At 35.1% G+C, this 288,358-nt stretch overlaps 1 protein-coding gene across 2 annotated transcripts; it reads left to right on the top strand.

Annotated features, from left to right (window-relative positions):
- The first annotated feature begins 48,472 nt into the window (after window positions 1-48,472).
- On the top strand, window positions 48,473-271,331 carry SGCZ (sarcoglycan zeta). Of its 2 annotated transcripts, XM_005433614.3 has the most exons (7): window positions 48,473-48,667; window positions 146,093-146,194; window positions 193,666-193,753; window positions 217,275-217,397; window positions 244,771-244,843; window positions 257,969-258,092; window positions 270,890-271,331. In XM_005433614.3, the coding sequence occupies exons 1-7, from the start codon at window positions 48,473-48,475 to the stop codon at window positions 271,115-271,117; spliced, it is 933 nt and encodes a 310-aa protein (XP_005433671.1). In that variant the 3' UTR covers window positions 271,118-271,331. The 2 variants fall into 2 exon arrangements, with proteins under 2 accessions (XP_005433671.1, XP_027653156.1); XM_027797355.2 differs by lacking the exon at window positions 217,275-217,397.
- Window positions 271,332-288,358: the final 17,027 nt, after the last annotated feature.

Raw genomic sequence — 288,358 nt, 5'->3', positions numbered from 1 at the left:
AGACAGGGTTTGGTGGTTTTTTTTCTCTCCTGTGTTGTGAAATCTCCTTCAGTGATCCATCTTCTAGTTCAAAAGGGCTTTACTAAGACTTTTTTAATGAGATACCTGAAATATGCATATTTCAGTACATTTAAGATTTCAACTAAGCCTTAGTCCCTTAAAAAAGTTCTTACTCAATCTTCTGCATTTACGCAGAAAATACCTGATTCAGGAAAAAGTGACAGTGATCAGTTTAATGCTACAGATATAGTAGGTGCAGCTGTAAATGGTCCCTTATTAACAATTTATTTAAATATTATAACAAATTTCTGTAGGGCAAACTACTTCCGCTGGGAAGGAGGAGGTACTTGGGGGAGGAATAAAAGAGTTGATAAACCGGAATTTAATTATATCAGCATTACCAAAGACCTTTAGTGTGCCAGAAAAACATAGAATATATTGGCCTTTTCTGTAAGCATAAATACAATGAGACAAATGTATTGTTATTAGACATTTTTTTGATGAAGCATACACATGAAATATATCTTAACAGTGTTCATTGTGTCATGAAGAAATCAAATAGTGAAAGTTAAAATGATGGTCCAAAGATAATTTTTAAGTTCACACAGAATAAAGCATGCAAGTCTAAATGCGAATAACCACTTCATACTAGGAAATGAGTATGTAGTAAAAAAGACTCAGATAGTTTACAAAACTTCTTTAAAGGGTCTGAATTTTCTTAGTATTAGAAAATGAAGGTGTTTGGGGTTTTCTGCAGTTTGTTAGAAAGAATTGGAATTTATTGCTTGAAATTAGACATTACCAGGTATGCAGAAAAAGGAAATATTTCCTTTTTTTTTAGTTAAAATAATTTTATATGATTTAATTTTCCAGTTATTCAAAAAATAGGCAGGTACTGGAATGTCCTCAATTATTCAGTAACAGTAAATAAGTCTTTAGAATCTTACTACTGAATATAAAGCTTAATGCAGATCAGTGTTATAGTTAGCAAAGCAGAATTTTGTGGGTTTTTTTTAAAGATAACCATAAATAGATAAATAATGTTGTAAAGAATGAAAACCATTGGAAGTACTGATTAGAGAACAGATACAGGTAAAAATAAGAGAAGAAAAATAAAGTTGAAAAAGATCTTGTGAAGAATGATTTATAGACAAAATAATTTTATAATAGTTTTAGGGAGGGCAGAATTTGAGTAATAGCTAGAGATTTGTGGATAGATTGGAGTGAGACAAAAGGCTTTTTGACGCAGTATTGTACTCCTAGTTTCCTTTGACTGTCGAAACAAAAATGAAACCTTCAGAGCCTCAAAAAGGAAAAATACAAAACAAAAGCTTTTGCAGGTTCTGTAGGGTTGAAATTGGGGCAAGGAGAGAATTTACCTCAAAGGACAAGTAATTATAAAAATGGAAGCTTTATCTTTAAATAGAAGCAGTTAAACTAACTGAATTGATTTCAAATAACTAAATTTAGAAGCACTGAGTATGACCAAACTTCAATTGTTCATGTTAATGCATATTAGTAAAGGTGATCCTTGCCACTGAGATTTCTTAAACCTCTTTGGAAAGCATCTGCTTGGCTGTAGTAACTGGCTGCTGCAACTTTTGTTAGGATATTAATGTCTTGTTCAGGTAAATTTTGGGGAAAGTGGTGTCTCCCAGAAATAGATGCTGTGTATGTCAGAGGTTTGTGGCTTTTGTGTTTGTTTGGTGGATTTTATTTCGTGTTTTTTTTTTTTTTTTTTTTTTTAAGTGTAGGAGTCATATAAGTAGTGTGGAGAGCAACATGAAACTACATTAATAAAGCTATTTAGAATGTCACCATGTGTGTCTGCCCTGCAGACAAAACAATTCTAAATCCTGCTGCTACATTTAATGTTCTTTCTCCCATCTCTTCCCTCAAAAAATGTTTAAGAAAAATTCCATCTTGTTTTTTATTGTTTTAACAGACTCATTAACAGCCATGATTATTTCACCTGTGTGTTATGTTGTCCCTTCCACTGTGCAGTAACAGACTGGTACCTTTTTCTTCATAGTAAATAATTATTTTTTAATCATTCCACAGATATCCCTGCCCTCCACCCTTTCTGCTGTGTCTCATTTAATACTACAATACATGCATTCAAGTTGAAATACTATTTAGTTTCATCAAATCGTCAATCTGTTTACTTGTTCTTACTGTTAAGATTGTCTTCCACCCTCACGTTCCAGTAATATCAGACTGATTCCTCAAATTCAGTTCGAGGGGTTTTTTTTTTGGTGTTTGTTTGTTTGTTTTTTAATTATTTTTCTGGCATACAGGATGCTTTTTTGGTTCATTCCAGTCCTAGTTCTAGATTCAAAAGTTTCCTTATTTCATCTTGCATGTCCCAGTACGTTGTCAGGTTTTTTTTTTCTTCTTGTCAGTTTGCAAGTTCTTCAGAATATACAGATTTTGTTTTGTACTGCTTTAAGTGTACTTTCAGTCAGTTGTAGTCAAGATAATAATGGACATCAATTTTCTACCACTAAGATTAGGCTAGAAATAGTTTGGTCTTGTAAAAAGCAGGGAGAAGTAATTGATGGTTGGGAACACACGTAAGAGAGAGGTCTGTGGAAGTGAAAGCTGCTTCCTGCTTTGAAAATCTCACATTTGCCTTAAAGGGTAGCTAGAAAATTAAGGCTGACTCAGTGGGGAAGAAAAGGTGCTCCAGTGGGTAAGAAGATATAAATAATGAAGTAGAACAAAGCAGAACAGGTATGAAATTGCTTTTTTCTGGGTAAGGGGGAAAAAAAATCAGTGGAAATGTTTCTATATGTTCAGGTTGGATTTTTTTGTTTTGGTTTGTTGTTTTTTTTTTTTCCTCCCTTCTTTACTCCAAGATACAACATTTCACATATAAAACTACTTTTTACAGTCCCATAATGTCTGGATACATTGCCATCCAGTGCAAGTGCTTTGTCAGTGCTAGTCACAAGTTTGGGAGTGGTAAAATATAGTGCTGCTTCACCTATTGCCATTCCTACTGGTTTTGTGGAACAGAGAACTAAAATCTTGTTACACCTCCCTTCAGGCGGCTGAAAATAGCTAATTTGATAAAGTATGTTCCTGTTTACAAAGAAAGAAAAAAATACAATATTTTTGTTGTTGACTAAGACCGTAACTTTCCCAACATTTAAATTACTGTAGATGCAAAGTGGTTAAGATGTAGAAAATATGAATAAAAATACCTTCGTTTTTAAAAAATGCATCGAGTGAAATATATTATTGGAACCTGTAAATATTATGAAATACCAAAGGCAGAAACTGAAAATAGGCTCATAAATTTGAAATAGAATTTAAGTCTCATAAGCAATCTATATTTTCTTCATAGAAGTGATGGAGGTGTATGTGTGGGGGACATACCTTGACCATCAGTCAGTGTGTTATTCCAGGTCTGTACTAAATGGAAGCATAACTTAATATGTAATTAGAGGTTTTATTCATCCATTATGAGAATGGAACCACCTTTAAATTTTGTAGTAAGGACCAATGCTATTCACACAGATGACAAATACCAAACAGCCTGATAATTTTGGGTTGAGGATGTACAAGGAGTTTGTTTTGGAGGGGTTGGGGGTGTTCTACCCCCACCCTACCCTACATTGCAATAGTAGTAATATGGAGGTATATTTTTGCTAAACTTGACAGAATGAGAATTTATAAGGAATTTTTTTTTTTAAATCAGCTTTTCAATTATATGATTTAATAGACATAATTGCTGTTTTTCTCCCACAATAAAGTTTCACTGAATGCAGTTTGCTTTTTTGTATAATTTTTGTAGGCAGATTGCAAGTCAATGCAAAAAGTAGATGATGTAAATTTTGTTTCTATTCCTAAAGTTACATTAACAGGAGGATTCCTAATGGAAATCTATGAAAATACTATGAAAACCCCAAATAATCTTTTAACTGCTTTGTCAATTTGAGATTTGCTGACTATCTAAACATAGATAAATAATGTATATGGTAATGTCATTAATTTTTTGCCATTCATTGAAAATCAGCATAAAAGAACTCTATATTTTTTTAAGTTGTCATACATTTATCCAATTTTGTTATGCCAGTTTCTGTTGGAAACAGGTATAGGGTGACTGTAAAATGTTATCTTTCATCTGGATGAAAGCAGGTTTGATTCTGTGAATAACACTGGAGATCCTAGCTAGCAGTTTCTCAGTAGGTTTTCTATCATTTTATTAAGGAGGTAAATATTTTCTGGATGGAAATATCAAAAGATTTAAGTGAAGGTATGTGTAAGATTTTTCAGATAACCTCTGGAATATAGAGAGCTCCTTTGTCTAAGTCCAATTAACTGGACCGCAAATGCATCCAGAAAATGTATTCAAAAGTAGTTTTGTTTATTTGCATGATTTTTTGATTGCATAAATACATGCTAGACTTTTAAAAATACTTTGCAATTAGATGTTATTTATTGTTACAGACTTTGCTGGAAGACTTCTTAATAATATTAAAAGCAATAACTTAAGGGCTATAATCTAAAATTTCTAAAAGGTACTTAAGCAATTAACTTGCATTAATATTCAGCTGAGCTACAGAAAGGGTGAAGCTTTCAGAATGCCAGTATATTCAAAGAAAGCTGATGTTTGTCAGGTGCTTCAAGTAATTTTATTGAAATAGTAGAGTAATAGCACAAAACAGAATAAGGAGTATTTTTCACACTGATAGTCTTGTCAGATTAAAGACCCAGCTCTCCAGCTGTGCAAGTCTTTGCATGAGCAGTGCTGAAGCGATGAACAGGAACGATATACAAAAAAAGCACTTTCTAAAAGGAAAAAAGAAAAAACCAAAAAACATGTTTTGTGTCCTCAAGCTCATTTATATAACCTTACCTTATTCCTTTTTTGCTCATTAGTGCCAATCTGGAAGCTTCTAATAGCCTTTTCATGTAAACAATCACAGATTCTACAGCTCAAATAAAGCCAGCAGTAGGTGATGATACCTAAATGTTACTGTTTCTAAATCTAAAATGCACATTTAACTACACTAGCAAGCAATTTATTTTTTTAAAACTGATCTCTCCGAGATATGTCTTCCTGTATTTTTTTTTCTTCACCTTAGAAACTTGTAGTCTCCAAGAAAATAAACTTTAAAAAAGTTTTTCTTTTTTTTTTTTATAGGAGGTAGAATTAATAAATGTTTTTAAGCAAAGTTTTTACTTTATTTAGCTATCACTTTGTAATTAGATTGTTGCAAAAGGCTTGAAAATTGAGCAAGATTTCCTGACCAGTACTCTCTCACCAAAACCAGTTTATTTAAATCATATAACTTGTAAAAATCTGGAATATATTTGGAGTTTCTTCTATTTAATATTTAGAAATAAAGTTTAGTTATTTTTTTTTTTTTACATCCTCAGTTTCTCCTTTTTTGTGACTTAAGCCATATGATTTTTTTTTCCAGTTTTTTTATACTTTATTGTGGTACTGAAAAATTTCTGAAACTCTTGTGTTTGGAAGTATTGAAAAAATGTATTTTTATAAATGAATTGTTAATATTAAAAGAACAAATCAAAATATATGGGAGAGTTAAATGCAGGAGAGATATAATGCCAAGAATTAGACATTCTAACGTTGCTTTTTCATTGGTGGTGGTTGGTTGGTTACTTTTAGCAAATACAAAAAAAAACCTTGAAGATTTATGAATTAAAAACAAAATTTCAGAATTTGCAGTAAAAATGTTATCCAGTTCATTTGAGCCCAGTGTCTGGGCTTTTCAGCAAGGTTCATATGATTGTGAAATTGCAGGTGATAAGGAAAAATATGGACCCAAAGTCTGGAAAAGATGTGGAAGAAATGATGTGTTTGTTATGTCATCCTTCTATCTTACCTGTCTGAAAGAGCCTTCCAAAAATTGGCAGGGAAACTGGGAAAACTTCATGCATAAGATTAAGGTTTTTCTCATTATTTTGTACTTTTTTTTTTAAATTGTACACTTTTGGAGCGAAATTATAGCTGAGTGTCTGGAGGATATCTTTTTTGTTATGTTTCAGATTTTTCCACTTAAGAGTATGTGGGAAGGCAAATCCCAACTATTTCAAGGATTTGGGTTGTAACTAAACTTAAATATGTATGAAATGTGCATGAAATAAATTTCTGACAATGATTTCTACTTGGCTAATATAAAGCTACAACTTGATACTATCATGTGCCAAATTTTTCACTTGTTTTATAATGGTGTAAAAAACTGTATTTTAAAAAATTTTTTTGGATGAAGAGAATTAATTTTCTCTATCAGGCCAGTAAATACATTACAGTGTAAATATATAAATTATCCTTAGAAGCCTTATGTGTTAATGACCTGTTGAAATAGGTGAAATGATTCATACAAAAATTAGGGTTAGTAATGAAGCTAACTTATTAAATATATCGCTGCCTAATTTTCTGTAGCTTAGACATGTTTCATTCATTTTATGTACTTACGTATTTTCAAGTGTGTAGTACTACTTCCATTTATCCTAAGTCTCATCAAGAATTGCAACATCCTTAGAGCATTTTTAACCCAGCGGGTCAGAGCATGCTCTTTCTTTTTTTTTTTTTTTTTTCCCCAAACATTTACATAGATATATTTTACAGTAGATTAGTCAAAATCCATCATTTTATAAAATAACATCAGGAATATTGTGATTGTAACTGAGTTTGTCAGGCAATGCAGAGTGGAATAAGAATATAGAACACCACATTTGTAAGCAAAACTCCATGTAATTTTTTTTTCAGAATTTAATGTCAAAATAACTGTAAAAATCCATCTACTTGAAAACAGTAAATGTCATCATTCACTTATGTACTAACATGAATATTTAGTAAGGATAATTTCCCGTTGTTCACTATTCAGTTGCTGATCACTTGGCGTACAAAAATGCTTAATCCTGTAGTCTCTAGGTATGTTTTGTAGTTGCAATTACACTTCTATAGATTTGATAGACAGACAGTAACTTGGAGAAATTAAGACTTGAGAGAGAGTGACCTTCATTGTAGGAAAGAATGGATGATACATCCTTAAAAGTCAAAAGCCTGAACAATTTTGTTGTGCATAATGTATGAATGGCCATTCACAACCTTACAAGACTCAGCGCAACTGTTGTCTTCCTGCTTATGCCAAAAATGAGCCTGCAAGACAATATTTGGTCAATACATGCTTCTGTATTATGTTAAAAAACACAGAAGAGTTCTTTTTTACTTTAAAATAAGGGAAGACAGAAATGTGATAGTGAGTGGATGAGTACATGAATCCTTCAGCACTTGTGCCCTTCTGAGATTCTTTTCTGTTGTATTTTTCACTTGAGAGTTGCCCAATCCAGGATGCCAGGCTGAATATCTCTGGTTGGTTTGCCACTGAATCCATACTTCTCTAGTTTTGCAGAAATTAATTTTGGTAGAGAGTGTTATCTTTGTTTTGGTTATTGTTGCAAGAGAATTTAGGGTGGTCATAGAATGCTTGTTTATAACAATGTATGGTACTAGGATTTTAACAAGAATGATAAAGTATTTACCTTAATTTGTAGGTCTGCTCTTGCATATAATTATTATCACCCTCAAACTGCAATCCTAGTTTGTCTGGCAGTGTAGGTAGTGGCTAACAAAATGCTCATAGTGGAAACAATGGATTTTTTTTTAGTCTTACAAACTGTCAGTCCTTAAATGTTAGTTTAAAACCAACCAACCTTTCAACTTTACAATGACTGCAGAAATCTGTGGAAATCATGAACACCTGAAAAGCATAAAGTGAATAGAATAACTGGCTGTCTTTTTAAATGTTCTCTAGGACAGTATTTTACCATGATTTCTATATAGAATTTGGAATTTTCCATTTTTCCTATTTAATATTGTTTTCTAGGAACCTGCATATTCTTCTTACAGCAGAAACATAGTAAAGGAAACGCAGGCCTAGACTTTGTTTTGTGCACTGAAAGAAGCTCATTCAGTTTCTACGCTGTGGCATACCCTTTTTGTTGCTGTGTGACCTGAGCCTGAACATAAGCCTGAAATAACTTCCATAATGTTGTCTTGATTCTTTCTTATTCTATTTTATTTTTTTAAAGATGCAGGCTGTTAATATTGATTTATTTTCAGGATCAAAGCCTGAACATAAGCCTGAAATAACTTCCATAATGTTGTCTTGATTCTTTCTTATTCTATTTTATTTTTTTAAAGATGCAGGCTGTTAATATTGATTTATTTTCAGGAAAAGTCTCAATTCATGATTTCGATAGTTCTTTTCTAAATTTAAAATGGACATTATGATCAAAAGTTTGAAATTATTAGGGTACAGTATTTTTTTTTCTCTACTTGTCAGACCATTCACAATAGAAAATCACTGTAATGGCTATTTGTGACAGCTACTCTGAATAGCTGCTTTCTGACATAAGTAATAACAGTTGAAAACTACCCATATAAATTATTCTCAAAGCTAATCTATTTTTATGCTAATGTATTTTACATGAGAAACAACTATAAAATTTAAGTCCCAAAATAGTAATGCTTCTGAAGGCCCAGGTATCATTATCAATTGTTAGTGCTTAAATCGATAACTTATTAGAATACTAAAGAGGGATGTACACTTAAAGTTTTCATTTTGTAACTTACGGCAAATATACATAGGTGAGAGGGGAAAAATCATTTGTCTTGTGCTGTCTTAGAGTTGTATAAATGTTTTATTTACTGAATCCTAAAAGTGGAAGTAAAAGTTCTATTTCTCATCTTTTCTAAATTATGAAGACAGACTTTCATTTATTCCATGTCTCTAATTCCAGGATAAATGGCATCTAAAGTAGAATTTATATTCTTTTCACACACTGTCCTTTCTAACTAGTTACTGCACCTCTCTAGCTACTGAATTTTGAAAAAAATATGCTCTGGATTAAAATAAAACTGATTCTATTTTTTGAGGTGTTGTTTTCTTTAACTGTGATTGTAATGGGGTTTTTCACCTGTTGTGGTACAAGTTTGGGTTACCTTTTTTGTTGCTTTAGATTTACACAGGCCTTTTGGAAAAGGTATGAATTGCAGTTGAATAAGAAAGGGTGGTTTTTTTAACTATCAATGAAAGGAACTAGATATTAACTTTTCCGAATTATTTAAATGATAGTTTGAGTACATGCCTTTGGTTAATTTATAAATGAAGTATTTCTGTGCTTTTAGTAAATTCTATATAATTTATCTAGGGTTTTTATTATTCTTAGGGTCATGTATTGCATTTCAGAGTAGTAGAGCTTGACAGAGATTGCCACTTCAGTTTTAAAAGTAGCAAAGCATTTAATTTTCACATTAGAATTAAGGTCTTTAAAAGGTAAGCATCTTCACATGAGAACTGTTGCTTAAAATTTTGAAGTATACTTTAAGAAAGACGTGAAGCTTATGTTACCTGAACAATACAGAGAACTAATGTCACTGGAAATATTATTGTAATATTACTGAGATGGTGCTTGATTTCAGCCAACTTGCCTGTAATGAGAAATCAAATATTGTCCTTTTTTAGCATTAAAATAGAAGCTGATACCATTCAGATCTGTCTGCAGAGAGCTTTGAAAGTAGTATTGATCATACTTAGACAGGAATAATGATTATTTTTTTTTCATTTTTGTTTCTCTAGAACACATACTGTCAAGTGTGTTTTGATATAAATATAAAACAAAAACTCAACAAGCAAGAAAATAGTTGTGTTTTGTTGTTTGTGAAGATGGAAAGGAGTTGAGGCAAGATAATAGATTCCTCTATGATCTGTAATTCTACCTCAACAAGGAAGAAAGTATACGGAATTGATTGATGGGCAATTGTCTGTCTTCTGGACTCTGACATAAACAGTCACAAGTAATTTTTGCTCTACATTTTGACAAAACCCATAAACATATTTCCAGAAGAAATGATGTATCTAGCTACACAAACTCAATTTTGGAGTTGCATTTATTATGGTATCGTGTTTTAAAGTGATCAAAGCAATTTTGTTTCTGACTAAATTCTGAATAAAGGTTAGTAACTATGGATTGTGGCTGTACAAAAACAGCTTGAAGGACTGAAAGACTAGTACTGCAGGATGTTTGTGCTACTGCTGTTGGTGTATGAACATCTACCAACCAGCTTAGAGTCATGAAGAGAGGCTTAGGAAAGTTGCCATGTATGTAACTTAGACTTGGGGTTTGCTATATACGTTGGTTTCTTTGCAACAGTTTTGGTCTGTGTTTTTGATGTGGTGTGACTGGTAGCTAGAGAATTATCCTTGTCAGTGCCCACAGTGGGATTCTAGTGTGCCAAAATGGTGGGTTTGCCTGTAACTTGAATTTTTCACTGTTGTTTTCTTGACTGGATTGAGAGATGTCAACAAGAGAAGGCAAACTAGTTTAAAATCTGTTTTCTGGTTTAGTGAGTATGGATCTGGCTTATATTGGATATCTGTAAACCAGGTAAATGAGTGGATGTATTTTTTAGGCAATATTAACTATTCACTTAGCTGGCTCAGTCGGGTGGGTTACTGTTATAGAAATACAAATGTTTTATATATTGAGTGCACATATTCATTGCATTGCTGAAGTTCTAGCAGATACTGTGAACAGTGAGACCTATGTGGCAGCTAAAAGGTGGTAACAGCCCAGTTCCCATGTAAACCATGATCTCAGTAGTGGGGGAGGAAGTGTATGTTAACAGAGATCACACCTTTGATCATGTAATCTGTACAGAGGGCTTCTGCAAATCTCTTGGATACCAGTTGTATTGTTGATTGTTTCTGTGATTGTTTCTTGTTCTGCCGATATGGTACGTCAGTCTGGCTCTTTCAAGCAAAACATTGTTGGCATCTAGTCTGGTCTGTGACTTATGGTTCCTTTTTTTGAGGTTTTAGTATGAATTAGAAAACATCCTCAGTCTGATGATAGCTACATCAACGCATTCAGGCGAAAACACAGAAAAGATATAAGAAACGTTGGGGATTTTGTGCAGTCGGGATATGAGTTCTCATTCATTTAGCCATTCCAAGACAAACCAGAACTGAGTAACAAGCTTGAAAAATGTATTGCCGGAAAAAATGTATTGCTTTAGAAAACTTTCCTGGGGGACTATTTGCTATGTACTGCTATTGACAATAGCACAGTTTAATAAAAGATATAATTGATTTGTTACTGGTAAAGAAAACAGCATATATTGCAGTTTCAAGATAGTGGAAGAAATGTATCTCTTAGTAGCATCTGCATGAGTCAGTTACACAGATGTCAGAGAGTCATTTACATACACAGGGTGTTTCTCTAGAAGGTGCTAGCAACGCTAAACAACATATAAAAGCTCATGATTAAAGACAGGGATGCTGAATCCTCTAATGCAGAATACTTACATAGGGTAAGGAATAAACACTGATTATAGGAAGTCTTCCTTTTACTGTCCCAGTTGATTACATGTTGGAAGCTCCCTCCAACAAAAGATACATCCTTTACCAAGTTGTGGAAAGTTGTTGAACTTGTTTTCTTCACAATTTTCAGCAATTGCATTACTGTTGTCTTAAATGGAATTTATAACAAACTCAAAAACAAAGCAAATTTGCTTAAATAGTCTTGAAAATGTTGTTAACTTTAACATACAGTAATCTGTGCACAGAGAATTTTAAACTATACCTGGCTTCTTTCCTGTAATACCAGCATTTTTCTGGAGATTTTTTGTGTTGGAGTGGGTTTTCAAGGGTTTTTGTTGGGGGTGGGTTAGGTTTTTTTGTTTGTTTAGGTTTGGTTTTGTGGGGTTTTTTTAACTACATTTGCTTTACTGTAGGCTTCAGAATTTTTTTGACTAGAAGTGTCGCCATGTACTTACTGCAGAGGTTGAGCTGAAGCTCTTTGCTATACTGTGCATACATAGAATAGTCATCTGATAGAAAGTTCTATGCTGAAGGACCAGTACTATTAACTTTGAGATTTAAGTCAGCCTATAATGAAGTCTGAGATGAGCTGGAAGTAAGCATTTAAAATGCTAAACATTTAGAAATGTTTAACATTTATGAGCCGTTTCCTAAACAGCTGATGGCTTTGTGTCATACTACAAAAACAGATGTGAGGCAGCAGAAACTGTGGCAACCTTCAATCTTTCATCATAAGATGATATTTCCTGGCTGGAAGCTTTAGGAAGTATATTGAGGCTGAAGTAGAAAAGCTTCAAATCGACAAAGAGTTCCTAAAGTAACTGAACTGAACTTTGATAGTAAACTATACCATCACAAAGGTCTGAAAGTATTAAAGTTCAGATTATTGGTATTGTGGTTCAAGTTACTGTGTTCAAATTAAATGTGGGAGATGGCACTTAACTATGATATGGGAAGCTAGTCAGAGGAGGAGTTAGATTTGCTTGGAAGAGCCCAAGTGGGGAAGTTAATACTCAATGAAACATGCTAATTCCTGCAAATTAATTCAGTATAATGCACAGATGTGCATAGAAAAAGGAAAAAAAAAAAAGGCCAGCCATGTTCTTTTATATTTGAATCAAGACCTGAAATTTTACAGTGAATATTAATGTATCTGATTTTGGGGGGCTTTTTTACAATTCTGATTTACCTGATGAACGTCTTCCACCAGATTTTTCTCTTAATTGTTAGCTGTACTGTGAATCATGTATCATTCTCGTAAAAAACACAGGAGATAACAGCAAGCAATTTCTGACACAATTGCTTTCATATGGTCAATTTTAAATTCAGGCAGCATGTATTCTTAAGTTTGAAGAATATTTATACCTTTTATACCAATTTTAAAATTACTTGGTCTGCTGAAATTTGCTACTTGCTGATCAGTTCTGCTTTTATGATTAAACAATTCAGTTATGAAAATTTCAAAACTTTCATTCTCATGACTTACTATTTAGTTCTACTTGTGAACTTTTGTGAACTTTCACACTGATGTAACTTGAGTGAAGAAAAAAATCGTCCATCCTCAAATTCTAATCCTCTGTATAGGATTTAATGTGCTACAAAAAGGTTTAAGAGGTTAATTACTGGTCAGCTTATTGCAAGTGTCACACAGATTAATATCCAAAGCTGGATTCTGTAATCAAAAAAACCCTAAGATTTGGGGTCCTAGATAAGGACAAAGAGAAGTAGGGGCATTTGTGGTCAAAAGATGGCACATTTTCTGCTTTAATTAGGGTTTTGTAGCTTTACTTTTTTATGATTGAAGTCTCAGAAGTAGCCTATGCTATTAATTATTTAAATTTAAAAGTATTTATGATAGGGAGAAAGAATATACAAACACTCATATTCAAGGGTATAATTAATACAGGCTGTTGTATGTTTTGCATAGAAGTAAATCTCTAGTAATCATATTCTTAATTATACTTTATAATAGCCTCAGTAACTAATGATTAACATTAAATAACCTATTGTAATGCAATTTCATGAATTTTAAGCTTTCCTTTTGGTTGCATCAGTTCTGATACCTATTTCTGTCCATGTATTTATATACAGTTTTTCTTCAAAGTGTTAATCTTAAAGGAGGTTTGAGTGCAAGTAGTTCTGTGCAATTCAGTGTTTTGTTACTCTAGTCCAGATCTAATATCTGCCACTTTTATTTACTGATATCCGATATAGTTTATAACGTGATTTTTGTGTGTTCCCTTTCTGTACTTTCCTTCATTAAACAGAAGTTCTTGTAGTGTAGCCTAATCACAGAGTGAATAAACCAGATGAAATTATGTTGCTGAGTGCCACTTCACTAGTTCAGTGTTCTTGATGGAGAGCTATGTATAATAAACAGGAAAAGCAGGTCAATGTGATTGCCAACACACTCTGACGGTGTTTGAATAGAGAATTTTATCATCAAAACATTGGAAATAAAGGGAATAAGTCTTAGCTAGAATTAGCTAGAAATAGCTTACTTCATATCCTCTCTGCATTACCCATAGGAATTCTTTCTGGTAAGCCAGAAAAATATATTTAAATTATCACACTTACTTGGTAATTTGTTTCTGTTCTAAATTTATTTCTGGGGTTGCTGGAATAGCTAGTCTGTACCTGTAAGAAGCAAAAAGGAGTATTGCTTGTCAGTATAAATTCAGACTGCTGTTTGCTCATTCTTAAGCAAATGAACATGAAAACCAGAACGGAAACTTGTGCTTGGCTATAGTTGCTGTATGTCTGATAAGTACGAGTTTCAAAATCATGGATCAGCTACTGGAATCTACTGGATTTTCTTTCAATTACAATGTCATGCGTGACACAGTTGCCCTGCAGTTAGGTGCTGTAATGCTAATAGTTTTGCCATTGACATTAGAAATCAAAGCCAGGCTTTACCTGCTACATCACCTGCAGTGCGTGGGAAAAGAAGGCACCTTGGGCCGGAACCCAGGCATGTGCGATGGGTGACCTGGGGCTGCCTGCTGCCAGGCTCTGAACGTGATGTGGGATGGTTGTACAAGCCACGTTTCTAAGTGTTTGTGGGAGGCTAGTATTTCCTATGGATGTGTAGCTTAGTATGTAGCCTAAATATATGTAATGTTAGTTCAATTTTATGATTAATTAAATCTCATCAGAAAAAAAAATATCAGCTGTTTGTTAGTAAAAAAATTGTGGTATTACAATTTAATGATTTCATTATTACTCTAATAGCTGCTTTCCCACAATTTTGTCTCATTAATGTCGATGTAATCTGCTCATCTCATTTGCCTTTTTATTTTCACAAACTTTAGACTTTTTTGGCCCTTCTTCTTACAGAATTCCCAAATCTTTCACACATGCTTTATATCACATCTGCATATCATCAGAATCTGTATTAATGTTTTGAAGTGCTTCGTACAGTTTTCTTTAGTAGTATCCATGCCCACTAAAACTTTTAAATTTCACTTAACAATGAAGAGTTAAACACCTTTGCAATAACTTCTGAGACTCATATCATTTTACTATTTTAAGTTGTCATGCTGCTGTTTTATGATTACTGTCTCTTCTATACAATTAACAAGTGTTATGCTTCTAGTCTAGTTTAAGACAAGAGTTATAATTTTTCTAAGTTGTGTTCATAAAGACTTTAACTTGCATAAACGAGGTTTTTAGATTGAATGTGTGTGTAGTTCTCTCTATATTAACATACATATAAATGCTAATTTCCTGGACTACAAAAACTTTGTTTGCTTGTGCTTAAGCAAGGGATATAGAACATGATTGCCTGCACCTAGAAAGCAGGTTACAGTTTGTATTTCATTGATCAGTTCACCTTTATCTGATGGAGGAAAATATAAAATAGTTCAAAAATTTGTAAAATAAGTCATATTTTTAATTCATTTCTGGGTCATGAAATGATTTACATGAGGGCAGAATCTTGAAATGCCTATAGAAAAGGTTATGGAAAAAGTTTTAGGTACTGTAACGATATTCAGTCTATTCCTACGAATCGTATTCCTTTTTATGATTCTCATTCTTTTATTTGATGAACAATATATATGTAGCTTGCAATGGAGTGTATGTGGGTTTGATTTAGTTTTCTATTTAGTTTTCTTATGTTCAGACATTATTCTTCAGTTCTACAAAGATAAGACAGGAAGACTCCATAACAGCAGAGTAACAAATTAAGTCTCTTCCCTGCTTTTTTCAATTCAGTAATATAATTCTGTTGTCATTGCTTGAAGTCTAGGAACCAAGTATTTATCACCTTATCAGGAAAACCTCTGCATTTTAGCTTCTATTCAGATGTCTAATGAAAATCTTGTGGAAGTTAATAAAAACCATTTGGATAAGCCTCTGTTTTTAATAGCTTCATCTGCTGATGCACTTTTGGATGCTTTTACTAGTAAAAAGCTACACCTAGAATGTTCTTCCACCACCACCTTTAAGCTGCAATAGTTGTTGCATTTCTGTTGGTGAATTGTTGGTGAATCTGCTGTGTTTCTGTGGGCTTTCATCTGGGTTTGGAAAGTTAAATTCCTGACCTGCTAAAGGAACGTCAGTTCCCACCAAATACACATTTGCTAGAATTTGGCAAGACCTTACTGATTTTAACCATGCTGCCATTGTTAAGAACCCAGTAAGGTGATGGCACTCAAAGTAGGAAAACTGACTGGGTACTCTGGATGCCAAAAGCTGCCTCAGTCAAGCCTGTGCTGGTTTGCTTGCTTGCTGCATTCCTGTCTGTCAGTGAAGACAACTTATAGGCAGATATGCAACCACCCTACTAGTATATAGGTATCTTGTGCCCTATCCATAACACAGTGATTGAGATATTGATCCTAGAAGTTTGAATTTAAACACAAACTCTGAATTAGACAATGAAAAGATTTAAAACATCTTCCTGCATTTCTAATGTCAGTGTTACTGAGTGAAGGCTAATAGATGAAAAACAGGGTATTCAAAGACTCTTCCAGTAAACCACATAATCCATACTCATGGATCCATGAGCTACGGTCTTTCTAGCATGTTCTGTTCTGTTCTGGCTGCATGTCGTGGTTTAACCCCAGGCAATAACTTTAAGAGCAGAGAAATCAGCATTGGGGCCAGTGGGTATTAAACCAAAACAATGAATACATACAACAATTTCATCTAACACACTCTAGTTATACCTGTCTTTATCTCAAACCTTTGTGCCCCACGTTGGGTGCCAAAAAGGACTGTCGTGGTTTAATCCTGGCTGGTGACTTAGTACCACACAGCTGCTTGCTCACTCTCCCCCTGCCCCCTAGAGGGATGAGGAGAATCAGGGAGGAATGTAAAACTTAAGGTTTGAGATAAGAACAATTTAATAATTGAAATAAAATAAAATCAACAACAATAATAATAACAAAAATAATTATAATGGAAAGGAGGGAGAAGAGGAGATGAATTAATTCCAAATGGAAGGGAGAAAAGAAAACAAGTGATGCAAAATACACTTGCTCACCACCTGCTGATCAATGCCCAGCCAGTCCCCTGAGCAGTGATTGGCAGGCCCTGGCTAACTCCCCTGCCCCCCCTCCTTCCCTCCAAGTTTATATACCAAGCATGACATCCCATGGTATGGAATATCCCTTTGTCTAGTTCAGGTCAGCTGTCTGGCCTGTATCTCCTCCCAATTTCTTGTGCCCTTCCAGCCTTCTCGCTGGCAAGGCCTGAGAAACTGAAAAATCCTTGACTTAGTATATGCATTATCTAGAAACAGCTAAAACCATCAGTGTGCCATCAACATTGTTCTCACATAAAATCCAAAACACAGCACTACACCAGCTGCTAAGAAGAAAATTAACTCTATCCCAGTTGAAACCAGGACACTGCATCATTTCTTATTTCACCTGTTCCTCAGTTCAGCAAAGCAGGTGAAATTGTCCTCAAGCCTTCCTGCTCCAAAACGGAGCTTAAGAGACAGGGATGAAGAGAAGGAAGACTCAAATTGCATTCACACAAGCTTAGCAAATTCATGGAACAAGTTGTGAAGACCTAGATGAAATTTGCATTGTAACATATCAGGTAATAAAAATATGTATTCTGCATTGCAGTTTCAATGTTGAATTATTACTGGATTGATTGATAAGTGATTCAAAATGTGTGTTTTTTCAGAAAATGTTTGAATGAGGGGTAACTGCAAGATATCTTCAGTCAGTGAGAATTGCAGATAATGAAAACAAGTTCAGAACAGGAGTTGAAAAGTTTGTATGGAGTAAAGAAAATGAAACCTACAGAAGGGATATTCAGAATACAATACAGTTGAAGTGAAAGCAAAAGATAATCAGGGTAGAACAGTTAGAAAGATCTGAGGAAGACTGATAAAGTCTGTGAGAAGTCATGACAGTCTGTTCTCTAGAGATTCCCAGCAAAGTGTGTAAACAAATATGTTTGGATGCGTTAGGGTAAAAAAAAAATACCCAAATCTGTAAGATCATATGGGAGTCTGTTCTTATATTGCTGTCACTGAGTCTCTCCGCCTGCATTATGATGGCCGCAAAGAAGTGGGACAGTGGTGGGAAAGCAACTTTCCTTTTTTCCCTGACCTTCAGTTACTTTATTCATCCGTGAAAGGTCTGTAAAGGACAGAAATGTGAAGATCTCGGATATGATTAAAATGAAAAGCAGCTGTTACATTTCTAAATAAGAATTCAAAGTCATAAGCACACTGCAGTTTCTTATTTGTTTATTCCTATATTTTATATACTGTTTCTATACATTTACTGTATAGTGTACTGTGCATACAATATATTTATATGTAAATATGTGTTTTATATAAATTAAATTTGTATATTCCTTCAGTACTTAGGAATATCTTAAACTTACTTTAAGGTGTATTGGGGATAATAATGTCTTTTTCCTGCTGTTCTGATTTATTCCACTGTTCAGATTCATTAGTATAATTCCAAGCATTTATCACAAGATGTCTGTGCTGAGAAAAGCTTAATTTATTTGGGTGGTTTATATTTTGTTGTTGGACAGTGAGTGACACTTCCAGAGGGCAGTTCATCCCAACTTAGAGCTGATTTACCATCTTTTAGCTACTTATCTTTTGCTTATCTTTTGCTACTATAACAGAGAAGGCTCTAGATAAATAGGCCGCCCACCTGAGACTCATTTAAATGACTGAATTGCACTGCTGAGTTAGATGGTAGTGTAGCTGGTGTGTGTGTGTATTGGTCTGGGGTGTTTTTTGTTTGTTTGCAGAGTTCTCCCCCTCCCCCCAGCCAAGAGATATACTGAAAAGGTCTGGGTAATCATGTGGCTGCCTGCTTATTGTATGTTGTACATATTGTTGAGTATACTTTCACTGCTTGTTGATTAGCACAAATCAGGAGCAGAACAGCTTTGCACTTGTGTCTTGAGCAACTGGAAAAAATATATCCTTTATCTCTTAAATTCCCCTAAGAGCTAAGCTTGGCTCTTCTGTATTGATGGGGATGCAGCTAACGCTGCAATACAAAGCAACAGAAGATTCAGTAATAATTGATATATTTTATACTAGATAGTTGGTGATTAGTATTATTTATTTATAAGTTGTAAATTTGCCTTTTAATTATGTACACTGAGAAAACTGAATAATATTACAAGTAGGTAAAGAAAATGAACACTGAATGAAGAGTTGCCAGCTTTTAATTATGCAGATAGGCATGACTGCAGAAGAATTTAGTAATCTTTTTGTGCTTAGAATTGCAAATCTATCTCCACAACTGTGTTTAGAACAAATTAAACTGGATTTGTGTAACCTCTTTTCTGTAGATCTTTGCAGTTAATAAGATTGAGCAGAAGTATCAGTAGTCTTAAGAGACTGTACATAATGCGCAGTGGGTCAGTGTAGTAGAACTGAAATATTACTACCAATATTCATCTTGTAGGCGATCCTGTTATATTGTATTACACTACTCAAGAAACAGCAGTTACCTATTTTCCTGATTTGTTTACATTATTTTATATTTTTATTAAATGTTCTATTAACTTTTTATAGCTGCATATTTTTATAATCTCTTCCTGCTGTGGAGCTCAGTTGGATATCTAAGTGCTATGGCTCTTCCCAAGTGGTCTGTTTTTCATAGTCTCTCCTGCTCTTGCAATACCCTAGATTATTTTCCTAGGGTGACATTTTTTTGGTGGTGGTGGGTTTTTTTGTTTGTTTGTTTTTGTTTAATTCTAAAGCCTGGTGCCATTCTTGCTGGCAGAGTCCTTAACACTCTGGCACTGATTCAAAGAGTAGAGAGTACTGAAAGAACAGGTTAATTTATAGTCCCTTCACATCACCCTAAAAACATATCTGAACTTCAGTAATGCTGGTAGGCAGCAGGCAGTATATTTTTAAAACTCATTGGGAAAAAAAGAAGGAATTAAAAGCCTTGAAAAATATTATTATGACAGAGTACTACATGATAAATGAGGTGCATTTAGGACGTTGTACACTAAACGGTGAATATTTTTTCCTAACCAGGGAAAGAGCTGGGATTTAGGCGAGAAAGCATTGTCCATCACTGTCCAGCTTGATTGAGCTTTCCTGTTTTTATAGAGAACTCTTGAATTTCCAAGTATAAAAGTCAAATTATGCCATACAAAACACTACATAGGGACATAATTCTTCCTCAACACTGAAAAACAGGCATATAGAGATGATTAATGGAGATAATCTACCAGCTATCCACATCCAGAAATATTATTTCTCATGTTTCAGTGATTTATGTATGCTACACGAAAAGGACTGATATGAGACCTTGCATAACATTGCATGATATTAACATTTTGTAAATGCTTGCCATCCGGCCCCCTCTTCCCCTCTTTTTTTCCTTTGTGAGGGACTGGGACAGTGGCATGGAAACACTATGCTATTTGGAAAAGAAAAATGTGTATTTTTAGAAGTGGGAAACCTGAAATTCAGAATGTGACCAGAACTGACTCTTGCCCATGGGCATTTAGGATGAAATCTCCCAAAATGTAGAAATATCGTTTCTGAAGGGCAGTGTTCCCCAGAATGTCATTAAAATATCACCCTTTAATGTCTTTTGCTTTTGCAGTATATTTCTGACAATGCCACTTTAGGAATGGTAACAGAAAGCACCACATGACAGGCCAGCCCCAGAAGGTTTTATTTTTGTCTTCAGCATTCAAGAAGTCTAGTTACTTAGTTTAAGTAAATAAATTAACCTAGATATGACATAAGATTCTAAAAGCATTGTTGGCATTATGTCATTGTCAATTTTTATGTAAGATTATGGCTACACAAGGATTCCAAAGTAAACACATTCTTAAATTTTAAGGAATTGTATGTAATTTCCAATGGAGTTCAGCTGTAAAATTTAACTTATACTTAATTTATATAATGGCTTATCTTCAATTAACATGGATGTGAAATTTCAGTTATCAAATTCGAAATGTTAGTGGAAGGAGAAGTAGTTAAAAGGGGGAAATTATTGTTATTGAAAAATAAATATTCCAAGAAAAAAACAATTCTGATATCTAAACAAGTCCTTTCTTAAGATAGGAGGAAGAATATGCTGTAAAAATATGTGGAAATCTGCATCCAACATACACTATGAGTGAAACACACCAAAAGAGACCATATACTTTGATTTACCAGATGAACTCTCATAATGAAAAGTTGCACAATCTGTCGTCTTTGCTCTGAATGGGGAAGTTGTGGTGTGAAAATATTCCAAATCTTGCAACTTCTCAAGAAGTTTTGCACTTCTCCAGTAATTTATTTTTTAGCTAAATAGTCTATTCAATACAAAATCATAAGACAAATTTTATTCTTGTCAGTTGTTTGTAAGCACTGCTCACCTGTTTGATAAACATGAACAAGACAGTACAACTCACCAAAATACTGTCTACGTGGAAAAAACATAGAAGCATTTGTTTGTGTGTAATTCCACATTCTTCTTAAGCCTTTGAGGCACTCAGTTTGGAGAACGAGATTATCTACACTGTTTATCTTAATAAATCTTTCCTGTTCAGAATAATGTTTTGGTCTTGTTTCCTTGTCCCTTGTTTCTCCTGTCTCCTCCATACATAATGTTTAACTCTTTAGAGATTTATCCCTTTAATAATTATGCTTTTTTGATCTGATATGTTTATTTATACGTTTAAGTACATCTACTACCTTTCTGTTACTAGTAGTTTTGGCAGCATGTTTTTCACTATTATTTAAGTAGTCTGAATATATTGCAAACTTGACTTCTACAGAAGTCAGAAGAAAAGAGATCACAGAACTCTGGAAGTTTTGCTTGGAACAGCTTCATTTTATGGTTGTTCTACACACAAAACCTGTTCTTTCAAATGATCATTATAACCTTGGTTCTGGTTCCCCCCCCCCCCCCCCCCCCCTTTTTTTTTTTTTCTTGCCATCACCTACTATGACTATTTAAAGTCTGCCATATGGGAATGGCTAGTATAAATCTGAGGTCTAGAAACCACAAACACTCACCATAAAAAAAGGCTCCTCAACCCAATTTGAACAGATGTTTCTACTTGGTGCACAGACAATATAAAATTGTTTCTCATAAGAATTATTAAGATTATAATGTTTGGGAGAAATAAAAGACAGGGAAACGTAGCAAAACAGTATTCTGAACAGGAAAGATTTATTGGGATAGCAAACAGCATGTAGAAAAATTTGTTGTTGTCCACCATTATTTTGGAATAGTTCTGCTGAGATTATTAGCATAGAAATAAACATGATCACTCAGCCATTCAGGATATTGTCTGTGAACAGGTTCTATTTACTGAACAAGGTCATTTTTATGTGTTACAGGAGATTGTAACTGCTTGGTATTTTGTTCACCTTTTGACATGTCCAAAACCAAATTGCAGGTTTGTGGTTTTTTTTTCTGTGAGGGCTCTAAAACCTGTCCCAAATTATTTATACATGCAGCCAGCCATCAACACAATCCAATAGCTAAAGTCATGCTTGTCTGTAGCTCTGGACAGGGAAATTGAGTCTAGAGATTGGAAAAAGGAATTTACCGTGCTGCCAGCTCTTGCATCCATGAAGAAATAAACATTCTTCACTATCCCAAATACTGATAAATTTTCAATTTCAGCTTTGATTGACATTGTCATTTATTCTCATAAATTCCAAGAAATGAAATGTTCATCAATGGAAAAAACTTATTGTAATATTAGTTCTGCTGCGTTCAGATTTAAAAATCAATAAGGGCATTTTTGCAGCAAATATTATGAGTTTTTTACAGTGTTCTTGCTATAAGATTAGCAGTAGCATGCTTTTTTCTCCTTATGTTTTTGCAATAGAGGCACTGTTGCTATTTAGAGGAAGGCTGGCGCAACATTATATTCTGCTCATTAGCTGTTCATGTACAAGATAAAAGAAATATTTATGGAAAATGATGAAAAAATAATTATTATTTGCTCTACTGAATTGAGAAAATAATGCTCAGTCATTAGAAAAAAAAAATTAGGTCTATGGGTGGGTATAATGGGTGGGTATAACCCCTGGTTGGGGGTTAACCCCTGGGCTGGCAACCAAGCACCACACAGCTGATCGCTGCACCCGTGGTGGGATGGGGGAGAGAATCGGAAAAGTGAGAAAACTTGTGGGTCAAGATAAAGACAGTTTAATAGGTAAAGCTAAAGCCGTGCACACAAGCAAAGCAAAATAAGGAATTCATTTGCTACTTTCCATTGCCAGGCTGGTGTTCAGCCATCTCCAGGAAAGCAGGGCTCCATCACATGTAATGGTTGTTTGGGAAGAGAAACGCCATAAGGCTGAATGTCGTCCCCCTTCCTTCTTCTTCCCCCATCTTTATATGCTTAGCATGATGTCATATAGTGTGGAATATCCCATTGGCTAGTTTGGGTCAGCTGTCCTGCCTGTGTCCCCTCCCAATTTCTTGTGCCTCTCCAGGCCTTTCGCTGGCAGGGCCTGAGAAGCTGAAAAGTCCTTGATTTAGTATAAACTTTACCTAGCAGCAACTAAAACCATCAGTGTGCTCTCAATATTGTTTTCACACCAAACCCAAAACACAGCACTGCACCAGCTGCTAAGAAGAAAACTAACTCCATGCCAGCTGAAACCAGGATGGTTATATTCCATATCATTGATTAAGCAACACTTACAGGAAAACAATTCCATATGAGGTGTGTTAGGATAAAACATGTGTGATTCTGCACAAATACTCACCAGCTTTGAACGTGGTGGAGCTGGATTTTCTATCCACTGTTTTACGATAAGCCAAGAATTCTCCTTTAGTTAATGATGCTCCTACCTTATTACTCTTTTCAGCATTTGTTAGATACTACATTTGTCAGTAATTTCTGTGATTTGTGAAAAGTGTCAGATGGCATCTAGTTATGGTGGTCATCAAAACGAGTCTCAGTTTCTCAAATCATATAATGCTTATCAGGATAACGTTGCTCCATGTATATATGTTTAAATATTCTTGTAAACAGTTTAAAATTATATTTCTCTTACATAAAAGTTGATAATGTGAATCTCCAGGGTTTTTTTCAATATCATCTTTATAGTTGTAGTTGTGAATACAGTTAGCATAGCTCTTGTTTAATAAAACAATTCTTTGCTGCCAGATGTTTTACCTTAAGAAAATACTGTGCATGACAATTCTTTTTTTTTTTTTTTTGGGGGGGGGGTGTGTGTGTGTACCATTGCCATAATAGATTGTGTTGATTCAGACTCACATATTCATGGTTCAGCATCAAGTTTTTCACTACACAGTGAATGTAATATCTTTGCATTGTTTAGCTTACTTGATGAATATTTGATAACCAGAGGAGTATAGATTTGAAAACATGCCTGCCACATAGTTATAATTCCTGAACTGCTTATGATAAAAATGAGTTGACTGGAGTGCACTGTCCAGCTGGTTTCAGTTCAGTTTTGATCTCCGTAGACTGGTTCTCATTTGCACATACCTTAACAGGTGATAGTCTGAAGTGTAGATATAGAAATAGCTGTTGTTTTGTTTTCTAGTGATATTCATGACCTTGAACTCCAATTCCAGAAATGCATGTGCTCAGCTGGCTGCCAAACATGGCTTCCTGGCCATTCAGAGCTTATTTTAAGACTCGCATGACATTATGGGAAGATGCCAGATTTTTTGTGCGTTTTTTTTCCCATTTATTGCACGTGGCCATATTTGTAAGAGATAGCCTGGAAGAATAATTTTAATAAAAACCAAGTTCTCTTATAGTGAATAAGCTCAAATATACAGTTTCTAGAGTTCTTTTTGAAGGGTTAAGCTTGCCCTTGTCAAATGGGTGACTTAGGTTAGGTTACTAAATAGGTTATTTTGAGTGGCACTTCAGTATTGATTAGCTTCAGATTGAACTACTGCTCAGGGAATTTTATTTGTTGTATTGCATGTTTTAAAGTTGGAGATAGAGCTGTGTTATGTACTTTCCTCTTGGCTGAAAGTGTCAGTCTACACGAAGCTTTCTGTTGGCTTTTATTTTGTAGGTAAAAGGTTTGTATGTTAACAAATTTCACTCTTTTTTTCTGTTGTCTTTCTGTTTCATCTAGGGAATTTCAATGAGTACTGATTATTTTGGAAAGGATGGGGAAATGACTGATTTGTTAATAGAAATCTCCAAGCAACTTCAGTGATTTTAGGTGAAAACTGAACTGCAGATACTCAATTTCAAACTTTGTTTTCTTAAAGTAGCTGTTTAATGAAGGAAAAAGATGCAGAGGATGTGATTTTTCCTTGTGGTGATTAACTCATTACAATTCTATGTTGCATTTAATTTTAGTGGTTAGTAATTAAATAATGGTAATTCTGGAATTAATAATGGCAAAACTAATAGTTGTTTAATAAAGGGGATTCTAGTCTTTCATAGCTTTCAGAAGCTTTTTGGATATATGCTGGTTTTTTAGGTATTTTAAAACATCAAATGTAAGCCTAAACTTTAAGGGGATACCCCTGACATGAGCTGTGGTTCTTCCTGTGGCAAGCTTTTGGTGTTGCAAGGAGGAGTAATATGTCCCTGTTTAAAACTTTGATATGTTTATATATGTGCTAACTAGCTAGACACTCCCATTGACAAATATAGTTTTGTGGGACAGTAGAGATATATTAAGTGGAAAACTAGAGCCACGTGCTGGTTATTTTGTTAAATTGTGATCATATTAGGATAAAGTAAGTACGGCACATAGTGAGGTAAAATGCTTGTAAATACCATTTTATATTTGTCTTTAAAGCTACAAGTTGTGCAGAATATGAGTTGGAAGAAATAATAAATTATTTCATTATGCAGTACCTGGTGTATAGCTTCATAAAATTTTGTACAACTGTCTGAAATATTAGCAGAATTAAAATAAAGCATAAATTAAAAGTTTGTGCTAACTAATGACAACTGGTAATTTGGCTGTCAAATACAATGCAACATAATAATTCAATCAAGCATATGCTAATATGGCTAGAAGGAAATGCATTACCTTTCACGTCTCTCTTTGACGTTAAATTGAGAAGACTTAGACAGGAAGAACATTTGGAATACATCAAATACTGCATAACAGGAAAATGAATACAGCCCTTCCTAAGAATACTGCTTGAAATTCTGAAGTCCCTTAATTGGACCATCATTCAACAAACATCATCATTCTGGGTAAAGTTTCAGTTGAAAGTAAGGACCTATTTTCTAATGAACTTTATTAACTTTCCTGGTAATTATTTAAAAAAACAAAAACCAAACAACAATAAAACAACCCCCCCCCCCCAAAAAAAAAAAAAAAACAACCCAGAAACCAAATAAAACAAAACCAAAACAACAAAAGCCATGGTATCAGCAATCTATATGGCTAAGAGCAACTCTGCATTTTTTTGTGACTTCAAGCACTAGGTCCCTGTTTGCACATTTATCTAAGAAAATTACTTCACAATGCAGTTTAATTTAAAAACAAATAAAGCTCTCACTTTGGAATCTTTCTTTAAGAAATGAAAAGGGACAGGAACTAACATCAGCTTCCAAAAGAGCTAGGACTTTAGCTCACAAAGAAAATAATGAAATTAAGTTGTTGTTAAAACAAAAAATAATAATTTAGCTCCAGAACAAAATCACTCTACTGATTGAAAAAAGAGGAATATTTTCAAAGATGGATTTTAAGGCCTTGAAGAAATGTCATGATGCAGTGATTCTGCATGTCCCCGTAAAGAACTCCAAACTGAAATTTTGAAGTCCTGTTCATTTTCAGATTTGCCAAGCTGTGTGCTAGAAAAGGATTATTTTCTTTGTCTTTTTTAGGAGCAGTGCTTGGAGTATCTGGTAAAATGGGGCATTATTAATTTCTTCCAGTGATGTCTCTGTAGGTAACCTATTATACTCTTTACCTTCAAATACAAATATTTGAAAGCCATCAGGATTGAAGAAAATGAGTGGAGTAACACCATGTCTCATCGCTGTCTTTGCAGACGAATTCTACATACTTAATTTAGCACGTGTATTTTTGAACATCTGGAAACATCATATCCAGAAGGAAGGAAACTTAAAATACGGGATTGCATTGGCCTTCCATAGGAAAGATTGTGCCTGCTGTTGAACGATTTACCAAAAGAATGTAAAGCTGCCTACAGATTCCTCCTTTGAAATAAAGAGCAGAGGCTACTATTGCAAAAGCACATACAGAATTAGGGTTGATTTCCTTTCACCTGCTTCCCACCCCTCCATCCCACCTGCCAACCACCCCCACATGCCCCCCTTCACTTATTTCAGACAGTATAAAGCACTGTTGTTGCCTTGTCGGGAAGGTGATACCAAAATGTCTGTAGACTAGAATACTGCATGAATAAAGGTCAGTTTAATGAATTGCTCTTTCAAAACTGCATCCACTGCTATTCAAGTTTCTATCCAGTTCTTTCTCCAATGGATTGGTGTTGCATCTTTTAATATGAAAAAGCAGATAATTTTAAATTAAGATTAACATAATATTATTGTGCTATTTTTTTTAAATGACCAATTTATATTCAGGATAATTCTGACCCACTGTGTATTTTGGAAAAAGAGCAATTAATAATGGAACCTGTTTTGTTATATATACTACAGCTGGTAGTTTCAAAATTATTTTTAAATAAAATTCTACCATTTCCTCAATTAAATTTGGCTTAGCATAGATTTTATGAGGTTTTATTTCCCCATAGGAAGGTAAATGTATTTGCTGGTGAGTACATTCCCTTATGACAATAGAAACAAATAATTTTAACTACCTGTATGCATTTCTGAAATATATTTGTTTATTTGTTTGTTTTTTAAAATAGTATTTATTAAAATGTGTACATGCACTTTGGAGATGCCTGATCACTAAATTTGGAAGTTTTTATAAAAAATCAGGTTTCTTTGAAAAACCAGAGATCCTCATGTTTCTGAAATAGGGTACAGATGGAGATTAGATTTTCACTTCCAGACCATGTTAAACTGTATTTGTGGCTGGCAGACCTTATTAGGGTTAGATGTATCCTAAATCAAATGTGACAACTAATTAATTAATTTTGGGCACATTGTTCTCTCCTTTTCTTCTCCTTGACTCCTTGTTTTCAATGCTTCCTTGTTTTTCTGGAAGTAAGTAGGAAATTTTTATTCAAATGACAGCAGTGATCAGAACAATGATATGACAGAGAAGTGATGGAGTGGGCATGCTGCGTTTAGGAGCTTAAGGATCCTCCTGTCCTCCTGCCAGTAATATATATTGAGACTGATCTTGTGCTTACCCAGCTTTAATTATTTCTAAATATCCCTGGATTGGAAAAACATAGTCTTACCTGGCATTTGTTGCATCAAACTTGGACAGTGTGGAGACTTGCAATTTCTATAAATGTAAGCTATACTTTAAGATGACATACTTGAAAACTTTCAAACCTTTATTTTAATATAACATGTATTAAAAGAAAAAACTAAATTATTTTTGCAACACTGTGATGATATTACAAGGTGTTATAACAGTTATTGTATAAAATATTGATAATGTATGTACTTTTCAAACTGCAGCAAGTCATTAGTTGTAAGCTCAGAACAAATACCTAAAAGAAGCAGTTTTTAAATATTGTAGGATGGTGACTTATCCACAGTAATATCATTATAGTCATGCTTTTGAAAGCTATTAGTATCAATTCGAAATTTGTATGAAGAAGATAGAAATCCATAAATTATAAGCTAATTAACCTCAAAAAATTTTATTTGGATGTGCTTTTTGTTTAAAACAACTTATCAAATGTGAAACCTAAGTTTTATACTGTTTAAAACCACAATAGTTCATAACAGCTCCCTTGTGAATACATCTAATCAGATTATCCCCCTCAATCAAGAACACGCAATGAAAATCTACAAAAACTGTATTTTGAAGTATTGTTATTAGAGGCTTCTGAATCTATAGCATAGTTGTGCTCCCTACATGTTTTATACAGACATGTATATATAATTATATTTTACTGGAATGTACTGTCTAACACAGAAACTTCAACCTCGCCAAACAGGTCAAAAATCAATTGCCATTTTGTCGTACACACACTATTGATCGTAGAGAATGATACCAGAGTGCTATTGAATATTGATTTTAAGTTCAGGCATCTCTTCAACAGTCAGTAAAGATATGCTCTGTCACTCTTGCAGTAGGAACAGGTTGCTGCTTTTACCTATAATGTTTCCTCCTTGTCATAAGCAAGCTCCTTGGTACGCTGCTTTTGTGTACACACACACATACATGCACACACCGCGTCCCTGCCCCCCCCCCCTTTTTTTCTCTGTGCTGTTACTTTTATAGTATGCATAACTCATTTTCTGAAATGCAGCAAAACATTTTCTGAAATGCAGCAAAAGTGTATTTTACTTTTTTTTTTTTTTTTATTACATTTTGGAGTGTAAAAAAATAGAGAATGCAGGGTTTCCCCTTGTGTGATGCTATAAATAGAATTTCACAGGCTAAACAAGTTGTGGTTTCTTTTCTACACAGAAACGTGGGCTTTTTTCCCTCTTATTTGGACTGGCAAGGAGAGCATAAGTAGCCTACAAGGATTGCATCCATAGCAATGACTGGCCATTTAATTTCAGTCCTTTAATTGTCCTTACTGTTGCATGTTGCTGGAACTTGCAACTTGGGTGACAAGTGAAATATGCCATTTGTGTAGGCATCTGCAGTGGCTTATTGTTTTCAGTATTAACAAAGTTTTTGTGTATATTTAGGCATATATCATCAATATTCATTGGCATCTTCATTATTTTCCTACTAATTTTGAAATATCATTTTTTTAGAAAAGGGTGGAGTCAGGACATAAGGATCTTTGTTTAGCTGACATAATGATACAATGGGGACTTGATTCCTCTGTTTATTCCAAATCATCATAAGCTGTTAGATGCCTTTAGTGCCTTTCAGTTCTTTTCTGTTGCAAGGCTGTATCACCAGTCTTGAACAAAAAATATCATAAATGATTCAAATGAGCAAGCAATACAGTGAATAAAGTTGCAGCAAGAAATCTTTATCAACAAATATAAAGCAAATATAAATATACTTTTGCAGATAGTGATTCTTATACCTTGAAGAATCTGCATCATAATGGAAGGAGTAAAAATGGAAAAATTCCTGCACAAAAAAAGAAAGGAATTTCTTAGCTAAGAATATGTTTTATCTTTGCACAGAACTGGGTTTCCAAGGAGTCAGATAATCAGAGTATGCTGATAATACCTGACCTAGAAATTTACACCACAATATTAAATTAATTCCCTCTCTAGGACAGAGACCCTGCTTTTAGTTGTAAACATGCCATTTTTCATGAATCTCAGGAGATGATGTCCCAAAAATGTGACTTTTAAGACAAGAATGACTTGTTCTCTATAGACTTGAAGGCATAAGATGCAGAGTAGAGGTAAAACTTACTTACTAACCAATTATGTCAGTGTTTCAGGTAGAAATGCAGTATTTGAAGTTCTGTCTTCTCTAAGGTGTACAAGTAGTGTTATTAACCTCCTCTACAATATAATACTTTTGTCTATGAATTCTGAAAGTGATTTCTATTCTTGCCTGTACCAAACCCTCTTGGCTCCTCTTGCCTTTTTCCCTGCTCACCATCAGCTTCACTTTTCCTAGTTCCTTTGGTGATTTCTAAAATTGTTTTTCCAACTTAACAACTGACAGTTTATTTCTGAGAACTATGTATCTCAGTTTATTTCTGAGAACCAGCTTGTATTTTGAAATAATAAAGAAAATTGCTGTATGAATATTTTAGCATTAATAATACTAGGATTTTAGAGTTCTGTGGACACAATTTCTTTATCTTCACTGGCATTTGTGTGAATAAGTGATGCTGTGTACCCATTCTTTGAAGTTTTTAATGAAACTATTAAGTAAAAAAAGACTCACAATTGCTGCATCCAATCAGGTAATTCATTAATCAGTTCAGCAAAATGTCCTTAGATGATGTCATGGCTAATCCACTGGAAACCAATTTTGCAAAACATTTGTGAGCACAAGTGTATATGTTTTATGAATTCCAGTCAGATATTGTTCTTAGTTCTATTGTTAATTTTTAGGACGTTATTTTCCATTTTGCATTTTATTAGAAAGTAAATTATTATTTGAAACAGAATTGAAACAGATATGTAAAGTGTTTACATTTTACCTTTTTCCTCAGATAATAAATACTTCTTGAAAGAATCCTGATTTATTGACCAGCATTTGCTAAACTCCCTCCAATTAATCAAGTGTTTAATTGTTGCTGCTTGTTTTCATAGGCCTTCTCCACTGTTCTTCATCAAAATATCAGTATATATGTTAGCTAGTTCCCGTAATTCCCTGAGATGTATATTTCCTGTGGTTGATTTATATTTATTCAGCCTCTTTTAACTATTATGTTACCTGATTTCATAGGAAAACTTTTTCATGATCTCTCATGAGCTATAAAATGAAAACAAACCCAGAAATTTAGAATCATAGCGATACTGCTCATTACTCATTTGGGAGGCTTACTGTTGTGTGAGATTGCACAATAGGTTGACGTTCACCAAATAGATTCCTGTATCCAATGGTGTATGTATGTCATGCATCAAAAAAATGCCAACCAAATAAAATCAAGGCTTCCAGAAAATATTCTCTCATTGATTAATCAGTAAGATTTTACTTGCCATCTTGTTTTCCATATTTACATAGTACTAACCTTAAAAATGACCTGTTCTGTGTTTTAAAACCAAAATGTACCTGCTTATTCACTCTGATTCCAAAACTATAGCACTATTTTAATTATTTGTTCAGGTAATATGGGTTTCCTGATGTAACTGCTGTATAAAAGCTATGTCCATTGATTGGCAGTAGTTAACTACTGTACAAAGGACAGCAGTTTCCCCAGCATCAGCCAAGTGGTAAGATTAGAGTTCTGTATGTTCCAGATTCTTCTTTGTTAACTACTGTCTTCAGCTCAGGAAATCCAATTAGTTTATTAAGAACTTTGATATATGTAGAATACTATAGTGCATATTTAAAAGTTTTGAACTGTGTTTGTTATGGTTATCAGTGTACCTTCCAATAATGCATTATTAGGCTAATGGTTTTTTTTATTATTTCTGTCTTTCTACAAGGAGGATAATTGGATGTCTTAGTTTTTTTGTTGTGGGTTTTTTTGGTGTGGTTTTGTGTTTTTTTTTTACACTACATATTTCTTATTTAATTGTGATTGGAGAGATATGACTTTCAAGTTTTTCGGTATGGTGTGGCTTGTGATAGCCTCCAGTTATTTTTTGCAGTTAGTGAGAATGCTGATTCGCGAGTTGCATGTAATCCTGCTTGACAAAAGGCTGATTATGTCTACAGCAAATTAGTCTTTTAAAATCTGAATGCTGAAAGAATTAAATAAAAACTAAAATGGCTTTTAACCCTAATCATGGTTTACTCAAAGAGATGGAAGGCTAAAAAAAAAAAAAAAGCTATTTCAGTAGCCATTTTAGAAATTAAGCAGAAGAAGGTTGTTTTAGGAAACAGAGCTGCTTTAAGTTATGTTGCGTGAGACCCAGACCACAGGTCATGAATTAGAAATGGCAGTCATAATCCACCAGAAGATTTTAGGGTCACTAGTTATTATAATGAGATTTCTCACATTATCTGTTAAATCCCTAATATTTTAAAGAACACATAAAGAAGAAAAAATTTTGTATTTCTGCAACTCCCAAGTGCCTTTTCCAGTGTCCAAGAAAGCAGTTCTTTTAACGACACGGATAGATATATATATATACACACATGGGCTGGATGCATGGCATTTCTGAAACATCCTATTTGGTTAACCTGAACAAATGAACGGTGGAGAATCCGTTTGTTTCACTAAGTCTCTGTTTTGTGGATGATACACAGTATGTTGTGTAGTCTGTCGTGCAATACGTATAGACAGGATGACACAGAGTTTCATTTATTCACACTGTGAAATAATTGCCCACTGCTTGTTCCAGTAGAAAAATACTGTTTATGTGTGACTCACTTGCCTGAGGAATTATATGTCTGCAACTGGTGTTGCCTATAAAATTCTTGAAATTAATCTGTGTTAAAGGAAGAGATGCCTTGTGCTGAAGGAGAAGTCACAGTTTGGAAAGGAGGGGCAGAGGGGGTTTATTTAACTTCTAACAGGACTCGGATGAGAATCCCTAAAATATTTCAGATAACTAAGGAAGCTGAGTTAAGAAAGTAATTATGAGCATTTCTTATTTTCAGTGTGTGTGTTTATTGTCTTGTTGCAAGGAATGGAAAGCTTTGGAACCTTAAAATGCTAGGTTCCCTCTTGCTTTAGCAGATGGTGGGGGTCTTAACTGGGACGTTGGGAGTAGAAGGAATGTCTAATGTTAGGGCAATGATGAGGTCGTTTTCTATAAAGGAATAACTGCCTCAATAATATGCTGAATTTAGCAAGGAACTGGCTTTCTATAGAGCTGGTGCTTACTGTGGAATCACCCTAGGGTCTTAAGTCAAGATTCGAAGTCCATTACTGTCTGGAAGCAGGAAGTCTTCAAAGGCTGCATCCCCAGAAGTTTACATAAAGAGAAGGTAACAGACCAAGAAATAGGATGCACATACCAAAAATGAGTGTTTCTGAGGAAAAATGCATCAATGCAGTGCGGCGAATGAAGAGACGGGACGCAGCTTGGTGCAAGCAAGATGTCCATTTATTAGTGATTTTCTTACAACTATATACGTTTCTACCTTCTACATATTACACACTGATTGGTTAAATCTTAAGCGTAAAAAACACTGATTGGTTAATATTTAAGGCACACCTTTAGAACAATAGGTACTTACTAGTTTATCTTGACCTAGCAATAATTTTTATTCCAAGGTTAGGGAGTTTCTTTCTACGCGGCTTTCTTGATTACATATTGGCGCCATCTGTTCCCTTATCTGGCTACTTGTTTCTCTGTCCGTCTGGTTGCCTCCTCAACTGTGACGGCTCAGGGGTCTGCAGTTAGCTTGTTCCTTTGCTCCCAGGGCTTGTGCCCTACAAGTTCTAACAAGTCTCTATTCATCAGGCTATCAGTACTTGGACTCTTGTCCTTGAGGCCTTGTCCTACAATGCAGTAGGAATTTTCTTTAGTGTTAGAGGCTCTACTTTCAGACTATTTTTCACCTATCAGTAAGTTTGTTTATAAGAAATAAAAAATCTAGGAATTCTTCATAGAGAATATTCCATATCAGAAATACAATATAGAGAAAGAATTTCAGTACGCTTAATGGGATTTTTGCAAACTCTGCCTTTATACATCATTAATCCTTATAAGTAAGAGTGTACTTATTCTGAACATTTCTAATCAGAAGGCTTGATTCATTGACATGAACATGGGTGAAGTACAGGAAGTTGATCAAATGGAAGATTCTCTTCTGGTTTCACTGTACTTCCAGCATCTTGTCTCTGCCAGACTTAGTTTATCATTCATGTTGAGATGCTGGTGTGAGTGTTCATGAATCACTTAATTACTGGTAAGCTTACACTAGCCAAATTAATTCTGAAGATTAATATACATTGTTTACTATTCCAACAGACTTTATGTAAATGAAACTCTGGAGCCTTTCACTTAATGATAAGACAAGTGCAATAGGGTGGTGAAGGTAATCTATTGAAGAAATAATGTCTTCTCTGTTTTCCTTTCTCGTTGTTGTATTGCTGAAGTTTTTTGCTAACTCTGAAAGTTTAATGAATTTCCTAGATTGTGCTCGGTAAGAGTTGCTTCTTGATTTTTGACAGCCACAGCCAGTTTCTAGGGTATGCAGAGGTGTTTTCTGCTGATGCAGTAGAAGATTTCCCCCAATACATAGAGAATTAGCTTACTTTTGCCAGTTTTAACAGTGGATGTTTGGCTTCTCTCCCAGTCCTTTGTTTACTGCAAAATTTGTTGCTTCTTGAGCCACAGTCCCTTCTCTCTCTCTCTTTTTTTTTTTTTTTTTTTTTTTTGGTGGTGTTTTTCTTCTTTTCTTTCCATATATTTTTCCTTTGCATAACTATATTGATTGGATCATTTCAATCTTCCTCACAGCTCATTAAGTAGGCTTTTCTCTCTTGTCCATGGATATTTAATTAGTTATAGATTCTTGTCTTGTAAAGCTAAAACAGACTTCTGGAGGACATCTGCTTGTTGTTCTGACTTTTTTTATAACTGCCTCCACAGTGGCATCTTTAAAAAAATTTATCTTCTAATATTTTTCTTCTTCCAGATCACTAACGAGTTTGTCTGTCTTTGCTGTACCGAATGTCCCTTGAATATCCTGTTCACAAAAATCATACTGTATAATGACATCTTAGTACGCAGTCGCCAACAAATCAAGTGTTTCATGCTTCCAGTTTTACTTTTTGCTGACCATACCTTCTTGCAAGGACAGGCAGCTGCACATTATTCATAAAGCTGGTTCAAGTATAATTCCAGAGAAGAACAGTTACTTTTTCTTCCATTCTTCCAACAGTGCTTACAAGTGTCTTAGAAGATAAAATGGCTTAGGCACTGGATTGTCCTTTAGTCTCTTCTTAGTATAAAAAGAAGACTTTGTTCAGTTCTAATCAGTCTTTCCTTTATCAAGCTATATCTTTTTTCTTTTTTTTTTCTTCACAGCAGGCAGAACAAATTATATGTAGAGTCAGTCTCACTTAATTTTCATTACTCGTTTGAGGAAAATTGAGAAAAACCTCCACTTGCATTAGACTATCAAAGGATTTAGTCCATTTACCACCAGTAAAGATAGTCCAAAAAGTACTGAAGGTAGTTGGATGCAGTAAAGATGACATCTGGATGACCACCTGAATCTCCCTGGATTTCCTACACGTTGCTTGAAAGCACTGGAGATTTTTAACTTCAAAAGTCTTTTTGAGTTCGGTTCTGTTGTTTAACCCATGATGTTGGCATCATGTTTTTCATTACCTAAACAGGAAAAAAAAAATAAATTAAAAATTAGATATGTACTGCCAACTTAGCTAGTTAATGTGTTGATATGCCTGACAGAAAAGTGACATTTAATCATTACATATTAAATGTCTTCATTATTAACAAGTTCTTGGAACCCCTCTTCGATAACCAAACAACTCTTGTTTGGTTGAGCTTCTGTCCCCAGTGCTTTGTATTCTGCTAAATATGAACACATTGAGTGATAGGGAATGAATGTGCTTCTGCATGCATTTTTCTGGAAGGAGAAAATGTAAACAGAAATGGAATAGAGAAAGTGAAAATGTAGAGGTAATTATAAGAATAAAATAAAGCACGTTCCTCCAGTTTTGATGAAAAATTTTTCCAAGGTAAAAATTTTGCCAGGATGATTTAGGAGTTTAGATTTTATTTTTCAAAGCAATATTATGCCTTTAACACTGTCAACCACATTTAAAACATGTTTTGTAAATATGGTCAAAATCTTTTTCACTTTTGGATCTTAAATTATTTAGGAACTTTCAAACATACCTGTTAAGATTCTTGCCAAAATATTAACTAAAATCTGAGAAGAAAGTCAATGTTATTTTGCTTTTTAAAACCTAGAACTGTATTTTTTAGTTGTTAAAGAGTTTTAAAAGTGCAATAATTCAAAATTTCATGTAATAAAAAAGATGGACATTGTTCCATTGTTTTATCTGTAATGCTTTTTTCAGATCATTAAGGAAGATGATTCTGAAGGTTACTCTCACTTGAAAGTTTTACAAATTGCATTTCATGTTCAGCATCTGTTGGTATGAGATTTTTTTGTGTGAGGTGTCATTGGTCATGTGGGTGCTGGAAAGATGAGAAGACTTTTGTTCCAGTGTTAAAATGCCATGGTTGTTTATAAAAAGGCAGGCACAGGTACAGGCCATCACTGTGAAACCGCTTTTATAAACTGTGAGACCACTAGTCACAGGGAACAGTTACATCCATTAGTAATGAGGAAGATGAGGGAGCTTAATGTAAGGGAGGAAATATTGAAGACAAGAAGGGAAACAAATTAGGGACTTGGTCCTATATATCATATTAAATGAAAAACATGTAAACTTAAGCAATGGAGCTATAATTTCATCTTAGATTCCTGGTGTCTGTCTCTGTTGCTTTCTAGTATCATCTGAAATACATGGTCAAATTATAGACTAGTAACTGAAAACTGTATTTATTTTCTGTTCGTTTCTTGAACCATTTCCATCAATGCAATTTCATTAAAATATTCACAGAGTATTTGAAGTATTGGGTTGTTCATGAGTGTTAGCTCAATGGTGGTAACAAAACTTAATATTTATCCCATAGTAAAATGCACCTGTTGTTTTAATTTTTAATTTTTGTTCTTTTAGACTGGAGTGGGACCCTATGTTGGGAGTTGCTATAAAATAAGAGATTATTTATGTATATTTACGTGTGTGTGTGAATATGTACTTTTTAAATCTAATTCTGGCAGTGTGATCTGTCTTCTTCTGTTAGGATAAATTCTGCTATTTTCTGGTTGTACTCTATTAGGCAGACAGGTGAGATATAGCTTATATTATAGATGTGGATAGCAGCAAGATTTAAACCATGCTTATGTTCTTATAAGACCAAGATGTTTGTTTATTGATGCAATTATAATTAATATCGATTAAGAAATCTTTGAAAGGATGAGGAATCTGATTCATATTGAATATGGGGTCATCAAATTCACATTAAGATTAAACTGGTGAATTGAAAGCTCAGCATCAATTTGGGATGTGATATTGTTGCCCACTTAAATCACAGAAGCTCAACAAATACAAGTCAAACTCAAAATGTAATCACCGTCTTTTTAAGGCATACTCATGTTCTTCATATCATAGCACTTTACTCAGTGTGGCTCGTTCTGTACTCTTTACGACCTGGTCCATACATTTCTAATTAGAATTAACAGATATGTACGTTTTAGGCCAGAAGAGACGTATTGTGGCTATAGATCTGCAAGCATTTGTTTTCCCAGTCATACAGCAGAGTTGCACTACATGTGTATGCAAATAAGAGAAAAAGGAACAGTACGTAAAAACTTGTTCTTCATCTTTCTAGAAACCCTTTATTTGGTTCACATTTCCCATGTCTTTCCTGTTTGATTTTGGACTACGTGATTACTCCACCACATGAATTGTAGACTTCAACCTACAGGTAGGAATAAACTAATTAAAGAGGATGTTTCCTCTCATAGTTCAAGTGTTTATTCCACCTGTTTCCTCCTGTCCAGCTTATTTTGTTTCCCTTAGTGAATCTGCCACTCTTAAAACTTCTTTCCTGACTCTTGAAGATTACACTTTTCTATGCCACCATCTACTAGAACTGATTTAATGAAATGTATCACTCACAGAGGAAAGCAAGGACCAGTTTGTGTGAAGCTACTGAAATATTGGTCCTGCTGTCTTCTGTTGATGTTTTTCTCCTAATAGAATATCCTTAACAAGATATTCTACATCTTATCCTCTCAGTAGCCTTAAGAGAGGGAGGTGAGCAGAAGATGTAAAGTGCTGGTCACAGTGCTTATGGACATGCCCTGCTTCATTGAGATATGTAGAGTAACAGGGATGAAGATCCAACAGCTTTTTAAAAGTGATGTGTTTTTTTAAACTGAAATCTAAATGATTTACTGTGTTTTTCCTGATTTTGTTGCTATTTTAATGACTTTTAGAATTTCTTCTAAATCTTCTGTATCTTTCAGCAGTCTACTCATCAAGTACCTGTCTCCCTGTCTTGTACCTGCTTTTCTGTAAGGCAACTCAGCTATACTGAATCTTGTGTTGCTGCTACTAGACTACTTCTGCAATCTCATCAAGTTTAATTAAGATTATTCTTATACTATGGCGGCAGTTTAGCTAGACAGAACACATCAAAAGTTGCTCTAAAACACCACATGCAAGTTTAAATGATTATAAAGCTTAATAAAGTGAAGCAACGAGTAAAATTTTGAAACCAAAGCTTCTTAAAAAAGTACAATGGAAGTATACTGGAATTGTTCTGGTTATTGAAAAGGTAACTAGGAAACATCATAGCCTGAGATGTGCTTGAATCCAGCTTCCTGAAGAATTCAGTATAGCACATTACTATTTAGAAAGATTTCAATTCACAGAATAGTGGGAAAAATATGATTCTATTCATTACATGATTATTTAGTCTTGCTAACATGCTGTGAACTTCATTGTGCAGTGAACATTACAATTAACTATGTTAAACACAGAACAGCCATAAATGTTCTCACTAAGTAATAATAGTAATAGTATCAGCTCACTGGTATCCATTTTTGTGAAGTGATAATTTTATTGAAGAACAATATTCCAGATGCAAACATTTATTGTCCTTTTATAGACAATTGTTCCAATAACTGTTTAGTGAGTACTAGCATCACAGGGAGAAAATTGTGTACCTCAGCTGCTGTCATGCCTGTGGCTGTAATGAAGTCTCTGTAGTAATCTAATTGTATTGACTTAGCAAAAAAACCCAGAATTCTAATTGACAACATAAAGCCAAACAAATTGTCAGTAAAGATATACTGTCTTAAGCCTTGTTGACACTGATGTCAAAACTGTTCTTTGTGGCCAAGAATTTAAATCAGATTCTTCTGAATTATTAAATTTAAACCCACATGAATTATGTAATCAACTCACTATGTACAGCTTGATGGTGAAGTTATTTGCATTTTCTTTCCTTCAGATTTTCAGGGGTGCACAGGGGTTTCCAAATGTGTTGCTTAAGGAATGTGATCTTGGAATTTTGAGTACAGTTACATCTCTGTCTCTGAAAGTGGCCAGGGCAAAAATTCATGGCTGAACCAAAAAGGCATTGAACTTTCAGATTAGAAACTTGAAGTTCCTCAGATTTGATACGTCTGCCTGGCAGAAGTAGTTGGGTCTCTCTATGTAGTCAATCTGGAAGTAAGCTTTTCAAGTTGGAGGTTGAAGATGGAATGTGTGAAGCCTCCCCTGAATCATCTTTCACTCTAACGCGGTACTGACTAGGATGTTGCCTAGCCGTAGCTAATATAAAATAAGGAACATAACATTTTTCCAAAATCTTAGTGGTCCCCAAGGCTTGACTGAGGGCTTACTTAATGTAGGGTAAAGTGCTTTTAAAAAGAAGTGGTTTGTGTATGGATCCCAGCTGGGAATGTTTTCGATAGAAGATAGGACACAAGCCAGCACTATGCCCTTGCCACACAGAAGGCTAACAGTATCCTGGGCTGCATCAGGAGAAGTGTTTCCAGCAGGCTGAGGAAGGTGATCTTTCAATTCTATCCAGCAACCCTGAGACCACACCTGGAGTTCTGTGTCCAGTTCTGGGCTCCCCCGTACAAGACAGACATGCACACATTGGAGAGAGTCCAATGAAAGGCCATGAAAACAATGAAGGGACTGGTGTATCTCTACTATGAGGAAAGGCTGAGATAGCTGGGACTGTTTCATCTGGAAAAAAAGTAGGTTCAGTGGGGATCTTTTCTATGTGTACAGATACCTGAAGGAAAGGTGCAAAGAGGACAGAGCCAGACTGTTTTCTGTGGTGCCTGATGACAGGAGTCAATAAGTACAAACTGAAATGCAGGAGGTTTTGTCTGAACAACAGGAAACACTTGTTTTGCTGTGAGGGAGACTGAGCACTGGCACAGTTTGCCGAGAGAGGTTGTGGAGTCACCATCCCTGGAGATACTCAAAAGCCACTTGGACATGGTCCTGAGCAACCTGCTTTAGGTTGCCCTGCTTGAGTAGGGGGTTAAACTAGATGACCTCTAAAGATGATTTCCAAACTCAAGCATTCTCTGATTCTGTGACATACCCTAGTGTGGGTCTCAGAAGGACCACACTCCAAATGCTTTTGAGTTACTGTAACAGGTTTAGTAGTGATTGGTGCCAATTATACTGAACAGAAAAAAACTTATCTGACATATGTAAAATTCTCTATCAGGGCAACAAGGATGTACACTGATTTCTGTTGCCAGTAACACACAATAGAGTGATATGGCTTTTATCGTAGCTGACCAACAATTTGTGCCCCATCACCACTCATACCAGGGTCAGCTGCTGACATGGTTTTGGCTGCCTTTAGAAAGGCTTGAATGGCTAATACCATAAGGAGAAAACTGCAGGTTTCATGTGTAGCCCAGATAAAAATGTTTGCAGAGGAAGCTGCTCTCTCCCTCCAATATTTAATCCTCTGAGAATGTAGTTCTACTACCTCGTCAGTTTATTCACAGCAGTTAATATGATTCCCACTAACTCAAGATGATACCATCTTTTCCTGTTATTTTTGGAAATCAATTACAGAGTACCAAACCCTTGCAGAAGAGAAAAAACAATTTAGCTGCTTCAACACATGCTGGAAGTGACAGCAAGAGCTTTGTGCATAGCTGTTTGGCATTCTAAAAGCTTTCCAAGAAAATCCATCCTTTTATTCATAAGACCTTTTGAAAAGCTACAAGCCACTTGCTTGCCATCTTTGTATTTATTATTGTAATGAACTTCTTATTGATTTAATCTCAATTGTTGATTTTAGAGTAAAGGTTGGAGTGTAACATACTATGTGTTTGTGTATTTGCTGTATAAGAAATGTTATGGTTCTTATAGCACTTCCTGCTCTGTGTGAGACATTTTTCACTACGTAAATTTCCAGCTAAAGTTAATAAAGAAAATAGTAAAATAATATTTCATCTGTAGGCTTAATTGATGCCACATACCATGTAGAGTGGAAGCAAAATGAATGACTTGCTGCAGTGTCACACAAAAGAGAGCTGTCCACAGCATGAGGTGCTGGCCAGAGGCCATGTTACTGTCAGGGAGAGTGGAGAGAGCCAGCTGGTTTTGTTAAATCATTTATATGATGTCCTGAGCTATGGCTAGTTACGAGCAGATTGCTTTTTGATTTTTTTTTTTTTTTCTCTCTAAATGCTGATATGAAGAATTTTCCCTGCTAGCTATAGTTTTTTCCTTCTATCTTTTCACCTCTACAGCTCATTTGATTGCTCATATGTTCCTTACCAACTTAAATCATTAATGGGTCTAGATGCTGTCATATCATTTTTTACATTTTAAAATTCCTTTATCTTTTTCATTCTGCCTATGAATTAATAAAACAATGCACAAAGAATCAATCAGAAATGAAAACGTCTTGAAGCACTGTCATGTGCCAGGCTACAATTACAGTACCCGAGGTAATAAAATCATATTGGTTTTTGGTTTATCTGTTTCATGACGGGAGTAGTAAACAGTTTCAGATTTGTATCTGTCAAAATAGATGCTAATTTGTAGGGTTTTTGAATATAGAGAAATGTTGTGATAATATCTTGTCAGACTTGACAACTTCTTGTAGCTTTCAATAAATCTTTTCCATTTATAATATGACAATTATCAAGTAATTCCCACAGTTATATTTCTACAACCATTAAGGTAATTTTCTTACTTAAGTCTTGATATACCTATGTCACTAATTCCTTTTTAAGAAGAAATCATAAAAATACTGAGATCTCAAAAGAATAGTCTTAAAAAGAAGTGATGTTCTTATTTTTGTTTCATAAATAAATATAACAAAATAATTGTGTTAAAGTTCTAAATGTTGAATGTTCTAAAAAATGTTGAAAGTTCTTAAAAAAAACCACAAAACAACTTAAGTTTTTTCTGTCCTTCCAAGGTATGGGGTAATGTCAGATGGCACCCATCTCTGTTTTATTGGGAATTTGTTCAAATAGATAGATTTCAATATTTCAATTTATATGCTGACAATAAGAGCACTCTTCATTGAAAATTTCAAACCACTTTTAATCATTATATTGATGTTTCAAACATGCTGAGTTTGGGTTTTTTGTTCTACACCCTTGGGAATGCAAGCAGGCTTTATTAAACACTTTCAAAAACTCTGTTACTGAATATCTTTCTCAAAGGTAGGAGTATGAAAGCTTGGTTAATAGCAAGGACTGTCAAATAAAATGTATTAACAGAAGCTAGCAGAAAATTTGCGTAAGATTAGAGAGGGCTGTGTGTCTCTAAGCAATCTGAGTTACAGCACTTGCTGCAGGGATTGTAGAACTCTTGAGACCTTCAAATTGAGCTTCTCAGAAATCTAAAAAGAAATTGGGAGAGAACATGAACTAGAAAAACTAACTCTTGACCAGCTCTCATTGTAATGCCCCCAAACTTACATTGCATCTACAACAGAAAAAAAACCATCCAAACACCAAAACTGAAAGCAATGCTAAATGGAAAGCAGTGGAATGAGAGAAGTGATTCAGTTCTTCAGTTTTTCACTAGTTTGCTCATTGTCTGTGGAGAAGTTTCTCTCTCTCCCTCCCTCAGTTTCCATTCCTCATATGTACGATGATGTTGACACAGGTCTTGTTTGTCATAAAGCTTTGCTTGCTTGAGACAGATTTGGCATAGGAAAAACATTGGAGTTGCAGCCTTAATTGTGAGAGAAGAATGCTTGTTTTAGGTCTGAAGAAAATTGTAGTTACCCTGGTAAATCAGTTAAGTTTCTTTCTTCCCTTCTACTTTCCCCCACCCCCACCAAGATACCAGGTTTTATTAGACTGCATGATTTTCAAACCCGTAGAAGCCATATCAACCTGTGTAAAAGCCCTCTGGTAACTTCTGCTGTTTCTGTTAAGTATAGTCATACTCTTCTGTGTCATCTTCCTTTCTTAAAGCATCTTGTGCTTTAATAAAAGGTATTGCCCTCAGTTTAGCCTTCCACATTTTTTAGCAGCTGGATGCAGAGGTGATCTTCCTAAGAGCCCCTAAGACTGCCATGGAGAAGCTACTGCATTCATCTTGGTTTTTATGTAGTCAACCACACTTTGAGAAGACTTTTTAAATTGCTTACCGGGATAGTATTACCATTTATAATTATTGTATCTAAATGTATCTTTTAGCACTTTTTTTTTTTTTTTTTTTTTTAAATAGTAAAAAAAACAACCCAAAAATGTTAACACATTTACTTGTATTCTTGGGTGACATTTTAAAAATTTAAAATGAATGGAGTCAACACAGGTTTATACTTTATGTAGAGCTGATCCAAAACTAAAAATCATATTTTATTATCAAAACATACACCAACATATAATTTTCTTTTCAGAAAATCACTAAACTGGAAGTCAAATTGCCTGCCCAGATGTTAACAGCAAATACTGGATTGTTTCTCCTGTTTGACTAATCATTTGTAATTAAGAACAATGATCCCTTTATTTCATTCCTTCATTTTGAATTTAATTCTTCTTTTGTGACACTTAGAAAAGAGCCATTAGTCATAAAGATGAATTTATATTTGTCTGAAAGAATATTGCAAAGCATAATCATGTTCTAAACAGATTTTGTTGACAGTTAAGTAGATTGCTACCCTAACCAGGAATTATACCAACAATCTCACCCTCTAGATTTAGTTCATTTGTTCATTGTCTTCTCTTTCATTTTTCTGCCTTGAAAATTTGCCTTTGTAAGAGATCTTCCCAAAGACTAAAATCGATTTTGAAAATGTAAAATATCTCTGCTTCATTCTTTAGTTATAAGTCTGAGGTATCTGTTCCGTTATAAGACGTATATATATCCTAAACTATCAATGGTTTAAACGTTGTTGGCTTGATTGTGCTCTAGATTTCATGCTGTGTGCTTGTTCAGATTGGCCTGTGCTTACTGAATATGCACAATCATATTTTTGTGGTACTGAAAAAGATCAAAAAGTATAGGAATAGCCAAAAATGAAAATTTAAAATCGCAAAATATATTCAGGTACAGTTGTGACATGACTAAACAGTTTACAGAGCTATGATATTTTCCTTTATCTTGTTTATGACACTCAGTGCAGTGTAAGAATTCATTTAATTTCTTTGTAGTTAATGAATAATTTATCCCATATAACTTTGGATTTGAACTAGAAATCTCATTAATTATCAGAGCACAGGAGTTACTTTTAGCTTCTTTAATGTGTGGCTCTGGATTGCTTATGACTTTGTATATATAGGCATGTGTGCACCATGGAGTTTACCAGGTTAAGATGCTAACATTGAAACCTTTCAAATATTTAATGGAGCAGTTGTGTAATTTAGTTATTTTTTTGTTTGAGACCCTCAAGCATCCTAGTGTCAGAAATCTAGGAAAACTTTCAAAGTATAGTTTTTGTCTTATCTTGAAATGTTGTCACCAGTCATTTCATATTTGCAAGACCTGAGTAATGGAATAGCATTAAGCTTATACAACAGTGAGATTTTTTAAATGTCCATTTAATAATAATTCCTCATCAATAAGATCTGTCAGTCACCTAGTTTTAAATGTATTTTTTTATAATATATTTTGAAAGTTCAATAAAATGAAACAGCAACTTAGTCATCAGAAGTTTGTGTGTAGATTTGTATATATTTCGATGATCTGAATACGTACATATTTATTCATAAATACCTGTGTGTATGTATTTTTACATATAAAATATATGTGCACTTTATCAATCAGAATTCTTGGCAAAAACTTCTCAGATTCTTTTAGGTGTGACCAGTTTTTTGAAAGATGTTCTGTGATATTGTGTGCTTTGGCAAGGTTCATGCAAGTCACTTTTAAAAATGTTTTAAAAACTTACTTTTCCTTCTAGTATTCTGGAATTTCTTTGCCTTTTCATGATTTACAAAACCACAGATCTCACAGCAGTTCCTCCTCAGTTAAAAATACTTACCTGATGTAAATATGGTCTAGTAGGTTTTCAGTTACTGCTGATAAAAACACAATATTAAATGGAGATATTTATCAAACATTTCTGTGGGTTTTGTCTTGATACTTTTAAAATCTCCGGGTATTAATTGCGAGATCAACTAGGATTTGTTTTAGTTTTCAATAGTTTAAAAATCAGCTGATTTTTTTTTTTTTACATGAATATACAAATCAATAGTGAGAGTGCTGCCAATAACTGTAACTAGCCAGATTAATAACCCTAAAAACTAAAGCCAAAATCACAATAATATTTTTATCTTCACAGCAAATGGTAAATTCTTTGTGCCTGTTTATAATGTACATAAGTGCAGTTCTTAGAAAACTGAGGCCTTGATCCTTGTGGGTCGTTGGGAAGAGTTGATGTTAAATGAATTATGTTGACTAGCTTATCTCCCTCCTCCCCCCAAGCAGCGCAGAGGGACAGAGGATGGGGGTTGCAGTCAGTCCATCACATGTTGTCTCTGCTGCTCCTTCCTCTTCATGCTCTTCTTCTGCTTCAGCCTGGGGTCCCTCCCACAGGAGACAATCCTTCACAAACTTCTCTAATGTGAGTCCTTCCCACAGGCTGAAGTTCATCATGAACTGCTCCAGCATGGGTCCCTTCCACAGGGTACAGTCCTTCAGGAACAGCCTGATCCAGCGCAGGTCCCCCACAGCGTCACAGGTCCTGCTAGAAAACCTGCTCCTCCGGTGTAGGCTCCTCTCCATGGGGTCACAGGTCCTGCCAGGAGTCTGATCCAGCACACGCTCGCCATGGGGTCACGGACTCTGGCACATGCACCTGCTCTTGGTGTGGGGGCCTCCACGGGCTGCAGGTGGATATCTGCTCCATCATGGACCTCCATGGACTGCAGGGGGACAGCTTTCATCACCAGACCTCACTCAGTTGAACAGTATACATTTGAGGGAACTGACTGGTACCTGGATGTGGTGATGGAATAAAATTTCATTGTGTTTAATGATTGTGTTGCAAAGAGCATATTTCATGGGGCCACAGTCATAGTTTTAGGAGCAGTGGTAGCCCTGGCATTCTGACAGTCTGGAAGTTGACTTTTCAAATGTTTCTAAAGCTAACAATTGTTTTGTAAGTAACATGTAATCTAAGGTCACAAGACAATGGAAATGGTATAAAAAAATGCTGATTAAATTTCAAAATATAGTCATGCATTGCATTTTTCTTACAATGGCTGGCTAAATAAACCTGTAGAAACTCATTATAAAGGAGGAAAATTATTAACCCTTTAATGTATTCAGTTTCTAAATTCATAAGGAATGCAGACAAAACTAGGATGGATAGTGCTAGGATATGATAAGGGGGTGATCTAAGGTCTTGAAGCCTGGTGACACTATGCTCAGGGAGGACCGAGAAATGTCATTGAGGGAAGTTCTATTTGTAAAGGTTTACTATGTAAATAAACAGCTAAACATGACATTTGATTGAAATTACAGGCAAAGTGAAACAATTATGATTGAAAAGAATAAAAATGACAAAATGTCTGTTTACTAGCTTATATAAAGCTAGCAAATTTAACACTTTAATAATTGGTCTATAAATTACTTATTTTTTTCTTGACTTATTTCAGTCATATATGTATTTTTGTTGTGAAATGGTTGTTTATTCTGTGACTTGTGGCAGTAGTTATTCACAGTGAGTTCATTTATGCCATTAGTATCTAACTAGTGCATGGTAAAACCTCAAGAGTTTTGATTTGGATAAATATTTAGCAATATAAACATTTTTCAGCTTTACATTATAAAAATCTTATATCAATATGTTTGATATGTCAAATGGATTTAATCTGTCTTTTTATTTCTAATTGAATTGAATGACTCATTTTTTTGCATTTTTTACTTTAATGAAAATAAAGGCAGTTTTTAAGCATAAAACTGGTCATTCTATCTGTTTTATAAGTTAGTTGGGCTTTTATTTGTGTTTTAAGTGTTTTGTTGGTTTGTGGTTTTGTTTTTTTTTTTTTCCCCTCCTAAGCACAAAGCTTATTAAACCAATCTTTGCAATGGGCATGTTTCAGGAAGAACTTTTACATGAACAGAGTGGGATTTCTCCATGACTTAAAAATCAAGTTAAAACAAACTTAATACCATCCAGTCTAAAGGCAATGTGACAGTTGAATATGAATATGAATATAAATAACTGTAAAAGAAAATTAAGGATGTAAAAAAAATGTTTAATGGTTTCTAATTAAATGCCATAACTTCTTTAAGCAGTTTGCAGTTACTGCTTGCTTATATGCTAGAAGAACTTAAAAGAGGTTCAGGAAAACAGCAGATGATGATGGTATCCATATCTCCTAAAGGGCAAATTTAAAGCTTAGAAGGGTTTTCCTGTTTCTTTTGGTGTAAATTATGCTGTACACAATGGCATACTGTTATGTAAAATATGAGTGTATGTATAATGACTTAAATTATTAATTTAATTTACTAAGTATAATACAAAATTTATAATTTCATTTATGATGTGCATTTATAGAAGGAAAAGATTTTTCTTTAATTGTGTGAAAGAGTGTACTGGTTTTGGCTACAAGCTATTATGAAGAAAATTACCTTTATCTCAGCCAAAACCAATACAAAAAAGTCACATAACTTCTCTTAAAAAAAAAAAAAAATCCTGAACGACCTCATAAAGGTCATAAAGGGGAATAAAACAGTCTTCAGAAATAATGTGAACTACTTACATGGATTACATTAAGGACTTTTACAGTTTCTTGCTGATAAATTTGAAATACAAATCCAATTTGAAATTTCAAACCAGAAGTTTACTTTTAAATTAATGAAACTCACCAAATTCTTACTAAGTTCCTCGTAAAAATAACACTGATGTAATTTACGCTGAATGAATGCATTCCTTCTGTGCTTATGGAAACTGATTTGCTATACGTTCTCAGATAATCTTCTTGTAATAAAATCTATGAAAAACAGACATCTCGTTTGCTTACTTAGACTTGCATCTTTCTTTTCCAGATGACACGAGAGCAGTATATATTAGCAACACAACAGAACAGCCTTCCAAGGACTGAACATCCTCAGTTTTACCCAGTAGGAATTTATGGATGGCGAAAGAGGTGCTTATACTTCTTTGTGCTTCTGTTGCTGGTTACCATGATTGTTAACATGGCAATGACAATATGGATTTTGAAGGTTATGAATTTCACAGTGGTAAGTATCGCTTTAACTTTATGCATCCTGATTCTTGAAGTAACCTTTTAATTTTGGATTAAACAGATTTTTTGTTTTGTTTTGTTTGCCCAACTAAAAGCATTTTGGTAACTATCCCAAGCATCTCTTGGTCTCGTCACCACTTACAGCAATCAGTTGTTTCTGTGTCTCTTCTGTATGGTATCTGTCTTAGGAGGAAACAGTGTTAGTTACATCCTAGGGTGGCTTTTTTAGTTCTTAGTATTTTTTCCAGTTTACTGACCATTTGGATGGTGTTTCCCCTAGAACTTAGACTAGTTGGTTTGAGATTGATAAGAGAGGGCAGGTGAGTATAAAAGCTGCATGCATTTGAGACAGCCTCCATGTGGAATCTTTACTAGCAACAAAGTGTTACTGAGTCTGCATTTCAGATGTACATCTGAAAATAAACACCTTAATTCAGTGGAAACAATGTTAACTTTCGAGCTCTTCCCAAAGCTTTGGTTGGATAAAGGTGGTAGGAGTGCTTACTAACTGGCAGTGGAGTAATGTCTTTTTGTATATCAAAAGGAAAGATAGAAGACACCACAATTTAAAAAAATGGTGGTGCTTCTAGGATCATTGCACTCGCTCTTTGATTTTGACCTTCATAAGACATATTTTGATGTAGTTAGTAATCCATTTATAATTTCTAGGGTCATAGCACATTTCTATTCTCCATTAGTTTATTGGAAATAATAATAAAAAACAGTCAACAAACCCAGCATTAAATATATGCGTAAAATTATATCTGCTAATGCTCTGCAATGCATAAGGTTATCTGAGGTCATTGCCTGGTGAGATGTATTGAGCAAATGAATTGTTACTTCTGAGTTGCTACTAGTGGATTAATACGGTGGATTCATATTTTGACCACTATATGACTTTAATATTCATGTACTGAAGACTTTGTTAGAAGTTTGGGGTGGTGGTGGTGCTTGGTTTTTGGAGTTTATTGTTTTTTGGGGTTTTTTTTTTGTGGGGTTTTGTGTGTGTGTTTGTTTGGGGTTTTCTTAGCAAAATGTGCTTGCAAAACAGGACATCCACAGACACTTTTTCTATTTGCATTAGAAGGGTATTTGTGCATACCTCTTGACTTCAGTAAAATGGTCTGCTATTATTCCACAGGAAAATTAAGCATGGAAATTTAAATAAGTTAAGAAGATGCTTTAAAAAGCACATAATTTTTCTCTGTGCAGAAGATTGCTTTGCAATAAAATATTTGAAACTACTGCTCCCATATCTAGGCAATGATTGACCTTCCATACTACAAGCTACTACAGCACTGTCCAGTTTGAAACTCTTACAGTTTGAACATAGAAACTTTTTAAAATAAAACTAGAAAAGAGATCTTGAAATATTTTTCTTTTCTGTGTGTCAAAGCTTTGTTAGAAAGTTAAACAATTGTGGTGAGTCACTAAATCGGTGCAGGAATCTAGTGCAGGAAACAACTGAATTGTTTCACAGTTGTGTTTGCTAGTTAGTGGATTGAAGACCTTGCTTCAGTAACTTGAGATGTATGTATCTGAAATAATTATGGAAACACTGACTTAACAGTTTCACAAAGATAATGTTTGAAATGTTACATGCTTGATTTATAAACTCATTATTTAATAATTATAGTTCAGAGATCACAAAGCTTATGTGCATCTTTAATAATCCTGAATTTGTTATAAATACAGATAAATGGTATGCCGCTGAATAGTGTGAGTTAATCTTTAACCCTTCTGTTACAGAATTAAAAATATTTTTTTATATTCAGATTTACCATAGTCATATATACCAGTAAGTGATTTGGAAAACAAAAATGGAACATATCACTCCTTTTTCATATGATAACCCCTCCAAAATATTGCATATACTTGGTAACACTGTTCATTTAGGAATATCATATACCACTTAAATACCTCATAAATTATCATTCCTACTTAGCTGTTTGTTATGAACAATCTGCAAAATTTTCCAAAGGATTTGGTACTTAAAAAGAATAACCAAAGCATTTTATTTAATGATCATACCACCACCACATCTTTCTTACTCAATTTTATACATAGTATATCCCTGTTGACATAAAATTACTGAACGTTATTCTTTTAATGGCAAAATATTTCATGCCTTTGTTTAATGACATACTCCTTCAGGACTGATTTGATTTTGTCTTCCAACTTTTATATAAATTTATAGAATGATAAGTGGTTAAACTGTTTCAGAAAATATAATCCATAGGCATAAAACTGTGGTTTATGACCTGAAACAGTATGTCCTAAAGTGCATACATTTGTTTTACAAAGAGACTGTTAAAAAATATAGTAATTAAATTATATTACAATAGGATATTTAATATTCTAAAGCCACATATAATAGATGTAGGCATATCATGTAACTTAAAGCTGAAAGAATGAAAAAAGTCTGTCAGTATTTACTTCTGCTTTTATAAGAACCATTATTTTAGATCATGTTCAAATTCATTTTGTTTATTATACACTGATGAATACCAGTTTTCTTCTGCAGATTGATTGAATGATAGTCTTCTACTTGGACTAGTTAATATTCACATTAGAGTCTCTGTATGGGTTCAAAAATTGATTGCTAGAAGATTGTCATATAAAAAACTCTGTAAAATCTTCATGCTTTTGTCCACACATGCACATTTGAGCACCAATGAGAAATTTGTATCAAGTCTGAAGGAGTCACATTCTTAGTGATGGATGTTGGAGAGTAATTTAGTTTATGAACCTAAACTTCATGTATTCAAAGAATGCAGCAGCTTTGAAGTATACATATATTTCGTCCATGCATGTGTATATATGTATAGATACATATAAACTAAGAAACTGTATATCTGGGTAGTGATAGGAAATCTGAAGTATAGCTAGAAACTTTTTGAAAAGGAAAATACTTTTATGAAACTGGTTTGAAGAGTATTTGCACAAGAGAGGAGTCTAGCCATGATAAAATAATTGTTGAAATTGAACTGCTTTGATGTTTTGACATTATTTTAAATTATGTGCTGTTTTAGCACAAGCCAACATTGAGCTTTTTATGAAAACAATAGTAATTTCACTGCTTCTAGGGGTTGTGAAGAGCCAGGGCATGGGTTCATCATTGCTGGCTGACAGCTGCAGCAATGTTAATTTGTATTAGCTGCTGACTTTCTATTTTTAACTGTGCAGCTGCAGCCACTGGCCAATTGGCATAATAAAAGCCTTTCTGAGTTCGATTTATGCATTCTCCAATTGGAAAAGTTTTTTGAATGTATTGACCTTGCCTGTTAAAATCATATTCTGAATGTGAGCTAGTTATCCCATGCTTGTTTATACAAAGAGAGGAGAAATAGGGTTGGCTATTCATCTTATATTAAGGCAACTAAAGTGAGTTGTCCTTAAGGAATGGATGTTGAATATCTCATCAAAGAAGTAATTAAAAAGGAAATATGGTTTATTTGCAATTGTGTAAAAACACAGTGTAGGCATGTTGTGCAAATCTCCTTTTATTAGATTAAGTAGTATAGCTGGGAAAAGTAGAGAAACTTTCAGGTATATAATCTATTCTTCCAGTGTACAATGTGAGAAATAATTTTGAAAGGTAAATAAAAATTACAAATAATTACCCTGGTATAATGTATATCAGACAGGCAAACCCAGAGGTAATTAGTATCTGTGTAGCAGATGGAATAGTAGATGGTAGAATCAGAGATGTAATAACCATTTTTTGAAAGACATTCCTTGATACCACTTGAACATTATTCTCTGATACAATTTTTATTTTGCATCATCTTTAAGATATTCTAAACTCAATAGAATTATGATTGTATATAATTTATTCTTCATATTCATGAATAAAGTACATTGACAGTTGGTTAATCTGATTACTTACTGTGTAAAAGAGATTTACTTTATATTTTTGTCACTAAACACATACCAGTGCAGAAATATGTGACTGCGAGTTTTCTGCAGGTTATTTCAAATTACAGCTTTAAAAGAGAAATTCAAAGTATTCCTCTTACCGCTGTGAAGTGACATTGCAAAGTGACACAGGGCGATCAGCATACAAACCTAAGTCCCCCCTCTTGGTGGGGGAGGCATTTGATATCAGTGCATTTATACATTTTCTAATATGTACACAGTTGGCATTGATATTTGAATTTACTTGACATTACGTTATTCCATTGCTTATTACATTACCTTGAAGTTTGGAGTTTACTAAAGCTGAAAATTGTAATGGTAGGAAAAATGCAAATGTGAACCCCTATAGTTTTTAGGATCTTTTTTGGGTTGGCCTGTGATTCAGCCACATATCCTAGGAAGTATCATATCAGCACTGAATTATTTTACCGGTTTTGGTTATATATCTGGTTTTGTGTGTCTCTGCTTTACCCTTAGGAATCAATGTATGAAAAGACTTATTTTTTTACCCCTAATGCAGTCTTCCAAATCAGGTATTTTCTCTTGCTATAGTTACTTGCAGTCTTGTAGTCAGTTTTGACTGCTGTCATTTCATGATGTTTTCTGTATTAATACATGTTAAACTCCCCTTGCCAGTAGTACCATGGGAATTACTTTTAAGATTAGGAATGAGACAGCTTATCATCTGGGTTGAGACAGCTATTCCTCAAGAGAACTTGTACTTCAATTTAGCTTGAAACATAAGCAGCAGTTTGAATTTCCTGGCTAGAATTCGTGTGCTTTGTGCTTACAATTGAACATATTCTGGTTGCTGGCTCCCTAGCTCCAGCTTCACTTTACTTGGACAGCAGGTAGTTTGCAAGATGGTTAAATGTCTGCCGAAAGATACACATGCCAACTAAAGATGATTTCTTTTTATGTGACAGCATATATAACAACACAGATATATGCAACCACTAACTCATCTCTGCATCTTTATAGATCGTCCTTATATTCCTTTAGGAGTTTGACTTTTAGAGTTAGAATCTTTCAGATCAGCAAAAACCTAAATCTGAAAAATAATATTTTATTAACATAGTTATAGAGACCAATAAACACAAGTTTATTTTCCTGGGTTTTGATTGAGAATGAGAAAAATATTTCTTATTTTTAATTTCCTGTGTTGTTGGGACACACACACATATTCTGATCTTAATATCCAATACAGAAAAATGCTTATAATTTTTTCAAAGTACAATTTGTTTATTAAAGCTATGATTTGATACTTAAGGCTTTAGTGGTACAGAACTAAAGCAGCTGTATTAAATACTTTTATCTAGACTTATAGCAAACTGTCTCGGCATGCTGTAAAATAAAAAAATAATTTATTTACAAAACTATACTGTAATACTCATCCATCGAACAAGCACAACAGTGATATGAGCCATCAGGTTTCTAAGATTCTTTGACCACCCAGGTCTCTCTGTTTGATGTTCGAAACAGTATTTGTTCTGTTATTAGTTCAGTTGGTTCTGCTGATCTATGCAATGAAGACAGTATTTGCCTATGGCAGCTAAAATCAGAAGTAAGAAAAACCTCTTTTCCATTTCTTAGCTAATTTTTGTAGCAGGCTGGCATTTGAAATTTATTAAGTTGTGTAATAGCTGTACTTATCTCTACTAAAAAATAATTTGGTTGTTTGGCAAACAGACAACTTTCATTTTAAAAAGGCAGCAGTTTGTTATTATGTTTTGAATAAATATTATCATGATTTAATAGTAGCAGTTGCTGGATACTTAATATGTTCTGCCGCACCTGCAGATTTCATTTATTTAAATGGCAATCATTTATTGTCAATGAGTTACTTTAAGCTGTAAATAATCTCATTTTAAAAACTTGTTCTCTTAACTAGATAGAGAACTATTTCTCTATATCCCTCAAATTTTTAGTTTTCAAGAACCTGATGTCCCATTTTGGGATGAATGCAAGAAAGCTTTTGTTTCCTTTTTGTTTGTTTTCTGTAGTGAGAGAGATCCAGTCCAGAGCAGGCAATATCATTAATTATTAATGATTAAGAGACTTAGTCAAGATATCGGAGACCAAGGTTCAAATTCATGAAGTCTCCAATATAGATCATGTCCCAGGTAAGTGTCCTACTCATAGGCTATTAGTCCTCCTCATTTCTGATGTTATGTTTCAATAGATCCGTGACCTGCATCTTACTATCTTTTAGTCTCAAACATTAGATATCCCTGTAATAAATTTTATTGAAAATTCCTATGAAATAGCTGTCTATTCCTCAATAATATTTTCTGCTCAGTTTATAATTCCTTTGAAAAAAAAAAATGTTTAGAAAAATTTCAGCCAGCTAAAATGAGTATTAGAAAAGCATATATGTGTGCATACGCACATGTATACACACACATGTAATTGGCTGTATTCTCAGCTCCTTTTTATGCTGCACTGGAAAACAGAAACTTGTTTCTTGAATTAACCTGCCAACACCAGGCATGATTCAAAGACTTGTTCATAGCATGTCAGCAAAATAATCTTGTTACGCATTAATTCTACTTGTACTTTATCCCGTTTGTTAACACTCATGAAAAAGCACAACTTTGTTGAGTGGGAGGGTATTTTCAAATAATTTTGTCCTCTTTGATTTGGAGTGCAGTGGGTAGGAATGAATTGATTTATTCTTACTCTCTTTTAAGCATGTCACATAGTTTCTGTTCTCAGTACAATGAAGAATTCATTTTAAGTATTTCTAATACCATTCTTCTAAATCACTTTTTATCCCATTTTGTATATTTATCTCCTATATTGTATACCTTCTTTCCTAGCACTTATGGGAAGAAAAAAAAACAACAATCTGTCAGTGCAAGTATGGTGTAGGTTTACTTGACTGTATAGTAATTCATGTGCACAATCCTAATTAATTTCTGTAAATTTTCTGTTATCTCCTCTTCACCCCATCCCCAGTGAAAGGGAAAACATTAAAATCTGTCATGTCATAGTGGAAAGGCAACTAATCTAAAATACCAAGTTTGCAATCTCTTATTTGTTACATATACTCATGGCGAGAGTTTGCACAAACAATCAAGCCACTGTTACAGATATTTGGTTAGCTGTTTTATAGTACTAGGCATCTCATGCAAAGGCATCTTGTTAAAAAGTAGGAAGGTATTGTTTAAAACAGTGCTGTTTAATAACACTTCTTAGCAAATATGAATTGGCTTGATTTGATGTGCAGGTTACATGATTGGTTCTGGGTGGCTGAATGCAGAATTTAAATATTTTATTTTATTCCTGGGATATATATCTGTGCATTCTGCTGTTTATTGTTACAAATTATCTCTGGTGAAGAAAAAATGAAAAAAAATACATTTCTCATTTTTATATTTGTTTGGTCATGCAGATTTAATGGCAGGATACTGTTAAAGTTCCCAACAGAAAAAGGGAATAAATACTCTGCACCCTACATAACCTTGTAAAAATGTGATTAAATTCACTGCAGGAAAAAAAAAATAATTCTATTTATACCATAGTTTAAGCAATTTCAACCTGACCTTGCAGTGGCTTTAAAAAATTGTACTGTAGTATCCAGATTTTGAATACTTGGGGAAAACTGCCTATAATCAATGTTTACTTTGTAGACATGCATTGAGACCACAAAGAGGTATTTGCCTGTACAAGGTCACTGCTTGCTCATTTGTCTCATTGCTTCAGATGTGTTTTATGAAGCGTCAGGACTGATTTAGAATCAGCTTAAGGGACACAGATTTGTAACTTGTACCTTTATCCCATGTCATCAGTCCAGCATGCCACAGGTAGCTTGCCCTGTATTGCAAAATAAGTGTGGATGGCTACATCTTCTTCCACCATTCACTGCAGTGATTCTGATATGCATTAAACTATGAGTCATGCAATCTTTTGTTAAGAGTTTTAATGTTCAAAAAGAGTGCCAAATATGGCTATAGAAATTACAGAAGAGGGAAACAACAATTTCAATTCATTTGATAGGTAAAGTGACAATGAATATATATATATATATATATATATATATATATATATATATATATAGTTTGTGGAAGTTTACCTTTTATTAAATAATAATAATGTGTTTTAGCTGAGTGAACAAAGTTTACTAGATAACTTAATCACTGTGTAAATAGGCTGGAACAAGCATCCCAGAATTTTTTTCCAAATATTTGCTTTCATGAAACTTGAGTTAACTTAGTTTCCATTATTGGCTTTCAGATGTGTTCCCTTTCCATGTGTATTCTAGCATGACATTAATGTTTGTGGAAAGCAAGATTTTCAAAAGAATATTATACAAAAAAATATAGTGCTGAGTTCTTAAAGGTTTATCCAATAAACCAGTTCTGACACTTAAGTTTGTCAAATCACATAGCTTGAATAGCGGGTCCTTGAAAATAGTTCTTGATGTGCAATCTTTTTTAAGGGGGGAGAAGATGGGGAGCGGGGAGCAGGGAAGAAGAAAAAACTTAATTTTCTATATTAGGGTTTAAGAAAATATTCAGCAGAAAGTCATTACATGGAAAGAAAAGGCCAATACAACATGTTTGTCTCAAATAGGGCAACTAAAGCAGACTAAGTTCATTTTATAGTTCAGACCAAGCAGTAATGTTTTGTAATGTTATTCAGCATCAATTAGAAAGGTATCAAACCAATCTGATATTGAACAATCTTTAATTACTTAAAGGCACCAACAATCTATATAAATAAATAAATGTGTCATGGTTTCTTCTTTCCCTTCCATTAATGGGATGATTTATGTGGGTATAGAGTACAATAAAAAATTACCGTCTGTATTTGTAATCCTGTTTTTATTTGTACAGAACTTCCATCTTGAAATCAATACAAGTCTGTGTACAGGAGCAGAACGTGCTCATTTTAATCTAGCCTAAATTAGACCTAGTCCGTCTAGAAATAACAATAAGAAAGAAATCAGAGGGTAAGATAGAATATGTAGTGATAGGTATCTTACATGGCAGAGTTTTTCTTTTCCTCTTCTTTCTTATAAATCAGGATATTAGATGTGTGGTTGCAATTCCAGACAGGATTAGATGATGAAATCAAATGTTTTAAGCATGAATGATACAGAAGCAAAAACTTTTTAAATCAAAAACTGTAAATAAGATATTTATGTGGCCTGCAGGGGATGAGGAGAAAAAATTTTAAGACCTTTATGCAACAGGTGGAAGTGATGGGATATCTCATTTATGTCTGGTCATATTTTACTATACTGCTAGATCCAATTAAGGAAAAAAACCCTAGAAATGCAATTAAAGCAGAATATAAATGATATTGCCAGAGGCAATATAGAAATAGTAGAACCACCACAAAACAGAAGTGAATGTTACTAAACAATCCTAAAGCTCTTTGTAATATAAATTTAGCTGCCTTTTCTGGAAAAGCTTGGTTTAACAGAGCTTGTCTAAAAATTTCTTATTGCAGGCAATGAGGTGCATACCCTTTCTGTCACACCAGAGTCCATTATGGCAACAGTGTATTCAACCGAGCATCAACCCCTATAGATTCCGGAATTTTTTTTACTGTGCCATTCAGTTAGGTAAAACAAACTGTGCAGGGTCCCCTGTAAGATCTTGAGAGTTGCAAGTCTATTGCATCTTACAAAAAAAAAAAACAACAAACAAAAACAAAAAACAAAAAACACAAAACCCCAAACACACACACACACACAAAACACCTCAATCAGACACATATTTTAATATCTCTAATAATGAAATATGCATTTTTATGGTGCACAGTAAATCTATCTACACAGTAAAGCAATACCAAGAAATGGTTTCCCAGACAAAAACTTCTAGTTACTGTTTTTGCTGTTCATATTATTTTTAAAGCTCAGGTTTATAAAAGCAAGGATGCACATGCAAGAGGGTAACGAATTCCTGTCTACTTCAACAAAACCTAAATGAAATAAGTATAACAAAAACTAGTATAAATTAATATATATGAACTTTGATTGACTAATTCGGCTATTAATCAGCCTTTTTTTTTTTTTTTTCGTATACTGCAATGGCACAAGTCAATAAAAGGAAAAGGAGTTATTTCCATGGAATGAAAGTCAAAATTACTATCCTGCTCTCTGCTCAGTAGAAATAATATTTTAATACTAGTAGATGAAAGGAGATGTATAGATAGAAATAAAAAAGAAATATACTTCGTCATCTTCAAATCATGATTTTATGATGGTTTTTATAGAGATGGAGCCATTTCTTATTTCATTCATTGTCTTCAGGAATATACAATCCATTTGAGTCATCTTTCTGGGTCTGGGCATGCTACATAGAATCAGCAGATGAGACAGAAATCTGTGGTAGCTCTATGGCATGAACGTGCAGTCCAAAAGACACTTTTATTGGAAACAATTTTTGTCATGTTATATGTTAAGGCACATACTTTGATATTTTGATTTATTTACAAAAGTATTATGATAACTATTAAAAGACTTGTTCATTTTTACGGTAGTTAATTTAAAAAAAATGTATGATATGAATAGTTAATAAAAGTAAACTTGCCTGTGGGTTTGTTCTCAGGGCTGATTGATACAAGCTTATTTGTATATACGCATCCACAACTTTTTTTGGTTTGTTTTTTTTTTTTCCCCTCGGGGGATATGAACTGTTTACATTTTTATTTCCTGATGGTTTCATGTTGGTTTTGGCTCTTCCATAATTAAAATGCTAATTATGAAAAGAGAGGGATGATTTTTATGCTTATTTTTACAGTATCTTGCTTTCCATTTTAAATTTCATAAATTATTTGCAGTGTTTCAAATCACTTTATTACTTCACAATTAGCTTTAGAATTATTTTAACATCATCATTATCTTGAGTGTAGGTTTGAATATAGAATGCTTAAAGAGAAATAGCATTAATAAAAGTAAGAGGCATAAAATTTTGAAATTAAAGATGATATAAAATTACTCAAGCTAGAATCTAGTGTGAGTTAGCAACTACATCTTTATGGCACTTCTGAAGTTTTAACAGAAAGAACCTGAAATATAGACAGCCCCTGCTTTGCTGTTTTCCCTTTCAACCACTGGACTCAGAGATCATATTACTGTTACGTGTTTTGGAAAGTTTACTTACGTAAAGATACATTTTAGTGGGTATTGTCATTATTTCAGTTATGAATACTATATTGCTACTGCAATAACATTTAAAATTAATTGTTTCTATTTCTGTCATTTTGTAAAACAGCTCTGTTAAAGTGATCAGTGAAGGCTGGAGTTGGAAAGAATTAAAGCCTAAAAGCTTGCATCCTGAGCCTTTCTTACTGCATTTGAATATAAAGATAATCATATTGTGGAAACATACAGAGAATAAAACCCCGTAATATCTTTTCCTTTTTCCTGGCTTTACTGACAAATCCTATTAAGAGGATATGGAATGATTCTGTAGAGTCTTGTAAAAAGAATGCAATTGGATCTTTTTGTAGGTTTAGACCTGTTTTACTTCTCGAGAAATAGCTTATGATAGGCTCTTCATTTTTTATTTTTAGGGTGTTTTTATTGGGCCCATCAGGGAAGACCCTTGTAGGAAAGGGCTGAATGGGAGAACTATGCGTGTCCAAGTAATCAAGTAATCTCTGGTCAGGTTTCTTGTTTGATTTTGTTCTTTTGGTGCTGTGGGGGTGTGTACGTTGCATTTGTAAGGAAATTTGGTGTTTAAGTCAAACAGATGAAGTAGGTAGACTATTATAAATTGGGTAAATTTCTCTTTCTACAGTTGCCTTCAACTTAAACCATTGCCACGGCCCTTTAAAGTGAAAAGTCTACCCTTTCTCTGAAGAAACCATATCTACAGGATGTTACTAGGGAAATCCCTTTGTCTTGGTTCCAAAATGATCAAACTTTTGTAGTACCTAAGCAGGATCTGTTGGACAGTGAAAAAGGGCGAAGAGTATGGCAACAAAGATTCTGTGGCAGATATAAAAGTTTTGGGGAATATGCTTTCTATACTCTGATTATAGACATAGTGTTCTGATCTCTAATTCTTAATATGAACTGTGGAAAAATAAATATCCTGTTATGAATAGTTATCTGAGCTTTGGCCCACCTGTCAAAGGACTGTTACACTCCTGTTTTAAAATTTAATAAAGCTGTAACCTGTAGCTCGCTGAAGATTAACAAAGCATTTACTTTCAAGAAAATAAAATTCAATGGCAGGTGAAGGGTTTTATTACTTTTCACATTAAAAAATAATTTTTGCAGTCTGAAGGGAAATATTTATGGATTTTGGATTCATGCTGTGTGTCAATAAAATTACTTCAGATACCCTAAGGTTCAGGTGAAGCCTGAGTTGCTTATGTAAAGCAAGAGTACAACAAAATACCTGATAAGAATTTTTGATTGAATAAGCTTGTAAAGGGGAAACTGTTTTAAGAATTTAAAACATTCTTAAACCATTGTTTCAATGACAATGAAAATCAACATAGATTATAACATAGGATACAGTATCATCAGAGATCCTCAAAGGTATAAGCTCATCTGAAATATTCTGGCAGGCTACTATTTGTTTTTGTTGACAGAAGATCTAAGGAGTCCATCTGAGTAATTCAATCATATAACTATTTCACAATACTCTGTCCTAATTATCTAAAACTCATTGTTAGAGTATTGCTCAATATCCAATAAGCTCCCAATGTACAAATCATTTATTGAAACAAAAATGATGTCCCTAAATAATTTACGTCAAATAATTTGTCTGTTTTACAGAGAAATTTTCCAAAATTCTTACTTAACAGCTTTGTAGCCTACTGGGCAATAAAACCTCTGACTACCTGTAGTGTACTCTGAAAGTGAACAGAAGTATTTCTAGAAACTTTTTCACATTTTGATGTTGTATTTTTGTGGTGTATCACTTAGTATTTTTCTTATACACATAACCTAAAAAAGTCAAGTTTCAAGTTAGCAGTTAATGGCTTGGTTTTCAAAAGTATTTGGAAGTCAGTCTTGATTATATGTTGTTTTAAAAACATATTCCTGCACAATTTTTTGCCTGTTATTGTAAAAATGCCCTTCTGGAGTTGTTATATGTGAAATATTTCTTTTCCGATCATTAGGGTCCTCACAGTATTTTTAGTGTGTAATATGCACAGTATGCTGGGTGGACTCTTGAAAATAACAATTTTGAAGAGGTTTTTTCCTTCACATTTACAGATGTAATTATATTTGTATTGGTTGTATAACTCCTGAAAAAAATTTCAAAGTCTCTAACGCCTGTCTTGGCTAGAAAACATCAGTCAGTTGATGAACAATTTCTGCCTTTGACAAGATAATACCTTAGGCAACACATTTTTACACTTACATGAAGGTTTCAAGCAAAATTTTAGATATGTTCTTTTATAAGTAGTTTGTTTTCAGTTTACTAATATGGATTAAACCCACTTGAAATTATTAAATATACACACATACACATATACCTAGGTTAATTTCTGTGCTTATTCTCAGGTGTCTCTCTCCCTGTCCCTCTAAAATCGACAAGGAAGAGGCCACTATATGGGCAACTCCAATCACTTTGATTTACCTTTTTTCTTGCTTAATTGTTCTTTATTAGAAGTTATAGAAGCAAAAGTGTGGTTCGGCTGTCTCTGTCTTTTTGGAATTCATTATGGGTCTATCACATTCTGGTCTATAACTACTGTATGTGTGCATGCACGCCCTTAGTGTTTTCATATGTGTGTATGAAACATATATGTGTATTTACACAGGTATGTATGTGAATAGTAGACAGTCTTGTGCTGGTTTCATTTTTATACAGATCTGTTGATTCTCCTCTGATCTTGGTCAAGTCAGCATGCAAGCCTGGATTTCCACAAGCTTGTCCATACATTTGGAATTGAATATAGAAACATATCATGAGAATTTTAATTGACTTTGCCTATGTGATTGGGATTTATTAATCTATTTGAAAGAAAGCATCATCACAGAATACTGGAATATTTTCAATAGTTAATTTTGAAACTACCAATACCTGAAAAAAAACCCTCCATTAATTTTTATATAGAATAGCAGGTTTTATTCAGCTATCAACCAAAGGAAATTAAAAAGGCAATCACCTCTGATCCAGTTTAAAGGTATGTTGTCAGTATTACTGAGGTATGACTCGGTCATTTTCCAAAACTACCTAGAAACTAAAAAACACTCAGTATAAGAGGCAAAATAAACTTTCCAATCTAAACGTAATATAAGTTGAATACAGAAAAGTCTTGGATATTTTCAATTTTTTTTTTTTCATTTGACAAAAAATGTCTTTCTATTAAGTGTTCCATCTTTGTCCTGTTATTTATTAGATTAATTTCCTTGGAAAGGAAAACAAATTTATATCCCAGTATAGCGGTAACCTTCTAAGGTCTATCAAATTCTTAAAAGTACATAAGTCAGTAAAACATCTTGAATATTCAAGGAATGACATAGTAATATCAAATATTTTTCCTTTTTTTCCACTTGTATAAGTATTAACTAAATTTCCTATTTTCCCCCAGTCCATGGTCTTGATCAATATCACCTATTTCCATGTGGTTATCAGCATGAAGGACTTATGTTGATATTACTTTGTCTGTTACTTGTAGTCATATAGTAGTGAAGAGCATGAGGACAGAAATTCAAGAAATAAAATAGTTTAACTATTGTAATTTTATGTGAGTGGAACTATTCGTTTAGCTTAACTTCAGATTTTGTTGTATACATATCCTCCATGCTGCAAAATGAAAGTAAAAGGGTGTGCAGGAAAGGCATGTATTGTAGAGGAAAGACAAAATGGAAGGGAGAAGGGAAGACTGACCTAATGTGGTAAAAATTACGAAATTGAAAAAGAATTATGAGATCAAAAACTTGAAATAAAGTAAAAAAAGCACCATTTATGTTTCATATATAAAAGGTTTCTTAACTAATAAGATTTAATAGCCTCAGGCAGCAATATGTTTCAAAATGAAAAACAAGACATACTTTTTAGACCACTAAAATTAAAATGGTGACAGTCCTGGCAGATATGATATACTGTAAAGAAGTATTCTCATCTTCTGAGTAAATCATTGGACAAGGATAATGAAAATTGGAGTTTGGTTTTTACTACACTTTGTAGTTGTCTAGCTGTGAGTATTAATGATTTATTACTTCAAAATGGAAGTTATTGGAAAACCCACTTGAATATTTAAAAACTAGGTAATAAAATCAACATGAACATATGTTACTAGAATTTTACAACTGAAGAAATATATGACCCAATGGATCAATTAAAGTACCTGTGGGTTTGGCAGCTAGTAGAGGTAATAAATGCAAGATGTCTTGACTACAATGTAATGACCGAGTGTATTTTGATCTGGGGAGGGTGATCATTTAATTCTTATGCATCTTAGTTCTCTGCTCTTTCATGCAGTTTGAGTAAAAAGAGAATGTCCTTTGGTGAGGTAGAATAAGCATTTTTGGCTATTAAGAAGGTTGAATTTTGAATGATAAAGTGCTTATCTTGAATACTGGCAACAAGCTGTCTTGGCTTTCAAAAAGTACTTGATTCTTGATTTTATTTAATGGATTTTGTCATGCTCTTTAGTCATACACTATGTTTAAATAAATAAACATTGTAATTAAAAAAGCTTTTCTGATAATAATCAATGAAATTATGGAAACAAGATTTTTAATATATAGTTTTGGAAAGGAAAGAAAAATAAATGGGAATCAAAAGAAAAATTATGGGAGAGAACAAGCAATAAAAAAAACAAAACCCAGAAAAAGACAGCTTTAAAACCAGGGCAAAACCAGTAACTGCACTCCTTATTTGTACAAAGTGTCTAAAGTAGGACTATGCCAAGTTTTACTAGCGCAAAGAGGTAGTCTGAGATATACTTAAAACTGGGTTCTTGAAATGGTTCTGGGATTTTATTCACACAGAACTATACTGATTATACTTTTTTATCTTTCATTGGATATAGGCTCTTGGTTCAGCTTTCTCTGAAAGTCTCCGCTAGAGGAAATACAAGTCTGTTCTTGTCTGTTATGATTACCTTTCATGTCACTGTAAGAAAAATTCTAGCAGATTTAGCAATGCCAGTAAAGTGTTATTTACTTGGGTGTGAGTTTTCACAGTGCTACTATAGATGCCTGTATGTAAGTGTTAGGAGAGAAGCATTAAGTACATGGCACATTCATTTTTATATGATTTATAGGTTTAAGCGTATCTTGAAATATTTAAGTATGCTAAAAGTGCTTGAAGTATCTAGACGCTATTCATTAGTTGTTCCTTTATTACTTTGCCCAATTAATGAAGGACTATAAATTTTATATTAATTTAGAAATGCATTTGGCCTCTATAACCATTATGATCTTCCATGGTGTGATGGTGACATAAAATAAACACAATTGCTGGATGCCTGAATGATTTTAGAAATATTTATTGCCTACAATAAAACTGTCTCTAAACTCTATAATGATACTATAAAAATTACAGTACCAAGAAAGAAAGGTCTTCAGTAAGAACTGTTTCAGGCTGATAGGAAGGCAGAACAGAAAGGAGGAGAGCACAGGCTGAGTCTTGAAAATGAGGAATGATTTTAAAGGAAGAAAAGAAAGGAAAAGGAAGAAAAGAGAGAAAAGAAGAAAATATCTCTTCAATACAAATTAAGTTGATCTGAGGCTCATTAGCCAGGTATAGCTAGCTAAACAAGCTCTGAGGAAAATAATCGGTGAGGCAAAACACAAGTAAAAGTTGATGGATTAGCATAGAATTATCGATGCTGACAGCCCTATGTTTTCCAGCAAAGCATTTGTCTGAAGTTAGGAGCAGATGCTGAACAATATGGCACATCTGATTTCATGCTGCTCATGCAAGCTGACCCCTGGCATTCTGTGAGATATCAAAAGATTTCTGAAATTTCAGTCAGCGGGAACAGTGGACATGTAGGTTGATGGCTCACATCAGGTGTGTGTCTTGCCTTTCAGCAAGTTGATGATCATGGATTCAAAATAAAATCTAAGGTTCAGTAGAGAACACTTGAAATGCTAGTTGTATAATAAAGTTGCTGCTTTTTAAGATGTGTTGCATAACCTGTAGTAATTTATTCCCCTCTTCATTTGATTATTCAGGGCAGAAACTATTATTGCAAGTTACTCTTACCATTGAGAATTAATTTCAACAAAACAACTTGTAATGCACAGTTTAGGAAAGGATATACAGAAGTAAATTGCTAGGTAGCTAGACTTCCATTTATTACTTGAAGCACTATTTTTTTTAATTGTACAGGAAAAAATAATCCAAATAAAGCTCTAATTTAATTTAGAACTCAAATAACTGTTCTCTCTCAGTAATTTAAATGTTGTTTCTTAACATTTATATACTGTTCCTTAATCAAATCCAGTGTGTTTTAGAATCTAGCAGAGACATTTGTCTCTAGCTGCTTTCTCACTTGCACTTTGCTACAGATATGAAGAAAAGGATTTAAGATAGTCATCAGGGAATTATTCAAAACCTGTGTTACTCCATGGCCTTCACTAAGACTAACTTTGTTGGGATAAACTACTTGATGACATATTTATTGCATATCAGAGCCAAGTGCAGTATCTTATCTCTGATAACAGCAAATAGTGCATGTGTAGGAAAGAATGCAGACCAGAGTAAGTGAGTAGTAGTGCTTCCCCAGTGCTCTTCCACGTTATAGATTCAAGGTTTGGAGACCTTGAGTGCTAGGTGACAGCATTACATTAACAGGCAGTAGATGGAGTTGGGGAAGAACAACAACAGTTTAACACCATTACCCATAGTGGTATAGAATGCAGACAAAATTGGCTCTAACCCATTGCTTTACAAAATTTAGCTTGCTTGGATCCTGAAATGTGCAAAATATAGGAGGAAAAGGAAAAAAATAACATGCCTGGAAAAGTGGGGCATTTTTGTTCTGGCAGACAAATACCAAGAGGGTAAACCATCCTTCAGTGTATGTCAATCACCCCTGCTCCCGCCTTCAGATAATGCTACAAGTACTTTATAAATAGGACAGGAATACCAAAATGCATGCTTCAGTAAGGTTTCAGCTGGCTCATAAATATGACTGTGGTTTTCTTCTGGAAAGTGCCATGCCACTTTTTGTGATACAGTACAATATTATAATCAATATCAAAATGAAAATTCTGGTTTTCAAAGAGTCAAATCAAATAATCAAAATCATCAAAGTCAAAATTCTACCTGCATTTATAAAATTATGGTTTATGAGATTAAGATTTTATGCAACTCTGTAAGAATCAGAACTGAACTCAAATTCTAGATCAGAAAACTTCTTTTGATATTGAGAATTTAAATGAAAGAGGTAGCAATTGCCTAAGATACTGTGTTTCATTTAGTTTTTCTAAAACTGTGACTGAGATCTTCAAGGTAGTATTGGTCATCCCAGAGTACTGTACTCACAAAACTAGACAAAGTATTCATGGGGAAGATCTGTTGGCTTGGACCACCTTCTTTCTTAATGTGAACAATACGATTATATTTCATAGCAGGATTCTAGAATAGCATTTTTGCTTTATAATAGCAATGGAATGGAACAGTTTTTTAATACTCAAGGACATACTATGAAGCTTGTAATCATTTGATTCTTTCGACACAAACTCCAGAATGTATTCACCTTCAATTGATTAAAAAGCTTGCTTTTATTTTCTGAAGTGATAAGCTTTTACATATAGGTGCCATTAAAATGTCATAGAGATATTCATTGCCTGAAAAAGCTAGATTGAAAATTTTATTAATTTTCTAATCAAGTAAAAAAAAACCTCCAAAAACTAATAAAGATATAATGTATAACATCATATCAAATAACACAGGATATAATCAAAACCATAAGCAAATACAACAATTTTCCTGAACAGTTATTGACAAAAAGAAACCAACCTAGTGAACATCTAATGCTGGACAATTTTATAGAAAATATTTATTGTTTAAAAAAAACCAAAAACAACTTTCAGAATATTCTTAGTACTGTTGTAGGAAAAAACTGTGTGTGATAGTAGATGATGACAAAGCTGGGAAAGGCATTTTCAGTGTTGTAGAATTGACTGCTTTAATGTTAGGCTTTCCTTACAAAGGTGGTTTATTCCTACAGTGCTCTATGGCACTCAAGGACATACAGTATTTATTACACTATAAAGCAGCACAGAGAGGAAACAGCAGGAGTTGCCTACAAAACTGTGTTTGTTGTTAATATTGTGATATTTCAGTTAAATCCATGAGCTAGGTGAAAAGACTTCTTGGGCTGTCAATCCAGTTATCCAGAGCAGCAACCTAGGATGGAAGACAGGAGCCACGAAACAGGTCACCAGGAGAATGGGAGCTCTTTAGAAGTGAAGGAGATAGTAGATGAAGAGTCAGGCCAGTGGTGTTAGCTTTCATTTTTTTCATTTTCCAATATATTTATAACATTTTTTTTAAAAAATAGACTAAACCAACATTATTGTTGTGGGCAATGGTTTGTTTGAACTTCTGAGCTAACCATATATTAAACAAGGAAGAAAAACCTGCCAAATAGTAAATGTAATATGTATTATTATATTTAATAAGTATGTACATATTAATTAATATATATATAATAATATGTATGCCAAATAGTAAAGTAAATGAAATATCTGATGTTTTTCTACATACAGTGTGTGATTGTTAAGTCCATATTGCAGTACTGATTCCTATGAAACAAAGATACTGATCTTATATTATAGGGAATATATTTCTGTGTTTATAACTGTGGAACTGGTTGGCCAATTCCAAGGACTATTCACAAAAACAAGAATGTGTGCAAATAAGGAGCTCTACAGACAAGAGACCTTATAAATATCTTAAGTAAAGGGAAGGCATTACCTGACAGATCTTACTTTAAGAGATAGGAAAGAATTAACTTTGGAGAAAGTCCTTCTATATGTTTGAACAACATGGAAGAGCTTCAGTTACACACAACACTGCTCATGTCTCTCTTAGTACCAAAATCGATCATGAGTGAGACACAGGCTGCAGGGTACCTGATATTACTAATGCAATACTTGAATAATTATTTGGGTTTCTATTTTCTTCATTCACATTGCTCTGTCATCACTGTATATAGAAGATTCCTTGACTTCCACTTACTTGCAGAACCTCTCACCACTTCTCTGAAGCAGAAATACAACTAGGACTCAAGGGTAAACTCTTTCAAGAACAACAACAAACCAACCTGAAAAAAAATAAACAAAAAGACACTGATCTTTCTAGTGTCAGTGAATTCATATAAATTGAGATACACTGAAGGTTTCCAGAGAGAAAGAGGGCAAGAAAACCAAAACAACCCTCTTCTCCATTGTTAACAGCTTCAGAGGAGTTAGTTTAATGAATATTCATTCTAAAAATTTGTAGCTTGACTGCCCTTCAGATATAATTTGTTTGTGTTCATAGAACTCATACAAATAAAGAGAGTTCCGACACCTCCATTTTTGATGTGAAATGCAGACATAGGCTCAGTGCCACAGGTCACCACAAGATAATTTGTTATGAAATAGCAACTGACTGAACAACAGTCTCCCATACTTCTTGGTAGAGTCTCAGTGGACTACCTGTCTTCTAAAAACTAGGTTCAGGTTCAAATATATTTATCCTTTCTCATTTTTGTTTTGGATAATTTTCAAGATAAGATTCTAAGTAAAGAAAAACCAAACTATAAGCTTTAAGTGTAGGGTTTTTGTTTGGTTTTTTTTAAGATGTTATTTATGAGGATCTTTGTAGATATGTGAGAATCTATGCCTCAACCCTGAACTGCGATGCAAGTTAACAAGTTAGACTCCAGGGAAGCCTGAAAAGGAAAACTAGGGATTCATATTTGTTTGAGAGTTGTTTTTGTTGTTGTTTTGGTTTGTTTCATTCCTAACTTCAAATAATATTATGATGCAGAGATAATATTATTAAGTACAGAGAAATGAAGGGTTGCAATATCATAAAGATATTAAGATACTGCCAATTGGCAAAATTCAATTTGCATCAACTGTTAAACGTGTGTTGATCAGGAGTATATGTCTGCGAGTAAGAGACATGCTCAGATATAGGTCCTCTAGACATTTTCCCTAGCAGAGTATTGGAATTGAAAGTAATCATAGCTAATCTGCCCCAGAATCAGAAGGTTAGGTCAGAAAGATGAGCTGGAATCAAGGTTCTGTGCCTTGGCTGGGAAGAGACCTGCAGCAGTGGTGCTGGAACTGGGAGAGATTGTTATTGCTTGATTTGATTTTTCTGAAAAGCAGATTGACAGAATTTCAGCATGGTTGGGGACGAAAATTCAGAGACTGATTTCTCGGACAAAGACTTAGTCTGTTTGCAATACATCATATGCTTTTCCTTCCTCCAATAGCTTCATTGGGTTTTGCACTGTGCTACTAAGCATTTTCTTCAAGATAATAGACACAAATATTTATGAATCTTGAAATATAAGAGTAGGAGTAAGACTCTTTGTCATCTTTCCTGAAGCTGAGAGTTAATTTTCACTGAGGTAGTCTGAGAGAAATTGTCAGTCGATACTCAGTGAAGTGTTACTATTCTGTATGTTCTATGTTAACCATACGGAAGAATAATTAGTGAGTAGATGATGGGTTCAGTTTCATGTCAGTAAGAACTGTGGGGGATAATGAGAAACTGCAGGTGAATTAAGCACACTAGAGTGTGGAATATCACAACTGTGGATATAATTTCACATGCATAAATGTGTAACAAGCATGTACTGACAGCTGCTTAGACTCAGTAATAGGGTTTTTCTTGATTCTTTCAGAACTAATATGTTGAACATATATTACAGCTGAGTCAATATACATATCTGTTACATGTTTCCAATGTAAGTGAAATGTATTTTTTGACATATAGGAGGCAGCAGATCTCTCCTCTGAATCTGAGTAATCCTTTTAGCCTGTGATACATCTACAGAACATGGCCTGATTGACCCCTTCTGCCCTTTACATGTTTTTCTGCCCTTTACACATGTTTCTGCATGTGAGAAGAAACCTTCAACATTAAAATTACTACTAAGTAGTTACAGCCTGATCTCTTCCTAACCCTGTTCTGCTGTACTTGCCCCTGCGAAGCAGCTGGACAGAACTGAGTCTAAATATATAGATAGATTCTTACCTGCAAGAACACAATCTGCAATACTCATTTCAACAGACTTCACAATGATTTTAATATACCACTATGTATATAGGAAGTACTATAGCCTTTCTCCTTGTGAAGTTTCTAACAGCTTAGGAGAGCTTTTGTTAACAAAAGTAGTTTGGCACTTTTGATTCTGTACTTTAATAACACATTATTGGGGGTGCATGAGCATGGTGATAAAAAAATCCTTTCTGTTAATGGGAAAACTGGTTCATATTAAGTATGTTACACTTATGAAAGTGTCTATTCCCTCCCCGCCCCCCAATAGTTATGTCTGGGATTTGAGGACATTGAAAATCAGATTATTTGAGGCACTCTTTTGTCATAGCGCCCTTTAACACTGTGATCAAATAAATTTCCACTCACTAGCGGAGTGCAAGTAGTCTAAAGGGGAAAAAAAAGTTTACTCAGGTGGTTTTCAAATTTACTAGAGCCTCTTCTTGTGGAATAGTTGTCCCTAGCAATCAAAAGGTGTTAAAAAAAAGTATATTAATCATATAATATTAATCAGGCAAAACTGTTCTGTTTTTAATTCAAATCACTCGACATCTGCTGTTTTTATGCTCCATTTTCTTTGTGTTGAAGTGAGACAATGACAGGTACTTTTGGTGGCAAAAATTCATTTTTTAGACTATGGATTATAACATACCTTGTCCTTAGGCTGTTAGTTGGCTAAAGATACATTGCAAAATAGTTGTTAATTTTCTAATGGAAGAAAGGAAATGTCTCAACAAGGAAAATATATCTTCCCATTGTACAGGGAGAATATTGTGTAAATAATGCTGTCCTTATACACATACTAGAGAATGTAAAATACATTGTACAGTTACTGCAGAGAAGGTTTGTTTATCAGATCAGATAATCTCCATGTTTCAAAATAAATTCATATAGACAATAAAGAACAGAAAATGTCAGTGAATAATGGGAAAATATCTGTCCTAAAGCAGTTTTTCCAGTTCTGATCTAATTTCTAATCCCGAATTCTGAAGGGAAACTTGCAAAATATCTTCAGCAAATAAATCTTGGAACTAAAACTAGCAGCACCAAATGATACAGCAAGGATTAACTCAGTGAAAATACTGGGTTTATGACACATTATAATTTTCCTCACACCTGTCTTTTAGATCACGCTTAATTTTCCATAGGTAATAACTACATTTCTTTCTCTTGCAGTTCCTCCAGAGCTAATGATGTATTCCCTTGCTAATACCTCTTCCTCTCCACAGGTGCTAACCATCTCTGTCTCTCACATTATCTAGATGATTAACATAATTAAGTTAGAGTCAAAGCAATTGTACTCAATTTGTATTTGCTCCTGGTTCAGTGTGAGTTCTGTTCAGTATGTGAGTACATCCCTTTTACTATGCCAGTTGGGGTAATAAGTGATATTACTTTTTTCCTGTATCTTTGCCTTCTGCTTTCCAGTAGTTACTTCTGATATTTTTTGTATGTCATGAGGGGAGGGTGGTGAGATGATGATCTACATAAATCTTCATTAAACCTGTCAAATTATCAGAATGTAAACACAGGGGAGCACCAGAAAAGGTTTGGTAGCAATACCAGCTTGTGAAATTTCTGTCCAAACTTTGTAGTCATCACCCTTTTAGTCATTACAGTTCAATATTTGTATCACTAGATGGCTGAAGTAACCCATTAAAAAAAAAAAAAAAAAGGCACTCTAGCTAGTGATACAGTTTACAGGGGAGCATGGCTGATGGAGGTGAGCTGTGGTGAGCTGGGGGGGGGGGATATGTAGATGAACCATCAGGAAAGTTAGCACCTCAGGCTGCCTGTATTGCTTTGAATCTGGTTCTTGCTGAACTGCAATCAGTTGTTCTCGGGGGGGGGGGGGGGGGGGGGAGCTACTTACAGTAAGATCTAGGAAAACCAGACCTGTTAAAAAGCAGCATCACTTTTATAAGAACAGATTTCTGCTTTCTTGGGGGGATTTCATATCAAGTTGGTCATAGAAGTCTCCCTATGTCATTACTATTCTGTCTTACTAGATGAAAAAAATAGTCTCATGAAAAAAATAGTCTCATGTTCCAGCACATAAACAAATGGTGTTTAATTCGCAGCTTTCTTATATTAACAATAATTTAGTTAAATGAATGTTTTATTTTATATTTTCCTATTTTAATGATTTTTTTCACACTGTACTGTAACTTTATGTGCTCTTTTCTGATTTCTTGTGAGCAAGACTATCCAACTTTATTTACCAGCTGTTAAGTTTATAGCAAGAAAACCCAAAGATTAATGAGATTACAGTAAAGGAATGGAAAGGTGAGGCTGTCAGAAAACTAGAAGAGCATTTAGAAAGTGTCAGCAAGGAATGCAGCAAAAAGGATTTGTTACATGATCGTGTTGAACAGAAACCTCACCGAGTCGTGGGTTCATCTCTGCTGCTATGGAAACTGTTTTCTGGGTAGTCATAGAATCAATGCACTGAAGTGGTTACAAGCAGGGAAGGATGTGAAATACAATGTGAAACTTTTTTTTGAAATACTGATAAATGTCTAGACAGACAAAAATGTGTTTCAATAAATGAGTACATAGTAAAATATTTTGAGATTTTAATAAACTTCTCTTGTTCCCCACTGAAAAGAAAATGAACTTTTCATTATTTTTAAGAACTACCTAGTAGTCTGACACTGATAATGTAATTATAGGATGTAGGAGACAAAGTTCAAAGGAGGTAATATGGCAGCTTGACCATGTTTGATCATGCATTCCAGTATTTCTGAAGAAATCTCTCTAAATTAGAAGTCAGCACAGCTGATGGGGAGGTACCCTGTGAATTGGTATTTTCACTTAAGAGGTTTATTACTTGAAAATGTTCCAATTACCTGAATAATGACAACTAATGTATCTGAGTACTTCTTGAGATTACATCCATGGAACACATAATTAATTTCACAATTTTCTTTGTGAGAATTTGTCATTGTTTTCTTTAGTTTGAAGCACAGAAAAGCTCCCCATAGTAAATCCTCAGCTATGAATCGATGACAGATTTGGTTTTGTTGTTTGTTTGTTTTTAATGAGAGATCCTGCATGTAACATTGATTACAATTTTTAGTTGCTGTTTTATGAATTATCTACATGTAGTCTATTTTGGTAGTGACAATGACCTGCTAATAGCTGTATGTACTCAAATATGAAGTCGCCAAATATATCTTAAAAAATTAACCAAACCACTTTTACAATAGCAAACTACAGGCAAGGTTCAAATACTTTCTGTTCACTGGGAAGGCATAATACCAAAATTAAAAATTTTTAAATTGGCATATAGGTGAAGAGACTGCCTTGATCAGTTACTTATTCATCAAGTGTTCATTTGGATATGTGAGGACAGTCCTGCAAAAATGACCACTCCAGCTCTTCTCTTGTGTTCTCTTGCTAGTGTAATCAGCATATTTGGCTTGTCATCGCATTTGAGGAGTACTGGCAGTTGGGATTGGGGCTGTGTCAGAACTCTCAGTGGTCATGGGTTATTTTATCAAGTCAACTTTTCTCTCAGGGCTGCAGCCTGAGGCTGGATGAAGTCATGCCTTCTTAGACACTTATAAACCTCTTGTTCTTTTGATTTTTAAAACAAGCTTCTGCATTTACCCTAGTGCCAGGACAGAAAATTTTCAGCAGCAATACCATTTTCATATATTCTTTCATCTCTTCCACTACACATTTCTGTCCCTTCAACACAATAGACTAGTTAAGCAGTTCTGGTGTAAAATGTCTTGGGTTTTTTTCATGTTGGGGCACAGAATCAAGGATGGTACGGAACTATAAGGAAAACTAAGTATTTTCACGTTTGTATATGTGTAAATTTCTATATATATGTGTGTGTGTGTATATTTTTTTTTTTTCCTTCAGCCTGTCAGTTCATTTTCCCCATGGTAAAAGACTGGGAGAGAAAAATAGAAGGAACTGGGAAAACTGCTGCTGCAGATTTCATGTTGTGAGACCACAACTTGAGCCACTGTAAGCCGGTGCTGCATGCAGCTACTGTTGATCAGACTGTCTGCTACTACGGTTGTCTTCCAGCTCTCATGCATTCTTCTCCCTCTTTCTCCCATTTGATTTTGTAGAGTCTGACAGAGACCTTGGTGAGGGTTTTTTTTTGCGTGCACCCTTGAGTCAAATAATAATTTGGAATTGTGGATAGATGACAGGGTTTGTCTGTGGCCATTGCACCTATATGAAAAGATCTCACGATTACAGTCAGTGCTTGTATGATGGGTAATTTATACCTTTGTTTGGAGGACATATATTTTAAAATCTGAGAGTAAAATAAGCTATTGCAAACTTAATAGAAGCTTTACAAAAAGGCCTCAGCTCCAGCTTTTATTCATATCTTCTGTCAGTTTTACAAAACCCAGAATCTTCAATTTGGTGATATTGAATAGCTAGTTCACATCTCCTGTACCTAGTATTAAGTTACATTATTTGCAAGTTAATAAGGATAGAGTGTACATTTAGAAGGACAGGATTTAGCACCATATATTTCATTAGAGATCTTGCCTTCCCTACAGTGTGTTAAGGTGTTCCTATTTAAATGAAAACCCCACAAAAGCCTGCCACAGGAGACTATTAACAACACAGTTGTGAACTCAGGAACACTTGACAAAGAAGCAATAACTTTACTGTAGGTAAATAAGGGAGAATCAGAAGCAGCAACTCTAATTATCTCAGTCTGGGTATGAGAAGACATTAATAAGATATTGTTTTTATTATCTGCATCAGAACTGAAGTAGTAGAGATTGAAACAAGTCTTGAGATAACTGCACAGCAGCTGGAACCAGATAGGGCAGGCCTATTGCAAAGTATCCTAAGATATTTTGAAAAATAATAATGTATTAGTAGATCTATTTGGTACTTGTATATGAAAAGATAATTGCAAGTGATTTAAAATACCAATAACACAAACTGTTACTGAGATACAGTATCATTGGTTGAGTGATGGATAGATAAAATTATTTCTGAAACAAAGTCAGTTCTAATTGGGCAAAAACTTTTAGCAGACAAGTAGGTATCGTACAGGTAGTGTATAACGTAGCTTTACCAAATATTATTTCTATAGAAACACATATGAATTAAGCTGTTTGAAAAAGAAATACATTTAATGTATGGTTTACACATTCATGTAATTCATGTAATAACATACGGGTTCTAAAAATGAAATGGAATGCTTTCTCATTTGTTGAATTCTTTGCTCCTTGTGCCACAGCTGCTTGGTAGGTAAGAAAGTACTGAGGGAAATACAAATAACTTGTTCTCTGCTAGCAGTAAAGTTTCAATGCCAGCATGTTACTACACAGTAGTTTCCTTTTTTTTCAGGTTGTTGTGTGAAATTAAACTGCTCATCTGCAACTCTGAAAACTGCTTTGGGACGCTAATTCTGCTTTAGAAAGAACAGTATTCTCTTTTATGGGATTTAGTATGCAGAAGTTTCTTCATAGGATTCTGCTCTATCTGCATCCTTCTATCCACCCAGGCCCAATCATTCACTTGAAATTAACCCTTTATTAAAAGATTAATTGTGCTCTGTTTCCCTATGAACAGTGAGGAATGATGAGTCTGCAAAGGGAGCAAATGGGATGGGCCTGGTTCTCTCTTCAGATGCCTTCAGAGCAAAGGGAGTGGGGTGGGTATGGGTCTTTCCTCAGAGACCTTCCTTCAGTTTGGCACTACCCTGAAGTGGAATCTCTGAAGTGGGATCTGTAACTTCATATAAAAGACTGTGTTTGTATTCAATGGTCTGTATAGGTTCAGTAGTGTGGAGAAATAGGAATCTGTGCAAAGCAATGGAACATAGATTTTTCAGTCAGCTATTGATAGAGACAGAACATAATCAGGAAATTGCTTCAGAAGCTAAAAGTGATTCAATGACATAGCATGGGTTGAAAATTATTTACTTTAGATTTTTTGATATAACATTGCATTTCCATATGCCAAAAGAAATGTTTCCCCACAGGCGTTTGTAATGTTACCTTGAATAACAGATTAGTAACTTCTTTATACATGGTGGTAATAGGAGCTATTTCTTTGAGCACTGCAATGTTACCTTCACATAGATTTATGGAACTGTGCTTTTGTGGTTTCTGGAAACTGAAAAAATCTATGCTGAATTAACGAATGTATTCTGAAACTTTCTGTGGTATTTATAATTTACTCCAATGTCTTTCATGGATTTTTTTAGCTTTCATAATATTAGAATTCAGTACTATAATTAAGCTTTAAACATAAGTGAAGTTGGAAGATCAAAAGGAAGGGACTAAAAATGTTTTAGATGAAATTCATTTATTAAGTCCGGTGGGAGCTTTGCTTCGGTAAACAGTGAAAAGGATGATGAGACTTGATCCTGAAATTTTTGTATAGCTGGGATATAAGGATAGAGGCTATATCTTTCATCCTAAGAATGAAGAGTTTCATTTTTTTTTAAATGATTTTGCTGTAACAGTTTTTAAAGCATATGCAATTTATGAAGCAATTATTTAATAGTGTTGGAGAATTAACTCCTAATTAAAAAGCCATAAATAGTGACACAAGTCATAGTAAAATAGTAAGTCTCTTACAGAGAAGTAATACCATCCTTTCTTTCTCACTGCTGTGTGGTTATGTCTTTTGATCCAGAAATATCTGACATCTTCAGAGGTTTTTGGCAATTTGACAGGCCATGTCCATGTCCACCTAGAAGTGTTTGCCATGATTCGTTGAAAACTGTATGCTTAAAATCCCTAACACTTAACACCTTATATGAATTAAAAGAATTTATAATTAGAGTTGTATGTTGTGCTTAAACAGCAGCTGATTCAAAAATACTAAATATCATTTGCTCAGTGATTATATGCTATGTATTTAAGTATTAATCATTTTTCTCTACTCTGGTTGATCCTCTCTGCTTACATTTAAACCAGAGTATGAAAGTAAGGATTAAAGTTAGAAAGGAGGAAGTGTTTGCTGTAATTTACAGGCGGTTGCAATTTTTCAAGATTTTTTTTTAACCTCTGTGTGAGCTCTTTGTGGACTTCTTTCATCAACATCCTTGATGGTTGGTTGATGAATTTTTCTCAGCATTCACAAATTGCTCAAGAATATTAATCAAAATTTAGCAGGATGTAAAATGCATTCCAGTAAGATGGCCTCTCTTATCCCATTAAAATCCAACTATTATTTTTATTTTGCTTTACATTTGAAAAAGCTCTGGTTTGTCAATGACAATTTTCATTTATTTTACTTTCAGAGGATTAAATCTCTGCTAAGTAGGTACAAAATTATATACAGGTCATGAATTGCACATAATAACAAGCATATGACAATTTATAACTATCTTTGTATATGACACTATATACATTCAAACGCTTATTTACATTGATCTAGACTAATAAAGTAGAAGGCTTGATTATACTGTCCAAATTAATAGTGTTGCAGCACAACTCTGAGGTACATTAGCACAGTCTAGACCTAAGGAAAGAACAACTACAGAAGCTCCTCACATGTCTGTTGGGGCAGCGTTTGTTCCTGGGCTTTGACATGTCATTCTGTCCACGTGAATAGCAGCAGAATATTAGATTTTTGGTGTAATGATTTGTCATGGTTTTATCCCAGGTGGCAGCTAAGCCCCACGCAGCTGCTCACTGCCTTCCCCCTCTGGTGGGATGGCGGGAAGAATTGGAAGAGCAGAAGTGAGAAAACCCATGGACTGAGGTAACGACAGCTTAATAGGTAAAGCAAAAGCCGTGCACACAAGCAAAGCAAAGCAAGGAATCCATTCATCACTTCCCATTGGCAGGGAGGCGTTCAGCCATCCCCAGAAAGGCAGGGCTCCATCACGCCTAACGATTACTTGGGACAATGAACAGCTTTGCTCCAAACATCCCTTTCCTTCTTCTTCCCCCAGCTTTACATGTGGAGCATGATGCCATATGGTATGGAATGTCCCTTTGGTCAGCTGGGGTCAGCTGTCCCAGCTGTGCCCCCTCCCAGCTCCTTGTGCCCTCCCCGCCTGCTCACTGCTGGGGTGGGGTGAGGGGCAGAAAGCCCTTGGCTCTCTGTCAGCACCACTCAGCAGTAACCAAAACATCCCTGAATTATCAACATTGTTTTCAGCACAGACCCACCCCAACACTAGCTACTGTGAAGAAAATTAACTCTATCCCAGCCAAAACCAATGCAGTTTATGAGACAAAATGTTTGGGAGCGGTTGATTTTGATACTGTGTGGAGCAATGTGCTATTTAGTCATATGATATTGCTTATAACCGTTGCTTTGTTGCTCCTCCTAAGTCTTCCCTTTGACTGTTCCTGCAGTGTTGCTGGTTTGGCCAATTTTACACAAATTTTGGAGTTCACTCACCTAGTCCATATGTACTTTGTTTGGCTACCAGGATACAGTGATACAGTGGGAGACTATCCAAAAGCCTTGCTAAGATCAAGAGAAACTACATCATCTGTGCTCCCACCCATCTACAAAACCAGTCATTTGATTATAGAAACAGTTACTTTAATCAGGTGTGATTTGCTAAATATCACCTTTTTATCCTCTTTTTCCTTTAGTTGGAATATTAAAGTCAGCTACAAATGAGTTTTACATAGTACATTTAGAATATTAAAACAAAATTTTCATATTAAAATTTTCAACAGAGAAATCACTGTTTTCTTTGCAATGGAATTAATTGTGTTTACTGTTAGCTTTTGACATTCTACGGAGTTACATTTAAATTTCTCCTCCATGTGAGCTGGGATTGGAGGAGTAAACTACAAATAATGAGAAGTAAAGTAATATGTTAATTATTAATACTTTTGTGCTGTTTTGTAATTATTAGCTTAATAAAGTAGTCTCAGGAAAGCCCCTTGGTATTAAGATTTAAACTCAGTTTAGGGAGAATAACTGAGTGTACCATGGAACATCTGTACTTGAATTGAAATGAATTACCAGAAATAGCAAATGAACAGCCACATTTTCCTATATAGGTTCAATTATGTTCTAGGCAAGAAGTACAATAAAACTTCAGATTGATTGATATATCACATGATATAGTCCATAAACAAGAAGTTTTATAGGAAGTCAAAACATTCATATCTTAAATTCAAAACACAAAGAAATTCAGGCAAAGGAAGAATCAACAGGGACAGAAAGAATCAAGTACACTCTGTAAAAGTTCTAACTCTGGAAACATTTCAGCAATAGTACTTACAGCACTTTAGATTTCTCTGGAATTACTGTACTTTGGATAAATAAAGGATTTGCCAACCATTTAGAAAAAAAACCCTCAAACAAATGACTGATCAATATCTTTTTACTTTAAAAGTATTAGCAACAATGGTTCCAGTGAGAGACAGAAATCAGCCAAGAGGGATATTTATCTGCTTGCCTTTTTTTTTTTTTTAATAGCCATATATTTGGTGTTAACGATAAAGCAAAATGCTCTTCAATTCTGGTCATAAAGATTTCCACTACCAATATGTAAAAACATATATTTTCTTTAAATTTAATTGTACATTTAGAAGCAAAAATATCATAAAACGTACATAAAACAAATTTGGGAGAAGAATAGTTTTATGGGCAAAAGATCAAAAAAAAGGCAGTAAATGCAACTGATATACTGTTCGTATTTATTATTAGTTGAAATTGAATCCTATGGTCACTTATTTTGACGGTAATATCTTAATGTGAAATTTAGCCATAAAAGATGCAGGACTAGGTATGACTAGATCATAGAAGAAAGCCTACCACACAAAATAACTTTATATCTTAGAGTATTAACCTCTTGTAAGTGCCTCAGCTGATTCCTGCAGTGGGTAATGGAAGTAACTGTCTGTGCCTTGTTTCTCTGTCTTTGCAGAGGATTTTTATTTCAGACAAAGGTTTGTTTCCATACAATATTAATTGTGCTAGTTTATTGCTAGTATGTTAATAAGTTACTTCATAAAACCAAAATTAGACAAGATGTTTCTTGTTTTAAAAGAAGTCACCTATGCTTAACTGTTTGTGCAGCACGAAAGCTTGATGCCAAACTTGTTTTACATGAAACTGCAAACATATTTTAAAATTTAGTCATTTCCAGCTGATATAGTAACATACTTTAAAAATGCTGTAGCAGATAATCCTGTTCCATGATAATGTTGTAGTGATGCAGAACTCTGTTACTAGAGATGTAGTGAACTGGTGAGATAGTGGCACATTCAATAACACTGCTAGAGAAATCAATTTATATTTCAGGGGCCAAATTTCAGGAACTCATAGCATAAAGTTTAAGTATCGTATTAGCTGTATGACTTTCTGGTTTAATTATACAGAAATCATTATCTTTACAGAAGGCAGTGTATGGGATAGTAGTAACACAGAGTTAAATTCACTGGGAGAAGAAATAATAAAGCTCTTTTTTTTTGCCAGATGCAGTGCATGCTCTCAGGGCTGTGTGACTGGGAGATGAGCCATGCTGCTGCTTGCTGCTTCTCCACTGCATTCCCAGTCAGCGCAGCTGTGTCTGCCATAGATTATTTTTAGACTAGGCTACTTTTGTGCATGTCTTATGTTGTTCATTAGGAACTTCTCAAAAATAGAATCTAAATGGTGATAGAATAATTTAGAGCAGTTTGGGGGGAGGGAGAAAATACCGGAAAGGATCGATCCCTAGGAGAGAGGAAGAAAGTTCACAGAAAGGTTTGGAATAGATTCCAGTGATGCTTCAAACTGTCAGTCTTATCCTTATGGAAGACACCATTATCATGGTGTTTTCTTAAATATAGAAAAAAAAATCTGTTAATCAGCGTGGTGCCTTTGTCATCAGAGTAATCTCTTTCCCCTACTTTATCTTTCCTGCGGCTCGGATGTAGAAGCTATCTTTGACTGTTTGTGGGAGACCTAACTTTGCTATAACCTCTTTCACCTGATGGCAGCAGAAGCAGCTTGTCCTAGATCTTCTAGTCAGCCCTCAGGGCAACCTACATATCTCCTTGTCTCTCCCAGACTTTGTCCTTGGAATGAATAAACTACTTCTTTCCCCTCCATGTCTGAGGGAAACAGTCTGAGAGGAACAAGACAGACTACAAGGGGAGGAAACAGTGGAACTGCGGAAGAGGAGAGCAAAGGCATCTTTGGGGACCTCTCTTGGCATACACACCCCCAAATGCCCACCAGACCTCACAGTTCCTGTGTTCTACAGACACCAATTCTCCATTGGTTTCACCATCACGGTGTAACTTATATATCCTCTTTTCTCTGACAACAACCGCATTTCATAGTGGTGAAGATTATACTGCTTTATTCATTACTATATTTTCTATCAGGAATTGTTATTAAGGATTATTATAAGTATTTTAAAGGTTAGTAAAATATTAAGATAATTCTTTCTATTGTGTTTTGTGCCACAAAATTTGTTATAATGGAACACACTTTCCCCCTTATTTCAGAGGAATGAGTTAATTATTTTCTAACTTTAAAGAAAAATACCTCATATTTGGTAATGTGTACAAAGCCACCAAGACCACAAGTATCTACGAGCATTTGGGTCAGAGCTCCATCTGGGAAAGAGAAGCAACCACAGTCTTTGTCAGTGAATTATGAAAAATATCACTGACTCTTTTTATCATGACCAAAATAAGTAAATAAATAAAATGACATGCTAGTGAGATTGAAACTTAATTGTACCATGTATCAAATGTATCAAAAATAAAAATGATAGACTGTGATCTGAGAATGCTGAATATATTATAATAATTTATATCAGTAAAATTCTAGTATATAGCTTTCTTTTCCAACTAGAATTGGAAAATGAAGTAGCATTTCCAGCTAGTATTGATAAAAGAAAAAAACATGACTCTGCAAAAGTACAGAAAAAGAAAAAAATGTGAAGGCTAGATATGAATGACATTTCCAGGCTTCATTCTTCCTTGTTTTCTTAGAAATATAAAAGCTATGCTGTCCCTTCTTTAACTTTGCAAATGCTACACTGGCACACAATTCTAGTGCAAATGCTGGGGGGGAGGGTAAAGAACGCTTGCAGACTAACTGTATCTGAAAGTGTTGAATCCTGCCTGATATAAGAACCTTTTCTCTTCCTTAGAGGTTTCTCTGTTGCTAATCCCAAAAGTGAAATGCATTAGTTTAAACTGCAGTGCTATTTTAATGCCAAGTCAGTTGTGCAGTAAATTCTAGTCCCCTGACCAGAAGACAGTGTGATTCACCACTAGGAACCAACTTAACATTTAATCTGTCTGTTATAGAAGTTTTATGATAGTTACTCAGATGACATCAGTACAAATAAGTTAAATGGGAATTGCAGTGTTATGAAACAGTGGTTTATCTGAAGTGATATATGTTGTTGTCATCCAGGTTACCGATCAAAGAATCGAGTAGAGATTGTGCAATAAGTCCATAAACAATGAGAAAACGTTCATATTGTTAAAGTTGCTTTAGCATGAAACAGATTGCCCAGGTTTTTATTGGCTCTCTAATTTTCATCATTAGTTTAACTGCAGTAATACGATACTGTCTTTGCAATGCCAATGCAATTCACCTCATTACTCCTGGATAACCCATGCTTGTTAAAATCATGAAAAAAATAATGTTTGAGTATGTGTGGTTTTATGTGGGAGACTATATTAGCAGCTGATGCAATTATTACACCAAACACCTAAGAGATACTAAAAACAAATTGCAGAAAAAGGTATTAGTTTGGATTTCAGGTAGAATAAAAACATCTTGTGCTCAGACCAGAGGAGAAGAAATGAACAGAAAAAAATAGTCAGTTTTGAATGAATGACCCTAAATTACTGGGTTTTTTGCCACCAAACAAATCTTGAATACAGCAAACAATTTGCAGTATCACTCTACAGAGATTTTTATGGCTATTAAAGGATCATAAAAAAAAAAGACAAAATATTTGGTACCTGTATGAGTCATTGAACTGAACAAATCCAGCAAGATAACAGCATATACAAATTATGACATAAACTAAGTTGTACGGTACTTTATAGAAATGAATGGGATCAATATAAATATTTCAATCTCTATGTATACTTGCACTGCACTGAAGATCAATGTAGAAGGAATATTTGCTGTATCATTACAAAAGAAATATATCTCAAATTAGATGGTTTTAGATGTTGAAGTCATACAAATGTATCAGTTACCTAGAAATTCTCTTTAATTGTTGACTATTCAGTATTCTTAAGGGACAATGTACATGGTAGTGTTGCTTTAAGCAGAAGCACTCTATAATATTTCAAGGCAACACTTGTGTTATTAGACTGGTGGAAAAATTCTGAATGAGACCTTCTCAGAATATTATTTTTCTCTGTCATCTAGAATTCATCAAGATTTTTTAAAGTGTGTGTGTGTGAAAAATTGTTTTGAAGAAATGCATAAATTTTGACAATCTCATCATGTTAAGGGTTGATTTTCTAAATTCTAAATTTCCAGACTAGATGGAATGAAATGGTCCTAAGTACCCATTAGAGCAGCTACCAGAGAACTCACCTGGGATATGCTAGACAATTACTCTGATGCTTTCTTACATAGGGTGTAGAGCATGGATCTATGCGGGCCACTACTAGCATTTTTACCATGGTATACAGCTAAAGAGCAGTGTGTAGAGATTCCTGATTTTGTTGTTGGATACAGGTGCTGCAGCTCAATAATTTTTAGTGAAAGCTTGGAAAATCTATGTTTCTTTACAAAGTTGACGTAAGTGCACTTGAGTCTGTAACTTTTTTTTTTTTTTTTTGCTTGTCATCTCTATTCTCAGTGTTGAATAGAAAAGGTTTCTAAAAGTTATGTTTCCATTCAGGTTGATTCACAACACCTGTAGATCATTCAATTTTGTTCTCATGTAGAAAGTTTATACAACTTGTTTTCTGGTAGTTTATTACATGTGGAGCTGGAGATAAAATTAATTTGTTGCAAACTTTCATATTTGGTAATTTTAATATTGTGAATTGGAAATGTGCTGCACGCTGGGTTTATTTATAAGTAGTATTGTATTTGTCATCAAAACTGGTGCCATAGAACCATATAAATCCAAGGAAGAAATATATTTCAAGTAGTCTATAAACTGCAAGGATAAGATTACACTGGAAGAATTAACATGAAACTGTTCCATAATTTGTTATTAACATTTTGTTTAGACTCTACAGTCAGATTTGGTATCCTAAATAGGTGAATAAAAATCTTACTTTGTTAAGCCCTGGCTATTATCTTTAAAGGAAGGGGAAGGTAACAAAAAAACCCACAACCCACTCAAAGATATTTATCTACTCCTATACATAGATCCTCAGTTTAGTAGATTTCATTGTTTGGATCCCCCTCCCCCCACCATTTCTGGCACTTACCATACATCTGGCTCACAGTATAATTGATCAATTTTGATCATATTTAATTGCTTTCCTTTTATGTAGTTGTTGAAGAACTTGGATGCTTACCAAACTTAGTATTTTAAATTAGGTTTTGAATTCCTGATGTTTGCACTGACATTATTAAAACAGGGGGAAACAAAATAAAAAAGGAAAAATATAACAAATTCCTTTCAAATAACTCTGTATGACCTGTACACTTCCGAGTTTTCCACTTCCTTTTATGGGAATTCCCTCTCTGCAGGAGGAATTCCTTTGCTTTGAACTTCATTACATGAGAAAGAAGATCTATTAAGACCTTATGAATTGTGACATAGAATGAAGTTCCAACCAAAGGTATAGGTGGCACAGAGCTGCCACTTGCAGGGCAATCACATTTGGATACTTTAGAGCCTCCTTTGGTTGTCAGGTTACATTTCACTTTGTTGTTAAACCCCTATAGTGAAACAATGCTAAACCAATGAAAAATGTGGATATTGAACTATATTCCTGAAAAACATACAGGTAAGACAATAGTAACGAAATAATATGAGCTACTGTATTTATAAATACCATTTTCCTAGAAGTCTCAAAGATATCGTTGACTATAATGCAGTGGAGAACTCTAGATCTGACTAATCAATCATTTCATCTAGTGTAGTAAAGAAATAAAAAGAGACTGATAATTTATCTCCCTATAGACTCTATCTTCATATGAAAGGTAGAAATATCCATCAACTGTGGCAAAAGGAAGGACTGACTGAAAGAGCTAAAGGTTGTGGGTTTTGTTGGTTTTAAATTAGCATCACATTTTTATTAAGTGCAAAGAAGTTTTCAAAGCTGCGATTTTTCTTCCATTTCCAGGAATTGAGTTTTCAAAAAATTGAATTTTTGAAACAAAGTCAGAATATTTTAGAGGGGAAATGTAAAGTTCATTTCTACTGACCTTGATGATAATTCTGTTTTCTATTTCTACAAAATATCACAGCAATAATAGCAGGAAGAATAATGGGGTTTAACAAAATCTGAGGGATTTTAAACAAAGATTTAATGACTTGTTTTAAGTTTACTACATGAAGGAATTGTGTTTCCTCAGATTTTTCATGTGTATCTTAGACAAAAGAAAAACTGCTTAACACAATTAATGGGGTTACAGAAAAGACTGCAGAGCAAATAACCAAGGTTAGAGATAGTTTTGTTGTGTTCAATCTAGAATCCAAAACATCTTTATTCCTGAACAGTGCCTTACCTGCTTTATGAAGTGGATACATAGGAGCATGGAAACAAATCCTGCAGTCATGGTTCAGGTAGTTACATTAAGGTCATGTTATTTCAAACAGTTCAATCTTACTTTCCTTTTCTTCCTTCTAAGAAAGTGAAGACCGAGACAGCCAACTATGACAGTGCTTAAAGAATACACCACTATCTCAGTCAGTACAGAGCAGGAAAATACAAAGTATGACTCAGTAACCTGTAAGTGGGATTTGAATCTCAAACATTTAAAGCTCAGTGCTGCTTTCCATGTTGTTTCCTGAAACACCGTTATCATCCAAGCATGGAAAGCACTCAGCAAAGATTACATAAACATTTCTTCTGTGAAAACTTCCCTTGTATTCCTTAGATTACCTCTCTCTTTGTTTTGGTGTTATCTACGGGCAAAGTATTTTCCAGAATATTTTTCATGAATGTGTGTGTATCATGAGAATACTTTAGGATTCATTTTCCTGATGTTGATAGTACTAACGCATACCAACATGAATTCATTTGCTATTCCTCTGATTAACAGTCTTTTCAAAGGGGTGGCATTTTAATTCAGAAGCAGTAAGTAAATGTTACACGTTAGCATGTTTTCTGATATTGGGTACCTTTACAATTCCTTGCTAGTTGTTAATCACTGTGAATAGCTTTGAAATTCCATTGATTTACAGAAGGGTTAGATGTAATTCAGACATGGAGCTAAAGCAAGTATGTTTATTTATAGCCAGTTTATTTGTTTGGGCTTTGCTTTAATTAATTCTTTACTGTTGTTTTCCTATTTCTGATTTCTTTTTCTCCAGCCCCTGAAATTAAATGGTTAGAAACTGTTTATTTGCTTATTTATAAAAATATAGATTACTTAAAATATAAAAACGTAAGTAGTTTCTGTACTTCCTGTGATTACAGAAACTGTTTGCATACATATTTACTGAACTTAAAATTACAAAATTTATGAATATAGAAGGGTAGGAAAAAAAGGTAGTGTAACTTTAAAATACTTTTTTTTTTTTTTCTAAAACAAAATCTTGGCATTTACTCCAGTATTTTTAAAGGATATAATAAATTTAAAGGTAATATAGTTTATTTCATGAATAATTTTATAATTTTCCTGAATTATGTTAACATATATTTTAAAAACAACAACCTCCCTCATCTTGCACAATGAATAGAAAACTGCAGAGAAGTATAAAAAACCATGCAGTGTATGAGGGATTTTCATCAACATGCCTAGTTCATTTTGATACACTTAATTCTAAATTGGTTCTTGATTCTGCTGATCAGCATTGAAGATGTACAGTGTAAAACTGCTATGAAGATATCAGTACATGTGCCTCATATTGCTCAATTTGGTCATCTAGAATCTTTGCATGTCATCTTTGCCAATCATTTGCATGGGAATAGAAAGAATATGACTAAAAGCAATATAATCAAATCTTCCAAAGGTTATTTAAGTAACAGCTTTCTTGTTCACTTCCCAGCTGGACCTTAATTTAACTTCTTTTCAGCCTTCCATTTAGTAAAAGAAAATGAAATTGAAGAATTTTAGTCATGTGGACCTGATTTATATAATAGTGAGGTATTAATGAAGGAATCTAGTGTTTAAGAAAAAAAGTCTGAGAAAACAGTCTGGACTGTTTTCATACACTGATTACTGATATTAGAGAAAAGTTCTGTAACTTAAAAGCTCAATAACCATCAACAAATTTGTCTGAGCCCAGAAGTCCCAAAGTGGGAAGTTTGGTAATCACCTCTCAGGGAGAGAATGATTAAGCTGGGACATGATATCTTGAAAATGTGATAAAACCTATTAGTGCCATGCCTTCTGCGAAACAGCAAGGAATCAATGAATACACGCACAGTATCTCAATACAAATGACTACAGAAGTCTATTATAAAAGCAGTCTCAAAAGCGTTTCAATATTGAAGGCAATAAATATCAGTACATATTCCAAAATAACTTAAATCAGGACTTGCTGCCATGCAGCTGCTTACTGAAACAAAATCTCAAACATAATGTTATTAGTGAATGACACAGTCTGCAGGTGGAAATTAAGTTGCCTCATATACTTTTGGTTCCACAGCTTCTTGGTCATGGCCACGTTCTTACACTTTCTGGTGTGAAAACTCCTGAAACATTTGGATTTACTAATATTCCCCCTATGAGAAATCTGAACACCGTATTTCCAAACTTTTGTCTCAAATCATTATCTGTCCATTGTGTTTTTTTGTTTGCCAGACCTTTTTTTATTATTTATATATTTGTCCTAAAAGGTCTGGGAGCGAGTCGATTAATTTATACCTTATGATACACTTTTCAAGCTGTTTCACAGGGCTAGAATTATGCTGCAGTCCTATCTCATGACCCTTCATAAGGGAATCCCAGAAGTCCACCTTAATCAGCCAATGCATTTATTGTCTTTCAGCTTACGCACGTAGAATGGATATGGTCAGTCCTATTCTATTGCTATAATGAAATGGAAGCTCTTCAGATTTTATGGATGGGCTTAATATAATTATATCGGGGGTCCCAAAATACTTATGTTATCTGAATATAAATCTTCAGTGTGAACTCACCTTAATACATCATGGCATAGATCCTGCTCCCTACCTCTACCAAGCCATCCCTATATTTTATCAATAAAAGAAAGCCAAAGCTAGCATATGTATCTGCTTATTTTAAGAATTGTGGAAGATAGTAGAAAACTTGCTCAGATTCTAGTCTAATAACTTCATAAAATGTTGTGCCTCTCATTCCTGAATGGCACTGGTGATTGATACAGTCATACAAGAAAGAAATCTAAGCTCGATCCTTTCTAACACAAACTACAAGGAACTTTGCCTTCGCAGTTTTATTTGCAACAAAGCAATGCCTATCCCAGACTCTATTGAGATAAAGAAGCATGTTCAAATTGTTAAGATAGTAGAGAATGGAAATACACATTTTCATTTAACATGGGAGTACAGAAAGCCTTAGAAAATGTTGATTATTTTTTCTAAATTCACTATGGGAAGTTTTGCATAATCTATTAATTTGTTAGTAGGTTACACCAGTAACAGTATATTACCAAATTTTTCTCAGTTGAAGCATGCTCTAGGGTCACTGATGATGATGCTCACTCCTCCTCCTCTCGTGATACATCAAAGCATCAGTAACACTCTGAATTGTTTGTAGAGCAATGTTAACTATCCACACTGGTATCAGAAAAAAAAAATCTTCACCTGAAATAAGAAGCTTTGCTCAGATTCAGAATGCAAGAAATTAAATAAAGCTTGAAGTTTTGGGTTTTTTTAAATTAATTTATAGCTGATTTATTTTTTTGGCGTTTAGAACATTTGAAAACTTTTCAAACCTAGCTCCTGCATTCCTCTTCTTTAAGGATCTAAAGTAAAAAAAGACGGTTATTCGGGAAATTTTTTTGGACAGAATTTTCTTTCTTTCTTTTTTTTTTTTCCCCCTTAAATTCCAGAGATTTATACTGCTTTGCTGGATACAGTTAATAATGTTACAACTGAGAGGAAATAATTTCTTAAAAAACGTTCTACCAACCTGCTATACTATTCTACTAATGATTCACAGACAGAATATACACAGAAAATTCAGTGAAGGACCATAACTGGGACCTACTTAAAGGATAAACCTCAGTTATTTTAGATCAGATATATATATTTCAGAAAAGGGTGTGTTTGTGTGTAAGATGAAGAGCTTTAGCTGAAACACAAATCTCAAGCCTTCAAGAACTGTTAGAAATTACATTCAAACATCAGAATGAAGGAAATATGATTAAATTCTTCTCAATGAAAATCACCATTCTTTTTAGAATGGCAAAAAAATAGATTATCATTCTGAAAGTTGTACTTTACATGTTATTCCAGGATTACATAAAATAGGACACAAAAAATATTTGAACTAAGTAATAGCAATAGTAATATGTTAAATTAAGATTTAAATACAGACTTTCTGGTGCCTTATGTTCAGATCGTTATTTTCATCTTTGAAAAGAAATTATTTTGAATTCACTTGTGAAATTAAGATAGCCCAGATTATATATATATATTTAAGTACAGTGGAACTCAAATTGATGTATGTAAAAATAAAAGACTAATGGCAGTGTCAAAAAGACAGGAAACTTGGAAACCTAGCAAGCAGTTGCAATACATATACTCCTTTTTCTGTGCTCTGGCAGATAAAGCTAGTACACTGTGATGTGCCATATAAAAGTATTGTATAAGTTCTGGGATGTGGTCTTTGCTTTACAAGCTATCAAAACTAGATATGATCATGTAAGTCTGATACGGGCTTGGTATATATAAAACTCAGGAAATGTGCTTTGGCCCTACTAGTGGCACATTTACCACTACCACCACCACCTTCATTTTCAGAACTTGTATTGAAGATCGAATCATTTCTGAGAATAGAACGTTAAAGTGAACATTGCTGTCTTGGGGGTAGCTGGTGTTGTCATGAATTAAAAGGTTCTATAGTCTAGAAAATAAAAAGCAATTTGAAGTCCAAATAAATTTTGGTGATAGATATACACTTAATTTACGTCACTGTTTTAGTGTGTATTCTGGACTGATACATTATTTGTGGACATAGTTAATTGCATTCACACACCCAAACCCACTACAGAAAATAACTATTTAAATGCATTAACCATATCACACTGATGAACAGACCTGCAGTTTTTGACAAACAGACCTTCACTGTTTGTCTAGGACTTAGCAACGGATCACCTTACATGATGAGGTAATACAGGAATCTGAGGTTGGAGACTCACAAGATTACCTGAATCTATTTCTTTCATGCGAATAGAGAGGAATAGAGAAGAGGGTGAGTGGAATCTTGGCATTCCCCCACTGATAATGTCAGACAAGGCATGGTGATACAACCAGCAAGTGCCCAGGACCAGCAGAAACTGTGATGTACAAAGAGGTTGTGCCTGTTCCATCCCATAACCTGTGCATTGCAGTCTAAGATTACACTAGAGAAGTAATCTCAATACTTAACAGAAATTAGCAATCAATTACTATCTAAATCAAAGTCTGTCTGCCCTTGAAAGGAGTAAACACACACTGCCCCTTATGACAAGGATGTAGTCATTTACAATTTAGAAAAATAACTTTTTTTGCTGCTGCCAAGAACACTATTTATTTATTTATTTACTTGCTTTCTTGTTAACTGCACTCTAGTGTTGATGTGATTTTCTACATTGCCTTTCTGTCAATATTCCCACAGCATGTGTGTGAATATTCATGATGCTACACTTTTCTGGCTGTTCTTTGATAAAGCCAGTGTCTGGCATTGAAAGGATGATAAAATCAGACACATTACTGAATGAATAAATGTTACTGCTCAGTAAAAATCAAGGGACTGGACTTTATGAGTAGGGCTATCTCTTCTGGTCATATAACACTGTTTTAAGTCACAACTCATGTTTCTATCTCAGCAAGTTAAAAAGTATTCAGTTTAAGAAAAATAAAATAGGATTGAAACAGAATCCTATTGTTTGCATGTGTCTCTTCAGATAATGTTTTAATGCTTAAAAATCAGGCTTTTACGGTACTCTTTGATTATGGCGTCTAAATTAATTTCTTAATGATTATGCTTGAGAAATCTAAGATTTTTGTGAATATGATCTTCAGTTCAGTAGACTTCTGACTAATGGAATAGTCTGATGAATGTGTGATTATAGTTTAGTTGCTTTTAATGATTGATTCAATTCATATAGATCAGTGTTCATGTAAACTAGAAATGAAACCGTGAAAGAGAACAGAATATAGACACTGGTATAATTTGCCTCTGTTGTTTTATTTTGCATCCCTTTATAGTCTAAAACATTAGCATCTGGTATGTAACCACACACCAAAGCTGTGTGTTGGGAATGTAAATAGGCCATACTTGAAAAGAAAACAAAACCCAGAAAACAAAAAAAAAAAAATCAAAACAGTACTGACAAAAATATGCCGGTGTTCACCCAAATTTTATTATTGCATTTTTAAAAGAATAGCCCAAGCTTTAAAACACAGGCTGCACTTTTGTTTATGGAAAGCTCTTTTCTGACTGACTTCTCCAGATTGGTTTGACACATACGATAATTTCAGTTAGTCTTTCTTGCTGATACTAGAGAAGTGGCTTTGTGTAATCCTTTGCCATCTTAGGTAATGTACCTCAGCAATGTATTCAGTGCCATTGACTACTCACAAGATGTGCTTGGCAGAAGCAGACGCCAGATGGTGAACTAAAAAAAAATGCTTTTCTATAGCAGCAGTAGCATTTGGGTATGTGGCTGACTTTCTTAGTGATTTCTGCTCAACCTACTGGGCTTATTTTCTTGTTTTATATCATCAGAGATATCAAACTGCTCATGAGAAAGCCTCCTTTTAGGATGCATTTTCTTGTTAATGAGAAGTGATTAACTCTTGATATCCTTCAAAAACTTAAAAGTTTTGTGGTGGAAGTGGTAAAATATGAAGGATGCTTTTATTGTCATGAATCATATTTCCCATAGACTGAATACCCTTTAGTGGTTAAAGCGCATTGGCAGTTTCGTTAGAACACTCTGGGTTCTGTGTGCTTGGAGAATTAAGCAACATAAGGAGAAATGATCTGGAGATAATCTTCAACAGATTCACACCTGAACTAAAACTATAAATTTAAATTCACCAGCAGAGTTGTTCCCAAAACTTATGCAAACCTGCAATAAGTTTAGAAAATTAGTGTGAAGCTAGATAAGGAATATAAAGCACATCTGTTTTGCAATGAAATTTGAGGTGCAGGAATTCAGGATGAACACTTATCAAATATGTCCTGCTGTATCAAGAGCTTGTCTAGATGAAAACAAAGCATCTTTTTTGTGATAGTTCGTTGAAGCTTTGCAGCTAGTCATCTTTTCATATCAGAGTGAAAACTAGATCTGCCATTACTTTTTTTTTTTTTTTTTTTTTTTTTTGGTATGGAAAAACATAGAATCCATTTGTTGGTGTTTGACTGTAAAAAGTGATGGAAAACCAATATTGGCGAGTCTTTGAACTTTGGTAAAGACTCTTCAAAGAAGAAAAGGGCATTCACACTAACAATCCAAGCAAAGGCTGCCTACAGTTGTCTGTATGTACCACATCAGACCTTTTCTAAGATAAATAATGTAATTGATGTGTTTTAGAGATAACTAACTGTAGGGTGAGAACAGGTGGGATATACCCTGACAACATGTACATGTGTAGACAAACCTGTGCAAAGAGGCTATGAAGATCTGTATCTTTCACTTTTGAACACTTTCATTGATAGGTTGTATTTTTCCATGCTTTAAGAAAAGAATGTCATGGGCAAAAGAGATGTTGTGAACGCAGGGAATTCAAATTTCTTTGTTTCTTTATTAAAGCAAGTGTGGTACCTTATTACCAAGTTAAGCAGCAATCTGCTCTTGAGGTTTGGGGATGGCATTCTTGAATCATAGAATGAGAGCCTTGCTATTTATCATACAGTTTTACTTATGTTTTTTCTGACCAAATCCCCAAATGAACTTGAAAAATCAAGGTACTGGGATCCCAATTTTAGAACTCCCAAGTTAAAGCCCAAATTCAACTTCAAATTAGGATTTCTTATGCCTCCATTTCACAGAAATAACTGTTTGGTTGCAATAGGTAGTTGAGGTATTACTCTATAATAACTCATTGAAAAGGTCTAAACGTAAATGTCATTATTTATAATACTTACAAAGTGATAACAACTTTTACAGCTGCATTTGTCTGGTAAAATTTCACACTTTTTAATGTGTGATTAGTATGAAATTCCTGTCTTTGATAATGGCTGTCTGAAACACTATGAACCTTTTCTGTTAATAAACATGCCAGATTGCCTTGGTCTTATCCAAATGTTTGCTTATTTTAAGCTTATGTAATTGTACATCCCAGAAGCAATATAAAAATAATTCATATAAAGTATTTGACTTCATAGTCCATTATCTGTCTCTCATTTATGCTGTGTAGCACTGGCTCAAAAATTTATTTTCTAAAAAATTTTCAGTTTTTTTTATTTTCCTGTGTAGTAATGTCTTATATTCTAATGTAGAACACTAGGAGTTTCCTAAATGTTTTGAAAATTAATACATACAGCTTACATAAATTGATAATGAGGTAACACTAAATGCTTTATAAGCTCTAAAACCCAGAATATAATTACTTATCTAAAAGTAAGGAAGATTGTGCTTTATGGCCACCAGTAATTTAAAATGTTCACTTGCATTTAAGAACTGTTTATATAGTAGCAACTTCATGGTTTTGAATAATGAAGGCAAGAGTATTTAAGATACTGTTCTTCTTCAAATGACCATGTTCTCACCACGTAACATGGATGGCCCTCTATGTTCTTTACTGTTTTTCTAAATATTTTTAAATTGTTTTCTTAAATTCTTAATTGTCTCTTAATTTATTTTTTTCTTAATTTAATTTTTACATCCTTACATGATTTCTTAATATTATTCAGTACTTAATGGGGGCATATAAGAAAGGTGGAGAGAGGCTTTTTACCAGTGCCTGTAGTGGTAAGACAAGGGGTAAAAGTTTTAAACTGAAAGTTGGTAGATTTAGATTGGGAATAAATTCTTTGCTATGAGGGTGGTGAGGCACTGGAACAGGTTGCCCAGAAAAGCTGTGGATACCCCATACCTGGAAATGTTTAAGACCAGGTTGGACAGGGAATTGAGCAATCTGATCAAGTGAAAGATGTCCCTGCCCATAGCAGGAGGCTGGACTAGATGATTTTTAATGGTGCCCTCTAACACAAATGTTTCTGTGATTTTTCTTCGGCATATATTCAGTGAAGGCTGGTGTGATATAAATCATAATTTGCATACATGTTCTGTTGAGTAATGGTGCTAGAAGCTACAAAAAAGTTAAAAAATAAAATTAATTATGATATGTTATAATATTCTGTGTATAGCGGGAACATGAGCTTCCAGAAATTTACTTATCTCCCATATGCACTGATAGACATAAACACTGTAAATAAACACTAACATGTTTAGCACAAAAATACTGTGTGGAAATGCTGCACTTTTTATCCCTTCAACGCACACACACACACAAAGGGCTAGGGTGATACAAACAAGAGCACAGTGACTTGGTATAATAAGTGTAATGAAATACAGGCTGTGTGGTTTTAGTTATTGTTTCACCATGCAAGTGTAGAGAAGGCACCCACATCTTTCCCAAGAGCTACACTTCTTTCTCAAGAACACCATCTGGTTCCTAACTGAAGAAATATGATGGTGGAAATACAAAAAGATGATCCTCCTCATTTTACATATGAAATGAAGCACAAGAAGATCTTGATCTACTCAGTCTCACAGTGGCAGCCTGAGTCACACTGGGAAGAGCACTCTGAGACTTTGTCCTATGCTACCATTTGTCTCATCAGCTAAAACCTCAGTGTTCCCCAAAGGGAACCTGAAATTATCAGTAGCACCACAAAACCCCTGTAAATAGTTCTGACATACATGCAAGCTAACCGGCAGCATTAACTCTAAAGTTAAAGTAACTTTCTACTTGATAATTTTCCCCAATAGCTAGTTATACAAGCTATTTGCATGTACTTGATTGCACCGATTAAAGCTAGCGCATACTCATTGCACAGCTGAAACCCATAGAACTATGTAATATAGACAGGCTTCGTGAAACTCCTAGCTCAGCGGTCACACAGAATATTTTGCCTTACCAGATTAGTTCTCAAATCTAGCGAAGAGCAGCGCAACCTGCAGAAGTCCTGACATTGGCACAACAAAGGGGCCAGGTGCACTTGGCCAACAACAAGGGTGAACAGATGCGCCAGAACCATCACCAGCCTACACTTAAATTGGCTTCAACTGGTTTTGTTTCAATTCTGTGTCACAAAAGGAGAGGGAACGAGCAACAGCAAATAAAATGTCAAGAATTCAAAAATATTGCTCATTGTAACCCTCTATCCAAAGGAAACAGGGCTTCTTGTATCACTTGTAGGACAAAGGAGATAGACTTCCACTTCAGCTCTGATCCCATTCACACCCAATTCCTTTAGTTCAGCAGATACTTGTCATTGTTCTGTCCTTAAAGGAATTGAGGTTAAACTGGGGAGATCAGGACTGCATCCAAATATCCCAGTTTACTCAGAGGATTTGACAACCCATAAGGAACAGACAAACTCTACAGGCTATAGAAGAATGCAAGAAATAGTAGTCTATGACTGCACTCCTTGACCTTCTAACTCTACTTAAGGAAGGCTGTTCTTCACAAATGAAGTTTTTTTTCTCTCATTTCACATGTATTGATTTGCTTTGCTTATGATTCCTTGTGCAGCTTTTGTAAGTTGATCATTCAATTTGCATTCCAGTTGTCCAGTTTAACTGTGGTAAGGGGAGATTTGGCAAAAAGCACTGAGCAGTGCAACAACTTAATTAGTCATGAGGTTGGTCTTAGTGCTTCATTTTTCTGGATAATGAGTAGATTATCATAAGTGCCATGTTATGATTGATTTTGTTTTCAGTTGATGTTTCTAGTCTTTTTTTTCTCTCTCTTTTTTTTTCTTTCTTTCTTTCGTTCTTTCATTCTTTCTTTTTTTTTTTTTTTTTTTGATAGTTGAATATTATATATCTAAATAGAGCTCCACTGTTTAAAATTCTTTGATGTTCACTGAAGGTATTTATAATGGGTAGTCACAGCCACTGGTACTTAAAAATCCCTTCCAAAGGACTTGTCTTTGTTAGCTACAACAAGATTCATCTAGTAATGCTTACATTAAGTTCAGCTTCACAAAAATTTGAGTACAATAAGGTGTCATACTAGTTTCTGACAACATAGACTTTTCTGTTAAGAACATCAGTTGTGCTTTTTGTGGGGGGATACTGTATTTGCAATTATGGGATCAGAGTATCTCATGTTTTATAAAATATCAGTGATTTTCAAGTGTCACTTGTAAAATAACAATAAAAAATATTAGCATATGTGTATTGGATGGATGTTTTGAACTTGTATTTTATGAGTTTAGGTGCTCTTTGTTAGAGTTTCTATGATGCCTTTTCAAGATGCCCTGAACTTAGCAGAGAGTAAATCTCTCTATTTTTTTTAGGAATTTATGTAATTTCCTGAAGTGCCACTGCAGCTGTCATTCTGAAATACTGTTTGCATCTGTAAAAAATGTTCTCAGAGAACATATTTTGTTGTCTGGGGAAGATAATGGGGAAAAAAACCCAACCCTGCTGTCATAGTTTCATATTGTCTATGATACTTTATGGTTGGGTTTTTTGGTTTTTTTGAGTTTTTTGTTGTTTGGGTGGGGTTTTTTGGTTTGTTTGGTTGGTTCTTCTTGTTGGTTTTTTTTTTTAAAAAAAAACAGACCACCAGAAAACTATGCTAATTGAACTTGATTTTGTGTATTGAAACAGAGTGAAAGTCCTGTGACCATGATATGGTTGAATAATCATAAAAAAGGTGATGGTTGCTTTGAAAGACTTTTGCCAGAGCATCATTGTTAAAGAAATGATGGTCATTGAACAAATGTCCAGATCAAGTAGCTTCAGCTCAGGCTGTGAGTGTAGGGAAGGACTTAATTCTCCTTTATATGTGACAGAATGAAGCTATGTTTGGCCATTGTTTCAAGGTATTAGTGAAGGACTGGTGTCTTAAAATTGTGCAAATGATAATTCTTTTTTTACCTGAACATCTTACTATTTCAACATCTTGTAGTAATGAGTGTTACTACTATTCTGTCATTGTCAGCTCTGTGTTCATTGCTAAGTCAAAGAGGACTGAAGAACAACCACTGTCCTAGAGGCTAAGTAGCATGGATTAGCAACATTTCCCTGTTTTTCAAAAATGAAATTAGTATTTTAAGGTTTTAGTGTAAATGGTCTGAAATAATGTACATAATTCTTGCATACTGTGAAAGGGAGGCAGTTGCATACCCTAATATCTAAAACAGTCATTTTGAGTTTGAGGTGCAGAATCTCTGTCTGCTGAAGCACGGTGCATAACAGGAGTATGCAAATCTGAGTCAGGCTTGTACATGCTGCCTATAGGATGGTCCATGGGGTGGGTGTGTGCACTCTCCTGTCACCCTGCTTGTATGCTTGAGTGGAAAACAATAAAAAATGATGCCAGGAGGCATGCTAACAGTCACTCAATGTGGAGAGTTGGTGGTCTGGCTCTTGAGCTAACTCTGTAGCCCTACTTAGCAGCATAGATGTAAATATTCCCCATTTTCTTCTTTTATAGTATATCTGTCTTTGCATTTCACAGTTTTACTGCTATTACCAGGAACACTTGATATACTTGTTAAAGACCTTTTGGTTCAATATTTTAGTTTGAGATATAGTTAAAAGTTTTTAAATACTACTTTTTTCTACACAAAACGTGTATATGGATGTGGTCCACCTATTATGGAATCTAAGCTTTCCTTGTGAGTTACATGGATTTGTTGGTTTTAATTAGCAATCATCTGTATTTTATAGTACAAACCCAATATTTTCCTCTTATTTCTTACTTTATGTATTGTGATCACTCTCAAAACCCTACAAATCATTAAAGGATTGTGCAATAACTCTTTAAGGTAAGATATGCAGTGACCATTCTGGGTTGATTTTAGTTAACCTGTTTGTAGGCCATTCATTGGTTTAGCATCACATAAATCAGAAAGTAGTAGCAAACAGTTTATTTATTATGAATATATTATTTATGAATAGAACAGATGTAGGTTCTGTTTGTAAACTGCACTCACTCAATAATACTCTCTGTAATTTGTTGCTAGGACCCCATACTTTTATTCTCACTGTATTTCTTTTACAATGTCTTATCTGGGTTCTATTTTTTAAAGTTCAGAATTGCTAAATTCTGACCACATAGAGCTTCCACTTTGGTCAGAAAAATCCAATCAACGTTACCTCTTTTGTTAACCTGCTCTTCAATGCACCTTTCAGAGGGGTTTAATTAAACAGAATATTCTGACAATTTGGCTATTTTATAGCACTTTTTCCATAAATGAACCTACACAAAAATGGGGTTATTGCTTAGAGAGGTATGGTTTTTCTCAGCTCCCTAAAGTGGCTGTCAGCCAAGACATCTCTGTTTAACTAGTCAGTAAAGAGATATTTCACTGTTAGCTCATTGTAATCATTCTTTCCTGTTGTGTTAATTTACAAACATCAAAAATAGTGTTGTTTTTTATGTCTATGTAGCAGCTATCGTAATCACTCTAATGTGATTAGCTTCTCCAAGCAGTACTGTAATTAAAAATAAAAAAAAAAAAAGGAGGAGAGGGAAATCATCACACAGCTGGTAAAAGATCCACTGCGGCCATTTAGTCTAACTTCCAATGTAATACATAGCAAGGAAGTACATTCATTTTATCCATATGGTACCTTGCTTTTATTTTTAGATACTAGGCAGCGGAACAGCATGGTTACAGAATTTTTCTTCCATGTAATGGGTGTTTTCTTTCAGATTGTACCCCCTTAACTTTGACACCTGCCTGTAACTTTAATGACAGAGCTCCTTGAATCTTTCAAAATAAAGTATAAAGTTTTGCAGCATTTTTCCTAATCCTTTAAAAGTTTGTCACTTCCCTAAACTTTCTTTTCAATTCACCAATGCATTTCTTCTTGAGTTTCTGTTGACCTTTACACTATGAATTTCATGTAAAGAATAAAGAGACAATATTTTAGCTCCCAAAACTTGGCAGGTGCCTCTCTCTCTCTTCTACCATGAAGAGTCTGAAGGAAGTTTTCACCTTTGAGATGAACATTTAAAAGAAACTGGTTTCCCATCTTAAAGTATTTTTACTTCTGTATAGGTTTGCATGGCAAGGTTTTGGTAGTGGGGGGGCTACAGGGGTGGATCCTGTGAGAAGCTGCTAGAAGCTTCCCCCATGTCTGATAGGGTCAATGCCGGCCAGTTCCAAGGTCAAGCTCATCGGCAATGGTGGTAGTGCCTCTGGGATAACACATTTAAGAAGGGGAAAAATACCTGTGCATCTGCATCTGAGAGTGAGAACATGTAAGAGCAAACAGTCAGCAGACAGCAAGGTCGGTGAAGAAGGAGGGGCAGGAGGTGCTCCAGGTGCCGGAGCAGAGATTCCCCTGCAGCCCATGGAGGTTAACAGTGGAGCAGATATCCACCTGCAGCCCGTGGAGGACACCACAGTAGAGCAGGGGGATGCCCAAATGAGATTGTTACCCTGTGGGAAGCCTGTGCTGGAGCAGGCTTTTGGCAGGACCTGTGTAGAGAAAGGATCCTATGCTGGAGCAAGTTTTTTGGCAGAACTTGTGACCCCATGGATGACCCGCACTGGAGCAGTCTGTTTCTGAAGGACTGCACCCTGTGGAAGGGACCCACACTGGAGCAGTGTGTGAAAAACTGCAGCCCATGGGAAGGACTCATGTTGGAGAAGGTTGTGGAGGACTGTATCCTGTGAGAGAGACCCCAGGCTGGATTAGGGGCAGAGTGTGAGGAGTCCTCCCATTGAGGTGGAAGGAGTAGCAGAAACAACATGTGATGAACTAACCACTACCCTTCATTCCCTGTCCCTCTGTGCTGCTTGTGCGGAGGAGGCAGAGAAAATCAGGAATAAAGTTAAGCAAGGGAAACAGGGAGGGTTAGGGACAAGATGTTCTTAAGATATGGTTTTATTTCTTATTATGCTACTCTAATTTGATTGGTGATAAATTAATTTTCCCAAATCAAGTCTGTTTTTCCTGTGATGGTAATTGCTGAGTGATCTTTCCCTGTCCTTATCTTGACCCATGAGCCTTTTGCTATATCTTCTCTTCCCTGTCCAAGTGAGGAGGGAAAGTGATAAAGCAGCTTCGGTGGGCACTTTGCATCGAGCCAGGGTCAACCCATCAAAACTTCACTATAAAAACATATTTTATTAGAAATAATACCAATTATGAATGATTCTGTAATTTTGTTTGTTTCTCTAACAATGCCTCAGTAGTGAAATATTCTCAATTTGAAATCTGTGGTCAAATATTTCAATTTAAAAAGTGTTTCATGTTATCAAAATTGTGAAAGCCTAACATGCAGTGATTTATTTTGAGAAATGAATTGTTTCACTTCTAATGAAACCATAAATGTTAGACTTGTTGTCAGCTGTGTTATCGAAGTCCTGAACTAAATACTCTAAATTCATACCTGCTCATCTTGTGGTTGCATGTTGTCACAGAAAAATAAACACTCTAAAAATAAAGTAGATAAGTTATTTATTCACCTGCTGCTGTAGGAAATAATTTTGTAAAACAGCTTCTGGGTAAGGGCTTACAAAAATTACATCTATCATTAATTCCTTTATTTACCTCTTAGCCCCTTATTGGATGCAGAGGCATCATCTACATAATTCACCTGTGCTGTTTAAAGGGTAGTGGTTGTAATGATAGGTGGATACAGAGCAGAGGTGCTCATTTGGTAGTGTAAGTATTTGGTATAAAAAACATACATTTTTATAGTGTGAAGCTAGGGGAATTATTTCTCAAAAAACACTTAATTTAATAATCATTTTTTTTTTTTTACTTAATTACTTGGGAATGAATAAGTTCTGTGAAGTATTTTAATTCTGTATCATTCATCTTGTTTTGCCTATTTAATGCACAAGATGTAATGACTATAGAGATGTATACTTAGTATGCAGATGTAGCTGTTAAAAATAATGTATTATGTGGTTAAAGATTTGAACAAGTAAGATTCCTTTTATATTTTCTGTGTTTATAAACTACTAATTGAAATAATTGCATTTGATATTAAAACTTAGTCTATTAGTACTAACCAACCAGAAAGGCCACATAAGACATTTCTGCTCACTGAGTGAATAGTTCCTGCAATTCACACAGATAAAGCTTGAAGGATTAGATGAAGGTATGATTCATGATAACAAAAACAGGAAGGAAGGGTAGTATACAGCACCATACCTATATGACCTGTAGAAGTGTACAAGAACTTTTATGCAAAACAATTCCATAAATACCTCTTTATAATTTTACTCCTTTTTTGTAACTACAAAGTATAATATTCCACAGTGTTATAGTTGGGGTCTTTTAAAGAGTTATATAGAAGGCAAAAAGAATTGTTACATCTTCCAGCTCCTCAGCAGAAGACTTAGAAGTCCAATGGTCTTTCATCATGGCTGACTTAAACATGATTAAACTCTTCATTAGGTTGATTGTTCTTGGGGTAGCTACTATAAAAGAACATGTGAAAGACATTAATTTGAAATTATTAGTGGTTTAGGGACATACACATAAAGGCACACACGTATATATCCACACACGTATATATCCACATACAAGTTATAGACAGAATTTCAGAGCTTGTTCAGCTTTAAGACTGGATCAGATTAATTTTAGCTCTGTAAAATGTCTTGATAAGCCATCTTTATTGCCTCCTCCAAGTCACTGATAAAGATACTGAGCACAAGAGGTTCCTGTGGTACTCCACTTGTCACCAGTCTCCAGATAGCACATGACCACTAATCACTACCTTGTGAGTCTGGCTATCCAGCCCAATTCTGCTCACATAGTTATCCACCTATCTGCATTCTTGGATTGTACTTTTGGCCCTTTTTGAAGATTGCTGTAACATTTGTCTTTCTTCAGTTTTTGGGGAACCTTCCTTGATCTCCGTGACTTTCAAAGATGATAGAGCGGGGCCTTGCAGGTACATCAGCCAGTTTTCTGAGCACCCTCAGATTCAACCCGTTGGGTCCCTTCAGCTGAGTTCTCTCAATGAGTCGCTTCAGTCCTCATCCACTGCTGGTAGCTTTCCTCTTTGAACTGTTTCCCTAAGCAGAGAGGCCTGGGAGACCTAACTGGTGAGTTTAGGCTTCCCACTTTGTATACTAGTTATTTGACATTTTTAAGGACTATGCAACATCACATTACATGTAACAATTCTTTCTCTATATGTAACATTCAGTATACATTTCAGATTTCAGGTAAAATTAATTGTCTCCTGTGATTTTCTTTTTCCATTTTTTTCCCCTCTGTCTTTATTATCAGTGTTTGTAAAACAACGTATATCTTCTGTTTAAAATTTAACATGTACCGTTAAGACTGAGTATTTTGCAGCTATGAGAAATCTCTGTTTTGATGGCTGGGTTCTTTGAATTTTTCATGTAACCGAATGACAGAATAACTCACCAAGTAGAATCTTAAGCTAAATTGGAATTCATTACGACTGTCTGTAGGATTAGACCTAGAGAAATAAAAGAAAAAAAACAAGTTTACTGTTTTGCAGTTGGGTTTTTTCGTTGTTGTTGTTAGTTGTGGTTTGAGTTTGTGTTTTGGTTTTGGTTTTGTTTTGGTTTTTTTACCTTGACAAAGTAAATCCTCATCAGAACCCTGCTGTTAGTGATTGCCAATTACCTGCAACTGCAGGAGCACTAGCACAGCATTGCCTTAATTAGGGAGGCATAAAAATGCCCTTGGGAACTAAGCAAGCATAAATGTAGCTGAAAGGTTTTGTTCCTTCTTGATGGGCATCGAATTTTGTGCACAAACCTCTGATAGACATTCTTGGAAACGCCTTCACTGAGCTGCTATGAATGTACTGTTATCCAAATTAGCTGAATTCATCATCTTGATAGTAAGATATATTTTTTTTTATGGTACTTTTCTAAAATACTGTTTTTGTAATCACAGGCACATATACAGTGCCCCTTCATTCCAAATTATTTTCTATAATGTGTTTGCTGACTTTAATAATTGAGCAAAGATTATCTCACCTGATATACAATAAAAGAGAGAAGCAAGAACAGTTAACATCATGTCAAAAAGAATGAAACTACTTCAGATCATATAAAAAACTGAATCCGTTGGCATTTTACACACAGCTGGTTTTAAAGTCCACATTTCACTGTGTTATAAATCTTGTGATGACTGATGTTTCTTTTTGCTTCTCTGCCTTTATATAAAGGTTGAGCTTTGAGTACAAATTTCCCATTACATATGACTTCTAATCAAGTATTTTAAATGTTATTTTTTGCAGTATTTTAATTGTGTTACAAAATTAACATTAAGGAAGGTTTTAGGATGGTTGCATTTACAGACAAGAAACGTTGTTTGTTCTAGGTTATCCAGGGATTAAATTATGGAATTTTTTTGTTTACCACATTGAAAACACCTTTTATTGTACTGTAAGATATACCGTGCAGGCCTATTTAATAGTGTTGATAAAAGATATTGTCTGATGCTTTGATGAGCATTTATAACAGTAATTCATTTATCTGCTCCTCAGGTATTCTCTAAATTTACTTATTTTCTGGGTGATAGAACATTTATACTAGGATGTTTCTGGCAGTCAAGGTGTGACATGTATCCTTCTCCTATACTTCACTGTATTTTACAGCTTTGCTTGCATTAGCTTGGTAGAACAGTGGTTAAAGCATAGAAGACTTAAGAGCAACAAGAGGTTGGGGCTTGGGGTTTTTTGTGTGCTTGGTTTTGGTTTTGAATTTTTTGTTTGTTTGTTGGAAGGTTTTTTCTTTTTTTAACTTTCAAAACATTATTTTCATTCAAATCTGTATCAAGTGTTCACAAAGTATAAAAGATTATTTTTTCAATACACAGATATCTAGGTACCATGCAGTGTACAGGCATTAATTTATAATTTGTGACAACAGAATTATGCTGGAGGTAATGTTTGTTTCTATATATGTAAACATCCTGTGGCTCTATGAGGAGTGGCATGAAATGCATTTGGAGAAGTGGTTGAAGGTGGAGGATGCCAGCCTGATTCTAGAGAAAGTAGTGCTTTCGTACTTGCTAGGTCCTAAAACAAGGGCCTAAAGCTAGAACCTAAAAGTAAAAATCATCAGAAGATAAATACCTGCACAAACTAATTCCATTTCATTGCAACAGTACATATTGCCATAATCCCACTTGTTTAGAATTAAGAATTAACTCTAACAAAAAAAAAAAAAAAAAGCTACTTAGGTCCCTTTTCCAATGCTTCTGTAGCTTTTCTGTACAAGCTGTGATAAATAACCGTGGACCAGATTATTCCTGTTGCTTTACAAGGAGGAAGGAAGAATTACAAGCTTTTAGTTCTTTCACACAGTATAATGCAAGTTAATTTTACATTGGTAGGTCATTTGAGCAACCAGGGTTTAACTCTTGTACTAATCATACCTGAAAGATGAAATACAGATAAGAACATCAATGTCTGGATGCCTTTTCTTTGTTTCTAGGAGAGAAGTGTTTTCCTTTTGAGGTTTTCTTAATTCATAGTTTTGGATTTTTTATTTTTAAATTAATTTGTAAAAAGACATTCTTTTTTGAAATAATGGTTTGGGTTTTTTTGTTGTGTGGTTGGTTTTTTTTCAAGTGCAGCTGAATGACAGAAAAGCAATTTTCTTTAGAAGTAAGGATACCAGGGAATATTTCCGGAATTAAAATTTCAAACTGGCTATCTTGATGAAGTTTCAAGTTTACACAAACTTTTTAATATCAGTAATAATGGTATATTTATTGTTTGTAGACTGTATGACTTCTTTGTTTTAACCCTTATTTTGGTCTTGCTTACCTTGTATGAATCTAAAATTCCTTGAAATTAACACTAGGGTGAAAAAAAATGTAACCAAAAGCTTTCTAGCATTTATTTTTCCTCTTGATTTTAGGTCTTTTTGTCTCCAACAGTATGGTTTCAATTTTCAAAGCATTTTATCTGTGGATTTGATGCAGATATGGCTCTGAAAAGTTCGCTAGGGCAGTATCTCTGAATTTCAAATGTTCTTACTTTGGGAGGAAGAAATCTGATTTTACTAGGCTTTTTGGAAAAAGAGGAAAGTTAAATTACTGAATTCTGGATTTAGTGGAAGTTTTATGGCTTCATGGATGCTATGGGCAGCGAAGCTGTGAAAGGATAGAGAAATCATGTGGGGTTAGTTTTTGTTGTTGGTGGGTTTTTATATGAATTAAATGGTGTGGAGTATTGATTTATGCACTCGTCTGTGCTTTGCAAGTAGCTAAGTAGTGACAGAGTGGTGACCCTCCAAATAAGAGGGAAATCAACTGGTAATCCTCCTAAGGCTCACTGATTTGAGAGGAGGGGGTGTTCTCATGTGCAGCCATTGTTCTCCTTTATTTTTTATTTTATTCTGCAAAACAATTGCATTTGAATGTTTTATGTATCAGAATTATGAAAAATAGTAATCTTTTTATAATAACAAACTTTAGAAAGTGAAGCTAGGATGAAATAAATCTGTAAAGGAGAGGACTGCTGATATGAATTGCTCAGGTGAAGAATAGGTGTATGGGCTTAGTGTTAGTTTTGCATAATGCAGTTGAATGTAATCAGGAAATGTTCACGCTGAGTATTTAATTAGACTAGATTATCAGTCTTGGTTGGGACTTTGCTAATTATCAAGTGGCTGAGTCACTAAGAAAGCCAATGTAATGTTTCAAAGGACTGTACTTTGCTGAGGAGTTCGGATGTGTGAGGAGTAGTGTTTGAGGTGATAAACATTAAAGAAGGTAGATGGAATAGGGAAAGGTGTAACAAATGGTTTAAAGTTAATAATAATCCCTTCCCAGATAGCAGGAGCAATGGATGGATGTACAAATGTATAAACGACTGACAGTGAACTGTATAAACTATAATTGGTCATCTAAGAAGACAACACACTTCTGTGAGGGCACGTATGTAGAGGTTAAAAATAAATATACAATTTAATACAAGAGGGGCTTGCAGTTAACAGAAATAGTTAAGAGAAAAGCTGTACTCTTGAAAAGGCTATGTTAGCTCTGACCTACAAAGGTAGGGATAAATCTGTTTCTCCTACCCTCCCTTCTTCCATTCCCTCCCTCCCTCCCTCCCTCCCTTCCTTCCTTCCTCCCTCCCTTCTCCTCTTGTGCATGTCTCCCTGAGGTATTAAGTGTGAGTTTTATAGACCTACATACAGGTATGCAAAGCATCTAGATTTTCTCCCCAAAAGTGATAAGTGTTCCACTGACTGCAAGAAGGGGTGGAAGAAAGGCTGTAAAATCAACATCTCTGTGTTTCATCTGTTTCTCTCTATCCAAAGATTTGTGGCATTCCTTTAAATTGTGCTCTGTTACTATATGGCTTCTGTTAATGCCTTACATTTCCCTACCATTCCAGTATTTTCTGGAATTCATTCTTTAGAGCATCTAAGACACATGTAAAATGCTGAATCGGGCCACATCGCATTTCTTAAACATTGGAGCTACATGTTCTTTGACTCTACCAAAAATTTCATATCCATTGAAATCTGTTCCTGTTCATCTACTGTGATCCTGACACCCCAACTAATTAATTTTTTTATTATTATTATTAGATGCCTTTTTCATTCCCTCAAATACAGAATTCTAGTCCTTTTGCAGTCCTGCATAAATCATCCTCATATAAGCAGGATCAGATTATCACCTTGCTTCTAGTTATTGTGCCTGACTGTGAACCTAGAAATAAAAAAGTGGTAACTTGATTTCACTAGCAGTGACATTTCTGGAAATTAATTAGGAATTTATCTGAAACATTATCACAAGTTAAAGTTGTATATGAATAACTGCCAGTTTTTTTCTGCACTGCTAACAACAGTGTATGTGTATTCCTCCATTCCCCATGATTCTCTTCCTGCAAAAACAGTCCTACAGTTCAGTAGTAAATCCCCCACCCTGTGGTAGAGTCTGCTTTCTGCTACAGTACACAGAAAACAACTGGCTGATGCTGAATACCTCAGTAACTTCAGGACTGTTGTTAAAGTATGCTTAGTAATTAGGTTTGTTTATTTGAATATTTAAATTAATGTATTTAAATATCATTGTATGAATAACTTCTGTATATGTAATTTCAAGCTCTTAGTAATGCTTTCATATTCTTTCATTACTTGTTTCTTGCAGTTACATTAAGTATTCAGTGCCTATGATTTATTAGGTTGTGAGCTTTATGTTATAGATAGCAGTTGTTTTTATTTTCTGTTTGTACAATATGAAGCACAGTTGGATTTTTACCAGTGTTAGACACTGTTTTAACACAAGCAATAATTCAAATGTAGTTTATTACTGCAGTCATGGAAGAATTAAAATTAGCTTTGAAGCATTTATGCAAATAACCTGTTTTTAACAGTACATGCTTAGACATATATTATTATACTCTCAGAATACTCAGACTACTATTCAAAGTATTATAATGGGCATTTAAAGACATATATATGTATTTCTTTTTAAAGGCAGAAATACTTAACTTTTGCTTGGGAAATAAGGACAACAATTTCCGTAAGAATAGCAAAAACTAGTTTATGTGGAATGTGTAGATTAACTTCAGTGGCTCCTTTCAGAAGATAGGGGTCCACAACTTCAGCTTTACACAGAAGAGACAATCAGGTACCCTGCAGAGTAAAAATAAATCAGTGTGTTCATAATTCATAGACATGATGAAACTACTTCCTGTTTGAAAGAAATATATTTTCATAAAGCCATGCCTGGGATGCTAGTTTTTAAAATGTTTTTATTTCTTTGAATGATTTCTGCATGATTTTATCTCCTTAAAGTCTTGCCTTATCAGTTATTATTTTACAAGATTTAGTCAAATTCTTAGTTGTGTTAGTGGTCACTGCACAATAGGGAACACATTCGCAGGAATGTTTTACTGAGAGTTTTGAAGTTCTGGTGGGAATGGACTTTACAACTCCCAAGCCAAGAACGTCCTATGAGTGGGGTGGCGTGCATCTTAGCCGCCAGTGTGGACAGATATCTTGTGTGGGTTTTGCTTTGGTGGTTGAGTTTTAGGGGGAGCTGGGTTTTGGGTTTGTTTTTTTGTTTTGGTTTTTTTTTTTTTGGTTGGTTGGTTGGTGTTTTTTTTAACTTTATAATAAGTCAGGTATGTCAGATACAGATTTGAAAAAAATAAAAAAATATTATAGAAGAAAATTCTGTCAAGGATCATTAAACAGAACAATATCTCCTACAGCCCAGAAAGTACCATTATCTGGTTGTCAGCTGTTTCACTCTCTGCCATCCTAACCACTCTAGTGGCCAACCAAATTATTCTCCTACTCTAGTGTCGTTTGGTTTTTGTTTTTTTTTTAATGTTTTCCGTGAAGGTAATATGAAAATAGTTGCTAAGCATCATTTGGTCAAAGCTCCAGTTGTGTTTTCTGGTATTGTGTTGGATGATGAGAAAGAAACCAAGATGAGGCAATGGCAGCAGTCTCTATGTCTGACTTGTGTCTATATGTGACATACAGGGTTCAAGAGTACTAGGTGGTTGTCGGCTTTTCTTTTTTTGCCTTTTTTTTTTTTTTTTGAGGTAATTTCCTCTAGCTGTTGAAACATAAAAATAATAAATTACCTAAGCAAAATAATTCCATTTTAAATAACAAGAAAGCAGAGGTAGCTTATTTTAAGTGTTATGATCAGTCAGTAGTAGACAACCACCTGTCAAAGTGACAGTTCATTTTTTTTAGACACATACATAAACAATCCACAGTTCTCCTGGGGAAGGAGGGGGAAGAAAGAAAAAAAGAATTTGTGCGTTTCTTCTGAACAGACCCTTACACCAAACATTTAAGTAACCTCAACTTCTGTCTTGATCACAGGGCTTAGGGGTCGTTTGCAGAGTGTAAGTGCCTCCTCTCATATGAGTAGCCCCATAGGCACAGAGAATATTTTCTTCTCAAAAAATTTTCTTGTCACAAGCATTTAATGTTCCAGCATTGAAGCTCATTCTTCTCTCCCAGTAATGTTTAAGTTTTGAGAAGGGAAAAAATCATCCAAACAAACAGAAAACAGATTGGAAGTCCTCAGTTAAATGTGTGTGAAGTTGCTTGTTCTGTGGAAATACTTTTCAAGCTTTCACTGGTCTTCCCAGCCCAGCAGTCAGTGCTCGCTGGAAGCAGGTAAGTGTATTACATAGAGGGAGTGTGAAGCTTGTTACAGTGTCAGACAGAATTTACAATGTTCTAGCAAATAAGTGATATATAGATTTAAGCACTGCAGAAATTTTATAACTGTTAGAGAAAAATAGAATCTGTAGGGAAAAAATGTTTGAAATGTAACCAAAATATAACAAATTATAATTAAAATGGATTTCCTGCATCAAAACCATTGTGAGACTGTAGTTATGAAAACTTATTTACATGCAAAGCAAAATGCTTCCAGTAACTTCTGTGATGCCCTGACCTATGTGTATTTTCTGTGAGAACTTGATTTTCCCAGGCCTTGAAGGATTGTGACAGGAAAGTTTATGCAGAACTGCAGTGCTGTCTGTCCTCAAGGCCTCTGTGTGTTGGGTGATACTGGATTTGTTTGTGCTGGAATAGGCATTGCAGATGATGCATAAAAACTAAGGGAGCTGCTTTGCTAAATACAGTTGGCTTCAACAATGTAAATTTTTTTTTTTGTCTGAAAATGTGTAGACACCCTTGTAACAAGGTATATTCCATAATCATCCTTCATTTATATCTAGAATTTTAATGCTTTTCTTAATGAATGCAGTAGGTTTAAATTTAGTTGTCTACAAGCTTCATCAGATTTAATGTAGCATCATATATGGCTACTGTAAAGAGGAATAAGTTCAGTACTAACATGCATTAGCTTCTCAGTGTCTTCTTCTTTCTCACCCTCCTGGTGTCCTGGGTAATTCACTCCCTCTGATTTTTGGGTTGGTTGCAATCTGTAATATAAAATTTTATAAAGTTTAATTGTGAAAAAGCTAAGCATTGATATTCTATTCCTAGATTTTTCAGAGTCATAGTGACTAATAATTTTCTGAAGATTATCAGGAGAACTCAAAAATAGAAAATATTTTCCCTTTGAAGTATTTTACTAAATATATCGTTCTTTGTCACTGTCTACAAAAACAATTTAGCTGCACTCTGCAGATATCTGCTCCCTGCTAAGAAAAGTGTAGGTTTTCGTTGCATTTAGTAAGTTATGTAATGAGAAATTTAATTGAGTAGGATGAATTTATTTTGTAATTACAAGCATGTTTATTGAGGTGTTTTTTTAAAAATTCTTGACTAATTTAACTTTTTTCTGTTTTTATGAAATGCCCCAATGTCATGATCTCTTATATTTGAAAACTTAACACTTATTCATGGGGCAAAAATGTTTGTTTATTTACAGGACAGAGAACATTATATAGGTAAACTTAAAGCTTCAGACCTTTATGTGCTCCTTCATTGTGTGAGAGGCAAGTTACCTTGCAGAACTCTTCAACATCAGATAAAGGAAAAAAGATTCCCAAGCTCCACAAAACAAGAAAAGTATTTAAGTTCTTCAGAGTTTTAAATGTTTCTTTACAATTTGAAGGAGATGGAAAAGATCCAAAGGTGTCTTTGCAGTTAGTTAGACAATGCAAAACTGTAGGACATACAGAAATTATCAGTTATTCATAAGGTAATACTCCAGATACTGCCATTATGTGTGTAAAATTATTCTTGTTAAGAATGAAAATATGCCAGTTTACTTCTAGAATGGAAGGTCTTGTGTTTTCCACTCACCATTATTTTGGTGAAGGTAGTATTCTTCAAGTATGCTATCTATATTTATCACAAGTTACATTTTTATAATTTCTGAAAACTTGAGGCCAGTGCTTAGTCAGATAAAACCCCATGGTCTGGGAACTTACCAGGAAAATCCTGAAAACCTGGAGAATATTATTATCTTACTCTCCATCTGTACCCAAATTCCTACTGCCATCTAGCTCTTCTCATCGCATCTTAAGAATAAAATGTTGGAGAAATGGATCATAGCATAGAACAGTTTCCTTATAAAGAATGGCTCTTGAATGTGGAAGAAGAGGTAAGGAGCTATAAAATCAGGAGTGAAAACATTAAACGCATGACTTCAAATTACTTTTAAACACATTTGAACTGTGAAGATCACAGCTGGGCAAATGTATAAATAGATTAAAGAAAGCCTAGACCAACTAATAGAAGATACATTCATCAGAGATCATTAAACGCAGTGATCGAGGTCACCTCAGAGTCCTTAGTGCTGGGAAAGTCTCACTCTGTACTAGTCCTGTTTTACTCTTTTCCTAATTAAATGCTACTGACAGCTGGCAGGACAGGGTGTGCTGCTGCACACGCCTTGGGTCTGACTCAGTACAACAGCTCTTGAATTTTTGAAACGTCTTATAGGAATATTATAATGTTAATCCTGTCACTGTGAAGTGGATTTTTTTCACAACAGTTTCAGAAGTTTTGTGGGGTTTCTTTTACTTTGTTTTGATAGTTCTATATTTTTAAACAAAAAGTCTCTTGGACCCATAACTGAATGTGACAATTTAGATAGTGTTACTGTTCAGCTATAATTCTAGCTTTTGGGTACTGTTTGTGTTTGTTTTAATTTTTCTGATCGAAGCTTTTTGACTCTGACATATTGAGAGTTGATCAGAGCAACACATCCAGCCTGCGATGCTTGCTAGTGACCACTTCCTTCATCGGTATTTCAGAAGGAAGGGGTGAGTTGAACAAATTACTCGGGTCTCATTAGTCCGCTCCTAACATTTACGTTTTCTGGGCGTTGCCCGAAAACACTGCCCAAACAATTTCTAAAACTCACACCTCCCTGCCCCTCCAAGGAAAGGACTGGATCTCCACTCATTTTGAATCTGCTTTGCTGTGTGGCGCAGTAATGCTATGATGGGAGCAGAGGAGTCCTTGTGTTCACCCCTTCTTTGTACTTCTGACAGGTGGTAGAGGCTCTTCAGCTGGAAGTATTGGAGATCACTGGACCACACAAAGGTTACATCTTTAGCTTAGCTGTTATGACACGTTATTTTTATCTACATGGGGTGTGAGATAATGTCAGAACAGGACTCTACCCTCCAGTGTATCTCTTGTCACACATGAAGCCCCTCACTTACAGAAATACCAGCTATTTGAGAGTGAGGCGATTTTTCACTTTAGTCCCTGGTATGAGAAGTAAAACTAGCAGTTATAATAACAGTAAAAAGTGCTAGTATTGTTGGGAGAGACCTTTAAAAGCTCCTAATTTTTTTTCATAAAAGAGAACATTTCAAAATGTCACGTTTCCATAAGGTAGGGATGCCTGGTTTCCATCCATGTTGTTTACATATATATATATATATAAAATTATGTGGTGTATTATATATGTATATCATACTGTTCTTTGGAGGTTTTGTTTCTTCATTTTGTTACGAATAAACACAGGCATTTAACATACAAAAAGAAAATGTTGGAAACTAGTGAATATGATCAGTGTTCACATTTTCCATGCTTCAAGTAAGTTACAGTGATATAATACAAACAGAAAATAATGTAATGACTTTCCAGCTCAAAAATATTTCATCTAGTTTTGCAGTATGGAATTTTCTCAAAGCACTGTAATAACACTGCAAAATTTTTAACTACAAATCCTTTCAATATCTTAAATTTCTCCTGTGATGAAAATTTTAGTAAATATTGAAGTGTTTTTTTTTCTTTTGAGAAGACAAAATAAAAGTAAGTAATACTGTGTTAGTTACTTAAAGTAGCTTCAGTACAGAAAGGGAGACTGGAATTTACATGAGAGTTACGCTAGGCACATAATCAGTTATGTGTTAGAAAGCTGATGTTCTTTTCTCTCTTGTTTGGATCACACTAATTATCCCTGCACTCAGTTAAGCACTGGATCTTCTCCTCCATGTTCATGGTATGTCTGGTGCTGCAAGGAAAATTCCAGAGGCTTGACCAAGGCATTACTGCAATTATTCTCTAGCCAGACATTTAGCATTCGTAGCACAGGCTATATAAATGCTAGGGCTGTACCGTTACATGCCTGGACACTTACGTTTCTGCAAAAGAATGCTCTTTAAATCTTTATGTTGCCTCTTTGCTGCATCCACAGACTTAAGCTACCTTCTGACCATAGGTTCTAAGAATAATGTGTCTCTATTGGAATTAGTATTTAAGACAAAATTTTACCTACACATGCATCCATTTTATGGCCTTTATAAATTAATTATATACTGTTTGGTAAAGTAGTAGTGGTGATTAATGCATTTTAAGGCTTTTGACATAATTTTATATTACCCTTTCTTATTAAATATAAAATGAAACAGAGATGCATTTGCAAGTTTAAAAACTGGCTTTTCAGTCTTGAAGCATAAATGGATGTCATAATCTCTCAGGTGATTTCATAATTAATATTTTTTTGGTGACCTAGAGTTGATTCCAGACATTATTATTGAGAGGTGATAGCTGCACATAGGACATACCATAGACATTGGATGTGTGAAAATTATTGAGGACAACAAATTGCTAACCATACATTATAAACATGATATAGATCAAACATTCATATAAATGCCATGATAACATGAACAAACCCCACAAAACAAACCAACCTGAAATGGAAGTTATTTAACTAGGGACAAGAACCATTGACTGTGCAACATGTTGAGGGATGTTATCTTGAAGGAAAGCCTTTAGAAATGAGTTAAAAATAATAATGGATATCCTGATATAGCAGATCAAGAGACCTGGTGTGATCATGGAACCTATTTAGAAATAAACAAAACCCCAAACCAAACTCCAAAAACCACCAAATGCCCCAACTCTCTAAAACCCCAAAACAAATGAAAAACCTTACCCTTTAAACACATGCACATACACAATTGACTTCGAGTTTAATTTGGGCTGATGCCCCAAGAGGAATACTGGGGCATTTCTTGCTTTTTTCTTCCAAAAGGAGAACAATAAGCTGAAAAGAACTTTAAGGCACAACTGTGTACATGTGCAGTGGTTTGAAAATGAGGTTTAAAATGAAATACTTAATGAGATCAATTTATTCCTCATTTTAAGGGGGACATTTGTTCTTTAGATATACTGTCTCACTTATTGAAAGCTTTGAGATAACTTTCCATCTCATCAAGAAAGTGAATGCCATTAAAGGTATTTATGCAAGGCCAGTGTGAGCTCTTTTGACAAGGAAAAAACCTATCAATACTTCTATAAATATACTGACTATGCCATTTCTGAAAGTTTTACTTTTTAATTGAGAAATTAGCAATTTGAATTCCCTGAACTCTCAGTACTGTGTTGAAATCATTTATTGTGGAAAAACTTTATTGTTTTTAACTGTTTTTTATTGCCCAAATTTTCTCATAACCATGGCCCCATTAAAAAAAGAACAACTGTCATGTTAGTCTGAGAAAATTTTATCCCTTGCCTTCATGTAGAAATGAACAAATTTCTCCCAATCCCAACTGCTGATGCCACTCTTCAGATGAAAATATAGCTACAAACTCCTTACGTTGTTGTTTCCATCTGTTAAGTGACATAATTTAAGCACCTGCTTTGCATAACACAACTCCTTAAAATGACTAATACGGAAGAATCAGATATATTACATAAAGGGAATGTATAGTCATCATGTTGTAATGACTGCACAATTGGAGTGCCACACTGCTCTTTCCACTTCCAACTAAACCTCTGAAATAACAGTCTTTTCCTATAAAATAGTTCATGGTTAACTTATTTCCTGATTTGTTGCCCCCTTCCCATGAAATCTGCTGGGTTAATTTATGCAGTGCTATCATTACATTTTTGTTGGATGCTAGGGTGAATTTGTTCACCCCTGATTCAAAGTCTGTTCACTTATTTTTGACTCCGTAGTTATTTATAACCAGGAAATTTTTATTTTAGAAATTTATTTATAGTTTATAATTAGAAATTAGGGCATTTAGAAGTAATTTAAAAAAAAATGATCGTGCATACTTACAGAAGAATTATATACTAATACATATATAATATGAAGTTTATAAATATAAGACAACAATAATTTTAATAGCCTTTGGATAAACTTGGGTTCCTTTTTTCTTCCCTAGGATTTCTTGTTTTAAAAATATAATATCCTAGATTATAATTGCTGCTAAAGCTAAATGTTCATTACTAGATAGAATTTTTGTACCTGATTATACTTCTGCTTATTTAAAGAAGAGAACATCCTCTAGAATTATTTAAACTTTAACCTGACATTTGGCCTAGTGTACCAGCCAGTCTGATTTTCATTTTTTGCAGTCTTTGTCTATTATGGTTTGGAATGTCAAATACTGTAGGAAACCAATCTTTTTTTAATTAAATAATGTCATTCATATACCTATGAAAAGAATTTTGATGCATTGTTACCTGGATGGAAAATATTTTCTTTTTTTTGAGTCTTGTATATACTTGCAAGCATAGTGTGCTGTTCACTTCAAAATCTACCACCACAGCTGGTGGTTATTCCTATTTGCTGCAAAGTGAACTCAAAACCGAGGATCATAATGTTACTCATAGAAAATTCTCATTGCAAATTGCAAATATCTAATCTTGATGCAAAGCATGTTGAATTACCTAGTGAATAGATGGCTTACTTAAACTGAACAGCACAAAGAATTTCTGATAAGTTCATATAATTTGATGGGTTTAAACTGGAAAGATACACAACTGGAAGATTTATGACACTTTTAAATTTCAAAGGATATCCATCAAAGAAGACTTTGTATCCTTATTTTACATATTAATAGTTGAGTTAGCTTTGCCCTATAAACAATTAATACCACTAAGAATTTAACATCTGCAATGATAAATAGCACTTGGCAGTAATAACGTATTGTTTTGGAGGTAGAAGCACATAATTTAAACAGCTGGACTTCAGAAGGCATAGTAGAATAAATTGTATTTTCAGTTGATGTATTATTACGGGAAAAATGAAAGATCAAACTCCAGAGTCTTGTCACATAGGTACTTCAGTGCTGTCAACCTTTTAAAGGCAGAAGCTGCTTCAAAACTGTCTTTTGTGTGTGCGAGCCTTTCCACTGTTCAAAGCCTTCTCCAGGTACACCAGTGAACTGCCTTGCCCTACATCCTGACAGTGGCCGGCACTGGTTGCAGGAAGTATTTCAGAAAGTTTATTAGTGAATGCTCAGTTACTGAAATCCTAACTGGCTTTTTCCCCTCCTGCAAATTGCTGTTACTTAACAATGGGTTTATATTTTGAATCATAGGGGTCTTATGTTAAATTGTGGCATGGAGTTCTACAATTTAGTTGTGTAGAGAGACTCTCTTTCTCTCTCAAGTTTTAATTTTACTTTTGCTCCTCTCAATTTCATATAAGACAGCTATCTCTGGCACTCACTTTTTTCCCCTGTTCTATTAGCTGTGTTTTATGTTTTTGCCATGTTCCACCTTATTCATACCATCTCTAAATGAAATAATTTCCTTTTTTCAACCTTGATTTTTATATGCAAGGTTTTCATTTGTTTAGCAATTTTTTGTTCCATTTCTACATTATTTTATCTTTACATCTTTTACACTTTCCAGAAGTGTATACCCCTTCTGTAGCAGTAAATAGGTGCAGGTACTAACTACCAATGGAATTTTTCACTTACAAAGACTCACACGAGTACTGGTAGAAGGGACCTTTGGAAGTCCTCTCTCCCAGCCTCCTGTGTGAAGTGTCACAAACACCATAGCAGGTTCAGCTGGTGTCCTGACAACCTCCAAGGATGGAGCTTCTATAGTGTTTCTCAGCATTGTGCTCACACAGTGTCCTTCCCTCCTAGGAAAACAGATTTTCCTAATGTTCAGCCTGAGGCTTGCAGGCTGCAATTTGTGGCAGTGAATCTTTGTTATTTTGCCATTACTAAGGTTCTGCATCTTTTAACTGCTCCACACACAGTTAAAATCTGTGTTATATCTCCCCTTAGCCACCTCTTCACCAGACTAAACAGCTCCAACTCCTTCAACATCATTTTCTAAGTCTTGTGGTCTGGTATCCTGACAATCTTAGCAGCCTTGCACAGGACTTGCTTTGGTTTTAAACATCACTTTTGAGCTGGGATACGGATGGATGCAGAACTGTCCGTGTATTCCAGATACGGCTTCATCAGGACCAAGTACAGGGAGCTAGAAATTTCCTTCAGTCTTCTGGTGCACCTCTTCCTATTACTGCACCATGTGCAATTTACTTCAGTCTCACCAAGAGCAGCTGTTGTCTTATATTCAATCTGGCATCCGCAGTAACCCTCAGATGTTTGCTTTTCAGCAGGGCTGGTACTCAGTGAGTTATTTACCAGCCTGTATACATACATGCTGTCATTCTTCCCAAACATAGAACCATGCATGTCTCAGTTTAAACTGTGAGATTTTTGTTGCCCCTGTCCTTGAGTTTCCTTCAGGACTGAAGCTCTGCTGTTTGGCATTATCAGCTCCTCACTTCTTATCCTTCCCAGTCAGCATCAGCTGCAGATTTGTTGTGGGTGTGTTCTCTCTCCTCATCCAGGTCTTAAACAAGATTTTAAATAGTGTAGGATTTATTCTAGAAACATAGAATGGTTTGAGTTGGAAGGAACCTTTAAAGGTCATCTAGCCCAACCCCCCTGCAATAGGCAGGAACATCCTCAGCTAGATAAGGTTTCCCAAAGCCCCATCCAACCTTACCTTGAATGTTTCCAGGGATGGAGCATCTACCACCTTTCCGAGTGACCTGTTCCAGTGTTTCACCACTGTCATCATAAAAAATTTCTTCCTTGTATCTAGTCTGAATCTACCTTCTTTTAGTTTAAAATCATTACCCCTTGTCCTGTCACAGCAGGCCCTACTAAAAGCCTGTTCCCATCTTTTTTAGAAGCCCCCTTTAAGTATTGAAAGGCTGCAATAAGGTGCCCCCAGACCTTTCCCTTCTTCAGGCTGATCAACTCGACTCTCTCAGCCTTGCCTCACAGGAGGGGTGTTCGATCCCTCTGATCATTTTTGTGGCCCTCCTCTGGATCCGCTTCAACAGGCCCATGTCTTTTCTGAGTGCTGCTTCTTCATGCTGAGGGCTCCAGAGCTGGACACAGCACTCCAGGTGGGGTCCCATGAGGGTGGAGTAGAGGGGCAGAATCACCTCCCTTGACCTGCTGGCCACACTTCTTTTGATGCAGCCCAGGGTACGGTTGGCTTTCTTGGTTGTGAGTGCACGCTGCTGGCTCATATCCACCTCTTCATCCACCAGTACCCCCAAATCCTTTTCTGCAGAGCAGTTTTCAGTCCCTTCATCCCCAGCCTGTGTTGATACTGAGGGTGGCCCTGACCCAGGTGCAGCACTTTATGCTTGGTCTTGTTCAACCTCATGACATTCTCATGGGCCCACTTGCCAAGCTTGTACAGGTCCCTTTGAACAGCATCCTGTCCCTCGGGCATGTCAGCTGCACCACTGAGCATGGTGTCATCTGCAAACTTGCTTAGGATGCATTTGATCCCACTGTCTATTTTATTGATGAAGACCTTAAACGGTACTGGTCCCAGTACTGAGGGACCACATTTGTCATTTATCTCCATCCAGACATTGAGCCATTGACTACTACTTTCTGGATCTGACCATCCAGTTAACTCCTTATCCACTAAAAAGTCCATCCATCAGATCCATATCTCTCCAATTTAGAGAGAACGATGTTATGAGGCACTATGTCAAAGGCCTTACAGATGTCCATATATATATGAGATCTGTAGCTTTTCACTTGCACAGTGATGTAGTCACTCCATCACAGAAGGCCACTAGGCTGCTCGGGCAAGAATTGCCTTTGGCGAAGCCATGCTGGTTGTCTGGAATCACTTCACTGTCCTCCATGTGCCTTAACATAGTTCTAGGAGGATCTGTTCCATTATCTTCCCAGGCACAGAGATGAGGCTGACATGATAGTTCCCAGGGTCTTCCTTTCAACCCTTTTTTAAAAATGAGTGCAATGTTTCTCTTTTTCCATAAAGTCACCAGAGACTTCATCTAACTGCCATGACTTTTCAAATCCCATGGAGAGTGGCTTGGCAACATCAGCCAATTTCCTCAGGACTCTGGAATGCAATCTTGTCGGGTCCCATAGACCTACATCTGTTTGTTCAGGTTCCTCAGGTGGTCACAAACCAGTTCTTCTCTTACAGTGGGAGGGATTTTTCTCCCCCAGTCTCTATCTTGCAGCCTGTCCACTAGAGAGGTGTGGGAAAACAGCTGTCAGTGAAGGCTGAGGAAAAAAATGTTGTTGAGTACCTCAGACTTCTCCTTGTCTGTTTTTACCAGTTTGCCAGTCATGTTCAGTTGGCAGGGTACACTTTCTTTGACCTACCTTTTCTGGCTGATGTACCTATAGAAGACCGTATAATTTCTTGCATCCCTTGCCAAGTTCAGCTCCAGCTGCGCCTTGGCTTTCCTGACCGCATCCCTACACAGGCAGCATCCCTAAACTCTTCCCAGGACACCTGTCCCTGCTTCCAGTGTCTGTGCATTTCCTCCTTGCCCTTTAGTTTGACCAGCAGGTCTTGACTCATCCATGTAAGTCTCTTGCCACCCCTTTCAGATTTCTTACACATGCGGATCCAGCTCCGTTCTGCTCCCTTGTCCCTGAGGCCAATTTCCCAGGGGGTTCTATTGACTAACTTTTTGAAACCTGGGGCACTCTGCTTGGAACTGGTTACCATCTCTATAGCAAAGTTTTGAATACTGCCCTACGTATCTAGTGGCCCAGCCTTTTTCTGCCTAACTAGTGGTTTGGTCTTGCAGTTCAACTTCCTCAAGTTCCATGGGAGAGCATGGCAGGAGGTGCTCTCAAAAGCCTTTTCTAAAATAATGTTTTTTACTGTCTGCATACATACACATTCCCATACAGAAGTCTTTTGCTGGCTACATAGAGTGTGGGGACTTTTTAAATGCAAGCCTTGAATTTACTGAGCCATTTCTTCAAGCATATATGACTCAGAAGTACTCTTATTCACACTGAAATTATGTTCTGCTCCTGTTGTCTGCAGAAAGTGACTGTTTTCCTAGGGAGATTGGAAACTGAATATATCTGTGTTCATGTTAATTGTTACAGTATGCACTATAAAGTATATAACTATTACAGAATGCTCTATATTTTAATCTGCTATTAAACATCAATCAAACAATCTACCTCTAACAAAATTCTCAAAACGTGCAATAATATAGAACAACATGTTATGATGGACTTAATAGAGAACTACTGTAGAATGTGTAGGGGTTTTAATTATTAGTTTTGAAAGGAACATAAGTGTCATTTCTGGTACAGGTAGAAGTAAAAGCTATTTCACAACAAACCCACCCATCACTTATCTCCAGAAACTGTAAGAGAAGCATGAATATAAAGCCCTATGGAGACCATTGCATGTAAAGAGCCTCAAATGTAGCTAAAGTCAATCTATTCGGAGTTTTTGGAACCCAGTAAGTTTAATCTATATCAAGGTCATTACTAAATAAGAATGAAGAATGAAAAGCAGGTCAGCTATGCAGTATCAAGTAACAAGGAATGGGTCTCCTAAGTTACAGCTCAATGGAAAGAGAGTAACAGAAATGAAGTAACAGGACTGAGAGGGAGTGCACCAGCAGCAGAGAATCATGAGGAGATAAATAAGGGTGAGGAATGGAGACTTAATGTATCAAAATTCATCTCTTATACTAGTTTTTAGGATCTAAGAAGTTATGGTGTTTGTGGTTTTTATATATCAGCCATTTCCTAATCACATCTATTATAGGGCTATGGAGAAATATAGCATTTCAACTGATGAAACTAAATATCATGACTACATGATATTAAGTATTTGTACATATGTGAACTATATACTTCTTACTTTAGGCATCTGCAGAGGCCTGGGGAAACTCCGTTTAATTCCATTGCTATAAGTATATTTAAAAACATATATATTTTTCCCCCATAAATGTTTTTATCTCAATAAATTGTCAGTCAAATTAGTCTTTTTGACTTCTGTTGCAAATGGCTTAAACACTTCCCTTTTTAATGAAGTACTTTAAAAACACAGTACAATAAATTATTGTTACTAATTTTTTAAATTCTTTTTAACTCATATTCTTTGGATTTTTTAAATTGACATGTGTGCGGGGGAATGTAATGTTTCTGTCCTGCTTTGCAGCTAGAATTTAGCAGGGAGTGTCCCCAGGTTAAAAACTTACAGAGTTGATAAAATATAAGCAAATATTATTTCTGCAATTTAGTGTTCTCTTTTTATTCCCAGGATGGAAGGAAGAGGGAGACAAAGCTTATTTCATTCTTCTTTTTTGTATGTACGTGTATGTCAGTTTTATATACAGTAATATTAAAAAACTTGTCATATTAGTAATTTCTAAAAACCATTATTTCACCCCCTCAGTATTTCTAGTTAATCATTAGCATATACTGTCATTAAAAATCCATTAATTTTGACGTATACTGATGCCAATACACAATTAAATTAATCTAATAAAACAACATATGATATATTTAAGACCTGTGTGATAAATTTAACCTGTGTCAAGGGAAATAATAAAACAGATAACTCAAAATTGTTGGTAGGTCTATTTAAAGCTGGAAGCTGTATGATATACCAATGTAGAAGAAGAACATGTTTGACATATAATGTATACATATTGACATCCTTTTTTATTACTCTTGCTTTGATCTAATTTCCTATACATATAAGCATAGACTCTAATCTCAAAATAGTAATGCATATGTTTTGTCTCAGAATCTATAAAGATAAGACAGCATCAGATTTTTTTGAGAAATGTGGTAAAACAGAGGGCATGTTAGAGCTTAAAAGGCAAAAGAGCAATCAGGATTCTGATAGTTTGTTGCTTGTTTTAATGAAATCTTTTATTTACCAACATGATATTTGTTTTGTTGGCTTGGATTATTTTTTTTTTTCTAATATGGTTCAGTGACAGCATTAATCCATCACATAGCTGTTAAATACCTTCATGAAATATACTGTGGATTCTTAGATAACAAGAAAACTTGTTTGTAATGTAGAACACTTCAGCTTAGGAACAGACTGCCTTGAGTGCTGTATTGTAGTGCAGATACGCGGCATACTGTTGACTGTATTTGTCAGTGTTATGCTTATAAGACTAGGTAATGAAATATGCAATTAAAATCTGAAAACGCATTCTGGAAATGGTGAATGGGATTTGCCTTTCTAAAACTTTTAAATTCTTGATATAACTGCGTTCTTTAAGTGATATATGGCATTGAAAATCAGATCAGAGATAGAATACTTTGGTTGTGAGATTTGGGGTTAACGAGGTATTTTTTCTCCTCATCCTCATATTATTAAGTTGTTTATGCTGAAAATAGGGACTAACATGGTTCTGAATGTCTGCAAACTTTGAATTTATAGAGGTAGGGTTAGTTAAGTCTGTATATAGTATTTATCAGACCAGTTAAGAAATACTGTGTACAGTCTTTGCATGTACTTGTTTAGAAAAGAATGCATGATGCAGTGAAAAACATTACCAACAGAAATGATGACTTATCTATTTCATGGTGTCATGGCATCAACAGTCAATACCTATCTGGGAGAAAATCTTCAAAGCTTCAGGCAAGCTCAATATAAGGATAACTAAGTAAAACTGAATTGCTGAAGGAATCAACTCAGGTGCTTTATGGCCTCCATTTCTGTCTGAGAATTATGGTAACTGCTGGGCTTCTGTTATATCAACATAAAATTTTAAATAAGTTTCAAATTTGACCAGCTTGTCATTATATGGTTGATATTTACTAGGGAAAAAGAAAAAAAAAAAAAGTAAAGTAGCCTTTGTCACATTTCTTCAACTCTATCATAAAATGAAAATTTCATTAGGATATTAAAACTAACTGAAAATTAGATTGTTGAAATAGTCAGTATTTCAGCAGATATTCACTATAGTTAAGTCAGTGGCAGAAATCTCAGTGCCTTCACCTGACCCAAGATTTCCCTCGCTGTAGGTACTAAAAGCCTCTCCATTTCTTTGGATGTGCTTCATTGTTAGTTCTGTATATTCCAGGTTGGCCTCTGAGTCCTTGCCATGTTCTGTTCTCTTAATGTTTTTTTTTTTAAAGTGAAAAATTAAAACAAACAGCTTTTAAAATTATGTAAAGTTTACCTAAAAGAAGTTTCCCTGTAAGCTTAATCAGGCACTGAAAGAGGTTGCCCGAGGAGGTTGTGAGTCCCCATCCTTGGAGGCAGCCAAAGCTTGACTGGACAGAGTCCCAAGTAAGCTGCTCTACCTGACACTGCTCTGAGCCCCTGGCTCACTGGACTAGGCAAACCCCAGAAGTGTCATCCAGCTGCAATGTGTTTCTGTGTTTCTATTGCTTTTTTAATTGTCTGAAGAAATATATGCATCACTACCCATACTGCATGAAAACGTGTTCTGTAATCCAAGATACACATATGTTTCCATGTTTTCCAGACCTAATTTTCAGGTGTATATGATATTAGCTGATATGTATGCAGACCAGGCAGATTAAATATTATACATGATGTCTTTGAAAGCTTGGTGCCCTTTCCTGTGTTTGAGTAATTCTTGCTGTTACTTGACAGCTGCATTATGTCTGACTGTGGCATAAACTTAATACATTTTTCTCACCTCAGTGTGTGTCCACCATCTGACACAGGCTTTTGCATCAATGGATATCTTCATTTAGCAGTGCTTATACAATGGTAGACTACCCATAACTGGGTTTGTGGTCTCTGGGGTTTCACTGATGTTTTCTGTTAAAGAACATAATCAAACAGAATGTTCATACAAGAATTCAAGGAAGCTTCCTGATAAATATGCATACCACTATAAAAAGATTCCTGTATTTAACAACACTGTTGCCACCTGGTATGTTTTGAGAATGTATGAATGCAGAAAGATAGAAACATGTTTATGAATGGACTTATATTCACTCAGATAGTAAAACTTCAGGTTTATACAGCCAGAAATTAATTTCTATCTGACATCAGGTACAATTGACTTATAAAGAGGGTGAGCTGAGCACACAGCTTGAAAACTAAAGAAACATGGTTCTTCCAGGGGTTTAAAAAAACTGTTGCTGAGGTTTGTCTAGGTACAGTCTTGCCTGCTCCAGACCATTTTTATAAGCCTGAGCATGGTGTGGTTTTCCTCAGCTAATATCTCAGATAGATCTAGATAGATAGAAGCATTGGGCAATCTTTAATGGGATGGAACTTAACAAGTCCAAATGCCAGACCCTGCACCTAGGGCGGAGTAATAGCAGGCACAAGTATAAACTGGGAGAGGACTGGCTGGAGAGCAGCCCTGCAGAAGGGAATCTGGGGGTGCTGGTTGACAGCAGGCTCAATATGAGTCAGTAGTGCGCCTGCAGCCCAGAGGGCAAACCACGTCCTGGGGTGCACCAAACACAGCGTGACCAGGCAGTCAGAAGAGGTGATCATCCCACGGTATTCAGCGTTGGTGCGGCCTCACCTTGAATACTTGGTCAGGCAGTTGGACTAGATGATCATGGTAGGTCCCTTCCAACTGATTCTATTCTATTCTGTTCAGCAAGAATGGAACAAATGAGGGAACTACAAAGAGAAGTGTTGACTAATGTGTACTTTAGTCTATATGCATGTATTAAAAAAATATAAGTTAATTTTCTTCTTTAAAAGAGTGTGTGTTTCCTAAGAATGCCTGAATGACCAATGCTACCTGAGATCTGCCTAGAGTAAAAATTCTGGCTAGCTGATTCATAGCGAGAAATTAAGAAACTCAGTCTGAATCAGTGAAGGATATAATCTTTGCTGGCAGATTGCCAAACTAAATCATGAGGTTTTATCTGACATATGGACAAAGCAATAGGTATAACACAGTGTTGCTCCGTTAAATTACACTGATCAAGCTTAGAGCAGAAATGCAGTCTTCCAGTTCTTCAGAGACAACCTTTGTGTAAGATGACTGCTCTCCAGGTAACATGGATGAATCTTCTGCTGATGTACAAAAAGCTTAGCCACAATCCCACTTGTCTCACTTTGTCAGTAGTGAAACAGTGCAATCGTATAAACTGCCATAAAATATATATGTGTGTGTGTGTATATATATATATATTCGTATAAACTGGCCATAAATTATAAAAATGGCCAGATTTATAAAAAGATGTATTGGTTTTAATGAGACCAACTTAAATATCTGGAAAAACAGAATAACTTTCAAATATTGAAGTTCCTCACACCTAAACCAGAAACAAATCTGAAAACAACACAGCTGTAATATCACTGCTGTAAGTTATAAACTCAGATTAAAGGCTATTTTAAAAATTTTGCCTAAGGTATAGTAGAATTTTTCTGATGGTTAGGCAGTTAACATGCTCTGTTATGAATTTTATGTTCATAAACTGTTATGAAAATTATGGGGGTTTTAACTGTTTTTATGTAAATAAAATTTGAGAAAACAACTGCAAAAACATTTAGCATCAAGAAAAACACCACTCATATATACTATAAATGTCATAGCAGCATTTAAGTAAGTTCTGCCTATGTAGATATAAGCCTAAACAAATTAGTCATTTTTTTAGATATTAATGGATTGGCTGGAAATTGTGCAATTTTGTATGTGCTTTTCTGCCAATATTTTGAATGATTAGCAGGATTCAATCATGCTACTTTTTAATTATCAAAACATTTGAGGGCAGAAAAGACAGCTTAGACTAAGTACCTTGTTTGAAAATAGTTGTAGTACACAAATTTTCCAGCATTCTGCAGAAGCATCTTTTGTCCATGAAAAGGTCATTTATTCAAACATCTGGGCTGTTGGCCAAAGTGTTGTAATGTCATCACCAGCCTTGTTTGTTTGTTTGTTTGGTTGGTTTGTTTTGCTCTATCATCTTGGTTCTGATTTATATGGAATTACATTTGTTATGCAGCTTAAGTGCCCAGATGTCCTACTTGGATACAATTTTCAAGATGGATTTCAAACAAATAAAATAAAGTTAGAATGGAAATAGAATTTGCTGTTTAAATAAAAATGATGTTTTAAATAGAGTGATCTCTTTCAATCTAAATTGGACCTCAGTTAAAAGATCATAACTTATAGTTTAGGTTAAACTTGGTCTATAGGAATATTTTTACTACTATAGTAATGAATCTCACAGTATTCGCTGTGTCACAATAGTGCACGAGAGAGTTATTTTATCACTGGTGAAGATTCAAACCACTGGTGCTGTTTTTCAAAACACCAGGTAGGGAAAATAAGACAGCAGCAGGAAGCAGAAATGCCCATTAGATTGTCTATGTTGCTTACAAGACAGCAGTAGAGACCCTAAATTTCTGTACTTGCACTATGTTCTTTTTTACTTTCAGAAAAAAAGTGAATTATTTGCTGTAGTTGCACATGGAACTTTTGCTATCAAGCGCATAGCATTCAGCTAGGGCAGAATGGGTTTTGCATGCTGATGGGTTTTGCATGCTGATGATTCACTCCACACACACCCCCCCACACACTCACACACACCCCCAACCCCCCCCCCCCCCCCCCCCCCCCGGCTTTCAACTGACTTAATTTTGAGAAAGTGTTTACTGCTAGTTACTTAACCTTCCAGGAAACCTGACTCTCTCTAAGTGCACGTAATTTGGAAGTGATGCCACCAAAAGAGAATGGCTGTATTGAAGTTTACTTCCCCGCCCACCCCTCATTTTTTTTCCTTTTTCTTTTTCCATCATCTTGCTGATGACCTGTTATGCAAGTGTATTTTCGCATGCATTGCAAACTTGCATGTCTCAACAGATGGATGGTTTTACCTTCACTGAAAACCAAAGTTTTTGATCCTCTGCATATATGCAGATAGCGTCTGAACTATAAATATAATCAAAGGAAGGATTCCAATTGACTACATAGGACATCAGATACGATTCCTATTTATGATCTATGTGTGGGGATAATTTATCATTTGTTCTGTTCTTAAAGACATGATGACATTAATGGTGAAGAACCTCTTCCTTTAAGATTTTTTATCTATTACTTTATTTGTTCTTCCTATACTGCATCTTTATTTCCTACCAAAAATACATTCAAAATTGCATTACCAAAATGTGGTTATTAAATGACAGATGAGTCTTTCTTACTGTTGGTCATACTGAATGCTACTAAGAGTGAAATTCAGCAATTTCATGACACTTGTAAATGAAAGGAAACAACTCAACAAATGAGTATTTGTTGAACATTTCAAAACTGTAGACTGTAGGCTGTTAATGACCTTTTCTTTCTAGTTAAGACTATACACATTAAACTTAAGAAGGATGGAAGAACTAAGATGGCCAGCCTTGAAAAAATATACCTGTGTGCTGCTTGTTTTAAATTAAGATACACCTAAGATGATATGCTATAAAAATAGATATGAATGGCTGATTTTTAGATACTGCAGAGGGGACTTGACCTTTATTTCTCTCCATTTTGTATTTTTCTTTAGTGAATCATTAGACACAGGGTACTTATCTAGAGTTCAAATAAGTGCCAGATTCACTACAAAATAATTTTTTAAGCTTTTTCTGTTCAGTAGAACAAAATACCCTCATGTTGCAGTTAGTGAAGATCAAATATTTAAGATTTTAAAGATTTGGTATTACCTTATTGCATTTCCCACCCACACCCACCCCACCCCACCCCACCCTGTTTTCTCCCTCCATACCTTTGATTTTGCTAGTATACATTTTTTGTGCATTCAGGAAAACTCTGTACGCAGGAAATACAGTTAGAAATTACCATAACAGCATTTCTTCTGAGCTTTTTGTAAAAAGCTGACTTTCTTTCACAGTGATTAAAACCAAAATAAATACAAAAGTTGACAAGGCAGGTGACTAATTTGTGACTTCAGTGAAGGATGATGACAGATCAAAAGAAATATATGATGGTTCACATTTAGGAAAGAGTATGCAAAGAATAAAATTTCTAAAACATTTTTCTCCAAAAACTGTGGTTGAATTGGTCAGTTGTCTCCCTTGGCCCACCCAGCCTTCTCTTTCTTGGTTTTTAAGCCTCTCCCAGCATATAGAATGAGATACCTGTCTCAATGTGAAGGGAGAAATGCCTTTGCTCTTTTCTATCTTCAGATGCTGTAGCATCTCCGGTCTGTGCTAGTAGGAGTTGTTTATGCATAAAATCTCCTCCGTTAGATCTCTCCTGTTTTCTTACTTTGATCTCCCTAACACTTTGTGCTCATAGACATATTTTTGTACTTTTTGCTTTATCATTATAGAACCTGATTTTCTTGCTAAAACTGACACTTGTTCTGAATCTATGTTCTCTAGACAGGCTGTGCTGCATCTGCTTAACTGAATTTGTCAGTCAAAGCCTGTCACTACTGTCTGGAGAGCCACCACATCCCAACTCACCTTCATCTTTTTCAGTCTGTTTTCAGCCCAGTTTTCAGGACCTTCTTCCTTTGATCATCGAACCTGTACCTAAACAAGGACTCTGCTCCCCCTTCTCCTGTGGGTGATGAGGAGTATGAGTAAAAGAATGCATGAAAGTGTTGATGTGATTAGTTTACTGCATGTTTAACTGCACTACAGAACACCTCATGCAGGTTTTCTCAAAACTGCCTTACTGTCTGCACAATAAGAAATTATGCTTGTTCTGTTACACTACTAATTCTGCCACAAAAAGCCTGACATGCATATGGATTATGTTCATTATTAAGACTAGGAACAGGTACTTTGTTTTCTTGCAATCCAATAAAACTTTGTCAGTGTTTACTGCTGATCAAGACAGTAATTTTATCATAATACTGAAATAGTCAAGGCAAAATACTTGCATAGGACTTAAAACAACTAAGTGTACACACATTTTGCTGATCAATGAAATTGACATTAAGTTTGAAATTGAGATCATGTGTTAAATATAATAAGTGTATTTGGATTCAAGTGCAATCTTAGGACAAACTATGATGCTTAAAATGGCTGAAAGGTTAATCACTGACAATTCAGATATACTTCATTCTGCATCCCTTAAAATTTTCCTTCTTTCTTATTATTTTTAATTTTATCATGTATTTTTGGTTAAAAACTGTCTGAAAGAAATATGCAGTTACACTGCAATTGGAGCCCTGTAAGATATTTTTTGAAAACAGCATTCTTATTTCCATTTGTCTAGAAATATACTCAGTAAAATCCAGTAAACAAGGGGAAAATATATTCTGCAAAAAATAATAACAGTATAAATTCCAATGTATTCTACTGTGTCTTTTGATTTTTCTTTATTTGTGTGGCTTAGATATTTGTAGTGTTATAAACTGGGCTTAAAAGATATTTAAATGCCTTTTGTACAAGGAATTCTGCAACAAAGGCAAGGCAAAAATCCAATTCTGCACCTTGTGAAGACACATACTGTTTTTAATAGTCTCTTCGTGGAATTATAGACAGAATGACAGGAAGAAATTTCCAGAACCTAGGACTTTCACCCCCTGCCACAATATAGCTTAAACTGTACATCATTTAAGAACAAAAAGTTCTTAAAAATATTTATGGATGCGTATTCCACAACAATGCCAAATCTTTCTGGTCCAGTTCTTAAAGTCAAAATGTTATATCCACTTGATTCTCAGTTTCTTCATTTTAAGTTCATTATTTAATTATAAGTAGGCATGAAGAAAGTGTTTTCATACTTTATTATTGTGTGCCTCCATAATTTCTCTTCTCCAGTCTGAACAACTTCATAAAGTTTAAACCTTCCTTGTACTTGTTTGGGGTTTATTTTGCTTTTTGTGGGGTTTTTATTATTATTTAATCCTTATTTCCATTGACCATTGCTTCATTCTTGTGTTGTTCCTGGCTTTTTCATTGCTTTACTTCTCATTGATCTCATGGGCATCTTCCAGCTTCCCTCAAATAGCTTGTTTGGTTATATACTCTCGTATAGAGCCTATAGTATTTTTTAAAGGGTTCAAGGTAAGTTGATTTTTGCTGCCACTGTTTTGCCTTTGAAAAAGATAAATACCAATTATGCCTTTCTAGTTCTCACCTTTACAGTTTGCTCTCATCCATCCTTTATGGGCTCTCGCAGACTGTGCTCATAGGCTGTGTATTTGTGAGCCACACAGTAAAAACTAATGTAGTGCAATATGAATGGATCAGTAGGAAAAAGCAATTTGTCCAAAGGACCCAAAAGGTAGACTATAGGTATACATATTTATTTACTTTATGATTAATCTGGTCCCCTGGACCAAACACCCTGTTGCACATGTTGCTCAAAGACAGCCAAAAGAAAGCTATCATACAAACTCTTGCTTTCAGGTGTGTAGGCTTCTCAGGGTTGCTTCAGCAAGTGCCAGAGCATCCTTTTATTCATTTAGTGGAGATGAAAGGAGCACATGGGTGTTCTCATGCTCTTTTTTCATGGAAGCAAGTCTTCTTCTTGTTGTTGTTCACTTAGATGTAACCCATAGTACCTCCTGCTTCCTGACTCAGAACTTGTGTATTGGCTGAACAGAGGCTCAGAATGGAAGAAATGGTGTCTTAAATCTTGTCCAGGAGCAAATGATCAAGCAGTCACCACGAAAGTAATGATTTCCACCTTCTTAGCTGTTAATTGCTATGAGGAACAGGCAGGTTAAATGAGAGAGGATATGTAGGATTTGGAGTCTGGACAGATGGAAGTGCATAGTCCTGGGGATGACTGGCAGTAGATGCAGAATTTAGCTACACAAAGTGGCATAGCTGAGGCACTTGCCTATGATCTGGCGCTATTGCTGCAATGTCTTTTATCTTCTATGAGCCCAAAGAAGTTGATTGGGAAGGACAGATGGAAAAGGGTAATCATTATTAAACAACAAACTTACTAACAAACAAACAACCAAAAAACAAAGGCAGGTAAGAAAGCAATTCAGAAAAGCACTGAAAAAGGATACAGCAGTTTAAGGAAGAAAAAGTATATTGAACCATAGCAGGTCTTGGTGTAATATAAAGGAATGCCCTTAGCTAGGAACTGAGGGCATCTCTGTGATCTGGTTACTCACCTTGAGACCTTTAGCCTTTTATATGGTACAAGAAGCAGAAGAACACAGGAGGTCTCTGGTTTGAGAGCATTCTGTTGGTGCATGTGCACTTGGTATTTGCTGTGGGACTTGCTTGTGCTGCAGATCACACATTGATTGAGACCTTTCTGTTCCTTTTAGAGACTGTTGCTGCACTTTGAACAGATCTTCTGATTTAATTTCATCCAAAAGGAATCCCCTTCACATGCAGAAAAACTGCCCCACAGTGAGCCAACATGGAGTAAGTGGGGAAACAAGGGATTGCTGCACTCTACTGCTCTGAGCTATGTCATTGTTGTAGACACATTTTAGCTAATAATTATCACTTGCAGATTCTGGGTACCTCAGGATGAAGCTCATTTTACTCAGCTGGCTTGAAAATACCTAGCTTATACAAGTATTTGTAAATGCATTCATCCTTTCCCTGCAGGATCTTAATCCTTTATCACTGGTATTCTCCTCTGGGTAAATTTGTTCATTAAAGAGCTACCATTTCACTATAACTCCTTTTTTTACCTTAGGCAAGTCTCCCAGGAAATCTTCTCTAAAAGTCCTTCTACTGCAGTTTGCCTTCTCAAAATACGGTGCTTTTAGTTTAAGTTATTTTCCTTCTAACTTTCAAGAATTCTGTCCTTTTGTGACCAGTCTCAACTATATTACCACCTAATCTTTACATTCTTAGCTGTTTCTTCTCTGTTAATTAGAGGCAAATCTAATTAATGAAGAAGCCCCTACCTTCATTACTCTTTTCATGAAAGCAGTTCAGGAGCTTCCTCTTCAGCCTGTCTCCTGCTGCATTCACAAATACTGCAGTCCGTGCTCTGGTTTGCTCTTCACAAATACATCATCTAATTGATCCTTCAGATCTGGGAGAGAAATCCCAAATTCTAAATTTATAACCATCCTTTGAAGTCACTTAGCAGTTCTTTCTCCCTTTTGGTCTGAAACCTCAGAGCAGGTGTATTCACCCATGCTCCCTTACTGTTCTTCCTCAACAAGATGTACTACATGAATTTGAATTCTTCCAGCTCCTTTTCTCCCTAGAATGTTATATTATTACTGTAATTACAGGTGAGCTGCATGAAGTAATAATCAGTTGGACGGTGAGTCTCAGATCTAGTCAGACTCATGATTCTTGGTGTAAAGACTGTATAGCTGCTTTGTCGTTAGCACTTCTTAATTTCATTAACACGTTAGGCTTCTTCATCTGCTATTGGGTATTGGACCATTGGTTGCTTCCCTAATCAGATGCTGTCTGGGGAGTATTCAATTCAGCCTCTGTGTCTGGTACTTCTGCATTCCTTGCCAGCTGGTCAACTACTTTTTCACTGGAGGTCCTCATGCCTAGCCTGCTGTTGACATCCTTTTGGACCACCTGTGCTTCACTACATTGCTTATGGGTCTTCTAACAGATTCCTAAAGAATATTTGCAGGTACTTTTTCACTCCTGGTTTGTGCTTTTACAAGTGTGTAGTTCTGTGTTCCCTGGATTGAAGAATTCCCCTCCAGGGTTCCTGTGTGGATGCAATTGCAGGTAGCCACTCTGTATCCACCCTGCATCCTCAGAGCTGTAGACTGAGAAAGATTTGATTACAGAGATGATCCTGATGCTGTGCTTTTAAAGGGCTGAATTGTGATACTAAACAATGATTTCTAAAACTCCTTTCTTCAATCAGACTCTTAAATTGCCCTGTTACAAAAGTCAGTGAGATACTGAACCATTGATACCCAAACACATAGCTTTCATTGCCCTTCAGTGATCAGGAGTTTAGCCATACCATAGAAGTTTGTGATATGTGAGAACATGCTATCATCCCTCAAAATGACGCGGTAAAATTGTTTTTAAGATTTCTCTTGAAATGAAACCCTTTACTAGACTTCTACTTGCCAATATAACTGATAACTTCTCAAAGTCTTTCTCCATGCTGGGCTATCTGCAAGGAGATTAGGTAGGCCCCTTGATCATTGCGGTTATAATACTCCTTGAAAAAGTGAAGGTTATGATTTTTAATCCCTTTGGACTGCAGAGAAGGAACTTCAAGCTCCCAGTTAGGAGATGAGTGTTCTGTTGAGCAGGCTGTTAGATAAAAGAAGAGTTATTTTCAGGCAACTTCAGCATTTCTTACACTTTCATTTCCTTTGAGCTGATAGCAAAAGATAGATCTCTGCAGCAAGCTACTTCACTTTCAATCCCATTTATTTTGTTGAGTGTATCAATACAGCAAGGTGTGGCTTATTGAAAGGTGTGTGGTAGCTGTTTTGAAAAACATGCAAGGTTTGTACTGGAATGCTAAGTAACATGTATAAGTGTAGATACTATAAAGACTGCAATATTAGATAGTCACACTTAAACTTGGTAGTTGCAGAATTTTTTTGATACAATGCTTTTTCTTCACGTTAAAATAATCACTCTCTGTTGTGACAGTAATAGGTTCCTTAGACTGTCTTGAAAATTAATTCCTTTAATGCTTTTTGCTACAGTGTGATCAAGGAAGCAGTGTAACAGCTCCTATTTAATTATACTAGTTTTGTTATAAGAAAAACAGACATTGCTGAATATAAGTGCCAATCCAGGGAATTACTGAAGGATGTGCTTGACTCTTAGGTACTTCAGTACCTCTGTGGTATGGCTTATGATGTTATTGTAAGTCAAGCCTTCCTCTGTAACGAATACAGAGTCACACTATAAGAAAATATTTAGGAAGATACATGTGCCTTAAAATACACAAGAGTAAAATATTAAGAAAACACAGGGTAAGAAAGACATTCTGGGTCATTTTGCCTAGTTGTTATCATAAGCAACCCTGAGATGAATGAATCCTCATAAATTGATAAATTGTATCCTAAAACTTTTTAGATAGCTTCCCTAGCTATTCTTATTCACCTGCTGTTCCAGAATTCTATTTCTTTGAATTCTGCAATCTAAATCAGAATATTTAAATCTAGGACTCAAATCTGCAGACAAGAATCCTAACTCTCAAGGTTTTTCTCAAAATGGTTCTGTCTTTTCTGATGGAGCAGTATGTATTTTCTGGTAATATTAGATTTCTTGAGACAAAAAATCTTAGTCTTAAGGGTACTGATGGTAAATGACTTAATTATTTTTCCAATAAAATGTTATTTATTTATACAAACTGGATTGTTACTGAGAAAAGAGCAGTCATTAGAGTAGTGTGTTATAAGTCATCAGTAGATTCTAGTTTCAAGCTAAGGCTAAGGAGGAAAAACAAGTTGGTCCTGCCAGTTACAGGGTGAGTACTCTAATGAGTACATAAAGAAGGAGCTACTTTCTAGCCACATTGTGGAATCTAATCTTTAAATTCATTTGTTCTGATAACAATTATCTGATTCTAAGCATATCATAAATCAATAACAGGATAATATTGCAAACCCCCAGATATGCTGGAATAAACAAGTGGAATTTGTCTCTGCTTAGCTATGGTAAGTGTTCACCAGGTGCACTTTTTCTGGTTTTTCTTATTCTACTTCTTAGAGAGATATGGATGAACTAGAAGTAGACTGGGAGCAACAAGAAGCATTAAGATAATGTGCAAGGAAAGACAATGAACCATGATTATTTAGTCTAAGCAATAATGTATCTGAAGAACAAACAAAAGTAAAGCAATTGCATTATAGCATTGGAGGTTCAGATTATGTATGAAGAAAATACTTCTAACCAGAAAGATAGTTTAGATTGTATTGTAAATTGCCTAAAGAAGATATGGAATCTGCCTTTAAGGAGAACAACAAGAGAAAACTAAACAGTTCTCTCAGGAGTAGCTAAAGGTGTAGCTGATTTTGCAGTGGTGCAAGAGAATTGTAGTCTTTTGCAGAACCTCTCAACTAAGCACGCCACTCAATTCAGGACATACTTTACCATTTTTGAATGGGAATAATTGCTGCTGGAAAGGTTTCTAATGCTTGAGTAGCACTTGCTTTCTTTGCTGCCCCTATTTTTCCAGTCTTGTAATGCCGAGCCCTGAATTGCTTGGAAACCACAGTAGAAATGTGAGATAAAATTTAATTAAATATATACTAGGGATGGGCGAATGTTTTATCACATATTTTCCCATGGGAAATATGATGGAAATACTTAGTAAAAATCTTAATTTTTGTAATAAACTCTTACTCTTTATTTAAAAATTAAAATATATGGATTTTGAGGAACCGCCTCATTTGTATAAGTTTGGTTATCTCTATATGATTATTCTCCCCTTCTGATTAGTTTTTTTCTAAAATGGTTTTGAAGCATTTTTAAGCAGAAATTTGCATGAGCATATAGTAGATTTTAGCGACACAAGGGTTCAAACTTCTTGTGTCAGGCTCCATGAAAAGGCAAGGTGCGAACATGAAAAACACTGAACACCACAACCTATTTTGTGTATGTGACTGAATGAATTACAAGGCATCTCCACCAAATAATCTTTTTTACTTCTCAAAATCTAGGTAATCTAGCATTAGTTCAGTGTAAGGGCTGGAATACACAGGAAAGTTAGCTCCTAAAAATTGTTTGTAGAGATTCCTAGAGAAATGGCAGAGCCTCTGTTCTAACGTTTTAATTAAACCTTAGGCATGTACAACAAGAAGTGGAACTGTACAAATTTCTTATTGTTTCTTATGGGTAAATATTTCTTACAGATTTGTCAACAAAGATGACTGCTTTTGTGTATAGCATGTTTGTTTATTTTCCTTCAATATCAGTATGCTAGCAATCTGCAGGTTTTCATTGTTCTTTCTGATGTGAGGCAACCAGTTATTTGAAAAATAAAATACAAGGGTAATGTGTGACTAAATTTTCAGCATGGCTAAATTGTCTTCCAGATGTGCTGAAATTACAACCAAGCCTCAAAAGCAGAGAAGCAGATTAAATAACCTGTGCAATTTATTGTGGGCTTATAAACACACCCACTCCCAATAATTTATTATTAGTCTAATGAAAAAGTAGCAATCTTACCAATTGTTATTAGTCCAGGTACAGTGATACTAACACTTATGATAAAAACCATGCAATTATTACAGCTTTCTTCCAATAATGATAGAATAAAAAGCCATATACACAAACTTCTGCTATCCAGTCCTTTCTCTGTTTTTTTGTTTACCCTTTCTGTCTATGGCAACACGAGCCATGGTTAGGCAGGAGCAGTATGTCTTCTACCTTGCGCTTTGGTCCCCCTTTGGTTATTTTTAAATTCACTGACATAATTGAATTGCTTGATTTTATTTTATTTTTTATTCAGTGCTCAAATAATTCCATATTCTAGCCAAGTGGTTAAATATTTAGCTCATACTGAAGCAGTTGCACTTTATATTTTTTTCCAGACTAGAAGTCTATTGAAAAAATGACTTGATCACCTTCTGTAATCAATTTGACTTCATACATGAAAGAAGGGGGGAGGGAAAGATGATGAGTAAAGGTATAACACTTCAGGATTTACCACTTTTTAGTGTTTACCTTGAGATGAGGGACAGATCTTCACCTTGTCACCTCATCCCTCTGTGTCCAGCCTGTTTTTCTATCCTTACCTAGTTCCTGCTGTCCTGTAACTGTGTTTAAATAGACCAGAAACGCTTCACTAGCTCTTACTTAATAATTATGCTGGTGATTACAGAGAAGAAAATTTACCATTCCCTGATTGTTTAGTACTTCCATTCCACCTGCATCAACTATGGAGTTGTAAGGAGTGTTCTTCATTTTCTGATGTGTTAAATATTGTTTGCAAGAGGCTGTATTGGGACAGAAATTATTTTTTGTTAGTCGGACCACACATTAACCGAATCACATAATTTTAATTTAAACAGAACATTGAATAAAATGGTAAAACAGAGATATCCAAATAAAGAAAATAATTAGTTTAATGTCCAAGAGTTTAAGAGTTGTTAGGTATAGGATTGTTCATTTCTGTTATACACATTCTAGACTTCCTAGCATTCTTACCACATAGTTTCTGTAGGAATTGCAGGTGTTCAATGGGTCTGAAAACTTTGTATTTATTGTTTCAATTTATGAATGTCATATATTTGGGGAGAGAAGAATTGCATAGTTAGGTTCTATATTTTTCCTAATTTATTATGTTTGGTTTTAGAACATATATTAAATATAAGATTTCTAGGAAGAACATACCCTAGTCTGGAATAGTTTATGAGAACACATCACATAGAATTCTGACTTTTTCAGTTACATTAAAAGACACATCGATGTATGAATGAAAAATAACATAACTATCCACAAGAGGTAATAAAATCAAACTTTTAAACATGAAAGATGAATTTGATCTTATTGTCTGGCCTGGATAGGTATGTATTTTCTATTAATGTATGTACATGCAGCCTTTTATTTCCATTTCAAGATTACTTTTATAATTGAAGAAGCTAAACTGTGCTCCACACATTCAAAAACCATTCTAAAGGACAGAATATAGTCATGATCTTTGAATGCCATTTAGTTAGGATAGTAGTCTGACTTTTCTTTCTTTTTAACAGCTTTTCCACCTAAAATCTCATTGTCAGTACTTAATTTCCATGTTTTTTTCCTTATTATGTATCCCTTTAAACATAGTGGGACTGTACTTTAGTATTTTTTCCCCAGCTTTCCCCTAATATCTACACAGTGTCAGCTATTATTTTCAGCAGATGGATGAAGGCAGATGTTTTCATCAATCCAGATTTTTGCCATTCCAATGTATTTTCCTGGATATCTTTTTATCATATTACATTTATTTTTGGCTACTGAAATTCACAGTTATCTTTCTTGGTAATCCAGGAAAATACACTCTGTTTTCATTGCTGATACTACCACTCTTTCTATTTATGCAGGACTGTAGCTGCCTACAGTTTTTCTTTTGATTGCACATCTATAACCATGTCCAAGCACCATTTTTCTCCAGCTGGAATTATGCTCTAAGCCTGTTTATGAAATCTAGCTTTTTGTGTGTGTGGACACAATACAAATAATTTCTCTTGTCATCTTTCTCTCAACCTTTTGTTTATCTCTTCCATTTTATGAACAATGTAGCTGCTAATAGCTTTCATCTTCCTAATTGTCCCCATTACTGTCCCTCTACGTTATCAGCTTTTTGTCCCATCATAAAATTCAGTATTCTTTTTCCATCTTCAATATAATTCACCAGTCTTCCATTGCTTCCACCACCTTTCTTCTGATATACTACCCTCTTTTTTTTTTTTTCTTTTGCATAGCACCTTTGTAAACTTACAGATGTTTCTCCTGTGCTTTTTCACAGCACTGCAACCACATCATCCAGATTCCTTTTCATGTTTAGCCTCTGCTATGATGCCTACAAGGCAACAGCCAGTGAATTCTTACTAATTTCTAGGACATTTTGTTTAGGCACTTTGTTTAAACATGACATTTTGGGAATTCTGGTGGGTTGTGGGGTTTTTTCTCCTCCATGTTTTGTGCAGTGCTTCCCTCTTCAGACTGTGAGCTTTTGGAGGCAAAATCTGAGTTTAAATATACACTGAAAACCAAGCAGAGTATCACATCTAACAGCAGACCTTTTGAAAAACTTGAAAATTATTGATAATAATGGATTTCCTGGCTCACCAACTATTTGTTGTTCCTGGTCTAAAGTGCTGAAACAGATATTTTGTATATTTTATTATTAAGAACAGGAAAAACACCACACAAAACTGGAAAAAATGTTATTTATTCATGTTTTAGTTAATTCAGATTAACCAACAGTTTACTTTTTGTTGTGCTTGTGGATATATGTTCAAGTACATGACCCTAAGGAAAAAGTGCATCTTAATTAACAGTGTCCTTTGCTTCCTTCTAACTGCCCACTTTGTGAGATGCATGAAAAATTGTTGAAGGATCTAGCAGAATTCAGTTCTCAACTCACTTAATGAGAGTTTTAATTCCTGAATTGCAGTATCACACTCTCCTACTTCTTTCCAGAGTAAGAAATTTTGAATTCTGTGATCTTAAATATGAATTGTAGGTCTTTTCTCCACTTCCACATCTTTCTTATAGCCGTACTACTCCTAGATTTGCAGGCTTTTGTAATATTAAAGGTATGGGTTTCATCCAAGTCTCATGCAAAAAGTTTTTATTTCATCTAGGCTCAGTTGTAAGATTTAGTTACTGTCCTCCAGAAGAAATATTACTTCCAATTGAAATAGCATGCAGCCTGGCTTCAGATCTGTCCTTTCTGTACCTTAAAGATCTTCCAAGACAGTATTGCAAATCCTGTCCTAGGTCTCCAGTTCCTATCATGTATGGCACAGAGAGACCCTTGCTCTTGCACACTTCTTGTTTATCAGCAATTGTTATAGAATTCCTTATCTATTTCTTCTTTATAATGCCTTAGTGCAGGGGTCCTCAAACTTTTTAACCAGGGGGCCGGCACACGGATGAAGTGGCAGGCAGTCATCTGCAGCTGCTTGGTTTCCCCCCCCCCAGCCCCCCGGGGGGGGGGGGGGGCAAGGGGGTTCTGTAAATACTGGGGGCCAGATTGAGGACCGTGAGGGGCCGTATCCAGCCTGCAGGCTGTAGTTTGAGGACCCCTGCCTTAGTGTTTAAATAATTACCAAAAAAAAAAAAAAAAAAAAAAGCAAGCAACACAGCACATTTCATTAGATAGCAATATGTGTGGTCCAGGATTAGTTATGATAGATTGTTATTTTAGCCAACCTTCTGGCTTGTTGAGAAGTATTCATAGTTCTATCATATAGTTTGCTATTTGTATTTGTTGTAAAACGTGCTGCTTTAATAATTTATTTGGCATAAATAGAACCTACTATATAAGTAGTACACCCTTGTGGAATTTTCAGCACATTGTTAAGAAATAACTTAATCTTTTAAAAGATCAACCTCTGTGTTTAAAGGCAGTGTGAATTAACTTCAGACTTTTTTTATATACCATTTAGAAGACTTATTTGAGAATATTAATTTCTATCCATTTATATACAGGTCAAAGCTTTAAAAAGTTCTGAAAGTCAGTATTAGCTGTTTGACTCCCATAACATATTTTTTAGTATGGTCTGATTCAAAGTTATACTCTCTTTATAAGAGATTTACAATAACTATAGTTTGGGACTTCATTGACTTTAATGTAATGTTCAAATTCAATATAAGCATTCCTAGATTGCTGCAGTTATAAGACAAGCAACAGCATAAAATAAACGTTTAGGTTTTGTATTTGAAGGTTTTAATAGCTGCTTGTTTGAATTTTTGGTGTTCGTAACTGAAAAGAAATATAATCTAAGAATGCCATAAAATATTGATGGTGATGATTTTGTTATTTTTTTTAAATAATAACAGAAAAGTAGATGTATTTGTGGGTGTAAAGATGAGGGGATTGTATTTTCATAGTGTTGCAGGTAGGGAAAAGCACAAAATAAATGAGGCAGAGTCACTGTTTTATCTTCTTACATGGGAAAAAAAGAAAGTTATACAGGGAATAACAATCTGAGAATAATCACATAATACTAAATAATCATAAAGAGGAAATAAGCCAATGCAAAGGCAATTACCACCTCATACAAACAGACTGATGTCCAATCAGTCTCCAAGCATTGGCCACCTTGAAAGAAAATCCCTGTTCTCTTCACTTCTTCCTCTACCACCACTTTTTATTGCTGAGCATAATGTTACAGACATGGAACATCCTTTTGGCCAGTTTGGGTCAGTTGTCTTGGCTGTGTCCCCTCCCAACTCCTTCCCTGTCCCCACTATACTTATTGGGGGGCAGAGAGGGGAAAAGAGAAAGATTCGATGCTGTGCAAGCACGGTTCAGCAGCAGCCAAAGCATCACTGTGTGATGAGCACTGTTTTAATCAAAAATCCAAAACACTGCACCTTATAGGCTGCTATGAAGAAAGTTGACTCCATCTCACCCAGCCCCAGTATGTGAACTTGGCATCTACTTATTGTAAGAAAGTACTGGAATAGTTTGTTCAAGTGTATTTTTGCACTTTAATAAAATTGAATCACACCAAAATGATAATCTGAGTATTCATTGCCTGGAAAGCCTAAATAATTTAAGCAGTTTATTTGGAAGATTAGCATAAGGAATATCTAAAATTAATTATACTAATAATATTACATAAAAATCTTATCTACAGGAAAATGCAAATACATTTTAGAACAGATTTTTTTCTGTGGATCTGTTTTAAAATCTTTTTATAATAGTTTTCATCTTCCTGGCAGAGCCTCAACATTAAGATGATCTTCATGGTCATAAGTGCATTAAATGAGCCAGGAAGACTGGACCTTCCTCTCATTAATCTTTTCAATCCTAATAACTTTTTAACCAAGTTATGTTACTTCTGAAAATCCTTGATTTTTCTCTATAACAGCATAGTTCTTACTCAATGAAACAAGAAACTTCTTGTTCCAAACCTGCTTTAAACAGGGTGGAGAGTTATTGATAAAGAAAACATTCTGGGCAGTGATTCTTTAAATGGGAAGAGCCTCATTAGGCATGTTGTACTACATGTCTGACTATTTTCTTTATTTTACTGTATAGTCTTATTTCATACCAGTCATTACACATTTCAGGAAGTTAGTCTTTGGAAGATTATTGCATTTATCAAGCAATTAAGGTCACAGTCAACCTATTTCTCTTTTATATGCTATAACACCGTTTGTGGCTTATGGTCCAGAGTGCAGTGTCTGTCTTCTCATGTTGAATAATGTAATTTTACTGAAACTAGAGTGTTTCTGTCTGTCTGCATTGAAACTATTGGACTCTGGTAGGTGTATGGCTCACTGGTGAAGAACTAAAGAATGAGGATTTAGAGACATCACTCAGAAAAGGGAAAGCCCTCTTGGACGCAGTAGGCTCTATCACTAGACACAAGACTCGAGACTCTGGCAGTTTAAATTTGCTATAGAAATTACCTTTACTCTGCTGAAAATAAACAAATAAAATACGATAAGCATCAAAAATTAGTGAACAAATTAATTTCTCTGTTCCATTTCCCGTAGAGTAACATAAGAACAGTATCACTTCCTATAGAGCCACTGAAAGTATTTTGAAAATTAATTAACAGTTGTGAAGAACTGTGTAACTTCAGTAATAAGCACTTGTAAGGACAGAAGCCAAGAGAGATATTGGCGGTACTGTCTTCAAAGCAGGGTTTTGACAGAGTACAGTAAAAGTGGAGCAACGAAAATAATGAGACAAAGCAAATTAGTGAGTAGCTGCCTATTAAGACTAGTGCTGACCTTGTGTGGAATTAGCTATGATTCAGGAGAATAAATATTACATATAATTATAAACTTTATCGCATATACATACATGCAAGACGGAGCAGATGGAATTTTTCCAGGCAACCTTAATTTCAGCATTTCCAGTTTTCTAAAAGTTTGACTTTGTGTATTTTCACTTCTTTTTTAGTTGTATTATAAATATTATTTTGTGCCTATCAGTTACAAACATTCCACAGAAGCAGATAAAACCACATATTGAATTTAACTTTTCAGTTAGAAAATGTGTTTATATCCAATTCAATAAATCAGTACCTAATTCTTTTTGAATATTTATTTATTCACTGCCAAAAACATAGCATGATTGTTGTCTTTTCTCAGTTTATTCTTTCATATTATGATTTTATATGCTATTACTATAGCATATATAGAAAAATAGGATTGTTGACAATGAAAATTAATGGGTATTAATGTAGACTGCAAATTCAAGAGAAAAGTCGAATTTCATTATCTTGCTTCCTTTTCAAAATAAGCACCAGTCTCATATTACACTCTTAGAAAGCCTACAAATGCCTGAGTTCTTGTGTATGAAATGATTTGTACAGATGTCTCATCTCTTGATTTAAGAAACATATTTTAAAATAAAACCACTTCTTTAACAAGCATTAATTGATAATTCAGCTGTCATATTGTACTGGTTTTGGCTTGGGTAGAGTAGCTAGTATGGCGTTATGTTTTGCATTTCTGCTGAAAACAGTGTTGATAATATGTTTTTATTATTGATGAACAGTGCTTACACAGGGTCTACAGCCAGGACAGCTGAACACAGCTGACCAAAAGAATATTCCATAGCATATGGCATCCTGCTCAGGTGGGGGAAGAAGGAAGGGGAGAGGGGGGTTGTTCAGGGTGATGATGTTTGTCTTCCCAAAGAAACTGTTACCTGTGATGGAGCCCTGCTTTCCTGGGGATGGCTGAGCACCTGCCTGCCAAGGGGAAATAGTGAATGAATTCCTTGTTTTGCTTTCCTTGTGTACACCTCTTTTGCTTTACCTATCAAACTGTCTGTATCTCAACCCATGACTTTTCTCACTGTTACTCTTCTGATTTTCTCCCCCATCCTGCCATGAGGGAATGAGCGAGCAGCTGTGTGGTGCTTAGTTGATGGCCAGGGTTAAACCATGACACTGTTTGAATACAAATAGCACTTCTCACAAAAAAAAAAAAAAAAAAGCAGTTCTTGGCCTTATGTAATCAGTTACCAGTTTTGCTAAACACTGTATGGACTAGTACAGTCTGTAAATTTCTTTTGGTGACATATTACTTTAACAAATATATTCTATATTATAGGTAGCCTTAGCAGTAGCTTTTGCTATTCTGTATGTTCCCTGCTTTGGAAAGGAGTTACATTTATTTTCTGACTCTGATAGTTTCTGCTTCTGTAGTCACAGGCACATGGGTTTCTAGTCCTATAACTGACATGTGAAGGCATGATTCCCAACAGTATGTTCCTTGCCAATCTGTCATAGTGTGGAAAGCTATCTATCACTATATCCTTGTTCTGTTTGGAAAATAACACCAGCTGAATTACATTGTATAAAATGTAATTCTTTTTGTTGTCTTAAAAGAGTTAACATTTTCACAGCCTTTCTTCAGATGTGGATGTAGCGGTGTCAATCAAATATCTGACATATTGACATTGTTTGTTTTAGAAAGGGAATAGCTATAGTGGCTACACTATATTTAGATAAGCATAATGTTTAATCCAGTGTTCTCTTCCAGCTTCAGCTACAGCAGCTGGGGACACTGTTATCCAGCTGTTTACAGCTGCCCAGCAAGTGGAGGTTACTTGTTTCATAATTCAGCAAACAGAGAAGAAATTCAAGTTCTTACTGTTCTGCTATACTACAATCAGTAATGGCATCAAAATCAGCAATTACGTTAAATTTCCTAATTTTGTACTTAAGTGGTTCAATCTGAATTCCACTGGCTGTGCAGTGAATTATCTTCTGTCAGGAATATAGTAACAAGCATTCAAGTCTTGAATTTCTATCACTGCGCAAAATGATCCTGTCTCATAACGATCAAGCAGGTTTCATTGTTTTTTCTTTAAGAATACAGCTGAAACCTTATGGTCACTTTTCTATGCTTATATTTTATTGAACATTGAATCATTTGGTTTGCTTGTTTCATCCAGATTTTTACAATGACCTCTTTCCTCTTTCTATTTAGAAAAATTAAAACAAGCAATCAAAAATAACCTTCAATATTTTTGAAGTTCTTTTCACCAGCAACCTGCTCTTAGTAGTAATGAGGAACTACTAATAAAAAAACCCCTTTTTTCTTTCTTCCTATGGGATATTTTCCTATGTATTTTGATTGCTGGGAAAAGCAAAACCAGTCAATTCAAGACATATCAATGGCATATTTTTTTTTTTTTTAATATTTCACTACAGAAACAGGATAGTTTGTTTTATCAAATGCTACATATATTTTTAAAGGGAATTAACTAATTGTTTTACTTAGCAGTTGTAATTCAAGATCTAGCTTCACCTCTACAGTAAAGGAATACTTAGGATCTACATTTGTATCCTTGTATTAGGTGCAGCCAAGGAATAATGCACGCAGTTCACCATCAGGCTGCACAGTTTATTACCTCAGTCTTAGGTGAAGCTTTGCCTATAAATCCCTCCATCTAGCTTCTGTCCAAGATCACCAGGAGAGCTGGTGACAGTGGGACAGCACTCATTATTTTAGGTTTTAGGCCAGTTACTGTGTTCTTTGTAGATTGTTCTGGATAAGGTTATTTCCTAAAGTGAATATATATATATTATTGATTGTAGGATGGAATGGGAAATTTGAGAGTCACTAAAAAAGGAATACGACTTGAAGGAATATCTGAATTTCTACTTCCACTATACGTGAAAGAAATCCATTCCCGAAAGGTAGGTGTTTTTCATCTTTTTCTTAATTTACAACTAATAGAAATTTATCTCTTCCATCTCAAACTACAAAGTTTAATTCTTACACCTCCTAAATTAGCAATCAGTAGAGGTTTGCTTTGAGAATACCTTAACAGTGAAAGCTTCCTTCATGTCAAAATATTTTTTCTTTTTTTTTTCTGAAACCTTGCTTGCTTCTTAAAAGAAATGTCTTATCCTAAAAAAAGGAGATTCAAAGCATGTATATTTTTTACTTCAAATGACCTCAGCTCTGGGAATGGAACATTTGACTCTTCATTTGATGTGAACTCCAGAAAAACAAGATTGGTGATATCTGCAAAATGCAGTGAAATAAAGAATGGGTTTGCAAATGCTTAAGTTCTTTCTGGTAGTAGCTAGTGTGATTTCTTTTTTTGTTGTTGTTGTTTTTTCCCTCCCCTCATTAGGTACAGAAACTCTTCTAAACTGCATAATGCTCTAGGATTTATTTTTTTTCAAAGCAAACCATTTTTAATGTTGCTTAAATGCAATTGTTTTATCATACAGCAGCAAGCTGTTATAGAAGAAAAAAGAAAACCAAGATATTATGTATTCAGAAAATCAGTGTAGCTTATTTTAACTCATTTGTTTAGATTCAGTCATGCTGTTCATACTATCATCAATTAATTATAAAAAACTTTTGAAATACTGGAAATCTCTTAAGTTCTTTTTACTATGTAAGTGATGACCTATGATCTGAGAGGAATGTTACAATGGATTTCATCAATCATCTGCAAGGAACTTTAATATACATGCTGCAAAAGTTGAAAAAGGAATGAAAATTATGTTTACCCTAAATGCCTTTGTGGAAAATTCCATCTATTAAAAACTGTCTTTCTATGTATATGAAAAAAGTCTCAAGTACATTCATAAATGACATCTTTCTACAACATTTAGGTATATTCACCAGCAATGTTGAATTTTGATCACGTTATTGAACAGATATTTTTGACTTTTCAACTCACCATACATTAAATTTGTAACAAGATATTGTTCCCAATGTTTATTTTATAATAGTAGCTAAAAATATTAATAACTAGCTAAGATAAATCTATAATAAAATATGTAATTATTTATAAATACATGCAAATATTATAGCTTAGATATTGATCAGAATTTTGAGGGGGAGGAACAGCAAAACAGTCAACACATAAGTACATAAATGACCATTTAAACGCCAAACACTGCTACCAAGAGTAAATCAATAACGCTAGATTCTGCCTTCTAAAATTAAAAAGACATCTACAAAAGGGACCTTCAGCTGTGGATTTATTTTCTCCTATACTACCTTGCTATGGAAAAGTGTGAGCACCTCAAAAGTAGTTTCTGTAATTGTCTAGTATTTTCTTTATCATTTTGAAACTCTAGAATTCATTGAATTAACTAGAATACTTTGTCTTTTGTCTATATTTAAGTATTTTAAGCGTTTTCTTATGTAGAAGAATGAAGCTGGATTAATTAGCATTGATAACATACAACTGTGGGCTGGCTTCAGGGGCGGTGGGTTGGCTGATGTAGATAAGGTGCAGGTGTAGCTGGTTCTGTTCAGTGGTTGAAAGCCAAGGAAGGGAGAGCAGTTGAGGAAGAAGTGGAGAGAGGGAGAAGCAAGAGAAGAGAGTGGCCCCTGGATGAGGCAAGATGAGGAGAAGGCAGCAGAGGGACTGTATGAAGAGTATGTTGGTATGAGATAGTAAAAGACCTTGTTGCAGCCTGATAGCCTGTATGGTGCTGTGACATTCTTAGACCTTGATATTTAGTACAGCAATTCAATTTAAAATTGTGCCTAAAGCATGAACTTCTTTAGTATGAATATTCCAGTAGCAGACTTTATGAAACTGGTATAAAATTTCTAGGCTGTATAGAATCCCTTTTCTTAAAGGTAGTAGAAAATCAGTCATAGTGCATTTTTCCCAGTTTGTTTCTGTGGTTAGATGGTGTCTATTATTGTTCCATGTTCTGCTGTTGTATGTGAGAGTTGTCATTTGGGATATTTACTTGCACAGGGCTTCATATTGCAGAACATTTGTTCTCTTAAAGTAAACATGGAAACTTTTGTTTCAAGTAAGAGTAATGAGAGACTCAAGTAGGGTCCTAATTTACTCAGAGCTGCTAACAAATCTCAGAAATAAATTGCACGCACATGTAACTACTGTAAAGGAATGGGATGCACAAGTCTACCAGTAGCATGACACAAAGTCACACTAGTTCTATGAGGCTCATGAAACACAGGTAGACCTGTCAGTAAGTGTCCTCAAACCAGCAGAGGAAAACAGATAGAGTAGATCATTAACTGGACGAGGTATTTCAACTAAAATATTTTTGGTGTTGCAGGACTACTTATATCTACTAATATGAAAACACTTGTTACCTAGGTAAAAGTGGTGTGTATATAGACTCATCTTGCAGTGCATTTCAACTAGTTTCGTATTCCAGTCTGCCAGCTTTCTCAATAGTTTTGCTAAAGTTTCAGTAACTTGTGTGGATGCAAACGTGAATTTCATGAGGGAATGATGAAAAAAAACTCTGGAGCTGTATTAAGCTCTATGGTAAGGTGTTGTGATGTCTCTGCATGGTGTTTCCCCAGACGTGTGGCATCTGCATGTGACATTAGCTCTTTTGTCACTTACAGAATTGACTCTGGTGCCATAGAAGTCTAAAAGAGAGCCAGAATTTCTGTGCTCTCATTACAGTCAGTAGAGACCTAGTCAATACAAACAGTGGATTCTGAAGAGCTATCCTGCTTACCAGGCATTAGTGTTTACTTTGGGTGACATAGAGGGGAATGTTTTTCCCCTGTCTTTTCCACAGAAACAGTAATGATTTGTTTAATGTATACCAGAGTTAAAATGTACCATGGAATCAAAAACTCATTTGAAGCTGATGTCTTTGCAGTCTTTTACATGCATATGTTGCTTATTTATTTTCTAAATGAGGAGTTTGCTCTTTAAGCAAATTTACCCATTCCCTTCTAAAAGAGTACAGACATTAAAATGGCATCGTTCTATTACTTCTTGACATGACTTGTAACATATTCAGTAATAAACTTGTGGAACGGACGTATTTGCCCTGCACTGGTGATGTGGTTTGTAGGACGGCCTCTGGGTGAACCTCTGTGTACAGCGTTCAGCCCTGCAGGTCAGGGTGCACCGTTTTGCTGTTACTTAGCACGGAGTTAGGTGGGAGACCAGTATCAGCAGAAGGGTACAGCAGCGAGTGTGCTATACTATGGCTGAGTCATGAGTGGAGTTCTGGTACGTATGCCGGGGCCATCTTTTGGTTAGCTAGATCTGGAGCTGATAAGGCATGTTCATTAATAGGGCAGGATAGTGAACAACTGCTGGTAAGAGTCCCAGGCAGACTGCTGAGTAGCTAGGCTGAACTGAGCTCCCCGCCGCTGCAGTTTAAATGTGACGGGTGACCAGGTTCATTAGGGTAAGGTTCACGTATGCTTACAGATGCTGAAATTACCACTTTTGCCTGCAGCATATCTGGATCCTCAAGTAAGATCATTTATGCAGGGTTAAATGCAGACCTTAAACTGCATTTATCAGAAAAGATGTAGATGTATTGAACTTTGTATATAAGTTCAAAATTTGTCTTTCTTCTTGTGATTGCTTCATTAAACCCCTGACTATTAAAAGTAAATGCTAAAATATTTTTGAGTTAAGTGAGCTGGAGAACAAATGCGCATGAATTCTTAAAACCAAAACAAAACATCTAGTGATATTTTCTCCTGCCAGGGTTTAATTTTCTATCAGAAAGTAATAATGAAAAATCCAAGTCTTGGGTAAACTGAATATTCATTCCTGTTTTGTTTGTAGAAGTTGTGTAAATGAGAAGGCTGCTCAGAGGGTGCTGTTTCCCTAACCTTGCTTCTCTTGCTTTGACCTTTCTACTCTATTCAGTTAGTGGTGTTCACAGAACCACAGGTTCCAACCCAAAATCTCATGTTCTCACACCAAAGCCAGAATACAACACTGCACTAGCTACTAAGAAGAAAATTAACTCTATCACAGCCAACACAGGACATACACACAAAAAAAATTTTGTAGTTTCATCGAATGGTTTAATTGCATGTCAGAACTTGAGCTGATTGTGGTAGGTTGACTATTGCTGGATGCCAGGTGCCAACCAAAGCTACTCTATCACTCCCCTCCTCAGCTGGAAAGGGAAGAGAAAATATAATGAAAAGCTCATGGGTTGAGATAAGGGCAGGGAGAGATCAAACACCAATTACCATTATGAGCAAAACAAACTCAGCTTGGGGAAATTAGTTTATTACCAATCAAATCAGAGTAAGATAATGAGAAATGAAATCAAATCTTAAAAATACCTTTCCCCCACCCCTCCCTTCTTCCCAGGTTTAGCTTTACCCCCAGTTTTTTCTGCCTCCTTCCCCTGAGCACTGCAGGGACACGGGGAATGGGGGCTGCAGTCAGTCAATCACAGGCTGTCTCTGCTGCTCCTGCCTCCTCAGGGGGAGGGTCCCCACACTCTGCCCCTGCTCCAGCCTGGGGTCCCTCCCACAAGCCGCAGTTATTCACAAACTGCTCGCAGTAATTTTTCCCCCCTTTTTATAATGCATTGCCACAAAGGCACTACCACCGCCACTGATGGGCTCAGCCTTGGCCAGCAGCAGATCTGTCTTGAAGCCAACTGTCATAGGGCATAGGGGAAGCTTCTCATAGAGCCACATCGGTAGCACCCCTGCTGCATAAACCTTGCCATGCAAACCCAATACACTGATACATCGAAACCTGAGCTGGTAAGGGTTCATTTGTTCCTGAATTGACATCTTTATATCCCTGAAACAAGGGTACGTATACTCCATGAATTTAATTTTACTGAGAATTTCACTTTTACTATAGTTGGTCTAGCTATATATTTTTGATCAAATTACTGGTCTGAAACCAGAAAATTTAATCTAGAAAATGTTTATTTTTTCCATGTTTATATCACTTGCATTGATATAATGCAAAGAAACAATGCAAACTACATTCTTTGTAGTGTTCCATTACTGAAATGTATGAAATCAAATAGCACATAATGCAATAACTGAATTATTACAATATTTCGGTTCTTCTAAACTAAATGTCTTTATCATCCTACTACTGCATCCATACTACTGCATTTGTGAATGGAAACAACAAAGGTACAGTTTTATTAGTTTGTTACATGACAATAAAAGCAGTTTATTATGTTGTTTTCTTGAGAATGTATTCTTGGCTTTATTGACCTTTTTCATTCTCAGATACAGTTCTTAAGGGCTGAAGAAAATCAAGTTTTCTCTTTGTCAAATTACTTCCATTGCAGATAAAATAAGTAACTCATTGCCCTTTAAAGGGGGGACTGCTTTGGTTTTTCTGTACAATTTACAAAGTTAAAAGTGTATTCTCTGAAGTTAGAGAGCATGTGTTTTCCAGAGGTATCCTTAGAGAACAGAATTTAATGATTTAGTTAAAAGTCATTAGAAAAAGTTCTACAAAACAAGAAACACTGAATACATATAAACTTCTAACTGAACACAGAAAGCTCTGAAAACCCTCTGTAATCTTGTACTTTTAAATATATCATTGTATGAGAACTAAGTAATTGTAGGTAGGTTTGAAAGCAGAACTTCTTTCAGGTATTGGGTATTCCTTCTCTTCAGATATCCACTCTGGAGACTGAATATCATAAATATTTAGAGAGCTCTTTTTTTTTTTTTTTTTTTTTTACTTTGTTTTATTTCTAAACCTGAATCAATCTTGATAAAAGCAGTTCTACAACAGATTTCTTTAATTTCTTTCTTCACTGTCTCTCTAATTCTATGTTGATGATTATACAAACTTAACCTTCGTAAATTCCAGCCATCACGGTGTACAAATTTAGGTTTGTCTTTGGGCCTTAGATGCCTTTGTGAAAACCCCAAACTCCTTTTCTAAGAGAATGCCTTTGTTGAGCTTCTCTCTGATAAGGGTTATAAAGAATCAGCATAGATCACATCAAAAGCCTTTCTGAAATTAAGGAAGGACATCCACCCATTTTGGCCATTAAGCTAGTCTTCTCGTTATACAGGACCACCAAATCAGATGCTGCTTGCCATTACTAAACCAATGCTCATTTTTTTCCCAGTTGCCTTCTGTTTCTTCATCTCCTTTGCAGTGATTTTCAGGGAGATTTCCTCCATTGTCTTCATAGGAACTGAAGTGAGACTGATGGGGCTGTAGTTTCCAAAGTTCTTGCAACATGTTCATAATCCTTTGTTAGGTCTTGCAAGTATGTTGATTTGTTGATTTTGTGGTTGAGGAGGAGGAAAATGTTCCCCCATCCAGCCCTGAAATATCTTCTAAAAATACAAGGCCAAACTATTTGCTATATCCACTCTCTTTTCTGCTCTGTATGATACCCCATTACTGTGCGGTAAAATTAGTGTGAGTCCTGCAGTCCTACCACTACAGAGGTACATAGGTATCAGAGAAACTCCAGTTAGGAGATGTCATTACTCACCATTTTAGTACTATCAAAAGAATCACAAAGGCACATAAGAATCTGCCACCTTTATTGCTCAGTGTGAAGTGCAATGCTAATTTCTGCAACTGCATGTCACAGTCCTCTCAGATAAAATCTGAAATGCTCCTCAGTTAAATTTTCTGATACCTACACTTCAGCCTTGCCCTTGGGATCACTCACCTGTCACTAAGAATAAAGTCCTCATTATGGCATAAAGGACTGCTTAAGTCATTTTGGTTCTCAACATGATGTAGCTCCAATGTACTGAAAGCCCCGTGTTACTTTATTGGCTATGAAGAAGATATAAGGTTTTTTTTAATCACAAGCTTTGCCAAGGGACAAGTCACTCTTATATTTGTTGGTGGTCTCTGTAGGGACTGCTATTCTGAAATTGAGTTGGCTGTGCTCGCTTTTCACTGACAGCTGATAAGAAATTTCATGATTCATGATTTTGTCCTTGATTTGTTATACTTCACTGAAACCTATCTGGGGGTCATCCAATTGAACAACTTTATCCTTTGAACACATCATTTTTTCATGTCAACCTGTACTCCTATTGTTACTATGACTTGTTGTTCAGTCAAGGAGGATCTCTGCTTTTTATACTAAAAATTCTGTGATAATATTACCCAAGCCTTTTACTTTGGTTGATTACAGCTCATGAATAAAGTAATGTGTGGCCTATATCCACCCAATTTTACGCCAGCCTGAGGAACTGAATTTGATTTGGGAACACTTCTGCAGAAGGATGTGGGAAAGTTAATAAAGTAGCAACTGTTTTTCTAGGTTTTGTTGTTGGTTTTGGTATCAATTGCGTTTTCAGTTTTCCAAGTACTTCCTTTGTGTAATACATACATATTCCACTGGGGTAAATTTCTATGAAACAATGTGATATTTCACTTTGACATTAATGTCTTGTGTCTGTGTCTGATCCTAACAGTCATTCAAACTGATATTGGTTTAACTGTTTTAACTGTATGGGCACCTTAAGCTAAGGAATGACCTTTTTTTTTTTCCCCTGATCAACTTTAAAATAATGTAGTTGCAATTTACAGAAGCTAAGCAATTACTTATAGAAATCCTGCATTTTTAAAATGAAGAAAATTTTGTATTAACATTTCTATAGCAAATCTGATCCAAAGCAGGAATGTAAAAGCAGACGACTTTCAAGAGAAGGAGAAAGGAGAAAAATTTATGTCTTTATGTCCTCATTCAGGAATTTACCCATCTTTCTTCATGGAGAGTAACATTTACCTGTTGCATCCCATTGTATAAACTTAAACTAGACCTTAATTTTTGGTCCTCCCTAGAAACCATAGAACTATGGATGCACACATAAAACTTAGAGGGAGGGGGAAAAATGGCAGTTGTTGGAGGAGGGGAATATCCATGTAAGCCATTAAGCACAAACAAAGTACATAAAATTATTTTATCTCCCCCAAATACTACTAGTCTGAGAACCCTGGCTTGAGGGCTGCTGAGGTAATTTGAAATATATTTCTTATGAACTGGGCTGTTCAGTGCCCTCACTTGTAGGCCTTTTGTAGGCAAACACAAATTTTCCCCCAAAACACTGTAAAAAGTGTGTTAAATTAGGAGGAGATCTACTTCATATCCAAAAGCACAGTGTACTAATAGCGAAGAATATTCATGCAATAAAATAATACATCTAATGCTGTTGAAAGTTGTCAGCATGGATTTCTTAAGGAGAGACAGCTTGACAGTTTTCTACAACAGTGTGTCTAGCCTAGTGGATGAGGACAACTAATATCGTTAATCTTGCCTTTAGCAAGGCTTTTGACCCAGTCTCCCATAACATACTCTACGCAAACTGATCATGTACACTCTAAAAGGACAGTGAGGTGGGCTGAAAACTGGCTAAACTGCTGGGCTCAGAGGCTTGTGACCAGTGGCATGAAGCTCAGCTGGAGGCCAGTCACTAGTGCTATGGGTCAGTACTGAGGCCAATATTTAATTTCTTCGTTAATGACCTGGACCTGCACAGTGCACTCTCAGCAAGTTTGTGTATGATAAAAACCTAGGAGGAGCAGTGTATGAACAAGTAATTTCTGGAAGCAAAAGAGAACAGGAAAAATAATGAAGGGATTGTGGCTGTAACTGTTCAGAGGTTTAATTATTTCCAGCTCATTTATAATAACACTCTTTTTCTTTTCCTGTTTCATATCAGACACCTCTCAAAAGTATTGGGGGTAATAATCAAATCAGAACTTCAAATGTAATGCTTCAAAAATGGATATAAAAAGATTCTCACAAGGTATTAATTTTGAAACAGAAGTTGTTGTCCCAGAGTTTGAATGTGTAATTTGCAGAAGTGCAAGTCGACTTAAAAATTAGCTTTATCCATTAAATATAGAAAAAATTTATCTTGAAATGAAACAGAATTATTACAGTCCTTTCACTTTGTCAACTTTGCTTTCAGTGTATTTTGTGTTTTGTATGATGTTTCTCACTTATAAAAAACATTTATGATAAAATTATTTAAAGCAGATAAACCATTCATAATATGCAAAAATAAATAAAAAAAAAATTCAAACCCAAAATCTGCTTCTTACTCTAAAGGGTATGTGAGTGGTCAAAATTAAGTTCTGAAGCAATTTTTCTTTTAATAACATCTGCAGTAAAGTTATAGAAGCTTACTTCCAGAGCTTGATGAGACAGTTTGGAAAAAATAGTTCTTCTACCTATTTATGTAATTTATCAGAACTGTATTTTTTTAGACTGTGAGTTAGTATTTTCTACCTATTATTGTTGTCAGCATTTCTATATTCTATCAGGAGGAAAAAAAAAAATCTAAGCAAGACAAGAAAATTGCTTTCTAACTGTTGGAAAATACCATATTTTTGGGGACAAATCACACTATTTGGTGTCTTACAGGATAATAGAGAAAATTAATGAATGTTCCAGATTTTAAGATGAAAAAAAATAAGAGTTAGTCTTTACTGCCTGGAGTGAAATTCACAAGATAAGATATAGTGCAATCATCACATCTGTTTTGACAGTCCCTGATTAGGACACCATTGCTCTCTTAAAGGCACAAATTTCTTGTTCCTTTGCAGCTTCTGATAGCTGACTACTATGAGCAAATAGCAGAAGAATTGCATTTATAAGACTGTCCATCTCCTGTTTGAAATGAGCTCTGTATTTTCTTGCAATTCAGTAAGAACCAAGCTGGATTTTAGTGCTTCATAATCAACAACATTCACTTGTTTTACATTTTTTTTGCATATGAACAATCAAATTTAACTTGCGTATTTATGCACAACACTTAAAAATTATTGGTCAGTCCTAAGAATTGGAGCTTTTTATTCCAGACAGCAAGCATGGTTTTTTTAATTTATACTATACAGCCTTAGTTGTCATAAGAAATATATTATGCTATAAACCTCTAGTTTCAGAAACAACTTGTCACCAGTAATGAAATTTTCTGCTTTGAAAATGCTTTTACAGAGCATTTTTTGTTTGTTTTTGACTGTTCCCTGAAGGAGTTTCTCATCCATCTAGTACTCTGACTTAAACTTCAATCTCCTTTATATAGTTCTGAAATCCCTCCCTCAATGACTTTAAAATTTCAATTTTTCTGCTGCCAGATCAATTTCTCAGGAAACCTGCTGAACTTCCATCAATTATAGGAAGCAATGTGGCTGCAACATTGTAATGAGGAATTACCAAGTTAAAGTAAGGTACAGAAGGTACACAGATACAAGAAATGTTAGAAGCATTTTAATAAAGTAATACAAATTACTAAAGTATTTGTAAGCCAACAAGTAATGCATTTTAGAATAAAAACTGTTCTTTTCCTTTTTCGTTTTTTAGGCAGCGTAAGAAGTATATTAGTTATATTTTTTACTTATGGATCTTCAATATGTGGTTAATTCAATCCCTCCTTAAAAAAGGCAGATGGAGTAATCGTTCTCCTTTTGAGGTGCAAAATAAATAAGCACCACATTTCATCATTTTATGGATTATGATCTTGAATCTTTGTTAATATTGTTACTCCAAAGCAGTTTCAAATTTATTATTTCAAGAAATAAAATGGAAGCATTGATTATTCCATAGCAAGGACCATGTTTTGTCACTGGCCTGCATCCAAGAGTGTTAAGTAGTACTAATATTAGTTGAAAGCCTTGCTGACATGAAGAGCTTCCTCATGAATGAATTGCAAAAAGGGAAACAATTTCTATTATTTTCATTACCAAGTGTATGATGAGTGAACTAATTTTATTAAAAAATATTAAAATTTCAAATAAAATATTACCTGAAAATTGCATCTTCTCTTCTTTAACAAGTAACCTGAAATACCGTGCATTCTACAGATAAAATAAAAAATAGATTGTATTTTGACCAAATTAATGTATTCTATGCTTTCTTCCAGTTTCTAACTTTGGATCTAATTATGCTGTCCTTTCTCAAGTATCATTTCCTGTAGGTTTTGTAGATAAACATTAACTTTTGCATATTCCAATTCTTCCATGGAACATATATATGAAATGTGAAACATTCTTTTCCCATTAAGAATCTTCTCCTTTTATGTGAAGCTAAGGAAATAAGAAACTAAAAGAAGAAAGTAAAAGTTTGTTTTTCAGACCTCTGGGTTTTGATATCAGCATACTCCACTGACAAGAGACACCCAGTGTCTCTTGTCTTCTTGAAAAAATAGGTCCTAATTTTTTTTAAGTGGTTGATCTGTCTATGTTGTTGGTTTTGTATCTCTTCTTTGTTATGGCTATGCAATGCCACCTACTTAACATCTTGGCTAAACAGCATTCTGTGCAATCCTCTTTGTATTAACCTTGGGCCTTCAGCATACTTCTGTTCTAGAAATGCGAACGTAGTGTCTGTTACATTTTAAAACTCTGCTATTACAGCAATATGCACTCTAGCCTGTAGACACTTGAACTGTTTCCATATACATTTAGATTTTAAAAGCTCAGTGTTGATCAGACTCTTCTGATTTGCTTAGAGTTTTATTTTTTTAAAAAAGCTTAGAATTAAACTTCAATAAAATTGTCAAGGTGGTAACTAAGTCTGTAAGTTTTCCAAGGATAAATCTCCAAAATATAAAAAGAATGCAAATTAAAAAAGAAAACTTTAAAACTGTAAACTAGTGCATTGCTGTGTGATGTATAAACTAAGGGCAAGTTGGTTTGGGTTTGTTGTTTTTTTTGTTTTTTTGTTTTTTTTTAGAAATGCATTTGGAAATAATGACTGGCAAAAACTTCAGACTAGAAATGGTGGAATTGATGGGTGGAATTGGGATAAAGAAACTTTGCAAGGAAAGCAGAAGTCTTATAATGGAAGCAGCTGAACAAATTAGCATCCTGTACTGGAATTGGTAATTATGGTTTCAGCATTATGATTGTACAACAGCTGGGGATTTACAGTAAAGTTGGTCTTGGGCTTCAGCCAGAGGCTCATTTATATCTTTAGCTGAATTCAAACCAGTTGTTCTGCAAAGAAGGTAACTGTAGTTCACAAAGTCTCTTAATTTAGGGTGGCAATCTGTCATGCACAATTCTGCAACAGCTATTACAGTATATACTCTTGCTGAAGTCTCTGCAAGTTTCAGTGGTAATTGCAGTAGCCAGGTGTAGGTTGGTGATGGTGAATTTTCTTTTTGTCTGGAGCCCAATTATCTTTTTAAAACTACAAAGTTGTACATAATTGTCATTAGTATAAGTGGAATCTCTGTTGATACTAAACTCGGCAGTCCAAAGTAATTGTCACTGAAAGATACCACAATAATTTTCAGTAGAAAGGACAATTGAATTTTACACTAGGAGTATAGAATGGCTTAATATATGAATACAAGGTTTGGTCAAAGTTTATTTTTGTCTCTGAGTTTCTCCTTTGGTATCCACCAGATCAGAATCTTCCTATAAATCCGTGGTCTTTCATTCTGAGCAAACTACCTAACTACAAAATCCCAGAAGGAAAGTGCTTCATACTTGCATTGTTATTTTAATAAAATGTAGGCATTTTGGAATGTCAATTCTTCTGACAAGCTGAGCCAGAACACTGGCACAGAAAATGCAGGAAGTGGATCAACTTTTTGCAGGAACAACATTCTACAAGCAGAAAATTAGGTTTTAGTAAAAATATTTTGGTAAAAATATCATTATGACCTTAGGTCTGGGATACTACAGAGTGTTCTTTTAAGATGCAGGTGCTGCTTCTCTTACAAGATATACTCTGCTAGCATGCAGTAGTTTTTTGAAACACTGTGATTCATATTGATGGGTATACTAATTTATGGAGTAGATTCATTGATTGTTCAGCATGAACAAGAGCAAGGTAATTTTGTTCTTATGAAAGTGAGGAAAATTATGTTAGTGTATGAATTGGTAGAACTCCTGTACTGCACAAATGAGGTGCTGGGATGAGCTGAAAATGGCTGATGCAAGAACAAAGTGGTGTTTCTTTATCTTATATTAAATGGCGGTGACTGAATACTAGGGAAAAATTCAGGTAAATATATGGAAAAGACAGGTATGTTGAGTGGAAAAAAAATAGTGGTTATACCTAGCTGTGGTACTTACTGTTCCTTTTTATTTCCTCAAAGTTTGTCTCCCATTAATTGAAAAAGAATAGCTTGAAATGCTTCAAAAGTCTTCACACACAAAATACAGAAAAATGATATGAATACCTGAAATATTGTCAGTAAAGTATGCAAAAGGCTATATTCTCCCAGTTGAAGACTACATTTTTTTCTTAACTGCATACTTTGTTCTTAACATTTTAAGGCATTTATCAATTTTGCTTCACCAAGTCAGAAGAACATTAAGAAAACTGTTTGTAACTACAAATAGAGTTGGTGTTAAGATTTGTCTATTTCTCACTATTCGGTATCTTTCTAATGATTGTGGTTGTTTATTGGTCTGGGGTTTTAATCTGTGGACTTGAGCAATTTGGTGTAATTTCCAAACAACATGTTGGAAGATGCACCTGGTGAGCATGGCACAGATGCTTTATGTGTGAATTCAAATACTATAAATCAGTATCTAATGAGGCATTCTACAAAGAACTCTGTTGCATGTGTGTATTTTTGCAACGGTAACAGACATAAATCTTTTGACATTGAGTTTAGCGCTCAGATGATGTTATCTCTGTACACCCATATTACTTTAGTTCTCCACCCAGTTTTCAATTCAGGGACTGTGTATGTTGCACATGTCCCTATCTCTTGGTGCAATGAGAACCAGATGGGCACCAACCACCTCCTTATCTCATGTATCTCAGTTTCTGCATAGGAACTACTTAAGGAAATATAGACTACAGATATCTGGTATGCATGACAGCTGGTCCAGGATCAGGTGTGCTACATAAATGAGAGCTGCAGATGCATTCAGCATAATATAGCCTTGATGCCAAATTCCCTTCTATTGAATAAAACAAGTTCAAACAGAGTAAATAAACACAAACCAAATCTTAGCTGTGGATGAGTACAAGCTAGATTCTAACACATGCTTCAGTTACAGGCTGAAAAGATACTACTGCCCAGGCAAAAGACTCCAAAGCCCTTTGGTTCTAACACAGTAATGAAATTATCCTTTATGAGGTACATACAGAAACTTACTTCAGACCATCTGAGACTGAGTACAAAAGTTTGCTGTTGCGTCACTTATCCCTTAAAGCAAACTACTCTTAGATCAAATAACTAAAAATATTAAGCATATGAATGTTTCTCTTAATTGTATGAAGGTCAATAGACATTTGCATTATTATTTTGATGTTCTGCAGACTTGTGATTTCAATAGTTTTTTTCTATAGTAATTTATTAATAATTTTTAAATTAAGAAACAAACAAACGGCATTGTAATGACTTCTTTATTTATTTCTTTTTAACAGACTGAAGTGCCTCTCCTGATTCTCTCCAAATATTGTCCTTTGTTACACATTATAGCATCATGGTCTTGTATCCTGTAAAATGGATGTCTTATCTGCAAAACTAAGCTGGAATAACCTCAAAACTAAAAACTTGTATTAATGTTAGGTCCTCAGCACCACAAGTTTCATTGTAAGTTTGTTCTAATTGGATCATATAGTTGTAGGAATAATCAGTTTCTCACTTCTACTAAACAAGCTATTCCCCTTCTTTTGATTCCCTTCCTTAAAATGAAGCCAAAGGTCCTGATACCTTATGAACCCAGTTGGAAGTTTAAGCAGAGAGCTTAGCTGATGTCTTCAGCTGTGATCTGGAAAATGCACTCTCTCACAAACACTTTGGATAGATATCTATGACTAAAATAAAGTCAAATCTCTAAAGACTGACATTTCAAAACCATAAATGTAACTAAGAAATCATTATTCTGAGAACAAACAAGAAGCCTTTTTTTTTCAGTTTTGACCTCTAAAAGTTCATTAGTTTCTTAAAGCTATTCATTATATCAGACTTTGAATATCTAGTCTTCTTGCTTGTAATCCTATTTTGCTTTTCTGTACAGTTAAGAAACTATTTTAAGTAAGTTTCAGTGGGCAGGACATCTCTATAGAATTAGAATCTGCAGTTCTCTGTAATGTATATAATTTTTGAAAAATTTTCGCAAACATACTGTTCCTTTGCAGTTCAGCTTTTCCTTGTTAAAGATTTAATTTTTCTTTGTTTATTTTCTTTTTTTGATTTAGCCTTTTTTGACCCTAGGTATCTAATGTACATTTAAGAAACACATTCTAGAATTTATTTTGCAAATCACTCAAATGTCTCAGGATCATAATGACTTAAACATATTTTTTTTTAATTTTCACTGTACTCATGAGATTGCCCTTTTGATTAATTTAATTTTTGGTGGTGAGACCTTTTTTTTTGATGGATGTAGTGGTTTTATTTGAGCAATTATTTTTTTAGATGGCTCCTCCTAATCACTAGACCTTACAAATGTGCTTGCTTGTATGTGCTAGGCCTTCAGCGAAGCAAGCGTTAATCAATCTTCTTTCAGTATCTTGGAAGAATCTTGTTAATTAAATGTTTTACTATTTTGTTTTGTTTGATTTTTACAAACAGAAATGACATTCTAAATTGCGTATGATTTTGCCATAAATTGTGAGTAAAAATGTGTTGTTAAAAAATAAATCATTATTGTACAAAGATGGGAAACTTAACAAGTGTCTGCCTAACCCTTTGTATGTTTTATTCTTCTGCCTTAAGGCAAGAATGGAGGGTGAAATTGTTAAGACACTTTAACAGTAAAGAAATTCACCTTATTTAGACTGAGAGAAGCCTTTGAATGTAAAAGGTTACACCAAAGAATATCTTGCCCCTCAGTGCCTTCATGTTTTATACCACTTTTGAGACCAGAGGGTATCATTTCTAGGAACTATGTGAATGCTTAGAATTTAGACTTTTATTTTCTTTATGCCATTTGTTTTTATACTACAATGGGTACAAAGTTAGGAGAAGTAGAACCAGGATAATTTTTTATTTCTAAAGGTCAATAGCTTTTTCTAGGGTTTCAGACAAGGTATCCTCTATGCCTCAATTTCTTGACTGAAAAACAAGGCTAATAGCACTTTCCTATCTCACAGAAGGTTATAGAACTAGATACTTTAAAAGATTGTGTTGTTATACAGTGTAAGCTAATAAGAACATCAGGGCATGGTGGTATTAACACTAAGTACAGAAGTATTGTATTTGTATGGAGTATTCTATATTGAGCATACCAAGGTCATCTATTATTGCCCTTTACCCTCATTTACTATTACAATTACTGTTCTGTTCCCTGTCTTGAAAATCAAGCTTATAGGCGTGGTTCTAAGCTCATCCTTCTCTTATTATTTATTTCCTGTGTGTTTTGACACTGATGAGCTATAAATTGCTCATCAGATGTGATGCTTTTTCTAATCAGAAGCTATAAAGTGTAGAGCCTGGTATCATTTTATTGCTTTGCTAAACAGTTTTCCTAATGGGGCTACCAATACAATATCCCCATTAAAAGTTGAAACTGGTAATGATGTTGCTCCTGACTGGGAAAGATTATTATAAATTGTTTTTAGCAAATCTCTTCATCCTTTATGTTCTATTTCTAGTGTTAGTGCTCCTGCCCCCAAAGCATCTCAAAGTAAGCAGCAGCTCTGTCAAGGTAAGAAAGAAATAGAAAGATTCAGTTCATTCCTGCTTCTTTCAAATGTTTCCTTCCACAGTAATGTAAGTAATCTCTGACTCTCAGTGAATGTATTTATAGCATTATAATAACAAACTTCTTACAAAAATGCATTAGAAATGCAACATCACATCCTATAACATTTTCAGAGGGCTGTTTGCTACAGCTTCTTTTCCTTGCTCCCTTTCAAAAGTGAGTAAAGTTTGATCATAAAGACAGGATGCAAAGTGTGCTGTGTTCTGAGCAACTGAAGGTGTCATTGACACACTGGAGCCAGACAACTTATGAATTTGCCTTCCACTCTCTATGGAATGTTGGGTTTTTTTTCCCCCTCTATCCTCCACGAGAATTTATCTTTATCCTTTGCAAGAATTAATATTAAACCTTCTGACTCTGTGTGTGCATGTATTTCAGTGTGTGTGCAAAAGAGGGAGAAAATGATCCTCATCCCAGACATAGTGCTGTGGGAGATTAATGTTCAAGTCTCAGATCTTATTCAAGATAACTTAAGTCAAGAGGACTGTGATCACAAAGCTGGGTTGGATTTTTTGGTTTGGTTTGTTTGTTTGTTTGTTTGTTCTGGAAAGGATTTTTTTCTGGCTTTGATTCTAAAAATTCTTTCTCTTTCAAAATTTCATCTGATTTTATGTAACAATTCCTAACTAGTTTGTTTCCAGGCATCTTCTGAATTTCCAGAATAAAGGAGGAAGCCTTACTTTGTTCTCATGCTTATAAAGCATGGCCAGAAACGAAAGGCACTTCCTAAAAAGAGATCAGACAGCTTAGAAATACTGCTTACAGAAAGTGTTAGAACTCTGACCACTTTGCCTTGCAGTAGATGTATGGTGTCAGGCTCAGGAGGAAGTTCTATACAGTGGAAAAATAATTGTTCTTTTGAGTTTTGTTTTACCTTTTGGACTTGCAGAAGTTGTCAAATGGTGCGTTCTGATGCACGTGCAAGTTTTGGTTTGAAAGATAAAGGACTGTGTTAGACAAGTTAATCTCTGTTCCTATCAGCCTTTACCGGAGAAGATGCAGCTGGTTGTTGGCCGGCCTTTGGATCCACACTCACCTTGAGGTTCACAGTGTTTTCCTGGCTTTAAGAAACCATGTCTACAGTTTTAGACATGGATCTTTTATGTTTAATGTGGGTCACCACCACTGCAATTTTTTGTAATTGCTGGGAAAAAAAGAATGTTTTTTGAAAAGGATCCAATCTGTAGTTCAGGCATGCATATTGTTCCTTAGCCAGACAAGAAGGCAGGGTCTGTGAAATTTTCTGTTCCCATTATTTTTCTCAACAAAAAGCATAATGTATTGGCTTACAGACCAATGTGACAGTGAAATAACATCCATGCCATTTCAAGCAGATATAATGTTGGACACAAAACATACAATGTAATTTACGTTTTAAAATGTAAAGGCTCATTCAGTGGCAGAAATATCTTAAGTCTGATTCCCCAGCGTGCATACTGTGTAAGTGAAATGATCAATCTAAATGCACTGTTATATTTGTGACTGACTTCTGTCGTTCAGTTTAGGAAAGTAAATGGTTGCTTCACAGAAATGTGTAAAGATGAATTTTCCATAAAGGTTCATGTGATCATTTGAGATGCTTAATTAAAATAGAAGCAAGTTGTGTTTTCAAATGAAAAATTAAATTATTTGTGCCCCATGTCTCATTTTTTTCAACAGCCACAGTACTGAGTGGTCATTTCTCACACTTAGGTACCTCTCACTTATTCTTAGAAGCTCCTGTCTTTATAGTCTTACAGGAAATTCTAGTTATCATTCATAGTGATTTCTTCCCCTACGTACCATTAGGGCACACTGAAAAGGCAATTAAAAGAAAAGGAAATCATGAGCCAACCTTAAGCTATTAGTTTTATGCCAGCTGAAAGCCATTGATTGAATTGAAATAGCCCAGCAAATGAACCAAATTTAAATATCAGTGATTTAGAAAAAGTATATGAATCCTGAGGTGTTACTGTTAGTGGGACAGATAAAAGCACTGAAAATCTTGTCAAATAAAGACCTGTTTGTTTGGGTTTTTTATATGGGCTATAAAAAATAACTAATTGTACTTTTCTTAAAATCTCTGAGAGCTTGATTTGATATGAACTAAGGATTCCATTTAAATGTATAAATTGAAAATATTTCAGTGTTGATCAGTTCCAGTACAAATTCTGACAGATCTAAATACTACATTTTAAGACTTCAGAAAAATACATGTATTGCTAGTAGATGTATCATGTTTCTAGCAAGATCAACTAGATTTTCTAACTTCCAAGGACTTGTAGAATTTAACTGTGCTTATGTTTGCATAGGCAGACACAAAAGGATTAGAAAAAATTCTTATTTAGGTCTAATCTTTTTTAAAAAATATTTTGATTATGCCATATCTGGTTTTCAGTTTTCAAATTTAAATAGCAAAATATTGAAAAAACAAAACAAAACAAAACCCACCTGGTATTTAGGGGGAATCAGTGGGGAGTCTTGGTTTGTTTGCTTTTGGGGTTTGGGGTTGTTTTTTTTTTGCTTTTTATAAGTAGTAGTATATGCCTACAGCACTCTTTATCAATAGATTTGATAACTGTGTAGTTTCCCAATGATTTTAGAATAAGAAGGCCACTGTGGAGAAAGAAAGAAATAATGCGTAAAGCCTAGATTTTGTTTGAAATACAACTTCTGATAAGTACTAAGGTTTTGAGCTAACTCCGTAATAGATTAGGATTGCTTCCTCTTCAGTAGATGAAACCTAGTAATTTTCCATAAATGTAAGGTAGACTTAAAACTAGGGTAAATTAATTTTTTCAGATCTAACTTAAAATATTAGATGGAAGGTGCTAAATGTATGTTAATTATCATAATATTCACTGTCAATGCCCTTAAGCACAACAATTACTGTTGTATTTAATGCTAGTAACTGATTTACTGTTTAGTTTTATTTCTGTGGAATTGTCCATTACAGAAACCTTGAGAGTGAATCAAAGTAGTATGTGTGATGTTTAATTATTGTGCTTCTTCAGTCTGCCCAATTTTTGCCACTTACAACTGATTCAGAACCTGCAATATGAAGGTTTAGATGGCTTGTTTTCTTTTTCTAGTATGCATTATCTATTGTAGCAGTAGGTGTTCTGTTTCCTTGTGATAATCTCTAATCCTTTCTTAAACTACGTAGACTACTGTGTATCCCTAGTAATTCTCTTAGGTCAATTATTTGTTTTGTAAAAAAACCCTCAAACATTGCCCCCTCCCCCTAACCCTTCTCCCAAAACTGAATAAATTTGTTGACATTGTGCTTTATTAGCTATCTCTTGTTAATGTATTAGAACAGAAGGGAAAGAGAAGCCCTAACTTTCTTTCAATCTATCATGCATTATAGTCTTGATTCTATTTCCACTTAAATCAATAACAAAACCCTCAACAGTCTATCTAATTTAGCTCCTGTCAGAAATAGGTACTTTCAAACAACTAGTTTGATTTTAAAATGTTTTTAGTCAATATCATTACTTCAATATCTTTAAAATGAGACTCTTGTATAAGCTAGTTTTTTATCTGAAATCAGGTTTTTTCACTTTGACACAGTGCAACTAAAGCAGAAGTCAAGGCATTAACACTAAAGTCTACAGACAACAATACCAACATTTTAAATTGTCTGTTATTTTTTCTTTTTATGGCTTATCTTGAATAAATGTTTCTTTTGAAACATTCCAGATGTGTCTTCATCAGTGAAGATGAAAAACTCAGCTATCAGTTAGCCAACAGCTCCAATCTCCAACTTTCTGACAACTTCTATGACTTAACAGATTTATTGAAAAAAAGTTTACAAATTGGAATTTTGTCATATTTCAAAGCTGGCATAAATAGTGTTTTCTAGTAGAGAAGTAGCTGATTATCAACATCCTATCTCTGGTTGGCTTAAATGCAGAATTTAAAACACCAGAAATGCAGAATCAGAAAACATCAAATCCTGTTGTGAAATCTATAGTCAATTAACATTAACCTGCAGGTAGCTAAAGGCATGTGACTTTGGTTCCCTTCCCAGAGTTTGTAAAAGTTTTTACAGCATTTTATTATTATGACTGATATTGATCTGGATTTTTGTACTGTGAGCATATCTTTGTCAGGCAGTTTCCTTAAGACTTTAGCATCAATTTATGGGTTTAGGTGTTTTCAGCTTTTAATATATATAAGCAACATACGGTACTGTACAGCATGGGCACTTCTGTTTTCTTACCCATCTGCTAATGCATGTAATGTGATATGTTTACCTGTTCAATAACCAATAATGATTTGAGTCTACATAATTTATACTTATGTAATAACATCTTTCTTTGCTAGCTTTTATATATAACAACTAGTGTGGAACACATGGGTTTATTAGAATGTGATGACTTTGTAGCGATTTACTGATATATCTCAGCTTGTCCCTTTGAGTGTAGTCCTACTCCATAAGTTTTTTTTTTTAATTGTCCTATGTATTTATTTAATGAACGAAAAGAAATGAAAGAAAATGAAAATTTGATGGTCATGGTATTACACAGTATTAATGAGGGTAACAGAATTAGTTGCTTGGTGACTTTCTACATCCCAGCTTTGTATTATTTACTTTTTGAATTTCCTCTCTAACTCATTGCTGAAACACATTTTTCTTCACACTGGTTCACAATTTCTCTTTGGTTAAAATACCCTTGTTCTGAAAAACAAACAAAATCTTGCTTGTATTTTAAGTCTTTCTGACTGAAAAGGTGGCTGTGTAATAAGAATACAAGATATCAAGATATTTAATGAGCTGTGAGACATTTTGTAGTGACTTTTTCCGTCACAGTTCCCCACTTCCCCTCTTTTACTGTTTGTCACGCATTCTCTCTCTCTCTCCCACCTTTTCTCTTTCTCATCCCTCCACACCCCCACACCCCCCACACCCCACCCCCCTGCTTTTTCTGGTTCCTTTTCTTTTCTCCATTCCCTCTGTCCATCCACGTGTTGTCCCCTGGCTTTTACTTGTTGGGGCTGTTTCATTTTGTTATGGTTTAACCCGAGCCAGTGACTAAGCACCATGCAGCCACTTGTTCACTCCTCCCACGGTGGGATAGGGGAGAGGATTGGAACAGTAAAAGTGAGAAAGCTCGTGGGCTAACCCTAACCTCATGACTTCCTCATAGTCCTCTGGATTTGCCTGTCCCTTCTTCCAAAGTTGGTAAACTCTGCTTTTTTTTTTCCCCTGAGTTGCAGCCAAATCTCTCTGTTCAGCCAGGCCATTTGTCGTTCCTCCCGGCTCGTCTTTCAGCACATGGGGACAGCCTGCTTCTGTGCCTTTTAAGATTTTCTTCTTGAAGAATGTCCAGCCTTCCTGGACCCCATGGCCCTTCAGGACTGCCCCCCAAGGGACTTTGTCAACCAGGCTCCTAAACAGGCCAAAGTTGGCCCTCTGGAAGTCCAAGTGAGCAGTTCGGCTGACCCCCCTCCATACTTCTCTGAGAATTGAAAACTATCATGTCATGATTCCTATGCCTAAGATGTCCTCCGACCACCACATCACCCCCCAGTCCTTCCCTGTTTGTAAAAGTCAGGTCCAGCAGGGCAGCCCCTTCTGTGTCAGAAAGTCGTACTCCACACACTCCAGGAACCTCCTGGACTGTTTCCCCTTTGTAGTGTTGTATTTCCAGTGAACATCCAGTAAATTGAAGTCCCCCGTGAGAATAAGGGCTAGCAATCATGAAACTTCTCCCAGCTGCTTGTAGAATAGTTCATTTGCATCTTCATCCTGGTTGGGTGGTCTATAATAGATGCCCACTAAGATATCTGCCTTGTTGGCCTTCCTCCTGATCCTAGCCCATAAACATTTGACCTTTTTGTTACTATTGTTAGTCAAAACTATCCCTAACATACAGAGCTATCCCACAACATCTCCAAGTTAAACAAACCAAAAAGCAAAATGAGAAAAGAGTTCTGTACATTTTATTCCACAAGATCATACCTATTTTGGCAAGGTCATTCAGGGATAGAGCTCAGATTCTCAGTTCAGTTTCTGCCACTTAAGCAAAGGGATTAAATGATAGATGTAATAAGCTTTTGACCTCTCTGCAGACCTGGCAGTAGGCACAGATAGCACGTATGGCAGCATGTTTTCTCATAATTTGATGACAGCATTAGCACCACTGCTATATAGACTCTAGAATATTGGGTCCTATTTCACATTTCAGATAGAACATGTTTTAGAGGTCAGAGGTCCTCTGTACTGTTATCTCACATCTTCTAGTACCATCCACCCTTGTGGCAGAACTCATCCCCAAACAGGGCAACATCTTCTCTCAATTATAATTTTGGATTTTCATTCCGTATTTCTAAAACATCTAGTTCTTACTAATTTAAAAAAAAAAAAAATGTGTCTCTTAAGCTTCATATATTTTCTCACATTAAACTACCAAATAAGAACATTATTTTTGTAATCTTGATTCTAGCAGCTGCTTCTTCCTTTCCCTGGGACAATTTTTGCAAAGCCAAACATATTTAGAGTGCTCCCTCTGTTATTTCTGAGCGTTTCAAAAGAGGAAAGACTGTAGCAGAGATTTCCTAAGTTGCCTATCCTTTCCCAACTGCCTGCTAATACCACCAAAATACAGAACAATTTGCCAGTGATTTCCACACCTTGTGTTCACATCCTTCATGGAAGAACATTTGCTAATAGAAGTGCTTTTAAAGTATTGCCTAGTCAACACCGGTTAAATGTCTTGATGTATTGAGCTCACAATAGACAGTGTATGTTTAGCAAATATTGCTAAGCTCATAAGCTTATTTGGGTGTATACCCGCCTTCCCCCAGAACAGGAAGTCAATGCATGTCATTTGCTGCAATTTTAATTATGACTCTTTCATCTGTCTGCTTTTCAAAAAGAGAGGATATGCTGTGATGGCCGAGAACAGTAGGGATGATACTGTTACATAACTTATATGTTAATCACTATTTTAAATATTGGCTGGGTAAAACAGTAAGCTGTGATTCTCAGAAACTTGTGGACGTTTACACTGGGTCATTACAGTTTGAAAAAGGTGTACTGATTCAGATAGAAATCTGCTGAAAATTGAAATATGCTTTCCCAGATACAGTAACAAATAAGAAATTATTATGTAGATTAATGCTGCAGCCTTTAAATAAATAGAATTCTTTTATAAAAAGAGAATAACTATGAGGCTAATCATTTGAAGCTTGAAATTAGACCCAGGGAGAGATAATGATGTAATGTCCATAGTACTCTTCATTTCAGTTCCTCTTTTTCTCTTCAGTTTTCTTCTTCCCATTCTCTTCTGTGCTTGCAAAATATAGACTTAGAAGTCCACTGAACTGACTTCTTTTGGGGAGTTGCAGTGACCTCTGTGAAGCAAGTTTTTTCACCCTGTGGTGTTCCATCATCATTCACCACTTAAGCAGCTTTCAAGAGATCTGCTTTAATCTATAGACAAGTTCTATCTGGCTACACATAACAAAAATTCTCAGGGAAGTCTTCCAAGGTAATTTTTTTCTGCAAATCCTAGCCCTTAAAGGATTGGACTCATCAATATTTCAATCATATATTATCGCTAATCCATATTTTAAACACTGTCACAGTGGTTACTTGAGCATCTTTTGGAAGTAAAGACTGAATAGGCATCACAAGGATTTATTTTACAAAACACTGTCCCTCCAGGTCAATGCACACATCCATTGGATCACATCCCAATCCATAAAACAAACCCACACATGCCCTCAGTGAGACATTAATTCTTTTTTAATAGATAGTAAGAAAGACAGACATTCACTCTTAGTGATTAAGATAAAATAAGAAAATCTTAAAATAAATTAGTGAACCTTTTAAAATCTTGTTTCAGGTTGGTTTTTGGTTTTTTTTTTGGATGAGGCTGGGCAGCCAGTCTTAAGCATATGCAGCAACCACGTCTCTAGTGGAAGTCAAAAGCCATCATCAGTACTACACAGGAGGGTTGGGTTTGGAAGGAGAAGGGAGTTTGGTATTTTCTGAAGTGTCCAGTGCTTAAATATGGTTTATCTGCGTGGTATCTTTATGACATTGTGTTGGACTTGTCATAGATGTTTCCAGCTGGAAGCTTAAGAACTTAAAAGCACTCTAATTATTTGGTTATAAAATTGTAATTCCCATCCTCCACAATAAAGCATTATTTTATTGTAGATTAGATTGGTACAGCACCATCATTATCTTCTTGGTTATAGCCTGGCTGCCACAGTTGATAGGAGAGTGAGAGAGACTTATGAATTCCCTTGAGCTAAAAAGGGAATTACACCCTATCTCCTACTTCTTGGGCAAATAGTCTAGCTATTAAACAACTATTAAAAAAACCCCTGAGTAGCAGTAGTGATGAAGTCAACACATCTAGTCACAATTCAGGTTTTGTGGGTTGAAGTTAGGTATCACCACAAGTAATTAACAAATCCCAAATTTGTTTTTGTTGGGACAGCAACACCTAGATAATTCAGTTCAAACAAGACAGTGTTACTTTTGTATATGGACAGGACCAAAAATTTTAACACCTAAGTAATTTAATTTTTTTAAAAAAGAAAACACTGAGGGTACCTGAGGTACCAGAGTGGATTAAATATTTTTTTATAAGATAGATTTGTTTTCAAATTAGCCTTTATATAAGACATCTTCGTTGCTGTTTTTGTACCTCACCTTTAAATCCTTAGATGAATTTGTACACAGATTGTCAAGGTTTGTATGGGGGCTTTGATTTTTTTTTTTAATTTTTTTTTTTTTATGTGTTTGGCACCAGTTTAAAACAGAACTGTATTTTATCCCCTAGCATTTCCTATGGAAACTCCACTTGGCTCCTTTAGAATACGTGACTCTTATTTTTTTAAAAATGTTTTTTCTCTTAGTTTTTTTTCAGTTTCTTTTAGTTTTTGCATTCATGGTACTTCATGGTGGTTTATCACTTTGTGTAAATTAGCAGCATATGAATAAATTAATTAAAACCAACCAAACAATTTCCTTGCCACATGTAGGACAGTTGATTTATCTTTTAAAAAACAAATTTAAAAAATAGCTCAACCACAACTCCCAGGTTTTTTGTGATACGCAGTTTCTGAGGATGCACTCTGCGCTATTGCCCCAGTCATTAACAATGAAATTAAACACTGTTAGCCCCAGTATAGTTCCCTGAGGCATACCCATAGCGGGCTGGCCTCCATCTGGGCTTTGTGCCACTGGTCACAACTTTTTGAACCTGGCTGTTCAGCCAGTTTTTAGTCCACTTAATTGTCATTTTATGTAGGCCATCAGTTGTCTATGAGGATGTCATGGGAGACAGGGTCAAAAGCCTTAGGATAAACAACATCCACTGCTCTCTCCTCATCCATCAGGTCAGTAATTTCATTGTAGAGGGCTGTCAAGTTGGTCACACATTTCTTCTTCAAAAATCCATGCTGACTACTCCCAATCACCTTCATCAACTTGGTGTTGCTGAAACTGTTTTGAAATACCACCTAAGTGTGTGTGTGTGCATGTGATGTTTATTCTAAGTGAACTAGATCAAAGAAAATAGATTAAGAAATGTTTATAAAAATACTGTTCTCTAAAGTTTTTAAAGTTTGTAGATTGTTGCACGCTTTGTTTTCTCCACAGAAAGATAAAGAGAAATTTAGAACATTATTTATCAATGAAATAAGATTATATTGAACACTAACATAAAATGTATTAATAAATATTACCACATTAGATACTATTTAAAAATAAATAATGCAAAAATATGACTCAAGAGACGTTGACAGAATTTCCCTCCAAGCACATTTCTAATGTAGCATCAGCAGGGAAGAAGGCCATCTGTCCATGTGTTTTTCTGTAAGGATATTCAAGCTTGTTTGGAAAACAACCAGACCCTCTCCTTGTAGAGGCTGGCAAATCTGTGATATAAAATGGAGTTGTTTAACAGATGGAAGGGTTTTATGCAATTCAAGAGACTTGAATAATGGGGAAGGCAACTGCCTTAGCAGTAAAATTCAGTCTATGCCCTGTCCTCATCAAATAATAATAATGGTAATAGTGCTTGATAGCTCTTTAAATGTTAATATGTACAGTAAACCCTAAGCTAAGGCAATATCAGCTGTTGCACTTACTTTTAAAGTTCTCGTAAGTATATTCTGAAATGCCAGGGAAGAATACAGATTGTTTTTCTTTCCTGCATTACTTTGGTACTTTCATTCCTTTTTTATTTCCTGAAATGTGTTCTTCTCCTAAAGACATTGAAAATTATGTGCATATATAGTACCTGTACTTAGCCTATTGAAACTTGAAGTTATATCAAGTATTGGTTTGAACTGTAAAACTGATCTAGAGAGCTTATGCAGTTTCTCTAAATACAGTGACCTTTTTAAATGCAAGAGGAAGTTTTCATCATTTGAGAATTTTACCATCAAGCTATTTATGGTAGAGGTATTCAACTTAACATCCATAGATTCTCTCACCTGATAGCCTCTTAGAGTTTATTACTTACAAATCTTTGAAGGTGTGTGTGCAAGAATGTTAAGTGTTGCTACTCACGTAACTAAGGTTGCTCTTCATAAAAAAATCTTCCAGATTTCAATTCTGATTCTATTTTGTTTTCCTATATTTGAAATTAGTTCTTTCAGAAATCGTGGCCTGTATTGATATTTTAACCCATATGTTATATTTTTGTTAGTTGGGAAAGAGCATAGTGGTTTGCCTAAGGGGTGTGGGAGAGAAACCAATGCAGAAGTTACTGGCTTAAGATCTGTGGTCTACATTATACTGACAGCCAGATTAATTAATTATTCTGATATGAAAATCTATGTATATAGCACTTTACCTTTTTTATGTCTTACTAAAGGGGGGAGACATTAATTTGGTAAATATCATTGGATTCAGGCATGCCTCAGACTGTTAAAAGAAATTACTTTCCCTCCTTAATAAGATGCACTGTTCTTGGGTATCCTTGGTGCTATGTGTTGTTGTGACATACAGGAAGAGACACTACATTATGTAACATTAAATTTTGGTCTCCAGATTATATAGAACTTCATAGTTTTACTATACCATGTACTGTGCCCAGGAGATGAGAGTAAACCAATTTAAAATGAAATCCTTGATAAAAGGAAGAGAAGCTACAATCTGCTGTTGTGGTTTCAGCTTCAGGACACTGTACAGCAAATTCAATTCAGCAACGATATTATAAATGCCAAAATTGTTTTGGGAATATCAGGGCCTAACAGGAGGTCTTACAAATTATAAGATAGGAGCAAATGGAAAAAACCCAAACCTGTAGCTAGTTATACTTCAGAGATTTCAGCACCAAGCATAATTCCAAGAACACCTTTATAAGAAGGAACAACCATAGATCAAAAAAGAACAAGGTTTTTCAGAAATTTAAATTTTAAGAAAATGGGATTTTTCAGATTATTATTTTTTTTTTAATTTCTCTGGAACAGTCTCACACTTGATCTAAAAAAAAAAAGTCTCTGGACTGCATATTAGAAATTCATAAAATTTCAGTTTATATATTTATTGCATAACCCAGAGAGAACCCAAAGAGCATTCAAATTATGGCATATACAAGATACATGAACATTAAACCTTCTTGAAATGTTTTTGACATACAAGGCAATAATGACTCAAGCTCAGAGATTCGAAAATTGACAGGACTGCCAATGTGGATTCAATGTACTTGTTAATACAATAGAAAGTAAGTTTGTGTACTTTAGGGAGTTTAGTCTTTTTGTTGCAGGAAGAGAAGTGAGGCAGGAGGATCAGGAGACAACATTTAAAATAAATTTCTCAACAGATCAACCATAGAGAAAATTACTTTCATTCTATAGCTGATATAAGAAATTGAATTGCCATATAATCTGTTGTTTAGGATAAAATGTCATGATTTAAAAATGTCAAATTTGAGTCCTAAATTAGACAATCCTGTGTGTTACAGATGTGAAATATGTGTATTGTTTCATTTCAGTAGATATAGAATGAAACAAGTTTTTGACAGCAAAACCAGATATGAATCATAGGAATTGAAGCATTCAGTATTTTTTTTGTGTTTTCTTTGTTGGACAGGTAAATATGTCTTACTCTTCCAAAAGATTATTACACTGGTAATGACACTTGGGTTTTTACACATCCAAAGTTTGTAACTTTAAAGAACAAACAGTCCCTTACAGCTGGCCTTGTGATAAAGCCTGGCTTTGTCTTGAGAAAGAATGCTTGGAAGCGATTTATTGGCCAAAGTAATTTTCTACTAAATTGTGGCAATTAGAAAAATATATGAATTGTCATGATGCCATAAAATTTTGTCTCAAATTTTTGAAATCCATGCACAAGCAGGCATACAGAACAGCTGGAGCAATGGCAGCTGAAGGATGCTGGTCTGAAATACGATTCTTTATTATCTTACTCTCAGTAGTAAAAATATTTTAATAAATCCGAGACATTTCTGTGAACCCAGACACTCAGCAAAATGAAAACAGTTGTAAACAATTCTCAGTACTGCAGGAGTGAGGCAGGTTCCTTATACTTGACCATTATGTTTTACATGTATCCTTGGTTAATTAGTGGCTGTACACATGGAAAAAAAGCTTGCCTCAGAGAGGTCCAAAGTGGTCCTATGGACTGTGTTGCATGGAAACTGTAAGAGCCTAAAAAACTGCCAGGATAGATGGACACTTTCATGTGCCCTTGTTGGAATGATTCTAAAAGGCAGTGTAGATCTGGCCAAAGAGGTTATGCCAGAAGGTGCCAGAAATCCTGGGATTTTTCTTGATTTCCTTTAAATTCATGTATCTGGGTGTACAGCCTTATCCACCCGGTCCTTTTGCTCAAATAGAAAGACGTCTGTGGTTTTAAACACAAATATGTATTCTCTCCCTGTTGTTGTCTGAAATTTCTAAACAGGCAAAAATATGGTCATTTGTTAATTTGCTAAACTGTTGGTCATTCACTGGATTAATATTTGGTTGCAGTTTTGCCTCTTTTGCTGTTTAAAATGGGTATGAATCCAGGTTTCTGCCCCAAATCTCTGTTTCACAGATTGGTTCCTAATGCTACAGCAGTATTCCCTGCTGATTTTTGTTTATTACTATTTGAAATAAACGTGTTTCTCTTAAACTCAGTAATGAACTAATAATGATACTGCCACTTTTCTGAATTAGTGATGAAGAAATTTCAAGTAATTTAAGGTTTTTGAGCAACAAAAGGTCTAGACCACATATCTGTGTTGAAAATCCCAGACTATTCCAAAAATCAGTTAATGGTACCGAAAAGGAGCCACACAGATCAGCAACCAGCTCAGCTTGACAAGTTCATTATCAGCAGTGTCAAAGCAGTAGGCTTTGGTTCTTTGATGCTACAGTGACAAAATGGAAAAGATTGCTTAGAAAAATACAGCTGTTTTTTCTATTTTGCTTTACCTTGTTTCTGAAAGTTCAGAAGATTCACGTTTTGCCATCTATCTTGTAAGTAGTTTTATATCAGAAGTACTTCCTCATTGTAGATGGCAGTGAAGTGTAGAAAGCACAGATAGATCATTGCTGCATAAAGATATTGAAAGGCCATTCTGTAGTTATCAGAGACCATCAGAAATATCCTGCACAGTGATCCCTGTGTAAACACAACATCACTGTACCTGAATCGGCATAATGAAAACTGTGATCTCTAGCACCAGTCCTCCTACAGTTGTTACTAGGTATTTACACCTATCAGAATTGCTGTGTAATACTAGGGCACAACATAGCCTCTGGTCAGTAAAACACTTTGTGAGATTTTTGTGACTGACTAATGTATGTGCCTTTATCCCTAAAATCAACAAAGCAAATCTAGTGCTTTTTCTTCCACTTTCAGAGATGATAAAATGTATTGCGATCTAATCTATGTCAAGGAACTGAATGAAAGCCTTAAGAAAACATTTTAAGTCACTAGCAATCTATCACTTTGTGACTGGACTTTTCATCCAAGCAATCTAAAATTGAAAATTAAATTAAACTTTAATAATCCATTGTAATTAACACTATGAAACTGATTACTTTCATTTTTCTGAAGGGGAAACTCAAAATTCATCACATTGTGCAGAACTTGATTTTACTTATAAATTCTCTGAGATTTCCATTGTACTTATCATTCTACTACAACACTTGAAGTTTTACCCCTAATTAAATCAAGTCCTCTGAGTTACGATTTTAGAAGAGCCTCCAGATATCAGGAATCGCTGGTAATACGGTAGAATTGAATGACTCCAAATAAATCTATATTAGTAAAAGAGTACTGGTAGACATATTATACAATACATTAGGGAAAAGGAGATATGAGACAATAAAAGTGAGAGGTATTTAACCTTAAAAGGAGAGTGTGGCAGTTGTGGCATCTTCTTACAAAGTTAAAACAAAACCTGAAATTGTTGATCCAAGATAATCGCACAGAAGAAAGTAAACTGTCTACATGGGTAAGATTTCAATCCTCTTCTGTGGAAATCTGTTTTAACATCACCTCAGATTAAGTCTTTTGCATTAATATCTAATAAAATCTGTGTTAGGTTCTGGCAACACAGAGAGTGAATTCTTTTGAGTGTAGCACCTCAGGTAGAAAACATGAAAGTGATGTCTGAAATGTGTAAGGCATGGGAAACCAAAAGCCTTCTGTGTGGAGAAAAAAAAAAAAAAGGGGGGGGGAGAAGAGTTACAACTTTGGAAATATGTGGATAGCATTTGAAAGTTGGTACTCTGTCTCTTTTGCAGTAAACTTCATCTGCTGTGTGATTCTGGCTTTTCCTTTTTTACCCTTACTTTTGGATAACATCTACTAAGTGTTGATACTGAGCTGGTGGTTCATTCACTTATTTAAATGCTGAATGAAGTAGAGAAAATCATCCTAGACAATGCATCATTTTTGGCTAAGGAGAAGGGGACTTCCATGACCATGAAGGACTTCACCTTGACAATGAAGTCCCTTGGCAAGATCCACGTCCACCTTGTGGGAGTTGGTAGCTTAGTCACTGGAAAGAAGGATTAAGGTGGTAAAAATTGTCAGGGTATTTGACATATTTACCCTTTTTTATGACCCCTGTGCAAAAAGTGCCAAATAGTATAAATCTTATGCTTCCTTTAGAGTCAAAATGCTGTCTGGGAAAAATTTGGAACCTGCCCTTGAAACATGTAGTGCAACTTTGCAGCTCAGCTTGTCAGGAGAAAAATCTGACAGGAATGTATTGTGGGACTCGGAGTGCTTCCCAGGCCTCGCGTTTTGGTCTTCTCCATTCTTAACTTCACACCAGTATGAAAGCCAGATGAACTGCATCTGTCCCTCCTTGCTCACCCTTTAGCAGTAGGAAATCCAGATGGCTGGGCTAGGGAAGAAGTGGCTGCTTTTAATGGTTCCTTGGAAAGGGAGCCAGGCCTATGAGGCACCTGCTTTAATTGTGTACACATGGCATAAAAAGTGTTCGTATTCCCAAAGGGATGCTGAGAGATGGCAAGATTAAAAGCTGTAACTCTGTCCCTCTGTTTGTTCAGGAAGTAGCTGGGACATTTAAAAGGAACATCATATCAAAGCAGCTGGAGAGAGAATTATGTGGGAGAGCTTTTAATTAATTTCTTTTTATTTTGACTGCTGGGAATTTGCTGTTTGGGCAACCTTTTGTTGGCAGGATGCTGTTTTGAAAATACAGCCTTCCTGGTTTTGAAATAAGATATTCATTACCTTTTATCAATATAGCATATGAAAAGAAATCTAGATAAAGTTAATGAAAATGAATGTCTCCTTCCTGATTTTGTGTCAAAATCAAACTGCTGTGGAACTATGTCACATATGACACAGCAGGAAAATTGTAGGTTTTGACAATCTCTGTTTCCCTCTATATAAACTATGACTAGTGTTCTTGTACCTCTACTGCTAGAATTCATTTTGTACAATTTATGAGACATGAAAATATGGATTATAGTGTAGGATATGGCTATGTTTTTTTCTTGCCTTATGCATTATTTTTAAAAAAAAAAACAACTTTGCCTGAGCTTCTCTCGCAATAAGCTACTTGAATGCTGACTCAGGGTAGAATTGTTCCCAGCAAGAATTCTTCCTTTTCCCTCGGGATGGCTGACACTTCAGAAACACTGAACTAGAAAAAGCACACTGCTAAAATACAGTTTTATGATAGAACCTCAAAAGAAAAACTGACAGATGACTAGCATTCAAAGGCTGAGGTAGGACTATTTGCTGATGGCTGTGCAGGAAACAAGTTAGATTAAATGGAAGCTCAGGAAATTGGGAAATGCAACTGTGTTTCATCATAGCTTTTGCAATTATATTGGTTGAAAGAAAAATCCACTAACTAATATCAGCAAGATGAAGCAAAACTAATTCTGCTGTAGTTTTCCCAACATGTGATGCATAGTTCTATTTTTTAATAATTTTTATTACATATAGATAAATGCACTGCATTTCATAATTGTTAGCACACTTGCTGAAGTTCTTGAATGTGAGATATGGACAGAACACATTTTTTTCCAGGTATCAAGACCATATTGGAATATGTTGTGTAGATTTATTGCCAGGCTATAAAATGAACCAAAATAATTTTTAAGATATATGCATGATTAGGTATGTTTTCATTCAAAGGTCTCCTGGTGCAAGCTGATCCATCCATTATATCATATATCTATATGGAAGGATAGCTTCTATTGTTCATTGAAATGTTACCGCCATGAGTAAAAGATTAATAAATTCATAATATAATATAAATATAACATTTTCAGAGGATGAAAATAGAACAGCTCTTGTTATGTAAAAGTTACAGGTTAGCAGAAATACAGCTAAAATTGGCTGAAGTTTGTTTTCAGATTGACATTTAAGCAGAGAACATTTTCTTGTATTCTTGAAATAATGCTTTTAACTTTCCTCCCCCACTCCCATGGTACTGACAACAATATAAGAGCAAGGATGATTAAAAGAAAAAATATAAATACTAACATACATGTCAGCTAGGATTCTCTTTAAAGGAGTTACATTTTGCCAGTGATGGCAAACCAGTTTTTCCAAAGAGATGTTTTGTAATTTTTTTTTACAAGAAAGAAGATTTAACTGTAGAGTGAGAATCAGTTACAAAATTTGACTTTAAATGGCTTTCCACTTTATTGCCTGGCAATCTCATGTAGTCAGGGTGCTAACCATCTGCATAATCCCCCGTGGTAAAATGGATAAAGTAAAAACAAAAGAAATGTGCTTTTCAGGAAAGGAGTTATCATGCAGCTTGTTACCAATTAAGAGGCAGTTACAAATATATTAGAGTCCAAATGGGCTGAGTTTGACTCACAGGACAGTGTTTGTAAAGACTGTTTGGCAGTTTAGACAACCCAAAAATCTTTACAGTTCACTAGTTTAAGTGGGTGTTCTTTTGCACAAAATTGTATTATATAGGTCTATAAGGACTTAACCATAAATGTCAACCTGATATAAACCCACAGAATTATCAAAGGTTTAAATTAACATTTTATGTTGTTATCTGAAGGAAATCTGGAACTCTTAAAATCAATGCTTGTTGGTCTATGCTACTTTGAATACATACTATCTGAAGTTTTTTTGTTTTGTTTTTGCAGCTGCATAAAAAACTCAACCTCTAAAACATTTTCAGTACAATTTTTAAAGGTTTTTATTATCTTTAAGCTTCTGCGGACTACTTCAAGATTTATTATTATCTTTATGACACCTTCCTTTGAGTTTATTTTGTCCTTAAAATTCTTGAGACTTGTCCTTCCCATCAGTAACCAGTGTTAAAAAGAATCACTAAGCCAGTTCCCTACACCAAATATTCTGTGCCAGTCTGTTACAAACAAAGATGTTGTCTGAGGAGGCTTGGTGTAATTAGCTCTGAGAACCTAAACCAGCTGATACATTTGGTTGTTTGCTTGTTTGTTGTAGTGCTAAAAGCATCTTAACAAAATTATAACTGAGTATATGACAAAGTAGTAAATTCTTTTCATTGCCTTTTAGAATCAAATAGGAAGATACATTGATTCAATTACATTATGGAGTAGGAATTTTATTAATTTTAATATTCATTATAATGTGAATATATTTTGCTTAGTTCAATATCAGCTAAGTTCTTATGACATAGTTTCTTGCATTTATTTCAATTTTAGGATTGAGTTTAAGGAAAATTGTTTAAAGTCACATTGGTTTTTAATGAGCATAAAGCTCCAGAATTCTGGAAGGTCTGACAAGATTCAAGGAAGAAAGAAGTTATTAGACAGGTTTCTTTGGGTCCTGAAGAACTTTGTGAAAAAGTTCACTGTTAAATACTTTATTTTGTTATAATGTTGAATGTACAGCTTTTAGAGAACATTTAGACAACTTTGGCATTATTTTTATATATTCAAGCACTTCAACAGTTCTAAATCAAATACATCATTCTTTAGAGGAAGCATTCTGTGAGAAACACAAAGTCTATCTTTTGTTAATTACATTTGCTCAAAAGTCGGAGCTCAATTCACAACCCAGAACTTTTCACTGCCCTTTAGGATTGACCAGGGGGTTGGGGGTGGGTGGGAATTAGAGTCTAAAGTTTCACTGAAAATAACTAAGGTGCACAATAAGATTATAATGGAAACAAGTTTAATGGTTTTTACCGACAATTACTGTAATATGCTAATACAGAATTACTGGCAACTGTTTGATCACCCCTTTACATTTAGGAGTGCTTGACTAGTTGCCAGAAACACAACATAAAATATTAAAACCGCTATAATGCCAGTAATGAAGAAAAAAATACAGAAAGAATTCTTAATTTCTTGGTATGCCTTGTGCATTGTTTTCCTTATCCAGAAGTAGGAGAAGTACTCAAACGCTAAAGCTAGCCTGAATGAGATCTTTTTGGTGGTTTAACACTGTGGCTACTGAAATATAACCATTTTTAATTTCCCGTATTGCTCTATGATCTTGAATTTAAAAGAAATTCAGTCTTTAGAACTTTGCTGATTAATTCTGCAGGTTGCACAAGTGATCCAGGTCCATGGCATTTCTCATGCTGTTTTAATTTAAATGTCATCTGTGAAAAACTGCAAAGTCACGGAACTGTATTTGTTGTAGTCTCTGTCAGTGGAGGCAAGTTTTCTTCAATATTTTAATATCTGCAGTGGAAAAGTGTTTGGTATGGAAAAATTAGCCAGCTAAAAAGAAATAAATTCTGAATATCTAGAGAGTAGAAAAAAAGAAAAAAAAATCGTTAATTGTATCCTTTGGAAAAGATCTGTGTTATTAAAAGGTGGCAATTATCTACAAGTGCTAATTTGATGCTAGTGCTGTTCCCACTGGAAAATAACATGCTTCCCTGAAGGGGCATGTGCTGTCTCTTTCCCTGAACAACAATCCTCTCTACAGAATTTGATTTCTTCAATTTTGACCTTCAAAACAGGGCTGGTCATTTGTTTTAGTCTGTGATTGGCAAGTCCCAAACCAAATTTTCTACCAGAAAGGTAATTTATTGACCTACCAAGTCATGTCCTACAACAAAGTCAGGGATGAATATCTCCTTTCCAGAGATGATGGAACATGAGCAGAGGAGGCAGGAAACAAATTCTGAGCTCAGCTATTGGCCAAGTTTGTGTCATACTAGTGGTGAAGTTTCTAATTAAAGGTTTTGCAAGGTTAAAGAAAGGTACACAGCAGCAAAATCTTTTCAAGGACACTTTCTGGCTGTTAACATGTCAGAATTAAAGGTGAATGCCTCGTATGTGATGTTTGGGTTTTTTTAATGTTTAAATATTCTTCTACTTGTGTTCAAGTTAATATGATTTTTTTATTGATTCTTCGTAACTTACAGTGATAAAATATACATACTTCATTAAAAAAAAAAAAAACCAACAAAAAAACAATCACATTAAATTCTTGAAGGGTTCTGCCTGGAAAGCAAAGACTATTCTGTCTTATTAGTTGTTTGCATACCTATTCAAAAATTGAGGAGACTGTACTGACTGGGTAGGTATGAGCTGTTTTAATTCCTTTTTATGTGAACGGTGTTTGTTAATAGAGGATTTTATTGCTGTCTGTCAATACAAGATAACCACACTTTCCTGCTTTGGGTGGGAAGAAAAGTTGCCAGCAGATGTTGTTTCCCCTTGGAAATTCAGAGCAGCCCTAATCATAGAATCAGGAATGGTGTTTAGTAGGGAAAGGAAGAAGTAGAAGAGATTTACAGGTGCAGTATCAGCAAGGGAAGCTTAATGACCAAGAAGAGAAAAGGATAAGTAATAATGAGACTTATCCTTTCTTATGAGAAGATAGGATACTTTTTGAACCCGAGTACTGTTGGTACTGAAAAAAAGACAGGGACTGACTGTGGGGGGTATGGAAAGGTATACGTCATGGATCTATAATTAAAACAGAAGGGTTAAAAATTAACTTCTCCTATCTTAAGGCCAGAGTATGTAAAAAGTTAGCTGACTCTTCTAGCTAGACAGCCAAAAATGAGTTTTCTCAATAATATCACAGATGTTACTTTCATGAAATAAATGCTGCAAAGACATTTTTGGGCTGAATTCCTGTGGTTAGCAGCTGATAAAATACATGCTGAGACCTTTGCCATAAATGTTGAAGTCCTGAGCCCTGCGCTATCATGATCAGGGTGTTTTCTGAAAATTTAAAGTATATTTTTCATTATAGGCATCACTAAAGATAATTGGATTATCTGTAATTCCTGTAATTGCCAGTCTTATTCTCATTCTTTTTGATGCCTTGATCAAAGCCTCATTGTACCTCATGCTAAACATACATGGAATTGATAGTGTTTGCATCAAGCAAGCACAATAATGAACCTTGAAAGCATCTAACAACTGATATAATAAGCAATGTGTACATGAAGGGGAAGGTTCAGTAAAGTAACAATAATAATATCCATTTATTTTCTGTAGAGTATTTCAGAGTTCATTTGAGATAGGTGTGCTTCCTGTTATTTCATACAGGAACAGTAGAAAGAACTAGCAATGCAGAAAGTTTTGCCAAGGTAATTGGTATCCAGCAGTGAATAATTCTTCTTGAAGAAAGGCTTATCAGGAAATATGAGTGTTGTAGAAACTAAGATAGCTACGTGAAGGAACAAAAAATACAGATAACAGTTTCTGATTTTTGCTGTTGAAGTTGCTGATACTACCAGTGGCATCATGTAATCGTATAAGTTGCCACCACTTAAACTTTCTTGTTAAATAATAAGTTTAATACTCACCTAAAATAAACTAACTAAACATATTTAAAATTAATGACTCTGCTTGCCTTAATTTTGTGTCTTGTATTTTTCTTTAACACTTTAATATGCACTGAATACTTTTGGATAGTTTTATTAATAGCAAGTCTTTCTTGGCTGTTTTGTCTGAACTATACTATTTATTCCAGATTTCTGCTACAATTTATGTATTTCTGAAAATTTATTTTATACCTTAAACTTCCTTTAGAACTTGTTTATCCTTCACCTTTAGAATTTGAAAAGATCTGTCCTAGATATCATAGTGAAATAAAAAATGGCAATGGAAATATTATTTCCATGTAGTTCTGTGTGGGATGCTTGCAAGGTGCCATAAAATTGAAATCCAGAACCTATTGATATACTGGAGAGTTCACATTTTTCAGAAATTTTATGTCAGATTTTCCATAAGATTAGGTAAAGACAACAGAATAATTTTATTTTGGGTATTTTTACATTTTATCATTTCTTCATTTATCAATATGTAAAACATACATATTTCTTGAGATGCATCAAGTGAACAGGGGTTGACATGCTTTTCTCTGTCATAGACATTTCAGGAACTAGGAATCTTATAAGAGATTTACATATATCCAGGTTATCAGATCACTAACTATAGCATGTTGTTTTGTTTTGGGTTTTTTTTTCTGTCAGAGAGTGAGTCCAAAATAAGTGTCATTCAAAGCCTGTAGATAAGTGGTCCCTCAATAGGTAGTGGTGGGAAATTATTTTAAAATGTGTGACTATACTTTGATTTGTATAACTTTACCCTGTAACATTTTCAACAACTTCCTGAACTTAATTGCTATTATATTTCAAGTTTTAGCACTTTAAGTTAAAAAGGCATGAGAAACACAGCCTTGTTTCACTGTAATGGTATATCACGGTTGACAACTGCACACAAACAGGAACGGAAAGACTGCTTTCCAAAATTTAAAATAGCATAATGGTCTGCTAGATTACTGTTGAGTTTGACTGTAATGGCAAAAATCCATTCAATAACCGATAATCCCACACTGCAAAAAATGGTGGTTTGAAAGGAGTGAAGTACAGTGATTCTACCCTTAATGTTTTGGGTTCAGATTTTAAGGCTTGCATTGGTTTTCTACATTTGTCCTAATTAAATTTTTCTGGGGGCTTTGCAGCTCAGTAATATACAATTTTACTTGATGTGTCACAAGCTTAATGACTAAGGGGTGCATTTCAGGCATTTAACAAGCTTCCACCAAGCACATTTGTAGTGTTATTTTACTTTTAGTTGTGATGTTTATATCTAAAGTCCATTTGAAAATTTGTTTGTTTAAAGTAATTCCACAAAGGTAGCATCTTTTGTCTGCTATTTAAATATCTGTTTTATCACTAAGTTTTTCTATGCATAACCAAATTCTGCCATAATAAAAAAGTCACGACACATTATATGAGGAAGCAAAACAAAGAGGTTGTTTCTATCTGAAGGTTATAGCCATGATCACTGGGCAACTTTACCAGTTCATGTGGCTCTCCAGAGTGCTGTGTATCGTTCTCGTTGGCTATACTGATATTACTCTGGTAGGTATGACTATGTTTGGGTTCAGATTTGCTGTGTATGAAGCTGGATGATATCTCTGATTACCTTTAGCATATAAAGCGGCTCACATGGAAACAGAGCAGAGGCTGGGAACTGACTGAGATAACATCCTTTAATGATCAAGAATTGTCTAAAAGTGTGTTTCTGGAATCTTGTCAATACCTCAAGTATGATATTTCTTTCAGTATCAGCTAGGGTCCATTTTTTTCCCCCAAGCTATTTACTTCTGCTTTGCTTACCGATCTTCCACAGTTTTTCATTTCTTTGGTGAGTCAACTAAGTGAGCTACAATTTGCTCCTTGATTTGGAAGAACAGAGTTTGTATCTCACAAATGTGGTCTACATCAATATTTGGGGCATTTTTACTAAATCTTTTTTGACATAAGGTCAAATCTGCTACTCATTTTACCAGTGTGTTATATAAAAACATTGATTAATTCTTTTTTTTTCTCTTGAGTTTGATGATAACAAGTCTTACCATGGATGAATGAAATGCATTGACCTGATAGTTTATGGAATATTTTTCCAAACCTCCCTAATGTGTAAAATTGGTGTGAAAAAAAAAAAAAAAATGTTTAGTAACCTTTGGTCAAACTTTTAAGGTATTTGGGATGTTTTCTTAAAGCAAAAGTCCAAAGATGTTTATTGTGATTTTCCAATCAGTTTGCTGTTTCTGAGTGTAATTATTAGGGATTAAATTGTGACTCTTAGGTTAGAATGGACAATTGGGCAGAACAAAGAACACTGAAATCTAATGTTAAATTTTATTTTTGGAATCCAGGAATATAGAAAATAAGTGAAGTATCTAATGTAATTGGATCAATACTTGTATTAACTCTTCACATCTTGGAATTGTCCAGGAATAATTTAGACAATAAATTATTCACTTCTCCCTATTTGAAGGACCCTGATCTTGGGGACTGTACTGTCCTAACACCTTGAGAAGATTCTTGGGAATGTTCTTGAGAATATTCTTGGAAATACTGAATATTGGTAAATATTGGCAAATAAGAATATTGAAAATATTCTTGGAAATATTCTGATGAAGAATATTTCATTAAATTGTATTTTAACAGTCCCAAGCCCCTAGAAGCTTCCAACAGTTTTAACAGAGACTTCAATCTCTTTAAGTACTCAGGAGCTCAGCAACTGCAGGTATTTTGTAGCTTGCTCTTTTCCAAATCTATCCTTATTCCAGTTCTTCATGTTTGTTTAGTGCTAATAATAAAGTTAAAGATATGAAATTTGGGTCAGAGACTCCTAGCTTTACGGGTGTGTGGGTTTTTTAGTCCCTGGAGCTTTTTCTTCCACCTCCATTATTACCTCTCCATTTGCAAGGAAGGTTGCTAAGAAACATGCTGATGATCTGGTTCTGAACAATGGGTTAACAGCTAAGGAATGCTCTCTCCATCTCATTACAGCTTCTTTGCTCTGCTTTGTATGCATCTTGACTGACACTGTGTCCTTCATATTTTCCTTCCAAACTTTTTGCACTTAATTCCTCCAAGGCAGTCTTCATGCTTGTTATCCCTCATTTGCCTGAGCTGCAGTTGTCCATGTAGTAGTAGTATTAGTACAAAACTACTCAGTTGCTCTGACTCCTTTGAGCTGCTGGAATAACTAAAGGGCTGAATATTTTCTGTCTCTATCATGGTGTGGTCAAATAACTCATGCAGTGTTGGTGCTTCTGTCTGGGTCATTGACCAGACACAGCTGATCAGCTTGTTCATTGTCACTCACGGTACGCGCCTCTAAAGCAGTAAACTGTGGTGCTATGCAGCAGTGGGGAAATGTTCCCTGCCTTTCTTAAAGCCTTGCAATGCACAACCACTGTGTGGTTGGAAATGAGGAATGCCATGATGAGTTTCTCAGCAAACTGAAGTCAAATACAGATATTTTTAAAAATTATTTTATGTATTTTTTTTAATGCATAAGTACCTTAGAAATAAAATGGTCATTCCAAGTCACTAGTTCATGAAGGTAGGTTTGTTAAAATAGCCCAGTAAGGAAATGTTCTGCCATAACTATATTAGCTGCCCATGCTGGCGATAGGCTAGAATAATACAGTAGTATATAACCTTACATCCTCTCAGAAACTCTCAACAGAAAGAGCTGGCAGATCTAGAATGCTGCCTAATTATTGCGTTACTTTTTGCGTCTATATGACACTGTGTGGAGGTCCAGAAACCTGATGTGGTGTGCTTGCCCGAGCACAGGAATCAAATCATAAGAAAGCTAGTACTTGCACGCTAAGTATATATATTATACGTATGGTATAATATATATGGTATATATATTGCTATTATTACTAAGAAGTGTCAAAGTGGGTAATGTTATCATAATTAACTGTGTTATGAGCATAAGTCTGGGATTATATTAAATTATACAGTTTACCATTTTATCTAAACCAATGTTGTATTGAGCTAACTGGAGTTAAATTGCTCCACTTTAACTGTTTCTAATTTAAAGAGTGCATTTTGGAAATGATTTTCAAAACTGAGCTAATTAGCTGGGATTGCCTGTTTGAATGTTGTACAAAAACATTAAATTTGTCCAAAATATGTTAAAAATAATTGAACCATCTGTAAAAAATAAGAGTTTTTCTATGATTGCTCATGCAGAATATTTAACGAAATAACTTTATAACGCAATCTATCAGTCTTTCATATACTTACAGTAATTTGCTCACCTAATTCTAAAAATAAAAGTTAATACTTATTAGCACTGCACTGTGATCCTTACTTTAAAAAAAAAACACAACCAAAACCCAAAGAACACAACAAACCCAAGACAAAACAAAAACCCCCAAACCACAGACACTTTTTTTGCCCCCCAAATTTCCATTGTATTTATAACTGGATTCAGATTCAAGAAAGCTTTTTGAAAATATCTCCTAAATTTATTTGTTTATTTTTCCCTTTATGAATCCCAGCTGCAAACCTGTTTCAAATAAGAAGTGACTATAGTAACATCATGTTCATCTGGTTTGCCTTTAATACACTATGGAAATCTTGAGGTTGTAACATTTTGGGACTTGGGACTTATAACAGGAGTTATCTTATACAGTAAGTATCATGAGCCTCAGCTAGTTCTTAAGGTCCTCATGTCTGTCAGGGAGCCGCGAGGGCTGACTGCTTCCTAAGGGATGGGGGGAGCCAAGCAGGACAACCCTGCCAGGGGGGTTTCAAATGGAGCTGGACTGAAATGGCCCCACCCCAGAGGTGGGGAAGGCCCTGGGAAAGCTGGTCAGGGCCGGCAAAGGTTGGTGGTGCCCTCATGGCCCTGAGAGAATTCTGTACCATATTTTACTTGTTAGCTTATTGCTGTTATTAGAAGCTCTGTGTAACTTTAAGAATGTTCTTACTATGTTGCTTTTCGTTATCTACAGTATAGTTTTTGATTTGGCATCAAAAATAATTTCTGAAGACCACATTTACATGGCAATGCAGAAATAGAAAGTTCAAGTGTTCTGTGAATGAGAAGGTATATGTATAGCCTACTATCATTCATAGCAATTATATGTTTTTTTAAAGAAATTATTAATGAATTAGTAACATCAAAGTGATTTCTATGTCAGTGTCATGCATCTGATATAAAGAATTATACTTCAGTACAGAATTTAAATCAGGAGAAATTATATTTGAAGTGAAAAGTTCTTACTCTTATACATGTGATTCATTAAGTATGGGGGAAAACCAGAGAAAATTGTGTTCCCCAAATAAAATCTTTTGCCACAGATGTATTCTTTTAAAAGTTTTAACTTAAAAAAAAAGACCTTTGCAAGACATGAAATTCAGCATTTTATTTTTCACAGCTGAAAAATGTTCCCTATTAAGATGAGTTCAGAAATCATTTCCAGAAAAAATGAATCACACTTAATCTCACTATTTGAACTTCTTTGTTCTTTTGGGTGTGTGTTTTTTTGGTTTTTTGTTTTGTTTTTTTTTTTAATGCATTTGCAAAGCAAGCTTTTCATTGTCCTCTAAATGGACCAGTATAGCTGAAAGCAAGCAGCTTCCCACTAAGGAACTGGCTGCCCATGAAAAAACTGGTGTGCATGAAAAATACTTACAAAATAATCACATGAACAGTATGACTTGTTCCACTTAAAGGTTTTTCACTGACTTTGCATTACATGTGAAACTATTCCTGTGATACTTAACAAATACAAGTAATCTCAGAGCAAATTTATATAGCACGTTAACTGCTGTGCTTAATTCATCACACATTCTTGCAGTTCAGGTTAGAATTATAAGGAGTGGGAAAGAAGCCATGATTGCACATATTCTATGCAAAATCAAGGAACAGGGGAGCGAGGTCTGAATTTCCCCGAGAGAAAGGTGGAGCAAAAAGGTCAGCTCTCCACTTAGAATTGTTTTGTATGTGCTTTTTATGGAGGAATATTTCACAATATAGATTTCAGACTGTAGTACTGGGTTTTAGGCACTACTTTGCTCCAAGACCAAATGATACTGGTAATCCAGAAGTGGTCCAAGTTTCCTGTATCTCAGGAAACTCCCTGTTCAAGTACTGTCAAGTACTGCAAATTCAGGCGGCAAGAACAGCTTCTGCACTGAGGGAGCAGGGGCTGCAAGTATGGCATGGCCTTTTCCAGGGGTAGAAAGTTTGGGATGAGCAAGAGAGATCTGCCTTTAATTTCTTTTTCTCAAGCACTCAAATTAACTCAGTGTCAAGAAATAACATCAGGTGATGAAGAACAACTTAAAGGATGTTCCTTAGAGTTGCTAATGATAACTTTTACACTGCTTGTACGTAATTATATAATAAATATGGAGCATACCTGTTCCTGGTATTCATAACATTGAGCCACAGAAATACATGGAACTTATTTTATAGCACTGCATTATTTTATTATGTGTAAGGGAAAAATAGTGCTAAGGGAAAATGTTCTTTGTCTTCACCTCTAAATGGAAAATCTGATATACAGCTGTATAATGTCAGCAACAAAAGTAATAGATTTTTGTCCCCTTGTTATGTGTGGACTTTTGTCAGGTATAACTTAAAGCCTTTTTCATTAAGTAAATATACAAAAATTATTTACTAATATACCAGTCTGCTTTTTTCTATATTTTATCAGCTGTCAGGTGACATTAGCCTAGAAAATTATATCAAGATAGTAACTATGCCTGTTCCTCTGCTTGCCTGACTTCAGAACAAATCTTTTATACTTCCAAATACTTCCACGGTATTCAGAGAGCTTAATCATCCTTTCCCCCCTGGCCCCTTCTCCTTGATTCATCAAAAGATTTTTCTTTTAATTTCCAATTTCCAGGAAAACAGTGAGATGACATAATCCACAACACATTTTACATTCAGATGTCAGAAGGGAGATAGAAGTATCAAGTTTATTAAATTGCAAGCTGAATTTCACATCAAAAAAAGTAGATCTGGTGATCCAGACAGAAAATTACCAACTTTTTATGATGTAGATAGATTTGTTAATCATATGACTAACACTCATCTCACTTGATACTCATCTTACAGATCTATAATTCCACCGATTTCAGTGTTCTCAGAGTTGTTAGCTCCTCTGAGTAGACTACCTTTCAGTACCTTGAACCTCTGTCTTTAGGCACTTTCTGTGGACAACAGAGGTGCAGGTAAACAGTGTAGATAAAATGCTGGACTGCTTAGTTTGATCGGAGTTTTGCCACTGACCTTTCTTTGGTCCAGAATTTAAGCTTGCAGCTCTATATTTGACATTCAGGAAGTAAGGAATATAGATTTAAGTTCTTAACTTCATTCTTCTTTTGAATAAGACAAGGAAGAGAGAAGAAAGAAGTCTTGGTTCACCTAATCTTTCATTATCCTCTACTTGAGAATTTGGTACTGAAGGTCTTAATTCACAATTAGAGCCTGAGCACAAGAAACCCGAGAGGCAGATGTTAGCCTGTGAATCTCATTAAATATTTTCCTAAGATGAAAGGAAAGAAATTTCAGGTCAAGCTATGAACAGTGTTAGGAAGTATAACTTACCAAACCCTTGGATATGCAGGAAAAATTAGGTATGGCAGTATCCTTCCTTGCTAAGAGTGAGCTTATTCTTATTGAGAAGACTTTTCTCCAAATATTGTCTAAGCAAAAGTGAAAAGAGCTCCTTAAATACACACTTTGGCCATGCAGCTGTCTATCAGGACAACCTCCTTTCCCAGAGCAGCAGTTGCCTGGACTAATGATCTTCAAAGGACCATAAGGGAAGTGGAAATCAAATCAAGTGTTGAGAAAAAGGTCCTTAGCAGCTGCTTTTGTTGCCAGAAGCTCCCTTGATTGCATCACATGTTTAACTTAAACCAGTCACATTGAACACAATGTCTCACTGATAATTACAGCTTTTTATCTAGAAAGCTGATGGACAAGCCAAATAGTGACTTTCATCTGCAGGATTCCATGATGCAGGGATAATTGGCATGATGTTAGAGAGGTCATTGCATGGTCCAGTGAGAGATGAAACACACCTGAACTCTTAGAAATTAGTTTAGAACAATTTCAGACTTCCTAGGGAACTGAGCATCATTTACAGATAATAATCACAGCAAAAACAACTGAGAAGAGTGGGGTTTTTTTCAGAGGAAAGTCCTGGATTCAAAGGAAAAGATTGCAAGGTATAGTGCAAATTTAACACTTCATTCAGGTAAAAATAAATTTTCATATATGGCTCCTTAACTCCTTTCTTCCTCTTCTTAAAACAGTTTCAAGAACAGGAAGAACCAATATATTGACACACACATACACATACAATAAAGTCTATCTAAACTATATGCTTAATTCAGGATCGACCAATAATGAATGCCCAAGGAAGAATATAAGAATAAAATTATTATATAATAATAATAGCTTTCCTTAGTTATTCCTACCTAAGGTGCTTCCCGAGCTGTTTCTGTGAGGTGTCTTACCAGTGTTGGATAAACTTATCTAAGCATAGATACCGGCTAGCAAACTGCCAGAAGCATTAATGTACCCATGGTCTCACTGCAAGCTTCAGGGGAAGAACAGCATGCTATCAGGTGATTCCAGGAAGGAAAGTGCCTCTCTGCAGCAGCCGCCAGCATCCTAATTTTTCCTTCTCTCTCACGCTTACCCCCCACCCCAATAAAAGCATGATCAGTAAGATTTTTTTTATTTTTTTTTTTTGGCTGCGTTTCTCATGGCTCTCTGCTGAAGCTTTAATCCTTTCTCACACATCTGTCCTTCCCCTGGAGGAGTGGATATGGCTCCTCATTCTTCAAGAAGCAAAGTTCAATTCTGTCTTCATTTGTGAGGTTCCTTAAGCTGGCTTCAGACATGAGGTATTCTGTATGTATACATTCCTCAAAAGCCTTAACTTACCAGGATGCTGAGAGCAATGCCATGCTGCAAACTGACTCAGAAAATCTTAAGAGCATAATTAACATCACACAGTATTTGTCGTCTTGCTAAATGAGCTTGATCACCAATAAGTATGTGTCAGGTGTCCTTGGTGGTGGGTCAGGGTTGTCTGTTATATGACCTCACCTTCCAGTACTCTTTTTCTTTGCTTTCTGAGAATAATTATAACTTTTACCTTCAAAAGTATGCATGCCTCTGTTTCTAAGGTTTTTTAGGAAATGCAATCAGAATACTACAGGTTTTGTAGATTAATAGAATAATGTAGTATAGCATTGGTTAGGTAGTTAAGAAGGTATATGTTAGCAATATGTGGAAAAAGGCTGATAAAACAGGTTTGCATTAAGGCTTTCTGAATTTGTAATTTTGTACTGTCCTCAGGAACTAAAACCCAGTTTATATAAATGAAGTTAAACTCTGTTTTCCAAAGCAGGGATTTTAAGCACAAAGGTTTTAATCGTAAGTATTCTTGTTATTCTTTTATACAAAAACTTGACTTGTAAAATATATTTATGAAATTATTAAGACAACTGCTATATTAGATACAACTCCCCTTTCAGCATGCATGTTATATTTAGTTCTAACTTAATTTTACCTCAATTTTTTGTTCTCTCATTTATTGTTTTACACGTTTCCCAGGATAGCCCACTGGTCTTACAGTCTGACAGAAATGTAACAGTGAACGCAAGAAATCACATGGGACAGTTAACTGGACAACTGACAGTAGGTAAGTGTTATTTATTGATTGTTATGTATATCAGTTTAGCTTTATGAATAGGTTTCATTACTTAACATAAACATTAAAATATTGCTGAATGTTCAGAAAAAAAACCTCATCACAATACTCCAACAAAAACTAATGCATACAATGGATGATAAGAACATAATTCAGCATTAGCTGAAGGCAGAGAAAGTAGAAATGTCTCAGAATAGTTAAAACAGATTAATGAAAAATTAATATTTTTGAGAGAGCTGTAATAAATTTAAAAAAAACCACACCAAACCTCAGCAAAACAATTTTCAACAACAATTTCAGTGGGGAAAATAACTCTTTTTTTCTTGCAAGTTCTGTCAGTCTTTCATTACTTCAGTAGAAATTGGTTTGTCCCCATTATTCTTGAGATGTATTTGTATCAGCATACGTTCAAAACAACTTGAATAACAGAATGTGAAAAAAAATCGGAACAAAACAAAAATCCAAATACTTTCCTGGTCACTACAAAATTATAATGGAAAATGATCATACTGCCAGTCATTCATTAAAATTTTCTGATGTTTTGCAAAGTATAAAATATAGCAGATAAAAGTTCTAAATGAAATAGGAATAAAAAAATCCTCTACTTATCTGTTCTACTTTTCATCTATTTTTCCGTGCTTATATTAAGTTTACCATGCTATACTGCACTCCTGGTGCAAATCATACTTACTGTGTTAGTAAATATGAAGTAATATTTTTAATATTTTCAGTATTAGAATAGTACTGAATATATTAATTGCTTTTTAAGAATGTTGGCAAACAAATCAGTACAAAATAATGTTCTAGATCTGTTAGAAAACAATATATATTGACTGGGAATGGGATGAAAATATGCAAACATATATGTGTAAGATACTAATGAGTATATAAATTTGAGAAGACATGCCTTAGACTCCACAGTGTTTCATTTTTTTTCACTTCTGGATTAAGCTGTGTTTTATATACTCTTTTTCCTCATGTGCCGAGGTTGTGCTCACAAAGAGTTTTAAATTAAACCTCACTAGTAATTTGCACTGAGCTTTCATATTGGCTAGAGACAGTAGCTTCAAGTTGCAAAAAATATTTGGCAAGTGCATATAGAGTGACACGCCATCTGCACTGATTTCCCTGAATGACCACATCAAATGAGTGTGCAAAGGTAACCAGGCTTGCTTGTAGATACAGATGAGGAAAATTAAGCTAACACCTGTTCTAGCCTTATTGTACTTGCCCAGTGCATTTGTGGAACGCAGTTCTGTTTCATCTAGTAGCTGTATTATTAAAACCTTCCACTTCATATGGTAATAGCTGAAACGTGAGCTGTCCGTGGCAAACATTTACATTGGCTGAAACAGATATGATATTTTGATTGCTGACATCATTCCTGCTAAGTGAATCAGGCCCTGAAAATGCATGTGACTATATTGAGAGTAACCTACTTAAAGGCATTATGATATAGGTTAATATTCTAAAAACATAAAGGCCTGAAGAAAACATGTGTTTTTATGTTACCATCATTACAGCGAACACCTGTAAGCTTCTTCCTGTGCAGCTGCTGCAGGGTGTCTGGAGAGTGGAAGTTTGCTAACTACAATGTTGTATTTACATTATTTCTTATTCTTTATCTTTCTGTTCTTTTTCATAATGGCTATATGACCTTTAATCTCTCTTATATTAATATAAAAATCTGCTTTATTTTTTATAAATGCCTCATACAGTATTGAATGCATTTTAAAATATTCATTATTTTCTTATTTATTATTTAATATTTCTTAGTACAGGCACTTATAACTATCAGTACAATCAGTAAAAGGTGGGATATTCTACTATTGGAAATCAAAGTAATTAACAGGCACCTAAAATTTAAAATATGTAATTCCCTTCCCTTCTCAAAATGTTTGCTGTGTAAGGGAGAGTACAGAGATTTTTTATATTTTTTTTTTGGCTTAAGTAATAGCATGGAAACACCTGCTGAGAGAAAGGGAGGGGAATTTCCTGTACCAGTTTGTCCATGTCAGAAAATATTATTTCTTATTAGCTGTAAATATGCTCTGGAAAGTCCCTGCCTCCTTCAGAAATGCTTTTTGTCCTTTCACAATGTTGCATGCTGAAGCAGCTCTTTGTGTGGTTACTCAGTCCAAGGGATGAAAATAAACAGTGGACTGAGCAGTGAGGATAAATAATTCTAAACTACAAAAAAGTCAATTAGTATGCCTTGGGGAAAAAAATATCTAGTTAACAACTTTGAAATATTCTTCTCTGTTAGCTTCTTTAAAAAGTTGAATAATCATAATTACAAAAAAAATAGTACAATTGTATATGCATGGCAGAAGCTTTCTGAAAAGAAGGAAGGGTGCCCGTGCATTCAGGTGGATGATAATGCACTTTCTATACACATGATATCATTGACACTTTATCTGTATTTCAGAGGGCATAAGTGATGTTACAAGGCAATAAATAGGCTGGTCCCTCATCTTTGATGTTCAAAGTGCTGGTCATGTCAAATTTTAGGACAACTAAAAATTCTTCCTGTGGTATTTGGAATTGTGATATACAAGAATAAAACAACCTTAAGAGCATCTAGTTGTGACTGTAACTGGAAGATAAATTAATGTAAAGAAGTGGCAGTGGGGCTGGGAGGAAGAAGCTTATATCATCACCCAGGCAGATGGAAAATCTCCAGTGAAACTCTTCATAACAAGAATTCTGTGAGTACACTATGGAATACAAAATATTTCTGTAAAGTGCATTAAGACATCTTGGAACACATCCTAATCTAGGAGGAGTGAAGAAAAGGGATGTTAAAATAAAATAAAGATACTTAAAAGTACTGGATGATTCACTAGTTACTTGTTTAAATGGTATAAAGTCAAGTCATGACGCCAGGTCTTACAATGCCAAGGGTGCATCCATTTTTACAGTACAATGTATTTATACTGACACTGAAAACTGTATGGAGAGAAAGTCACAGGTGTAGCAATGTTTTCTGTCGGAACCTATACCAACTGAGCTAGAAAATGTTCATTTTTGCTGTAGTCTATTCATGACATGTGGCCAGGAAACTGCCAGGTTTGTGTATGGATCTCCAAAAGGACTCCACAGTCTTCAGGTTTTGGACAGACATGAAGTATATCTACAGAATAAAGATGTAAAGATGAACATCCATTGTTTTTTGTATCTAAGCTGGACAAGGAAAAGTAATAGTGTCTCTCACCTTCCAACCCTTACTTAGCAACACCCTTTGCATTATGCATTCTACTGAATTACCCTGACACAAACTTTTCTCTCTGTTTAGTCAATGTTTGCATAGCTTAAAGCTGTATAGAAAAAAATCTACAGTTTTTTGTGCCAGTCTTAGAAATGCACAATAGCTGATCACCTCAAGCCAGAAGTCTGTTGTCTTCTTGCTGTCTGCACAGATCATATATACCTCTCTCTGGTTTTGAGTGGAGGACATTAGGCTAACAAGTGCTAAAGGGATCAAAATTAAATATGGCTGAAAAGAGACATCTGAAGCCCACATGTCTACTTACCCTAATTTCATCTTCAGATTAGATTATTAGCAACTTTCTCATTTTTTCGTGTGGGTTGTGTGGGGTTTTGTTGTTGTTGTTTGGTAGTGATTTTTCCCCTCTTGCTGAAATAATTGTTTCTAACAGGTATTTCTGCTATTGCTTCACCCTTTTCCATTCATAAAGATCCCTGGAGATGTATAAAAAGTGTAAAAATGTGCACTTGATTTTTGCTAAGCTTTGGGCCCTTTAAGACAGAATCATCTTTCATAGAGGTCCAGAGCTGTACAAGTCACAGCTTCAGAGATCTCCAGACCCATGCAAATTAAAGACAATTAAGTGAATACCATTGAAAGTTATATTTCTGCAATTACTTTTTGAAAATATCAGGCAGATATATAATTTTCAATTACAGCTCTGGTAGAGACTGATATCAGTACTAAAAGATGTAGCTATTCAAATAACTTGTCAAACTTGACACTTTCCGTCCATTTACCACATGTGTTATGTGTTTGAGATTATTTTTCTTTAAAATGTGTTTGCTTGCTTGGTATGTTCCACAAAAGTACATGAGATACTGTGCAGAAACTATTGGACATATAGATACTATGGGTATGTAACCTTGTGGGAGTGGAAATATTGCCTTTCGTTATTCCTATACCACATATGCCCATTGTCTGTGCTATATCTACCAATACCTTACCAGGTAATAATCCTGTTACCCTTCCACTTCAGAGGTGATCAAAGTGATTAGTTACCTAAATGTTGCCTGTGATGTTCACTTTGCAACATCTAGACATCAAAGGAGATCTGAAGCAAGAGATAACGTTGGAAGCATTCTTGCTTTTAGAATTACATGTGGTAGTACTTGTAATAATGTATGCAAATGTTACTCTAAATCTTTGATCTCTATTGGCAGATATTTACTTATTCAAGATTATTATGAACTTGAACTAAGTATCCATTAAGGCAATGGAAGTAATAACATGCTTAAGTAACAATGCATGAGAAGTGGTTCCATATTTTTTAATCTTGTTTACATATATAGTAGCCTCAAATCTAAGGTCTTTTCTCCTGGGTGTTGCAGGAAGAGGGTAGTTTCAGAGCAGTTGTACACATATACCCTTTCCTCACCATAGGGAAAGGGAATAAAAGGGCTCAACTCCTCTCGTATCTGTATGGTTGTTCTTGTATTGTTGATAGCAGGGTACTGGGGAGAGAAGGGATGATGTTGTCTTATAGTCCCTCATTAGCTGATTCTAGCATTCAACTGGGCAACTATGGATCAGAATTTACTTGCCAGCAACATGTAAAATAAAGCCTTTCTCCTTTCCCTTACAGGGAGGTTTGCCTCCCTGTAGTCCCAAACTACAGTGAAATTTCAAAAATCTAAAAAATATTAAATGTTCTGCTAAACTTTATTTTCATACTAAAGCAATTGCTCTTGTAACCACTGTGGTGTGGTAGGATTATGAACATTGTTAGGAAGCCATGTTGCAAAACCAAAGTCAGATGAATGAGTTATCCATTTCTCAGTATTCCCTGAATTTGTATTCCTTAACCAAAATACAGACTGAAGAAATTTTTTGGGGTCCTTAAAACCACTTTAATGTGTGGAAATCAGAAATGCAAGCAATTCACTCCTACTATACATAGATGAATTAGTAGTCCAGCTTTTGTGGTGATGTACAAACAGGAATTTTTCATATAGAACTTCAGACTGAATATGGAATAGCTTAAAATCTGATTTCCTAGCATTTTGTTATTGGTCAGTCTTTTCTCATTGTAACAAAGATTTTTAACTTATTTAACTTAATTGGATTCCTCTTCTTTTTCTAATTAGAAATATGAACACAGAATCTGTAATTTCTGTGCTAAATTATTTGCATCACTTCCTTTTTTTTCAGATGTTTTTGCACCTTAAATGTAACTTTCTGTTGAAAATTACTGTTTCCAAATTTTTTCCTTGTTTTAAGTCAGTTACTTGTTGATTCAGAGAATATTTAGGTAACTTACACAGCAAAATATTATACATTGTGAGTATAAAATTTTTGCAGTATAATGTTTCTAAACAAAGTTTTATAGCTAACTAAACGCTCTAAGTATCATAGGAATATAAACAATTTATCAGAGGATGAAAATACAGCTCATTTACTAGTCTGAGGTACAAATCCAGTATCAGATCTTTTGAGCAGAAGTAAATGTGAGAAAACTTGCCCTTTTTTTAGTACAGGTTAGCTACCTTGTACTTAACTGCAGAGTTAAAAGATCTCTTTCAACTTCAGGAATCACTGCAGAAGGTACCACAGACAAGTGCCTGAGAGGCCATATGGCTTTACATCTCCTCCTGGCAAAGTGCGTGAGACGAGCCAACAGGCAGTCAGAAAGCAAGCCATGTTGATCATAACAGTTGAAATGTCCAGCTGGAATCAGAGTCTCATCCCTTCTCATAATTTACAGTGCAATGTGATGTTGCGTCTCTTTCTGTCTGTCTAGTCCCTGGAAAAGTCTTTTTACAAACCATCTGTGCTATAACAGGTTTTAGAATAGAAGCTCACATAAAATATATTCCGATATCCTCATAATGACTTTGGCTAGACTACCATGAGAATCTTCTCCCATTAGTTAATTGTCTATAAGTGTGATATTGAGAAAATATGAGGCTCTGAAAAGTGGTCAAAACTTCAGCCTCTTTGCCAGCACTTTGATAGGTCTGCCAAAGTAACCTTTTAAAAATTAACATGTTAATTTATTTGGAATTCATCCATATTTCTCCTGCAATTCTCTGTTTAAATCATCTTCCAATAATAGAAAGCTTCTTGACTTGTTTGTTTTGATTCAGCATCAAGAGGCAGTAACAGTTAAGGGACTAGTAAAAAAACAGTTGCAAATAACTTTTCCAGTTTTTACTTTTCCTTCATTTGTAAATTAATTGCATCATTCTCTGTGTTAATCTGCATAGGTACATTTGACATTCAGGCTCTTGTGACTAACCCTTGTATTAACTGGATTGAAAAATAATACTTCTTCATATATCCATTACATAATCAACTCATAAAACTATTAAATATACTTGGTATCATTAACCATTTGCAATCCACTTTGTGCTTGGGGTATATAAGAGAGAGAGACTTTATCAAGTACTTCAGATTGGTTTTAATCATTTAGGTAAATTTTCAATTTTTAAACAATACCTTTCATATCTTTATGATACTTTTATTATATGTTATATGCAGACATAACACTACTGTGCTGTTTAATATTTGAAATACCCTATGGTATAAAATATATCTTACATCTCCCTTATGAATTGCCATATGAACACCATACTATAAAAATAACGAGTAGTAGGCTATTTCTTTGTCATTTCTTTAGGACCAAGTAGTATTTCTTTCTGGTAGGTATGGCAATTATTTAACCTGAAACCTCTTTCCTGAAATACAAGAGTGTATCGTGTCAGTTGAAATGTCAAGAAGTAAAATTTCCCCCATGAATAAACACAAGCAGTAGTAGGACTGTACAGTTTCTGTGCAATTCTTTGCAATTTCTGCATGGTTATTTCAGGAGTGAGAGTACTCGTGCATTTTGATTCATTGTGCATAGCAAAGAGAATCCATGATGTGGGTATAAGATTTCTTGCTTTAAGTGTTATCCTCCTCACTAAATCGTTATACATAATCTTCTTTGATTCTTTTGTTGAATTACTAAACACTACATCAGTACTTTCAGAGCCAGGGTTTTCAAACTTCTTCCTCTTATTTCTGCATCCAGTATATTTTTTTTCTTCCTTTTGCCTTCTTCAGACTCTGAAAGTTTTCATCATTTGAGTCTTGATCCATCTTTTCTTCTTTTCTTTTTCTTTCCCTGGGTCTGAGCTCAGGAGGACTATTTCTACCTTGGATACAAAGTACAGCCCTTAACAGTTAATACCTGAAATTGGTGTGAAGTTGTATTGATCTAATGTGGAGAGCACCCTCTGCTGTTTGCAGTTGATGGACAAAAAAAGAAGATATTTTTATATATATATATAACTATATATATATATAACTAGCCTGATACTTCTCTCTATAACATTTGTAGCATGAACAAAATACATGCAGGTTATTTTCTCTCTAAGTTTACTCGTCATCTAGGTTTGGAAGGAATTCTGAGGTCCAGTACCTGGTTTTCAATGTGTTTTTCTTTCCATAATCAAGAGCTGGTTTCGAAAGGACAAGCACACGGAGGAAAAGATGGCTTTTCAAAGTCACAATATGCATTCTTAACTTTGGACTTTAGAATTCTTTAAGGCATATGCAGCTACTGGGCAGTGTGCTTTCTTTTTCCTTCTACAACTGCTCAATTTATTCACTCTAAATATTTTTTGTTGAGCTGCTGTTATGAAATTAGATATTTTTTCTTTTCCATGTGGAAAAGGTATCAAGCTGTGTCAGAGGAAGTTCAAACTGGACTTTAGGAAAAGGTTCTTCACCGAGAGAGTGGTCAGTCACTGGAACATGGTTCCGCATGGAAGTGGTCACAGCACCAAGCCTGTAAGCCTTCAAGGAGCATTTGGATGATGCTCTCACACACATGGTTCAGTTTTAGGTAGTCCTGCAAGGAGCAGGGAGTCAGACTTGATGATCCTTATGGGTCCCTTCCAACTTGAGATATTCCACGATTCTTTTGAAGGGGTACAGATTAAATCCATGGAGGGGAGGAAGAGAGACAAGTAGCAGGTCTTGCTCAGGCAGCCTGATGGAAGCCAGGCTTCAAGGCTTCACTTCTGCTGACAGCTGGTGCTGGCAGGAATGGCGGGCACACAGAGGACTGGCCACATTCTGGCTTCCCACAGGATAACCTTCAGGAAAACAGCAGTCACAGGCTTCTTAAGAGGGCAATAATTAATGTTCTGTACCCACTGCCACTTTAGAGATGATGGGAAAAGGATGAAAGGGAACACTAAATCAGTGTTTTCCAGGCTGTGATTACGGAGGGGAAGCAAAAGTGCATCAGTGACCCTGTGCAGACAGGTGTCTAATACGCTAGGTATGAGCCTCAGCTCGGTGCCTGGGTGTTTCATCTCAATGCCAACTCTGACTCTAGAGCATCTGTAGTAGGACTGGACATACACTGAAGTAAATTTCAATTATCAATGGCTATTCTGCCAGTGACACGGCAGTTCTCCACTTACTTTTCTGCTTTACAAGCTTTTTATTACCTCATTTTACTTTAACTGTTTCTAGAAAACTGGCACTGAAAACTAGGGAAAAGGATATTCTGTTTCAATTCTCAAATATTTTATCCTCAATATTAATTTTTTTTTTCTTCCCCGTACCATACCAGAGGACATGCAACTACAAGCAGTGGTTGGATTTCATTCTATAAGTAGGGTCTGAGTGGGAAGAGGTCATTAGTGGTGTGCATGGTGGTACAGAAGTCTTAGTGTTTAAACGTTAATCCCTTGCCATCTGTCCTGGTGTTGTTACTCACATGTTGTCGGCCAATACAGACAGCATTACTGTTACCCAAATGTTCAGAGCAGGGAAGCTATTCCCTTTTGTAGGAGAGAGATCCCAAAAGTCAAAGAAATGGATATTTTTTGGAGGTATTTAAGCAGGTTTTGGGGGATAGAGTGTATCTTTAAAAGATGCTTCTAATTCTTTGTCTATAGCTTTATCAACGGCTAGTACTTCATTTAACTGCAAAAACAGGTGCATTGTGACATTCACAAGGCTGCTGCTGGGTGCTAAGCATTATTAAATTACCTACAGCATCTGGACCTTTAGCAAGTCCCTGACAGGACATTAAGATTTTATTTTTACCCCCTTTTTTTTCCCTAATGTTCAGACAGCTCATTAATATTAAGCTTAGGTGTGGCTTAGGTGAAAGACAAAATAAGGACAAATAAGTAAGAACCCATTTTTAAACTTAATTAAATACAAAACATGGGGGGTGAGGGTGTGGGGCAAGGGGAAGAGAGACCGAGAAGAGCAGTGAGGTCTTTCTGATGTTTTCCTTCAGAGCTATAGAGAACACTTGGAAGAAGAAACTCAACAGCATGCTGCTGCTGAAGATATTAAAGCGACAGCAAAGAGATCTATCAAAATTATCGGTGAGAAGTAATTTGATTGTAGACTTAGATTATTTATTCAGCTAAGTTAACTTTAACAAGTCTGAGTTCTTTCTGTTATCTTACTAAGCCAGCTATGGGAAATTAGTCTGTTTCTATATGTGAAAGATTTTTGCAAGTGGATAGTCAAGCTTGGAAACATTTATCTGTTTGTCCATAAAAATTATTTCTCTACACAAGGTAATGAACTTCCTGGATCACTAGTTCTATCTATTAGGTAGTATCTATTAGATTAGTATCAAAAAAGAAATAAAACCTCTTCTGTTTTCATAGAATCATAGAATGGTTTGGATTGGAAGGGACCTCAAGGATCATCTAGTTCCAACCCCCCTGCCTTGGGCAGGGTCACCTTCCACTTGACCAGGCTGCACAAAGCCCCATCCAGCCTGGCCTTGAACACTGCCAGGGATGGGGCATCCACAGCTTCTCTGGGCAACCTGTTCCAGTGCCTCACCAGCCTCGCAGTAAAGAATTTATTCCTAATATCTAATCTAAATCTACCCTCTTTTAGTTTAAAACCATTACCCCTTGTCATATCACTACATGCCCTTGTAAAAAAAGTTGCTTTCCAGCTTTTCTGTAGACCAACTTGAGGTACTGGAAGGCCACTAGAAGGTCTCCCTGGAGCCTTCTCTTCTCCAGGCTGAAAAACCCCAGTTCTCAGCCTGTCTTCACAGGAGAGCGGCTCCAGCCCTCTGATCGTGCCCATGACCCTCCTCTGGACTCATTCCAACAGGTCCATGCCCTTCTTATATTGGGGGCTCCAGAGATGAATGCAGTATTTTCTAGAATTTCCTCTCACATGTCTTTAGATTATGAGAAAATGCATCTCACTGTTATGTTAGAATTACTGTGTGGTTTTAAAAGCACTAATGTTGAAGTTTACTTTCTATTTATTGCACTGATTTGCCTGAGTCCTATAAAAATATGCAGTTCCAAAACCAGCTTCAATGTATAACACTGAAACTCAAATAACATATTGGAAAATACCAGTTAATATCCATAACTGGAACATAGCTGGTTTGTTGTGGTTATTTATCAAGATAATTATGTTTATTTGCCTTTTAATTATTTTGCCTTCATTCAGAAGAGTATGGAGTTTCAAATTCCACTTTATGCCAATACTAGAGATTTTTAATTGTGCTATTTGTAGATGGGCAGAGCTGTCTTGAAATAATGTCTCAGGCATGTACAAGACATTTAAATTAATATGGATTTTTATAATTTCTATAAGACATAAATATATCTTTGAAAATACCTTCTTCTTCCTTAGGTTATTCCTAGGGTGATAAATATTGCAGTTGCAGCTGAATTATGAACAGATGGCACTGAATTAATGATTAGCTGAATATTTTAAAAATTTGAGCTAGGCTTCTTCCTGTGAAGAAAAGCATTCCATAAATCTGAAATTAATTAGTCACTGGGAATAGTTATCACTCACTGAATCACTATCATCAGTTATAGATCAAAGTAATACAGAGTGAGCATTTTTTCCAAATAAAAATTAAAGACTTCATTGCCTTTAAAATAAGTTAGTCCAACATTAGAGTCCCAAACATGAGTTTCCCTTTGTGATGTTCTGGACAGATGTTTTGTTTGGAGAAGCTGTTTTGTTGCTCTTCTCTCATGTGTATTATGAAAGCACCTGGACTACCTACCACCTTAAAGCTGACAGGTTTTAGTGAAAAGTTCCTAACCATTTTCCTTCTGGAATGGAGAAAGTAGTTTTCTGTTATGGAAAGGGATGATGGGATGGTTCTGACACTCACCTGGTTTGTAAGAAAGAAAGGGAAATTTGCTGATATTCTGTCTCTAGTTGGTCTTTTCTGGGTCTTTGCTTGGTTGGTTGGTTGATTGGTTGGGTTTGATTTCTTTTCTCTGTGGAACTTGTATATGAAGCCAGATGCTAATTTAGCACATCTATTTTCTCTGTGGTAGAGTGATTCTAGTTGGCTTGCCATGCTGCCAAAGGAAAAGCTTTCAAGCCCAGACAAAAATTCCACCCATGCTGCAAGTCTTGCCTCTGAATTTATACATTCATCTGCATCTAGGTTAGATTCCTTTCCAGGTACAAAATCATACGAACCTCTGAGGACACTTCAGATTTCCCCATGATACTAAACTTGTTCAGTTACCGTAAAACCTTACTCCCAAGGTTACCAATATAACCTTTGTAAGTGGTGTGTTTGGAAGGCAGGCAATCTGGGAGTGATTCAAATCACAGATAAGGACACACAGAATTTAAGTGTCAGCAGGGCAGGAATTTCAGGTAGATGTCTTCATCTGTGAATTGAATTGCACCTTCTGTGTTACAAGTCAATGATGAATTTCATTGAGAACCTTAATCAGAAGAGACACTTCCAGAAGCTAGAGCCCAAATCTGCTTTTATCCTGCTTCTGCAGTTTTCCTGGCCCTTGTTCTACTGTCAAGGGCAAGGAGGCAAGTAATTTCCTAAATGGATAATATAAAAATCCTCCGAGCTGGGCTGAGCCATCATCATCTTATGCTATCATAATATTCAATGACAGTTGTTTGGAAATCTGCAAATGCAGTTCACTGATCTGCGAAGTACCAGAAGAGTTTAAAATTATCTTTTTCTGGTCATCAGGCTATAGTTTTTTACTCCTATTTTACTACTCAGTAGTACCCAGTGTTAGCCTTTTTATAGATTAATCCTGTGTGTCTTTTAATATTTTGTACATTTTATCATTAAAACTTTCTCAGATAAAGCCTGATTATCTGAAATGTTAACGCATATTGCACAGATAAAGCAATTTTATATGAAATGCTAACACCTTTTGCATAGATAACTTTAGATAACACAGATAACTTTGTACCCTTTAGCTAAAGCAGATAATCTGAGAAACAGTCACTTTGAAAAAACATTTTTTCTAGTTTTCCCTATGTTACAGGTGTCAGTGTTGAGTTCATTTTACAGAAATGTAAAATTGTGGGTTTTTTTAACATTCCTTTTCCAAGAACTCCTAAGTACTCTGGCAGCTTTTAACCTTTGTTTCAGTTGTCTTATCTGAAAATGTGATGAATACAATTATTGATTTAAAAAAGTTTAATCTGCATTCAGAAACCTTTTAATGGTCTAATTCAGTACATTGTGAATATAATTATACAATATTTTCTAGTCACAGCAGGTTGTATTAGAAGTCCATGGACAGCTGCCAAAAGCATCTGGAAAAACAACTTTTATCTTTTTGATGAAATTGGGAGGGGGGAGGAAGATTGAAAACTAACTTCTGAATAATAAGCATATAGAGAGAATATAAATACAAATATTTACATTAGCCTTTGATTTATATTAATAAATCCCCCAAAATGTTCAAAACACAGAGTAGAAATAAATTTCAGAATTTGTCTAAAACCTACAGAGAATATTACCAGTAAGAAATAAGAAAGACAAAACTGAAATGCTTTTCCTTTTAAATTTCACAAAGCAAGATACATAACAGTTAGTATAAAAGGTCACAGGGTAAAATCAGGATGAGAAAAGGTAAGGAACCATTAGGTTACATGAATGTATTTGACTTCATTGAATTTCAGTTCAAGTCCAGTTCACCTCAGAATGATAAAGCAGGCAGCAGAAAGGTACTTGTGCTATTAGCAATTATTTCAGAAAGTACGTTGATAAGAGATAAGGTCTCAATGGGTGCAAAAAGGTCAAATAACAGATCTGTATAAGAAAAAAAGAAAGGTTGTAGAGATTTACAGACAAGTGATTTCCAGTAGAATTTCTGGGAAATTTTCACAACGTTCAATAGAAAAGTCAGGCTGAATCTGACCTAAAGGAAATAAATAATGGTAAATAGAAACAGTTTGAGAGAGGAATGAATGAGCTTATAATCTCTAAGATGTTATATTTCCCAGAGAGAAATGCAACATTCCTATTTTATCTTTGAGATTCGTCTATGTAATGAAGAAATTTCACACTCTCCTTAATGTCTTGTTCCTGCTCTTGCTATTTGATTTGAATGTGCTGATAAGCACAGCCTGTAGTCATGTACCTTATATTATGTATTGTTCTGTCTGGGTTTAACTCTGATTTCTTTTCAGTGAAATACACGGTAAATAATATACTTCAGTTACTTAGTTGGCAACTGGGTTTTCGTAAGATGTGTAGTGGCCAAACAACATAAAAATAAACTTATTGCCTAATTCAGCTAACCAAGGCAATGGACACTTTTCCACTGATGTTGCATGGAAATGTAGCCCATAGACTGCTTCAGTAAACCTCAGCTTCCAAAAGGTATATGATCAGCTTTGTAAATTATTTCAGTTGTAAAAACCAACTGTGTCACATAAAGGTAAGAATGCTAAGTTTGAGAATAATGATGAAAACTTGGAAAATTCTCTTAGGATTTAGTGCTGTTCAGATTCCATTCATCATGAGGGAGAAAAATTGATAAATTTGTTATTCCCATTCATGTTTTGGATTACTCCAAAATACATTAAAGTTATAATTCATTCATTTGCACCAGATGGACATTTGAGCTTGTCAGTGAAAGCTAAGTTGATAAAAGCAGCTGTAAGAGAACTTTAACATAGTGTGGCTATTTACTGGTATCACAAAGAAAGATTCCTGGACAGCAGAGAAAACATCCATAGGAAAGATAATGCAATAAGGCTTGTAATACAAAATAATATGTATTTATTTATAATTTAATTTATTTAGTATTTATTTTATATTTAAATATATTTCATTTAATTTATTTTATTTAGTAATTTTTATGAATTGATACTTATTTTAAATATAGCTCTTATATATTATTTATATATGTTTATAATATATTTATAGTATTATGAGAAAAATTAGTCAGATAGGAAACTCATTATACTCACCACAAGCCTCAATTCATCTAGCTCATGTTTTGAATAAACTAAACTTAATGAGATTATAAATAGAGCAAAACATACAGTCTTAAGTTTTACACATACAACGAGCCTGGCATATCTTCCTTTGACTTGCTTAGCTTTCTTACCTAAGGACCCATGTAAGTGATTAATATATTACAGCTAAAGTTACAACCTCTCAGCCAAGCCACAGGAGCAGACAATGCATATGTTTTTAGCCATTACAGAAGCAAAATAAATGCATTAACTTAAAGCTCAAGCAAACTACAAGCACATTTCACTTTTATTCATCCATGTGTATTGCTCATAGCTGATGAAACCTATGAATAGCTGTATCAGATCAGACCAAAGGTATATTATTAGCCATGTAATTTCTGAAAGTCTCCAATAGAAAATGCATGTGATAGGGATAGCAGGAGCAAAAAGCACAGATTGGCTCTTGTGGAATCGTGACATCGTATAGAATTAGCGTGGAGAGTGCGGTCTGCTGCAAATTTAACACAATTTTCACCTATATTTTCATACCTGGGTTTCCACCATCAGGAAGCACCAGGAAGGCAGAGGGAAGGATATATTCCATCCATTGCCAAGGTGATAGGCAATATTTTAGGTGTATCTTTTAATGAAGTTCCTAGAAGCAAAAGCTGCCCAGGAGGGTAGAATTTTCCTGTGAGCTTCCATTTGACCAAGTCTTAAACCGGTAATATCACTATCTATGGCTACCCGTGGGTCTGTAGATCATGAAGAAGGCAGAAATATGCTACCACCATACCTGTAGTCTGATTCAGATCATTCTACTTAACATTCTTTGTTCATGTATTTTTCTCCTACATAAATGTGTAGCTTATCCCTGTGCTAGTTTATGTCAACAGCCTGTCTTATTCACTATAGTCTGATGCTAAAAAAGATAATGAATACATGCACTGCTGCTTCTGGTCTAGCACTTGCTCCAGTTTCCCTTGTCTGAATAGGTCATCATTCAGACTAGGAAACCTCAAAGGTCAACCTCTCCTAAAAGCAGTAGGTCTCTGACACCTCCATAGCATGGCCATGAACTATTAACAGACCCAGCTAGGTTATTTTTTAACTGCCACTTTCACAGTTTTTTTCATATAATGAAGATGGTCCCTTCCCTTCGTCAGCAAACAGAATACAGAATATGTTCTGATTGCCATGAATGTTTGCTTGTGTAGATGTCTTGCTCCCAGCTGAAAGCTCTTTTTATTCAAATTCCTCAATGCTTCTATTCAGCTGGTATGAGTCCTTCATTTGCATTATTGCATTTGCATTCACTGAAAATTTTCTGAGACCTCTGTTGGCCAAAATAATTTAATGTCTAACTTTCCTGTGATTATTAACACAATTTTTTCTAGGTGTATATTTCACAAATATTTATTTTAGAACCAGATCAGGCTTGATTCTTTATTAAAAATGCTTTATCTCTTTTACCTCCAATTTCAGAAGCTTCAACACTTTCTCATAAAAGTTACTTTGCCATCCAAAAATACCCTGCATTTAATAAATGTTTAAATAACCCATCTTTCATTGAGGAATTAGAACACAATACATTGAATTTCATTATGTTCTTCATGTACAAAGATCATAAATTTATGGTAATTCCTTTATTTTGTGATTTATTTCCTATCTATTTCTATGTCTGAATTTGTTGTCTGCCAGATGGACACAGAAGGTGATTTAGAAATCAGGCACAACTGTTGTGTTCATCTACATTGACATAAGCTCATAAAATATCTTTATCAACAGAAAAGAGAAAAAGTGTAGCTTGTGTATTTAGTAGTCTTGATAGTTACTATTCCCCGTGCATCTCAGTTTCAACTTATGTTTCGGTAAGTTGAAAATCAATGGAAGTGCATTGTAGATGGCTGGAAACAGACCAGAAGACAAAGCAAAGCAAACATTAGCTTCAGCCTGTTTTTAATGTTTGTGCTACTTTCACGGTTGTTGATGGGAGTGTGAACAGAGCACTTTACTGCTGAGAAAGAACATATCATCATCTTATATATAAGGTTAAAGTCCCAAACATTCTTTTTTTTGTGTGCTAAATGAATAATGAGCAGTATTTGGTATTCTTAAAAAAGTAAAAACTAAGACTAAAGTATGTTTGGGTGGAAACTGGTGCAATTGCGGAAATTACAACTTTTAGTTTGTCTGTCTTGTCTCCACAGTAATGACTTTCTATATTGTTTCTTATTTTCACAAGTTTCATACAAGCATTATTACCTCTATTATATCATTTTATGGAAAATTGGAAGAGAGATTAACTTTGTGGAAAATACTTAGGAAAAAAAAAAAAGAGTTAAAACCTGAATATCTTTTCCTACAGCAAAAACATAATACTGTGCATTATAAAGCAAAATATGCATAACCACAGAATTAGTTGAGGTGAAGTTCAGTCTGTTGGTAAGGGAAATCTGAACTGACCAGCAAGCTGTAATGGCTGTAAATGTTCTCCAAAGAGTGGAAAAAAACCCACTATATGCTGTCCAGGATGAGCAGCAGTTACCACCGTAATAAACTTCATAGTTCTGCCAAAAAAAAACAAAAAAAACACCCACCCCAAACTACTTATGCATGCTTATCACATACCGAAAATTTGATCTCCTTGCTTAAAAAAAACCCAAAACCTTACCAATGGTTTACATTTGTCATGTAATTACAGTATTATACAAATCAAGATTTTTACCTGACAACATTTAAATCGTATTTGGTAAAGGGAGTGTTTACCCTTCCATCTTTAAAATTGTATCTTCATGGTCGTATCTGAGCCTTGGAAGACTGGTGAGTTCTTGGTAGCATTTATTATAATTCCAAGCAGTGGTTATAATTTTTTTTTTTTCCTAAATAATAATAAAGTAGAACAGGGCATCATTGACTTTAAAAAGCAAAATGTTAAATGCTTGCCTTCTACATAGTTGTTATTATGGTATTATTTAACAAGTAAGTCAAGCTAGACACTGTACATATTCAACATAGATACTGTTCTTGTCTTGAAATTTATTCTCTATTAGTGTTAATCTGGATTACAGCACTATAATTTTCTGTACCCCTGTTGTATGCATCGGTCAACATTCTCATTTAAGACAGCTTAACTATAGCTAAAGTGAATAATTTTATGCTTTGTACCATTTTTAATGTAGCTGGCTTAATGATAGATTTGATTATACAACTACTGTTCAGCAAGCATGTGTAATAAACCATCATTATATATGCTGTATGGATGAATATGAAATGTACATTTTTCATGTATATGCTTTAGATTAATGGAATTTCACAGACATTTAGTAACTTAATTCACGATTATACAACTGAATTTACAAGTAAACAATTTTCCTGTACACAAGACTACAAGTGAGATTGACATGGACATACCTTGATCCTGGTGGTTAAAGCTATTAAGCTGACTGAATCTCTAGTATGAAGAAGGTTAGTAGTACAGTAGGTAGCACAGCTAGAAAGCACTTCAGAGCATGTGTTTGGTAGAAATTAATTTTTCAAACAGAATTTGAAAGATAGATTTTTCATGCTTATTTCTCTGGACTGAAATATGCATTATTCAAGCAGATAAGTTTTGCTGAAAATAAACATAGTGGATAGTGTGATTGCTCTACGAGTTTGAGATAAAAAATTCAAAGTATTTTCTTTGTTCATACAAAGTATTCTAAGAGGTGATGCATCATTTTTGTTAGTATAATAAAGATTCAGACATTTTATGAGACATATATGTTTGTAGAATGTTTCTGGAACACAGCAATTTCCATTACAGCTAAAAAGATAACACACTAATGCATTGCACATGCAACTGCTTACACTTATTTCAACTGGGAAATCAAAACGTAATGAAAGAGAATTCCATTTTGATAGCATTGATTACTCAGTAGGCGGTTTAACTACTCAATGCCATTTTCATGACTTTCACATCTGGTTCTACGTCAAAGAGACAAACATAACGTGTATTATGTTTTGTTAGTAATCTCTCAAGTGGCTTGAATGCACTAACCACTCTTTCAGTGATAAGTGAGTAATACTAAGTGATGCACTGTTAAGTCCTGAGTGCAACATAATTAAAAAGCCCATTTATTTTATCATAAAATTGTAGTTATATCCTGTAATGATATTTTGGACTAACTGAACGCTAGGTGTACTTTCATACACTGTGATGCTGAAGAAGCACACATGCTAAGCATCTAAATAAAATATATGCATTTCTTTGTAGAAGGTCTAGATCATTGTTCTGTAAGTCAATCTTCATGAAAAGCTATATTAACCTAAATACATCACAAGTTTTAAAAGACAGCTGTTGAAACATGGGCTGTAACTTGCAGTGATATATAATGAGTAAGAATGTGGCAGATCTTTTTTCTCTTTGATTTCTCTCATGTTTTCTGTTAGTCCCTTTTCTTTACAGAGCTAAAAACTTTCATGTTTGTAAATTAACAGCATCACAGTATTTATAATGCCACTTACTTTTAGGTAGCTAAGCAATCATCGGCTCTTAAACAAAGATTAAACTAGTTAGTATTCAGTTATTTGTGATTATCCTTTGGTTTCCTGATGCATAACTTTGGTTGCAGGACGAGGACAGCTTCAATGTTCCATGCCTTTTCAGCTTTGCTTTCCTGTCACTGCAGGATGCTGCTGCTGTTTTCAGGCAGGCAGAGCACCAGCCTGGACTCCTCGCTTTTCAGCCCGTCACTGTTAAAAACCAAATCTCCCAGACTGTGACAATAAACACTGGTTGTATTGGGGTTTGGTTTTTTTTTCTAATCAGTTGAGTGAAGTGTTTTGCTTTTCATGGAATCGCTTGGGTTGGAAGGGACCTTTAAAGGTCACCTACTCCAACCCCTCGCTGCCATGAGCAGGGACATCTTAAACTAGATAATGTTGCTCAGAGCCCCATCCAACCTGACCTTGAATGTTTCCAGGGATGGAGCATCTACCAACACTAGGCAACATGTTCCAGTGTTTCATCACTCTTCCTTACATCTACTCTAAAAATCCACCCTTTTACTTTGAAACCATTACCCCTTCTTCTATCGAAACAGGCCATAATAAAAACTTTGTCCCCTTTGTTGTGTTCTCATTACCTGTATGCATAAATGAGCAAAGTATTATTACAAACCGTTCTTCAGACAATGCTTCACTTGAAGCAAAAGGCACTCAGTGTACCTGGGTTTATTACCTGTCATAGCACAAATATCCTGACTGACTTTTATCCAGAAGATCTAGGAAGGAATTTAAGCTTTTTGTCCTCAGATGTTTCCCCAAAATCTGACTGAAGTATGCTCTCTGACTGTTGAAGTGAGACTCAAAGGCTCTCCATCCTCCTTGCAGTTTCCCTCCAAAGGAAATGCAAGCACTCAGGCAGGGCACCCAGCAGGCACACCAGTCCAGGGGTGCCACACCAGTCCAGCATGTGCAGGCAAACCAGATACTGAGCTCTGTGAATGCACTTACCAGTAGGATATGCCTACATTTTAGGGACTGGTGTTACCTTTATGTCTTGTGCAATGTCTTTTCCTTCTGCAAAACGGGGGAAATAATACAGTGTTTTGTATACAGTGGTGTTTAAAGATATTAAAGTCTGTGATCTTCTTGATTATTGTGTTAATCTATCAAGTGCTATATTTATAATATGTTCTGGAATGCAAGAGTTTCACATAGAACATTATGGTAGTTGTTAACCAACCTGGAGTCATGAACTTATTGTGTAATATAAAATTCATATCTTTCATTAACTGAAATCTACTTCAACAGAATTCTTACCTACGCTTTCCAATAATGATTCAAAATGTAGCCCTTATGAAGTGTAATACATTCTATTCTAAGGCAAGTCTTGGAAATTTACAAAATTTACATTCTTATAAATGTAAATTAGAACATTATTGAAAACTAGACTTGTGCAGAAAAATAAATGCACAATTCTAGAAGGTCTTTAAGATCTGGAAGTCAAACCTGTGACTAAACCAGGAAAAATGTTTGCTTCCAATTTTTCCTCAAAGGAATATATTTTAAGTCAATTTAAAAATGGCTTTTATAAATTATGCATTAAATTAATGCATTTTTATTGTATGCTTTTTAAATATTTCAAAATGAAGAACAAACTTTCTCAAACCAAAAGTAAATACTATTTCAAAACTGTCTCAATATGGAATGTTTTGATAGCATCAGATTTTTTTTCAATTATGAAAAAAATAACAGAAGTAGTAGTAAGAAAATATATTCCAATGAATAAAAGCTAGACATTGTAAAAGGCTTATGTAAAATGTAAATGGTTTCTTTGCTTACCATAGTAATGCTATTGGATTTTGAATCTTTCAGTGTACAATTTTATTAGGGCAGCCTAAACAATTCAGCAATAGGCCTGTTTTTTCACCCTCCAGAGGACACAGGGGCAAAATATTGATGGTACATGGGGAGGGAACAATTGTTCTTCTAACTGCAATGAAATGGTGAAGTAGCCGCATGCATTCTTATTGAAAGTATGAAGCTACCACTTATTTTGTTATCAATAGTTTTAGCAATTACTTTGATGTTATCTTGAATATCTTTCTTCAAACCACAAGGTTTCTGGAACTTTTATGTCCAACAAGAAATCATTGATCTTTAGCCTCTACAGGTCTTCCTATTCTTAACCATGAGAAGCATTCTAGAATAAAATTTTTTGTGCTGTGCTATGTAAAGACAGTTACACCTTGGCTTTACTGTTGTGAACAGTGTTTGTTCATGACTGTCATATATCTTTTTGATCACTGAATTGTAGCTGTGTGTAAATTATCAATTGATTGTAAATTATCTGTGGATTATATAAACTTCAGAAGTCATCCATAAAAGATTATCTATATTTTCTGCAAGTATTTTAAAAGCCTATTTTTTTTTACATTTTCTCCTTCTTCCAAATGAATTAAATAGTAATATCATACGTTTTATTACAGTTCTTACAATAATCTGAGTTATGAGTTTGTCCCAGTTTCATAGAGTAACTGGATATAGCCAACAAAAGTATGATATATTTTGCGAAACAACATATACGCTTAACATATCTGTAAACTAAGAAGTAAAATTGAAAAAAAATATGAATTGACCTTCTAACTTTCACTTGTGTTTCTGCCACTGGACAGACTCACAACAGTCTGTTGAACTCACTAGAGGCCTGCTAATGTCTAGATCTCATTTGGTTTCATAGAATAAGCATTCATATAACAAATACAAATACATTTTTAACAGCTTTTTAAGAAGATATCTTCACCTGTGGCGATGCAAAAGAATGGAGTATCCTTCCCAACCGTACTGCTAGCATGCATCATTAGCTACGTGCTAGTATTTTAAATAAATAATTCAGATATACCTGGGGACAATACTATCAGGGAAACAGAAATGATCTTTCGAAAGTATTTTTAGTAATGGATGAGTTCAGTAAGACAGCTATGTGTGAATATATATTGTAATTACATTTATCCTGATGGACAATTAGACTTTGTTACATCTTTTATTAGTGAGCATCCTAGGATGTTTGTGAGATGTAACATTTATCACCTGGCTAACAATAGGTTGTCTGAAATATGTCCTGGTCTGTCTTTATAAAAATGTAGATTTTTTTCAAAACAAATCCAACAACCTGGTTATCGCATTTTAAATAATATTTTTAAATATTGTAGAGAGAGGTAGAAAATACCATTTTACAATTTTACATCAGAGTAAACATGTCTATTTTGAAGAAAACAAGACATCATAAGTATTATTATAATTAATTTTCATTTTCTTTTTACAGTCATTGAATTAAAAATAGCCAGAAATTTTTCACAGTACAAATGTAAGTTCATCTGAAAGAGGAATTGTTGTTTTAATTTTATAGCTGATTCTGCAAGTTAAGGGCTACTATGGCAATTCCTCATCCAAAGTTAGTTATTACAGGTTTTATATTTCTTATTATATATTTTGGTAATGTACATTTGCATATTAAACAGAAAACTTCCACATTATGGAAGCAGATTTTTTTTACAAACCTGTAACCAGACTGATAAACTGAAATGACATACATGGATTTCTTTGCCATAATGCCTTCCCCATGATTTTTAACCATAATATTGATGGGTCATTCGGATGTACATTAGAAATCTAATCAGGGATCAATGAGAAAATTATCAGGCAATTATTTCCTGAAATGTTGTAATTTGCCTTACAGCTGGTTGTGCTATATGGGCTTCATTGTTTTTCAGAACCATTTTCAGAACTGAAGTTTTGCTTTCACTTATTAAAAAAATAAAATAAAATAAAACTTTTCAGAACTTAGCAGACAAAACACTGAAGAGTAGGATAAGACTTGTAAATTGAAAACCAATAAATTTAACAGAGTTTTGTATCTGCAGCCTTTTTTTTATTTTACCGTTAGATGCAATTCCATAAGTCGGCTCCATTTCAGAAAATTTTTAGGGTTTTGGAGCTTTGAGACATTTGGGAATCTTGTTTCATAGACTATGAAATAAATTGCTATATCTTCCTTCATCTTTTTTCTTTGCTTTGTTGAGTTTTTTTGTTTTGTTATTCCATTGTTCAAGTTTGCGGTAAAACTGAATGAAAAATACTTTTCTACTGTGTTGATTTGTTGGTCTTTATGGAATAGGCTCATACGTTGTTGTTTTTGTTTGTTTGTTTTTTCAATTGGAAAGAAACTGTAATTTAAGCTGAGCAAACCCCTGAAAGCTGTGCCTGAATTGGCATTTCAAGATCTCAGAGTTCAAGCACATTCTAAATTTCTGTGTTGACTTCCACAGAACATTGAAATAGATGTTTTCTATAGTTACTTTAAATTCTATCCCAATATGCAATAGCAAAATAGTTACTCTGTAAATTAATTTAACAATATTTTGTAATACCAATTATGTGCCAGGCTTAAAGCAAGCCTGTATCATGTATTTCCTATGTTCTGGATATTCCATATATGCTAATGATTACTTTTATTCTTACAAAATATCACAGATGAAACATTCACTTCCTTGATTTCAGGAGCTGATGCTGTGGAGGCCCAGTGTAAAAGATTTGAAGTGAGAGCAAGTGAAGGTGGAAAAGTATTGTTTTCTGCAGATGAAGATGAGATTGTCATTGGAGCTGACAGACTGAAAGTAACAGGTATGGTAATAATAAGGTTTCTAAATGGAAGTAAACTCTGTTTCTTTCTGTTTGTTGTTTGGGATTTTTTTTAGGTTTGTTTTATTTTTTGTGTGTGTGTTTTTAATATATATAAAATATAACAATATTTTATTTTAAAATATATAAAAATATAATATATTTTATAATTAGTAATAATTAATCTATCAGTCTTCAACAAAATTTTCAACCATTGGTGAGGAAAAAGTCTTATCATCAGTGATTGCTTGACCAACCAAAAGATACAGCACAGTCTAAAAATCAATTCCTGTACAGGCAGATTTGAACTTAAACTCTGCAGGAAAAACTATGGTACAAATCACAGTGATCTGGCTTTTATATGATACCATTGAGCATAGTTTTGCAGTACCTAGGCCATTTGTTTAGGTAATGCCCCTTCACAATGATAAAAACTATTGTTATATAATATGACCTTTGGTTTTTTCTGTACACAAAGTGTCAAGTCTAACTTCCATGTGAATTAAGGGTATGTACTCTGCTTTAGGAGGCTCAGCTGAAGTGTAGGTAGTAGGAACCTTGGCTGGACTTGAACATTTGTTCAATAGTTTGTTCAGTAAGTTGAAAAAAGTTCTCCTTGGCATTTTACGATCATCACTACATATATATCTATATGTATCAATAACTCATTTGATATTAGAAATGTGTTAGCTTATAAAAAAAAAAAAAATCATTTACCTAAGTGTGTTTTAGATAAATGCTTTAACTTTGACTGCTTGATAAAATCTTATCTGAATTTAGGCTGGACTTGAGCTAGTCTAATATATTCATAATCTCAAATAAGATACAGAACTTGAATTGCTTCACCAGTCAGGGATGTTTAGCTTTCGGTCAGTCTGTATCTGGGGATGCCTGCTTTACAGAGTTCAAAATCAACCTACTAGATTGAAAGTTCAGATCTGTAGAAAGTGTAAGATGGTTCTGGTTTATGATGATTATAAGATATCTCTTTCTTGTCTCTAAAACTAAGTAATGCATTATTAGCAACTTCAAGCTTCTTTTTAAAAATAAGTATTAGGTAGTTCTGCTTCTGTATAATGCTACATACAACATTAGAATAGATCCAGGAAGTAGAGTCAAACTGGACTTTCCTCATAAGCCTTCAAGATCGTTGCTTGCCAGTATGTGGGATAACTTTTCTTCCCCATTCCTTCCTGTCTGACCTCTGTCTATCTTCTCTCAGCAAGCAAGTTGTTTTAATACTGTTAAACCAAAAGAAAAAGCTTTTACAAGCAGCTAGTTTAGCGATGTTGCAGTATTCAATATGGTACATTAAATTGTATTGGTTTACCAAATTTGAGGTTAGGAGGAGACATTGGTGATTTTTTGAGTCAGGAGCAATTCTTCATTGATAGCTGTTGTAAAAAAATTTTGCCACAGTAAAACCTAAGATAATAACTGGATTAACACAAGAAGAAAAAAGAGAATCATACTGAATCCCTCTTAATTTCAAACTTTATCAGAATATTATACTGAGAAAGTAAATATTAAACACGGGAGATTTCAAGGCATCTATCATAAGCTAAAAAATAAAACATCTTACTAATGACACAGAGGATTAGATTTCCTGTCATTATGAAATGCAATCATGAGTTGTAGATGTCAAGATAATTTATTTTTTTTTATTGGACTTCAAAAGCAAAGCACTGCTCAACTGTCGTTAACTTCAAAGGGGCTTGAGTTCCACAGCACCTGTTGACATCAGTCGCATAGAACACAGACTAACTAATGAAAATTTATTCAGTGATGCTTAGCATGGGATATAAGTTTGTTTCTGTGAATTAAACAGAATTTTCTCCTTAATTCTAGACATACACTTGACTGTATGTATATTTATATTAAAAAAAAAAATAAACCAAACCCAAAAAAACCCAAACCACAACAGAAAAGAAAAGGCTAGGGAAAACCTATAGTTAATGCTGCTTTAATATATTCATCTGAGTTTCAGGGATTACTGTATACCTGTTGAATCCTACCAGAGAATCTCACCACTTGAGTTGTTTGTTCAAGTAACTGATTTTCCTTCTGTGGCTAAAATGAGAACTAAATGAGAGTTAGGATTGAATTTTCAGGAGAACGTTTCATTGGACTAGAAAAACTATTTGAGGGTTAAACCAATTAAAACATTGACTTGAATTACTGGTGCACACACACACAGAAAAAGAAAGATTTAGACAGCATTTAAATATCACAAAGAAAATATGCATATAGGAGGGTTTATCAGGTTCCGAGTGCTGTCATTTAGGTCATGAAGTCAAATAAAAATTATGTTCCATTAAAAAGCCTAACATCCAACATTTTGGGTAGTTTGTTTAGAAAAAACTGTTCAGGATTTTTGTAATTTTAATTTGAAAGAGTAACTTTTAAAAATAACTTGAAAATTGTCTTTTTTTGTTTTTATTCAGAAGTAATTTAATGAAGCTGAGATCATTTTCTCCAATTTCTGGATAATCATCTTGAAATCAGATTTCATTAGTAAACTGTCTTATAATGAGGCTGTAAAAGGCTAGTTTCAAAATTTTATGCTTTAAATCCCTAGGGCCCACTTTAAGTTAACTCTTCCATCATTTTCTTAGAGGAAAAAAATGAAGGGAACGGTATTAGATTTCTAAATCAATGAGCATTTCTGAAAGGCTTAGGCCAAATAACCTCATATCCCAATTTCTGTAACCCTGAAAGGATTTCTGCAGCATAAGTACTAATCTTCAGCCAAATAATAAATCTATAATGAGACATCTATGCTTTACTGTTGACTCCAGTCTAAAGCTCAAATTATTTAACACAGATTTCCCAATGGAGACCAAAAGTTGTATGCCCATACAATCTCCAGAGAAATAATTAAAGAAGAGAAATCTCCCAAAGGGTGAAAAAAAATTTTCTGTCTTCATGGAAAAATAAAATAACAACATCTTTCTTGCATGTAATAAGTAGCTCTTTGAATTCTATCCAAGATTGTACGATACCTTTAAATTCTTTAGCAGACTCATGAAAGGTGATGAGTCTCTGTAAGTTACATCAATCAGACTGCATTACCCTATATGAAATGACTGATGAAACCTGGCAAGACATCATAATGTCAAATGTCAACCAGAATTTTTTTAGTGTGTTTTTTTAAAGCCTGCATTTTGATAGTCATGTTGCCTTGGGGTAAATATAGGAAAGGAGCAATGGAAGAACAAAGAAAAGAAAAATTAGTATCAAAAAAACAAAAATAAGCTGTGCTTATTTGGAGACGAAACTCTCACAAGTAGTTATGTGAGGTACTACAATGAAAGCCTGACCTTATTTTATTGCTTAGCTGTGAAGAGTGTCTCTTGGAAACACTTCACTGCAAGTGGGTCCAATAAATGATGCATTTTGGTAATTAATTTTCTAAAGCGTGCCCATTTCATGGGCATTTATAAACTACTGTGGCAATGTGAGATTTACTTTATATGACTTTTTCTCAATTCAGAAGAATGCTTTTGTAATGCAGAGCTTTAAAAAGCAATCTATCATAAGGCAGTATAAGAAATTCTTGAATAATTTAGACTTGAAAGATTAAGTTTACAGCTTCTCATTGATTATTTTTGTAACATTTTTTATTTGTGAATTTTTATATAGGCAGTCTATTCCAGGAAGAAAGGTATAGTAGAAACAGACTAGTAATCTAGATATTAATATAATTCCCAGATAAGAAAAATATGGAGTCAGAAGTAGCACTTTTTGTTTTAGAGACATCACAGATACATATTTCCCTGTTAAGAGTCTCTCAATTTAAAATCAGGCAGCTGGCTGATTTAATTCAGGCTCCTTATTTTTCCTTCCGTTTTTACTTTTGCTTTTTCTTTTAACTGTGTTAGCTTTCTAATTTATCATTCAAGGAAAGAAGAAAAAAGATTCAACCTCTGCTTTGTTAGGCAAAGCCAGTAGAATTGCAGCATAGTGTTGCCCCTTTGCCCAGGGATGCCTCCTACCAACAAAGTTCAGGGTGTATCGTAGAGCTTTGTATGGAGGGAAGAGAAAGTCACAATAAAGTAAACACATTGCCAAAGACCTGGGAAACAAGCAGGAATAAGGAGCTCAGTTTCTAGCGGGCTCACAGTCTCCTTTTTGCATATGGTTAAACCTCTGTCCATCCCTTGTATTCACCTTGTCCCAACGAATGAACAGCACCTATAGCATCATGGAGTCTTCTCTACTCCCTCTGCAGTTACAGAGCAAGAGTATCTGTTTGTCTTTTACTTCTGCTCTTTAAATCTTAGTACAGGTTTTCTGGCCTATGCTTTTATTCTATATTTCTTTTAATTGCAATATGATCTCTCTAAAATGAGCTTGTAGCAGAACTTGAAAACACTGTATTGGTCGCACTGATTGGTGCGAGTACAGGCGTATATCACAGCTCAGCTTTATCCTGCTGCAGTACTTTTGAGAAAACAGATAAAGGCGGCCTAGCTCAACGTACGCTTTTCTGAAACACTGCTACGAAAGAAGGTTGTCATTCTTTCTATAAAAAACTTCCACTATACATTTCCGTTAGTATAGTTTGTCTTCCTTTTTTTTTTTTTTCTTAAACCAAACTTGTAGTGTAGCAACTGTATAAGAAGTACTAAGCAAAGCAGAGGTCACCTAGTGATACCCTAAGCAAAACACCTACTTTTTTTGACAATGTAACTGAGGTTTTTTTCCCTCTGACTTTTGAGGGTGTTTGCTCAGTTAAGGCTAAAAGCATGTTATCAGAGACTTTTTTGTCCATTAAACTTACAATGTCTTATCCAAATTATACATTTTTCTTTTTTTGAAAAGAATATCTCTTTATATTTTTTTGAAGAAAAGACTGCAATTTATTTTTTAATTGTCTCCTACAGTTCTTCTGATCCATATACTTCATTCAGACTTGGTTATAGTGTTCTTTATTTAACCATGATTTTATCTCTGACCTTTCTTACAAAGCCCATAAAAACAGTAGTGTAACTTAATTTGTTACAAGGTACTTTCTTCTAAATCAGTTGCACTTGTAGATGTACCTCTTTATTAATCATGTTTAAAAAAAGGCAAGGCAAAAATGAGTTTGCAAATTAACCTGCATAGGATTTACATCAGAAACCATTACTGTTCTGCGGTCAAATCCAGTTGTGTTTTCTTGATGCAGCAAATAAGCTGTGTAACTTCTAAATAATCTAGACTAGATAAGCTTTCTGAGGAACTAATTTATTTTGTTTCCCTATTACTTAGCTGCTGGTTTATTTTCTGTCATCCCTTATTGCTGTATGTCTGAGTGGTATAATCTGTTTTAGCACAGGACCTGAAGTCCTTTCCAAATAAAACTGATTTTTTAAATAATGATAATTAATATGTTAAGAGTAAATAAATAAGAAGCTAGTTAAAAACTTGTCAGTTAATGTTTTACCAAGATTTTAGTAATCGTTCTATAGAGTTCAACTGCTTGCATACTTTATTGAACCACAAAGCTTTTCAGATATATGGAGCTCCATGTTTGTATTGTGTGAGTTGATGTAATTAGCTGAACATTACTTTGTTTCTGTATTTCAAACATAATAATAGATCTCATAGTGGGAATTGTAGTTGTAATAAGGCTTGCACGTGATGAGAAACAAAAAGGAGTGCATCAGTAAGTAGGTTTTGATTTTAGGAATTTGCTGTAGGACTGTGAGTCTGCAGATAATTGAAATATAGAAAGGTCTTCCAGAATAATTAAAAGGAAATTATAAAGTAGATATATGGCTTATGGCTATAAAAAGGAAATATGACAGATATATGAGGAAATATATATGAATTGCAAATTAGGTTAGATAAGTAGACATAAAATATTTATAACAAGTACTGAAATGTAGAAATATAAATGATTGTTCGATGTATGTTGTTATTATGGTGGGTGTATACCTAGTGCCTTCAGAGACTGAACAGGAATTTCAGTAAGACTGGGAAAGATCTGGGATTTACCATGTTTAGTTGGTGGATTGCCATTCAGGACAGGTGGAGTTTGGAAACTGAAGTGACACAAGATGAAGGGAAGCTCTTAATCAATTTAAAGTGGCTTACACAACCAAGTTAAGTGACCACAGTAAAACTGTATTTGATATTGCAGTAAAATGTTAAACCTTTAAGTAGATATGCCAGAATCTCAGTACCCTGAACACTGAATGAACCATTTTTTTTTTTATCATCATCTGTCAGTAACAAAAATGCATTACACATATAGAATTTCTGTGTTTCCTCGGTAATGACTGCATTAATATGTACCTCAAAATATGCTGAATGAAAAAGGTTTCTGATAAGCTTATTTAGATCTCAGGGAAGCACTTAAGATCCAGACATGTCTGTATGAGAGCTCTGATTGAAAGATAATATTGTTGCAGGAGTCTAACCTTGGCAACAGAGCAACCTGTCAGAGCATTACTCTGGAGGTACAACTATAGAGCTGATTACAAGCATACATGTGGAGCTCCAAGCTGCCTCTGAACTGGAAGTTTTATAGGTAGGCTAAAAGTGGTGAGACTAAATAAATAAATCTCTTGTCCAGGACATTGTACAGCTAGATTGATATCTTCCAGTTAAGGGTAGAATGCATCCAGCCAGTTCAGATTACACACAGCATGTACTTACATCGGCCTGCAGGTGACTATGTAGATTGTTGGAGGACTACATTGACCTAAGCATAACAGTTTATATGCAAAAGAAAGATTTTGAGTTTTGGCACTTGAACAAAAACATGCCAAGGAGCAGAATGATTGGTCTCAGGAATGCATGTAAAGAGAAAGAAGCCTTGATAAAAGAAGTTTTTTTCTGAAAAGGGAATAGACCCAAAAGCAGATAAGTGAGACAAACATGCAAGCAGTTTTGCCAGCACAGGGAAACGTGTTCAATTTCTTACAGCCATTCTACTGACAAATCCTCTACAAGGCTGTTCTGTAGAGAGAGACATAGAAGGAGCCAACATATAGTCAGGCAGGAGAAAGGAGAAGAAAGCAAAAAACCTTGCAAAATGAGACACTCTTGATTTTTAGGGAGGGGAAAATCATCCCCTACCTAGAGAGTCAACCTTTCCATAACCTGTGCTTTCTGAATGCCTCTCTTTCCATATTCAACTTTTTTTTCCCATTTTTTCATGATAACATCATTTGTAAGAGATGACAGATTTTAATCCTTCCCTCTCCTTCTGGGCTGTAATGTATTTAATTCTTTTAAATAAAGTGTATGTTTTTGAGCTGATTTTATACTTTTCTGAGCTGTTCCTTTGCAGAACACAGCCAGCAGCCTCCCAAAGTTAGTGAGGAGACTATTTGCTTTGTTCTGATAGAAGGAAGTAGTGATCCAGAGACTGATCCCAACTTCCATATTGAATCTGGTTTTCAGGTTCAAGCTTTGACACCAAGGTTAAGTTATTGGATATTGGTGACTGTAAGAATTAGTATTTTGGGGAAAAACTGCCAATATCTGCATCATATTCCCAATCATATTGCACATTCCCTGTTGAAGGGCTGTGCAGAGTCCACAGCTGCAATTTAAAGTAGACCTAGTTTTGAAGGCTCTGAATTGCGTGATACCTGGCAAATCCACATGGCCTGTGTAATAGTCAAAGCCTAGTGGAAAACTGGCCTATTATTAGTAAGCTGAGGTAAGTCTTAAATCGAACCAAACAAGCTTGTTTGGAAAACACACCCTAAACTTTCAGAAGGTTTTGATGCAGGAACTGGATATAAACTGCGTTCAGATTTTGTAGTAAAATTCTAACTCTTAAAACCTGAGCTAAGCCTGACACTCACATGCCCTCGGGCTTTGATAGTTTTGAAAATGCACATTTAAATTACAGCTGTCAGACTCATCTCTATTTTTAAGGTATAGCTACTCACAGGAGGGAAAGGTGAATCATAAAGCAGCTCCATCATTCCTATTTTCTTTTTTTGCCTTGGAGTACTTTCTTATGATTTATTTCTGCCTGGAAACAAAATTCTATTGTTGGAGGTAAGGGTCAGGCTGCTCTATAGGATTTCAGTTCAATGAAAAGAGTATTTGGCTCCAAATACTCATCTATAATGATGATACTACAGGCCAAAAATATCTTGCTTCATCCTGGAACAGTATTCTCATTAGATGCTAGAAGATGAGATCATTCAGATTTCCATTTGTAAAGCCTTCAGGATAGGAGGAATACTATTACATTTTTAGGAAATATTGCAGGCATCTGACTCTTCCCAAATAATGTACAGATGTACCTCTTACTGTGAGCCCTGTAATACATGTCAGACCTGTACTTTGTTTTCTCTGAATCCTATCTGAAACCACTGCAAAGTGGCTTTTTAAATTTTTATCTAATCATAAGCCATTTTTTTTTACCCAGCTTTCAATACAAGCTAATATATTTAGTAGCTGCGATTTGCACAGTGAGAATATACAAGAATATGTCATGACATGCATCATACTTTCAAAATTTATGTGACTGAACAAGATCTTGACTCTAAATTTAGGTAGAAAGTAACAGAAAGAATAAATATAAAAATGCTCACAAGGAGGTACTCTTTCAGTCTGTGGCAGTCACAGTTTGAAACAAAACTCTACTCAGAAGGAAAGCTGGCAGATTTCCACCAGTAACATCTTGGACTTCACTGTTATCTGTAAATCTATTTTTAAAGTAGGTATGTAGTCAAAGCTGTGAAAAACATAGATTCAAATCATTTTCAGTCTCCATTACATTTCAAAGCTTATTCACAGCAGACTCCTATAAGCTAGGAATAATTTCACCCACAGGAAACAACTCCAGAAAAAAAATTATATCACCCACAAAAATATGGCCTACAGCCTTCAGCCTACGTTGTGAATTTAAACTCCTACCCTTATTGTGGCTAATGATGAGTTTACATTTCACAGTGTCTGACAGCATTAAATTCAGCACACCGAGACACAAACATAATAAGTCATCATTTTTGCACTAGAAATATATCATCAATGTATATAAGCTTTTGTATTTGAATTAAAAGTATATAACAGTGTGGCTTTGCTCAAGGTTCAGAAGGTAAAGGAGTGTGTATGTGTGTATGCAGATTGAAAAGTATAGATAGAACAGTATAAGAATTCAGATGGGGTAATGTAAATTCCAGAAGGAAGGGTGGCAAAAATCAACATATATTCTATAAAGAAATGAAATTATATGGGGTACGCATCATCTCATGAAGAGAGAATGAAGCAAAGAACGGTCAGTATCCATGCAGAAATTGATTCATCTGAAGAATGTATAACTACTCTAAGATTCAAAATGCAAATTGATTTATACTTCATGAGCACTGATGAAAGGGCAAAGAACCTATGTGGTAATGTTGACTACCAAACAAAATTATCATACAGATGAAGCTTTTTATAAACAAAAAGAATCATCTAATGCACAGGTCCTAGTGACAGAATTTTGGAATGTTTGGGCACCTCTTGTTTCTTATAACTATAGAGACAGATATCTGTTAGGAAAAAAAGATCAAGACACAGTCTATACAAGATTTATAGATTATAAGCATGACACAGTGTTGAAAAACTAACATAAGGAGTGTTGCTGATCAGTGGGAAGGAACTGAGAATATGAAGGTGGAAGGAAATCTGAACGGGTAACCACCATGTAATGAGAATACCTCCTGTTTGAAAGTTCCAGGGAAACACGACAGCAAAACAAAATAAAATTGACTTCCAGAGGTCAATTTAAAAACTTCAGAGAATTCATAAGTAAGATCCACAGAAAAAGATCCTCAGAAAAAGAGTTGGGACAGATTTTGTATCACAAGCTGAAGAGCATCATGTGATGCAAGAAAGTCAAATATGAAGCTAGAATGTGTAAACAGGAGTAGAGCCTGCAGATCTCTGGATCTATTCAACACTGGCAAGGGCATCTCCGAAGTGCTTAATCCAGTTTGGTGTACCGTTGCTCAGTAAATGACTGAATAGGATCCAGAGCCATGAGATTGATTAGCTGTCCAGGAGCATGATCTCTGAGAGAAGAGAGAAAAAGATGGTGCTTGAAGAAAAAAATATCAAAAGGACTATGGTATCCGTCTTGAGGCCTTGAAAAATAGCCTCTTGGAAAACAAGGGATGCTTTCTATCAGTTTTTAAAAAAATAATAGAAAAAAGACAAATAAAAAACCAATACTTTTTTCTGGGAAAATAATGAAAGACTGAAATAATTTGGCTGTAGAGAATGTAGAATTTCCTTCATTTTCACCTACAGAATAAATTATATCAACATCTTTTGAAGATCACAGGTTGATCCTGATTTGGTTTTGAACTTAACGATCACAGCAAAGAATAAGCCTTAGAGAGGATCAGATATTTTCTTTTTATCTCTAGTCACAAGCTAACTAATGTAAACACAGTAAGATTTGCTCTTTCTAACCTTAAGAGTAATGTCCTACTCTTTGCAGCTGCCACTGTGATAGACAGGCACACTTCTAAGTTTCTTCTTCTTCAAAATAAGTCTTCTCTGTATTAGTTTTATCGTAAATGTCACATATAGCTGTTTTATTCACATATAATTGTTTATTATTTTAAATATTTCTAAATGTTTCGTAGTATTTATTATTGCATTTTAATACTTTATGGGTAGCTAACATTTTGGGCTCTTAAACTTCTATTTATCAGAACAATCAGTCACTGAAGGAACCCTACCTCACACTTGAATTTATAGAAAAAAATATAAAAAATTTCTTTCCATTAAAAAAAAAGCATATTTTTGTGGGAGAATCTTTAAAGTTGATAAATGTAATGTGCATATTATTTACTAAGAATTTATGGAAAATGTGAAATTAGTAGAATATATGAGGCTTTACGTTAAAACACTTAGCAAGACTAGATAGAGATTTCAGACAATTTAACAAAGTCAATCAGATTTTAGGAATGTCTAGAAGGTGCCAGTATAGCAATATACTGTTGTTGTTCTAGGTGCAACACCGATAGAAGAGTCAGAATTCTGGCAGAATTTTACACTAGAATAATTCTTACTAACATGGTAGATACAGCCCTTTTCATTGTAGTTTTATTTATATTCCTTAAGGGATTCTTAGCTATAATACAGTGTTTAGTATGAAAAAACAGGTAGGTAGCATGAAGAAAAAGAAAAAAAAGAGCTCAGTATATGTGTTTGCATCTAGCTCTCCTCCGTTTGTATCTCTAAGTAACCACTCATAAAACCTATTGATTACAAAACCCTCATTTTTGACTTTTACATAAAAGTATTTTTGTTCAAGCTAAGGGTAAACTTATTTTTTTCTCTTTTACAAAGTGAGAGAAAGCAATAGCAAATAATTTTATTCCCGTCTTAAGATTTTCCTTTTCATTAAACAGAGGAACACTGAAGTCTCTCCATAAATCCTGAGCAAGTCTTAGTACAATGGGACATTATGACTGGTGGAGTCTACCTGTGCTGTAGAGGGAAGGGCATGCGTTCCCAACCAAGGTCCAGCAAGTAGTGTTTGTACAGCCATAGAACCATCACCTACTTTCTTGGCTTTCTCTGCTGCCTTTTAGCATGTGCTTTCACAGACAGGCAAGTAATTTGTCAGCTCTAGTTTGCCCTTCACATATGCTTAACATCTTTGTTCTGGCTTGTTCCACTGAAGTTCTTCAAAATTCTCATCCCTTCCACATGGCTGCTGACCAGTCACATGTTGACCATTTCTGTCACCCAGTGACTGGTCAACAGCTTTATTTCTTTACCTCATGAATATTTGGTTCTTGGGAGACCTGTCATTAAGATGGACAGAAGTGTTTCAGATAGAGTAGAACTACATTATGTACTACCTACAACTCCTATCCAAAATTCTTCCATCTACCAGCCAAACCAGTTTTCCCCAGCAGGGACGTCTCCAGGGGGCAGCCTCCTTTTTCTGAGGTCTGATCATCAGTCAAGAATCTCAAGGTAAGCCTAAATGGTATATTGTATGTGGATCCAAACAAGTTTTCCCCTTACTTGAAATCCAACTAGACACAATCTAACATCAATAGTCTTGAAACTGCTAACTCATTGGTGTAGACCCTAGCCTGATTGATTTGCTTTGACTCTCAGCAGCTATGTGATACTGTGTTTATGCCTGGTCATATGTTCCTGGCTTAGAAACATATTCTCCACAGACCTTTCTCCTTCTTCGTCCTCTGTTGCAAACAGTCGCTGAAGCTTTTCAAATGGGTTTCCTAGATCAGAGAGAGCATCCTTCTTGGAGAATCCCTCTCAATTTCTTCAGACCTCAGCTAGTCTTTTTCTTTAAGGAATTAATTTATTTCTTCCTTTTAACTCTTTCTTAAACTTTAATTTCTAAATTTGGGTGTCACCTGGTTATTTAGGCTCAGATAAATTGAACACAACAGGGACAGTAATTTTATAGTTATAGGGCTGATCTAATGGCCCATACAGCCTAGCCTCTCTAAATGTATGAATATTACCAGGCTCAGACAAGAACCTAAGAGCAGAACTCAGAACAGTTCCACTGCAGAAATGACTTCCCAGTTTTGAACCACCTGTGAACAAGCTGCTTTTCTCTTCTATTTAATTGTTTGAATTTCAGTAAATAATTTGTGATGGTGATTTGATCATGATTATTACAAGTAGTAAGTGGCAAATCCTATGACCAGGACTAGAGGGGTCCTGCCTCCAGCCTGGTGTAGGAAAGGAACAAGCATGTTTACTGGACTGTGTGGATCAGATGGCCGGGCACGCCAGACCCACAGGAGTATAAGGCTCTGGTAGACACCGGTGCACAGTGTCACCTAATGCCATCAAGCTATACGGGGCAGAACCCATCCATATATCGGGAGCAGCAGACAGATCCCAACAGGCTGAAATAAGCCTGAAGGGGAAGTGACCGGCCCAGAGGCTCCATGCGCCCTTGGTATAGACTAGCTTAGGAAAGGGTACTTCAGGGACCCAGAAAGGGTACTGGTGGGCTTTTGGTATAGCTGCCTTGGAGACAGCTGCCTGTCTATCCTGCCCCATCTCTCAGAGGACCTTTCTGTTGTGGGGCTGCTGAAGGCTGAAGAGCAGCAGGTGCTGATTGCTATGACAATGGTGCACGGGCAGCAATATTGCACCAGTCGAGACTCCCTGATGCCCGTCCATAAGCTGCTTCACCAACTGTAAAGCCAAGGAGCAATCAGCAGGACCCCCTACCCTTTAATAGCTCCATATGGCCAGTGCAAAAGTCTAATAGAGGGTGGAGACTAACAGTAGACTATCGGAGTTAAACCATGACAGCTTGATACATTTCTAAAAGTCATTCTCATTAGTTTCATTGACTGTATTTTCTAATTTTTTTTCAAAAAGTATTAAATATTTATTTTTTTTACATAATTATTATTTTGTACTGTACAATTGTGCATAACACAGTGTGCAATTAATATATATTTTTTCTTTGAGTCATCTCCTGTCAGGTCTTATTAACTAGTTTTGTTGTACTTGAACTGAGGTACATAATTTTGGGATATTCCATTCCAAACTTAGGAGTTCAGTACTACTCCAGGAATGCTGGCTTTTTGGTTCCTGTTTGAATAAATACTGTCACAATCAAGTACATTGGTCCAAACTATATGCTTTGATGAGGTGGGCACTCCTAGGTATGATACTGAGCACAGTTAATGCCAAACTGCAGTGTTTTGAAACAAAGAGCAATGCTACAAAACATTGTCGTTCCACAGGATTAATTCACAAAATGACATTAGGACTGTATGAATGGAAGAGTGGCTGGTTTGGACATTGCTTGGCAAATTAAAGCATCCACGGTTAATTATGCTGACATTATAAAATAACACTCTACAGCTACCCTTTCCTCTTACTGGAAAGAAAATGAAAATAATTTGGTTTTGCCCGTGAAAAGGGACCATTCTCTTGTCCTTTATATCCTTCTGTGTACAGTTTTTCTTTGTATAGTGTATTTCCTATACTTCTGTTTTAGAAGTTAGTTTCTTTTGATATGTATTTTCAACTTTGCTTTTAAGTAAGATTCTGTAAAATTAGGGAAAGATGAGAAAGCTGCATGAATAAGCACACACCACTGCAAGAAAGGATAGGACGAATGAGCTCAGAAAGGTAAAGCAACCAGAGACCTCTCCTTTCATTAATCATCATGCTGTAGTTGTTAGCCCAAACTAAAACCTACGTGTCAGTGTTTCCTTATGGTATGTGTTCCATTCATAGATAAACTGAATTGAATATGCATACCATGAATTTTAATGTTTTGATATATTAAGAACACTTTTATTGATCCTGTCAACACTAATGTCAGTAATGGGTACCTTGAGTTATGTTCATCTAGCTGTTCTGACTTAGAAAGTATTAGAATTCAGTTTTATGGTAACTGTTCTTTACCAAATATCTTGGTTTTCATTGAAGCTGTTAGTAGGTTTGTAAAACATTTGAAATGTACTTTGTGAACATGCTAGAAAAAGACTGTTAGTGCATAGATGTAAGCAGACATATACAGAAATAATCCACATACAAATGCCTTTCAGTTCTTTCAGTCAGCCTTAGTCCTTTACAAATGCTGAAATGTATTTGAAATGTATATTTTTTGTCTCAAATGGAGACTTTGCCCTTAAGTCACCGTCACCATCATTCTAAACCAGTCTGATACATAAAGTGTGATAGACGTGACAGCAAGTGCTGCAGGTTACACCACTTGCAGTGTAACTAGGTATCGTTCTTTTTCATGTCCTTGTTCTGAATCGCTTTCTGCAAAGCTAGTATGTTATGGTGGTCAAAGGTCTAGGTACATCAGCACATAAAGCTTTCAAAGTACTTGGATATCACACTAAGACACAAGAGGTATCCAAGATCAACAGAGCAAAATACTGGCAGTGGCTGAATGCCAGATTAACTTGAAAAATTCCTTTCCCAATTTACGGTTGAAAGAATGAGGTGGGATTGGTAGTTACATCTGAACGTCTTTTCTCATGAAACATCAAAGGGAAATATTTTTTTTTCAAAATATTTCTTTTCATATCAGGCAAATTAGTTGTATGATTTTTACTATTTTTATCCTAACAGCATTACCAAATGATGGACTACTTGTTTAATCTGTTTTTACACTCTCAGCGTGGAGCAGAGAAAATGCATAGATAAAGCATATTGTGCAGCAAGAGTATTTATCAACAAGTTATTTCATGTTTTAGCTGTCAGGAATATTTTCAGGCTTTTTTATAGTTGTAGGATTTTTTCTTTTCACTGTCATTCTAGGCCTTGCCTGCCTGTTTTATTTTTAGATTTAGGATAAAAGCGAAAGACCAAGCAGAGTTTCTGAATTTGAAATTTTAATGAAATTACTTTTTTTTTTTTTATCTTCTTGACAGCAAAACTAATAGTAACTCAATACAATTTCATTTTGGCAAAACATTATTTGAAAAATTAGTATAGCTACTAAAAGGAACTTTTAATACAAAACAAGGAAAGGAGCAGAGGGAATATCCTGCTGAAAGAAACCAGAATGTATTACTTGCAGTAGTAAGATGTCTGGAGGCCAGAGGGAGACTGAAGGACACGGAAGATTGATTCTAAAAGAAATTAATTCCTTTGGAAGGTTTAAGAATGTAAGAATAGAGGTCTTTCCAAGTCGGGTTCTCTTCAGTGAAAGATGAAATGCTGGACTGGTAAGCATCATGACAGTTTGTTAACTGGATAATATAAAGAAATACCACTTAGATATGGGCTGAAGAAAATGCAAATTAAGAAAGGCTTTCTTTTTTTTTGTCTCAACTTACCTCTGAACCTAGTGAGGTCTTTTGTTGATAGCTGGACATAGGAAATATAGTCTTCCTGTAATTTTAACTTAAAAATGGTAAAGCAAAAGAATTGATTTCATGACTATCAAATTGTATGATGTTCTGCTCCATAGACATGACAATCCTGGTGCCCAGTGTTCACTATTCTGTTCTGAAAGTGCCAAACATAGTGTAGTTTAAGAGGACATGAACAACAGGTTTCTCTGGCATCTGACCACACCAAATTTTCACGGGGGTAGTAAAGCCTGCTTTGATAATTTTAACCAGACATGCCTTGGTATGTAGCAAGGCAATGAAAATTGCTTAAACCTTAAAAGTGTTACGGTGAATTTATGATAGGTGTATTGCAACAGTGACAAGAGTGTGATTTTTGAGCCTCTCCTGACTCACAAACAGTAAAAGAGCAAAGACTAGACTAGGGTTATGCCACAAGACTCACAGCAGAGCTGGGCTGTTAACAAGGTTTGCCAGGTAATCTGAATTGTGGTTGTAACATGCGCCCTGATACTGCTCCTTGGTGACGCAGAAGGGAGTGCTGAAACCAGCACTGATAAATTACTTTGTGACCAGCTCACTCCTGCCTTAAAAATGGAGTGGTAGACCCAGCAGTAAATTACTATCATAAACCCTCTTTCCACAGCCTCTGCAAGGCATGTGGAAACTCTCTTGTGGTTCTTGCCTGCAAAAGCATCTGAGTCTTTGGCAAAAGATGCATATTTCAGCCAACTTTAGCATATTTCAGTCTGCTTTAATATCTTGTCCTTTCCTGCAGATCTGCTGTCTTTCCTGTGATTAATACAGGTAACACATAGGCACACATTTGCTAATATGACCATTGGTGGTTTACGGTCATTGCAGTTAAGTGATTTGAAATACACCTGCTTCTATTTTGCTGCTAAATTAAAAGGCTTGCTTCACTGCTGTGCTGACTTGAAGATGAGAATATTAAGTGACAAAATTACTGTTGCACATTCCCTCTCACAGCTGCAGGATTTCCATTTAAAACTGCAGTAAAGACTTATCTAAGTTAAGTCATTTGCCCTTTTGCATTGCAGTAATGCCAGGTTTGAATGCGTTGTACTCATCTGTGTAATTTACTTCTAGAGAGAAAACCAGAATGTTAATAAAGAGCAGGAATAAAAAGGCAGTCATAATAGGCGATAATCAAGATAACTAGTGGTAATATCAAACAGAAACTTTTTAACAATCTTGTAAGGAACTGATATTATAGCTTCATTTTATTTCTCAAATCTGGAAAAAAGAATTATGAATTTCAATAATTGGAGATACTAACATTTTTGTTTCATTTTGGTCTAATAGGCACCAAAATGCATTGTATAAACTTACCTCCATTTCAGGACTGTAAAAATGCATGTCAGGTTTATTCTCACATTTTCACTTTTTTATGAATTCAAAAGTATTTGAAGGCATTTTTACAGTGGCTTTTTAAATACATGCTATATACTTGCATATGATGGACTTTTTATATGTGTATTAGTGCCCTCTGCAGGGTGCACAAATGCACTTATCTAAATATTTGTTTATAATTTATCAATGGCATGGTAATTCCTATGTAGTAAAAATGCTACAGTAGAGCTATTTCAAAAATCTGGGTTATAGTCCTGCTGTTTTGTGGCTTCCTTTTGCGTAAATAAAACAATTCACTAAATTGTAAGAATGCAGTAGTAATTGCCACATAATCATAAAAAAAAAAATCAGTATGTTGCGGTAATGGCAAAGTAGAGAACAAAAATAAATGCACATTTATATATGGCATAAAGAACTGGCCACTGAAATCCATATAAAGCACCCTATGTATTGGTTTTAATGCTCAGGGTAACTTAGAGGACTGCTGGTATAATTAAAGTGAGATTTCCTAACAACCTTTCCCAGTTTAGATAAAATTCAGATGTGTCAACTGCTGACCAGATGTTGAAGGGAAAAACTTCAAGGTGCTTAGGTTGTGTGCATTGTTGCTCTAGTCTCAGTCATGTAACAGTAGTTAACTAACCTCCAGAGATGCCATCTTCTCTTTTTTGCATGTAAATTAAATATAAATAATCTGTACCTCTAATTTAGGCAACTAATGAGATGTCTAGACTTAATGGAGAAACTTTTGTTAAGTTCCTCTGAGATTTTGACTTTTTAAAATCAAACCATTTGTTTATGGAATATTTTAAGCAAAGGGCAAATGTGCTTTGCTTTTATCAAAAGCTAATCATTAATTCTTTTGTTTTAGAGCTTTTTGAAGCAAATTAGACAGACATTCCTGGCATTTTGTAGGTAGGCAGCAGTACATTATAATTTTTTTAGAAAACCTCAAAATAGGAAATTATTACTGGTTGTTCTTGAAACTAGGTGAGAAATAATTTTCTTATTCTCCCTTTTTGTACTGAATACTACAGAAAAAAATTATAATCTGGGGGAGGGGAGGTAATGTGAGAATGAGAAAATTGTTTCTCACCTAGTTTCTAGTGCTTTTAGTAAAAATCAAGATAAAATAATAAGATAATTTAATTAGCCTTGAAGTTAAACCCTTCATTTTGTAGTCAGGCTGTCCGAGTTAATGTCCCATTCTTTTACACCCCAGGTGAGTCCCCTGGCCATAAAGCTATTGACTGTTGTTTGATAGTCCTCTTATTCATTGAATCATTCAATTTTCATCAAGGAAACAGCAATTCTGCTTTATAACTGATAAACTATTCATTAGAGCATAAGCCTGGGTGTTCCAAATCCTAGGGTTATCTTCTACAACAAAGTGAAAATACAGTATTTTTTATCTATTGAATACAAAAATATTCCTTTTTTTTTTTTTTTTTTAATGTATACAAGGACAACTTTTGCTCTGTGTTCCACTCTTGGGAACCCTGAATCATTTATACCATTCCACCAGGGAGAGCAGGAATGGGTAATATTATAGCAGGGGTCTGCTAAAGGCCACCCAACCAGGAAGGCCACGTGGATGAAGCCCTCTATAGACAGATATGAGCTGCTTCACATTCACAAGCCCTGGTCCTCATGGGGGACTTCAACCACCCTGGAGTCTGCTGAAGGCACAACACAGTAGGGCATAGGCAATCCAGAAGGTTCTTGGAATGCATTGTTCATAACTTCCCTCTCCAAAAAGGAGAGGTGCCGTGCTGGACTTTGTTCTAACCACCAAGGAGGGGCTGGTGGGGAATGTGAAGCCTAAGGGCAGCCTTGGCTGCTGTGACCACAAAATAGTGAAGTCCAAGATTAAGGCAATGAGGGCACACAGCAAGCTCACTAGCCTGGACTTCAAGAGAGCAGACTTGTCCTCTGCAGGGATCTGCTTGTCAGAGTACCATGGGATAAAGCCCTGGAGGGAAGAGTGGCCCGATAAAGCTGGTTAATATTCAAGGATCACCTCCAAGCTCAGCAGCAATGCTTCCCAACAGAGATGAAGTTGGGCAAAAATGCAGGAATCCTGCATGGATGAGCAAGGAACTCTTAGACAAACTGAAACGCAAAGAGGAAGCCTGCAGACGGTAGAAGCAAAGACAGATAGCCTGGGAGGAATACAGAGAAACTGTCCAAGCAGCCAGGGACCAAATTAGGAAAGTTAAAGCCCTGATAGAATTAAATCTGTCCAGGGACATCAAGGGCAACAAGAAAAGCTTCTATAGGTACATCAGTGATAAAAGGAAGACTAAGAAAAACATGGGCCCTCTCTGGAAGGAAATGGGAGACCTGGTTACCCAGGCCATGGAAGAGGCTGAGGTAGTACCTGACTATTTTGCCTCGGTCTTCACCAGCAACTGCTTCAGCTGCACTGCACAAGTTGCAGAAGACAAAGGCAGTGACTGGGGGGATGAAGAACTGCCCACTGTAGGAGATCAGGTTGAACACCATCTAAGGAACCTGAAGGTGCACAAGTCCATGGGACCTGATAAAATGCTTCCACAGGACCTGAGGGAACTGGCGGATGAAGCGGCTAAGCCACTATCCACCATATTTGAGAATTAGTGGCAATTCAGTGAAGTTCCTATCAACCAGAAAAGGGGAAACATGACCCCCATTTTTAAAAACAAGAGAATAAAGGAATACTGGGGTGCTACAGGCCTGTCAGTCTTGCCTTGGTGCCCAGCAGGATCATGAAGCAGATCCTCCTGGAAACTGTGTTAAGGCACATGGAAAATAAGGAGGTGATTGGTGACATTCAACATGGCTTCACTAAGGGTAAGTTGTTCCTGAAAAATTTAGTGGCCTTCTACGATGGGGTTATGGTGTTCACAGATCAGTGAAGAGTGAGTGACATCATCTACCTGGACTTGCGCAAAGTATTTGACACTGTCCTGCATAACATCCTTATCTCTAAACTGGAGAGATGGATTTGACAGGTAGACCACCTGGTGGATAAGGAATTGGCTGGATGGTCACACTCAAAGAGTTGTGGTCAACAGCTCAATGTCCAAACGGAGACTGGTGATGAATGCCATTCCGCAGGGGTCCATACTGGAACCAGTGCTGGTTAACATCTTTGTCAGCACCATGGACAGTAGGATCAAGCGCACCCTCAGCAAGTTTCCTGATGGCACCAAGCTGTGTAGTGTGCTCAGCATGCTGGAGGGAAGTGATGCCATCCAGAGGGACCTTCACAAGCTTGAGAGGTGAGCCCCAGTGAACCTCATGAAGCTGAAAAAGGCCAAGTGCAAGGTCCTCCACCTGGCCTGGGGCAGACCACAGTATCAACACAGGCTGGGTGGAGAATGGAATGGGAGCAGCCCTGAGGAAGACTTGGAGGTGCTGGTGGATGAAAAGCTCAACATGGCCCAACAATGTGTGCTTGTAGCCCAGAAAGCCAACTGTATCCTGGTCTAGATTTAGATTAGATATTAGGAAGAAATTCTTTACTGTGCGGGTGGTGAAGCACTGGAACATGTTGCCCAGAGCAACTGTGGGTGCCCCATCCCTGGCAGTGCCCAAGGCCAGGCTGGATGGGGCTTTGAGCAGCCTGATCGAGTGGAAGGTGTCCCTGCCCATGGCAGGGGGATTTGAACTAGATGATCTTTAAGATCCCTTCCAATCCAAAAAAACATTCTATGATTCTATGATTTTAAGAAAAATGTAAACCTGGCCATCAGATATAGATAAATATGTATGTATAGGGGAAAAAAATAAATCAGTTTTTAGTTTTTAGTAATTTACTGTGAAATTTAAATGTAAGTTTTAAATCTATTCATATATCTACCTTTTATAACTTTTCAAGGAGACTGTATCAATTCAAGCAGAAAATAGTTCTAGTTAATCATTTTTATTATTACGTGTATCTCCATCTGTCATATATCATAGTGGAAAGAAGTAAAATATATCATGAAAATTATTATTTTTAAAAACTTGTTCTTTGTAAACCCCTTATATATTTTCTAATTTCAATTATGTTTTGAAGAAATATTCAATTTTAATGTGAATTCTCAGCAGTTTCATTTAAATAGATGGACTTTTTTCATCCTAAAAGTAGCATTTAGAATAGCCATTTCCAATTACTAATTGAATTATGTTACTACTGTGTGCAATCCAAGCTTTATGCAAATAGATTCCATTTTGCAGCAGAGGAAACCAAGTGGTGGCCAAACATAGATTTTGGATGTGAACCTTCAAACAAGTATGTGGGTGAGCAACTGAATAGGTGTAATCCAGCTTCATTTGCATTGCAAGACAAGAGGTGTCTTAACTGCTCACCATTAGGAAGCAATGTTTCAAATGTTTGTACTCAATAGATTTTAAGATTACATTTAAGAAGATAAATACTGACTCTAGCAATTTTGCAAGTATTTCCTTGAGTTGTGATTTGCTTTGATCAAAATTTATCACATTGAAGATGCTGAATTTTAATCTATTGGGGAACTCATTCTTCTCATCTAAATGAAGGGCTCAGTAGGATTCTTGCTTTAGTAAGGTTGCCATACAGAAAATATGCATCAAACATTAGTCATGTTCAAGTGCCTTGAGTAATGAATCTAAATCATTCATTTTAGAATTTACATTTTAATAACAGCTTACGTCTGAAGACTTTGATGCTCATGCTTAAGTTTACAAGTGAACAGCTGCATCTAGTCAGGCCATACAACAGCTTCCTACCTATAATATAACTCCAACATGGCCACATCAGCATCATACCTGAAACTTTCACTATTTAATATTCATCAGTTCTGCTGTTGAGGGATTCCACAAGACTGAAAACCTAGAAATCATGCCAATCACATCTTCATAGAATAACATACTTACTTTTACTTTAGTTAAGTACACCTCCATAGCAAAAATCAGGTTGCACCATGCTTTTTTAATAGAAGTACCCAGCTAAATTACATTTCAAAACATTTATTAAAATTGCAAGTCTTGAAGAGCTGCACAATCAATATGTTGTCCAGAAGCTTCATTCTGACTCCTTTAGGTTTCTAATCTGACTCCTTTAGGTTTCTAATCAGCCCAAGATAAATCATAATAACTGGACTTTAAAAAAAAAAACAAAAACAAAACAACAAGAATTTTCCACGATTTTTTCATGATCATAGATCTGCCTAGTTGAGTATTTCTGTTTTTTTCAGTCTGGCAGTGATCAGCTCTTCAAAGGTCCTAGTGTTGAACTACAGCTATCTAATCTCACAAAATTTTTAAATTTTAGCTATGTACACATGGTAAAGGAATTAAGAATTTAGTTATTTTATTGCAATTAAACTTTTTGAACATAAAGTCTGTGTTTTGAAGGTCTCTTCAATGGTAAAGGAATCGTGATTAAATATTTCCCTGTGAAACCTGTGGATGCTTTAACTTAAATAATGAGTTTGCAACAAGTAAAATTGCAAGCTTCAAAAATTATGAGCATGTTACAAACTTCTTTAAACTCAAACTCGGAGGAGAAACCGGCATTACATTCTAATACATGCATAATCTCAGTAATTCATCATATTGCTACTTGACGTTTCTGAAAAACCTAGACAAAGATCAAGGCAGTAAGATTCAGCTTGTCTGGGATATTGCAATGCCATATAGTATGTGCACATCAAAATACTACACAACTCCACTGGCAGTACATTTGAGGTGATTTGCTTACAAGAATGATGTGAAGGAGTGGGATAATGCTAATATATGGCTTATTATTCACAGCAAAATAATTTATTAGCTTTTGAATCTTAAATTATCAACCCCTTCAGCTGGCATTCTTTTCACAAAAAATAATAATAATAATAATAAAAAAAAAAATAGCTCCACTAGTCAATATGATCAGGTGCTGGTCTGTTCATGCTAGTCAGTTATTAAGTCACTGAAAGGTACCAGGGGTGTTGTGTGGGCTAACTTATAAATCATGAAAGGATTATTTCCTGGTTAAATAAATGACAAGATTTCCTCAGCATACACATACATAAGCAAATATGGCACAAAATACCAGCATTGTACTTCCATTGTATTTATGAAACTTGTCACTTCCCAAAGGTTGAATTTAAGGAACATGCGAATTGAGCAAAAATTAGTAGTTTACACTGGTTTCTCTGAATTCTAAATATTCTCTTACAGCAGGAACATGTGACTAGTTCTTCTTGTAGTGAGAGGCTCACTTTTATTTGCTCTGTGTCAAAAAAATATGTTTTGTTAATCTGCTATGCATGAGGAGGTTTCTCTGTAAATACAGAATTGGATTTTTGGCCTTTTTGCCAGACTTGTGCAATTTAGTGAGTTTTCTCCATCAGCCTCTGTAGGAACTGGCATTCTTTGACCAGTAGTTTGCCTCCGCAGATGCTGCTTTCTTAGTGAAGTCTTTACTTAACTCATTCTCTTCTACTGGAAGCTGGAGGTGGGAGTAATTTTATTCAGTTACACTTACAGTTTTGATTTTACATCCTTTGTACATACTCTGTGCCCTTGCTATTTTATTTCCTGTGAAAGGTTCTCTTTTCACAGTTATCCATTCTAACTCATATTCCTCTGAATTCAGTTCCCCAACTACTTACTTTTGAGCTGAACTTGAAAGGACTTGAAGGTTCAAGTCTTTTCTTTTTATTCTTTTTTTGTATTCATTCATCTCTCTCTAGAATTTCACATATCTCAAGGTAGGCTTTGGTTATGATTCTGTAAGTCAGGGAATACAATTAATAGGTCCTTGTCTTATTTCTGCTAAAAAAATAGAAGTGTTTTAATATTGTAAATTATTAAATACCTAAAGTATATTTCTTTCATTAAAACAAATCATGGTATTCACTTTGAATCCTGATTTATATTGATACATTTATTATTCATAGAAAGGTATGTTTGTAGCACCATTTCCTAAGCAATACTGAACTACATGCGCTAACTTCCCAGCAAAGCACTACAGATTTACATATAGTAAATTAAAAGATAAAAAATACCTTCCTACATTTTTTTTTCTGTTCTGCATTTTTAAGTACTGCTGATCTATGTCTTTTATTTGCTGTACAATTCCTTTCCATTTTTCTTGATCCTGCAGTTTAACTCATGGAAACACATCAGTAAATTCTGTATGGCTGATCTTTTTCTCCTTTCTTACTAAAAAAAAAGGTAATTGTAAGTACTTGCTTTTCTTCCAGTATAAAATACAAGGAATTAGAAATATTCTTGAATTTGCTGATAGCATACTTTTTGAGGATAAAACATTTACCACAAGAACTGTTATACTTCTACTTTTGAGGCCACATGAGAAGAAAAAAACATGTGAAATTATATCTTCAAATAGCAAAAGGATCATGTTTGGTTTGTTTTGAGTTTTAATTGTATTTTATTTAGTTATATCAGTTTATCCTTAGTTCTACCTGTCTGGATTTTAAGTCTGTTTGGACAAACTTGGTCTTTGTTTCCAAATTTCTATTTTGCCATGGAAGCAATGCCTTCTTGTCTTTTAAATAAATGCTGCTGAAAGGGAAGAAATCCTAATTTTGGTTTAGAACCAGCTGCCATTTATGTTTTGACATCAGTCTTTGCCTAATATTATCTTTCACACTTCTGATTGATTTAGTGTCTGACCCATACTATCGTGTTGTTTTATACCTATTGCATTAATTCTGCTTTTTCAAACATTACAGCTGTGATCTTCTCATAAGTAAAGACTGGCAATACTGGATCCTGCTGTTATTTACACCTTTGTAGTGCATTGCCACCTTCAAAAATAAAAAAAAAAGCCCTTGGCCTTGAAAGTATTTAATTTTGCTGATGAAAAAGATAAATGGGATCTTGAAGGACACACTTTGAGTTCTGATATTCAGTTCCCATAGATGACAATAAGCCTGGCTATACAGACATGTTCTTCCTGTCTCTTAAAGGTAGCAGAATTGCAAGGCAATGTCAGGTTTAAAAAGCAGCTCCTGCATAGCACCTCTGTGAATACTTTTAGGTAAAATGATATACTGGTTTTTTCCCTCCTGTGGTTCTCCATAACACTTAAAGAAGTTTTGTTATAGAAAGTGGATTTCGTTGTTTTCTTGTGAGATCTTAAACATAGCAGTTGTAATGAAATTCTTTTCAGTATGTTTTGCCAAGATATTTGTAAAGCTTATAAATCTCTAGAGATAAAAAACTATGACTTCATTTCATTACTCTGAGAAAGTCCCTCTTTAGATACTCCATACCTGTACAGTATTTTACAATTAAGATTTTTTTATTTTTCCTGGTGCATAGCTCTTTGGATTTTTTTTAATGAAAATAGAGTTAAGAAAATTACTAACAATGACAATTTTCTGACAGTAATTTAGTTTAACACTTATGTAGATATTTTTTTTGGCTTCTTGCTCAGGACATTTTCTCTTTAAAAATGTAAAATGTTACTATCAATTAAGCATCGAATAACTTAATTCTGCTTTAAAATCCTGGTAAGATCAGTTTGATAAATATTACTGGTTAACCGCAAAAATGTCTAAATATGTTTCTCCATTAACAGCCAAATTTTCTGAAAATATTTGTTGAATATTTACATAAAATATAATTGAAAATACTTCACTGTATTTAAAATGTAACAATTAGAGTAGTGCCTCTATTCTACTGAGCACTTCTTTACACAGCTACTGTGAGGTATTGTTGGCATATTTTTAGTTTTACTCAGAAGTCAAGGCTCAGAACACAAGAAAACTTCTGTTGTTGAAATATGACAATTAATCCCAGAATATTTAGTAATCAAATGTAAGTATTGAAATTACATATATAAGTACAGTAATATGTAGTTTATTATAATAAAATAAAATAAAACAGCTTTTTTGCCAGTGATAGAAGGTAAATGCATTACCTGTTTTACACATGTTTTTGTTTAGTTCTTTCACCTTTACTAATGGTTCTCTGCTGGAAAGACTTTCACACACCTCTAGGCTATTTTCATTACACAGTGCCCAGTACACCACCTTCAGAGAAGGAAATTAAAAACTTACAGGCACATGGATATTGTTAAACAATCAAACAAACAAATGAAACCCTGAAGTTTATATGAGTGGAATACAAAAATAAAGGCATTGAACAAATCAGTAAACAGCTATAGACATGATGATAGGATTCAGGGTAAAAAAAAAAAAAAAAAGACAAACTTTTGAACATAGGCAGTCTATTGTTATCTATTGAATGTAAATTGAATGGTATAAATGACTGTTATGCATTCAGTCCTTCTATCTGAGAGTTAAGAGAAATACTGATTTTATAATGCTGTTCCCTGCCTGTCAGTTTCTTGAGTTTGCTGTGATCAAATCTTTTAATTTTTCATTTTTCATTCCCTTTAAAAAATAATTGCGTTTTTAAAATGTATTGTCTAAATATTTGTCTTTTTTTCCAACACATTCATGAACATTTATCAGAACCCTCATTTTTTCATTGAAAAGGAGTTTTTAAATGAAAAATCTTGGTCATGTAATTCAACATATGGAATTATCATATACAACTTGGACTTAGTTATAAAAACTAAAATTCAATAGAGAATCAGTTCCGTTTTAGGGAATAGTTGCCCGTTTGCTTTGCTTTGATTTTGAGTGCCCTGTAGGAGATACACGAGCATCTACTACCAACACTAAAACCAAAGGTCATTCCAGATAAATCTTTTTAATTTTTTGAGAACAGAAGTTTTAAATGAGTAAGGTCTGATGGAGGGAAATTCTGAAACTGCCAGATATTAAGATTCAGAATAGGAACTTCTGGTGGTAGGCTGTTATTTCAAAACTTTTGAAAGCTTGGCTTCTCAATTTAAGTAATTAAAATGAATATTATGCAAAAAATATTAGACACTTCTACAATCTGGTTTTGTCAAACCTACCTACCTATGATATTGTTTTCCTGATCTGTGAAATAATCCATCTCCAAAGTGCTTAGATGACCATTCAGGCACGTCAGTCCTGAAAAGTTTAGATCTATAAATGTTTTCAGATTTGTTTAAGAAATTCACCTACTGATAAACAGAAGTCTAAAATTTCACATGATGTTGGTCCAGATTTTGATATAGAAATGCAAACCTAAAAATGAAGCAATACTGATAATAGTTAATACAGGATTAAATCAGATATTTTTCCTCAAAATGTCAATTTGTGGTCATACATTTTAATGTGTTTTTATTTTCCAAAGTAATTGTACTGTATTTTATTTATGTATTTTAGGCACGGAAGGGGCAGTGTTTGGGCACTCTGTGGAGACACCCCATATCAGAGCAGAACCTTCCCAAGACCTCAAGTAGGTGTTGTTCAAAAAGTTGTTTTAAAATCAAGTATTCTAAAGAATAATTAAGTCTTGATTCAAAGAAAATAACTGCATAGTAATATATACTGCCTATTTAATGACTCATACATATCCAAAACACTGGTAGACTCCAGTGTGTTCTAAGTAGTCAAAAAAACCCCCACAAACTTATATCACACAAAATGTAAAATACATTACTTTTTATATATTACTTGTCTCCTGTAGCAGAATTCTTGAGACTTATATGCTTCTGAGATTGAAATAATGAGGCACGTTTAAGGTCAAATGAGTGCAGTACTGTTCAATAGCATCAGACCCAGGTTTAGATTTTTTATGAGCTGTTACAGAATATATAAATCAAGTTAATGTAAAGAGTCCCAGATTTTTTTCTTTTACTTATGTTTCTGGGTTGTTGAGTCTTTTGAATATTGCACACACACACTTCAAAAATCCATTACCAAGTGAGGCTAGATTTGTAAATGTAAAAAAATCTGAAAACTTGATGTTTTCTATACATAGTCACAAAAGTTGAGAAATAAGTAAAGAGTAAACGATCAAGTCTAAAACTTACTAGAGCATCTATAGACTGAGAAAGAAAACAATTAGAAAGATTTATAGGGAAAGCTTTTTCTTGAAGTACATATATGTGCAGCACTAAATACTAATTCGTAATTTTTATGGATGACTAATGAGAATACATGACACTTCCAGAAAATCAAAGGTCCCTCCTTGTGTTTCTCTCAACAGAACTGGTGAGAAACAGTATAGACTTTGACCTGATTCTGCTATGATTCCTGAACATTATATCTCTCTCTCTCTTTACCTGCCCAGCAGTGTTTGCAATTAATTGCTACAGAAAAGCATTGTTAAAAGTCCTTCCCTATATTTTTAAAGGCATTTAGGGTCATTAATCACTAATGATGCTGCAGAAATCATGAGCAGGAAGCTGCCAATGTGGACATGTTTGACCATTATATGTGGAGTGTAAGAAGTAAATGATTGTATCTGATTATTTATACTAAACATTTTAAGGCAATGTAATGGCTTGGAGCCCTCCAGAGGATTCTTTTAAGTAAATTTTTATCTTAAAAATCCCTATCACCTGCCAAGACTCCTGTCAGTCCCTTGTTGAGAGTTGTTGTAAAAGTGTTTATTAATGGTGACCACCAAGGCATGATGGTCTCTAATCAAAGGGAGTTCAGCAGAAATCAAAGCTGAGACATAACAAGCTTTTCTTTTTTCAGGGACCCAAAAATTTGAGTAAGATGGTGGAACTTGTCTCACTCAAAGACTGTGGAGATGCTGTTTTGTCAACTTCTTTCTAATAATTAAATAATAATAACAGAGTGCAAATATATGGTAAACTCGATAACCCTGTATCTTCAGGATTAATTTCACCAAGGTTAAAAACACCTCATGTTGCTTGCGAAATTTACATATTGAGCATTCACCACATCTGTCTTTTGGCTTTATTCATTGCCATGATGCCCGTTGTTGTTTAATGTTTTCCAACTCTACCATTCCTTCAGCTCATTTTTCCAAGATGAACTTAAATTAGTGAGAATTTTCCATTCAACTTTCTGCCTACTCATTAACAATGAACTTAATCCAAACTTCTTATTAAAAAGAAATTATGAAATGGAAACCCTTACTGTTTGGTCAAGCAACATTATCTTATGTGTAAGTGATTTTATTCTTAATATATTCAGTCTGTATTGTGTTCTGAAAGTTTTTGTACACATGTGCTACTATATATTAGTTGGGATTCAGTGATATTCCTTTTTTCAAATTCTCAGGTCATTTTAGTCTTCCTAAAATAGTGACAATTACTATTAGGACAGAGATTTCTTGGCTTTTGGCATGAATGTTTCTAGAAGAGAACCTGCAGGCCCTTTTAATCTTGTAGCTTGAAAGAACCATAAATAATTATGGGTTTGTGTGATACTTTCTGACAGCAAAATACAGTTAGAACCTTAGATCATGTATATCCTTTGAAAATTCCAGTTACCATATGCTTTTCAATCTTATTTCAAATGATTAAAAAAAAAACCAAAACAGAACAGTTGTTTTTTTTAAAAAAAGTTTAAGCCCTGCATTAATTTTCCGGAAAGAGAAATTGAATTATCTGCTATTTTTTAATATTTTTTTTCTAATTTGAAGAATGTTGTCATAAAGGAGTGATATAGCATTTATATAAATGTTTGCCAAATATGCCTAAACAGAATGGTCACCAACCCTAACATAATATTTCCCTGTGGCCTCAGAAGCTACGCCTGTCACAGAAACAAAACAATACTAGAACAGATTTTCTGGCCTCAGGTCCAACTGATACAACTACACTGATATTGTAAAATTATTTTATCCCCTAAAACAGAATAGTTGCATCCTAAATCCCAAGTAGGAATGGTCTTTAGTATATGCTACCCTCCAAATATTGCCTGCAAATTGTTTGGGAGAGTAATAACTGATTCTCAATTGACTGTTAAATATGTCTGCAACTGTTTAGCTGCTTAGATGATTAAGTTCCAGTGGTCTGGCCTGGGTCCTAGCACTTTTTAATGTTTCGGTAGAAACTTAGCCAAAGTGTCCAGTAGACCATACTAATCTAGGCAATCCTAAACCAATGTATTTTTCCAAATATTGTATCCTTATGCTTGGGACTTTTGAAATTAACCATAACACTAAAGAGTTTGCTGAGTTGACATCAAAATTCATTATTTTTCAGTGGACACAGGTGATTGCAGTTTGACAGCAAGTTGCAGTGCATAAATGTAAATACATTAGACAATGACAATACTTGTATACAGGGCTGAAAGACAAAAGATTTTTTATTAGATTGTTAATTAAAATATAAATGATCCCATATTTTTCATGTAGGAATATATTTTTTTGGTGAGGTAGTAAAGCTCAGGCATCAAGCTATGAGTGTATTTAAATAATACCTTTGTTTTTTTGGTTTGTTTGTTTGTGGTGGTTTCCCCCCCCCCAGAAAAAAACCAAAAAAACAACAACAAAAAAAAAAGATAGATGCTGGAAAACTATTCATAACCTTGGATATATAAAACAATTCACTACTTAATTTTAAAAATTAAATTCTGACCACCTTGATTACTGGGAATATAACTGAACTATAAAATTTGGATAAAGATTTTAATACCCACAAGGCTCATAATGTTTGCCACAAAAATCCTGGGATTTTAGCTCAATCTACTTTGGACAGGGAGCCAAAAAGAAAAAGTCAGATTCATATTAATTTCACATATCTAAACTTTGCCTTAGCCACTTTGTTCTATAGCCAGATTTTGAGGTCTTCAGACAGAGAAATATCTGTAATATTTGCTATTAAAAATGTGCTGTGTAAAAATAAAAATCAGTTGAGATTAAAATAATTCATTCCTATGTGCCCAGCCACTTCAGTCACATCTTTCTCCTGTCTTACATTTTCAAATAATAGCTAGGGAGGTTTTGCTTTCAGAAGATGTTTTTCTATGATCCTTTGTGAAAGCTGGTAAGCCCTTTTGTGTCAAATCCCAAAACCTAATTAAATCTGACTTTCATTAGCTGGGATAAGTAGCATAAAAGAATCATGCCTGAGAATCAGGGAAATGAATTATATCTTAATAATTTAATCTTCATATTTCTCTTGCTACTTTTTCTCACAGGAATACAGTTAGGAAAACTAAACTGGCAATATAATAGGTCCCCAAATATTGTTTTTAGGCTAATAGTGCATTAAAACATGGTGCACTAATAAGTAACATCCATGCACAAAAGAGGCAGACAGTAGTTAAATGCAGATAGCTTTGCCCTCAATAACCTCTTTAATAAGGAGGTAAATTAATTTGTTGTTGTTCTCTGGGGATAACTGCAAGATCAAATTACTATGCAGATAGGACACAGCAGGAACAAAAGGTAACTAGGTATGGCTCTTAAACTGAAAGAATAATTTGCTTTAAGGTTCAGTGACAATGATTGTGTTTGACTTCGGAGAAGGGAAAAGGCTCTAGTACAAACAGATATGAAGGAAGAAAGTGTTGCTATCAAAATAGATAGCAAAATTGCTTGGGTTTCTTGTGGTTAATTTAGGGTACTGGATAATCTCTATCCCTGATCTGTGACTGAATTGCATGTGAAAATAAGGTAAAATAACCAAAATTTATAATAAAGCTTTCAAACTGGAAGACAGACTCTGTGGGACTGATGGTTTGGTAAAGGCACCACTTCTAGTGACTCTTTTAACCCATTTTTTCCATCCATTTCATCTAGTCTGTTAGTCCCTTTAGTCTGAACTCAGCAATACACAATTCTTTATAATATTATTTTTAAATTTTCATTAAAAAATATAATTATTAATGGCTTGAAGACAGGTAAAAATGAGGATGAAATAGAAAGTGGGTAGATTATGACAATTCAAAGAAATATTTTTTCCCTTGATAAGATACCAGATATGCTGGAAAAGAGTAAATAGGTAGATCTCCCGTTGGAGTTTAAGTATTTAATATAGTGCTATATCTAACGAGAAATAAAAAAGGCAAGACAGAGAAGACTGTATTTAAAGAATTATTAAGTGGTATATAATAAACATATATTGTTAAATCCCTCCTTTAGCCTGGAGGGAGATTGAAAGGAGAGTTTCTTCAGGACTGATCTTATTTACAGTTTTAATAGCTCTGTGCTAGAAGGAAGTACACAGGTTTGGAAGGTTTGGAAGCACTGGCAATCAGAAGATTTTGAGCACTGAAATTAGAATATTATGAACCTCAACAGTATGATGGTGAATATTGGATGACATATTAAATATAAATTAGCATTCTGCCTCTCAGATGCAAGAGGTTCTGGCATAGCCTTTCCAAAGGAAGAACAGTGACAACTAAAATTCTTTATTATCAGTGACTGGATTATATTTGCTTTATAATTATGCTGTGCCATGGTTTCAGGAACACACAGCTGGGCTCCAAGCATAGCTGTCTCAGGCTAACAGGGTTATAAGTGTAAATATAATACTCTATGAATCCTATCTCAAAGCCTGTATAAAGCTTGGAGCAATAGCAAGCATTTGCATAGAGCTGAGTTAATGAAAGATCAGGCAACTTTGCAGATTAGTGTAAAGGCAGCTGAGGATCATTCTTTACATAAAGCCCGCTCAGGTCTAATAGCAGCTGTGACCAGCTGAGGTGCTCAAGGGTCCCAGGTGGAGACCCTCGGGGTTTCAGCAGCACGCTGCTGCCTGCTTTCAGCTCCAGCAAGGCTTGTTGCATCTGAGGTTGCCTCAGGGCTACTAAGCTACTTCTAGACCCAAGCTGCTGCTGCTTATTCAAGAAGTTCTAGTTCCAGGTAGGTCCAGCCTAGGAGTAGATATGAAAGCACATGCTTTGTTCAAGTATTTCATTTTCATAGATATTCCAGGTAGTAGCGCTTGACTGTTTTTCTAAATGGAAATTGAACAACAGTCCTCAGTGCCTGGGGGCTGATGTTCGTGACACCAGAACTCATTTCTGAAGTGCTTTGGACTCTAAACCAAATAAAGTCTTGTTGCACCACACTTGCATGCTCCTTTTTGCTGTAGTTTTTCTAATTAAATGTAATTTGATATACTACCTATAGCCTATAAACCTTGTACTATACACCATTAAGGCCAAGTTATCCTCCTGTAGCATCCATAATATTTTCACTTCCTGTCTTTCTTATGATTTTAAGTGAATAGCCTTACTACTGCACAAGTAGCAAACTACTACTAAAAAGTTTTGTGTTATTTTCATTTGAGCAACATTTAATTTCCTTATGCTACATGTCTCCCCAGAGATGTTTTCACTCTAGTTGTTTTTTTTCCCCTTCCTAGGAGTATCTCCATTTTCTATGCCACCTTTCAGCCACTTTCCTGAGAAAACAAGGCTTCTAATTTTGCTGTTTGTCTATCTGTTCTCTCCCTTATTATCCCTGATAATTTGTTATGCAGCTAGGCAGTTTCATCCATGTTCAGTAGAAGGCAAAAGATCCTTAATTTTCTATGTTTTCTGCTAACTAGTGCCCAACTGGAGATGCTAACAGAAAATCAGCCAGTATTATTAGTCCTTACTGATATCAGTTTACTCATTTGTATACACACGATTTCAGACTACCCTCAACTTTGACATATCTTGCTTCACGGGCAGGTCACTGGAGTTTCTAGCAGTATTGTGGTTGTGGGTGCAGAGGTTATGGTTTGGGTTCTTGCCCTAGAACCATGTTGAGCCAAGCAAAGGATCTGAAGCTCATGCAGGATGGCTATAAGAAAAAGAAGGTTCAGAGGATGGGAGGTTGTGTGGTGAATAGTTACAGAGAGTACATGAGTTTGTAAAACTATTAGTTCCACAGTTTTCCAAACAGCTCCTATTGCTTATATCTGTAATTATACAGAGAACTGCAGATGTAACCTAAGCAATAGAGAAGAATGAATGATTTTGCATGTCTTATCCTGCAATTTTCATCCTATTCTCAGTTGTATTTCAAGATAGAATTCACAGCTGAGACGAGAGAAAAAAGCTATTTGGCTTCTTCATAAAAAGTGACTCAAAGGGAACTGACCAAACCTTTTCTGATTTTTTTTTTTTCTTTTAAACGGGCTGTTTTCTTCTTGGGCTGTTTAAATACAGTCCAAGTATGAGCCACAGGAGAGTCTATTCTAATCTTTGTGCTATGCTTATTCTGTAGAGGTTGAAGAAGAGCTGTTAAAAGGATTTCAGCAGAATAATTTTCAATGAGATGCAGTTTTCTCTAGATGTGGATCAAAATTATGTCACAGTTTTTCTCAGCTAAAATGTATCTGTTTATATTATCTAAAGGCCCTTTAAGAAAACAGTATTGAAAATATCGTTAGAGGATTACAGGTGTTCCAGACTGTCACTTCCCAATCAGGAAGCTAATGGTTTTCTAAAGTAAGAAGATTTTATGTCAACCAGTTCTCATGTGTTTCCAGTTGTTCAAAGAGCCCAGTTTTGCTCTTCAGTCTCCCCCAGGCACTTTATGTTCAGATCTTACTCGACAGCCACTTGAGTGTTCTCTGTGGGCATGTTGCTTCAATCCTTTTCTGCCAAGATAGATTTCTATTTCAAGAAAATATATTCTGAAAGACAACTGAGGTAAGGGAGCTATTTCTGGAAATAAAATGAACTTCATGTAAGGAGTTCAGCGGAGTAGCAGGGCATGTGTAGAAGGGGTTTCAGATCAGAACAAAAGTAAGGAAGATTATAGGAAGGTGAATGTTTTGAGTGGAATAGGGGTAGCTCTAAGATTTCAGGGCTATGAAGATTTTTTTTTTTTTCCATACCTTTTCTTAAGGGACTACTTTGGATTGTGCCATATCCAGATCTTTGTCTAACAGTATGAACTCCCAAGCATGTTGTGGTATTTCTTTAAGACATGAAAACTCAGATTCTATACTCTACAGTTCTACTGATTTTGTTGGTTTTCGAAGATATCAGTTTTAGTGGACTTTTCATTCTAGAAGGCATGATTTATTACTGCCTGAGATTCCAGTTAGGTTTTTGGTTTATTATGTTCTTAATATTATTTTGGATTTTGATAATTTTCTTGTCTTTAGCTATTCTGGCTATGTCCCCACCCACTCTAAGAAACAACCATGCATTAAGTTCTCTTTAACCTTCCTCACATCACCTGCTCATTTTGTCAAGCTCTTGCTTTAAACATTTGCTCTGTCCAGCACTCCTTATCATTCCTTGATGCTCCTTCACTTTTTCTAGTCCTTTAATAACATTGCTGAAAACTCTTCAATGACATTTTATTCCTTACTTTTCCTACTCAGTAACTTGTGTCTTTTACATTCTCAGAAGAGATCCTTTATTTCCCTTATGTGGGGAAATTGTTTTTCTGATTTATCATCTATGTCAAATAATATTAAAATATTCAGTTGTTTCAAGTGTTGCTATGACAATGCAGACCCACTGAACTGAAACCAGTGACATGAACAGGGCAATTAGAACTCAGATCTGAGCCCAGTGAGGTGATTTCTGGGTTAATGAGAATTTCAGGAATTATAATAAGGGCATGCTGACACATGCCAAAGTCAGTGACATGCAGAGCATGGACATAACGTGAAATGTTATGCTGAATGCCATTCTACTGTTCTGCTTTCAGTCAAGAAAGCTTCCTCTTTATTTAAGTTTATTGTCCATGAGTTAAAAATTTGGATATTGGGGGGAAAAAAAAAGTCATGTTAATATTTAGTGGTTTAGGCCATTACCTATTCCATAAAACATTTAGTTAACTTTGTCCTATTTAAGACTCGTGCTGTGTAGTCACAAAATATTGTGCCCTTGAAGGTTAGGTTCCCACATAAATCAAAGAAAGCTTCATATGAGCATCTGAGAATTTTGCTTCCTTGTAAAGGATAGCTGATGATTAGTGAACAATACTAAGGATTCATGAGGCCTGCACACTGACTGTTGTAATTCAATTAAAAAAAAAAAATCACCCTGAAAGTATAAGCATTTAGTTAAAAACATCAGAATGCAACAAGCTTCAGGTAAAATAACTATTCTGACAACGATTTGTATGTGTCTTGCAAATATGTGGAGGTGTATCAAAAAGAGTTTTTTAGTCACATATATGTTAAAAGGTGCATTTATAATCTTGTAAATAGTATAAGTAATGAGAATGAAATGAGTGAATAGTAATTTTCTTTTCATAGCATTCCCACTGTGATGTCAAATGCAGTTAATCAAGAATCCTCTGAATAGTTACAATATCTTAAAAATGGCTTCCAGTTTTTTTGTCACCATGATCATCAAAGTCCCTGGCTATTCTTTGTGGATAATACTGGAGTTTGCAGCCTGACTTCCAGGAAAGGGACTGAATGGAAACCCTAAGTTTTTCTAGCAACATCTGTGTTCAGTGGCCTCTTTTAAGGACTCTTGGTCTCACTGGAGGACTCTTGAAACCAGTTTCCTTGAGTATCAGGGCAGCCAGCTCCTCTTTTCATAATAACAGAAATGAAAAAAAAATATATTTAAAATCGTTTGAGGTTTCTGGAAAAAGACATTTTCAATATTTTTTTTTTCTTAAATATCCTTCATTCTAATTTGGAACAAAATGGAGGACGGCCCTGTGTTCTGTGGGGTTTCAGTGTTGGAAGTGCTTGTTTACAAGGAAGAAGTAGGAAGAGGGATAGAGAGAAGCTTGGCACATCCTTTTGCCTTCCCTTCTCCTCTTTGTGTATCTTACCTCTCGGCAGACCCAGTCTGACACAACTCTTTACCCATAGGCAGCAAGATCAATTACACCATTATTTTAATCTATAGAAATCTAGAAAGAGCTTACCAAGGCAATGTTTCATTGGTTTTATATTTGCAAAATGTTTGTTTTGGTTTTTTTTAAGTAACTGTATTCCTATGCTAACTGAAAGAAGCCACAGCTGATGTTGGCAAAACCATCATATATAAAAGTTAAATACTGGGGAGTATTGAATGATTTCTTGACCCCCAGGTGTAAAGATGCCAGTAAAGGGTAAATGAGTACCTGCTTTAGATGTGCGACCTCTAGTTGAGAGCATATTTTTCAATCCCCTGTTTTGGATACAAATTCCAAATTGGTAGAGGTTCATATCAATAGTTTTACTAAGTAGCATGGGTTGGAACCACTTCTTAAATACACATGAAGCAAATATGTTATTCACATCTGCACAGGGGAATCTTCTATTTCCTTCTATTATAAGAAATACCTTCTGCTAACCAGCAGAGCAAAATTAACATAGATAAATTATATCCCATGTGAATACAAGGGATGTGCAAAAGGTACATGAAATTTCTTAAAACCCAAAATGAAACCTTTTGGTTCATTTATTAAATTATTTACCTTAAATACAATCTAGGTCAGCTTGTAAACAGAAAATACGAAATGAAAAATAAATGTTTTTGCATTTCTGATGAGAAATATTTTAATACCTTCAAAGGAACATATTCAAGATATTTGAAGATTCCTTTTTTTAGCAATAATTCTTTAATAAATTCAACTCAAATTCATATAGCTTTGATCCTCTGAAATTTGTTTGGTTTTTTTTTTCACAAATTAAGCATTGATTAAAAAAAAAAGAAAAAAGCCCTTCTCTGCTCTGGATAGCTCATCTGTCTGTATCACATATAGTGTATTGACAGATTGTATTATTTAAAAACCCCTTTTTGAAAGCCTCTTCCCTGCAGTGTTGTATTTTCTGCCAAATAACAGCAGTAGGTACCTTCTCCATCATAGCTGTTTGTTGTATGGAAAAAAAAAAAAGAAAAAAGAAATTCTATGAATAGGGTTCCGTCATAGATGTAAATGCCACTGTGACAGACCATCAGTAAATCTGAAAGGAAAGCAAATTCTTGATATGCTATTGTAATAATGCAGTTTTCCTTGGAGGGATGGGTATTACAATGAGGAGGGTTACAATAACTTTATAGTAAAGATTAAAGCTTTCAGAAATGTGACAGAAAGAAAAATATTATAAACAGCTGCATATCAAACCTCATTTATCACCAAGCATTAAGGAAATAATCTCTCTATGTGTGTAGACTCTTGCATTTCCAGTAGCATGCTGCAGACTGTACAGTTAAGTCACTTTTCAGATGTAGATCATCCAAAGAACAATAAGAAAAGTAAGTTTGTAACTGTAAAACAGATTTAGGCATTACATTTTCCTAATAGATGGGTGGTGTTTTAAAAACTACGCCGCTATCTTCAACCATTCACTGACATTTCTACCACATTATTTGATTTCGGAAAGCTGCTCAAAAAAAATCTATTGTCTGAAAAGGAAATTTGTTCTCCACAGTGTGTAGAAGGCTGATACTAACTTCTTCTCAAGTTCAGAATTTAATTGCCTAAATATCTTCATTCCACCCAAACTGGAAGTCATTTATGTTAATATAGTTCATAAGAAACCATGATGAAACCAGGCAAAACTACTCTGTCATGTGTTTTGGAAAAATAAAGTTTATTCTTCAAACAAAATCATAGTTTCTTGAAAGATACATCTAAATCCATTTTTATTGTCAATTTCTTGAAAAATTTCAATCAAGTCTGGGGGTGGGTTTGATATTATGAAACCAGAAATATCTGTGACACTGCTAATACCCATCAATTCAATGTAATAAATGTAGTTAAGAGAAATTTAATCTTCATTATTATGAAATGACAGCTGAAAACACTGTGTTCATTTTCCTAGAAAGTAAGATATAAATCACAAAAATCTGCTGCTGAAAAAAAATATGCTGCTGATGGTTGTATCCAGTTGTTTAACATTTATACAATTCCGTTTCCTTTTAAATTCAGGGTAAAAACTCATTAAGGTGACAGAGTATTTTCAAAAGTCTAATTTCTAAGCTTTACCTTTTACATGGTTTCTAAAAGGTTTTGGAAGCTCTTTTTCTGCTGTCTTATACCCATCAGAAGTTCACAAATCATCGCTTGAAAAACACATGTACATGATTAAATAATTAATGATATTTGGATTCTTCCCGTGTGCAAAGAGCTGCAGAACCTTCTATTAACTTCTCCCTACAGGGTGTCAAAAAAAAAAAAAAAAAAAAAAGAAAAAAAGAAAATGGCAGAACAGAATAGTAACAGAAATATAGACTTTTCTGCTGCTTTTATCTATAAGTATCCCATGTATGCTTTTTTTTATACAGGTAGCTACAAATAGTGTTTTTCTCTATCTGGACACATGCTTTTAATAGTTTCATTTTGTGTTGCCAAATAATTGCTTTCCTTCCGCCACTCCCTGTTCTCTATTAAATGTCAGCGACATGTAACAAACAAATATTTCACAGACACCATCTCAATAACTTTGCATGCAAATGTGGCATTTTGGTTTCAAAATGATAATTCATAAGTATTCTGAACACTTAAAAAAATCAATAGTTCAAATACACTGAAATTCTCTTGTTCCATTGCTTGACAGCTTTTTCATTTGGCTTTTCTGTAGCAAATTTCTTGATAAAATATTTTTTCCTTTATACCTTTAGTACCTCATTATATTTTTGGATGGATGTGACCTAACACTCAAAATACAATTTGTTGAAGAAAGAAATACACTGTTTTCTTCAAGCTACTCATTCTAGACATTTCTACCATTAATATCTTTCATCTTACAAAAAACCTTTGTTCATGTAAAGTGGAACTGTGTTCTGCCATAATATTATTGTGTCATAAAGAGATTAAAAGATTTATCTCCGTCTTAACGGGGCTATGCGATAAGTCTAGAGCTGAATACAATTAGAATCCTTTTTTTTTTTTTCCCTAGTTCAATAGTTTTCATCCAATCATCTTTCCTAGTCAGTGTGTGAACACAACTTCTATGAAATCCTTGCATTAGTACTTCCCTTTCAAGAAAAACCTGTACAATACTGTGAGATAACACAGCTAAGAAAGTGTCATAGTTCTGCATCAAGGTCGTGGAGGATCGTGAGTATAGGACAGAAAGAAATTGAAAAACTGACAGTAGGACAGTAGCTGCTTTGAGGAAAGATACCAGAAGCCAGTGATATTTCTCTTAACCCTATTATAACAGGGTTAAAGAGCATAATGACTATTCTGAAGAAAAGAAAAAAATGTACAAAAACTGCACAATGATAGAGACATAACAGATTTTTTTTCTCTTCTTCATATATAGTGCTGCTAGACCTACAAGAAATATGAATGAACCTGTGAATACACTCATTCTAATCAGTTTTACATCATTATTTAAAACTTTTTATTTTCTTTTTATCTAGTTGAACTTTTGTCATTGGTCACTAAGCAGACTGTAGTTATTAACCTGGCATTACAGAAGCACTCACAGATGTGTGGATTTTTAAGTACCTATATTTCAGTATTAGTATAGTCAAGTAAATTGGGTAATAATGCCAGAAAGCATCACTAAGCAGAGAAGCTTATATCAGTATATGCTGAACTGTCTCAAACAGGAATAGATTTAAACATACTTTTTTTTTTCTTTGTCCAGTTCATAAAGTGTAGTGAGAGAACCACATGTATAACTAGTTTCTACTGCTTTACCATTCAAAACCTTTATATCTACATGCATTGTAGGTTTTGAGACTGAGTGGGTTTTGATGGTTGGATTCAGTGATTCTTTTTGTCTTTCAGACTTGAATCTCCTACGAGATCTTTGGTGATGGAAGCACCCAGAGGAGTGCAAGTCAATGCAGCTGCAGGAGACTTAAAGGCTACCTGTAGGAAAGAACTGCACTTACAGTCCACAGAAGGGGAGGTAAGTTACAGCTCTGCCCATTGTAATGCAAACAGTGTGAGGACAGTTTATTCTGCAGCAAGGTAAACATCACAGGAAGTGTTCTGCGTTTGCCTGTCTTAAAGTAATTTTGGTTTCGCTTGCTCAGTTATTAATACTTATCTGCTTTTTTCAAATATTTGAATCACTAAGTTTTATTCACAGTGAAATCTTGTTATATTAAAAATAATTCTTATCTATATTCATTTAACTAATAGTCAAGGAAAAAGCTAACCAGTCCTTCAGCGCATCCGTGGGATAGAGACAGCCAAGCAATAGTAGTAAAAAATTACTCTGGTTGAATCTGACAAACTAAGAAGAGAAGTTTGGATTAATTTGGATTTAAATTTCATTAAACAAATTCGTTCTACATGTGATTTTTTTTCCTTGAACTATTACTATCTCTGTAACAGAGACAGAGTACTTCAGTGGTATGTTCACGGTTTCATCAGTGTCTTGTTTCAGTGATCAGCCCAACATAAAAACATTTTGGTATAGATTCTTCATGTGTAAACCTGTGCAAACTCACGAAAATTATTTTAAATTGGGTCACTGGTTTCACTGGCAATCCTTGTACTGCAGAAACGCATGAAAGATTACTGGTATGAAAGCACTTTCATCTTCAATCCTTAAAATGATATAACATTAAAAAGACTTGAGCAAGGGTATCAAAGGCACTCAGATTGCTATTAGGCACTTTGGAGAAATGGATAGGTTTTCAAATTGTTCTCCATGGGACTTGCCAGGTTACAGCATTTTGTCTTTATGATTATGAAGACCAACTGGTTGTTTAATGTAGCTATCTTATTGGGAATGGAGCTTTTTAGAATTTTTTTGCCTTTTGTGCTTTATTATGTATTTTCTACCAAATGTTCCCCAATACTTTATGAACTATCCAAATAAACAACAACAAACAAAACCACCATTCACATCTGTGACAGATAATCCCCTGCAATGCACTCTTTGTATTACAATGTAGTCAGGAACAATTTTGGTCAATATGCTGCATCAAAAGTCTGTTTTGATAACATTTTTCTATTGATGCAAGTGTCTGTCCTGCATAATTAAAACACAACAATTTCATAATTCAGAGCCTCAAATATTTATATGCCAAATGCTCCATCTTATTTCTGAGTTTCTCCAAAAGCCAGCTCTTCCCGGTCTCTCATCTTTACTTACCACCTCTTCAAATATCAAGTCTTTGTTACTGTTTCCTAAAGTTGCTGAGGTAGCAGTAAGGACAATCTAATCCTCTTTTAACAGCAAATACTGTCCTCCATCCCCCTTGTCCTTTCTATTGGTATTTTTATTACAGGAGTTACAGCTTCCTGTAACCTTTTTTGCTTCTCCTCCATAAATCCAAACCTTACCCAGTCTAGTATGTTTCCTAATTTATTAACATAGTTTTTTCACCTGCAATGTATTTTTTTTCTTTCACTAAAACATAATATTCAAATGGAAATGAAAAAGCAAAAAATAAAACCAGACTGTTACCGTTCCTCAGTCCTGCATGATCCCTGAGGCAACGGTTGTATGTCTTGCTTTGGTACCATGCATCTGTGTGGTGCTTTGTACAAATATTTAATCTGTGAATTCATCAGTCATATTTTTTTTCTGTATCAACGCTGTGAGTTTATCGCATGACTTCTAATTTTTTTAAAGTATTTACTATGACTTACTGAAAAGGTAGTTTGGGAAATAATAGTCCTGTGACATCAGTTGGACTGTAAGAATGGGAACTCAAGAAAGGGTATAATGACTGTATTATGTATTATTCATAACTGGAATTCAATTCAGCATTAAATGTTTTGTAGGAGAAAAAGTGCCATTGTAAAGCAGACTTTGCTGAACTTCATATTAAAGATCATTATATTCCTCTACATGATAAATATTTTGCCTTCCTGTGATTTCCCACGTAGATGTTAGATTGATAGTTATCAGAGAGCAAGTTACCTACCTTTCCCCACTCTTTGCTGAGGAGCTGTTCTCTTCTGACAAAGTTCAGGGTCTAATTATCTCTTCAATACTTGCAATTCCAGTAAGATCTGTAAAGAACTGTTCCTGAAATCTCAAGAGAAATTCCATCCTGAGGTCTGACCAATGCCTTTATATTCTGCTATTTTATCTCTTACTACTAGAGAGGGTCAGAGCAAAATGCAAAATCCCTTTGGAAGGCTTATGACGAGTTTCCACAGCATCACTGATTGTGCAAAGTTACTGTGACCACATTAGGGAATTGCTGGACTAATTACAGCCTGGTGTGAGGAGCTAGGGCAAAGATCTGATGGATAAAATGTCTACATAACAGAATATCGATTGGTATCTTTGCTTACAGCCCAACAGATATACCACACATTACCAGACAGTATGGAAAAAAGTGTAAAGGGTTTATCATTACTCATTTTAAATAAAATACATTTTAAAACTAAACAAAGTATCCATGTCAAAAATAATTTTCATTTAGCCTCAAAATGTATGCTTTATCAGTCAGGTTTCTTTCATGAATAAAAGAATATTGTCTTTGTAAATTGGATCTGTGAGCCATTTTTATGATAAGACATTTCTTGTACTAGAAAAAGACAAGTTATTTGTATTATTCTCACACTAGTTAACTAAATTTAACTTATTAATTTTTGTAAGCTTATTTGTAAAGTCATCAAAGATATGTGAATTAATATTTTCCTTCTATAGCATAATTATTGCCCTGTTATGCCAGAAAATAGTTATGTGGAAACTGGAATCAACCACTTACAGCCATGTAGCAGAACATTATGATATTACTGTGGATTAATATATGAAACATATATTTTATTTTTATTTATGAATAAGTTAAGAATATTTTAAGAACATAAATGTGTTTATGAATACTTTTCTTCTAGCCTTATTTCTCATGCAGTATAATCTTCAGCCTCCCACATCATAAACTGAATGCCTCTGCAAGTATTCTGAATTCTGCTGTTTGATACGTTTTCTTTTTATTTACTGCAGTCTTATAATAATCCTTTTAGCCCTATTACGCATTATAATGTGTGATCCCAGACTGAATACTGGGGGCTGTAATTTAGACTCAGATTCCACTGCCCTTTATACAGCTCTTGAGCTTGCACCCTTGTGAGTTGAGGCATTAGCAGAATCCTTTGATTTAATTATAGCTTGGCATTTAATTGCGAACTATGTATTACTCTATAAATAAACTATAACCAATGGTTTAAAGCAGCAATCATTTACAAGAAAAATGAAATGTGAAGCCCCAGGCTCTAGCTGAATCTATTGGTTCATATAAGAAGAAAAAGAACATTTCTTGCCTGGAAATTCAGCACGATGACTGCTAGTTGATTACTACTACTTCTTTCACATATAAATACAATACAAAAGTACAGATCAGTTTTGAATTCTGTAGATACTAGATTTTGCTAGGCATGACAATATGTTAGAATTGAGCCTGAAACACATGATCATATAATGATAACAAGCTTAAAGGATCATTTGATATTGTCCACTCATTGGTCTAACAACTAATTTTGATGGTTTTGACAATATGCCACCCTTTGAAGGAGAAGGCTGCTAACTCACCTCAGCTCTTCTGAGTCTTATGCAGCTTCTATGTATTTTTGCAAGCAGCTTCTATGTAAGCTGGGCTCTGCACGATCATTGCATCTGATTGACTGTCAATGACCAAGTAAATGAAGGCAAAGCAACTCACAGAGGCTTCTGATTTTTACAAACATGTTCATACTAGTCAATCTGTCTGTGACCTTTTTCCCGTTTACTTTATGCCCTTGTATTTCCTTGTCAAATTAAACTCCTTCATAGTATCGTTTGTAGACTATATTTGGCTGTTTCTGGCATAATGAGGCTGATCCTTGGTGAGGCTTATAGCTGTCGTATTAAAAATGAGCAATACTTTAACAAAGTTTACTCAAAATCAGTGTAGCAGACAAGACACCAAGTTTATAGTTACCGTTTTAGCACAACACAGTTTACAAAGCATACTCCCAAGTTTATTTTGAAGAGACTAACAAATGCATAATTTACTAATATTTGATCTATATTCGTATCCAGTTCTCTTTGTAAGTCCAGGAGATGTATTTAACACAGAGATTAATACTTAATAAAACTTGACTAATCTTCACTTGTAAACCCAACCAACAGTACAATTTTAAGGCTTTGGGTTTGGTGGGATTTTTGTGGATTATTTTTATGTTCTGAAACAGGAAAAAAATATGGAATTTTTTAAAATTATCTAAATACATTGAACCAGAATTACCTTGTTCTTGTTCTGCAAGGTGCTTGCCATGACTACAGAGAAATAGCTGATCAAAGGCAGCAACATTTCATAGATTAGTTCAATTCAGCTGAGTTGTTTGTCTGAGATTAAATGTTTGCAAAGAAAAAACAAAATTAAACGTTTGATATGGATGAAGTGAGCTCAATAAAAAATAAGCAATGGCAGGCTCTAAAGCTCAAAGATCAACTGTTTATTCACCAAAAACTGTCTAAAAATTATGTGCTGCATTTTGTTATCACAGCCTTTTTGCATGGTATTAACCAGTTGACTTGTCACTGTTGTCTGGGAGGAAAGAGACTATTTAAAATAAAGGGAAATTTTCTCTGGTTTTTTTTTTAATTTTTGATTTCAAGAATTCTATTAAGATCTTTTGACATATAATAAAACTATTAAAATGCCATTCTCTTGTTAAACAAAAACTTTCATTTTCAATTTAAAACAATTATTAATGTGTAAGTTAATTTATAGTAAAAAATAATTTCTATGTGGAAGTCTACAACCAAAATGCAGCATTCCCAAACTACAAAAGCAAAGTGAACATTTTGTTCACGGGCAAATTTGGAAGACAAATGTCATTGACCATTTTATCAGAAAAATAAAAAGAAGTGACAATGAATAATTTATTATAGAAGTAAATTATTTCTCCATTAATATTACATTTTAATCTAGTTCTGATTTAAATGATAATTAATTAATAAGTTTTTGTACTTGGTAGACTAAGCACAAATATTCCAAATAGATTTATCTTTCTGGGTTGGGTACATAAATCACAAAGTTGTCACATCTGTCCCGCAACTGAATGAATTTTCAAAGACTTCTGATATCATGTAGACTTTTATTCTGCTAATCGTTATGTGCAAGGGCATTCCATAAGCACTGGAGCTTGTAAACTTCTACTGGTCAGTGTTCACAACAACCCCATTTGATCATCCCTAAAAATTATTTCCTTAATAGAAAGAATAAATATATCAGAAAATTTTTGCTTCAGTTGCCAGCCATCTAATTTGCACTGTGGTTATAACTCAGAAATTACAATGTGTGCTTGTGTTTGTTTAATATTATTTTACAAAAATCTGGACTTTAAGCAAAACATTACTCTCATAAACACTACTTCAGTAGTCAAAAGTCAAAACACATTCTTCCTATCAAACAGGTATAGAACACTTCACTAAGGTACAATGTTATATTTAACATATATATATATCAATGTTATATTGAACATGTGTGTGTGTGTGTGTTAGTTTTCGTATCGCTTTCAGTTGTCAGTAGTTCCAGGCATAACATGGAGGTGGGAATGAGAGCCATGTTAACAATAACAAAAGAAGAAATTTGCCAGGGTGCCTCTGTCAAGGTGTATCAGGTATAATCTTCAGAATGAGAAAATGATCCACATCAGACCATGCTTTGGCCCAAAGGTCTCATTTATCTTGTGGTCAATTGATCCTACTCTTATTTTCAGTACACAAATTGTACTAGATCTTTTGGTCTTCTCTGAATATTTAGTATATTCAGTTTCATCCCAGTCATCCCATTCATTTCACTGTTTAACAGTTCCTCGATACTATTAATCATTATGACAGATATGGTTCCAGATACCGTGCCAGCATATGTTTAGATTTTACAAGATATATGCTATCAAGTTAATATTTATGAATATTTTTTTCTTTGAACTATCTTTCAGATTTAATGAAAGCTAGTTTAGGTGAATGGTTTTAAAATTAATGTCAGAATCACAGATTAGAACACAGTAAGAACAAATAGCACATGTGAACTAAAGTACTTCAATTTATCCTACAGTTCATCTTCATCTAGAATGTTAAAACATACTGGCACATGAAAATTACATAGTTGAGTTTAGTGACCCAATCTATATAATCCTCTTTTTATGTATGCTTCTGATAGCATATGCAGAAGAGCAAAAAGTAGAGACAGAATCTTGCATTGTTATAATTTAGATTAATTCTGAAGAGCTTAAGGGAATCAGAAAGCTTTATATAGGGAGATGTCACTACCATGTCTCCTCATACTGGTTGATGAACACCAGCCTTTCAGCTTTCCTTTTTGTCCACATTTCCTCCAGTTTCCTGCCATTTCTTATCTACATTAGCCCTGGAATACGCCTTTGCAGTTCTGTAGAATTACCTGTCCAATCAAACTGTACATGGATACAGAAAACTCTTAAAAAATATAAGTCTGAAATCTTTCATTTGGCTTTATCAACTTAGCTTACCATCTCCTGTCCTGAGAAAGCTTAGTCAAGGACCCAGTGGAGAAAGTCTATACATGGCAGTTTCATGTCTCTGTATGAAATGGCTTGTAGGAATATTTGATTTTGTTACCTCATGCCTATACTTTGCCCACTGAAAGTTGTCTCCTTCTGATTTTAATTAGTCAGCGGGTCTACTTTTAAATATTATAGGGCTAATATATTTTTCTTGGCTCTAAGATGTGCAAGACAAAGCAATGTTCTAGGATTTCTAAACCTTAAACATTTAGACAAAATTATGCTGCTTAGTGCTCTGCTCTCCGTGAAACAGCATGTCTGTGAGTAGCTGCTGGCTTTTCCATTTTGTAATCTTTCCAAGAATGGATGAAAGAATTGTTTTTATTCTTGCCTATTTATCTGCTGAGGTGTGAGACTCGGAGCATGACTGTCTTGCATGGCCTTGATGTATATGAAGTATTGAATGGCTTATCTCGTACCTTTCACAGCACAAAAGATTAGAGAAAGACCACTATATAGGTGCTTCCATTAACTACTGTCATCTAGCAACAGTGTTCCCTGGGAACATAATACTGTTCCATTTTTTGTCTTGCTACTTCTTCCCTTCTCCTTAAACACCTCATAACATCAGGCAATAAGTAGTTTAAGTTTTACTGATGTTGGAGGACTTTTTGGACATGAATTTCAGTTTTTAGCAGATGATAGGAAGGGAGGGGCTATATCATGAAACTCTTCCCCTGAGATTCCTTATGTATTGGGCCACTGGGACGGCAGATTTGGACCCCTGCTTAACTATAGAAAGAATGTTGCATCTGTAAATTTAGCCTTTGTTTATAACTGCAACAGCATATATACATAGTAGCTTTCAATGCTGGCTTTAAGCCGTCTTTATTAATTTTCTTCATCTCGGGGTTCCCTAGCAATTAGCTATGGGAGTCTGTTTAAATTGCACAGCCTTCCCAGCTTTCTGCAAAGACGTAGAGCTTCTTAGGCTCACCACAGCAGATACACCCTCTCAAGAAGCTGCTTCAGTTTTTCTCAGACACTGTACCCTGGTATCCACATTGCTCACCAGATGTTCTGGGATGTGTGCTGGGACAGGACCTGATACCTACCACTCAAGATTATGATACCAGGAAAACCTGGATTGATCTACATCACACTGTGAAATTTGTAAACACCAGTGGAAAGGCGTGCCCAGCTATGATTAAAAAGATCATTTAATTTAATGAGCAAAATAACTGAATTACATTGTATTGTAATGCATGCTGGAGTAACGTCCACTGGATGCAAGGCTTAGAGCATTACCCTATAGAACATCTGCAATGAGGAGTTGCAGAAGCATAGCTGTCCTGATGTAAACACATAAAAATATTGAGCTCCTAGAAAATTATAATAAAGTTCAAAAGATTTAAATCTAGCCTGATCTCAGACACACATGCCCTCTATTTTTTTCTGAGTTAATTCTTGTTTGAATTGAGACACATCTTTTAGAACCCATTTGATTTTGGTTTACAGATTTCTCATGATCCTTCCCCATCACCACTGCACCTAAAGTGTTAAAATGGACAATCACGCATTCTGACAAAAGTACAGATAGCTAATCTTGTTGTTTGATTTCCTTACATGTATGTCTTCTACACTGAAGTGTCTTTTATTATCACATATATAATATTCTGATACCTCCTGCTTCCATTTTTTAAAACAAAAGCATAGAAAGAGTCTTTTCCTCAACTTTGATATTCCAATTATATCATGGCTTACTGGAAATCAGTATTAAAAGTCCAAGAGACTAGTCAGATTTATTGGGGGAACTATTTGTTAAAAGTTGTCAAGAGCTGCTGATTAAAAGTATCTGACATTACTGTCTCCTGTTTAATATCCGGTAGAGTTACTGTTGAAATTGAAAGTATTTTATCACAGTCATGTTCTGACATCAGTACCTGATTTTTCTCCAAGTGCAGAACTATGCTGAGCACTATTCAGTATAAAAGATACATATACTTACATAGAGCTTACACTGTTGAAGGCTACTGGGTTTTTATGCAATACTATTGATAACTCCATCATTGCTACCTTAATATTTCCTACATCAAAGTTGGACTTGTTATCATTTCTTTTATTATTGATAGGAGAAGTGAAAGAGTACTTTTTGTTACTCAGTATTCCATTGATGATTGTCTTTTGTTTCCTTCGTTCATTCTACCAGTTCCTAGCTTCTAGTTTGCTACCAAATTCTTTTTTCCCTCATCTGTTACTTTTTTTTTCTTATGCTCACTATAGTTACTTTCGCATTTACTACTAGCTGAGCTGAATGTTTCTGCATGTGTAATCTTTTTTTGTTGTTGTTGGTTTTTTTTGGTTGTAATTCTAGGTGAACATTATTAAGTTGTTCTCATCACCATCCGTATTTCTTCCTTCTAATTTTTTTCTGCAGGGGTTTTTGACTCCTAATTATCTCAGGTCTATGATACTGGACTTTTAAAGCAGCAATGGGTGTATGTGTGTGTAAATACATAATTCCTTTGTCATATAAATTAGAAAAGAAAGATGATCATTTGCTGTATTCTGTTTTTGTAATTAATTCCTCTATCAGTCAGAATGTGAATTAAAACAAACATCATGCTATGCAATTGTCACCTGTGCCTCTGAAATTCTCCCTTTCTGTTCCTTTTGGTGTAAATTTGCATCAATGACAGTATTTCACTCTAGGAACTGGATAATTCACAATGATAGGGGGGTTATATTGTTTGGGACTACTTTCAGGCTGTATTTCCTTTGATAATCCCAGTCATTTACAATGCTTCTGTTATGAATGGTAAAATGACTATTGTTTACAAACAGGGAAGGACTGTTGAGTGACAGGGTGTCAGAAGACATCTTGGGCATAGGAATCATGACATGATGGAGTTTTTGATTCTCAGAGAATTAAGTTAGGGGGTCAGCAGAACCACTACCTTGGACTTCCAGAGGGCAGACTTTGGCCTGTTTCAAATTCTAGTTGACAGAGTCCCTTGGGAGGCAGTCCTGAAGGACCAAGCATTCCAGGAAGGATGAACGTTCTTCAAGAAGGTAGTCTTAAAGGTGCAGAAGCAGTCCAGCCCCATGTGTTGAAAGACAAGCCAGTGGAGGAGAGCACCAGCCTGGCTGAACAGAGAGATTTGGCTGGAACTCAGGGGAAAAAAGGAGAGTTTATCACCTTTGGAAGAAGGGGAAGGCAACTCCAGAGGACTATAAGTTGTGAGGTTATGCAGGGTGAAGATCAGAGAGGCAAACATTACCACAAAGGATAAGGAAAAGGCTGAGGTACTTAATGCTTTCTTTACCTCCATCTTTAATAGTAAGACCAGCTTCTCTCTGGCTACTCAGCCCACTGAGTTGGAAAACAGGGACAAGAAGCAGCATGAAGTCCCCAGAGTCCAGGAGGAAATAGTCAGTGACCTGCTGCTCCACTTGGACATGCACAGGTCTATGGGGCCAGATGGGATCCACCCAAGGGTACTGAGGGAGCTTGTGGAACAGCTCACCAAGCAACTCTCCATCATCAATCAAAAGTCCTGGCAAACTGAAGAGATCCCAGAAGACTGGAGGTTAGCAAATGTGATGCCCATCTACAAGAAGAGCAGAAAACATTCTGAATGCCATCACGTGGCATGTGCAGAACAGCCAGGGGATCAGGCCCAGCCAGCATGGCTTTATGCAAGGCAGGTCCTGCTTGACTAACGTGATCTCCTTCTACAACAAGATGGCCGACCTAGTGGATGAGGGAAAAGCTATGGATGTTGTCTACCTGGACTTAGTAAAGCCTTTGACACCACCTCCCACAGCTTTCTCCTCAAGAAACTGGCTGCTTGTGGCTTGGATGAGTGTACCCTTCACTGGATAAAAAGTGTAGGGTACTGGCTGGATGTCTAAACCCAAAGAGTGGTAGTAAATGGAGTCACAAGTGGTGTTCCCCAGGGCTCAGTGTTAGGGCCAGTTCTGTTTAGTATTTATATTGATGATGTGGACAAGGACATTGAGTGCACCTTCAGTGAGTTTGCAGACAAACCAATTTGGTAGGGGTGGGGGGGAGGAGGGGAGGGGGAGTGCTGATCTGCTGGAGGGCAGGAAGGCTCTGTAGGGGGATCTGGACAGGCTGGACCGATGGGCCAAGGCCAGTGTATGATGTTCAACCAGGAGAAGTGCTGGGTCCTGCACTTGGTCACAACTGCCCCATGCAACACTACAGGCTTGGGGAAGAGTGGCCTCGAGGAAAATGACCTGGGGGTGCTAGTTGACAACCAGCTGAACATGAGCCAGCAGTGTGCCCAGCTGGCCAAGAAGACCAATAACATCCTGGTTTGTGTCAGAAACTTTGTGGCCAGCAGGACAAAGGCAGTGATCATCCCCCTGTACTTGACACTGGTGAGGCTGCACCTCCAGTACTATGTTCAGTTTTGGGTCACTCCCTTCAAAAGGGATGTTGAGGTGCTGGAACATTTCCAGAGAAGAGCAACAAAGCTAGTGAAGGGTCTTATGACAAGCAGCTGAGGGAACTGGGGGTGTTTAGCCTGGAGAAGAGGAGACTCAAGGGAGAACTTATTGGTCTCCTCAGCTCCCTGAAAGGAGGCAGGTGGGTGTCGGTCTCTTTTCCCAGATAAGTAACAGGACGAGAGGACATGGCTTCAAGTTGCATCAGGGGAGGTTTAGGTTGGATATTAGGAAAAATGTCTTCATTGAAAGAGTGGTCAAGTATTGGAACAGGCTTCCCAGGGAGGTGGTGGAATCACCATCCCTGAAGGTATTTCAAAATGTGTAGATGTGGTGCTTAGCGACATGTTTTAGTGATGGACTTGGCAGTCCTGGGTTAACAGCTGGACTTGATGATCTCAAAGGTCTTTTCCAATCTACATGATTTTGTGATTCTATGATTCTACGACTGTGCATCAGCCCTTGTATGGGATTTTTCAGGCCTTCCTGATTTTTTTCCCAGCCTGTTTTTCTTCACCATTCTCTAAGTAAGGGCTTAGTAGTGCTTTTGCATTGCTTTTCTGCCACGTAGCACTGAATTTATCATAAAGTAATACTTGCTTCCTGTAGGAAAAAGCAATATATACCGTAACTTCCCAGGCTCTTTACATATACTGCCAAAATTGTGATACAATGGTGTCAAGTTGGCTTTGTTGATTTTCAGTATCTTATTCAAAACAATAGCAAGTATTTAAGGAACTTTCTTTTCCTAACCTTCATACTGTTATCTGCATGGCTTAATGCCATTTTGATTTGTTACCCGTCTTCTAGTTCTTAGTCTGCACCCGAGGTAATAACTGATCTTACTTCAGCTCTCATTTACTTCTTTCAAAAATAAAAATAAATTCTAAACAGCTGGAAACTTGTTTGTTTGGGTCAGTGGAAGACATGTTTTTTTTTCCTTTAGTTAACTAATTTCATGAAATTGTTTATTCAACACCCTGAAAATGTAACATAAGTGTAAATATTGCAGAGCTAGATACAGATTCATAAACATTACCTGTATCTGCAGTTTCATGATGAATCGTGTTATTTTCAGTGGAAGCACATTAAAAAAAAGAAACATTTTTAAAAATCATACTCATTGTTCAGAAACAAATGGGAATAGCTTGATGGGCTTCTTAATAAGACTTTAACCTAAAATCTTTTCTTCTCTTAATTTACATCAAATAAGCTCTTTATTTTGTGCATATGACTCTACCCTTATTCAGTTATTCTCTGGATGGAGCTGTTGTTAAGACCCAAAAATTTAGAACAGTTCAGCATGTATTTCCAGCTGCTTACAGGAACACACTGGGGAATGTGCTTTAATGTCACTTCACACTTATTAAAATACAAGTTATTCTGGAGCAAGGATATAATACTGCCATGAATGAATAATTTTTAATCATAAAATGTACAAGTGAAAATTCAACCTGTTCAAAAATATTGTCAAAATGTTTTTGTATGACAGTGCTTGTATCTGAATCAACATGTTGGTTGAAGTATTTGCATATACTGTAGTACTGAGTATCAATGGATATAGAACTACGCTGAGTTGAAAAACAGGAAATGTCAGGGCTTTATTTCTAAAAAAATTATTTCTAATACATATTTCTAATGTTTCTAATAATATTTTTTATAATTCTAAGAAAATATTTCTAATTTTTTAAGCTATTTCTAAAAAGCTCATGACTGCCTCAAAACACTTCTTTAAAATATGTCACAATGCTGAAAGAAACTTACTTACTCCTTTTTTTTTTCCCCCTTTTGTAGATATTTTTAAACGCAGATACAATTCGCCTGGGAAATCTACCAGTGGGTTCCTTTTCCTCCTCCTCCTCCTCCTTCTCCTCCTCCTCCTCTTCCTCCTCACCCAGCTCTTCAGCTCCTCGCCAGACTATCTATGAGCTCTGCGTCTGTCCCAATGGTAAACTTTACCTGTCCCCAGCAGGAGCAGGCTCCACATGTCAATCCAGTAGCAACATCTGCTTGTGGAGCTAGAATGACTCCAATTTATCCTCACACCAGAATAGCCTTTTGTTACTATCCCTCTGCTTCACAGTTCTGCTCGGTTTCCCTTGTGACAAGTTTGATGCTTCAAACGGCCTGCAGAGCAACTTCTTCCAGTGTAAGCAGGAATACAGCGCTGCCTTCTCTTGTGGTTTGTGTTGCCACTCAACGTAGAGATGGAAGTGAGATATTCAGAAATCAATGTATTCTTCATCAGGAAACCTGGAACATAATATCACCTTTTGTCCAAAAGGGAGAATAACACAGGTGCCTTTGCTACATGAAGTGAAGCACATAGTTTTAGATTTTTGCAGGACCTGGATATGAACTGCACATATACATATATATATACACACAGTACATTAAAAAAAAAAAAAAAAAAATTGCCCAGAGTCTGATGGTGAGATGAATTGGTTCCCCCTGTATGATAAACAACTGTACTGTCTGAAAGCACAATTTTCCATTCATCTTTTTGGATGTAAACTTTTATCCCTGAATTTTAAAATTTTGAAGCATTGTGTGATGCTTGCTTTACTAAACAATTAAATTCAGTAAATGGTTTTTAACACAAAAAGAGACAGAATCCCTCCCTGAGTTTGGTTTCTTTAAAGTGTGTTGTTACTCTTTGTCTACTAAGTCTAGGGTTTTGTACACTAGGTAAATTTTGGAATTGCTCAGCAATATTACCTTTCAAAGTTAAAAAGACATCTGCTCTTGTTTGTCAGATCGGAATGGCCTTATGTAGTATTTTTGTGGCTACTGCATGTGAAGCAATTGCTTTAAGCAGAACATACACTTTCTGGAAAAGTAGAACAGGGTAAAGAGGGAAATACAGACAATATGTTTGTTGATCAGTGTATTGCTCTTCACAAGGTATTTATAATTGGCAAATGCAAAATCAAGATAAAATCTTCAAAGATACATCTCATCCATTTTCTAGCTATGTCTAACTGCTGCCATTTGAACATAGTACAAACATTAGTACTAATGTAATGTGTAATGCTGAGAAGCAATGCACTAACAACTGGTATGACATTCACATTTATTATTCTCTTTTGTTTACATCTGCCGCTAAGGTTTTCAAAGTAATAGTAATATATATAAACACATATTAAATGACATTCAATATTAAAAAGTAAATTGATATTACATTGACTGTCAGGTCTGTGTTTAAATTATGCAGCCCCATTTGCACTCAGATCTCACTGTTGACTTCCTTTTTTGACAAGTTTGATGTGGAATTTTGCTCTTGTATAAATGTTCATACTTGTTTGGTTTGTTCGGTAATTGAAATCTTATAAAAAATGCTTTGGTATACTGCTAGTAAATTTAACACAACATTGATTAACAAGAGTATCTTGAAACTTGCAGAACCCAGGAATGTAAAACAGTATAAAAATGTTTCCTATTGTGGAAGATGGCTTAATTACATGAGGTAAGTGTGCTTTTTAATTCTATTCTTTAAATTGCATCACCTAGCACGTTAGCTTTAGAGGTGTCTGAATGTAAGATCACCAATGCAATGGCAGCTTTTGCCAAGTAGCTAAAGTCAGGGCAGACAGTGCAAGGTGGGTATTTCTACGCAATGTTTCTTTCTTCTTACAGAAAAAAAAAATAAATGAAAATGGGCAAACTAATACTATCGTTTACTTTCTATTTTATTACCACCTAATATGGTTGATTTTGTTTTCACAGGTGAAATTCACTCCTCTGCAGATGACCCGCACAAGACATGGCTTGACTGGTGCTTGCCTTTCCATCGGCCCTCTTCAGAGGAGTGAATTTCACCCAACAGCAAGAATTCTGTATTTTCTGTTTCTACCAGTTAAATGAAGATTTAAAATTGATTATTTTATCTCTTCAAGAGGTTTTTAACAGCTGATTTGTTATTTCTTTGAACATTTTATTCTTTCAGTAGGAAAGAAAATATATTAGAAAATATTGCAAGAAAATAGACTAGAAGCCTGAGGATTTTTAGTAAAAGGGACAGAAAGAGATGACAAAGAAGGTGATAATAAACCATTAGAAAGTGTAGCCATACAATATACCTTTAAAACTGTAGGGAAACAGTTGTTTTTTTCTTATGCACACAAGTAATAGAAAGGTAGTTTGAAAGACATGCAGATGAATAGAATTTCAGAAGGAAAATATATAGATCTGTATGAGGACACATCTGTATGTATTCATTATCTGTGTACAGCTACATACACTGGTGGCTATAAAAGATGAACAGATTACAGTGACCAATTTAATTGCGGCTTCTTACAAATTGCCACACAAGTAGACTAAGATTTTTTTTCCTCCTCAAACCCACAGGATAGCTTGCAGATACTTTGCCATGAATTTTCCATTCAAAATTTCTTCTTTGTTTGCTCTTCACCTTATGTGATTACTTACCTGTAATATATATGGAAGAGGCTTCTGCCCACCAGAGGGAAAGACCCAGCCTTTATAAATTGTAAACAAATTTGGAAGGGAATTGGCAGGTAAAAAAAAAAAAAAATCTTTTGTTACTAGATTCATTGTAACAGCAAGGCTGGAATAATCTACCACTTTATATGAAGAAAACTCAGGGCAGAGGTGCAGATGGCACACTGGACTCAAAAAACCCAAGCCACTAAGTCCACATAGCTCTGCACTGTCAGGATTTTCTTGCTTGGAGTCCCTTCAGAATGAAGTAGACAATTTTTGAGAGCTTAAGCAACCTATGACATAGCATAATGAGTTCTCATAATGTCTTAATATTGTGGCGAGTTTCATAATTTTGATGTGTTTTTTTAAATCCATTGAAAACTGTAAGGGGGAAATCTCAGTTTTTATTTTAAAGAATGCTTCTAGCCCACATGATTTCAGAAAGTATTGGAAAAGTGATTTCAATGCATTTAGAGAACTATAAAATTAAAACACCAATAATCTGTAAGCTTCATCATCATTCCCGAGTGGAAGGAGAAACAGACCCAGTGGGTTTGAATGTTTGGAGCTGGCAATAGTGAAAACTTCAGTATTAGAGCTCTTCTGCTTATATTACACCCCAAAAATATCAGAAAAATAGCACAATTCCACAATGTCATTTCAGATGGAAGGAAACTAGAAGATCTTGGAGCAAATATCATATTAAAACATGGAGCCATAGCTGTGCTATTTCAGTGCTGGTTTTATAATGCTGTGGTCATTGTGTGCGAAGCCATAGGAAATTCTCAGATTCTGTCACCTTCCTCATAGATTACTGGCCCTGTCTCCAAGTTATTTCAGTCTTTGTTGGCCATTTATATCTATCATTCAGGCTATTATTAAGCCCCAGGTAATGTTTCTCTAGGTAGTTTATCTGAATATTTTTATTGTGTATTTAGAAAAGGTATGTCACTTCTTACTCTCGTTAAGGTAAGAGTTTCCCTATAACAAATCCCTCTGTTGTGATACCTGTAGGGAAAGATACGATATTTTAAAGCATTACTATTAGTGCAATTAAAAAAGAAAAAACCCAAACCAAAACCAAAAGTGGCTAAAATATTCCCCTGAGTTTTTTTATATTTTACAAATACATGTATCGAATAAAGCTTCTTTTTGTACTAGAATGTTTATATGGGAACCACTAAGAAGGTATTGCAGCTGTTTGACTTCTTCAGGGCTACCCTTATGACAACAATGAAATCTATGAAAAGACCTTATTAGTTACATGTATTTAATATATACAATAGATTTATCTTCTGTAAAAATATCTCTGTCATGATATTATAGGATACTGTCTCTTTCTTGTTTAAAAAATAGAAAAATAAAAGCATCAGCCAACCTCTCTGAGCACTGTTAGCTGTATGGTTTTGTATTGCAGTTCATTCATTGTTTAAGTAATAAGACCAAAGACTGACACTTCTATTATATCTAACACTATGACACTGCTGCTTCTACTAATTCTGTTGGAATGAAGAGATGATGAGTTGTAATTACAACATGAAACTGTAACATAGTTTAGATTTGTGCAGCATTTTGAGCTGTAGATTGTTCACTTTTTCCCAGGGTTTAATTTTTGTGTCAGTGTGGTGCAGTTACATTACTGTTCATGCATAAGAGGATCTTTTGGTGTTCCTAAGAAAACAAAGGAATGTGTATTCCAAAACATGTCAAGATATTGATTGTTTCAGCTGAAGTTATACTGTTTACAGAACAGTGGCTTGAGTGGATAACAGAATTCACTTTAAACCATTTTAGATATAGAGGGCTACTAAGTCTGGATTGAAGGTACAGCCATAAATGTCTAAAAGGATTTAATGAAGGATGTTTACGATATTCGGTTGCTAACACCATGTATTTTTTTAATAGTTTTTTTTAAATTCTAAATCACTGTCTAAATAAAATTTAAAAATTCAAAACCCCAACCATTAGATAATGGAATTGTTATCAGCTGATTAACTGTAATGCATATGTAAATTGAATCGCAGTTTAAGTGTCATATTGTTTCAATCAGTACTCAGTAAAGGTCTGCTAACCATTTTTGTTTTGTAACTTTTATGTTAATGATTTTCTTGTGTATATAAATATATAAAAAAGATGGGAACTATTTTCTTACACATACTATGCAATATATTTGTAAAACTGCAATATTACCAAAATTACAAAAGCTGTGCTTTTGTACTCTCTTCCTTTATGTAAAACAAATCTTTTTTCTATTTAATGGACTGCCTGTCTTATAATTGTAGATAACATTATTCAAAAGTAGTACACTGAAACATTTTTTTATTTCAGTTTCCTTGGATTTTTTGTTTTATGAAAATATTAGCAAGGTTTTGGAAGTTGGACATTGCTTTTCCTGGAAAGCTAGAACTTTTACAGCATGTAATTAACACAGTCACTTTGAAATCTCTCCTGTACTTCTTTCATTTGATCTTAGTATTTGATCTTAGTATTTTCATCTGGTGCTGCCATATAACCATGAATAAATGTGATGATACATAAAATGGGAAACGTATCAGAACTCATTTCAAGAATAATCAAGAGGGAAACTTTCCAAGGGTAAGAGGAAGATGTAGGAAAGCTAATGAGAATTTTTTAGGTTTTCTGTGTATTTTTATTTGATAGTTGTTTTGTTTGCATTATTCCTTACTTTTGCCTACATTAGCCATATGGTAATAGCTTTAATTTGTTTTTCAAATTTTTGTCCTCACACTAGGTATACCAGAGGGTTTTTTTCAAAAAAGTTTTTAAAAACAACAGACACTGCATTTAAATGCAGTACTTATGTTAAGGAAATCCAATTTCAAAGAAGTATAGGTTTTAGTTCTACATCAACATTAGTAAAGTTACAGTTATAGTGCTGCATCTCATCTACTGTAAAAGCATATTACACACCCAAGTTCCTTTGCACCTTGCCAGAATAAGCATAAACTGTACATTTATCTGTACAATTATGTTTAAACTACACCAGTTTACAAGCCACTTGACAATTACACAGTCATGTAAAAGGTCTTGTGGTGATGTCAAGGCAAACAAATCCTCTTTACGTTTAAATTGGGTAGCGTCAGTTCTGCCTATAGCATGGTATTGCACAGAGCTCTGGCAAAAAGCAAGGTGAGCATCTGGGTGGTTTGTTTGCGCTGAGCTCCTTGGCGCCATGTACACAATTTCAGAAATATCCACAGTAGCCAGACAGTAGCTAACTGCACAATGCCTACAAAAATCATAACTTCTGTGCAAGCACAACAGTTGTATAGATCCATCAGTAATGCAGGTCCTGCCGAGTCTCAGGTGACTAAAACATGATGGCTGATACAGAAAAAAAAAAAAAAAATTACTCTTAGCCATTTTATTCAGGCTTGTACTAGTCCAGCCTGGGAAAACCTAATGACATTGAGATAAATTGAAGGTATAGTGAAGAAAAAACACCATAAACATTGTGTTGATTCTACACAGTCCATACTGAGACTAGAATTTAATACAAGCTCTCTGTGTAAAATAGGGTCTCCTATGAAACTTTGAACTGACCTTCAAATTATATTGTTTGAATTTAGAAATATTATTTGATCTTTAACCAATAAATTTCTTGTACAGGCCAGGACCAGGAAAAGTTTCAGAAAAGCAAAGGTAAAAGCGTATATTGTATATCTGGTCTGATTAGAGTCAATTAACCACAATTCAGCCTAAGAATAAATAAATAAATTTAAAGTAGAAAGTTTCCCTTGGTTTTGTGAAAACTTTATTTAAGGACAGTTGACCTTCTTAAGGAGTGTCCAGCCTTTCCAGTGTCTCAAATTCTGACATGCTTAAGCACTGAGAGTAATTTATATTAAAAAAAAATTGGCCTTTGATTTAAGTTAATTTAATACATGACTTAATATGAGAAGTAAAGGTGCCTTTTAATCACATGTATATCTCCTTGTTTGTGAGACCTGTAAGTTCAGCTTCCAGCATCATCTGGAATACAATGAATAGGACTTGGGCATCACAGAAGCATTCCTGAAGGCAAGACATTTTGTTGTCTGTGCATTACGGTATTTTGGGAGCTTGCATACAGTCATTCTTCACCACTGAGATCTGTGTTCTAGCATAGTAACTTCTAATTATATTTTTCAGAACTATTCTGAAAAAAAAAATGTGTTTCCTTTCTAGATGATGTTTACTCAGTTTTCCTGTCCCAAACACTACAGCAGTTAATGAAAGTAAAATCCTCCCCCTTAACTCCCACCCACTTACTTATTCAGCTGAACTTCAGTTATCCCCCTTAGCCTTCTTCTTGCTTCCCAAATAACAAAAGAATAGACAATGGAAGGGATTTAGCTGTCGCTTTATCAGGCTTCTTCCTTTGTGACTTACTGGAGCTATATCAAAGGGGAAGTTTCTACCATGGAGAAAGATTATTTACTTTGTGAAAACAGCTCTTATATAAGAAGAAAAACATACACATACACACAGGTAAATATCAATTTTAGCCTGATTTACTAGAATGAACGTTGAAATTTTTTGGAATATAAACTTCTTAATAACTTTTAATTTCTTATAAGTTTTATCATTCAATGAACATATTTAAAATACCATAAAATAAATATTCAAGCTATCTTATCATGTTATAATTTTCAGGTTTTGAAAATAAAAAAGTAATCACTGAGCTAATTATTTTCCCCCTCTACTGAAGTATTTATTTACTTTCACAAATTTGAAAGAAAAGAAAAACCCTAACATGTTAAATAACATAAATCTATTAAAACCCCCTACTAATAACAAAATATTGTTCCTATAGCTCATTGCCGATATGCTCATTCCTCCTAGGTAGATTAAGAATCTGATTTCTTTTACAATGGCACACCTTTCTGTTGTTTTGTGTGGTCTCTGGAGGGATTGGGAGCTCCTGATGCTAAAGGAAACACAGTATCTATACAGTAGTAGAACCAACTGTCATAATATCTCCCACACTACAGCAAGGGCATGTACTCATGTGAGCAGAAAGTGTCTCCTACGGCAGTTTGACGCTGTGAAGACAACACTCAGAATGCTTTCCAGCTCCATGCTTCCCAGGATGTGTAAGACATGGCACTACAACAACCTTGGACAGATAGACAGAAAAGCAGTGGGGTTTTTTTTATCTGCAAAACAGCCATGTTGCAACAGTACAGAATAGAAATATAGTTGAAAGCTGAAGATATATATATATATGTATTTTTAAAGTGAAAAAACAATTACTAGACTTCTCCCTAGGCCTAATAGTAACCCGGAAAAATGGACAGAAAGTCAAGTGGAGATGAATCATTTTTATATCTTTATATCCATGGAACTTTCCTTTCTTTTCATGACTCTTTTTAAAAACACCTTGGAAAGGATAAAAGCAGTAACCTAGGTATAAATTTTGTGTTTCTCAGATAGAAGGTGACAGTGAACTCTCTGCACGTGTATCTCTGTTTATGCTGGAAAGAACTGAAAATAGGTCAGTATGCTGGGATGGATTCAAACAGTGGTAAAGACAACAGGAAAGACTGAAAAATTCCATGTCTTTGGGTTAGGCTTCCCATGTTCATTAAAAGTTTGTGCAAAAAACATGTCATGGTCCATAACTTTTTACACTGTATTTCTAAAATACATTATTAACATTAGTATAATTTTCCCTCTGAAAATTGTTCCCACTTCTAACTACAGGTGCCACTTTGGCTGCCACACAAGGAGAGCTCTAAATAATTATGCAGTCTTCACTCATTTGTCAAAACCAAGTTAACAAATTACGAGATGTCCAAAGTGAGTCATAAAAGGAAACATTAAAAAAATCTACTGCCACTGTTTTTAATATTTAAGGCCAGTGTTCTCACAGTGGAGGAGTTATACTGCAATAGCTTTGATCTTCTTGATCTTCCCAGTGACTTTTAAAGAGACTCTGTAATCCATGCTGCTCCCCTTCCCTCTGCCACAGGGGAGTTAAGGAAATTAATATTTGTCATTGGGGTTTGGGCTTGATTTTTGTTGCACGGTCTATCTTTAGACTTACTGTAATCCCTATTTTTTAGTGTAAAGGGGAGAGACAAACGTGATGGCAGCTACTGAAGCTGACATTATTCATTGCCACAGGGAGCAGGTTATTGCTTAAGATAATTGTTACTACTACAATGGAATGAAATGCAGGGGGGGAAAGGGAGCATATAACCAAAACATAAAACAGAGAAAGAGTGTGAAAAGAGAATAAAGGCATGGGAAAAAGAGAGAGTGGTATTAGAAGAGGTTTACAGTTTAAAGAGGAAGACAATAATTTGTGTGAAAATTTCTTTTTATCTCTCTGGCATCGTCAAATATATCATGCCCAAAGTGCAGGAAGCAGAGGAAAAGCTTCAGGATACCATTGATTCAGAAATCATTTCCAAGACTAGAAATGTCCAGTTCATACTAAAGTGGTAGTGCAGACAATATCAGAAAATCTGTGTTGCTTCTCTGGCTGTGATGAGAGGCATAGCTGTGTAACCTATAAGATGCGGAAGCTATATAGAAGACAGAATGTTTTATGTACAAAAGGACAGTGCTGGAAGAAGAAAGGAGTCACTGAGGCTTACATTAGCCCACAGCAGTGTAAACAGAAAAAAGCTGGAGCAACAAGTAGGAAATGGAGGATCGTTTATAGATTGTTGTTTGTTTGTTTGTTTTAGTTTTGAGGGACTATTTTTTAGCTAAGAGTCTAGACTGTAAGGAATTTTCTTATTTCCCTTTTTTTTTTCTTTCTTTTTTTTTTTTTTTCCCCTGAACAGTATCTGGGAGCAAGCATTGCCTTCTACTGTGATTTGTTTCACAGCACTCAAGAAAAGTATATAGGTATGCAAAAAATTTATGAAAGCAGGCCTACTAACAGGCATTTCAGAAGCAACAGCAGATTTCTTGTGTTCTGAAAGGTAGATCCACCAGCTAAAGGACTGGGCTGGACAAAGCTTTTGTTTGTGCAGTTTTTTTTAAGTACATAGTACATTTATGTCTGCCCAGATGAGTACTCTTCTTATATGACCTTGTAAAGCAATAGTTTATATCTCTGCTTATGAATTAGATCACATATAATGCAAATTTTACATACAGGTATCTTTTCTCTATGATAACTATTGCCACCTCATCTTCAAGTTTCTTAGCATAAACTGCTGGACTACAGTAGACCTACCAAAATGCTGACATTAAACTATTGGTACTTCCATTTTTGTTTAGGAAAGCCTAGAACACTGTAGCAGGCCTCTCCACAGTGTTGTAATAGTACAGGTCTCTTCTCATGCATGTTAGCATATACTTGTGAGCAAGTCACCACATGATTATCAGACTCCTGGAGCTGCTTCCTAAAATGATTTATTTATTTACCTCCAGTTTCCAAAATCTTGCATGGCTTTAATATAATGTGGGTTTTATCTTTTTTGTTTAACTATAGTACATTATGTACTTTTAAAGAAATTTAAATTATATATCTAAACCACAAAACTTTATTAACGGCCATATGTTTCTGAGAACTGAAAGGGAAAAATACATATAAATCACATTGTCTCACATTTTGCAGAACAGTATAATTTCAGTTATTTAGGCAATTTTCCTATCTATTTTTGGGAGACCTACCAAGAAAACATTTAATTAAATTTGACACTGTACAGTTTGCCTAACAAATATCACTTCAGTTAGACTATTGCAATGACAAAGCATTTACATTCCAAAGAAAAATTTCTAAATGGTGTATTATTCCCTTTTAGAAGTAAATAATGTATTATCATGTTGTGAAGTATAACAAGTTAAGTTATATCAATTTTTAAATAAATGTAAATAAAATCCTTTAGAATAAACTTTTGTGAAATGTGCACCTGCAATTTCTTGAACTTTTCTATTAACACAATTAATCTGGAAAATAAGGTAAGGTACATGCTAATTCTTCTCATATTTTATGTTGTTTTCCATTGCTTTGCATATCCTTTGTATGTGTGGGATATACTTTTTGATGTTCGGATCATTTTTATGGGGCAGAGTTCATATATTTTTGCTCTATTATTTAATGCATATCAGCTTATCCTTGGATTTATTTATACTGAATGCAGTTTTTTTTGCTACACTTAACATTTAGGTTAAGGTCCTTCAAAGCTCTGAATATGTATTTAACTATAAGTATGTGAGTCATTCCAGTGAACTTAATGGAACATCTGAAGTTTGAAGTTAGGAGCATGATAAAATATTTTGCTGGATCAGTTTTCATGAATCAAGCAAAGTAAGGCAATACCCTGCATGTCTAAAAATTACTATAAAATAATGAAGGTGAATCTGAATATTCCACAGTGCTTCACTTTGGCTTAATTTAGTTGAGTAGCACCACTTTTGAGAAGGTACATTAATCAATATTTCCCTTTTCAGACCTGTGCGTGACTTCTATGCACCACTGTCTGTCTGCATTATAGCCATTTTTACTTCTGATTTGAATTATATCAGCATCTACTATGCTGGAAGTGTTCTGTGCAAATCCTAAAAAGCCCTGCTAACTCTATGTGAACATACTCATATTGTGTCTGAGGATAAGTGCCATCAATCAGCACAGCGAATTGGTGGCATTGGGCTGTTTCACATTACATACAGCTTTAGAAACTATATTTGAAGCCTTGAAACACAGATAAAAGCTTTACCCTGCACATAAGGGGCAAAAGCAGCTTGATTCCACTGTGCATCTGATGGTCTTGTCCTAAAATTGTCTTCCCAAATACACTGGATGATGTGAATGCACATCATCAGGCAACACGCACCCCTTAACTCCACATGCTAGGCTAAAGAAAGTCAATTTGAATTCTCAAAAGGTGAAGATAGTGCAGATGGCCATTGTATATTGCCAGTTGTTCTACAACACTGGGGTCTTGGAGAGGGGTTTGAAAAACAAGCAAGAAATTGGTTTGTAAATTGTAAAAAGCTACTGAGCTGTATGGCTGCCCTATTTATTGTCATGGGACACAGAAGAGCTCAGACAAATGGAGAATGGAGCTTTCTTCACACCTGCAATAATCAGTAATCACAGTATGGTGGAAGGGAGAAAAGGAAGTAAATAACTGGTTTCACAGTCTTGCTCCCATGAAAATGTCATCTCTGTAAAATACAATTTTGTACAGGAAGATCTGGCTATCAACTGTGGAAGAATTGACTACTCTATCTGTCAGCTGTACTCTGGGGAGAATTAATTTTCTGAAACATTTTTAGTTGTGTGTTTTCAATCATGGTGATTTCTCTGCTCATGCCTTCTCTTTTTCTGCCCATTAGTCTTATAACTCCTTAGGATTCTTTCTGTAAGAGTCTGTAGTAAATACTAGTATCATGAAAGTTCTCCAGGTTAATGGCCTTACTTTCTCAAGTTTAATAAAGTAACATATGGAAGTAATGCTTAATTTTGTTAATCATACTTCAAAATCTTATCATAATTCCAAACAAAATTATCCTAATCACCATCTGAAGAAAACACCTTCGATATCTCCCTGTTGTTTTCCTGTTAGCATTCCTATTGCACTTCTGTGGACTCTGGAGAAAACCCATCCAATGTCCAAATCTAGGTCAGACCAATCTCTGGCAGTGGTAGCAGGGGATGTTATTTAGGGACAGTATGGGAGTCTGGTGAATTTACATAGCCTCTTCCCCACAGACTCCCGTATTATCTACAGTTGTATTCCCTGTGCAGTACCTGTGGTATCGGTTTGTGGATCTGCTGTGCATTAATTTCTGTAATCCTTTTTCAAAGCTGCTGACGCAGCTGCTTTCAGTGGCAGCAGGTTCCAAATGTTCATCAACTGCTACTCAAATAGGAGCTTGCTTTGATCTGTTTTAAGCTGATCTTCAAATCACCACTGAGTGTCCCCTAGTTGTGATACTCTGGGATTTAGAACTGAACAGACTATTACAGTTGGAAGGGACCTACAATAATCATCTGCCTGACCAAAAGTCAAAGCATGTTAAGGGCATTGTCCAAATGCCTCTTAAACACTGACAGGCATAGGGCATTGACCACCTCTCTAGGAAGTCTCTTCCAGTTTTTGACCTCAGCAAAAAATTGTTTTCTTATGTCAGGTCTGACCCTCCCCTGATGCAGCTATTTTATGAATAATAGCTCTGTAACCACCTTACCCACCACCATAAATGTTAAACATACCCTCTTCAGCTTTATCCAATGGCTCTTCAAACTGAAGAGTCCCAGTCTTCAGCTTCTTCTTATAATGCTCCAGAGCTCTCAGAGAAATCCCTTACAGTTCTGGTTTATCTAATTTATTTGGTCTAGTACTTCTACAGGTATTCTTCAGCGATCTAGCCATATCTGCTACAGAGCATGCAGTGTGTAGGAATATACCAAATACCACCAGCATCCTCTGCATTAGGCTTGTAGTCCTGGCACAGAAGCACTTGTAAATTTTGCCCTTGCTTGACTTTGCACATGCCAGTCAGCTGGCCTGGCTAACAGTCTTGTTTGTGTACTCTGTTTCTTATGATTGTGATGTTTATTCCCTCCTGGCCTTTCAGAGACACACTGAAAATTTACCATATCCTCTCAGGGGTCACATCAGTCTGAACCAGGTGCTCTTATGTGCCTGTTGGCTTTCACCTAGCTCCTAGCATAAATACTCCTCTACAACCTTTTTAATTTTCAGTACAAGCAGACTGAAAACTGTTTTGGTTAAAGTGCAGTTTTAATAGGACCACTGAGGGTTTTTTAAATCTATTACTCTCAAAGTGTTGCTGGAAAGGGTACACATGTTCCCCTGGAATTATTCATCTCTCCTGCCAACAAGGATCATGTGCACTCCAAGGTCCCAGAGGTTCTAAAGACACATGTAACCAGCTTTCCCAAAGCACACGAATCAAGTTTTGCTAGAAAGCAAGAAAAGCACAGTCTTAGACCATTGTTTGGACCTTTTGCTCTCTTTTTCCAAACCTGTATTAAAAGCACATCACTGAAGCAGCATTTTTAGTTTTATTTGACCATTTTATAGTTCAGCAAAATCTGTCTTTAAATAGCTTCTAGTCATAGTTCCTCCTTTTCTAGTAATTATTTTTCTAATTTCAGTTTGTTTATCCTCATATTCCTAAAATGCTTATTGCAATAAATGTTGTCACACATAGTCAGATGGCATATAAATTATGTTGTGCTTTGAACATACAGCAAGTTAAGGTACAAAGGATTTTTTTGCTGTAGGGGAAAAGGGAGTTTTATAAAAAACATTACTTTTGGAGAATATTGAGAGACACATAGAAGAAAATTTGTGTTTAGGGTAAATTGCTGAATTTTTCACTTTCCAAGTGCCTGACTAAACACTCATATTCTGGTTAATCCAGTAAGGTTTACAGCCCCATCAGTCCCAGAGAAGGTTTCTCTCCCTGACTAACCCAGTGTCTCTCCAGCAAAGCTTTCCAACTCTCATCTGCCTAGCCTATCTCCTTGTCTAAAAAATCCTATTAAGATCAAAAGGTGCTTAAAGGGCTATATAGGACGCTGGGAGGTGCTGCTAGGTGTTTGGTAATCAGTGTTTAGAGTTGTTACAGCTGATGTCTTCTTCCTTGTATTAGGCTTCTGCCTTCCTCACTAGATTCAGCCTTAGTGCATGATCAAATCACTGGTCCTAGCTCTTGTGCCGGGTTTTGCTGCTAACTTCTGAAGCAGATGTTATGCTCTGCACCATGGCTTGCTTCATGCCATCAGTGTTATGTGTGGAGCAGTGTGGTAAAGTACCGTTGGAGGGAATTGTCTACCAGCAGGTGCACTGTGGTTGGCACCTTTTCAAGATGAGAGCTCTCCAGAGAGCTGAATAAAATCTGTGTGCAGCAGTCTAGAGTATTAGGCATTCTAGCTGAGGGAAAAAAAAAGAAAAAGAAAAAAAACCAAACCAACCCAAAACTTCTATTTTTCATCAAAAAATATTTGGGGTTTTTTTGAAGTTGAATTTCTGTTGAAAGTCTAGTCATCATAAATCATTGCAATATACCATTTAGTGTTTTCTGCATGGAAAAAAATGAGCCATTTTCAAGTGTTTGTTTTTCCATTATTAGGGACCATCATAAATACTTTGCCCTCTCTTAGGATTTCACTAATGTTCCAGTCTCTAGTAGGCAATAATCTTCAGTAAGTTTTATGAGACTATTCACAGGGTTAACAGCTAAGTGACCACTATAAACATCACTAAATGTTCTGCCTACACTATGAGCTTTATCCAAATTCAGAGAACTAAAGTAACTTTCAGTGGTTAAGATTATCTTTTTTTTTTTTTTTTTTTTTTTTTATAATTCCTTAGACCTACTTTTAAGATCTATTCTGAATTATCTTTTCAAAAACTCAAGAAAACTAGATAAAACAAAAAAATATCTTTGGAAACATCACAAGCTTTATAGGAAAGAACATTGTTTTTCTAGTGATGTCAACCTAATGCCTTCCATTATGCTTTAAAATAGAAAAACAAGTTATATTGAATTTTCATTAGCAAATTAACAGCTCTTAAGTTATTAAATTAAGGCAGGCATTAGATGTTTATAGTACCCTGGGAGCCATGTCTTTAATGTCCTATGTGACTAGATTCTGTACAAAAGCTCTTCTTTCTTTTTCATGTTTGGCAAGAACAGTTATCAGAAAGAAGGGGAAAAAATGATCAGAAACTTTAGTCATGTTTTTTAGGAGTATTTAAATGTATGTACTTTGTCCATGTCTGCCTTATCACTTGATGTGAGAATCATTGTATTGTTTGTTTTCAATCAATGATGAACAAATATCAAGAATTTAAGAATTTAGTATGATATGCAAGAACTTATCATTCAGATATGCTTTTGTAATTTATCCTGACTTGTTTGAGCATGTTATTTTTATAGACTGAGGAAAGCTTACTTCATTAGGGAAGACTTTACAATAACCTTTGTAATTGATGTTTGCAGTACTAGATCTGTAGTAGTCCATTTATATATATGAATATATACATCTGTATAAAACAATTTTATAAACCCCTGGAATATGTCCTTACTGCAAGTAAAAATTATTCCTCAGAGAAAATTGGGGGGCTGATAATCCAATCAAAATTATCACCAGATCTAGTGATATGAAGCAAAATCCAGAGCTAGTCAAATAAAACAGAATCCAATAAACTCACTACATGCATAAATATTTATGCCAAAAGCAAAGATTTATACTCAATTTCTTTTTAATCTTACATACAGGGTTTTTTCTATGCTTTTTCTATTCACATAGTTGATAATTTGTCCACAAAATATGTGTCCTTCCTTATTTGCAATATTACTGATTCCTGCTTCAGTAATTAGATAGTACATTACATGTAAATACATTTGGTACTTGGCATTTAGGACTTTGGTAAGAGGCTTATAATTTTATTCAGTCTGACTGCCTGGGAACTATTTAAAGAGCTTCTCCTAAAGCAAAGTTCAGAAATAGATGAGGTATTGGTGTTACGTTCGCTGTTATGTATGAAATGTCATGTCTTTAGATATCTTAAATTATATTTTCAATAATTATGGTGGGTAGGTAGCAAAAATATAGGGATTACAGTTTAACAGGTGTCAGCTAATATCATGCTTGAGTGCTACAAATAGCCCAAGGAGTATATTTGTGTCTAATTTTCTACACTCCAGAGCACAACAGCTGCCACTTGTAGCAGATGCATCATCTGACTGACGATGTTCTCCAATGTGTCGACAGGCTTTTCTGGTGCAGCTGATTATATATGATTGTATTTGGCATAGCTGCATACCCTTAATAAACAGTTTTATCATTGTTCTCTGAACACTGGAATACTTTAGTCAGCTGTTTATTATGCCAGCTATAGTGGACCATCAGCCAAAATTTTTCATTAAGATTGCTGTTTACTGGACTATGTAAAATGAAATGTTGACCTTAATGAACTAGTGTCCACACGTCAAAAATACACTACAGGGGCTGGGAACAGCAGCCTTGGCAGGAAGTCTTTACACAGAGAATGGAGTGTCTTCTAATCTTTATGGGTAGTTCTACTGGTATTGGGCTAGCACATCATTAAGTGATCGTTCTATGAAATAGTGCTGCTGCTACCTGTGCAGGTTTATATATAAAGGTCTCATTCCTACAAAGTTCTTTACAGCATGACTCTGTTTGACAGGCACTCCCTGCCCAGGTCTTTTTTAATGACATTATTCAGAGAGAGGGATGGAAGGGGGGAAGATGAAAAAAAAAAAGAAAAAGAAAGAAAAAATACATTTTTAGTATCAAGTCTAACTTTGTTATTTCTTTACTTGTGTATATTGTGCCCAAGGAAACAAAGACCCCATGAAGGCATATGATGCATTGACTGATTTAATGAATAAAGAGCCCTAGGATCCAAAGTTTTCCAGAGGATGAGTCTGAAAGACTTGGAACGAATATTCCTGTGAAGTTCATATTTTTTTCTTATATGGCTTGGTCCATATTCTTGATTTTCCTGAAAATTAATCAGTCATAGCTTCCTAGAGGAATGATCAGAAAACAAATAATGACTTGCCTAACATCAGTCTGACCTTTTTTTCCCTCCTCCTCATTCCTTCTTCTTTGTTCTATTTTTCTTTCAAAGCAGAGGTTTCACTTTTATTAACTACTGTAAATGGTTCATATATTAATTTAATTTTTCTTGATTTCTTCTTGTTTTCATGCCAGAACTCCATCTTTAAAAGCGTTGTGAAAGAGAGGGTCTGTAATATTAACCTGTAGCAACCTAATAAGGAAGGAGTTCCATTCATGGAAGCTGCTACAAAAAAAAATCCCAGTACTGGACTGGGAAGTTAGATGAA

The sequence above is a fragment of the Falco cherrug genome, chromosome 1, assembly GCF_023634085.1.
Source record: "Falco cherrug isolate bFalChe1 chromosome 1, bFalChe1.pri, whole genome shotgun sequence".
Taxonomy (NCBI): domain Eukaryota; kingdom Metazoa; phylum Chordata; class Aves; order Falconiformes; family Falconidae; genus Falco; species Falco cherrug.
The sequence above is the reverse complement of the archived record's forward strand: the minus strand, read 5'-3'. Positions and strand labels throughout refer to the sequence as shown.

Bases quoted from the DNA above. Each gene is read 5' to 3' on its own strand.
- SGCZ (XM_005433614.3), top strand. From the start codon at position 48,473: ATGACACGAGAGCAGTATATATTAGCAACACAACAGAACAGCCTTCCA. The intron at 48,668-146,092 runs GTAAGTATCGCT...TATTGATTGTAG, and splicing joins AGGTTATGAATTTCACAGTG to GATGGAATGGGAAATTTGAG. The intron at 193,754-217,274 runs GTAAGTGTTATT...CCTTGATTTCAG, and splicing joins AACTGGACAACTGACAGTAG to GAGCTGATGCTGTGGAGGCC.